This window comes from Mirounga angustirostris, unplaced genomic scaffold (assembly GCF_029215605.1).
Source record: "Mirounga angustirostris isolate CCGP_5_RB_7025 unplaced genomic scaffold, mMirAng1.0.hap1 SCAF_4, whole genome shotgun sequence".
NCBI classification, from domain to species: Eukaryota; Metazoa; Chordata; class Mammalia; order Carnivora; family Phocidae; genus Mirounga; species Mirounga angustirostris.
Genome location: NW_026991712.1, coordinates 104,205,221 through 104,428,509, shown reverse-complemented (window position 1 = coordinate 104,428,509; position 223,289 = coordinate 104,205,221). Strand labels below are relative to the sequence as shown.

At 34.5% G+C, this 223,289-nt stretch overlaps 1 protein-coding gene and 2 pseudogenes across 3 annotated transcripts; all 3 read right to left on the bottom strand.

The window, feature by feature from the left end:
- Window positions 1-12,144: 12,144 nt before the first annotated feature.
- Window positions 12,145-218,484, bottom strand: COL11A1 (collagen type XI alpha 1 chain). Of its 3 annotated transcripts, none has more exons than XM_064588737.1 (68): window positions 218,350-218,484; window positions 217,686-217,883; window positions 194,934-195,101; window positions 185,178-185,391; window positions 181,035-181,197; window positions 146,500-146,628; window positions 140,479-140,595; window positions 139,782-139,874; window positions 138,447-138,701; window positions 137,633-137,695; window positions 136,124-136,165; window positions 135,019-135,081; window positions 134,098-134,172; window positions 132,946-133,029; window positions 130,764-130,820; window positions 127,405-127,458; window positions 124,219-124,272; window positions 124,047-124,100; window positions 123,807-123,860; window positions 122,538-122,591; window positions 122,373-122,417; window positions 121,559-121,612; window positions 121,009-121,053; window positions 120,695-120,748; window positions 120,190-120,234; window positions 115,950-116,003; window positions 114,319-114,363; window positions 113,119-113,172; window positions 112,994-113,038; window positions 108,046-108,099; window positions 106,382-106,489; window positions 103,626-103,679; window positions 97,933-97,986; window positions 97,755-97,799; window positions 97,554-97,607; window positions 97,379-97,423; window positions 93,627-93,680; window positions 87,520-87,573; window positions 82,922-82,975; window positions 79,884-79,991; window positions 79,398-79,487; window positions 79,087-79,140; window positions 63,160-63,267; window positions 57,636-57,743; window positions 56,718-56,771; window positions 55,593-55,646; window positions 54,985-55,092; window positions 48,868-48,921; window positions 47,201-47,254; window positions 46,143-46,196; window positions 42,603-42,656; window positions 41,875-41,982; window positions 41,530-41,583; window positions 40,836-40,889; window positions 39,764-39,817; window positions 33,461-33,514; window positions 33,232-33,339; window positions 32,717-32,770; window positions 24,609-24,662; window positions 23,605-23,712; window positions 23,056-23,109; window positions 22,914-22,949; window positions 22,768-22,821; window positions 21,449-21,698; window positions 17,880-17,992; window positions 16,391-16,459; window positions 13,795-14,028; window positions 12,145-12,574 (listed from the first exon to the last, which is right to left on the bottom strand). In XM_064588737.1, exons 2-68 carry the CDS (start codon window positions 217,789-217,791, stop codon window positions 12,428-12,430), a joined length of 5,421 nt encoding a protein of 1,806 aa, XP_064444807.1. In that variant the 5' UTR covers window positions 217,792-217,883; window positions 218,350-218,484; the 3' UTR covers window positions 12,145-12,427. The 3 variants fall into 3 exon arrangements, with proteins under 3 accessions (XP_064444807.1, XP_064444806.1, XP_064444805.1); XM_064588736.1 differs by lacking the exon at window positions 218,350-218,484 and adding an exon at window positions 218,184-218,280; XM_064588735.1 differs by lacking the exon at window positions 218,350-218,484 and having other exon boundaries at window positions 217,686-218,177.
- On the bottom strand, window positions 15,070-15,221 carry LOC123860564 (U4 spliceosomal RNA; annotated as a pseudogene).
- LOC135363945 (superoxide dismutase [Mn], mitochondrial-like) lies at window positions 209,055-215,229 on the bottom strand (annotated as a pseudogene).
- Window positions 218,485-223,289: the final 4,805 nt, after the last annotated feature.

The window sequence follows — 223,289 nt, the reverse complement described above, 5'->3', positions numbered from 1 at the left end:
CTCTGGTCAATATTTCCTAATCTCCATCCTGTTTTGCCTCTTCTGGTTCAAATTATCGGTAGTAGGTTTAGGACTCAAATGTCTAGGAGGGCCAGCCCACACGAAGCGAATGAGATAGAAGCAAAACAATGTAGTATCCTAGCAAATCAGAGAATGTGTGCCCCCATAGAAAAGACACAGTTGATACTTAGGCGCATTTTGTCAGATCCTCTACATTTTCAAGAGCATACAGAAATTCCAGTTTCTAAAGGTTAGCAACAAATTTAAAAAAAATTAAAAAGGATGGGTGTGAGCCAGTGTTATTCAGGCCAAACAACAACACAGGTCTCAAGGCCAGATTTGGCTCTTTGGCCCCCAGTTGAGGACTTCTACCATGATCGCTTTAATGATTTCTCCCAGGGGTACTAGGAGTTAGTTAGTCTTCGAATTGTTCTCCTGGTGGCTCCTGTTAATATCCCTTAGCTACCTCTGGAGATCAGGCCAATTTAAGTCCTGCTTATGGTGGAATCCTGGCATAGGTCCTTTTTGAGCTCCGTCTGCCAAACAGCCGCCCCACCCCCCGTCCCCCCGGCTCAAAGAATCACTGCCCAGAGGACTGGGGGCAGTAGAGCAGGGCTCCTCCCAAGGACAGGACACGGGATAACTGCCCAGATCGCTCTGTCCTGGGGATGAGTCTGTCCTTATTGAATAGTTTATGATGCCGCAAGCTGGTACACAGCTCTGCAGTCTCCTCTGCGCAGTTGTCACGGAGCAGGCAGACATCAATACTATTGTTCTCTTAGGCACCAGGATTTTATTTTCCTCAATACTTTATGTACTTCATTGAACACTATTGAATCTTCTTCTGCCTGGGTTAGGCTCTGAGACGAAATCATCAGCAGGTGCTTTCAATCATTCTCTTGATGATTGCTTGTTCCTATTTTTGGTATCGTTTTATCTCTGAAGTACTGGGTTGGATTTTCAATTTGGGTGGTCAGACCCGTGTTTCTCCTCACTGCAGAAGTTCCAGCAAGTCTCTGAGGCTTGTCCTACTATTTTAGTCCGCGTTTCTAGTGGGTGGGTCCAGGCTGGGCAGCAGCCTGCGTGAGGTGCGGCCGTCTCTCAGAAAGTTGTAGAACCACACGGAAGAACTGGATGGTGTGGGAAAAGGAGAAAGAAACAGAAATCAGTTCAACCATACTCCAAAAGAAAAAGAATAATGCTCAGGTGTTTTGGTCTTCCACGGTTTTTCTTTTTTGCCCAGATTCATGATATAATTTCCTTTAGTTAACACACTTTCTGTCACTGTCATTGAGATGGGCAATTTCTATACATTCTTCGGGTCTCATTTACTCACAGATACTTTCCTGGGTTCCTAATCAGGGTTAGAACCCCTGCCACAGATGACCTCTCCTCCCTACATTTTGCCTATCACAAATTAATTACCCATTATTATTATTATCAATATTATCAATATTTAATTTTGATAATATATGGCATCCTTTAAGGTCTCAAAGGCAAGAGGTTATCTCAGTCTCATTTCGTGTATCCCCATGAGAAGAAAGAAGTAGTGTATGTCTCAGCCGAATCTATTCCACGTTCATATAACCTTATTCATATTCAATTTTTAATTTCATACAGCTTAAAAACATTCAGAGTCTGTTATTATTTTATAGTTGCACAGAGTAAAACAGCCCACTTTACTTTCCCAATGCATACTTGTTGGTCATCATTACTCTTTCCATGTATATGTGTTTCTTCTCATCTCTAAAATATAAGGTAGAGAATTTAGTTTAACAATCAAAAGTTTAATATTAGATGATGCACACTGAAAACAAAATCCCTTGTTTTGAGTATTGTGAATGTGTGATTCAGAAATGTTAAGGTCCTAGGAATTCAAAGTGTCTCTTGTCGAAGAACATAGAACTAATAGTTTATACTTATGAGCATTTCATCAGATTAATCAGACAGGCTATTTATTTAATAACTCATTTTAGTTTACTAAGCCTGTTTTAACAAAGTGCCACCAACCAAGTAGTATAAATAACAGAAGAGAAGTCCAAAATCCAGGTGGGGTGGTTCCTTCTGATAGCTATGAGGGAAGGATCTGTTCCAGGCCTCCCACCTTGGCTTGTAGATACAGGGCTGTCTTCTCCTCTGTGTCTCTTTCACATTGTCTTTCCTCTGTATTTGTCATCTCTGTGTCCAAGTTTCTCCTTTTTATAAGGGCAACGGTGATATTAGATTAAGGCCCACCCTAATAGCTTCATTTCACAACTTGATTACCTCTGTAAAGACCTTATCTCCGAATAGGATCACATTCTAACGAACTGGGAGTCAGGAGTCCAGGGTATGAATTTTTGGAGGACACGATTCAACCCATAACATACCTATTATATGATTAGAACTAATTTTTAGACTCTAAGGAATATGCATTTCATACTCCTGTGGGGCAGACCAAACCAACACTCATTAAGAAGAAGTGTAGGATCAAAGAACTATGTAACTGGGGCTAAAATTGTGTGGAAAGTATGTGTATGTTCTAGGAATTCAAAAATAAAAAATAAATAAAAATAGCAATGTGCACTGGAGTAATCAGGAAACATCTGAGACTCTGATAACAACAAACAGTAAAAACAAAAAGCTGGACTTGAATAAAATAGAATTTAGAGAAGTATAAGAGATGGAAAATAGCATATAAGGTAGGAGGAAGGGGTGAGAGCACAGAAGTATGAGTGATTAAAAGTGCAAGACATATTCATGTCACAGTGACTAGATGAGCTGGCGCAGATGGAGAAAGCATGTTGAAGAAAAATAGAAAAGAAGGTTAAGTTAGGTGGGAAATGAAGGTTAGGCTAAAAGGAAGCACGTAGTGTATTTGAAATCTTGGGAGCAGAGTTTACAATTGATCAGTTATGAAATAGGAAGTCACTGAAAGTTTTTGAGCAGTAGATTGACAGTGATTGTGGTAGAATGCAGAAATCTTCACAATCTTGTACTCCTTCCCACATTCATGAACTTTCTTATGTAATTGTGCAGGTCCTCCCATTAGGAGGTAAAGACTATTTTCTCTTTGCAATGAATATGCTGGTCTGTGATTTACTTTCACTAATGGAATGCGGCCCAACTGATACCGTAGAAGTTTTGACCCTGGTCTCAAATTAATGGTTGTGTTTTCTTTCTCTCTCTCTCTCTGTCTCTCTCTGTCCCTCTGTCTCTATCTCTCCCTTGTGATCACCTGTGAAGAAGCCTAGTAGAGTCTGCTAGAGGACAAGATATCATGTGAAGGAAGCCTACCACAGACAAGGTCATTTTTGATCACTAGCCCTCAGAAGACCATTTAGTTGCCTACAGACACATGCATGACCACAAGCAAACAAGATCAACCTAGCCAGATCTAGCAGGCCGGAAACTCCTCCCATCTAACCTATAGACTCATGAGCAATAATAAATACTTATTAAGTAGAGATGGGCAATTAGAATAAAGAGTAAAACTTAGGGAATGGATCTAAGAAGGAGCTCAGACTAGGATACTGGTAATAGTTGTGTAGGTAAGGGAGTCATGAAAAACATTTTGAGGAGAAAACTGGCCAGGTTTGTGAATAAAAAAAAACAATGAGAGGGAAGAATTAAGGAATTTTATTTGACTTTCTGCCGAATACTTAGATAAACTTTTGCCATTTCCTTTAAACATAGTTCTAAAGTGATTTTCTGTGGCTCAAATGAGAACTTTCCTTAAGCTATTTCTTTCAACAGTTTGTCAAGATAAACCTAGTCATTTTGGGGTTCTAAAAATGGTAAACTCTATCAAATATATGGCCACTGTTAAACATTTCACAAAAATAAAGTCTTTGGTGGGGATGATGGGTTTAAAATATAAACACCAAAGATATCCTGCTTCTTGAGAGAGAAGCTTGACTTTTTGTTATGGCAACAGCTAAGAGGTTGCATAAGAAACCTTAGGTCTTTCAGTTTGTAAGATTTCCACATGCTCCACTCCCAGAGCATGTACAAAGATAGAGCCAGATGAAACAGTTCTGCTGTCCAGCTGCCAAACTCATAGTGCTTCTTTATACCTGTCTTCTAATCTAATCTGCATCCTCATTTCAAAGGATGTGCCATCCTAGGAAGGAGGGATCTTTCAAGACAAGCATGGGAAGCACACCCCCATAGATAACAACAATGAAGACATGACTTATTCTTTGTTCTGACAAGAAGTGAAGATAAAATTTTGAATATTCGATAGCTTAATGGTCATGAATATATTTGTCGAGGACAGAAGAATGGCAATCTTGGGTTATTTAAAAACATCTCTCATCAGATGATTAGTTAATTTTATTTTACATAGGTCTATGTTAACGTGTATAATGTAAACTTTCCTTCACCAAATTTCCTTAGAAAATGTTAATTTGCTCATAAAGAACTCTTCTCAGACAAAGCATTCATTAAAAGAGAAGACATTAGGGGCGCCTGGGTGGTTCAGTCGGTTAACGTCTGCAAAAGCTCAGGTCATGATCCCAGGGTCCTGGGATGGAGCCCAGCCCTACGTTGGAACCCTGCTCAGTGGGGAGTTTGCTTCTCCCTCCCGTCCCTCTGTGCCTCCACCCTGCCTCCCCCCCCCACCGCTCATGCTCTCTCTCAAATAAATAAATACAAATCTTAAAAAAAATATATAAGAGAAAACATTACACTTAGGTAAAAATTAGTGAGTGAAGAAGAACAGATAAAGAAGAAATGATGTCTTCTTTGTTTCCCTTTGATTCTTCAGTTCCTGGGATTCTTTGAAGGTCTACATCTGTATATCAGCTTCACTTTTGTTTAACAGACGTGTTGCTTAATGGTGGCAACAACGTGGAGATATCAGGAAGCCTAGTGTTTCAGATGACGATGCATATGACAGATACAGATTTGCATCACTGTGAAGGATTCTTGCTGAGAAACCTTACATCCTTAGTAACAGATGCCAGGGTACATATTAACCTAGCACCGAGCCTGCCTCCACATGCTCTATTTGAATGAAGTCACTAGAATTAGCCTGAAGATCTTCTGTTTTTAATTTTGGTGTCTATGATTCATCTTTCCTTTTTGTTACAAATGAGAATTTCATGTGAAAATAACTAATTGCCATGCCTTTTGCTGATGACAGGACCAGGGTATCTGTGCAACTTGTTCCCAATATGTGATGGTTAAAAGAAAAAACACAGAAAGAGCAGAAGCTCCATTTACCTCCAATGTAGGAAAAACCATCTATCAAAGTTGATGCTTTCTAGGCTCTTCGATTTTTTTTTTTTTTAATTTAGAAATGGGGGCACCTGGGTGGCTCAGTCGATGAAGGGTCTGCCTTCAGCTCAGGTCCTGGGATCGAGGTCCAGGGTTCAGGGTCCTGGGATCAAGCCCCATATCGGGCTTCCTGCTCAGTGGGGAGTCTCCTTGTTCCTCTCCCTCTGATCCTCCCTCCTCTCATGCTCTCTCTCTCTTTCTCAAATAAATAAATAAAATCTTTAAAAAAAAAAAGTTCCATCTTAAAGGTCAGGCAACAGAGGACATATAGATATGATTTCTTCATTTGTCTATTTACATGTTTAAATATATATTGTGTGCCTACAATGCCATGATCTTTTTACAGCTAGATAATATTTTTCATATAAATTATATATAATTATTTCCATATATTTGCTTATTCTTTATGTCCCAATTTTTACTTATGAAAATTTCAACATCAGAAAACACAACTATATAATAAGTTTTAGCAGTTGATTTCTCTGTAAATGTATGTTTTCTGTGGTTGATAATGTACATGAACTTTTATTTATGTAGGAGACAGGTGCTTGCCCGTAGTGATGTAACCATGTATTGTTTAAGCAATAACAAGTTGTTTTCACATGTATTCTGCAATACTATATGAGATACGATAGGAGATAGAAAGCCAATTGATAGCTCTGTGCCAGATGTCATTTGTTTCCCTGGGACCCATTAGCTCTTCAGATTTTAGTAAATATAACTTTTCTCTGATTTTATGACTTATGTTCTTAAAGGCTAGGCAAGTATAGCTTATTTTAAGATGTATCCAGTAAATGGCTGTAGAATATTTTTAAATGATAAAATATAGTAATTTCTTCTTTCCGATTATTTTATACTGGTCCTTCCTTTTTAAGTCATGCAGGTGTTATTACTGTAATCCAAATCCTTATTATTGCTCACTTAAATTTCATCAACAGCCTTATGGCACTGGGTCCCTATCATCCGACCCAGCTTATAGATCCATCCAGCATAAGATGCCCACTAGGTAGTTCTGAGAAACTGCCAAAATAGTCATTCTCAAGATTACTTTCATTATGACTTTGCCTTACTCAACAACCAGCATTCCTTCTTTATTACCTACTGCATAATATCCGGACTCTTTTGTATGATTTTCAAGCCATTATAACCCAACCCAAAATATAGGACTTGACGTTACACCACACCATTGGGGCTGTATCAGACTTCTTGTTCTCTTTATGCTCCACACTCACATATGCTTCTGGAATTCTCTCCTGGGTTTCCTCCATAAAGTGGTCTTCCTTTTCTCCCTCAGACACACACATCCAGACTCTACAGACATTTTGTGGGCCTACCATCTTTCTCATGAAGCACACTTACAAACCAACATTTATTGTTCCTTCAAGTTCTCCAAACATCTCTTTATAGTCAGAACCTTGATAATAAACTGTTCTCTTAGATGTGATGGTTTTCTTTCTCTTATTAAACTATAAATAAGGATATAGTGCAGACACTTTATGACATTATTCTTTTGTAAAGTTGATATATATATATATCTTTGATAAAGACCTGTCTCCATCATGATGCTAAATTATATACTTGTTCATCGATTAATTGATAATTAAATGACTCAAGATTTCTGATATCAGTATTTCATGGTTCAAAACCACTTGACTCTATCTTTAGAAAATATCTACTTACAAATTCTACCCCTCTACCCCTACTTGGCTACCTCCCTCCTATCCTGTCATGTTCCCCCTTCCCTCTCCCACTCTATTCCTGGGTTGGGGGTTGAAGGGCCAAAGTGGGGGTGGTAGGGTCTGGAAGTTTGGGGAGGGGAGGCCCCTGCACAGAGAAAAAAAATCTGGTAAGATTTTCAACTCTTTCACCAAAAATCTAAAATAAAGTATTAACTTACCTAGTCATATCTATTTTCTACTTTTAGTTAAATAGTTAATACATTTAGGGTTTATTGTTGTTATCACTGGTTTTCTTTTTCCACTCTTATTTTTCTCAGTAGTGAGGTAAAAATCTATCAGCTATGTGGACATAACTAGGTAATAATTTATCTAGTATGCAAACTTTGTTTCTATATAGCTAATAAATTTTACTTACATAAAAATACAATTCAGGGTTTTTAAATTACATTTTACTTTATAGAATATTAGCTATGATTATTTTTACTCAGTAATTTCATTTTCCTGAAATAGATAAGATGCCAAAACTCGTGTCATTAAAGAATTGGTTACACAGACCTTTCCACCATGTTGGTCTGAGGGACCTGCAAATCCATCTCTTTCTTAGAGGACGTATTCGTTTCACTTAATTTAGTCTGGTCATCTCACATAGGGTGGGCACAGAAGTGTATGTTGCTTCAGGAGAAAGTGTCTTTTTGCCTTGGACCTACTCATTTCCCTCAGTGAGATGAAAAATAGCAGGCAGACATTTTATTTATACCTGAGACCCTAAGGTGATGGTGAATCAAGCTTGAAGACTCAGCTTACTTCGTGCCCTAGGTTGTCCCTAGAATAAGATCTGCTACTAGGACATACGGTTTGCTCTTCAAAATCTTTCCATTATGGAAAAAAAAGGCCTACTTCTTTATTTCTTCATAGACATATATAGGTAATTTAAAAATAGGAATGTATTCCTCAGTGTTTTTTGTGTAACTTCATATACATAGTATTTTAGGTAGAAATACCATCATTAGGTTATTATAAAATAAGTCTTAGTTGTTACATAAAACATTTCTGATGTTATTTCAATTTACTTTTTTTTAAAAGGTTTTATTTATTCATTTGAGAGAGAGAGCATGAGCAGGGTGGGAGAGGCAGAGGGAGAGGGAGAAGTGGACTCCCCACTCAGCTGGAAGCCCAACGCGGGGCTCCATCCCAGGACCCCGGGATCATGACCTGAGCCTAAGGCAGATGCTTCACCGACTGACCCACCCAGGTGCCCCTCAGTTTATATTTTTAGAAAGAAAGCATTAACAGTGGTTCTGTAACTCTTTTCTACCTCTGCTTTGATCCTGACCAATCTCCTTATAAATATTGACTATGGATTTACTAGCTAGAAGGTAAATGGGGATCCTGCAAGTGTTGCTATGTATTGATTCTGAGCATGGAATGCTTCTAGCAGGATACACTTCTGCAAGATTTTCAATTGTAAATAATCCTGTCATCTCTGGATCTCTGAGGGGCAGCTGCATGAAGAATTATTAGTTATATGACCATTTCATCCATAGAGGCCTAGCAATGGGTAAAATTTGAGAGACTCTAAAGCCTACTCAACTCATCCTTCAGGAGAGCAAAACACATGCTGGGAAAAGAGGATTTGAGAAGCTGTGTCTGATGGGTGTGCCGTTCCTGGGTATTTACATGGCTTATGCAGCTCCTCCTGTTTTGTATCGTTTCTGACCCATTTGTAAAGCTTGGATTTAATGGGATCCTATTTGCTACTTTGGACTTCTGTGATCATGCAATTTGTATAATGTTTTACATTTTTAAAATTAAATCTTTATAAGTAAATAGCACACGTGTTCTTAGCTATGATTTAGAAAGGAACTTACGCTAGGGTGATTATAGTAGTGGGAAATCCAGAGCAGTAGCAACTATTTATTTAGCTCTTGGTGTGTATCAGTGTGCTAAGCCCTTCATTAATTCACTTATGTCACAATTACTCAGCATAGAGGACTAAGCTTCAGGATCGTTGTCTTTCATGGACACCATCTAAGCCCTTGAGAGATCTGCTAGAAATACGTTCTCATAGTCATACAATTGGTAAAATTTGCCCAAGTAAGATCCTTTCACTATGATCTGTTAAAAATATTATCTTTCCACTCCAACTTCTCTTTGGCATTTTTTTCTCGTGTTGGATGGTGTGGAAAGAGGCAGCAAGGAGGAATTCCAATTAAGGACTCATTTATTCGGGATTTATAGGCTAGGTTTACATGGTGAGGTATAATTATATGGCTTACAGTTCATATTTATGTAAACTTATTGCCAGTAATCCTAGTGTAGGAATGGCTTTATGGAATAATCCTATCACCCACTGTGTTATAATATAAAAAGTAGGAAGACAAAGTTTGTATCATGGCATGCATCTGTCTTACGGTGCCCAGAGCCTGAAATCTACTGGTAGTGGAAAGAAAACAAGGTATAAAATGTACAGAAATCAGAAGCTAGCCTGTGAAAAATTCTCACAAATTTATAGTACATATATGAAATAAATGTATAGAGCTTTTCCTAAATTTAAAATAACCCAAAATTTTTAAAATACTTACCAATATCAAGAAGTGAAATTGAAAGAAACAGCTCTAAGCGATTATGTTTCTTGTCAACATAATGTTGATAAGAACATGTTAGAAAAACTTATTCTTTCTACTAGAAATTAAATTATAAAATTCTCATATGAAGAGGCACTCAGAGATTGAAGCCAAAAATAAACAAACACATAGAATAAAAGTATTACAGGGGCACCTGGGTGGCTCAGTCGTTAAGCATCTGCCTTCGGCTCAGGTCATGGTACCAGGGTCCTGGGATCGAGCCCCACATCGGGCTCCTTGCTCTGCAGAAAGCCTGCTTCTCCCTCTCCCACTCCCCCTGCTTGTATCTCCTCTCTCGCTGTGTCTCTCTCTGTCAAATACATAAATAAAATCTTTAAAAAAAAAAAAAAGAATAAAAGTATTACAAACGTACTTCAGAGAATTAATGAAAACATTGATTTTTTTTCCCGATTGTCTGATACTTTTGATATGGGTCCGTTTTTTATAATTAATAATTTGTTGTAAGACCTTCATTCATTTAAAATTATAAATTCTGTAATTTTTTTGTATTTGTAATTTTGTATTTTTTTTTTTTTTAAAGAGTAAAGCCAAATTTTGTGTGCATCAGGCCCAGGATCCACCCATGCCAGGATCTATCCAGGATCAACATTATTCTCCAGAGTTTATACATGCTTGGGCCAAGACTGGAATGTCATATAATATGCTTTTTCTTTTCCACTGAGCTTCTTTTTGTTCACATTAAATCAGGTATAAGGGAGAGAAAAAAATCCAAAGCAATAAAGAAGACCATATCCATATGTGCAAGGAATAAAAAAAGATAGGCAGTTCGGTTATTTATTTGTTAATTCTATTGAGTGCCAAATTTGAGACTGTTTTGTTTAAATGGGCAAATAATACAGCTTCCCCAGGGCAGGTCAATATGCAAAATATTCTCTTATTGCTATATATTCATTAAATTGGCTGACGTATGGAATTTCTCTTGATAAAAAATATTACTTTATGTATAATTTAGAGACTATGTAAAAGTTCTGGAAATATTTCTAGTGCTGAAATTGTGAACATATGTTTGAGACTTTGCAAAATGTTTAATTATGAAAAATATCTTTCTGAAATTTTAAGTATAGCCTACCTTAATTTTGTAAATAGAGTATTACCATGTGGTGTTTTTATTTTAGACATGTGGAGAATTTAAACAACTTATCTCTGAAGGAAAATATTCTTTTCCAAAAGTATAAACGATTCTAATCTGGATGGTCAAGAAACAGAATCAAAAGCCTTTTCTGCAATAGAGAGTAATTTGGAACCTATTTAAGAAAGAGAATGACCAATCCAGGTAGACAAGACTTGAGTTTATTTATACGATTCATATCGCCCTTCTTGAAAGGACATTTACAAACTTGATTTCAAAAATAAAAGAACTTCTGAATGACAAGTGTTCACGTTTTAATTCCAGTATTACAGGTATGCTCTTTTGTGATAAATTATCAGTTGAAAATGTTCCAGTGAAATCTGGTATCAATTAATTTAACACTTCATATAAGAAATAAAACATTTATTTTCAAGTCTTACATATATTACTTAAAATAGATACAAAGTTCAATTTGTAACTTTAAAATTTTACTGCTATAGCAAGCTACCTGGAAGAAAATACCTTAGTGGAAAAAAAAAAATGTTTTGATTGCTTTAATTAAGTATGACTTTTAAAACAAGCACTGTTAGTAACAATCCACCCATATGCTGTTTAAGAATTAGGCAAGTCAAATAATGTATGATATTATTTTGAAAGAAAAGAAATAGTATTTTTTGGGCAGGTGCAGGTAAAATAATATTTGAAGATTATTATAATAAGCAACTTGGAATCAAATTCAAGAAGTTGGTCGATTAAAAATTATAACATTGAACAAATTCATAAATAATTGCTTAGTTCCCATCTTTTAATATTAATCTGCATGACAGAAGCACACTGAAAACAATGAGATGAGATAAGGTAGTAAAAAAATTGTACATCTGATTGTTTGCTTGATGGAGACATCCGTTTGTTAAATAGATTCTCATACACATTTTCCTGTCCAAAAATATAAACTTGCTTATTTTCCATATACACAAGGATTCTGGGAAATCCTGGCCTCTGAAAAGAAAAAGGCTGAGGTATAGCATTGAATAAAGCATCAAAATGCATGATATTTTTGGCTGAAATTCAGCAAAGTTACTGTCAGTAGAGGAGAGTTGATCCAAGTGTGCTTCCGAGAGTCCTCTAGGTTTTTGCCCCTCTGAGAAATTTGTTGGCGACATCAAATAATTGAACTCTTCAACATCAATATATACAAAGGCATTTTATTATTAATCAAAGAGAGGGAATTAGAGTCATCAGAAATACTTTATTTTTTCATAATACATATATTTATTGCCATCATAGTTCTGCAATTCTCATAAAATTAGAGTCAGATGGAATTTAGAGACACGTGCAAGTTTTGGAAATGGACACATAGATAACAGTATAGAACTGTACATAAAATAATTACAATTTATTAAACACACTGTTTTAGCACATCCTTGATGGATGGGAATGAGCACCATATCTTTTATGAATATATATTGTTCTCTTCTTTTTTCTACAGCACCAAAGAAATCCAAATAGGAAAAGGAGAGATGAAAATTGGGAATCAAGAATAAGGCCTGTTTCCATCTCAGCCACACTATCTTGTATTTTTATGATTTTCGAAGCTTTTGTCATGTAAAGATTCTGCCCCTGCAAGGGCATCGGTATTTCTAATCAGTACATATATATGTAGCAAGTTGTTTTCTATATACCATCCTTATTCAAAAACTTGCATGTGGCATAAAATGGGTTGGTGGCACCAAGGTATTTTTTTCTGTTGATTTCATATGTTCTTTGTCCTAATCTTAGCCAAGGAAACAAACAGGACCAACTTCAAATCCAAACTTCTGATTCTGATCACCAAAGTCATTGATCATTACATCAACGATAGGTACTTGATCAATTTTCGGTGTATTGATTTCAATCACAGTTTTTTCATAGCCTTTTCTGGACTGTAAAATTGAACAGAAATACAAAGTTACACAATCATTTCATAGTTTTATATGTTATTTTTTTCTTAAGCCTCTGACTGGAGGTGAGGAGGTATGAAAGAAGAGAGTAAGAAACAAATTTGCCATTATCTACGTGCAATTAACTCTTGTTGTCATCACTGATGTCATACGTAGTTTTAAATTTTGAATGCTTAATATTTAGCTGTTATTACCCAACTATAATATTTGGATACATTGCACAGTTGAAGAGAATCTTATTGAATTGATAAATACAGTTTAATATGAAAACTGATGCTAAAATTGGGTCGGGCTCCTTCATAATAATATATTCTTACCATTGTAATCATACTATATAAATATTCAAGGTTTCTTAAGATACAGTATAGAAATTATAGTGCACAAGGTCAAAAGTCAAAGCATTTCTGCTGCTATATATTAATTTTGTGAATGATTATCAGTACATAACTATTGGGAAATCCAAACACTTGCTACTTTTAATATGTTTTATTTTCTCTTCTTTGATCTGTGGGTACCCTACTCACTTCTTGAAGGCATGGGCCTATTTCTTTGTAACTGTGAGTTCTTCAGTCATCAGCTACAACAATGACTTTTTTTAGTGTGCCCTCTGGATCATTTTCTTAAATAGAATTCCCATTTGTGTGAAAAGGATAGTTCCAGAGAATAGAAATAACAAAAAATGATAACTGCCTAAACTTGTATAATACAGAACCAACAGACAAGCTCCTTACAAACAAAACACAAGGGTAAGACTTCTCTATGGTATAAATGGTATAATGCTGATTCTTTTATCTGTCATTTTAGAATCATGGATGAAGGAGACAAATGAAATAAAGTTTCTGATTTATTTTTTTCATTTCAAGAATAACTAGCTACAATAGTATTCCAGTATCAGGAATAAGTCCATAGAAATAGCATGTGATCTAAGATTACCTTCTGTTACGGCTTTTAGAATATGTGTCTATATGTATGTTTCAGAGTGCGTGTGTGTGTGTGCATGTGTGTGTGCATGAGTGTGTGTGTGTGCCTGTGTGTGAATATCCATGGCTTCTAAGATACTGTATTTTAGTGCCAGTGTTAAGCATCAGATCTTAGTAACAGTTGCCATCCATTCCACGAGAGCAACCTGGCTTAGGGCCAGACTGAGGTGGTCACCCACTGCCTCTCACCCTGAGAAAGAAGGCAAAAGCCAGGATACTTACTGCGCAGCCATCATATAGTGCTTTGATGTAAGGGTTGTTGTCATAGGACATCTCCTCATCATTTGATCCCAGGAACCGAAGTGCCTTGTCGTAACTTCCCGCTGACACATCGTACCAGGCGGCTGACTGATGACAGGTGTAGGTGAAGTTTTGCCGGGCGGAGGCAGTCAGCAGTTTCAGGAATGTCATTTGCACCATATTAATGGAATTTCCTTCAACATCTAAATAGGAAAGCTGGGAATAAAAGAATAAAAAAGACACGTAAAGATTCTTTTACTCTTTCATGTTATAAAAGGATAAAAATCACTGTTGACAGTGAACTGTGATCCCAGAAGCACATGGATGAATCCACAGGCACATTTTCACTTAGGGAAAGAAAGTGGGCACGGAGGGTCAGAAGACCCAGAGACGGGATTTTATGAAATCGCTATTGTACGCCCACCCGAGTTACTGTAAGCACTACTTATCTTTGAAAAAAATCACTTTATTTCTATGCTTCATCGTCCTACCCATTAAAAATTTCCAAAAAAGTGCTTTTGTTTCCAAGAGATCTTTCATTTTATTTGTGTATCTTTTTAAATTAATGATTTAAATAAATTTAAATTATAGATTATGAAGTATCTTTCATTATGTTTCTGTATCTTTTTAAATAGTGAAACAGGGGCTCCTGGGTGGTTCAGTCGTTAAACATCTGCCTTTGGCTCAGGTGATGATCCCAGGATCCTGGGATCGAGCCCCACATAGGATTCCCTGCTAGGCAGGAAGCCTGCTTCTCCTTCTCCCACTCCCCCTGCTTGTATTCCCTCTCTATGTCAAATAAATAAATCAAATCTTTAAAAAAAAATAGTGAAGCAATGGGTACTGAGGAATCTTGGTGCAATGCAAAGGTTACCTAATTTAATTTTTTTCTTAGAGACAGTGCACGTGAGAGGGGGGAGGAGCAGAGGGGGAAGGGGAGGGGGGGAGAAATAATCTCCAGCAGACTCCCACCTCTGCTGAGCACAGAGCACAAGGTAGCTAGCTCTGGACCCTGAGATCTTGACCTGAGCTGAAAGGAAGAGTCCTCATTTAACCGACTGAGCCACCCAGGCACCCCTTAATGTTTTTTTTAAATCTCACCTACTTCTTTAAAAAATTTCATAGTATATCCACTTGGCCCAAAATTTTAAACATGTTCCTGCAGTTTTTATTTTGGGGCCATAGTTTTCTAAGGTGTTTGGTCTTCTATTTACTGCACAGACCTGCCTGTTTGTTCATTCTTAGATGATGTACTTACTCACCACTGTGTCACCAAACATAATGCCCCAGGTGAAACAAGTGAATATTTGTTGAGTCAGTAAATACTTATTTTGTGAAAAGTTTTCAATTAGCAATAATCGCGCCTTGGATAAACCTCATTGGCTATGATATTGCCAATGTGCAAAGCTAGTAAATACTTATTTTGTATTTAGAGCAGGAAGATAAATGAAAATTACTAAAACTCTTTATTAAATTCATAAATTGTTTTATTGGGTATAATTGTAATACTGGGGTCAGCTGAAACATATAAACCTAGATTTTTTTAAAAACGGAGTAGGAAATTTACCTAGACTATAGATTTACCTGATGTAGAGGCAGTTATCTATGACTTTCTTCCTTATTGTTGAATTTACTTAATCCTTACTGATTAATAGCTTAGATAGTGAGGAACCTTGTTTGGTTGAAGAAAAAAAGGCCACTTGGGAAATGCACACGAAGGAAAACAAACCAAAACAACAAAAAATAATACCACACACACCGTTCTGTGTATGCATTTTTAACTTCTACACTGGTAAGATGTCCCATGGATATCTAATGTAACTTGAAGACTGCACTGAAGAATTACGTGAACTGGAGAACTTCACTAAAATTGTTAATTAATTTGCGTAGGTTCCCATAGGATGATAACTATAAAACAGCTATCGTTGGAAAATAACAGCTTTTTAAAGAACATTAAAAATTGAATAATTACCTGGATAAGTGAGAAACTTTCATTTAAAATACATTCTTATTAATATTTTAAACACACATGTATTTTTAAACAGCTTTTATAATATAAATTTAGTTTTGGCACAAATCTTAAAATACCTACAACAAATTATTAATAGTGAACTGGTCATTGTAAGAAAATATCTAAGTGAACTTGTGCTCTAATCCAAATAAAAGGTCAGGTCAGTCAGTTCACTTTATATCTACATGTAGCAGTCAGAAAAAACATTTCACATTCCAAAAGTTTTTATTGAAATAGAGAACAAAAAATAATTTATGTATCCTCTATACCTGACATTTCTAACAATCTATTTTTATGATGTCTATCAGGTACTTAGTGGAATTCATACTTTATCTGATCACATTATTTTGGTAAGTTCAGCATATTTCCATGTATTTTGATACAAAACATTTAGACTTTTCTAAACTACCACAGTGGTCTAAGAGATATAGATGGAGCAAGCCAGAGAACAAATGGAATCCGGGATAGTATAATTTAGACTTTCACAGTCCGGGTCTAGAGATATATAATTTGAGCTTCATTTATGAAGTGTAAGACAAACCATTTCATGTTGAGGTAATAACATACCAGTTTTCCTCTCTTAAATTCACTAAACCAGCTTCCTGGTTTCTCCTTTGGCCATGATGATATTCTTACCTGTTGCAAAAGAACAGGAAAATTAGAAAGTAGGTAAAAGTTAGGAGCAGTATTGTTTACGTACATATCAGTAATTTTCAGTAAGACTAAGATGCCAAAGAAGTTTTAAAACAGTCTATCCTGAACTACAGAAAATGAGATAAAGAGAAGAATTTGAGAGAGATCCTGTGAATTCCCACTTAGTGAAGACTGAGTCATTTTCTTCCTGTTTTCTTTAATTACTCAAAAAGAAGGGCGGGTTGGGGAGAATAACCTGCCGATGGCATAATAAGAGCTATAGGGGACACTGGTGGGACTCTTAGGCAAAACCCCTTGCAAAAGAACCCCTCATAATACCAGTTGGAATCAGCCATCAAGGTAAGTACCATCAGTATTCTATAGTGAAGGGAAGCATCCTGAAAGCAGTCAGCCAGTAACTAAGGGTGCCATGCTATGGAAAAGTCATTGGCAGGAAGCAAGCCTAATCATCTTCTGGGAAGAATGTTTAGAATTTTTAATAGATCTGCATTTATCGTTTTGCTTTGTAAACATCAGCAAAATATAAGGGTATCTAAGGCTTCACTGTAGGGAATTTGAGTTATCAGTGTAAGGGGAGGCATTTTCCATGTGCCCTCATTTGTTTGGGGCTACAGGAATTTTATTATGCTTCACCACTGGCCACGTTTGATGGGAAACAGAAGTTGCTTTGTCTCCTGCCCCTACTGCCCACCCTTTTCTCACAAACTTAACTTCTCTGCTAAAGAGACTAGCCACACCTAAAGGACTTTAGCTGCCTTAAGGACTTTCTGTGCCTCTGTATGCCCACACCATTTACTAAGAAGGATGTGATTTATTAAAAGATTACAAAGGCAACATTTATCACCAGAAACTGGAGAATATAATTATGCTAGTGAGAAATCTTCCCCTGTATTAGTCATTTGTCTTTATAGCTTTAAAGATAGAACTCAAATATATTGATACTGCTGGGTGAAAATCAAGAAATGTTTTTGAAGAGACTAAACATTTAAAAAGCACGCAAAGGCAGACAATGCTCTTATTTTATGTAAAAGATTACAAATTGTGTATTTTGAACATATACAGCTGTGAGTTCTATCATGTGGTAATTGGAATGAAGAATACTATACATGCACTAAAATTTGAGAATCAGCTGTGCTGTGTCATGGAAAAGCCATAGAATTTTAGAGCACAAGCAGGTGCATAAAGAATACATCTGTGTAAAAGATAAAGGAGAGAAGTATTTGTTAACTCTGTGCATCACGTTGGTGTCTTATTCATGTTTATGCAAATGAAATGCTCTAATTACCCTGTAAGAAAAGCAGATAAATGAAAATATGACAGTATAATTTTCCTGTTTAGTTCAATATTGCAAAAACATGGCAAGAACTGTCAACAGTCACCACCAAAACAGATTGGTACTTACTCCCTCAGATTTTTTGTCTGGATAAATGCAAGTCTCACCACCAGATGTGAAATTACAGTAAACTTTGAAGGAATCTCCTGAGCATCCTTGGTTAGGATCAATCCAATATTCACCTAGAAGTAGGAAAAAATATGTCATATACAAATACATTTATATAAAAATGGATTGCATTAAATATCAAATTTTATTGGAAAGAGAAATAAAGAAAAATTAATACTGATGGATCTTTTCCTACAAGAATCACTTCTATGCTTTTGGTCATATTGGGGTTTGCGTTTGAATAGTTAAAGAGTGACCCTTTGTCTTGTCTGCATCAAAGCTTTGCCCATACATTCTGCCCAGAACACTCTGGTTCCTAGCATGTCTGTTACTTTTAGGTTTCAGCTTAAATGTCACCTCCTCAAATATTAACATTCAATTTATCCATTGTAATAAGTTGCATGTATATTGGAATCAGATAAACTTAACCCTAAATCTCATATGTATTATTTACTACTTAAATCGTCTGAGTATAATAATCACTATATTTTCCTTGGTTTATTCATCTGTAACAATGGAGGTGATAGTATCTACTTAGCCTCAGGGATCATACTTTTGCATTACTTTATAGCATCAACTTCTTGTAGTAAATGTACTCATATCTTAAAAAGAAGGTCTATTTTATATATTTAAATGTAGTTTGCTATTAATGTCATTATCTAAATGGTGCAGAACAAATTTTATCATGTGAATGACTGTGACCATTAATTTCATGCTAGATGAGTAACGATGGTAAGTAGTGGAAATAACAAAATTATTTTAAAATAATTGACAATATGGTTTTTGTTGCTAACAGCTATTGAGAGACAGCATTGATTTACATGTAATGATACTTTGCTTCCCTCCTACCATTTTCTATGCTGCCACTTCATTTTAAATATTAGTTTGAATTACGTGAATCTGATTTTTAAATTTTAACATTCTGAAATCTCTAACTGCTTAACTTAGTACTAGGACTCTTAAAAATCCAATACGAGGGGTGTCTGGGTGGCTCAGTCATTAAGCGTCTGCCCTGGGCTCAGGTCATGATCCCAGGGTCCTGGGATTGAGCACCGCATCGGGCTCCCTCTCAGTGGGAAGCCTGCTTCTCCACTCCCACTCCCCCTGCTTGTGTTCCCTCTCTCGCTGTCTCTCTCTCTCTGTCAAATAAATAAAATCTTAAAAAAAAAAAAATCCAATACCAAGGGCACCTGGGTGGCTCAGTCAGTTAAGTGTCTGCCTTCAGCTCAGGTCATGATCCCAGGGTCCTGGGGAGCCTGCTTCTCCCTCTCCCTCTGCCTGATGCTCTACCTACTTGTGATCTCTCTCTCTCTCTCTTAAAAATAAATAAATAAAATCTTAAAAAAAAATCCAATACCAATCTGCTTTATCTTTTACTACTACTGTATATAAACAGGGAAAGTACTCTAATAGTCAATTAGCTTCTACTATATGTCAGATCACTTGAAGTATTTATTTAACAAAAACATTTACATTTTTTCTGATTGCACCATTTATAGATTCACATCTGGAACCAACTGAAATCCTCAGAAAAAAAAAAATACATAAAATAAAGTTAAAAATCATCCAGGATTTTACCAACCAGGATAACCACTCTTAATGGTATATATTATGGTTTTTAGAAATTCTGTGGTATTTTTTATCTTGATTTATTCAGTTAATATTGTCATTAATTTTCTTCAAATAACATAATAATAACTTAATTACTAAGACACCTTTGTTCAATAAATTCAGTATACTATGGATACCATGTACAATTTATCTCTAATTTATTCATCTCCTATTTTTACTATCAGATCCCTAAATCAAGTCACCACAATTTTTTGCCTAGATTAATCCAACAGCTCCTTAACCAGCTTCCTTTGATTCTACTTTGCTTTCTTCCAAATCACTTAAGTCATTTTCCACTTTGCTCACTATCGTTCAGCCACAGAGACCTTTCGGTTCCTTGAAGACACCAAGATCTTGTCTTCTTCAAAGCTTTTAAGAGACCCATATCCTCTGCCCGGAATACCCTTTTGATTCTTTGCATGACTGGCTACCTCTTGAAAGGTTTCAGCTTAAATGTCACCTCCTTAAATATTAACGTCCTATTTATCCAAAATTGAATCATCTCTTACTTATATACTCATTTTTCCACAGTATCTGTCATAATATGTTATTATTAATACTTACGATTTTTCTGTCTCCATATTTTGAGAATAGTAGCTCAAGGGCACTATTCCTTTTGCGCATCTATGAATCTCTGTCTGAAGAACAGTGCCTGGCACTGCTAAATTAATTAATTAATATTTAATTGCAGTTAATTAACACATTGAAGAATTAATAATGCTAGTTATTATATGGAAACCATAGGGAACTGTAGCCCATGGTGAACTTTCCATTTCCAAAATATACAAAAATTTTCCTTGACTGCTCGGGTTCTAATTAATCATATGTTGTTTTATAACTCAGCACATGTTGTAATCCTTCACATTTGAATTTCAATAATGTATGATTATCTTAGCTAGACCAGAAGTCTGAATCATTCTTATAAATCACTGCATCACTACCGAACTAAACATATTTTTTTCAAATACACATATTATAAATTTGAAGACCTTGGATATCAGTCTGTATGGAACCCTTAATAGCTACCTGTGTTTTAGTTTTAACAGGCTATGCTTGATTTTAAGACGATTTTATGACATTCTTCCTTTATGGTGGTGGCTGTTTCTGAATCACATTGAACTTTTCTCTCTGTACTGAGTTATTTAGATCTCAGTTATAGCATTCTTATATAATTGACAGAGCAAAATAATATTGTCCCAATGGTAAAAAGAGTGACAAAATATTTCCACATCAAGTGGGAGATTTAAGATCACATAAAGATCTGCCCCTTGTTAGTTTAGTAATTATGTGAGTTTATTAACTAACTCAGGATACTTGAAACTGTTGCCTTCTCAGGATGGATATGTAAATGTTTATGTTAAATGGTAGATATATTAAATTATCCTGATTATCATTACAAATAAGTTGTTCAAGTTCTGATTATTTGTGGATCAATAACATAAAGTTTTGCCCCAAGATATCCGAATTCTTAAATATTCTGTTCACCAAATCATTGCTAAACTGATAGGTCAAATATGATTCAGTTGTGCTATTACTCATGTTAACTTTACTCATATCAATGTAAAATAAGTTAGGTTATGGGATATAAATAATTATATGCTAATGTGCACATGCGTGCACACACAAAACCCTTTCTATGATAGTACAGGGAAAATACATTTATGTTATCTATAATCATCCAAAAATGATCTTGTCATAATTTAATGAAACCTTATGTAACAGGCAAGGATTCTCTGAAGAGATCTTGAATTGCACAGTGTAAATGACCTTTTCTGTCTACAAGATTGGAATGAATAATTATTTGCTTTAGTTTTATTTAGGTTCTATATTAAACATTTAACTAGAATTAATGAGCTGACAATGCACCGTCATAACTGAGAGGTTCAGTACATTTGCTGTGTCATGTATTATTAACATACCATCTGGGAAGTCCGGATGGCTGAGTTGCAGGTCTTTGCAAGTTCGGGCTGGGTTAGTCTGAGTACCCATTGGAAATTTCATATGTTCGATGTCTTGTTTCAGGGAATTGAGGGAACCAAATATTTCCTCCATTCCATCCGAGTAATCAAGAATATTATCACCTGCATCTGCTTGCATGTTTTCAACATGTCTTCTTGTTTTTTTGGGTGACAAGATTGGTAAAGGCTGAATGACTTCACCAGGTGGACCCTGTGAAAGAGATAATGTGCATGTAATTGCTTCTGAAGCTAAAATATTCTGCATAATTATTACTGGTTATGTCGTTGTTATAAGAATTTACAGTTGGTTTAGCTTTCCAATGTTTTTCCTAGTTTTCTCTAACTGCTACTATATACACATATACATATATAAATATCGATGTGTAAACTCTAAGTTCTTTTAAAAAGAATCTAGTAGGGATACTGAGGTAGACAAATCGGATGATTTCTGGACCTTTTTCTACATAAGTAATGTAGCACAGATTTGTGTGGACATATGTGCATTACCTTCTTATTTATTAATTAGTCCTCATTTATGTGTCCTATCTCTGCAACTAGATTTTAGTCTCTGAAGATTAAAACACCATTTTAGGGTTCTTATGCTACTTAATGAGTAGCATACTCATTAGAAGACAGCCATCTAGGAGCCAAGGAGAGGGCCATGGAACAGACCTTCAGCTCCACAGTTCTCAGAAGGAACCGATGCTCCCCATAGTGTGATCTAGGACTTGTGGCCTCTAGAACTGTTAGATAATACATTTCTATTATTTAAGCCACCTTGTTTGTGGTGCCTGTTACGGCAGCCCTAGCAAAGCGGATCTAACACTTAGTAGTTATGTGAAGCCTGGAAAATGTCAGCATTAACAAATGTTACAAATCATTATTGCTTTTATGGTGATCATTATATATAGTAGGAAAACAAATGCCAAGTATCTAAACTTTCGTCTTTATTCCTAGTGTGGTCAGACATGTATGTATCTTTGTGGCATACAATCAACTGCTTTCATAAAAACGTGACATAAAAAAGTATATAATTTTCTTGAAAAACAAAAACAAGACTATCATAATACATAGTTAATGGATCCTTATATTCAATTAAAAGAAAAATCTTGGCATGGGGACCTGATTATGTAACTAATATAGTGCTATTTCCTAGAAAAATCAGCACTTTGACAGAATGTCTTTTTTTTTTTTTTCATCCTTCTTACAAATTCAGAGAAATCACTGGCAGTCTCAGGATGCTAAATGTCAGCATATCAGTCTTGTTATTCTGCACTTACCGGAGGCCCAGGAGGCCCTGGAAGACCACTGTCACCCTTCTGGCCGGCAGGTCCCTGTTTAAAAAAAAAGGAAAAAGATGAATGGGGAACAAGGCATTTGAGTGGACTTCCCTGAAAAATGAAAATCCAAAGGCAAAAGTACTTACAGCAGAGCCTTTGGTACCCTTTGGTCCTTGAGGGCCCTAGAAAAAAGGCAAAGGCAAAAGTGCAGATAAAAATCTGGAGAATTCATGACTCCTTGGTATATTTATAAGTTTATTTTATAAAATTCTTTTGTCTTGCACTTACTGGTAAGCCTGGAGGACCAGGTGGACCTATGGGACCAGCAGGACCTGGAATTCCCTACAGAGAGAATCATCCAAATTAGAGTTTTCCTCAGCTATTTTATGCCATGTTTTGCAGAACAAAACACACTGCAAACTTTTGATTATGCAAAATATATAAGAATAACCTAAAACTTTCCATTGTGAATCTAAGAAATAATTTTAGCAAGATAATCTGTATTTTTTTTCCCATTTGCTTTAATGTCTGTATCTTTATAGATATAAAGCAGCCTTCAGAATAATGATTTGTATGTTTTGGGGATTCGATAAATTTTTGTGTAATTAACTATTGAACTGTAATTTTTATGATTTCTAGTTTGTCATATTTTTAATTTATTACTTTAAGGTTAAGTAAATTTCTTTTTGAAAACATCATTGACTTAAAGAGATTAAAGATGGTCTAAATCACCTCCTTGGTCATGTTTGATGGAATGTGCTCAGGTGTGTATGTGGGGGTGTGTGTGTGTGTGTATGACTGGAAAGGAGTAGGAGAATAATTTATATCTTTACTCACTCCATCCCCCTTTGCTCCTGGAGATCCTTGAGTTCCAGGGAGTCCTCTGTCACCCTTTTCACCTTGTTCTCCTGGAGGACCAATCAGGCCGATTAAACCAGGATGTCCCTTTAGAAGGCAGAGAAAAGAAATTTAACAATATGTAAATTACAACCATCTATTAAATTATGGTCATAAAATAACTGCACACTAAATTTATGAAACATAAAAGTAAAAAAAATAGATAAAAACTTTAACCCTTTCTGAAGGATATGTAGTATTAAGAACCTGCCTTTCTCTTACCTAACAGGATCATTTACTGCTTACATTAAGTGAGACTTTTATTGGTAGGAAGGATTATTAGGGAACGAAATGTGTTCTAAAAATACCATCTTCGGTGTTTCATTTACTTAAAACGAATCCCCTCAACTAAGAGACCAATAATGGCCGTATGTAATATTGATGAAATAAACAACTGAAAAGTCATTATTTTAATAAGTATCATATTTTATATGAAATGATTTCTACTCTTCAGAAGTACTTTAGAGACATTTGGAGATTTAAAAATAATCCAAAAAACATTAACGGTATTCTAAAAAGGCTTATTTTCTTTAATTATTTGTTGCAACTCAGCATACATTCTGGAAGATCAAATTACTATTTCAAAGGTATTCTAGTTTAAATTTTTTATTTTCATGTTTAAAAACATAAAAATGGGCATTTTGTTATTCCATCTGTTTATTTTCTGAAGGGTTATTTTAGTATAACCATATGCTTTCTTCATATGGTTCCTACAAGGGGACATTGAAAAAATATAACACTGAATTCTGATATATTTTTCACTATGACTTTGTATATTTTCTCTTCTCTAAATTCATCTGGGAAGCAGAGGATTGACAGATTTTTCCTTGGTTAGAAGGACAGAGATATTCTTTGAAATTTCCTTTTGAGTGATTCAATCTGCAAAATTATTGTCTCTGCTATTAGAATGTCAAAATTGTAATAACATGTACTTTTATTCTTACCTTCTCGCCCTTGGAGCCAGGTTCACCTTTGAGGCCAGGTAAGCCAGGAGGTCCCTAAGTCATGAGAAATAATAAACATACATAGAGCAGGTATGAGTTAGAGAATCATACTACTACTATCCACAGGGCAAATTTGGTTTGGGTAATATGACAGAGTTTGAAAATAATTAATAATGATTAGTGCTTATTTTTCAGGATTCAAAATAATTTTGCTTGTTTAAAACTCCATGGCTTAATATTTAACTATATTTATAAAGCACAATATTGATAAATTTGACCACAGAAATAGGAAATTAGAAATATGGTCTTTAAACTGAAAAAGAAGGATACATTTTTAATACCCTAATTTTAGAAGAAGGGATTTCCAAATCATATATCAACTCAATCAGATATTTCGGTGCTAAGCTCAGATACATTACAATATTTCATGTAAAACTAAAAAAAAACCTCAATAAATTTTTGACAGTCAACTGACCTTTGATAACCACTTTTTCTAAGCAAACTCCCAAGACAGTATTTTTAACTGTAATTCCTGAAGAATCTTTTATCTAAATGATTTGTAAATTTAATAATAGAACAATTAGCTTTTTCATATAAACATCTCTATTTTACCAATTTAACCTTTTCTTATGGTCCAATGACAAGATATTTATCCATTTATGCTAAATTATATTTTTATGAAAATCGTGGCATGACTTCAATAACTAACTCTTAGTTCTGACCCCTACCTATGGAATCATTCATATTGATGACTTTGAAACAAACGTTTTTATAGAATAGTGTATTCCATAGTGAAGGCAATACAAAATATGACCTTTGTTCTGAAATTAATGACAAATGAAACTATGCAGGCAAGAACTTCTGTCAGAAGAAATGTAACCGACACTAAAAGAATGTAAGGATGTGATTGATGAAATCAGAGCCAATATAAGGCTACAAAATGTTGCTCACTACTACCTGAAATAGTAAGGCAGCCGGAAAAACAAAGCAAAAGATTTCTACAGTTTCTCTATGAGTTTGAGTTGTTTATATCGAATTGACTTTTAGAATTATAGCTTCAGTGACAATTTTTAACATGGCACTTAGAAAACAAATTGTATTAACTTTTACCAAACTATACCATGAGTGTTCACTATTGTATCTTCTTCAAGGCTACCACGAGCAATTTTTTTCCTCTCTACCCAGACACTTAGAATCCTCCATGTGAAAGAGCATGTTAAGTCCCAGTCCATCATTTCTGTGAATTTAAAGTATTAAGAGCCATGGATCTGATCCAAGGAGCATGATGTAATATAAAAAGTATGGGCTCAGAATAGGATAGACTTGGGATAGAAGCCAGCCTTTCTTATTAGCAATTTAAATTAGCTAACCAAAAAGAGCTTCAGTTTTCTCATCTATAAATTGAGGATTATAATTCCTGTCTTGTGAGATTGAGTAGATGAGCCTTTTGCACTCCTTAATTTCTCACATCTACACCTTAAACTGAATTCCTGATCATCAGGGGAAAGTAAGAATAGGGTTCGTACAATTAGTACTGTGTAACAATAGTATTTTGGGCTAATATTATATATACTTATATTTGTTTTAATTCATGAATGAATTTGAAGTTCTCTAAGTATATTGATATAAAAGTGGACAATTTCCCTACATCATTCTATTAACAATAGATACAAATTTTTTTCATATAAAATATGTGCAATTTTAAATGTGAATGTGCCTAATAATATTCTTTTTTTTAAAAAAGATTTTATTTATTTATTTGACAGAGAGTGAGAGAGAGAGAGAGAACACAAGTAGGGGGAGCAGCAGAAGGAGAGGGAGAATCAGGCTCCCCACTGAGCAAGGATCCTGGACGCTGGGCTCAATCCCAGGACCCTGGGATCATGACCTGAGCCAAAGGCAGGTGCTTAACCCACTGAACCATCTAGGCACCCCTAATAATATTCTTCTAATAAGGAGAAAATTATTAATTGTCAGACATAAATTTATATTAATTCAGTTTAGACTTTCTTTTGTATAAAAATAATCATGCCACTTTGTTAAATATCTGACAGACAAAACGTAGACAACAAAGAAACTACCAAAGTTACTTCCAAGTACCTTCTAAGGCTGGGTTTAAAAACCAGATTTTCATTTTGTTTACAAACACCCTATCATAGTGGATCTCAAAGTGTCATCCTCAGACCAGCAGCGACAGCATCATCTGTGAACTTTTTATTAGAAAAGCAAATTCTTAGGCCTCATTCAGACCAACTGAATCTGAAATTCTGGAGTTAAGAGACCAGGGATCTGTTTCATAGGTTTGATACTCAGTATGCTTTGAGAGACATGGCTCTGTGCCATTACGTCCCAAATCAGGTTAAATCAATATGTAAATCCGAACAGCATAAAGGATCTCATTTATGTTAAAATAAAAGCATTACCTATTTAGTTCTACTAGTTTAATAATTTTTAAATTAAGGTTATATATTTTACATCTACTCTTTTCTGATTTTATCAGAAATGCATGATGAATCATTAGGAAAATAATGTTGCCCAATAGCACATTTTATTATTTTTTTAAAGTAGTTTTTTTTTAAAGATTTTATTTATTTATTTGAAAGAGAGAGAATGAGAGAGAAAGCACATGAGAAGGGGGAGAGTCAGAGGGAGAAGCAGACTCCCTGCTGAGCAGGGAGCCCAATGTGGGACTCCATCCTGGGACTCCAGGATCATGACCTGAGCCAAAGGCAGTCGCTTAACCAACTGAGCCACCCAGGCCCCCCCAATAGCACATTTTAAAAAGAATAATATCAATGAGTAATGGAAACAAATAATTTATTGAGACCATGTCACCATCAGGATAAATGCCAAAGACTCTATATGTTAGAACAAGGTGGCATAAAAAAGTATGAAAAAAAATGGTTCTAATAAAAACGTAACTTCATGAAAGAACCATATGCTTGTACCCAAAGTAGAAACCTTTTAAGAATATTGGTTAAACCTGACATAAGTAAATTAAAAGTAAGTACATTCTCCAGACTGAAAATACAAAACTATGTACAGGCCAGATTTTTTTCTTTCTTAACTTTCCATTTTACATTCAAACTTTTTTAAGCATATGATATACTTTACAGCAATTTTGCTCTAAGTGGGAGAACTGATAGGGGCGCTGCTTGCCGGACATCAATATTCTAATCACTGCTTCATTCAGAGTCTCAAGTCTAACCACACATTAGTTGGGTGACCTTGGATCTATTACTTATTATCTCTGAGCTTCATTTATGAAGGTACTCTAATAGTAATAACTGTATCATAGCATTGTAATAATGAAAGAGAAACCAGACCTACAAAAGTACTGTATAAACAGTGAAGTATAGCATTTTTGAAAAGTTACAATCAGTTATCAATCAGTCTTCTCACTACATTCTTATAGTATAAGCTAAAATGGCAAAAAAGAAGGAAAAGGAAAAGGAGAAGAGGAGGAGGAAGAGAGGGAGGAGGAGGATGAAAGAGAAGAAATACTGGAATTCTGATTACTCAGGCTTAATGAGAAATATACTAGACATTGGGTTTATGCATTTTAAATCATTTCTATAAATGTACATAAAAGAGTTAGAGGAAACGAGGATTAATTCCTCTAAGCTAATAATTTCTTATGAACTTGAAAACATTATCTGAGGATGAATTTACCAAGTAAAATCAGTTTCTTACCATTTTCATCAGTTGGAAGTAGAAATTGGTAAAGTTAATGATGTTGATAGCAGTTATAAATAACCCTCTGAACTTGGAACATACCAAAAATATCAATTCTGCATATAAAAATGTTATTCCAAGTACATATTTTCTATTTCCTATTTAGGATATTGTAAATTGAAAAACCCTAGGGAAATACATAATTCATAAGTAATAAGTAGAAAGGAAAACAAGGATGATACATTCTTAAGTGTCCAGAATATACAATCAAACATTTTCCCCTGCAGTATTATGCTTTACAGAATATTTGCTTTGATATGCATCTCACAACTCTAGTGCACTGAAGTTTAAAGAAACTGTAGATTCTGCACTTCATTTAGAATGTAATATTGTGAAATAATGTTTAGTTTGGTGAAAAGCAAATGCTTTATTATTTAAACCTGGTGAATCTTTATGGAATGCTACACATCTCAACCCTGTCTACAGATAGTTCAAAGGTAGCATAAAAAAAATAAATAAATAAAACTGCAATTCAGTAAGCCATCCTACCATTTTATTCAGGCACTTATGGTTTGAAAAATAATGCTATCAGATATTTTATTTATCAGTATGCGAAAAGAAGGAATGTATAATTATATTATGGTAATTTTTCATCTCTTTTTCTTGTTGACTACTCAAAAATTTGATTCAACTTAAAAAAAACCCTTTTGTTATTCTTTATATAATCTCATCATTGTCCTTAGCTTTCTGTTAGCTCTCATATGTACTATTTAATCTATCCTCAGTTCCATATGGTGATTCTAAATATATATGTACATAAATTCATGTACATTTCATGCATTTATAGAAGTTTAATTTTTACCATGAAAAATGTCTAACGTTTAAAGTGAAAAATACTGTACCATATCTAAACTCTAGTAGAGCTGATTACAGAATGGGCAAGCACCAAACACATACCATTTTAAAAGTTCTAAAAGATCTGTTTCACTCTCACTCCAAAGAATTTCCATTCCAAAGGTTAATATAAAGTTGTATATAAAATACCTATAAAATACCTTTTAAGTAAAGAAAGTGTATAAGGAAGTATATAAATACTCTCTGATAAAACAAAAAGCCAGAGAAAAAGGAAAGGCATCCATACTGCTAAACACTCTGTTAGAGTGCAATTGTCTAATTAGGTTGCTGCCTATCTGGAATGATGAAAGCACTGTAAGTTGTACTTACTGAACAGCTAAGTTGTATTTAAAAGTTGGGAAAGGGGAATGTTTTCTGACTAGTGGACCCTAGAGCAAGAAGTTTCAGGCACCCTCTAGAAGGGGAAAAGGGACCCAATAGGTAGTTGCAGAAATATAGTGATAAACAGGCTTCTGAAACATGTGTAGACTTGAATGTGGATGTGAATATATTTATAATTATAACGAGGAAAAACACATTATGGAGAGAATATTCAGATGAATTTCACATGGATTGATTTCAGAGACAAATGAAAATTTGTATGAGTTTTGAAACCTCTTATTTTTACCTCCCACATTTTTAAGCCTCCCATACACATTTAAGCCTCTCTTTTCCTTCTTTAATAATCTTACCATACTTCTGATGAGGGAAAGGTCCCCAGAGGAAAGGGCATTTTAACAGTCCTACTCTGAATATATTTAGCATTCTCTGCTTGATTCTATTATAGTCCTTACCTACTTTATACTCTAACTGCTGTAAGTCAGCATAATTAGTTGGTCCTTTTCATTTGCTTTAAGAGTCAGTGTCTTTCAGGCGCCTGGGTGGCTCAGTTGGTTAGGCGACTGCCTTTGGCTCAGGTCATGATCCTGGAGTCCTGGGATTGAGTCCCACATCAGGACCCCTGCTCAGCGGGGAGTCTGCTTCTCCCTCTGACCCTTCCCCCTCTCATGCTCTCTCTCTCTCTATCTCATTCTCTCTCTCAAATAAATAAATAAAAAATCTTTAAAAAAAAAGAGTCAGTGTCTTTCAAACACGTTTATTGATGGTACATATGCATGAATGAGGTCAAATTTAGTTACTTTTTTTTTAAGTGAACTCTACCCTCAATGTGGGGCCCGAACTTAGGACCCCAAGATCAACAGTCGCGTGCTGTATGGACTGAGCCAGCCAGGAACCCCAAATTTAGTTACTTTTCACTAAGAATATGAAATTATTTTTCAAAACATCATTTCATTCAATTGATAATTCTTTATTTGGTGCTCCTAGTGCCAATTAATGGTCTAAGTGTTCTACATATAACTTATTTAATTAACATAAGAATCCCAGGGTAGAAGATATTAATATCCCCATTTAATTCATTTAAACTTCATAATATCCCATGAGATAGATGCTATTGATATTCTAATTTCACAGATCAGGAACCTAAAGCTTAGAAAAATAAATAAATAGCTTTCCTAAAGTCATCCAGCATGTAAGTGGTAGTGCTTGTTTTTGAAACTAGGGAGCTTGGCTTGAGAGTCAATAACCATGATCAAAAATTGCCTACTAAAATAAATTTTTCTTAGCTGAGTTGAAAAGCTCATTCAATTGCCATAAAAAGCATCTTGAAGATGGTTTCTCTGCCCCTCCCCACTTCATGAGAATTGACTAGCATTTTCATTAAAATTAGATAGTGTCGAATTAATTGATGCTATGAAAAAGCTACAATCTATTCACATTATAAGTTCTCTCTGATAAAACAAGTAGCCAGAGAAAGGCATGGCACCCACACTGTTAAATTCTGATGCTTTTCACTTCACTCTGCCCAAAAGGGTATGAGTTGTTCTCTCCCTTGCTCGATAAACTCACATTTACCTAAGAGTCAAAAATATAAACTTTTACAAGCTGGAGTCAGGTGGTATGTCTGATGGTTTTATTTTTAATATTATCTGAGGAAATCTCCAGCATGATGTTTTTTATTTCATCTGGAGAAAGGTCAGAATACTTACTGGGAAATCTGAAATAACAGGAAAAAAATCTCTGGCAAATTTTAAGGTGACATTAAGGCGAATTATTTTTTTTCCAGGCTCTGACTCTACAGTTAGGAGTTTACCATAGCTAAGGAGAATATCCCCTAAATAGTGGCGCAGACGTGGAGCCCACTCCGCTTCAGCCAGGTCCCTGTTCCCATGCTAATGGGGTCATGTGCAGATTTGACAATCTCCTGCTTGAGGCCACTCAAAATTTGATAACTTTTATCCTGATACTAAGATAAATGATCTTTAACTTTTCAGTGCAAGTTAAAAAAAAATAATCTCTGTAACATGGAATATTTGGTACATTTTGTGGCATTTTTACTGAAAGCGATGGTCAAAATTCCTCCACAATAATTAAGATTATGAATCCCAGTTTTGATGGCTTTGTGAGTATGTATCTCTGAGGTAACTAATATGTTCATGGTAAGAGGTATTTCTGTAAAATATAAAATGCTCTACAGAAGCATTTGACTATTTGAACCAACATGTGTTATACTTGCATAATGCTGTATGTATTATTAGCTATTTTGATTAATCCCTTTACATGCAACTACTTTTGGACAATGAATTTCAAATGCCTCTACCATAAAATAGAATCTGTCACCCAGAAAACAATGATTTTTTTTTATTAAAGGTTTTATTTATTTATTAGAGAGAGAGAGAGCACAAGTAGACAGAGTGGCAGGCAGAGGGAGAGGGAGAAGCAGGCTCCCCACTGAGCAGGGAGCCCGATGCGGGACTCAATCCCAGGACCTTGGGATCATGACCTGAGCTGAAGGCAGATGCTTACCGACTAAGCCACCAAGCGCCCCAGAAAATAATTATTTTAAAGGCAAGACTTGGATTCTCACTTCTGCCTAAATTCTGTAGCGAGGATAGCCTTGGGCACCCATAATAAACTCCCATCTATGAACAGTATGCTGGTCAGCTAAATGCTCTGTTGCGTATCTCAAGCATGTTTGCACATAGGGTTTATGATAGTAACCAAGCTCCAGTTATAATAATTATGCCTTTTGTCACTAATGGAGGTTAATGTTTTATCTTTCAGCCTGTATGACTCATGAATAGAACAATTTATTTGGTGAAGGAATCACTATATGTCTGTGCCAACGTCATTCTTTTAAATGAAGTGCCAGGAAACTAAGTGTAATTGCCTACATTTGGGGAAACTGTCCACATTTAGAAAAGAACTGGCTAGACCATTAGTGGCATTTTATTCAGAGTGGAAATATTTTTTTTTATCCAAAGGACATAAGAAAGGAAAGATCTGATCAAGTGGCATATTTTCCAAATAACCTATCAGTGAAGATTACTTTCCCCTTTTTAGGTCTAAGTAATACACTTCCTTGAATATTGTACAAAATATAAGCTTATTTACGATATAAAACATCAGAAATTCTAGCTTATAAACAATTGTATTTCTGGAATTCTCCCTTTCTAAGTAACAGGAAAGATCACACTCACCACAGGACCAGGAGGTCCATCTTGGCCTGCAGCTCCAGGGAGACCTTGTTCTCCCTACAGAAAATAAGCATAATTTTTTTTTTTATTAACAAAAGCATACGTATCTTTTTTTATTTCAATTTTGGAAATCCAAAAAGCAAGCAAGCAAACATCACCTATGAATCCAATCACATGGAGAACATCTACAAATGTTATAAGCAATTTTGAATCTTTTTACATGGGGTATGTCTCTATGGATGTATGTATAAAAACTGTACATATTTGAGTTCTTAGGGTTTAGTTTCTATTCTGCCTTTCTGTGTTGGAATTTCACCCTGAACTTATTAAAATAAATGACATATTTAAATATCTGAAGAGGATCTGGTTTTAATCACTACATAATATTTATGGAATTCCCATAAAACATCCACACGATACCTTATGAAATAATGCTGACATAAACATTTTCACTCAAAACGTTTTTGGGGGGGAAATAAACCATTTTCAAAATGGCATCTTTTAGCAGAGGTGCTCACCACCGGGCCAGGGATGCCCCGAAGACCCTCTGGACCAGGCTTTCCGGCAGGTCCCTGAGGACCAACTGGGCCAGTTTTTCCAGGAGGACCTTCGGCACCTGCTTCTCCCTGTTAGAAAATAAAATGTGTGAACATGTTAATAATGAAAAATGATATTTTTTATGTTATTAAGAGTACTGAGATAGATGTTCAATTTATGCACAAGCTATTCAAACATTGTATATTTTACCTTAGCACCTTTTTCACCTTGTCTTCCCTCTGAACCTGCAGCTCCGGGAGGACCCTATAAACAGAAAATGGGCATTTAAAATATATATATTGCATATAAAAGTAACGTAACTGAGGATTTATTCACAAATACTCCAGTTTAATCTGTAACAGGTTCTAATAAATTGTGGCTGTCTACAGCTATTTAGGGTTTAAAACACCATGAGAAAAATCAAAACCCTTTTAGATAAAAACTTGCAGTTAGAATATTTTTATTTTACATTTTTTAAATTTTATTATGTTATTAAAAATAAATGAAGCACAGACTGACAGATAATCACATCATATCAATGTAAGGAAATGGTAAAGATACATTTTTTAAGAAATGCTGATGACTTAGTCACCCTTAGCGTGTTGAATACTCAGGTATCTTTTATTATATTGTGTAATTCGGAACTAATTGTATGTATTACATTTCCCTTCCATCCTTAAATGGGTTTTAAGATTGGCTCCTTTCTCAATCTTAGAACATCCATACGTTATGCATTCTTTCACGATCATGTTCAAACTCGGGCAGCGCAACGTTTAAAATCTTGACTGTCAGCAGAAATTTTATTTTCATTTTCCGGAACTTTGCAATTCACATAAATAAGTGACATAAAAATAGTTATCACTTTTTAAAATCTAATATTAGAGCAAGAGCAGGAAAAAAAAATCTTCACACTCCATATGTCATCCAACAGCTTAAGAGAATATTCTGGTGTTTGCCTGACTTTTGCATAGCTGCATAGATTGCTATGGAGAGATGCTAATTATTAATCCATTTAAAGCTATTCGTAATACTGCTCCTCGACTATATACATATCTTTGTAAGATATCTGTCAACCCAATTCTCTTTAGTTCTTTTTTTATTAGCTTTGTGACTTTTAACAATTTATTAGTATTCCTGAACTTCAGTTCTTTTATCCATAAGGTATTACCAATAAAATCCTCTTGCATTTGTGGAACATAAGGAATAGCATGGAGGACATTAGGAGAAGGAAGGGAAAAATGAAGGGAGGGAAATCGGAGGGAGAGATGAACCATGAGAGACTATGGACTCTGAGAAACAGACAGGGTTTTAGAGGGGAGGGGGTGGGGGGATGGGTTAGCCTGGTGATGGGTATTAAAGAGGGCACGTACTGCATGGAGCACTGGGTGTTATGAAAACAATGGATCGTGGATCACCACTTCAAAAACTAATGATGTATTGTATGGTAACTAATATAACATAATAAAATTAAAAAAAAAATTCTCTTGCTATAGAATTGTTGTTAAATTTAAACGAGATAACACATGCAAACGTATTTTTCAAGCTTTCCAGTGTAGGGGTATCAAATGCAGATATGGAATCTGGTGCTTAAGAGCATAAAGCCTGGACTCAGGCTGCCTGGCTTCACATCCTGGCTCCGCCACTAATTAGCTTTGTGATCTTTAGAAAGTTATACACCACGTCAGAGCTTCAGTTTACTTCTCTGCAAAATGTGGAGGATAATAAGAGCTATTTCCCAGAGTCATCATAAGAACTCAATGAGTTGAGAAATGTTAAGTGGCGTATAACAGTGCCTGGGACATAAAAACACACTGAGCAAACATCGGCTATTGTTACTATCATTACTAAGATTATCAGATTTTTTTTTTTATACATTGAAGTATTTTACCTATATTTTTCACCGTGTTGGCAACCTAAGAGTCAGGTCAAACAAAACAGACTCTCAAAATACATTTGTAGACACCATGTCAACAAATTACTTTTTCCATACATGCTGTTTATAATACCTGAAAAATACAAATTCCATGTTTGAAACTACTTGTTTTAACTGGAAAATTTTGAGTTGGCTAAAAAATAAGATATACTATGATTCTGTAATATGTAATCAGATTTTGAAATCTGATAGTCATATTTTCTTCTTACATTTACATAGTAACCTGTGAAATATAAAACATGACATTTCTAAATCTTGTAACAAAATGATGAGAAAAGAATCATTTATAATACGAACACTAACATTCAAGGTATCAAAGAAATCATCAATTTTTCAAGATAAAGAGATGTCATAATTCCCATTATATCTAAATTTTGTTTCTATTAATTACATTAGATCCTCACTTATACCATTTCTTAGTACCTTTCAAATCAACAAAAACAGGGCACTTGGTTTGATAGCCCAATAAGAATACAATAAAAATGCTTTGGCCTCTAGAACTACCCCCAATATACATTTGCAATAATTTATTCTAAGACACATAAAATTTACAATTTTATTATAAAATATTTCATGTCCACTAATCAGCTGAATTTTTATTACTCCTTAACAAGCATTAATCTAATGTTGAAATTTTCTGCACAAGTTCAAACATAAGTACAGACAGTCTAAAAAAAAAACTCCATGATCTTTGAGAAATTACATTTCATTTTTCCCCAGACTCCCCTCTTTTCCATCTGTTTACTTCAATTTTTGCAATGAATTGTACTCAAATCAGCAACTGAAATTGAGGTTGGAGGTTGGGAAGAGTAGTGGATATGGTGTTAATTGGTGAAAATAAGGTTAGGCAGGAGGATGACTTTCTCTCTTTCAGATGCCATATTAATATGCTAATGGTGAGCACATGTTAGTCTTTTGTATGGTCTTTTAAATCCACGTTTGAAATGAGTATCCAGCACTTTATCAAACTCAGAGCATTCTGTGAACTCATTTATCTCAGAGAGAATCAATGAATGTAGCATCGGTCATTATTTTCTCAATATCATCACAGTAACGCCAAATATGATTAGACACATATTGTGCCTCAATCCAAAGGAAGAAATGTACAAATTCTGAAGCAGTCTCTTGAGGCAGCAGCATTATGTTAAGAATAATATATATTTTTTTAAGATTTTATTTATTTATTTGACAGAGAGAGACACAGCGAGAGAGGGAACACAAGCAGGAGGAGTGGGAGAGGGAGAAGCAGGTTTCCCGCCGAGCAGGGAGCCCGATGCGGGGCTCGATCCCAGGACCCTGGGATCATGACCTGAGCCGAAGGCAGACGCTTAACGACCGAGCCACCCAGGTGCCCCAAGAATAATATATTCTTAAAACTTAAGTGCTTCTTTTTAATTTCATGCTATTTAAAGAGGATTGCTGTATACAAGCATCAACTTCAAATAATTCCTAGTGTAAAAATGTTGTCATAAATTAAATTGGTGTGATGTTTAAAATATTAACATATGCAAACCTAAACAACCATAATGACTATGATTTTGGAAATAGAAATCATGAGATTCAGCTGAACTATGGGCTTTTCCTTATTTTATGAAGGTTTTTCCTTAAACTAGTGACATCAAGGTATGGAGTCTTCTCAAAGGATTCCATTTACACACATGAACATTATAGAATAGAAGATTTATAAATATCTGGCTTTTAAAAAAAGCAAGTCATCAGCCGTCTAAAAATGTAACAAAAATATTGCTTTTACTGCAAGGGAGAAAAGAAAATCTGAGTTTGGAGGCTAGAGAATTTAAACACAAGTAAACTACAACATAAACACAAAATTGTGATTCAAATAGAGTTTCTCCATCCCAAAAGAATTTCTTCCCTCTTTGATTGAATGCCTGATACCTGTCATGGTGGAAATCCATATTAAGTGGATTTTCTCTGTTCTTTTCCTCATTTTTCCCATTTTCATTTCTTTCTTTTTTTTTTTTTTTAAGATTTTATTTATTTATTTGTCAGAGAGAGAGAGAGTGAGCACTAGCAGGGGAAGTGACAGGCAGAGGGAGAAGCAGGCTCCCCGCTGAGCAAGGAGCCCATGCAGGACTCCGATGCAGGACTTGATCCCAGTTCACCGGGATCATGACCTGAGCTGAAGGCAGACACAACCTACTGAGCCACCCAAGCGTCCCTATTTCTCACATATGTATTTTTTTCCAGATGATACAGATTCTTTATAAAGAAAGACTGGGATGAAAACAGATAAACACACTTTTTCTAGGAGAATAGAAAAAAATTAATAATGTGTATGGACAAATTCTTGTCTTAGTCATTTATTTCTTATATATCTGCATAAACAGATGGTCAAGGACTTAATATAGCAAACTACTTGCTGTAATTTCATTAACTAATGCGTGTTCTGATTGGAAAATGACTCCTAAAACATGAGACAACAAAACAGGCCCCAGTTAATTTTCCACCAGTAGCCACTGTTACACAGATTTTTTTCACCATGAGAAATATGCTTCATATAAAATACATAGCTTAAGCCTCTCTCCACTATTCACATTTTACAACATTATTCTATAATTTATCTGTTCTTCCATTCATGTAAAAAATACTTAAATTGTCCTTATGTGCCAGAAATGTGCATGGAGAATACAAAAAACAAAAACAAAAACAAAACCCTGTGAAATCCTAAGGAGTTCATGAAGTTTAGTTATGAAGATAGACATCAAAATTAACAAAGACAGTACATTATAAAATATGCAGAGAAGAAGGAGGTGTATAAAATGGGCACAGTGTTGTAGTTTGACAGTAGGGAAGGCTTTCCTAAGAATCTAATCTCTGATCTGAATCTTAGTGTGGGTAAATATGGGTCGGATGTTTCCTTCTAACACTTTATCTTTTGACCATTCACATTTATGCATGAAAGCATAGGGATGGAAAGAATATATAATAAGAATATATGCACATATATAACATGCATATATAATAAAAATATATAAGCATTACATGGTGTGTATATATATATTTCTCTGTATTTCTACCAATTAATAATATCAATTATTTTAATTTTTTATTGTGAACTTCCCTCTGGCAATATGAGCTGGAGTCTTTAAAATTCCATTTAGCAGGTAAATTTTGTGCAGTTTATAATATTTAAATCATTTTAGTGACCTCTAAGAGTTTTTTTTCAATAAAAGAGCATGGAACTAGCTCTTGGTTTCAAATAGCTATAATGAGAACTTGAGATCAAAATTCCATGGTTTAGGGGCGCCTGGGTGGCTCAGTTGGTTGAGCGACTGCCTTCGGCTCAGGTCATGATCCTGGAGTCCCGGGATCGAGTCCCGCATCGGGCTCCCTGCTCGGCGGGGAGTCTGCTTCTCCCTCTGACCCTCCTCCCTCTCGTGCTCTCTGTCTCTCATTCTCTCTGTCTCAAATAAATAAATAAAATCTTTAAAAAAAAAATTCCATGGTTTATTGACACAAACTGTACAATCTTCTAGTGCTTAAGGAAATGTACATTTATTCTTTCGTATTACAAATACATGACAGAATGTACATGTACTACAAATGACAACTTAATTTTCCTACTTGTTCAATAACAGAATCTTGTTTCTCAGTATCACTGCCACTCGTAACATTCTGATCAATATTCTATTAGGAAGGTTTATTATCATTTACTCATCCATCTAGAAAGTTTTAATGACATTCAGACTGCAGGTAAAAATAGGCAATAGATCTCAAAATATCATGTTACACTTTGTAATTACTTTCTAAGAATAACAGCCCAATGGTTGTTTTGTAATACATTTTTTTTCTACCAAGACCATGCTTTGGGGCTACCAACAACAACAACAACAACAACAACAACAACAACAACAAAATAATAAGAATCTTATCTAGAATGTTGTAGATGAAGGGGGAAGGAGGAAGGCAAGAAAACACTTGGTCAGTGAAGAGAAAATCGCATTCAGAGAAGACGTTTAATATAAACTAAATTCATTTCTGGCAATGACAAATGTTTGTAAATATTGATTTGAATTTATATTGCTGAGGGACAAAATGAAAATCTGTTCATACAATATGCACATGAGGATGTGTAGTATGAAAATCCCCCTAAAACAAAGCTACCATTAGAAAACAACAGGATCCCAGGGGCTCTGTGCCTTTGGATTACTGAAAGGGGATGAACCTAAGAAATGTATTTTGTTTGCAGGGAGGTCAGAAAATAGACTAAAGGTGGTGCAGGGGAACAATGTACATTGATATAAGTGTTGCAAGAAGCAGGTCAACAAACATGGTTTTATTATGAAAATAGTACAATTGTAAGAAAAAGTTCAAGTAAATCTCCTACGATCTCCTGGAGCCAATATTTTGAACAAGATCTATTTATTTCTATTTTTCTGTCGAAGTGTATTCTATTTTAATAAGAATTTTGACAAATATACGAAATTACCCTGTTCTCCACGACTTACATATCTCAGCATCATTGTAATGTCCTGCCTACAGCTCAAGAATATTATGTGAGTTTATACACATAGTAGATAATGAGTGGATGTTTCAAATAAAGAATTTTAAGAACTTACTCTTTTTCCAGGAGGACCTGGTGGGCCAGCCTCACCAGATGGGCCAGGAGGACCCTATAAAATGTGAAAAATACCTTTTAAGCAATTGAGTATTGTTTTACAGCTCAGAGCGTTCTTGGACATCTGGACTGGAACCAAACTTCTTTCTTCATCTCCCCACATCTACCTTTCCTGGATAATCTCATCTCTGTTTCAGGTACCTAGACTCTCTCTCAATATCTATTATTAGAACTGGTAAGTTCAGATGGAAAACTTTTCCATAGATGGAAGAAAGTGAATCAAATTCCTCCTTCTTCAAACTGTTCTTTTAAAAAGTGCTAACTTACATCTGACAAGCAGCCAGTAGACATACTAATGAACAGAATCATATGATTAATAACTTTACTCACATCACATACATTTGTGGAACCATAAAACTGTTACCTCTAAATTTCTTCTTGTACAGAACTAGCATTTCCATGCCAAGGAGTACTCAGCACATTGGGATATGACCATGCGTCCTATCTACACAGAATAGCCTACAAATATCCAGTGGGGAATGGCTCTAGAGACAAAGTTATGTTAGGGGTGTGATTTGTCTTTGGCTCCTACTTAACTTAGTGCCTTCCTTTCCCTCTCCCTAAATAACCATAAGTGGCCAAAGCCCCTACTGAGTCATTCTCAAATTAAATAATAGTAATAGTCCAATACAATGCTGAATTCATTTAGATTAGTAACTGCAGTACAGTCATGCTAATGATAGGCTGATAACATGGCTGTCTTCATTTCAGCCTTATTTGTGTTTTTAAAATAACTTTATTCAGTACAGATAGATAGCTAGCTATATTTGACATAGTATGACAAAATCACAACTATGGTATTACTACATTTTTTTTTATTATGAAGGATACTTATAAATCACATCAAGTAAGAAACTCCATGTAAGTTTGACTTTGAACTGAAATTCAAATATAACTGATAATCCTTTCAGAAAAATGTGTACCCACATAGCTATGCTTTTGAAAGTCTGATTATTTCTTTAAAATGTCCTGAGACTATGTAAATATCTAATAAAAATAGTGTGCTTACTTACCTGTTGACCAGGATCTCCATCCTCACCCTTGTCACCACCAACACCATCTTGACCCTATGATGGGCAATAGAAAGTGATCTCAGATATTTCTCACTATGAGTTCACTTTTATTAAAACAAAAAGGTATGATATACTCTCTGAGTCCTTGAGATAAATCATACTAAATGGACAAATAAAAAGTATTACTAAAATCTTTCAGTTGTATTTTAAGGATTGTGGTATCTCTCACTCTTTCGATAAAGATTTGTGAAACTGTCACCACATTAAATTTAAAATACAGTATGCTGTTAATATAAGAAAAGAAAGAGGATGTAATTAGCATAGAACTGCAATGCACCTTGCACCATGAACAAATACGGCACACTGAGATAGGATTTACAACATAGGAGAGACTGAAATAAAAACAAAGATGCTGTAGCTTTGAAATAATAGTAATGCTGTTACTCAGTTTGTACAACCCAGCAAAGTCTGGAAAACTAACCCAAATGAAGAAAATAATCATACAACGTAGGTCTAACTGTCCTCAACTATATGGATTCTGTTGTTGTAGCTGTGATTGCGGCTTACATTTTCTTTTCCTTTCTATTTTGGGGGCATCCACTGAAGTCCTCAAGAATTTTCATTAATTATTAATAATAGAGACACTGGGAACCACCCCATCAAAATAATTCCTTTCTTTCCCCATGATACTTACTGCAGGGCCAGGTTCCCCAGGAGGACCAGGATCTCCAGGAAAACCAACAGGACCCTAGAATGATGTTTTTAAAAGAAAGAAGATAAATAAAAATATTTTCATAAAGTCATGATATTGTGATATTTAAGAGCTAAGTCATGGCAAAACCATATGAGAATATTTCCCTTCTGCTAGAAATTTTTTTAAAAAATGAAATTAATGGAGAGTGCTAATCGATATATGAAATGATGAAAAGTCAGCTTCACCAGCTATGGGCCTGAGTTTCATGATTTCTAACCCTTCTGTGAGAAGCTCCACCGTGGCTTTGACATAGATGCCACTTTAAAAGGGACCAAGCTCACTTACCGGGTTACCCTTCGGGCCATCATCACCTGGTGGTCCCTTAGCTCCAGGAGGTCCAGCAGCACCAGGCGGACCAGCTTCTCCTTTCTCTCCTCTTTCCCCTTTGGGGCCCTACAACCACATAAGAAAAAGAACGATTATCTTATAAGCTTTAAATCAGAATTTCTTAGCCTCAGCATATTGGATCAGACAACCCTCCCGGGGTCGGGGGAGCTGTCCTGTGCACTGCAAGATGTTTAACAGCACCCCTCGTCTCTACTAATTTGATCCCAGCGTGTGACATCAAGAGTGACTTTCCTCCAAGTGTGACGACCAAAAATGTCTCCAGACATTGCCAAATATGTCCTGGGGTGTCAAATTCTCTCCAGGTTTGAACCAATCTAAATTAGAATGAATACAATCCCAATACAATTCTTACATGTTTGTTTGACTTAGCACGGTTTGTTTCTTTTGTGAACAGTCCACGAAAAAATGTATAAACAGCTTAGAGTTTTAATGCTCTAACTTACGTCTAACAAATGTCATTTTTTTCAATTTCTATGTAAATCAAAATATGCAAAGGGTATACAAAATTATTAAACAAAAGGGTTCTGCATTTGTGATTATTTTTAATGTGAAAGGAAAAGTAAATAACTGAATTACAGCTAGGAGTTAAGTTACATGTTTAATATACTCTAAAAGGAATTCCCAAACTGTTAACACCCTACACCCAACAATAGACTAGTACTTACACCTGTGCCCGCTTCCCCAGGAGGCCCCGGGTTCCCTGCTTCTCCAGGTTCACCCTATGAAGAGGAAAGCAAATGAGCTTCAAAACACAGAAACGGCAAACAAACAAATAAACACAACAACAACAACAACACAGAAATGATATTTTTACATTTGTAAAACTGCCTTCAATGATGACCACAACATTTTAAACTAGAATTTAAATCATTATATTGTTTAAAAGGCAGTTAGAAGACTTTATTAAGAGGAAGGAACTTTTCTTATTACTGACCTCGGTAGTTTTATTTCTCAAGTAAGAAGGCAGAACAGGGTAGACTGAATGCTACAATTCTTATCAATTAGTTAATAGAGCATTAATCTCAAGTTACCACCAAACCACACAAAACAGACATCTGCATGTTTCCTAACAAGTTCTGTATTTGTTCTGTATCAGTATTCATATTACAATTTAGTTTATTGATTAAAGAACTTTCATTTTTACTAAAATATTAATTTACTTTATCTTTACAATAGCAACTAAGCAAATCATTTGGTAGTATTTGATAGTCCTATAAAATATATTTAGTAGAGCTCTAAGAACACAGAAAAATCCTGTATTATAAGATACATAAAGATACTTAGATACTAATTAAAATTGCTCCTTTTGAGGATATACATATTACAAATTCGTTAGCTTTTATGTTCTCCCTGTATAAATAGGGGTGGCTATTTTCTAGCTCAGTAGACAATAAATAAACTTCTTAGGCTATTAGATTTTTGTTATGAAAGTCTGTTACTAATGTTTCACAGTGAGAAAAGCATAGTATTTTATTCAAGTAATCATCCAAGTGAAATAATACAGTATATTTATGTGCCATGTTTCTACACAAAATCAGTGGAACTAGAAATTCTGAAGTGGAAATTGTTTTAAATGTTTTAAAAAATGGCAGGTCTGAATTCCCTTTAATTTTTAACTCTGCTATTTCCAATAATACTGGTATAAACCCATTGCTCATAAACTGGTTTGAAATGCCCTATATTAAATATAAACATAACTCCAGGGGATAGGCTATTCAGTGTACCGAATTTCTGATTCTTCGAGAATATGCACATATTTTAACTTCTTGAATTATCTGCATAATGATGGAAGATATCAAGTATTTTCTAGGAATTTATTAGTAGTCATATTGTGTGTAAATTATTTTCTCTTTCAAGATGAGTAGCAAATTCTACCTGTTATTTTAGATAAAACTTACAAATAAAATATTACACATATTATTTACAAAGCAACAAATCAGTCATGTATCTTGGGTTGATGAAACGATATATAAGTAATATTTTTATGGCCTATTATTCATATCTCTGAAATAAGACTAAAGCAGTTTGCCATTCAAATCAACTATAAAATGTCCAATTTAAATGCTTTATATTTTAAATATACACAGTACACTGCATGATCTCACTTATATGTGGAATTTAAAATAGCCAAACTCATACAAGCAGACAATAGAATGCTGGTCACCAGGGACTGGGGTGTGGGGGACATGGGGAAATGTTGGTCTTAGGTTACACAGTTTCAGATATACAAGATGAATAAGTTCTGAAGATCTAATATATAACAATGTGAATATAGTTAACAATACTGTATTCTCTTGAGACTCAAAGTTAGCCAGGTGTTACCAGGTAGCTTTTAAACAAATGGAAACAATATGAAAAAAGAGTTTTCCCAAACTCCAAACCTCTGGCATCCATGTTTATCTTCAAGAATAACACAAGATGAAACCATAGCAGTAACTGAAGTACTTAAACTTACTCTACTGTACCCTCAGGCTTTAAGAAACTGTAAGATAAGCTGAAAAGGCTTTTAAATTTAGAATTTATTTATTAGGAATTATTTCAGAATTTTCTAGGTGGAGAAAACTAAAACTAGAGACTAGTTCTCACAACTATCTAGTCAACATTACAGCCAGAGGGGATGATGCCAAGGAAAGAAAGAGGAAAGTTGTGTCTGTCTTCATGTGTCTCCTACAGTTTTGCCATCAGAGACCAGTTATCTCTGCTGCTATTCTTCCTATGACAACTGTGCTCAATGAAAAATATTCTTTAAATTCCATCCCAACTCACTTGCACGTTTTCAACACACAACGTTAAATTTAAAAATATAAACAAAGAGTCAGAAAAAAAAATTGACTTTTTATGCAGTAAGAATTAGATAATAATTTTAAAATGCTTCTAATTTAGTAGTGAAGAAACTATTTAAATGGTTGACCATATAGGATTAATTATAATCAAAATGGTAGAATGTGTTCAGCAGATATACACATCAAAATACTACATTCTAATCCTATCACATTTCTTTTTTCTGAGCATTAAATCTTCTACTTAAAATAAACTAAATGCAATATGTGACATGTCAAAAATCTTTGAGACCAAACAACAGAATCATTTTTACGATTAGGGCAAGTCTATACTTCTGATGTCATCTAATTAATAACTAGAAAACCTACATTTTTTCACTGTATAATATTTTATGGTATGAATTTTAATTTTCATCCCTCAAAACTGGCAAATAACTTATTTTTTTAAATAAAACAAATAACAATGTCAATTTTCTTAAAAATTCTATTAAGAAATGAGCATGGATGCATAAATAAGAATTCAGAGAATCAGTCTGACATTTTCATAAAAAGAAAGAGATGTTGTAAGTGTAATCATTTTCATGAGACAATGAAGCTACTCTGAGCCCAGATGTTATGGCACACGCCAAGTATTTTGAAAAGTGCCAAAGATGGGTCATATTATTAGTAATGAAAATGTAACTCCAAATATGACAAAATGAATGATTAATTCTTTTGTAATTGAAGGATTCCTTTTTCCTGTTTAAGTCAGTTACATCAACCAATCTCTTCTTTTTCAGGAATGAGTGTTATTAGAGATACTTAGTCTAGTCAGACATACATAAGGGTAGAGCCTGACTTAGTTTTGAATGACTATACTTTGATGAAATTATTGAAACTCTTTAAACTTCAGCTGTCTCAGCTTTAAAATGTGGATAATAATACTATCATCATTGTGTTGATTAAAGGAAATAACCTATGTCCACTACTCAGCACAATACCTGGCAATAAAAAAACATGATATCTCAATATCATATTACCACTAATTATTTAACTACTAGAGTAGATGGGCTGCAGTTCATATAACTATGTGTAAAATACTTAGAAAGACAGAACTATTAGAAGCACTTAAAATATCAGCCAATATCATCAAAGTCATCAATTCTTGTGTGTCAAAATGTGCATCACTACATTCCTCACCTTTTTTTAAAAAAAGATTTTATTTATTTATTTGAGAGAGAGAGAGAGATCGGGAAGAAGCCGTGGGGAAGAAGAGAGCGGGAGAGAAAGAGAGAGAGAAAGAGAGAGAGAAAGAGAAAGAGAGGCAGACTCCCTGGCTGAACAGGGAGCCCAGTGCAGAGCTTCATCCCAGAACCAGGAGATCAGGACCTGAGCCAAAGGCAGACGCTTAACCAACTGAGCCACCCAGGTGCCCCCATTCCTCACCTTTTCTCCAACACCACCAACTGAACCAATGGATCCTGGGGGTCCTTGTGGTCCCTGCAGTTTAGGAAAAGGAGTATATAGTTATCCTTATTCTTGCAATAAAAATAACAAATTCATAAATATATATCTAGTAATTCTCAAAGAAGGAGAAATATATGCAAGACTATTCCAAATCATTTGAAGGATGGGATAAAATGATGCCCTTTATAGAGTTGCCAAATTTACTGGTTGGCAATTAATTTAATTATATTAAATTGATTTTCAAATTCACCAGAATTTTGAAGATATGGCACAAAACTTTCCAACTCTAGTCATGCTGGTGGATACACGGAACATAATTTCCATTTCTTTGGCCATCGAATAGGCCAGAATAAGGGATAATTTTGTAGATTTTTGCAGTAGATCAAAGTATGACTCTGGTTAAGAATTATGTAATCCATGCAAAAAACAGTGTGTGAACCATTTTTTAGCCTTTATATTACTTAAGGGGAACTAAAACCCAAAACCTCTTTTAGTACATCTGCTCCTAGTCTATTTTACCCAGTTCTGGCCTGACCAAATTAAAAGCAGGCATAACAGAAGAGCAATTGAAAACAAGAATAAAAGAGTTTTTCATTGTGAAAAGGCGAAATCAGAAGAGAGATAACATCAAATTCTATACATTTGCTAATGGTAACAGATAAATATGGCATTACATTTCAAATCCTGTAATATTGGAACAGTGGGTCAATTTTAAGCATGGGGGAGACTGTATACAATTGTGAGGAAGCGTCTTACAAGTAAGAGGCGCACATATTATCATGCACATAATTCTCTAACATATATCAAATGTGAACTTTGAACTTCTTTTATATTTGTGGTGACTAGTTCCCCATAAAGCCTGTTTATTTTCCTGTAAAATGAAATTTAGTGAGTAGATTATTTGGGGGCTCTTGTCCACTTAAACATTTAACAATAGTGCAATTACCTCCATTGTATCTTTACATACCATCTGCCATTAAATAATACTGACACTAAAATAACTTCAAAATAACTAACACATATATCACAGTTCTTACATCAGCTCCATTGGGACCCTGTGGGCCTCTTGGGCCTGGAGGACCAGGTGGACCCTATAAGAGATGAATATTAAAGTTTATGAGGACCAAACACAACTGCATTTCTGATATTTTCATTTTGCAATCAAGAAAACTAAAAGAAGTTTCATGCTGCAAAATCATAACCAGTGAACCATAGCAGGATTATAAGTCATTCTTGATGGATACAACACCATGTTAGCAAATGATTCTCTACACAAAGTTATGGGGAAATTAGGACTGCAGGCAAACAATTTGATTAAAAATTAGAAAATTAGGCTATTACTACTATCTGGCACAATGAATTCATAATACAACAGAAATATATTATAGTAGAATATGCTAGAATGTTAGATTAAAAAAGGAACACAAAGTTGGAACAAGAATTTGTGCTTGAGTAGATTTAGAATTTATTAATCCTATAAAAGCATGTTTTATTTGTATATTCTTTTTGTGTGTGTGTCAGCTTTTATGTTCTACATGTTAGAACTGAAATAAGATTAACTATTTAGTTGTCTTTCTAAAACAAATGTTCCTTTCCCTCATTGTGCATTAAATTACCCCAGGGCACTTTTTGCAAAATACTGACGGCCAGACCCCTTACCTCAAGGTTGTGATTAAATTAGTCTGTAGTGAGTACCAGGGCGTTAGAATTATTTCTGAAGGTCACAGTTTATTCTAATGTCATTGCTCAAAATCTCCTTACTATTAGCTATTATTAATATGTCAGAGAGAAATGTATTAATGATTCCAGGAACCTTAGCAGTCCTACCTAGAAAGGAGCTCTCAGTTTACCTGATGCTGCTTAGAGTATTAGTCAGTTCTTTGAGTCAGCAATGTTTATTATGTTCCCTGTTTTTTAGTTTAATGTGATAAAAAGAATGATTTCTTATCTGAAGAAAATAAAATCTAAAATGCAAGTGTAAAAATATCAAAATATATATTCTGAAGGAAGTAAGAATTGGGGGCAATGTTTATTGAAAAGAAGGAATGATTAGGAAATATATTCATTATATTTCATTATAGATTTCAATTACCTTGGATAATTGTTTCCTTATCCAAGGTAATGCTCAATAAACAAATATATATATTTCAAAGTTCCAGTGAACTGTTAGATTTATACTTATAGCAGAAAGCCAGAATCAGTAAGTGCAAATTATTTTGTTATAACATTCTAATTTGGATGGAATTCCTTATTAAATTAAGAATTTGTTGCAAAGTACAATTAATATTTAATACTGTGTTAACATTTGCTAATTATCCAAATCATGGGTGACTATTACCTACTCTTTACCTGGTCCACTTCAAAGTCTGTAGCTAAAAACTAATAAATAACTGAAGTTTGGCAGTTTATATACATGTCAATAATACACACACTTAGAAATAAAAATATAGATAACAACATATCAACCAGTAATGCCATGTATACATAAAATATTACTTAAAAGTGAGAAAGAAAACAGAAAGAGAGATATTTGCTGAAAGTCTCCAATGGTCACAGGTACATGTTGGGTGGAGGAAGGGGGAGGCATCGATCTGAAAAATCATGGCCTTTAGGACTACTTTGTTCCTATTACTAAACCTGAAGAAAGATATCAATAATGTGAAAATTCACAATATCCATAATATCCTAAAAGATATAAACTTACCATGGGACCAACATCCCCATTTTCACCTTTTTCACCAGGTGGGCCCGGCAGACCCTAAGAAAATATAATAGGAAGACAGTAAAAGTCACTCATGTATTTAAAAAGAGACTTTAGGCCAATTTCTAGTATACAGCCAGAATTAGATATAAAACCAAATAAAAACAGAAAATTAAGATTCAGAAACTGTCATCTGTTAAAATGTTGACAATGCAAGTATTAACTACATATAATAAAATCTTATACCTATATTTACAAATAAAATTTATGTTTTTTATAATATTATACTGCTTGATTTTGTTACAAGCACTAAATACATAATTTAGTCTGGGAATTCATGGACACTTAATCATTTGTTCCATCTTTTATAAGTAGTATATATGACTGCCATTGCAAGGATTTTCTGAAAAATCTTGTCCCAAGTTATTTTAGAATACCCTATCCAAGTGAGGTTTTTATATTTATGTACCAATTTGACAAAACTCTTTTGAAAATAAATATTCCAGGGGCGCCTGGTGGTGCAATTGGTTGGGTGACTGACTCTTGATTTCCACTCAGGTCATGATCGCGGGGTCCTGGGATCCAGCCCCACGGGCTCCCTGCTTAGCCCAGGAGTCTGCTTCTCATTCTTCCTCTGCACCCCCCCCAGCTGCTCTTGCTCTCTTCCTCTCTCAAATAAATAAATCTTTTTAAAAAAAAAGAAAATAAATATTCCAGGGTTATTCCAATACATCTCCAGGGTTATAAATATCTACTTTGACTTGTAGTCCTAGAAATCTACAAGGTCATAAAACCTGGTGTATTGTACTTCCTTTTTTCTCTCAAATTCATTTCCTTTATATCCAGTTGTAGTGTCATTGCTTTAGGAAGGGCTCTGTGTTACAGAATAAACTCAGAGCAGGTTACACTCAAATTTCACCTATGTCTTTATGGGGAAATTATTTTACTTCCTGTTGGTCTTCTGAACTAGCTCTTCCATGCAAAATTGTTTATATTTCCTCTTTCATATCTCAACATAACTTTGCACATACTTGAATTGTATACCTAAAAACACAATGATGCCACTTATTTATGTACTTACAATCATAAGCTACTTTAGAGTAGGTGTCAATATTTTATCTCTAGCAGTTAGCAGAGGATCAGGCAAAAACTAGGATTTCAATAAAATGTTGAATTAGTGATGAATGAATGAATTCTAAGAAAATAAATCAACAGGAAAACTACATGCAATAAAGTGTTTATTTTAACAGGAGTGATGACAATTAAAATTCTCAATTATTCCAAAATTTTCATCATAGAAAACATAGCTAAATCAATTTGGTTACATAAGCTAAGGGAATATTATAGGATTATGAATATGATACTAATACTCTAAATATTAAGCATATATAAGTAATAAAATATATATAAGTAAATATGCATAGTATGAATTTATGTGTGAAATATGTGTTTAAAATAGGTATGATAATTATTGGACAGAAATAGTGAAAGTGGCAATAGTTTTTAATATGGTAAGATTATGAATTGTTTTAATTTTTAAGTGTTTTAGTATTATACCATTATTTATTTATACCTTATACACTCTACACATATTTTATTTTTATTTATTTTTTTTTTTTTTTAAGATTTTATTTATTTATTTGAGACAGAGAGAATGAGATACAGAGAGCATGAGAGGGAGGAGGGTCAGAGGGAGAAGCAGACTCCCTGCTGAGCAGGGAGCCCGATGCGGGACTCGATCCTGGGACTCCAGGATCATGACCTGAGCCGAAGGCAGTCACTTAACCAACTGAGCCACCCAGGCGCCCATAAAAAAAAAAAAAAAAAAAAAAAAAAAAAAAGGATTATTGAAAATTCACAATGTTTTCTAACATATCAAATTCTATGAGAAGTCTTGCAATACAGAAGTCCTTTTAAAATTTTGCTATCTTGTTCCCCAAGTAGATTGAACATGGGATCATTTGTTAATATCCTGTGGAATGAATGGCCTACAGATTTCTTTTAGGGTGGCAGATCAGTATATCGCACCCTTCTTTTGGAGAAGCTATTCCCCTCCCCCTACATTGGGATCAGCAATTTTTTTCTGCAATGGGTCAGATAATAAGTATTTATACTTTTTTTTTTAAAGATTTTATTTATTTATTTGAGAGAGAATGAGAGAGAGCACATGAGAGGGGGGAGGGTCAGAGGGAGAAGCAGACTCCCCGCCGAGCAGGGAGCCCGATGCAGGACTCGATCCCGGGACTCCAGGATCATGACCTGAGCCAAAGGCAGTTGCTTAACCGGCTGAGCCACCCAGGCGCCCCTCCCAAACTTTTTTTTATGCTTAAGTACTCCAGTGTGTATCTTTTTAAATTAAAAAAAAAATTTTTTTTTTTAAGAATTTATTTATATGAAAGAGAGAGAATGAGAGTGAGAGAGCACAAGAGGAGGGAGGGTCAGAGGGAGAAGCGGACTCCCTGCCGAGCAGGGAGCCCGATGCGGGATGTGGGACTCAACCCTGGGACTCCAGGATCATGACCTGAGCCGAAGGCAGTCGCTCAACCGACTGAGCCACCCAGGCGCCCTACACATATTTTATTTTTAATATTTGTACAATAGCATTTCAGATATAATCTATTTAAGAAATAAAAATACACAGCACAAAAGCTCTAAATCTGTGCTGGTACTTTAGTAAAATTACTGACTTGGCACTTCACTGCAGTGGCTGCAAATTATTTGACCATGACCCACAGCAATAAACACATTTCACTTATTACCCCCTAACTGTGCACATGCGAAATGGTTGAAAGATGAGTTTCAAAAAATAATACCTTTAATGCACAGATGATGATCTTTGATATTTATATTGTTTTACCTTATCCTGTTATATTTCATTTTTTTAAAACCCTGGTAATAACCCACTAAACTGTTTTTATGACCTACTAATTCCACATGACTCCCAGTTTGGGTACCCTCTCAGAGGTACTTTACTGAGTATATTTGTAAACTTTTTTTTTATGTGGCATATATTTATTTCTATGACAAAATCTTCATTACTGATTTATAATGGACAACATACACCAGGATTTCATTTTTTTCTCCTCAAATGTCACTAGGAGGTCTAGGAAAATAGTCAGTTGTAAATACTTCCCAGTTGGTTAATATAATCTGATAGTAGCTTCTAGAATCACTAGAGAAGTTCCTGGGAGGACACAGCCAGGCAGTAGTTTGGATTTTAGCCTGCCTAAAAACTAGCTGGGAGAGATTGCTAAAATTTCAGATTCCAAGATGCACAACCTCAGAACTTATAATTCATTTATAGAGCACACAAACTTAAATTCTTGAACAGGCAAGTAGATTTTAACATTTAATATTTCATTTTAAGTCCATTTTGTTAAGTATCATGTATTGCAACTTACACATAAGTTTAAGTTCTTATAAAGTTTGTAAGTTCTAAGTTCTTACAAGTTCTTTTTTTTGAAGATTTTATTTATTTATTTGACAGAGAGAGAGAGAGCACAAGCAGGGGGAGCGGCAGGCAGAGGGAGAGGGAGAAGCAGGCTCCCTGCCGAGCAGGGAGCCTGATGGGGGGCTCAATCCCAGGACCCTGAGATCATGACCTGAGCTGAAGGCAGATGCTTAACTGACTGAGCCAGCCAGGTGCCCCTTAAGTTCTTCTAAGTTCTTACAGTTTAAAGTTATTTATAAGTTCTTAAAGTTTATAAGTTCTCATAAACACTACATAAATTAATAATCACATTCCTTATTTTTTTGTCTACCTTTCCATCTCCTTTTAGCATAGAGTAAATCTGATTTGGAATCCCCAAATTGAATAGTATATAAATAGTAGAATTCATAGTTTTCTTTTATTTCTATAACAAAAACAGTTCTGCATTGCCAGCTTCTTTTTATGCATATGAGTATTCCTTTTTTTTTTTTTTAAGATTTTATTTATTTATTTGACAAAGAGAGAGAGAGAGAGAGAATGAACAAGCAGGGGGGAGCAGCAGAGGGAGAGGGAGAAGCAGGCTTGCTGCTTAGCAGGGAGCCCGATGTGAGACTCTATTCCAGGACCCTGGGATCATGACCTGAGCCGAAGGCAGATGCTTAACCGACTGAGCTACCCAGGTGCCCCCATATGAGTATTCCTGATATTAGCTCAATAGAGACCTCCCAATAGAAAAACATTGAAATCTTTCTTTCTTTCTGATGAAGTCTGGTTATAGTTTAAGCTGATTAAGACAGAATGTTCTTATCATGAAAATTAATAGAGACATAATGAGTCAAATTCTTTTGTTGCTGGAAACTAAATGTGCTAAATGGTATTACAGTGTTAATCAGTTTTCATATGCCCCAACTTTCTCCTAAGGAATAATTTATGCATGGAGATACTCTGTTTAAAGGTCTGTAAATTTAAAATCATTTGCCACTTAAGTAATAAAATAAAAAAAAATGAATTTAATCCAAGAACTATAGTTCTATATGTCTCCTTCAAATGCAGATAAATTATAAACACCAAATTGAAAAATCAAGTCACTTAACCAGAATATTAGATTATTATTATTTATGTATTATAATTGCCAGTATCTATTCTGCTATGAAGACTCTATTAAAGGAATCAGATGCAATTGTGAACACGTTAATTACATTAGCATCTTTTCAGATTCCTGATTTAAAGAGGTAGCTGTGGGAAAATATAATCAATTTTGTAGTGAACTAGTTTCTTGAGTCACCCTCATCAAAGAGCAGATTCCTTACATTGTAGAAATGAAAGTGATTTTTCATTTAATATTTTATAAATATAAGCTGCAAGGCATCTTCTTTAATCATGAGAACTAAACTCCTAAATTACAACCTTATAGAATCAGAGTAATCAGTGAAATGAGAAAGCAGAAAATGAATGGTAACATATCCACTGGCAATCTGATTTTGAATGCCTTGTTGTTGTTTTCAAATATGTGTGTTTCTCACACATGCTCATATTTTGTAATCATAATTGCTTATTTATTTTTGTCTAATAAATATAAAAGAGGTAAACACAAATATGAACATGAAGTTTTTGCACTTCCAAGTCTAAAAAGAATTATTTTGGCATTAAAATAAAAGTGGAAAATTACAATTATCACGTTCACTGGGGGACATCCATTGACTATTAGAACAATAGTAACTATGATAATATAATTAATTATGTTATTTATAATATAATCTGTATAAGTATGTATATAATAAGCTTTTAATATTAGAAACCAGTATTCTGTGACTTTACTTATGAAAATAAAGATAAAAAATTAAATTTATATAAATTCAACTTTTATTTACTTTTCTACAATTTCACAAATGGTTAAGGACAGTGAACTAGATGATTTAATTTAACCATTTCTAAAATTGCTAGTGTGGCATAGCTCATACCCATATGGTACCCAAATATCATTTAAAACAAAACTTTATAATCTTCCAGAGGATCACTAGGTAGGTATAGAATAAGCCTGTGCAAGAAGAAAGCCAGATGTTTCCAAAGTTTGGAGGAAGCAGTGAACATCACATGGAAGAGTGGAAAAACAACTAAGAATAGGAGATGTCTACTACGCACAGTGTTGCTTAAGAGTCCAGTTTTAAGACATATTTGAATGAAAATTTGAATGATTTGCAATTTCAAATTTCTTGTCTTGAATATGCTTCATAAAATGCAAATCATAATTTAAAATAAGTTATTTTAAATGATCGATTCATTGTTAATTGTTTATTTTACCTCTTATTGTTCAAAATTCGCTCTTGACAGTGTCTGTTGGTAGTGGTGATTGAAGTTTGCTCTTTCTCAAAATGCTTTTAATTGCTGCTAGCTATCTGAAGTACTCATTTTTTGCTATGAGACCTGCAAAAGCACCCTTCTAACCTTTCACTTTTAAAGATCAGCCTTAAAAAATGTTGTAGTTCATTTTTAAACAAAATGAGAATGAAGAAAGGAGGTATGATACCTAAGGTGGGGCTAACATTTAAGTAAAACGGTCATTATGGCTAAACATTGTATCCAAGTTCCTACATAGAACAAGGAAGGCTACTTGGTTTTACGTCCACCAGAAAAGCTGGTGTGAGAAGTAGGTGGACATGACTGAGTACATAATGCAGAGAGCATCTTACCTGAAGACCTATGGGACCAGGAGGTCCTGGGAAACCTCTGGCACCCTCATCACCTTTTTGTCCAAACATCCCCTGCTGACCTCTGGGACCTGGCTCACCATCACCTCCCTAGAGTAGAGCAATGAAAATGATCACAAACTGAAAACATCATGATTCTGATACAAGTCATCATAAAAATATAGCCATTTCTAATTTAATCAAAGCTGGTCTATTTACAAGTAACCAAGTAAAAAGATTAAATTTCCATTATCTTCTATAAAGACGCCATTGTTTGTGTGGTTTACATTCTTTGTTTCTGACGTATGGCTGATTTTGATTTTCTCATGTATACCAAGTGACGTAAAAGCTGTCTAACTAGGGGGAAATGATGTTCAGAATTTACTACAAATTAAGTACTTTCAACTGGTTATTATTTTTTTTTCAAACGAAGTCACAACATCTTTTGTTTATAAAGATCAGCTTGGTTATTATATTAGATAATTTAAACTTGATTCAATGTTAAACGCACAAACTCATCACCACACAAAATCAACTGGTTACGTGACAGTTCATAAATTTAATCAGGGAACTGTGAAGACATAAATTTGCTGAACAAGAAGAGTACTTACAGCAATGCCAGGGGCACCAACGGGACCTTGAAGACCTGGGGGACCAGGAGGACCCTGGGGTGAGATAAAAATCAGTAATTTTGAAACTGAAGACAGAAGAGCCTCAGCTATAATAGCACAGAACATTTGGTTCATCAAAATCCATTATGCATCTCTACATTTCTATAGAAAAGAAAAGAAGCCTTTTGCATTTAGTGCAGTGAACATGATTTGTTTTACTTCTTGAGACTCAGACTTGCGTATTTGCAATCAGCTTTAAATTGCTAGTTATTATTGAAAGCACTCTCATCTGTAATGTGGATATTTAAAAATGGATTTTTATACTAAGACATTGAAGTTTCATATTTGAAATTTTTCAAAATGCCAGATTTCTTTAATGAGATATGCATCATTCAGAGCACTTAAAAGATTTGTCTAAACACTACCTTTTAAATGAATATTGGGATTGGGGGATTCTATACAGACAGAATGTAGTGATATATGAAAATCTGCATTTCCTTCATATGAAAACACATGCAAATTTAGTTTATATATTAAGTATACCAGAACTCCTTCTTTTGAGCAATAGATCTCAATATGTTTATGAGTCTTACATGCATAAATATTTCTTCTTAACTGCCCTTTTTTTTTACATAAATAACTGATCAGTCACTATAAAAGATCCGAGCACTAAAGAAAAACAATCACTGTTCGTAATTACTGCCACCTGTTGGAAAGAGTACTTAAAGCAAAGATTCCGAAAGCACAGTTCATACAACTTCGGGGTACCTGAGACACTTTCAAGTTTCCACCAGGTCAAAATCCTTTTTTATAACCACACTAAGACATGATTTCTCTTTAAACCACAGGGATATATGAATTAATGATGAAAAAGAGATGGAGGGTAAACTTGCTGGTGACTTAGTCTCATTGCGAGGCTTTCAGGGTTGGAATTATTACATATCTTAATACATAACATCAGAAAGAGGCTTAATTTGAATTGACTGAATCTTACCTGAATAGTTGCCAAAGAGGTAATATAGTATGGATATTATAAGTAGCTGGTACTATGGAAAAATATCCACGGTTAATAGCAAAAAAAAAATTGAATGAATAATGTCCCTCAGTAAGAACTAGGAAACTCACATTTTCTCCTTTGTCACCCTTGCTGCCTTTCTGTCCCGGTTCACCAATTTCACCCTGTATTGGAAAGATTTAAGTTAAAGTTTATTTCTAATATGTCATGCCTACCATTGCAATTGTCATCACTATCATCCCATTATTAAATTTGACTTTAATGTAATTATGTGCTAGTGTTTAATGTCACTGTTTAAATTGTGAAATCATGGGTTTTCTCTGCTTCTCTCTTTCTAGTGTTGACAACCAAAAGTCAACCGAACTTTGAGGAATATTGCAACTGGATTTTTAATTCACAAAATCAATTTTGTCTAAAATATCATCACTATAAACTCTTAATGGAAGTACTTTGATTCATACAAGAATGTAATTACGCATTAATCAAAAATTACTTAATTTTTTTCCTCTGGTCTTCCAAATGCTAAAATGTTGCACATTATCAGATTACTGGTTCATAAATTGTGTTATAGCATTTCACAATAATATTAGAAGACACATTAAATTCATACACTTAACAACACAGCCCTGTATTCAGTACAGTATTAGCAAACAGGTATGTGACCCATTCTTAAGTCTTCCTTTGCAATATCCAAGGCACAAGTCATAAGTATATACAAATAACTAATTAAATAGTTTCACATTTATTTCAGAAGCTATATATTTAAATAAATAAGCAATTTTGGCATCTGCTATTTTCCCCCCTACCTTTGTTTTTGTGTTCTCTTTTTTTGTTTACATCCCACATACTATTTCGTGGATAGATAATATTACTCACACTAAACTGAAATCTTTGAGTGCATGAACCATGTATGAAACTTCGAAAAAGCCATCTTAAGATTTGTTACCTAATCTTCAGAAACATATCTAGGCTTCTTGAAAAAAATTAAATTTTCACAGGAGGTACTAACATGAGTAAAGAATACCAACCTTGTCCCCATCTTCTCCAGGGGAGCCCGCCGGCCCAGCAGGCCCTGGGAGACCCACAGGGCCTTGGACTCCATCTCTCCCAGCGGGCCCTTGGGGACCTTTTTCTCCCTGTATTGAAAAACCTGTAAGTTAACTGTTTATTACAATTTTTAAGTGCAACTTCAACAGTCAGCCTCTGGGTCCCATATTTGAGAGAGAAATTAATGTTACCAAGAAAAAAATATGTTCAAGAAGCAAATGATGACACAAAGATCCCTACATTCTTTCCTGACTAAGAATACCATCCTTGTTAATAATTTCTAAATCTCAGGCTATGGTCCACGAAAGTAATTAAGACTCAACTGAGAATTTTTCCTTCAAACACATATTTTCTAATCAAGTATTATATATTGATAAGTCAGATGTTTGATGTTGTGAGGTTACTGAAATAGCTGGGCCAAAAAAATCATAAAATGCATTTGCTCATATCCCCAACTTTATGCTTTATGCATCAGCTTTTTCTCTTTTTAACAAATGTGTCACGGATTTTCCTATATTTTTATATTTTAATGCATTGCTGCTTTTACTGATTCAAAATGACAAGGCTGTTAGTTTTCTTTATTTTTTGACAATGGCATTATTTTCCCGTTTTTAAATTTACTTCTGTTGTGTAATTAAAGAAAATAGTGCCTTGATAATGATGACATTATTTTCCATTAAGAGTTCTTACAGAGTGTAGAATAAATTATTTCCTAAAAGTCAAGATTTCCTCAGTTTTGCATAACGTATACATACCTGCTTGCTCTCAGTGACTCATTTCTCTTGTTATAGGGTTTGGGAATCCACAAGTCATTAGTTCCTGCCTTTGCGTTACCCTGCTCCCCAACCCCTTTCCCTTACCACTTCCTGTCCCTTCACAATGATTAAGTTTTATCTGTCTTACCTCCTGAATATAGTTACTTCACTTTATCTCCACCACTAACACCTTATCCCAAAATACCAGTAGCCTTCTTTTGAACGACTGAAATAACCTTTTTTCCTTTCTCACATCTATTCTTACCTGCAAACTATTCCCCATGCTGTAATCAGAGAGACAGTCAGATCATCTTATCAAAATTCTTCAAATTACTTGTTTACCATTCCTAAAAAAAAGACCACGCCGCTAGTCTGGACTACCGTTATCTGCCTCCTATTACTTGCCCAGCGGCATCTAGCCTCCCCTTGCACTTGCTCTCTGCATTCCAACCCCTCTAGACCTTTTTTCAGTTAAACCTGATTCCATGACCCTCTGGTTACTTGGCCTGAAGACGCCTAGGAGGACCCTTCACCTAGACAATTCCTCTTCATCTTTTACACTCCATCATCGGTGTCCTGTCCAAGGAAAAGACCTGATTCCAGCTCAGTTCCCTGTGCTACAAGCTGACATATACCAGTACATTCCTTTCATATCACTAACCAGGATTTGTAACTATACACGTACTTAGGGATTCTTTGCTTATTATCTAATTGTCCCATCAGATAATAAATCGTATGAGGGCAGAAACTATGTCTGTTTTTGTAATCCATTGCATCCCTTTGGCCTGTGGCCCAGAGTGGCCACTTAGGGAATATTTGTTGAATTATTAATGACAACAAAAATAGCAACATATCTATAAAACAAAGTTAACTTGTGAACTCTGATTTATTCATTTCCTAGATTCCATATGCTCTTGTCTTTCAAAACTAGCCCTAATTATCATTTAAGACATACCCTTGATGTCACCTTGGAGACTTTTTATTACCTTTAAATCAAATATTACAATATCTCACACCTATTTATGCTTGTAAGATGTGTTGTGTTATTCATAGTGAATTTCATCATTTTAAACACATCAGCTGATTCAGATATTTTTCCTTAAATTTAGATTTCCTTTAGAGCCTAAACTCCAAAAATCGATTGTTTTATACAAGAGTATCCATAAATAAGACAGATTAATTCTTATCTGCCTTCATTATAGTACACATGATCTCTAGCCAAGAACCACCTGCTATTTATTTCTTCTGATTCTGTTCTGCGTGGAGTCAGGAAAAATCTTCCAACTGCTCTACACCACACTAAATTTAGATTCTTCATTTACAACTCTGCAAGATGACAAACTCTTCCTCCATTATGTATGCATCTCTCGGCCTTCAATCTACAGGACTATCAGAAACATCATCCATCTTTCCTTAAGCGGTCTTTATTTCATCCCTTCTACCCTTTCACTAATGTTAATAGCTGAATCTCAGCTTAAAATTTTGATAGAAGCAGCTACTCATCGCCATGTCCTATGTTTGACTTGGCATGATCTTGTATTTAGCCTATACCCTCAACTTGTATTATAATTCACCAAATCCATCCCTCCTTATTCAAAAGCCAATTTATGCATCTATTTTCTGGTTAAAAATCCATCCTTTTTAATGACAACTCTGGTCCACACACAAGATGATGTTGATGATGGTTCAGTGAAGACTTATTATCACAATTCTACAAAGTAATTTAGGACTATAATTTCATCTAACCCTCACAAAATATCATGGATATCTTCTTTTTAGAGGCATTGGGGTGTTTAATAACTTAGCCAAAATCAGGAACTAAACAAATAATAGACCCGAATTCCCAGTCCAATTCTGATTGGCTGAAGCTGGCAGCTCTAGTTTACTCTGACACCCTTAACTTCTTTAATCTTCACTGATACTTTTCTCATATTGGTTAAGCAATAAATATATGTGTATCATCATAATAAGAGGAAGTGCATTCAATTCTGCTTGTACTTCTACCTACTGCCCCCGTATTTTTTAGCCACATGGCTTACTGGGGTTGCTCGACCTGTACCAATCCCATTCCTTTAATCACCAGCCTTCTTTTGAATCCCACTGTAATTACCCAGAGATCACAAATGCCCAACAGGCCAAGTCCCCATCTCTCTTTTTGCTTTTACACGGCTTTGAGTATTACTGATCTTTTACAATATTCAACAAGGAGACTCTTTACTCTCAGGCCTACATGATGGTGTGCCCTGGATATATTTTCTATCACTCATGGCTCTTTTTTTTTTTTTTTTAGAGTTTTTATTTAAATTCCAGTTGGTTAACATACAGTGTAATATTAGTTTCAGGTGTACAATATAGTGATTCAACACTTCCATACATCACCCAGTGCTCATCATGACAAGTGCCCTCCTTAATCCCCATCACCTATTTAACCCATCCGCCCCCCACCTCCCCTCTGGTGACCATCAGTTTGTTCTCTGTAGTTAAAAGTCTGTTTCTTGGTCATGGGCTCTTTTACTCTCTCTCTCTCTTACTTGAGTCTTTCAAAACTCCCACGATTATGATTCCCCCTAAAGGAGAGTCCAAACCTTTATTCTCCTCCCTCAATAGTGCATAACATGGGAATTCAATAATATGCCTCCTAACATGGCTCTTACTCTAAGTAGCTCTCAGATTTACAATCCTGACACTGATTAATTTGGGGATAGAGATTAGGCCACAGTTATTGCCTTAAGTAAGTCATGTGGATATTCCTGGCGCTTGTTTTCCATTTTCTTCCTTCCAAGGAGGTAGATTGGTGGTTAAGTTAGCCAAGAACTTGCCTTCGACAGATCCCCCCATCTTATCTTTTTTTTTTTTTTATGCAAGCCTTAGCCTACTAATAATTATATAACATTTTTATAACACAAGTTGCTCAGAGGAGTTAAGATCCCAAATTTATATTTGGATTTAGGAAGAAGTAAAAGACCGCACTTAACATATTAGCCAACATTTTCATCAGTTTTTGCTAAACCTCTGCATGGAGGTCTATGGGTACTTTCCCGTAACACTTGTATAACCATTTTACACTACTATCCCTAAATAGACACCTTCTTCAAAAATACTAACTAATACAGTGCACTGCACTGAGTTGTTCTCAATAACTATTTGTTGAACAAAAGGAAAATAGAATGAACATCTTGGAATTTTTGTTGGTGGTGGGAATAATTGAGAGAGGACAAAAGGGCAGAGCATCTTTTTCCCCTTCTTAGTCATTGTATCATCAATCACCAATGAAACCCAAGCCCAGATCTCAGCTTTTACAAGGAAGGCCTTCTGTTAATAATGTCTCCTCTATTTTACAAAACTAATCTCTTATTATTACTTTCAGAACTTTTCCATATTTTTATCTTTGCTTCAATATTTTCCTTTTTTTCTTCATAAAACCAAGGTATTTAACCACTTTAAAACCCAGCATTTTAACATATCATCTTCACAAAATCCTTGACTTCTCTTATTAGTGTATTTTCAATTTGCATAAGAAGAAATGTATATCTTTTTATTCTGTATGCATTCTTCACTGTGTTGTGCCAAGACATGGGTACCCTGGATTTTTGAGTGAACTTCTAGGATAAGGCCTAAGTCTGTCTTTTCTATCCCTTTCTCAAGCACAACATACTATAAAAGTTCGTAGGAAGTTACACAGTTTGTAAGGGGGGGGGCCAAGAATGATTTTTTCGTACTTGTTAACATCTCAGAAAACAATGTCTACATTTTCAACATATTTACTAAGTTGGAAATATGTTGCTTTAAAAATTTTCTCAGCAAATAAAAGTTCATTTTTGTCACCAAAAAATCTATCTACAGTTGGTATGACCCCATTCTAATATTTCTGAAAGGTAGTAAATCACAGAGAACAAGCATTTTAACTTGGAAACAATATCACAAACAGTAGTGAGAGAAAAATGCATGGACAATGAAAGCAACTTGCTAAAACTAAAGTCTTAGTAATAAATCAGTTAGTTTTAAACTAGGTTATATATATTAAGACTTAAATATATACAAAAGTACTGAACTCCTATTTTTATGTATTATGGTCAACCATTTTATCCACCTTTATTGAATGAGTTTGTGTTTTAATCTTGGAGAATGAGAATTTTTTAAGAAAATTAATATGATTAAATAAAAAGCAGAAACAGAAACCGAGAAGAAATCTTGACAAAGAAACATAAGCCTAATGAATAGAATATAGCCCACAATCATTTAAAAATAAAGTTATTAAATCCAATAAATATAAGATAAAATAATTGGTTAGATATTTCCAATCTCATTCACTTTAGATCAAAACTCAAATTACATGAGGTGGGCAGCCACTTTCTGTGGGTTTCACTTACAGACTTTGGAAATACTGGATATGAAGTTGTAATACAAGAGGAGTGAAAAGTGCACACTTTCCTAATATAAAGCAGCAAAGTATAGTTTTAATCAAAACTCCAATTTTATGTTTTAAAAGGAGGAAAATCAGAAGCCTTTTACATTAATAATATCCAACTCCCTCACAGGTCTTAGAGTTTCATAAAGTGTGGGAAAATGTCATCTCATTTAATTGAATTTGAAATTTTCTCTATTATAAATATAAAAAGAAGTGTGTTTCTATGCCAGGCACATATGCAGAGAGAAGGCAGTGGAGTACGAAGAACTAATATCCTTGAATAAAAAGTAATAACTTGTGCAGAGTGGCAGTATAATATATTTTCTCCTTGAAATTACTTACAGGAGCACCTTTCTCTCCAGCTGGACCAGGAGGACCCTGGGGGCCTGGACGCCCTGGCAAACCAATTGGGCCAGCTGTACCTGCTGATCCACGTTCTCCTGGTGAGCCCTAATACATGGGGAAAAAAGTGTTTTGTCATTAGCGATGGGAAAAAGTGATACTGGCTTAAGAATCACTTATTTCATAGTGGAATCTTACAGTATAGTAAATAATGTAAAAGTCACTTTCAGACAAACGGGAGATCTCAAATAGGAACGGTTGTATTCATTATTTGAATGATTAATTTCTAGACCCAATATTAAGCACAGATATTGAAGTTAGGAAAATACTGATAAGATGAAAAATTTTAATTTGTAGATTTTCAATATTTTACAGATACCATTCTTTATTAAGTTTTCACAACTGTTCATAATGCTTTATAAAACATGAATCCAATAAATAACTTATATGATTTTCTCTCTGTATTATTATGGATTGGTAGAAAAATTTTCTAGACTAGTATTTCTCAAAGAGATTTCTGGGCTTCACCTCAAACGTGCTGAATCACAATTTCCAAGTCCTAAAAATGAGTTCAGAAATCGTCGCTGCTTTAGACTACGAATATAATTTTTTTTTACAAAATAAAGTTTGATAATCATTATCCCAGAGTTTGGACTTTTTCCCAGAAAATAAGTCCTTAAATTTATCTTGGAGTCTGACAGGGATCATTGGGTTTTATTACAGACATTGGCAATATAATTCATATGATTAGATATGTCCAACTGAGTTTCAAAGAAGATGCCATATATTTTCAACTAATTTGCTATAAAAAATACCTAATATGTAATATTAAAAAAAATAACAGTGTGGATACTGCCTTCATATTAATTCCATCTATCAACAATTTGAGAAATCATTATTTAAAGAAAGAATAAAAGAAATGAAAACACATTTACTAAGTCACATAAAGCTCAAGTATAACCTATTTACTATTTCCAATTTTATTTAATAAAAAAATAACAAGAATCTTGTCTTTGAATTAGATTCCTAGATGGGTGGTTAAGTTACAATTTATCATTTTCTTTCATGATTGAACTAAATCTGAAATATTAGAAAATAGGATTATTAATAGTCCTCCTTAATAAGATATTTAGATAACATCTTCAAAACTCATAGAAGAAATGACATAAAAGCTGGAAAATACAATACCTTAACTCTTATTTTCTAAAAGTATACTTCCCAAAAAATTGGAAATCTTTTTGTTATTCAAATATGAATTAATGACTTTGCTCTAATTTATATTTTATGAGGTAGATAACCAATTACGTATAAACACAAGAACAGTGATAATAATGATAACAATTTGTATTGACATAGTGCTTGACAATATACAAATCCATTTTACATTCATTTTGTCATTTTATTACTACAAACATTCCATAGAGTTGATAGTGCAGTTGTAGCCCATCAGTTGCAAAGGTGAGAAACATGTAGCTCATAATCATGTAGCTAGTCAAAAGAGACTCTGATCTTGGGCTCCTCCAAGTGCTTTCTCTACAAAGCCACCCACTGTTTCTCTCAAATGGAGACATCAATGACTCCCAGGGGCTCTTTAATCAGAATATCTTTAAATTTAATTTTATTGAAATATTCATTGATTACAAAAGATTACAAAAATATTTACTACTCAATTCCCTGATATTATTTTTCTGGCTAAATTCACAAGGTACATAGAATAGTTGTTTATTTATCTAGGTATCTGAATGCTAACACAATTAAAATGAATTAAGAGAGTACAGATTCCAGACTACTGGTAATAATTTAAGAGCGACACTAGAAAAAGTGATTTTCTATTTCATTTTTAAAAATTTTTTATTGTTATGTTAATCACCATACACTACATCACCAGTTTTAGATGTAGTGCTCCATGATTCATTGTTTGTGTATAACACCCAGTGCTCCACGCAGAACGTGCCCTCTTTGTTTTGTTTTGCAACCACTGTTATACTTTTTAAAATCTTAGGATATCTTAAACTTAGGATATAGAATTTGGAGAAACTTTACTAAAAATATGGCTAAAGAAATCATGAAATTTAAACTTAATATAAACAGAAGTGGCATTTTTGCACTGTAATAAGTAGATACTTAAAAACAAACCTAGGAATTGTTCCTCATGTTGCATAATAATTAACCAAGAACTGTGTAAAAATTAAATTTTTACCAATTACATATTTCAAATACTAAAGAACAAAGGAAAATTGCAGTTAGTATTTTTTTAGATAATAAACATCTACTCTCTGTCAAAATGTTTTTTGAAACCTAATCAAATATTTTTATGGAAAAAAAGTCAACCACAAGTGGTGTAAGTGTTAACAAGGTAAAGACTTTGGATGAATGATTTCGGAAGACAGTGCAGAAGAGAAAACTACGAGTAGAGTCCTCTAAGTGTTTTTGCATTCAAGAGGTACTGCCCTAAAAGTGAAAGGAATGTAAAGATTTGTCTCTATTTATTAGAGAGAGGGAGGTCAGAAGGGAAGCCTGGAGGTTGAGGTTGAGGGCAAGGAGGAAGGGGGGAGAGAGAGGTAGGGAAAAGGAAGGAGGAGCAGAGAGACAGAAGGAGAGGAGGAGGAGAACAAGAGGAATAAGAACAAGGACCCTGAAATTGAGAGAAACGCAAATGTGTTTCCTGAATTACAAAGAGAGGAAGAAAAACTTCAAAAGAGAAAGCACTTTTGGACCCTGAAATTGAGAGAAATGCAAATGTGTTTCCTGAATTACAAAGAGAGGAAGAAAAACTTCAAAAAAGAAAGCACTTTTTTTTTGTAATAGAAAAATATCAACAGAAGACTGTATACAATGTGACATCCCTAAAGATAAATCTCTACTTATCTGAAAAACTGGTGCATACATGATTGCATTACATTTCTATTTTAACATTTTACTTGTGAAATCTCAGAAAAGGATTACTACCCATTAGTGTTATCAAATCTAAACTAAAGCATCCAATTTAAGTGCTGAGATATTTTATTTGTAATTGACTATACAAAAGAGATGCAATTTTGATTTGTCAGACCATGGAAATTTTTCTCTTTAATTCTGTGTTACATTTAAACCCCAACTGTTGGAAGACTACATGAGGAAGATGTCACATTAGACTGTGTTGAGGTCAACAGCTATGAGACTGGAATGATAAAAGGGGAGATTCACTAGGAAGCTGAAATGTATATTAAAAAAACTTATTATTTTCCCATTATCAAGCCTATTAAACAATTATTGTGCTAAATACTCTGCGCATGAAATATAATTTAATTCCAATACAGTTTGTCTATTTTTCAGATAAAGGCCATAAGGATTTGATGTGCCATGATTTATACAAAGATTTTTTTCTAAGTACTGAGTATTTCATAAATAAAAGGTGAGGGAAAAAAAGAACCCCTGATTGTTTGTACCACTATAATTCATACATATTGTGCTAAATTTTAATAAGTGGGAGAAACACAGCCATTTAAGACTACTTCTCCCAGAATGAGCTCATATTTGTTGAATACCCTCTAAAATAAGAAAACGTTCATTAAAAAAATAAATAAATAAAATAAAATAAGAAAACGTAAAAGAATTTATGGCAATAGTTATGTCCTTTGTCCAAAGAGTCATTCTCTGTTATTGATATCGTTCATTTAAACTTCGTTAAACAGTTCATTAGAATCTTTCCTTTTTGTCACTGTTTCTTACAAGTTTATTTTTAATTTTGAACAACAAAGAATTGTTTTCAGTTTTGAGAACTATTTAACACATGTGTGGGGCTTTTTCATTATGTTCCACCTGTAGTTTTAGAAGCTAACTCTTCTTTCTTTTTTTATTTGAAGCAAGATTCTTAAATTTTCTTTTTTTTAATTTTATTTATTATGTTATGTTAGTTGTCATACATTACATCATTAGTTTTTGATGTAGTGTTCCATGATTATTTGTTTGCATATAACACCCAGTGCTCCATTCAATACGTGCCCTCTTTACTACCCATCACCAGACTAACCCATCCCCCCACCCCCCTCCCCTCTAGAACCCTCAGTTTGTTTCTCAGAGGCCATAATCTCTCATGGTTCGTCTCCCCCTCCGATTTCCCATCCTTCATTTTTCCCTCCCTACTATCTTTTTTTTTTTTTTTTTAACATACAATGTACTATGTTTCAGAGGTCTGTGATTCATCAGTCTTATACAATTCACAGCGCTCACATACCCTCCCCAATGTCCATCACCTAGCCACCCCATCCCTCCCACCCCCCACCACTCCAGCAACCCTCAGTTTGTTTCCTGTAACTCTTCTTTCTTATGTACAGAACTCGAAACTGTTTGGGTTAATGCTTCTTTTTGAGAATATATTTATCCTTGATCTTCTCCCCACAATACTCATATATACAAACTTGGAATTTTTTTTTTTTTACTTTTTATTTTAGTATGTAATGTGCAAGTTATTTTCTCCTAATACAGCACATCTTTCATTGTTCCTCTAATACAATATACCTGCTGTTATCTCTCAGTGGTTGGTCAGTCTTATATTCTACCTTGGGAGGTCTTTGGTCTTTTCCTGTACTATTAAACTTCTAGCCATTCTTTAGGCCCAAGGTAACAACCATCTTTTCTAAAAGTTATATTATTCTAAGAATTTAAAGCATGAGACATCCTTCTAAATATTCCTTACACAACTTACCATAGTATGCTAGGTTTTCTACCACTATTTTCTGAAGAAATTAATGTAGCATTTGGCCTGAATTGTGTCCTGTAAATATCTCCATGATTTCTTCATTGATACTTCCAAAGCATAGAATATTTACTATATGCCTCAAATAATTATAAATAACATTAATAAATACAATAACATGATAATAGAATTAGAGATATGCACTGGTCTTTCTACAAAATGTCTGAACATGATAGATACGTTAAAAAATTTAGGATCTAGGGCACCTGGTTGGCTCAGTTGGTTAAGCGACTGCCTTCGGCTCAGGTCATGATCCTGGAGTCCCTGGATTGAGTTCCGCATCGGGCTTCCTGCTCCGCGGGGAGTCTGCTTCTCCCTCTGACCCTCCCCCCTCTCATGTGCTCTCTCTCATTCTCTCTCAAATAAATAAATAAAATCTTTAAAAAAAAAATTTAGGATCTAAATGTATTCATGTGTAGTCAATAGAAATTTCCCAAATTTGCAGGAGAAAGAGCATTATTTGAATATATTTCCCTAGAAAATGTGGTATAAAAATTAAGAGAAATATATATTTCCTTAGCTGGATACATTATGCCTGACAAGTTATATGAAAATAACTAATGGCCTTTGCTTAAGAAAAGAATGCTTATTAATTTTCTAGCAAAGTATGTTTAATATTTAAAATTAATCAAATAAAATGTTCATGTATATCAAGTAGAGAAAGAATGCTGATTTGAATCAATGACAATGTTTAAAGTTTGTAGATATTACATGCTATTTTTTATGGCAAAGCTTAACTATTTTAATTACTCCCTTGGAGCATTCATAAAATTAAATTTCAGATTGCCATCTTACTTGTGGAACGTCCATTAAAATTAACAATAAAAACATATTACTTTCCTGCAGTTAAAATATTGCTTATGATCTTGTCACAGCTCATTAACTTTAAAACAGTGGATGAAAACAATAAGAAGAGACATTTTGGATGTATATTTGTGCCTTAAAGTATAACTGTGATTTCTTTTCCATTAGTTATTTCAAACATTCTGTAAGTCTAGATTTTTAATAACAGCATGCTCTGCAATGATTTTGTTTTATACTTCTATAAATGAAAAGTGAAAATCTCTGATGATACATACCTATTAAGCAAATGATCTTACAAACATGCAAATCTTTTAAAAATATTCCCAAGCCAACTTTTAAAAGAATAAGCCTTATGAGTCCTTTAGTTACCAAATGAACCACTGGAGAAATCTCATTAAAAAAAATAAAAATTTAAACCCCGTATTAAAAAAAGAACCCATTTGCACATTCTACAAAAAATATAGTTAGAATCTACTTTCTTGTGACACTGACTGGGAATACAAAATATATTATGGTAGGTAGCAGCCCTTGAGAGTCTCATGGTGCACATGCACTTTTTTTTCCATAAAGGGTAGACATATATAGTGATAGAAAGTATTGCATAGCTCTATAACTGGCTATAGTAAAGAGCAGAGGGCTTTATGATGGTCAGATAAATAAACATTTACATTTAAAACAAATACATTTGCGGTTACACATAGATTAAATGGATAATGATCAGCTCCACAAAGGTAGGAGTTTTGCTTATTTTTTTCATTGACTTCCAGAACTTTGAGTAGTTACTCGAACATAGTAGACCCTAAGTAAATAAACGTGTCCGTAGTATGTGAGTATGTGTGATCTTTCCCTTTCCGGCACTGGAACCACTAACATTCCCATCTTGAGCAAACTGACTAACCACTCAAAGGCTCCCATTTCTCACCAATAAAATGGGGACAGAAATCGTCTGTCCCCAGGTTTTTGTGATGTTTAATGTGGTGATAGCTCTCAAGTTCTTTGAGCAATGTCTGTCTTAAAAGTATGAATGCAACAGATCTTAAGAGAACCGTACATGGACATCTACATATTTCAAAAATAGATATGCAATTTCAAATGAGTGTAGAAGTAAAATTTTATAGAAGAGAAAACTAAGATCCAGAAGTTAAAATGGTGTATCTAAGGTTATACTGTTAAAAGAAGGGTAGAGAGTTTTCCACAAAATGATATCTTCAATCCTAATTTAAACTGTTGGTATACTCATCTTTTACACCAATGACGAATATTTTACACATCAGAAGTGCCTAACTGGAAAGAACTCACAGAAAAAAGGCTAAAAACTATAGAAATACCATTTTCCCACCCCGTGATTTAAATAGCAATGGGGACATGGCAAGTTAAACATTTTCCAAAGGCACTCAGCAGGTTGTCTTTTTGTTTTTTTTTCTTTGCTGTGCAAAAGCAGAGACAATAGTACATGCTGACTTGAACGAATTACAATGACCATGATATCATAAAATATTGCTTTATTTGTTTATTCTGCTATTTTAATACTAAATATTAGCCACTACAGGTCACGTGTTTTCAACTGAAAGGTAGACACATAGCTGCTTTTCAAAGGGAGAAATTTGCATTTCTCTCTATAGTTAAGTAACTATATTAACTTTATGTTAACTTAATCCTCTTCTAGCCCCTTCCTCTAAACTTTACAGTGAAGATACAAGAGGGAATAGTATCAGTTTATGTTCTTGGAGCAAAGAGAACGGTGTGATTATTTCTTTAACCCTTCACACACAGGAGAGCACCCAGATGAGTATTTCCTATTATTTTCACTGGATGTTTCATATTCTGAGGAGCATTTGTAAAGTAAATGAAAGTGGTAAACAGAGAAATCATCTCATCAACATTCAGTTAAAAGCAGCCCACTAGAGAGTTTTATAGAAGAGAAAACTAAGATCCAGCTTATATGGTAGATCTGAAGTCATACTGTTAAAAGAAGGGTGGAGATTTTTTCCACCCTTTTTGTATTTAGAAGCATAAACACAAATTTTTACAAACAAGAGCTATTCAAGTAGGAGGAAAGAAAATCTGCCCTTTCTTTTAAAGACAACTTGACCTTCAGGACAAAACAAATCGAGGAAATTCACACTCCCCAGATTACATGTATTTTAGATCATACAAGCCAAAAAGTCAGGAAAATAACAAGCATTACCAGAATTTAAAGCATAAATACTGAATGATCAAGTCCAAAACCTGTAATATCTCAATCTTTGGTCATTGATCCCCACCATCTCTGTACTTTGCTCATTCCTGGTTGGATGTCATAATAGGTTACCTGGATTCCAACAGAGAAAATGTGCTCTATCTTAAAAAATATCGTATATGATGAATTAATCAGGAGGTTTAACCCTGCTTAGAATATATCTATTTCCTGGATCAAGGACTAGGTAAAAGCCAGTGAAAAGAAGGTTCTCTGGAATAGGGCATAAAAACAAAATTAGAAAAAAACAGGAATTATGATAGGAGAGACCTATAAACTCCTAAGAAAAAAATGACAAGAAAAAATAATAGCACATAAAGAGGAAAAAAGAGTCAGAATGATCAGGATATAGTCATGAAATAGAAGTCATAGGAAAGGCGTAAAGTATGTATGGCACAATTTTGAAATCTTGGACATTTACCTTTTAGAAGCTAGATGTCTGGCCCCCTCTCATACATTTTCTCCTTATCAACTCCTACCACTCTCAAGGGAAAAAATGTGGTTGTAAGAAAAGAGGTTGTAAGGAAAAGAAGGTGTCTTTCCTAAATGTACCATTCTATTTTAATCTCCTTATTTTTAGAGAAAGAACTATTGGCAAGAAGATGGTTCCATGCCAGAAAAAATATACAGAGAAGAGATTATTTAGGGAATGCATTTTCCTTGATTTTGTTTGGTGCAAACGTAGGTGGTAGGTACAATCTGAGAATTTGCTTGCATAATATGTATATATATAGTGTGTGTTTACGTAAATACAAAACGTTTACTCAAGTTTATGTTCAACATGTGAGAAAAATGCTTCACTGCCTCCCTTTCTTCTTTTCAGTCCTTTGTTGCTTTCTGCTTTGCGTGTGTGCATCGAGACATCCATTTAGTGAGTAAACCCCCTGAGATCAGAAAACATGCCTGTGCCTTGATTGGCATCTATTACCAGCTCTTGTGTACAACACCATGCATACAGTGAGCACTTGGTTTTTGCCAAACTTTAAAAGCCCAAAGACACAGCACCCTGTTGGGATCATTTTGTTTGCCTTCAGTGGGAGCACGAAAAACGGTTTCTTAATACACAATCACTTCAAGTAGCACAACCTTTAGAAAACTTGCTTTCATTGATAACACTGATTTTTATTTATAGCTATAATTAGAACATTAAAAAAATCATTGTTCCCATCTCGTCTTCTTTGTGCTGTAATTTAATATATAACGTATTATTTATTATGTTATTTTATCTATTTCATATCTGTCTTCTTCAGTATACCATAAGTTCTTTTTAGGAAATATCTGTTTAATGAATCTATTTAACTTGAGCTTAATAGACTGGTATATTCAGATATTTATTTAATTACAGTATTTCTGTAAGAAAAGATTTTAGCAGCTTACAGGGAAGACATAAAAATATAAGATAATATAAATAAAAAATAGACAAAAAAAGGATTAGACAAGAAAAATAGATAAGCAAGTAACTTTTTATTGGCAAAAGATAGAAGCAATAATATTAGTAATCTAAAAATGTATACAATAGATCAAGGTTTTTCCCAACTTCAGGCCATGATCTACTCATGGGTTGTGAAATCAATTTAATGGGTCCTGTCCAGAACTTTAAAAAATAATTATAATAAGATATAATAGATAATATTAAAGTATAGCACATCTATTTTTGATAGAATTGAATTCAGAAAGTTACAAAAACAGTCATAAAGCAAAACAGTTATTTTTTATTGGATCTCATTTTTAAATCCATGATTTTTGTAAGTCAAAGTCAAAAGAGAATTTGGTTTCACAATTCATAACAGTTAAAAGTAAAAAAAAAAAAAAAAAACCTAGCTAGCTGCTCAAGAAATTACAAAGATTTCTACAGCTATGATTAGTAAGAGATTTCTTCTAAGGATATTCATAGCAAGGGCTGAGCATCAAGCAATCTCCCATATCCTCAAATAGATCCTTTTTGGTTGGTATAACACCACATATCATAGTTCCTCCAAACATAAGCCAGTGACATCTCAGCTGGACCTAGCAGAGTTTCAGTAAGCCCACTTCTGTAGGATGTCATAGCAATGTGACAGAGCTAGCCCGAAGTACACATCTGACTAAATGGATTATGAATAAAGAGAATGGATGTCAAAAATATTTATAAATAAACAGATGGGCACAAGGATGGATGGATGACTATGAAATATTATATTTTGCTTTGTATGGATCAGAATATGTAAAAAATAGTGTATAAGGTACATAATTGTGACATGAACAAACTTTAAAAATCTCACTGTAAGCAAAAACTGTTAATTGATAAAAGCCCTACATAGGGCTTTTAGTTTTAGTTCATCAATATCCTGTGCAATGAGGGAATTTATTTCTCTAGTAATCCAGAAACACACAGCACACCTAGGCTCCTTGAAAATTGCATTCTAGGATTAAGCAGCTGAAGATTCAATAGTGTACTGAAAAACATCTATAGTCATTAAGGATTCAACCTGTACATCTGTTTAAGCAGTTTGAACTTTCATTCATTTAAATGAAGCTATGGTTATAAGAACCACATATAGGAATACTAAAGCCAGTTAGCCATGATATTAACTCCTATAACTCTCTTCCTTTTGAAAAAATATTGTTCACAGCACTAGAGAAGGATTAAGAGGACTTGGGAAAATGCAACTGAGAGAGAGGGGGGTAAAGAAGTAGAGAGATTGAGAGAGGGAGAGGTAGGGAGAGAGAGGGAGAGGAAGAACAATTAAGCAGATTTTGCAGAGTGAGAGGTATACATATTTGGAAATGAGTTTGTGTAATGTGTTATCATGACTTTTTGTCTCCAAGGACTATGAACTCGGGTCAGTTGTTTACTTTCTCTAAGCCCCAGATCCTTTGCCTTTAAAAATGGAACCTCACACCAGTCAGAATGGCTAAAATTAACAAGTCAGGAAATGACAGATGTTCACGGGGATGCAGAGAAAGGGTAACCCTCCTACACTGTTGGTGGGAATGCAAGCTGGTGCAGCCACTCTGGAAAACAGTATGGAGGTTCCTCAAAAAGTTGAAAATAGAGCTACCATATGATCCCCAAAGATACAAAAGTAGGGATCCAAAAGGGTATGTGCACCCCGATGTTTATAGCAGCAATGTCCACAATAGCCAAACTGTGGAAAGAGCCAAGATGTCCATCGACAGATGAATGGATAAAGAAGATGTGGTATATATATACAATGGAATATTATGCAGCCATCAAAAGGAGTGAGATCTTGCCATTTGCAACGACATGGATGGAACTGGAGGGTATTATGCTGAGCGAAATAAGTCAAACAGAGAAAGACATGTATCATATGACCTCACTGATAAGAGGAATTCTTAATCTCAGGAAACAAACTGAGGGTTGCTGGAGTGGGGGGTGGGGTGGGAGGGATGGGGTGACTGGGTGATAGACACTGGGGAGGGTATGTGCTCTGGTAAGCGCTGTGAATTGTGCAAGACTGTTGAATCTCGGATCTGTACCTCTGAAACAAATAATGCAATATATGTTAAGAAAAAAGAAAAAGAAGAAGATAGCAGGAGGGGAAGAATGAAGGGGGGAAATCAGAGGGGTAGACAAACCATGAGAGACGATGGACTCTGAAAAACAAACTGAGGGTTCTAAAGGGGAGGGGGATGGGAGGATGGGTTAGCCTGGTGATGGGTATTGAGGAGGGCACGTTCTGCATGGAGCACTGGGTGTTATGTACAGACAATGAATCATGGAACACTACATCTAAAACTAATGATGTAATGTATGGGGATTAACATAACAATAAAAAAATTTTAAAAAATTAAAAAAAAAGAAAAAAAATGGAATGATAATCTCTATTGGGTCAGGCAGCCAAGAATCAAATCAAATAAAGATTATAAAGTTCCTAGCATTAAGAGTTGAAAGAATAAACACTTCTAACATTACTTCATCTCCCTTTTCTATTTCCTTTACCTTTCACATTCTTTATTCACATTCTTTCTGCAGAGAATCCATCACTTACATATTTTTGCTTTAATATGAATAACCAAAACCTTCATCCCTCTCTGTTCTTAAGAATTTCAGTCCTGCACTTACCATGACTTGGTCAATATCTCAAAGGCAAAGTTAATATAGATGGATATAAACTCAGACCCATCTACTATAGAATCAAGAAGTTTTACAGGGTATTTTTGTATACCTTTATCCCTTATGACTTAGAATTTCATTGTCTCTCACCAAGTGACCAGATATATGCCTCTGATATTTTGACGTCACTCTTTGATCAACACGGCAAAATAGAGCTTATCTTTCTGGCCAAAGAAGTCACCACTCCTTGTGTTTACTATCAATTGCAAGGTAACACCATACAAAGTCTTGAAGCTCAAAAGATAAAAATTAACATGAACAAATTTTCTGAGTAAGTTATGGTTTACATCTAGAAAATCAACAGTTTTTCTTTTAATCTTTTCATTTGGAATAAAACTTTTTCCAATCAAATTTCACATGTACACAATTGCTTTAGATGGAGTAAACCAAGGTTTGTTTAAAACTTGTTACCAGGGGTGCCTGAGTGGCTCAGTCAGTTAAGCATCTGACTCTTGATTTTGGATCAGGTCATGATCTCAGGGTTGTGAGACAGAGCCCCGTGGGGGGCTCCACATTGGATGTGGAGCCTGCTTAAGATTCTTTCTCTCTCCCTTACCCTCTACCCCCCTAAAAAAAAAGATAAAAAACTTGATACAAAGTATAAGTCATCACCATATACCTCTTTACTATAATTTATAGCAATTAAAGCAATAGCACAAGAAACTAACACATATGAATGATGTCTTTGTTTCTTTTGCATCAGCTTTGAGGAGATTCAATTGGTTGATGCATACAGAATTGGATATGTGAATTTATTATAAGAAAGGGTGTTAGTTCAAAATAAATGAACTCACAAACCTCTGTGGAATTCAAAAGCCTCTGTGGAGCATTTCTATTAGCAAAGTAGGAAAGCCTTTTAAAATCTCTTGTGACTGCTGAGAGGTTTTGGGTTTCCATGTGAGAGTGTTTTGTCTTTGTTGTTGTTGATCCTGACCAGGTAAAATTGCTCCAGGCATGGAAGGCGTCACTAAACTGTCATTCTCACAAGGACACAAGCTTGAGGTCATCACTCAGCTTTCATCTTTCCTCACTGCCCACATCCAATCTTAGTAATAAATCCTCCTATCCTGCCTTCCTCGTGTTTGTTACATCTGCACTGTTCTTTGACTTCTTACTGGCCTTATCACTGGCTCACTCATATCATGACATTGATAACTGAGCTTTTATGCTCATCGAGTCTCTCCCATTTCTGTTATATATTACACACTAATAATGACATTTTCCCTAAAATTAATTTTTACTCCAGGGCGCCTGGGTGGCTGAGTTGGTTAAGCGACTGCCTTCGGCTCAGGTCATGATCCTGGAGTCCCGGGATCGAGTCCCACATCGGGCTCCCTGCTCGGCAGGGAGTCTGCTTCTCCTCTGCCCCTCCCCCCTCTCATGTGCTCTCTCTCATTCTCTCTCTCGCAAATAAATAAATAAAATCTTAAATATAAAATTAAATTAAATTAAATTAAATTAATTTTTACTCCAAAAGACTGTATTTCATTTTTTTTCTCCACTTGCTCCCAAAACTTCAAATCTTCAAATTACTTCAACTTACCATTTTAGAACTTCAATAATCATATACCATTCATATATCTGCTTTAGCTTTAAATTATGTAAATACATAGCAGAGTGCCTGGATCCTAGCGAGAATTTATCAAATTTTAGTCCTTTTCCCAATGTACTCCACTTTGGTAAAATCAGATATTCTCTAATACCTTATTTTTTTTCTTGCTCTTAAATCATCTTGAAATCTTCTGCCCTCTGTGAAGCCACCTCCTGCAAGGCTTTTTTTCCGCTTTCTCTTCTTTTCCTCCCGCCCTTGCAGAATTCATATTTATGGTTTGTATGCCATTAGGCATTTAATCATTGACTGTCTAATAGTGTTGCTTAGTGTTTGGTGCGTTTCTTTTTGAAATGGTTTATCTTAAAGTCACTTAAAGGGATATATTCCATGGAACTTAATTGTGTATGGGGAGGTAAATAGCAATTGCCAAATAAATCGTGTTGAAGCCAACTAAATAAATATTAGATTTTCATATCATACATAAAATGCAATTCTACATTTGGCCAGATAATGGTTGATTACCATTCTGTTAAAGTATACCTCCTGTATATACTATGCACCCTACAAATACACAGATATTAACCATTCCAAACACCTGGGATAGCATTATTTGATTGGGCCCTAAAGAATAACTTCAATGTAATCCTTATAGTCATGACTCAGGTTTCACAGATATAATAATTGGATCTTAAAATATATATACATATTCCTAAAATAAAATCACTTTAGATCCTGAAGATCCGATTAAATGAATTGCATTGTGCTGAATGATTTGAAGATTCTATGCTCAAATAAAAACTTCTGTTGTATTCAGCTGTTGTTTCTGCTAGTGCTACCAGCACTAACTTACGAGGATATTATTAAATGTTCTACATAATTTTATGCATATAGAAGGTCAAATATATTACGGAGATGCTTAGTTTTCCTTTTAAAAAATCTTTACCGTGTGTCCATACCTACCTTAATCATTGTAACATGACATTTATGTGATTTGCAGATTAAATATGTTAATCAATCTGCCAAAGGTTATAATGCCATGTTCTCAGTATTAGTTATGTTATATACACTTAACTCCAATATCAGGCTTTCTGATAATTCAAATAGGTAGATTTGGAAGGATTACTGTGTGTCAGCACTGCGCCTTGATGTACTAAAATAACACAAAAACTCACAGTCTACTGAGAGAGACAACCAATTATACTCCAATGTAATTTCTAAAATACAAACCATAACAAAGAGCACTAAAGGTGAAAAAATTTCACCAATAAATGAAATGGAGGCAAACTGTCCAGAGATGACTTTATAGAGATTTAACATTTCAGCCTCATCTTTTTGGGCGAGTAGAATTTTTGTCAAGTAGAGAAAGGGAAAATGAGGTTTCCTGGAAAAGGGGAAAAGTAAATCGTATTCTCTCTGCAAAGTATAGAAGATCGTGGCAGTTTGAGAAGCAAGAAGTTCAGTGCATGAAATTGGGTAGAACTAGAGGGAGTCAACATGGCAAATAAAACAGGCTATGGTGAATGGGACCAAGCTGTGAAGATGACTCATTGGTCATTATAAGGAGTGTGTTTCTGAAGGCAGCATGGGACCACGAGCTGCAGAAAAGTAGAGGGAGGGCATAGTTAAAGATGTACACCTGTAATTCTCAAACCAGTGGGCAAAACTGAAGAGGCTAAGTAAATGGAGTCAGGGACATGAGTTAAGACACTACTGAGCAAGGAGAGACAGGAGAGTCTGAACAAAGGTGAGAGCAGTGGTGATCAAGAAAGGGGGACAAATTAAAGAAACATTTTGGGGGGACTAATATGATGTCAACATTTTGTATAAGGAAGTTGAAAGAGGATTTAAAGCCACTTTCAGGTTTTCGGCTTGGTGAAATAAGATGGAGAATAAGATGAGGCCACTAAAGTTAGCAGTTTGGCTGTTATTGGTAACCTTTTGGAGTACAGGTGAGAACAAAGGTAAACTCGTGGGCACAAATGAAGGCTGTAGTCAACTGCTTTCAGAGGGATTGATCTATATCTCAAAAAAGGAAAAGGTAAAGTAAAAATCTGATATTTGCTCATTTGCCCATTATTTCATAAGGTTACATTAACTAAGTAAAGCAATCTGGATATAACACATACATGAATGCTTTTCCAGCTTAGGAGAGTTTTGTAAAAGCATTGACAAAATTCAAATCTCATCAAGTACTCACAATAAGACAAATTATGATTTATTTCCATGGGTATTTAAGAAGCAAGCTAGCTCCTTTTACCTCCTGACAGCAGCGGTGGAGTAAATATTTCCAGTCGTCTAAACTCCTCTGTTTCTGCACTCATTAGTGCATGCAATTAGTAGAAACCAGACATTGACTGATTTGATTGACGTGTGTTTATTTTCTCTCCTACACACCGTGGGATCACAGCATGAGAGTAATGAAAGAAGAGCTATAATTTGCAACCACGGGTAGCATGGCTATTTATTATAATCATACTTACAACTGGACCCGGTGGGCCCTGGGGACCTTCCCCTCCTTTCAGTCCAGGTGCACCCTGGAAAATGAGAATAAAAACAATGAAAATGAATCAATGTGACTTGAATATAAATAGGAGATGTATGATTGATAAAACGAAGAAGGTAAGAAGTGTTTTAGACACAAATATACATTTCTATATATATTATGATAATCAATGCTTATGCTTATGCATCTCCCCTTAATTACTTATGAGTCTCTATTTAGTTAACTCCTAAGAAAAATACTTCTGATAAGCAATCTCATTTACATGCTTTATCTATATGCTGATTATACCTGAGCTCCAGGAAGACCTCTTTCACCTGGGAAACCACGTAGTCCTGCTGGCCCGTCTTTCCCTGAGATACCTTGAGGACCTGGGTCACCCTAAAGAACATAATACACATCAATCATAGAGAGTAATTTCTACATGTTTCTATACGTAAAGCTGTTATTGTCTCTAACCTGTAAGTAAAACCTAAATGTCATTCAATAATGAGAATATTGTGTGGAATTCCATATACATTAAAATGAACTGACCACTACCTATATTTAAAAACTGTGTATAAATGGATGGCTTTATGGTCAATGGAGCTAACTGGTCTTAAGTTATCATTCAGTCACACCTTGAAGAACAATAAGCTGAATATTTTACCGGTGTATCTTTCTGATCCATTTAAATACTGTGCTAACATGTAGAGACTCTATGAACAAATGACGAGAAGCTACAGTGAAAAGTAAATGGATGCTTTCAGCCAAGAAGTTTCCTCAAGCGTGTCATACCTTTGCACCTTCTTTTCCTGCAGCACCGGGAAGACCTTGCTCACCAGGAGGTCCTGGAGGGCCAGGATGTCCTCGTTCACCTATGGGACCAGTCTCGCCAGTTGGTCCCTAAAATGGATCAGCAAAACCTCATTAGATTGCTCTTTTACTTTTGGTAAGGATAACATAAATCCCAAAGAAGTAGTACTCCCTTTCACAGAAGGTTATCATTCTCATTTATTTCCATGCTGTCCTACAAAACAGAAAAGCAGCATATCTGGAGGAGTCTGAAAAGAGTAAGTGTCATCCTTGGTTAAGACCTGACTTAGGTAAATTCAAAGAGCTATTTTCTTTGTTCAATGCCAGAAGTGCTTCAGAGTGAGGCCAAAGTATTGTTAAAAACTGCGGTTTTTAACTAGTTTCATCCCATTCCCTCTTTTTATATAAGATGTCAAATGCGGTTAGGAGTAAAAGAGGCATTGGTACCACATTGGTAGCTACTCAATGAATCACTGCTTGATAATAAGCCTCGGTCCCCTGGAACCCAAACAACCAAAGCAGATCTCCTTGGAATTTCCAAGACTGGAGACCTCTCTGTAGTTAGAACCTATATGCATTTGACAAAGTCTAGGGAATGTAGCAGGGAGATCCCGCAGGCCTGGAGTTTGGGCTGGCAGTTCCTCCCGGCCAAAGACTGTAACAAATAGCCCGCTGCCTTAAATTGCTACAAATGCCAAAGTGAAAAATGTTGGGTCATTTATGTGTCCCCTGAGTGGTGCTGTTCTGTGGTGCTCAAGTTTAATGAGCTTTCAAGTGTAAATAGAGAATGGTGGCCAGTTGCTCTCTATCTGCACTTAGAATAAAGCAAAATGAAGGATTTAAGTTAAAGACATATAAAGGGAAAGTTTCCAGATGCTAAAGTTGTTAAACAGTGGAATGTGTTGTTGAAGTTGCTTATGCATCATCATTCCATGTTATTTCTCTAAAAATGCAACAGATTCTTAGCCTCTGGTCTTGCATAAAGAACGTAGCTGCCTCATATTTCAGTGTAAATTCCTAGGTTTAAATTCTTTTAATTATATGTTGCTGAAAGTCCCCAATTAAGGTACAAACATTCCCCCAAAAAGGAATTTTTCTTGAATGTCTGATCACTGGAATTCCAGTAGTAAGCAAGGTAAAATTGATCTAATTTAATGGCTCTATCACCATTGAGACAAAAATGAGTGAGGATTCACATGACTACAAAAAAAAAAGGAGTGAATATCAAATATCACAATCAATATTGTCCCTATTAAATCTATTTTCCTATTAAACTTCTTTTGTCTGAACATGAAAATTAGGTTACTGAAATCAGGAATTGGATTTTCTCTCTTAAAAGAACCAATAAAGAAAACTAACTCAATGGAAATGCATCCTCAGTAAAACACCTGATACTTTAACAACAACAACAGCAAAGATCTCAGAAGCCAGATGTCTACATTAGGCAGAGAAGAATTTTCAAAAGGGGTAAAGTCCTCAAATATTCAGTTGAGTCCCTTGAATAACATTCTAGTTGGACTTTAATGCCATTTCTATTCATGGATATTGAATGTAATAGGAATCATTCTTTAAGTTATATTTTTTCACAGAAAATTGCCATGAAGTTGCTTGAGATGAAAAAAATAAGGGTAGCTAATTCTTGAGGGAGTATTTTTTTAATCAAAACAGGTAAGCCGTTAGGAATTTTTCAGCATGGAGGCACCTGGGTGGCTGAGTCGGTTAAGCAACCGACTCTAGATTTTGGCTCACGTCCTGATTTCGGGGTCATGAGATCTAGCCCCACATGGGGCTCCATGCTCAGCGCAGAGTCTGCTTGAGATTCTCTCTCTCCCTCTCCCTCTCCCTATGCCACTACCCTCACTCGCATGCACGTTCTCTCTCTAAATAAATACATAAAACCTTAAAAAAAAAGAGTTCTTCAGCACACACACACAAAAAATATGCCAAAAAAAAAAATCATGCATACTACATTTTTCTTTTATAAAAGAGTAAACAGTATTTCCCTTGGTTCAGGATTCATCTCTGGAATTAAATGATTAACCACTCCAAGAATTTATTTTTGCCTTTGTCACACATATTCCTCGAAAGAAGATGCAGCTTTTTGTTTCTCTGCTTATATGTGTGTTTAGATGTGCAGGTTTGTGTGTTTGTGTTTGTGGGTGTATGTGAGTTACAAAGTCTTAAGAACCAATTATAGTCTGAGAAAAAACTATTTAAAGCAATTAAATAATTAAAACACTTAATTCAACTGCTCCTGCTCTTTTGCTATGATTTGTTATTAGCAGGGGTAAAATTCCAGCTGAGTAAACTAAATTTGTTCTTTCCATTCAATGCCACTTTTCCAGAATAAATATTTTCTATTCTCACAAATTATTCTATAATTCAGTATACTGCATCCATTTTTGAGACTCTTTTCTGCCACCTATGTTGAAAAAGCTATCTGTCATTGTCATTATTTAGACATATTCAAAGGTTACAAACTAGTATTTTATCATTGATGGAAATCATTTTTATAAAGACAAAAATCTTAAGAAACATGCAATATACTATAAATATTACAATTTAAGGAAAAAAATCTGTGTTCAAAGCTTTATATTATATTTCTAACATATTATACATCTAAATCTAATTTATACTCAGAAATCTGAAGTTATTTTGTAATTTGAAATCCGAGGAAAAGATGATGGCCAACTTTTCTAATAAAGAATTTTGGTGGTTTTCGCAGATAGTACTGTGGTCAGTCTTTCACGTTAACTTCATTGTGAATTTTCTGACTTGATTTTCATTATTTGTTTTATTCTCATTTATTTATGCAGCCAACTGAAAAATCTCTTCAGCTAAGTAATAGTTTGCTGCAGTTTATTTGAGTTAGGCCAGTTGCATTTATTTAAATGTGATGTAAAATCTAAAATACATCACTTTGAATCATAATAAAATGGGCAGATTTTATACAGCATAGAAAAGATGAAAATATAAACAGGAAAATAAATTTATTAGAGAAATAAAGTAAAAGGACATACCTGTGGTCCAACGACACCCCCTGGCCCAGGGGGGCCAGTCTTGCCTTGAAATCCCTAAGGAAAGAAAGCATAATCTGTTAAAGCTATTCATGACAAAAGCATAAATTAAAATTTGGTAATATAACTCACATTAAAACAAAGTCACTTTTTGGCTAAAAATACTTATTTTTAAAATTTATTTTATTTTATTGTTTTTCTTTATTTATTTTGGGGGGTGAGCAGAGGAAGAGGGAGAGAGAGAGAGAAGCCCAAGCATGAGCTGAGCATGGAGCCAGACATAGGGCCCAATCTCACAACCCTGAGATCAGGACCTGAGCCAAAATCAAGTCAGATGCTTAACTGACTGAGCCACCCAGGCACCCCTAAAAATACTTATTTTAAAATGCTTAAATATGAGTTATTATATTCCAGTTTTCTTTAAAATTCTAAATTTACCATCCTCACTATTTCACATTATAGTCCAATGATTACTTTCAATAAACTTAAAAAAGGAAAGAAGATAATGGGAAGAAGATGGAGGGAAAACGTATTCTGAAACAATAATGAGAATTTTAACATAGCAATGTTTATGGATAAAATAAATGATGATTTAGACATTCTTGAAACAGTCCACTGGTTCTATATACAGAGATAAATCTATGGGCTGTGATATTAATGCATTTTCCTTTCCTGCATTCCAACATAAAACAAGAACAGAATCAAAACAAAATAAAAACAAAAATAAAACAGGATGTAGAGTACATTTATAAAAAGAACACTGGGCATGATTAGTAATCATTTCAGCATTTTATCAGTATTCTTTCTTAAAATCCCCGAAAATACAGTTACAAATGTACCTTGTAAATAATGCAGCCATTAAGATAAAATCTGGGAGATGTAAGCAGCAGGTAGTCACTAGACAAAGCTTTGAGCGTATATTTTGGTGTCTATATTTCTCTAGACTCGTGGGTTATTCATTCCATATGACTGTTTTATGATTGGCAAATTTCTTTCTTATGTAAGTTGACTTACATTTAACAGTTGGAGTAGTAGCTTCAAAATACGGGGAGAAAAACCTTCAGAACTGAATTAAAGCAAATAGCGTTTGCAAAAGTATTCACGGCAACATGAGACTGGAAATAATAAGATTGAAAAGCAAAGGGCAGACACTGTAGTCCTGTGTTTGTATTGCAACCTTCCAGATAACTGATGAAATTATTTATAATAACAAAATTTTATAAGTAGAAAAAAAGGAAAAGAACCTGTAATTATAATAACTTTAATTGACATTTCAAGGAAAGAAAACAGATTCTTTTTATTTTTTAATTTTTTTACATTTTTTTATTTTATTATGTTATGTTAATCGCCATACATTACATCCTTAGTCCCTGATGTAGTGTTCCATGATTCATTGCCTGCGCACAACACACAGTGCTCCATGCAGTACGTGCCCTCTTTAATACCCATCACCAGGCTAACCCATCCCCCCATCCTCCTCCCTTCTAGAACCCTCAGTTTGTTTCTCAGAGTCCATAGTCTCTCATGGTTCGTCTCCCCCTCCTATTCCCCCCCTTTATTGATTCCTTCTATTTTTTAAAATCCATTAATTCTTAAGATCAGCAGGGTTTGTCTTGAGATACCACTTTTAATAGCAAAACATTTATTTGCTGGGTGGCTCAGTCAGCTAAGCATCTGCCTTAGGCTTAGGTCATGATTTGGGGTCTTGGGATCGAGTCCCGCATTGGGCTCCCTGCTCGGGCAGAAGCCTGCTTCTCCCTCTCCCTCTACCTGACACTCCCCCTGCTTGTTCTCTCTTTGTGTCAAATAAATAAAATACATACATACATACATACATACATACATACATAAAATCTTTAAAAAAATCTTAAAAAAATACCAAAACAAATTAATACAAGGGAAATATATCATAGAATATGTTTTACATTCTAGCCATGCTGATTTTCTAACCTTTCTCTGCATAGCCATACTCCACATAGTTTCAAAGTCTATTCCCTCTGTCTGGATTACCCTTCTCCCAATTTCTGATCACTAAGTTTGACATGAAGATATAAATGCAATACTGAACTTGAAAAAAAAAATTAAAGTCTTACAAGGTTTTTTTTTTTTTCTCAGTTACTGTGAGAGCAAGAACAACACACAAGAAATGACTATAATAATAATTAATGAAAATCAACTGATTAAAAATCAATGCTTAATTAGGAAATTCTGTGAAAAATGTGGAAAGAGAAACCTTGGGTGCTATCACATTTGAGTAGGTGACTGATTTGGGAGGAGGTGGAGGACAGCCTGTTTTTATGTCTTCTCCTTTAATACATTCAGAGTATTTGCAAATACCCAATAAATGTGACACAAATAAACCATGTACAAGAAAATTTTATAGTTCACAATGGAGTGTGCTTGTTCAATATTGTCATATAATAAGACTATACTTGCCATTTAATTTTAGAATAACAAGTTAAATTATGTTTTTCAAAGTCCCTGAAAACGGAGATCACTTTGCTACGCTGGGTCTGCTCTAAGACCCAATAAAAATGTTAACTCCTACTTTGATAATCTGTTGGAGACTAAGTTAATTTTAGGATGACTGTAGGATTTGGCAGGTGTGTTCCCGAGACAAATTTGGGTTGTTTCAGTATAACAGAAATTATTTCGAATTATTGCCAGTGGCCTTAAAAAGCTTTGAATTGTAAAACATCAGAATGAAACTTCAATTCAAGGCTTTCTCACTGGGGACAAATCTCAAATACAACAAAAGAATTCCTCCGTGAAAATAAGGTGACACACATAGAGCAACATGGCTGCTCTAGATTCTGACTCTTTCTTGTACAAGGCAATCCTTTGAATCCCGGTCAGCACAGAACAAGGTGAGAAAAAAAGGTTCCTGACTCTGGGATGATTCACTCTTGCTCTTAAAAGTGGATTTGAAATCAGGAATACAGTTTTCCAGAAATAATTCTAGACTGTCTATGAGAAACTACTAGAGGAGAATATCCATCTTAGAATCACTTAGTTAATATGCTGTTTTAATATGCTTTGTTTAAATTGAAATGTTATATATAATAATATAGTTCCTCTGGTAGAAGTAGAAGGTCTTGATTAAATTGGAGACAAAAGGGATTTTACAGTGCCTATTCTCTAGGTATCCTTTTTCCAAAAGACAGTTTGAAAATATTCCAGAGTTACTCCCACAAAGCTACGCAATGACTTAGTTAAAAATGATTGACTGCAAGATTTGGAGAGTAGGTTTGCAAATCTGAGTATGGATTCTCTGTTAAAGAGCTTATTTTATGCTCCTCATGCAGATATAATTCCCGGGAGGAAACCCAAACAATTTTACTCTTTGGTCTCACTAAATCATATTTGATTCTGCTTTTGAAATCCAAGACTTTGAAGTTTACAATCTGACTAAAATGAAGAAGTTGTTACCCTAAGCATCGTTGCTTGGTGAGCAAAACAGGAATTGAGCTGCTGCTGATAGATTGTTTATCGTATACGCAAAAAAATCACCCTGTTTTCAGATTTGTTGCTGTGTGTGTGCACTACAGAGCAACTCCAAAGATGTCTTCATGCTGGCTGCATGCCCTAAAATGACTTTGAACCACACCGTCAAAGCTAGTCTGTGTTGTGATTTCCTTAAGAAATCTGGATAAAATTAATCAACGGTGAGATCCAAGAATTGAGTCCAAGGAAAGGTGCTAAGCTATGATAACTTCTGATTAGACTAACATCTCCCTGGAAAAGCCAGACACATGGTTTGGTAACAGTGGCAGAATAAGTAAATAAGCCCGCCGGGATTTTTAAACCATACTTCGGGTGCCAGTTTCCCCCTTGCCAAATCATTGTTATTCACATAAATTGTTCAATTTATTTAATGTTATAGTCCTCATAATTTTAAAATAAAATTCAGTTACATTTTTCATTTACATTTTCCTACTTGAGGCGAGAGGATGCATTTGACATTGTTTCAACCCAGTTATAGACTTATGGTTCCAACATCAGGAAATATTTCATCCCTTTGTTCTGGATAGGAGAATGTATTCAATGCATGGCTTAGTATAATGTGTTTCCTTTAGAGCGTGGACATGTGATAGGGTTGGAGGGAATATATCTTTAAACAAATACTTCTTGAAAAGGGTCAATGTTGACAACCTTGTAGAAGTGTCGAAAAGATAATGGGGTCTTCTCCATCATCCCTAAAGCGCCATTCTTGACAATAAGGATGGTCAAATCAAGTAACACCACATATCCTCAAGTATATTCATTTGTGGTGGGATACAAATTTGGGTCTATTTATGTAATTTATATATATATATATATTTTAATATATATGAGTATGGATTCTCCGTTAAAGAGTTTCTTTTATGCTCCTCATGCAGATGTAATTCCCGGAGGAAACCCAAACAATTTTACTCTTTGGTCTCACTAAATCATATTTGATATATATATCAAATACATATATTTTAATAAAAGTTCCAGTGAAATTAGTTTCTCCATTGTCTGTAACCGAATAAAGGAGCTATTAATAATAAAGTAACTTTCTGTGAAATGATGAGGTACTAGAGATGGAAAATTTCAATCAAAAGAGTGGGGTCACTTACAGTCTCTCCACGTTGTCCAGGGTGTCCTGGTAGGCCATCCTTCCCAGGTGGACCCTGAAATCACAAATTTTAAATACCACATGTCATAAATATTTCTTGAAATTTTTTATACTTTAAATATAATCTGTTGGACAATTTTCTCATAATATTTTCATTAGGTATCATATTTTGATGTCATGTTGATTTTATATACAGTAGTATGTGTATATATCTCTCTAGGATAATTCTATCTATAATTGTGACCAAGAGAAAATTCTATTACTCCATTATGAACATTTTACATCTAAATGATTTCATTAGCATCTATTTTTTAAAAACCTATTCATACAGATCTGTATTTTTAATTTTACAAGAAGGTTTAGTTCTTCGGTACTTGACAAATGAGTATTTTCCCCCCTTTTCGGTGTTCTGTTCCTAACTCAATTTCCTGTGCAGCAAGATTTGGATAGCAGAAAGATAGTGTCCTCTAGTGGTGGTCTGAGCTTCTAACGGATAAGAACTTATAAACAAGGGCACTTTGTCTCTCAATTGCTTCAAGTAAAGGAAACAAGGTAAGGCACTATGCTCAATTTTCAAAGTCATCAGGGCCAAATTTTCCCAGTCGGTTTTCTTAAATATCCTCTTGGACACATAATGTTTGTTAAGCACTGGACAGCAACTCTGCTATGTTATCACTTTCTCTAGAGGATGCTGTCTGTGTCATGACTGAAGAAATAAATGAAGCAATTAACCTAAGTACTTAAAGTAAACAACTCTGTGCAGTTCCTGTGTTTTAGATACTTAGTAGAAATGGATTGCTTCTTTAGTCTGCATTATGAATTATTCACCCTACTCAGAAACCATTAAGTATTAGGGTCAGATTTTAAAACAGGTTTAAATAGGTATAGGCCGAAATATTCTCACCCTCCAGATAAATGAAGAGAAATGATTATTTTAATAATATTTTTAATGATAACAGATATACCTCTCACACTATGTTAATCATTTAACTAAGTCTATTTATCTTAAAAATACATTATTTACAAAAATCTATTTTCAAATATCAATTATTTTTATACTGAGTTAGAAGAAAAGGCTTTGTTTCAAAAGATTATTTTCACTGACAGCTTTGTTCTTCTGGAGTAAGACTTTTTTTTTTTAATTTTTTTTTAAAGATTTTATTTATTTGACAGAGAGAGCACAAGCAGAAGGAGAGAGAGGGAGAAGCAGGCTCCCTGCTGAGCAAGGAGCCTGATGTGGGACTCGATCCCAGGACCCTGGGATCATGTGGAGTAAGACTTTTTTGACATTGGCTCCAACAGCTCAGGAGAAAGGCTTTCTGACAGTGTCCAGTCCCAGCTCTGCTCCCTGATCTCATCTCATCCCTGGCTGCCATGTGAATTAACCGCTCTAATTAATGATGGTTCTTATGACACTTCACAAGATTATTGCTTGCTCAGTGATTTGCTCATGGTTCCCAGGATCACCTCAGTGATTCTAGAGTCATCCCCGGAAAAGACCAAAACTGGAATGTTTTTAACCAAGGCCCCAAACATTTCTTCTTTCATAACCATCTATTACATATTTTTATGTATTAGGCATCAGGTGTACAGTAATATAAGAGTTAGCTCTGCCCTCAGTTTAAAGGTGAAGCACAGAAATAAGTAGTTAATTGATAGTAGATTCCATGTAAGTTCAGTAATTCAAAATAGTAAATAAAAACAAATTCTTTAGTTTGTTAGTATTTTGATACATATAGGAATAAATGTACTGTCAACTGGGGGCAGGAGTAGAAGTTTTAACTAAAAACACAGAGAGTGGCAGCTAAAGGATAGTAAATATGAGTTTTTTTTTTCCCCACCATACTAAAACGCCTCTCAAATGAAGTGTTTTGCCATCAGCATAAACCATTTGCATGTTTTCTAACAAATCTGTAAATATATATTTCAATATCTCATTATATTTGCTGATTTGAGAAGCATAGATTACACTTTGATTGCAAAATATAATAACCCTTTAAAATGGTGGTCCTAGATCAAAATGACATCACCTTGGTATGAATGCAACATGATTTTTAAAGACTTTCCTACATATTGTGAGGGAACAGTGTTAATAGACTACATAAAGAATTCATATCATCATCATTTTTCTTGATTTAAGTATATATTTCAAATATTAAGTGATTAATTCTAAATAATTATAATGGTCCCACCCTACCATCCAATAAGATAAAGCAGAATAATTACCAAATAATTTCACAGCATTAATTTTAAAATAATTGTATTGGTCAAAATAGACTGCCCCTTTGATGTTGTTGAAAGACAGTGGCAACAAATTTACTGAAATTAGAGTGTGCAAGGCGATCTGTGAAAAGACATTTACAAATAGACGTTAAGGAAATTTTTTCACTTCCCATTGGAACTGAATTTTTATTTTTCCTCTTCTATAAACAGAATGTATCTCATAAGACTTGAGTTACAAATCTTCATCACCTCAAGTTAAAATTCTTCTTACATGAGGTAACTATATCCTGACATTGGCAAGAGATTAACAGACTCTAAACATGAACATTCCAAGCACTCAATACATAATCCATTTGTGTATGTGTATCTGTGTGAATTTACATATAAACACACACACACAAACACACACATATACACATTTTCTGATTACAATGAAGATAAGCCAATTAATTTGTAGGAAAATGAGCTTGGCTCTATCCCTCCACCTGAATTTCTTCTTTCCATATGAAAGAGATGAAGGCATTTCCGTCCTAAATGTTATAAAACTGTATACCGGAGAAATAATAGGTACTTTTATTTCATGTTCTAATGTTTCACTTGTGACAGTAACAGAGTATAAAAATCATTTTGTTTAGCAGTGAAAGCAGTGTTCCTTAACAGTGTCATGTCTCTCCAACTAGACTGCATGCTTCTCAAGTGTAAGCATTTATTATACTTCTAATACTTCTTAGAGACAAAATGCATGCATGATTAATGGCTAAAAACTTGTTGAAAGATACATGGAGAATGGATTGAAAAAGTCTGAATAAAAATGGGTCAAATGGTTTTCTTTGACAATAAAATTACATTGCATGAAGGAAACAATTCTTAGCAATATGTACAATATGTACAAATATAGATGGTATGATAATGTGGAAGTTATACATATCACTGCTTTTTATGTTGCTAAACAATGATCTACGCACATGGCTTCAAAATACTTATGAAAAACGTCTTATGTATACAATCATTTTTGGAACTGTGTTTTCACTTCTCTACATGTGAAAACTTTGCAAGACAGATATTACATTTGGAAAGAAACTGAGATAGTGGGTAAACAACATTATATGCAGATAGTATCGATGCCATCCTATATTTCTCCCCCCTTTTTTTTATTCTTATGTTAATCCCCATATGCCATCCTATATTTAATACTAGTTTTTTGCATTAAGCTTTTTAAAATACTATAATACAGATAACAGTCCTTTTTTTCATATGTTTGCAGTAATAAAGCAAAACGGTTAGTGTTGAAATAATATTTTCAACACAGTGTCTAAAAATTGTCAAAAGAGATTGCTTCAACATTTAATACATACTGTCAGTATTTCATGATAAATAATTCATTTTTTAAAGATGTGAGCTAAAGTCACATTTGAAAGTTATCAGTGAAATTGAGAGTTATCCAATTCAATAACAATCGGATACACATATGCATTATAAATTATTTATAAATTATTTTCAACATGTTTAAAAGTATAACATAATCAGGGGCGCCTGGGTGGCTCAGTTGGTTGAGCGACTGCCTTCGGCTCAGGTCATGATCCTGGAGTCCCGGGATCGAGTCCCGCATCGGGCTCCCTGCTCGGCAGGGAGTCTGCTTCTCCCTCTGACCCTCCTCCCTCTCATGCTCTCTGTCTCTCATTCTCTCGGTCTCAAATAAATAAATAAAATCTTTAAAAAAAAATAAAAGTATAACATAATCAGATGCAACATTTATTTAAATTTTAACATCTTAGTGCAGAATTTTCTGATTTGTTTCTTTAAGCAAGATTGTTATTGAGCTGTATTTGGCTAACTATAATTATTTGAAAATAGAGAATTGGGATATACAATTTTTGAAATACTGGCGTATATAAAAAGTTCCATAAAACTGCCTCATACAAGGTGAATGTTGTGGTTTTGTCAAAAAGATTCAGTTCAAAAATCAGTTTAGAATATTCAGTTGAAAAATGTATATCAATGAGCCTCCAAATGTAAATATCCAGAATGTGAGTAAAACTACTAGTAATGATTTAGTTATCTGTATTATTACAGTGAAAAATCATTTGGTTCTCAAATTATTGACTGAAAATTTTAACTATACTTAGCTTCCTGCTGAGTAGATCATATTCAAACTATGTTGGTCTTATTTTCAGCCAAAACATTTTTCAGCTTTGTTACTTAAAGTCTGGCCCATGGAGCAGGAGCATGGCATCACCTGGACCCCTGTCAGTAATGTCAAGACTCAAGACTCAAGACTCACCCCAGACCTACTAAATCAAATCTACATTTTTAACAAGGTATCAACACAATTTGTATGCACATTAAAGTTTGCATAGCATTTTCTAGTGTAGACCAGAAGAATGGCTCACAAACTTTAGCATGCATCAGAACTATCTGGAAAATTCGCTAAACAGAGACTGGGCCCCTCTCTTGGAGCTCTGATTAGCTGAGTGAGGTGGCATGTCTAACAAATCCTCAGTGGTGCTACGATGCTCTGATCCGTGGACCACACTTTGAGAGCAACTTCCTTAGACACATGGGTGCTATGGCCTGAAACTTTGTGTTGAAATTCATGTTGAAATCCTAAATCATATGTTGACACCCTAACCCTCAGAGGCGATGTTATTAGCCACTTGGGCCTTTGGGAGGTGCTTAAGTCATGAAGGTGGAAGCTTCATGAATGAGATCAATGACATAAATGAGGCTCCATTGCTCTGACATTGGCAAGAGATTAACAGACTCTAAACATGAACATTCCAAGCACTCAATACATAATCCATTTGTGTATGTGTATCTGTGAATTTACACAAAGGGGTATGTGTGAATTTACATATAAACACACACACATACACATTTTCTGATTACAATGAAGATGAGCCAATTAATTTGTAGGAAAATGAGCTTGGCTCTATCCCTCCACCTGAATTTCTTCCCTAACCCCTTCTGCCACATGAGGATACATTAAGAAGTCTGTTACCTGAAAGGGGGCCCTCACCTGACCATGCTGGCTCCCTGATCTAGGACTTCCAGCATCCAGAGCTGTGAGAAATATATTTTTGTTGTTTATAAGCAATCTGGTCTCTGTGTGTGTTTTTTTGTTTGGTTGGTTTTGGGGGTTTTTTTTGTTTTCAGAGCCAGAATGGACTAAAACAGTGGGTAAGTTGATTCTAGTTCTCATTAATAAACTGAGTAGGTCGCTAAGAAAAGAAGTAGAAAACAACTGAGCACTGAGCATGTCCTATGTTCCCATGAATATTTAAGTATGAGAATAAAGGATTTCAATTAACTTTGTGAAGATAATTGAATACCTGAGCAAATTTTATAAAAGGGGTATAATTCAGGAAGGGTTAGCATTACATTGTTTAAAAGAATGCATTATAGAGACAAAAGTATTAAATACAAATAAACACATTATAATGAGATGTAAGTAATGTCAGAATGCTAGAAAATGTTTAGGAAGTGATGTTTTGAAGGACACATTGGGTGATGGAAGACTAAAGAGAAATACTAATAAAAAATATTTAAGAATCAGTAACAGTTAATTCCATCAATAATATTCATTGCAGAAGAGGAGTATTTGAGAGAATAACACCCATGCATGTTGTTTCCGTCTTTGATATACTTTGAAAAGATATTTACTAAGATATATTTGAATTACATCAGAAACACTCAATAAACTGAAACTGGATTAATTGAACAAATTGAAAAATGTACATTCTTTGACACTATGAATTGCAATTTTGTTTTTATTAGAATTTTCATCAATATTTGTATCTAAAAATTATTTAAAATATAAACTATGACTCTCAAAAGTTTGAAAACATTGTCCAATGGAGAAAGATAAAGAAAACCTATGGCACTTACAGGAGGGCCTTTCGGTCCAGGGAATCCAACTGGACCCTGAGGTCCTTGAGGGCCCTGAAAAGAAAAAGCAGTGGAAAAATTTGAGAATATGCCTTGAAAGATACATCTTTGTACTTTACTGTTTATTTTTACAGATGAACCAAAACACAGCATACAGCTTCTTCACCGTAATGACAGAACTGAGGCAATGCAACAGGATAATCTATGCTAATCTAAAAGCTAAATGCATGATTTTTCGCATTATTCAGTACTCAAAACCACACATCACAACAACGGTCTTAAATAAAGAACACTAAGTATTTAGAATTCATATTAAAAGTGAACAGAACATAGATGTATCAAGAAGTTCCACAGATGCTAGACTTTTAACATTAGTTGGAAACACCGCCCAAAAGAGAGTATTTCAATTCCATAGCCCTCTCCCTAAAAGTTATTTTTTAAAATTGACTCTATAAATGTTCTGGCTCCAGTCAAACAAAACTAAAAGAAAAAAACAAGTGGCTAATTCAGAAAGACCTTTAACTATATTTAAAATTTATTTTTGAAGATGTCAGTACCTCATTTTACTTACATATAAACTTCTTGGTAGACAAGATGAAAACACTTCATTGTATAATCATTCTCATTAACATTCAATCCAAATATACATTTATAATATTGTTCTTAACTTGATGCTTAATTAACTACATTATTCAACACTCATATTTACATATCTTTAAAATGCAGAAAGTAGACCTTACTATAGTGACAGCAAAATAATTGATAAAGATAATCCTTTATGTTCCCAGAACATAATTACATTTCTAAAAGTAATATATATAAAATGGAAGAAAATATAAATAAGATTTCTTAAGTAACTCAACTAGAATGAGATTTATTTATATTTAAATAAAAAATAAAGTTTACTAAAATTAGTCTTTAATAGAATTTATTCTTTTCAATTTATCAGGTTAGCCTTTCCAAGGGAAATGTCATTATCATTTTTAAGCCAACGCTAGTTCAGAAATCATCACAAATTATTGCTATTACCAACATCTCATCTTAAAATCAAAAAGAAACTTCAAAGTTAGATATGTCATTAAATAAGCAGATATCACAGTGCGATTACCCAAAACGCTGGGCAACTTTCAGGACTCACAAATTTTGGTACTCTTATTAAAGTATGAAACTCTCATTCTTCAGTATCCGTCATAATAACTTAAGAATATTATAAACAAAGTTTTATTTTAAATACAAAATTTTAAAAGCAATAGTTTTTAGGTTATGTAGCAAGCTCAATTTTTCTAATTTCTTAAAATGTCCTTTCTTTGCTTTCTATATTTTGGCTCCTTTTCAAATAAAATTTGATTTTGAATTTAAATTTCTTTAAAGAAAAAAATTTCAAACATCACTTCTCTAGAGAAAATAAAGAAAAAGTGGGTCTTTATAAAATTCCATAAAAAGTGTTTATATGTTCTGTCTGTATTAATCAAAATAGTTTCCAGGTGAAGTGGAAAATACATACTCAGTGTAAAGATAGTGTTGGAACCCAATCAGGGTTTGCCAGATAATACCTAGTGTCAGTGAAATTTGAATTTTAGATAAATAAGGAATAATTTTAATATGTCCTAAATATTGCAAGGGACATGCCTACACCACAAACTCTTGTTCATGTAAAAATTCTAATTTAGTTGAGTGTCTTAGTTCTTTTCTTTGTTTTTATTTTGTTTTGTTTTGCTTTTGCAAAATCTGGTGATCTTAGACCCAACTAAAAGCTATGAACTAAGTCTTTAATAACAGACATCCATGATCTGCAAACCGTGAGTATGAGGAATTATATTAAGTTGCAGAATATCCTACTGAGTATATACATATATACTCATTATATATACGTGTGTGTGTGTGTGTGTGTATATATATATATATATAAAATATCTTAAGGCATGTATATAATATGTACATATATTACTATGTATACTTATAAACAAATATATTGTTAAAGAAGTCATAGGCGAAAATAGGTATTTCCATTTCTAGCCCAATGGTACTACAAAACTCTCTCCCTAAACTTCCCAAGTCATATATTATGAAGAAAATATTTTGATGATATTATTTCTGTCATTCATCAACTATGCCTAAGACATAACTAAATAGTTTATGATAGGTAAGATCCTTTGCAGAAAATTAGAATATATGAAGGACTTAAAAGGTTTCATCAACTACACAGAACACAGGAAATATGTTCTGTATATTTAAAATGTATGAATGCTATTTGAAAATGGTTACCAGCATACTTTAATTTTTTTTTTAAGATTTTATTTATTTATTTGACAGAGAGACACAGCGAGAGAGGGAACACAAGCAGGGGGAGTGGGAGAGGGAGAAGCAGGCTTCCCGCCGAGCAGGGAGCCCGATGTGGGACTCGATCCCAGGACCCTGGGATCATGACCTGAGCCGAAGGCAGACGCTTAACGACTGAGCCATCCAGGCGCCCCTTATTTTTTTTTATAATAATCTTTACTTTGATCCTCGAAATATACTTTTCTTACCTCAAAGTATTTTTACAATTACAGGTAATCATGCTGTTGGGCCACTGTGTTATGTTCCAAAATTGTAAATACATGATATTTTGGAATGCATAAGCAAAATATGAGCACAAAATAATTTGTACTTTAAAGACAAAACTCCTGGTTTTGCTATAATTTGTGAAATGGTTCTACTCCATTTAATGGTTTAGCCATTTTAACTAAACTACATTTTCTTATTAAGATGACTTTGACCATAACATTTTTCAAATGTATATATTATTTATGAACTCAAAATGTACAGAATGGACTCAATTTGGGAATAGTTCGCCAACAGTGAGAAACATTTAGTAGATGTTTAATTCAATTAAATATGAACCAAAGCCTTGAAACAACCATAATTAAATGTTTATTCTTGTGTCTTATCTACTGACACTTCTGTCACAAATAGAAATGCCCCCCCCCAAAAATTACTTATTCTCAGTTTTCTTTGTATAAACATCACAAGGTGTTTCTGTTTTCTTTTTGTGGAACACCTATTATAAATTTCAAACAATAATATACAAAAAATATATTACTATGACTGCATAATCCTGAACGTTGCTATACAACATTAAGAAGTGAATCTAATTTCTTTAACAGTAATACAAAATTAATTCTTAAAATTCTTTCTAGAAGATAGCTTTCAAAAACTCTGGCTACAAAAATGCTGTATTTTGCCAGAAGAAAACAAATAAAGGGCATGCTTACTCATGTATATTTAGCTTTATTTTATATCAATTGAAAATCAATTTACTAAATAGTTTTTCTATTTACTGGACTAGATGTTTTATCTTGATTTGAATGTGAATCGATTGTGACTTAATGGCTACTGGGAGCTTGCATTTTATCAACATAATGCTGCTTCCAGCGCCATGGACAAAATGAATATCAATAGGGAAAGCAAGGGGAGTGAAGGAGAAGGCGCAGGTGTTATACAGATATTTTAAAAAAAAATTGTTTTGGCTTGAGTTTAAGAGTGACATCATAGGGCAATTATGCACAATATTACTCTCATTTCTATAACAAAATTAGTAGTACATAACTGATTCTGCTTTTCTTAAAAAAAAGTCAATGAAAAATATAGGAATTTTTAAACTCTGACTAGATTTTGCAAATCACTGCAGACACATGTACCTTTTCCCAGAAATATAAACACTTGCAAAATATTAATATTTATTTTATATTATGTTACTGTGTAATACTTACTCTTTCACCAGGAGGGCCTGGAGGGCCATCACCACCTGAAGTGCCCTAACAACAACAACGAAAGAAAGAAAGAAAAGAAAAAAAAAATCAGTTTTGATTCCTTCTCCTAGCTTTTGTCCTCTGGAAGAGGAACTGAGAGCAAACCCAAATGGAACGGAAGGAGTACTCATAATACCTTCGGGCCGGGTTTCCCAGTGGGGCCTCTCGCGCCTCTCGAACCTCGAGGACCCTGCACAGGAGAGCAAAGGATGAAAACTGATCCTGTGCCAAGCACATCCAAAAGCATAGGATCAGTTTTATTTCTGAAGACAATTATCTTGGAAAATTAAATCCAGACTAAAAAATGAGAATCATGATTTTAAATCGAGGCACCCACCGTTGGACCACGCTGACCCCGAGGGCCTGGTTTGCCAGCGACACCCTGCCAAAGACAGTTCAAATAGTTTCAGTATGCAGCAAATTACAGTCCACTGTGAGTGGAGTGCTGAGAGATAGGTACTCATGCGAGAACATTTATATTCCATAGTCCAGGGCAATACACTTATATATCATACCCGTGCACCTTTCTCTCCATTGGCGCCTGGAAACCCAGGAAATCCAGTGGAACCCTACAAAAATAAAAATAAGAAACAATGAGCGTGGTAACTAACATTTTTAGCCATAGGCTGTAAGTCTTTGGAATAAACAGTCTCACAAGCTGGTAATACTTAAATCAGAAATAGAATTTTAAGATACCATACAACCTCTATGCATCTATTTGAAAATGAACTTACAGGGACATCTGAAATCCTGGAAGCATTGAAAGCATGAATTGATAGAATAGATTTTAGTTTTTAACTTTAAAATAATTAAATATTATCATTTGTCACATTAGAAAATAGCAAAAGGACATTTTATATGCAATAATTTTGACTTACAACTCTACATTCATGAGCATGAATAATTAAATGTTAAAATAGGCATTTTATAAAACAGTTTTCCTGAATTAACATTATTACATTTGTATACTTACCACTTTTTAGTTTATTTTTATACCTTTAGAACTAAATAAAATCATAAAGACTAAAAATCTTCCTCCTTTCCTGTTTGATGTTTGAATGTGGTTAGATCTAGCTGAGAGTCTAAGTCAGAAAGTCCAGCATTAAAATCCTGTTTTTGAAATTCCAAAGACATAAACCCAAGACTTACATTTATCATACATTTACCTAAGTAAGTTGGGTACATTACTTATCCTCTTTGAGCATAGTCTTTTCTCCTACAAAATGAGGGCACTTACGCACATCTTATAGGCACTTTGAATTTGTGGGAGGTTAGGATAAAGGAAGGCAGGGTATAAAAATGATAATAATAGGGCGCCTGGGTGGCTCAGTCGGTTAAGCGACTGCCTTCGGCTCAGGTCATGATCCTGGAGTCCTGGGATCGAGTCCCGCATCCGGCTCCCTGCTCGGCGGGGAGTCTGCTTCTCCCTCTGGCCCTCCTCCCTCTCATGTGCTCTCTCTCTCATTCTCTCTCTCAAATAAATAAATAAAATCTTAAAAAAAAATGATAATAATAGATAACAATAAATACTGGTTATTTAGAGATGTAATAAGCACAGTGAAACATCATGTCATTTTATCCACAGTTACATCTTTTTTTTTTTTAAGATTTTATTTATTTATTTGAGAGAGAGAATGAGAGACAGAGAGCACGAGAGGGAGGAGGGTCAGAGGGAGAAGCAGGCTCCCCGCTGAGCAGGGAGCCCGATGCGGGACTCGATCCCAGGACTCCAGGATCATGACCTGAGCCGAAGGCAGTCGCTTAACCGACTGAGCCACCCAGGCGCCCCCAAACAGCTACATCTTACAAATGGAATATAATTCTCCCATTTCACCTTGTGCCTATGTCCAGATTTTCGTCTGCTCAGAGATTCCTTTGAACATGACTGTGATTGGTTTGCCTCATCATTGCATTATGAAATAGAACAGATTAAGGTTCAGATCCTTTCTCCTCAGCTTACTAACTATGAGACTCTGGAAAGTGTGGGAGGACTTCCAAATACTCACTTTTCTTATTCAGACCACTATATAAATTAAATGCAATAATGTGTAAAGTATCTAGCAAAGAGTAGTAGACACTCAGATTTTACAAACTTCCCCATATGTTAAGGGAGATATAACAAAGCCTTCTTTCACTTGAATACATTCCCTGCTTTTTTATCCATTCATTTGGATTGAATTACCCCTAAAATAATATTTCTCCAAATGATATGTGGCCCCCTCCACATTGAAATAATCCAGAGTGATTCCATATTTTTAGGATCTATCTCTCTGGCAGTAGGATCCAGGAATTTGCATTTTTAACAATTTCTCCAGGTGATATATACAACAGATACCAATTGTATTTCCTCCACAAATCCGGAAAATCATATGTGAAGCCTTATGGGAGCTGATGATCAAAATAATAACCGTAGTATACACTGGTAACCTTCTTCTTATGATTCATTTCCCAATATATTCTAATTCATGTCTATAGAGATTACTATGTGATTCACCTGAGGACAATTGTTAGGACATGTAATATTCACATAATGGGGAAATAATGTCTGCGAATTACATTTTTTAAAGGGATTTCAAAGCCATTGCTCTTTCTCTATGGACAATCAGTTAGATCTGGTAGAGCATTAGTATGTGACTACTCTAGGAATTTGACAAGCAAGTACAATCCAATATGGAAATAATCTAGTCTATCAGGTTTTATTTGAGAACAAATATTCATTTCTGTCTTGAGTAGAATAGATAACTAATCATATTTATAGAGACTCCATTCAAACAAATTGCTCTATGCATCAATTTAATTTTTAATAAACTTATTTTCTTACATAGTTTCTGCTCTAAGCAACTTATAAGAAAATAACAAAAATGCCCAATCCACCAACTAAACAGTTTATAATATATGGGCATACTCTTCCTCTTTTCTCATATAAGGGGTTACCACCAAAATATATAATTTCCATGAAAAGGCATTATAATGCTTTTAAATGGAAAGAACAAACAGCAAACAAAATGCCCCAAAGTCAAAGATTAATGGTGAAATTGACTCACCAATTGTGAAGGTTACAAAATTATTTGAATGCTGTTTTAAATACAAAGAATCCTACGTTAAAACAGATTTTACTTTTTGAAGTAGCTATCATTTTATAGTATTTACAGTGGTGCAACTTTCAAATACCCATTGTGATTTATATTGCTAGAAAGATATTAAATAAATTATATTGTTTAATTATAGTCCTTAAATTGCTTAAAAGAGATCAGCAGCCAAATTTCACTTTTAGTACAATATAGATTTAAATCTATTCAAAATTCATTAGCTTCCACATAGGGAAAAAATGTGAATCTATCTTTGATCTTTGATGAGCCCATTATTTTTTGTTTTAGAACCAAGAAACATAAATCATTTTTGATCATAAAAAAGTTGTTATGAAGAAAGATAATATAAAAAAATAAAAGCCAGAGTTTCAGACATTTTGGTTAAAGAGTAAAGAAAAATGTTTGATTCCTCTAGGAGGAAACATTTCTCTATAGTCATTCTGGTGCATTTTGTTAATAAAAATAACTCAAAGAATATTGAACAGAGTATTGTCTCAGGAAAAAAAAACAGAAGAAAATAAGAATGTCAAATAAAAGAATATTGTGTTCATTCAAGTAATAGGACGGTTTTCTGTTTTTAAATCAAAACACCACAACTGCAATTCAACTTTGTAATTAGATCAAGAACTCTTCAAGCAATCTAAGGATAGCTTAAGGTTGTGGGTTATGGGTTATGCAGTGAATGTCTTTTTTTACTCATAATTCTTTCGAAAATGCTTGACATTTGAAAGGAAGGTAGCTAGGAAACAGGGCAGTGTATTAGAGACAATATTTAAAAGGTAGAACTTACTAATCAGTGTTCTTTTTTTTTTTTTTTTTACTAATCAGTGTTCTAAATGTAGCTAGAAACCTTTAAATGATGCTCATGTTATTCTTTTTTTTTTACACCAACTGCTTTTTTTTTTTTTTTTTTTTTTTGATGTAGTGTTCCATCAGTCAACAAAACCAAAAGACAACCGACAGAATGGGAGAAGATATTTGCAAATGACATATCAGATAAAGGGCTAGTATCCAAAATCTATAAAGAACTTATGAAACTCAACACCCAAAGAACAAATGATCCAATCAAGAAATGGGCAGAAGACATGAACAGACATTTTTCCAAAGAAGACATCCAAATGGCCAACAGACACATGAAAAAGTGCTCAACATCGCTCAGCATCAGGGAAATCCAAATCAAAAGCTCATGTTATTCTTAAATCACAAATGAAATGAATCTCATTTTAGAAGGTCTCAAAGCATTATGTTTACCTCCTACTATACAAGGAAATGCGTACTTTCTAGAAACCCAATGAAAAGTTATAAAACAAAGCCACGTGGCAAGCCTAATATAGTGTCATCACATGACAATGAGCAAACACAAGTGTATGTAGTTCACATTTGTCAAGAGAAAGGACATTCTGGTTTCCCAATGATTATCTGTGAAACTTATTAATACATACATGTTTGGGGATTATTATATAACTAGGATCTATCCTCATGTACTATACCTGTCAAGCCTGAATGGGTCAGAGAGAGATAGATGAAAAAGAGATGATAGATAGATAGATAGATAGATAGATAGATAGATAGATAGTCTCATGGGTGTATACCCATCTTAATAGTAATAACAAAAATGTATATATTAATTTATTTAACCACTGTAATTAAGTAGTCAATGCATGAAGTACAGACTTAACAAAGTTTTATGTTTAGCTTGAGGAAAAGTAGTACACCAAAGTAAACATATTTTTAAAACCATCCATTTTAATGCTTAAAATATGTATATTTCAAAGAGTTAAAAGTAGCACTCGAGTTCTGTAGTGGATTGAATGGTGGCCTTAAATCAATATATCCAATATTCAAATCTCTGGAAAGTGAATGTTGCCTTATTTGGAAAAAGAGGTCTTCATAGGTGTAAATTAAGTGAAGGATCTCGAAATGAGATCATCCTGGATTATCCAGGTGGTCCCTAAGTGCAAAGACAAGTGTCTTTATAAGAGACAGAAGAGAAGGGCGCCTGGGTGGCTCAGTTTGTTAAGTGGCTACCTTCAGCTCAGGTCATGATCCCCGGGTCCTGTGATCCAGTCCCGCATCGGACTCCCTGCTCAGCAGAGAGCCTGCTTCTCCCTCTCCCTCTGCCTGCCTCTCTGCCTACTTGTGCTGTCTCTCTCTATCTCTGTCAAATAAATAAATAAAATCTTTTTTTTTTAAGATTTTATTTATTTATTTGAGAGAGAGAGAGAATGAGAGACAGAGAGCATGAGAGGGAGGAGGGTCAGAGGGAGAAGCAGACTCCCTGCCAAGCAGGGAGCCCGATGCGGGACTCAATCCCGGGACTCCAGGATCATGACCTGAGCCGAAGGCAGTCGCTTAACCAACTGAGCCACCCAGGCACCCAATAAATAAAATCTTAAAAAAAAAAGAGAGAGAGAGAGACAGAAGAGAAGACATAGAAAAAAAAAAAAAAAAGGCTATGTGAAGGCAGCAGAGATTGCAGTTATGCAGACACAAGCCAAGGACTGCCCTGGGCTACCAGAAGCTAGAAAAGGCAAGGATAGACTCCCCCCTAGAGCTTTTGGAGGGACTGGGGGCCCTGCTGACACCTTGATTTTAGGCTTCTGGTCTCAAGAACTGTAAAAGAGTAAATCCCCATTGTTTTAAGTCACCAAGTCTGTGGAGATTTGTTACAGTAGCCCTAGGAAACAAATACCATGGAAATGAGGGAAAATAAAGATGATGAAAGATGTATTGTAATTCTTTTTTTTTTTTTTTTTAAAGCAAGTGGCAATTCCAACCCTTAGGGTACTAGAAATGAAATCAAAAGCTATTCTCCATCACCTATCATCCCCATTATAACTTCTAGATGTACTAGTATGTCACCCTGGAATAGTCCTTATTCCAGTAACAAGGAAGTAGCTGACTATGCCTTCCTTTCATGACGCTGTCTGCTAAAATACTCCAATCCATAATCACCTAGGCTCTCTGAGCTCCCTGCACACCAGGCACCAACATACCCCATGTGTTTCCCCTGTGAAATTATATTTTAAGGATTTATCATCTCGATGTTACAAACTGAAAGGTAATTATCTGTGATTAATTTCTACAAAATCAAGAAAAAATCAACCTAACTGTTTTACCTTTGGACCTTGTCTTCCTGGATATCCTGGTAATCCTGGAACACCAAGTTTCCCCTAAAGTTAAAAAAAATAATAACAAATAAAAATTCTAAGTTGAATTAAGTATCAACGATGAGTTCAGTCATTTTTCTAAAAGTTAGAAATACATATCTGAACACTCAAAAGGAAGATTTGCAAGTTTTCACCATACTTTACTTACATTATATTTCCTCATTTGAATAGGGAAAATTGTTTTGGACATATTTCTAATTCTATAATTTTGCTAACTTACCTTTTAAGTGACAGTGCCTTCTTTGAGGACACAGAACCCTGAGCTAAAGAGAATTCTAGGACTCTTTCTGAACTCTTAAGCATGAACAAAGAAAATGCCTAAGCTTTTTAAAACTATTTAAAGTTAGTTGATGTAGTTAGAACTACATTTAGTTTTTATTGTCTCAACTAAAGTGAATCTTTTTGATAAAATTATTTCATTTCTCACAGTAAATATAAAGCAAGCAATCATGAATTATTTAACTATTTCTCACTGTAGTTCAAGTAACTATACAAGAAATTCTGACCTAATTTTTGAGCAACGTTTCTTCTTTTATTCAAACATCTGGATAAATCTGGGTTATCAGATATATCAAATGTTGCAAACTACAGCTAAATAGTGATGATTTTGTGGAGTGTTAATTCCTGTGGGTTAAGACTTAAATGCGCCACAATTTTCTTCTAGTGCAATGAGATTACCTTTCATTCTTAAAGTGCTAAAACAAATGGTAAATTACCTTTACCAAATTCCAAAGATGTGTAAGAAATACCAAGAAGGTTAAAACACTATACTAAGAAAGTTGCCCCTGGAACAAAGCATTAATTTAAAAATACAAGTAGAGAGAAAATTAAATTAAGTTGCATGAAGTGAATCAAATATGTTTGTGGAATTTTACTTTGACGTATTTTCCTTAAGATTTTACAAAAACACACTTCATATATAAAATATTATTTACAAAACTCTTAAACATTAGGAAGCACATGGTATCATTACTTTCCATGTACATTTAAACAAAATAAGAACAGAAACAAAAACAAATCCAAATTACTACATACAACGGTAAAAGTTGAGCAGTAACACTATAAACAATAAATATTTTACTAGATGAATGAAAGCAAGAAAACAGGAATATAGTTTATGACCTTGTTATTAGAGATTGAACTAGAGTTGATCAACGCTGCATAGGGAAGCAGCCTTCAGATGGAAAATATGCAAACAAGCCCTAAGAAGCGGCTTATAATGATGTCCCTTTGGATATATTAAGTTATCATATCTGTTTTATGCCACTGATTTCAAGGTTAATGAAATTCTCTAATTATGATCATAAAGTCTTTGCGTTCTATGTTAATTACTGTATTACCATTTAAACTCTTATTCACTTTAGAGTTATTTCAAAATAAATCCAGACAGAAAATTTGTTGGCATTTTCAATATGGGGATAGGGAACTTCGATAAAGGGAAAATAATAATGGAAAAAAAGGAAATATTAAAAATGAAGAACTGTGGGATAAAGTCCTGATACCTCTGAAGAGGTGGTGGGATCATTTATACAAATCAAGTGGAGCAAGGGTGAGAGGAAGGTCCAGAATAGTCTAAAACTATTGACAAGTGAGTACTTGAAGTGGAAGGCCTTGTAAACCCTTGTTTTCTCCCATTCTTTCCTTCTCCTGCCTAAACACAATGACATTATTCATCAGTTCATAATTGGCAGCTGGGAGGGTGAAACTGTAGAAGAACCACTAGTCAGGATTCCTAATGACATGGGGAAATTTTTTCTTACTTATCTAGTCACAGTGCCTGTATGATCCTCATACATTTTTCTTCTGAGACAGGATGGCAAGAAGGGAGGTTAAAATTTTATTAAGTAGCATGGAATTTCCATACTTTATAGAATAATGGCGTGCTCAATACGGAAAATTTGGAAAGTAGATATACATATTAAAAGGAAGGAAATCATCTGAATTATACCACCAAGAAATAATTATTATTTATATTATCCTTTAGTGTAATAGGATAACACCTGTCACAGACATTTCTTGTTCCTTTTTAATTTAACTTTGTAGCTACATTTATAAAGTGTTCATCACATCACTAAATACTCAATGAAGGCATAATTTCAATGTTGTGTAATATTACATGTAAATGTAGATGTAATGGTTGAAAATATTTTTTGACATATTGCATATAGCACAATGGCTCTGAAACCAATGAGTATTAGAATTACTTGGGATGTTTTAAAACATGGCGATGTTTGGGTTAACCCCAGACTAAAATTAAAATCTCTTGAAGTTGGGCTTGGACATTAGGATTTTTTTAAAAACACTTGCTCTGTGAAAATGCATGTTTATGTGGAAAAAAACAGGAAGTGTACATTTTGGCTCGAGGAGTAAAGATGATTCCACTTCTTCCAAAACAGTAAGTAGACCATCTTTCATTGATTCTTTGATCCTTTGTTACTCTCACTCAAATTTTCAACCTCTAATGTGCAAGAGCTTGAAGAGCTGCTGATTCTGCATAGCCAAGGAGAACAGAGGGGACGGGCAACAAGGGAGAGTGAAAAAGGATAAATGGAGCCATCTAACGGTTATACTCCTAACAGTATATGGATATGCTTGAAAAGTAATAGAATCCTCCAGATTTCTGACATGGATGACTAAAAATATTTTTAAATGACAATGAAACATCATCTGCAAGAGCACCTGGGAATTTAAAGTTGTTCACTGACCTTTTCTCCTGCTTGACCAGAAGGACCAGGGTCTCCAGTTGGACCTGCTCGACCTTTGGGTCCTTCAGGGCCATCTTCTCCTCTTGGACCCACTTGACCAACTTCTCCCTGAAATAGAGTAATAACATTCTTGTAATTTAAATATATTAGAGATTGAATAACAGAGAGTATAGTCTATCAAAAAGTCATATTCTTCAACTCCTCATTTGTTTACGCATGTTTTATTTAGGACAAAGAGGTTTGAAGATCTTTGATTTTATCAATCTTTCCATTAGTAAATAAACAACTGAATATAGTCTGACATTTGAAAACCTACAAAAGTCCGATGTTACCATGTTTCATGTTAAAGTAATTTTAATATATCTCTGTTGCTAAAGAAAAAAGTAAAAATCAAGGTTAGATTGTGGAGGGTGGCAGAATATTCAACCCCAAAATATGCCATGTGGGTGTGAAGATTATTTTGAGCTGAAGGCAAGTGAGAAGAAGCAGAAGCAAGAGAAGGTGCTAAAAGCAAGATACAGATTTGCAAAGGTGCCTTTCCTCCCCTTTCTACAAGAAAGGACAAAAGTTAATCACTGGAGACTGCTAGACTTGTTGGTCTGGAGCCAACAGCAGACACCAGAGGAGTCTATACAACGAACTTTATTAACTAGCTTTTATCTACCATTACTTTTCCATGTATCTGCCTTCCCACAATTTGCAGCCCTAGAAACTCAAAGTTCTTTTCCTTGTCATGTCTCTTTTTCCTTTGCTAAAATGCCATATGAACTCAAATTCTAACCACCCCTTTGAGTTAATTATCATGGAGCGTTCCCGTGTGTAAACATGAGGCACATGCTAGAAAACTTGTTTGTTTTTCTCTTGTTAATCTGTCTCTTGTCAATCTAATTTTACAGGGCCCCAGCCTAAGAACCTAGCAGGTTAGTAGGAAAAAGTAATTTTCTGACAATAGCAATTTTGGAAATCACTGTTTGGAACACAAGAAAAATGTCTTCATTTTAGACTTTGGTTTTCACCTTGAAATGTGTAAGTTACTGCCCCCATTCTGGAAACAGGCATTACGTATTTTTTAGGGAAACAAAAATATCCGGCAGTATGCTTCTTTGATATTAGGTATTATTGAGTTAGATATAAAATAAATCTTCCCAATAAAACACTTAGCTTAGCTTACTTTGGGTAACTCAGATTTTTGTTTGTTTTCTAGACACTCATTACCAGAAAAAAAGTATACCATCTTTACACTCAAAAATTCAAGATCACTAATAATGGAAGTTCAAGAAAGTTGCAAATATATGGTTTCCAAGCAACACAGCTCCCTACAAAATTTATAAGAAATCTATCAATCTACTTCTTTTAAGCAATTTGATCACCAATTTAGAAAATATCCATAAATGGTACTACTCAACTTTGTATACACACACACACATAGGCTATAAGACACATGGAAATTTAATATAAAATCTGAAAGACTATATTACGTCCACAAAAATGAGTATGTCTAATCTTCATATAAAAACCAAAGCAGCAAAATCTCAGACAGTATGAACATTTTTATTTATCCTGTATTTGCTATATTTAATTATAGAACTATACACACACATATGCACACATACACACACACACACATAAATGTATGTTCTGGTATGAATTTTCTTCTTACTTACTCTATCTCCTTTAAGACCCATGTCACCTTTGAATCCTGGAAAACCATCTTCACCCTGAAAAATAAAAGTAATGAAACAGGAGTTGAATGATTTGTTTAATGAATCTAAAATATGGCTATATAAAATACAAACACTGATAATTTAGGGAAAATTGTTTTGAGAAATGTGAATCATGTTGTGAAACTTCCTCCTCCCTATTCTAACCTTTGTCACCCATATCCTCTCATTTTCTGCTATTATTGCCTTTAAGTTGCTCTAGGAAATTTTTCTCAAATGTGTCCATTAAATTTTCTTTATCTTATGGGGGAAATAACCATTTTCTTTATAACAACATATATCCTATGCCATTTGAACAAAGAATAAGTATTTATATAATTTAAATAATTATCATTTTAACTTTGGAATACAAGAACTTTTGACTACCAAATAAAATGTCTTTACCCTTAATTTACTAATTCAAACCAAAGAATATTATATCATGCATTTTGTATCATGTGCTTTAGATAAGTGCCTTCTAGCTCAACTTGTGTTCTATATTACAATCTCTTTTCAGATAAAGAATAAGCAAACCACTATTATCCTTTACATGTACATAGAGAATGCTCATTATCACAACAGACCAGTAATACTGAAAATTGGGGCTTCTTTAATTAAAGAGAGCAGATATTTTGACTATGGAAATATTTCATACCATTCTTAGTGAAATCTAGACTTCTAAAACTAAGCTTCATGAACAAACTTACTGTCTTTTAATTCCAAGAAAATTATATAAAAAAATTAAATTTCTAAGGAATAACCATTCAATTTTTCAATAGCATTAACTGAGCATTACTCTGTTCAGAGTAACACGGAGCATTTCAAGATTTTTATTTTAACAATAAAACTGAAGGTAGAACATTTGCATTAATTTTGGTACAAATGGAGTAGGATGGGTGTTCAGAGAAGAAAGACTTGATGATGATGATGATGATGATGGTAGTGGTGGTGGTGGTGGTTCTGGTGTTGGTGGGAGTGAGGCAAGAAGTTAATTGAAGAAGGTTTGAGAGGGGAGTTAGTATCTTAATTAGGAGTTAGAGAATGGATGTGACTTGCAGAGTTTGAGGAAAGGACATGTCTGGTCGGGTATGTGAACAGAGCTAGTAAGATTGGCACATATACTTCCACATTCTGCTGCCAAATGATCTCTGTAAAAAACAAAATTGATGACACCAATTTTGACTTTAAAGCACCTCAATGGTTCTAAATTGCTAATAATGAATGTAAGCTGCCAATTCCCCTCCCCTTCTGACCATGATCTAGCCCTTGTTTGTTCACTTTGGCAGTCTTATCTTTGGTCTCACATCTCCCCTTAACCCCCACCCAACACCCTGAGATTGAGTACTAGAAAAACTGAATTACCTATATTTCCATTTGTAACTTTTTTTTTAGATTTTATTTATTTATTTGAGAGAGAGGGGCAGAGGGAGAAGCAGACTCCTCACTGAGCAGGAAGCCCCACGCGCGGCCCAATCCCAGGACCCTGAGATCATGATCTGAATTGAACGGAGACACTTAACTGACTGAGCCACCCAAGTGCCCCTCCATTTGCAATTCTTGCATTGGTTGCCATTGTCATACACACACCTGCAAATCCTTTATCTTCTCTTTCTACCTCTGTTTACCTCTACTCTTCTCTCAAGACTCAGTTCATAATTCTGCTATGAAATTTCTCATGACCTCAATCTCCACCCTACCCCCCACTCAAAATTAACCCCTCTTTCCTGTGTGCTCCCTCTAAACATTTATTATTGTAACAACATGCCATTCTGCATTTAGTAGAGCATAGATTTTTCTTTTACTAAATGGTAGAAATAAAAACTTATGCCTAATTAGCCTCTGCACCTCCAGAGCCTCATACATTTTTGATCCTTAATAACCATCCATGATATTTAATAAGCATTTACTAAATGGACTTTTACTAAGTGAACATGCCTCAGTGTGTGTTTAGCAAGGTATGTTAAGGTCCAGAAAATATCAGGTAATTATGAATATACGAGACCTAATCCTAGAAAAGTGATTCCATCTGGTATTTCGCCTAAACCAAAAATTCTAACAGGTCTAGAAGTTTCCTTTAAGACAAAAGCATGAGGTTTTCAACATTCTGGCTATAAATTGGGATGTTTGTGGATTCTCTCTGTACTGAATGCAACTGGGCAATAATAGAGGCTTAAAAGCTGAAAATGACCATTTAACTTCCTATTGACTATTGTCTTCATTACTTTCTCCCTAGAGAGAAGGGTAATTACACAGTTGCCAAATTTAGTTTAAAGAACACTGCTATGTAAGTCAAAAAATCAGTAACAGTTTTTAGGATTTTTCCAGGCAGAAATTTTTGTTTCAGGAGAGAACATATGGACTAGATGCTATTTCTGTCACACTTTTGTTTTCAATACATTCACAATTAGAAAATAGAGAAGCAAGTAAGAAATAAATTAGATGACTTAAATATTAGGTATATCCTTACAATAAGTGGCAATTTTTTTTAAAACAAGTGACACTATAAGTTACTAAGTCCTAAACTATTAGGTCCTAAAACTATTAGGTCTAAATTAATCTTCAGAAAAGAAGAAAGGAAACAGTTTTAGAAGATGCGTAAAAGAGGAATTCGTCTATGCCATTTGGTTCATTGGATTACGTTGCTTAAGGTCTAAGGAACACATCTGTCTGAACAATGGAGTATTTTAATCCTAGTTAGGGTACTAACTTTCTATTTCACCTTTAAGTTAACAATTAAAGTTGTTATGTGTAAAAAGAAAAAAGTTTCAACTTCCTTACCTCTTTTGAGATAGTCAATTATAATACATACTCAGAAAAACAAAATAAATAATAGATATTAAAATTCATAAAGAGTTAATGATTTTTCACCGAGTCTGAAAATAGGGACAACTCTTATCATTAGAAAAAAGTTTCCATTAACTTTTATATAAATTTTCTCTAAACCTAGATTAGATAAAATAACAGATATAAGTAAAATAAAGGATAAAATAAAAGGTATAGCTGAAAAAAACCTGAGTGATTTTTTAGAACAATGTCCTCATTTTACATATTTAAAATAAGTCTCAGAGAAATGAGACAGTCTGCCTCAGTTTACCAGTCTGGTTAGTATGAGAACTATAATGGAACTCAGAACTTTAACTCTCAGTTTAAAATTTAGTTCTTTTTCTCTACATCTACTTGTTGCTTCTAAGACCATACACCATTCAAAACAACCAATGATGTCAAATTGTTTTTCTACATATAAGCAGTACACATTTTTTCCCCTGGTTGTTTCTCTTCATATGTATCTTGTCATCTACAATTTTATTTACCTCTGTCATTTTGCCATTACCCCTTTTTCCAGCAAGTTCACAACTTTCCCATCCCAATTAAATACCTTTCCTTTAAACACTGTCTTTCCTAAAAATCTTTGGAAGACACTTATTCCAGAGCCAAATTTGAATTGATACTTAAATGTTTTAAAAAGAAAAATTCCAGGGGCGCCTGGGTGGCTCAGTCAGTTAAGTGTCTGCCTTCAGCTCAGGTCATGATCCCAGGGTCCTGGGATCGAGTCCTACATCGGGCTCCCTGCTCAGCGGGGAACCTGCTTCTACCTCTCCCTCTCCTCCCAACTCCTGCTCTCTCTCACTATCTCTGTCTCTTTCTCAAATAAATAAATGAAATCTTCCAAAAAAAAAAAAGAAAAATTCCAGAGATGATACATATATGTGTGCATACATGTATATATATATATACATTTTTTTGCACAGGCCATCTGCAAATAATTACAAGTTCACCCCTGTCTGATCAGTCATTGTGCTCAGCTACCAACTCAGGAAGACATTATATCCTGAAGTTCATCTGTGATAAGAATGAATTGGGATTCTCATTAAAGTAGCTGAGTTCATTTCAAATGACATTTTTCATACAATAGAACCGGATATAATTGCATAACTTGACAATGTGTCAATATGTTACTTTTTATTTTTTCAGAAAAATAAATTATAATGGGTAGACGTCCATCCCTTCTTGTTATCCACTCCTTATTGATATCAAATCCACATAAGGCGCTTTGTGTGTGCGTATGTGTGTGTGTGCGCACACTTTTATAACATTATGACTATGGGAATAAAGTTATCCTTAAAATCAAAATTTATATTCCATAATTTTTCAACAAAACTACAAACATTTTATTTTAAACCCTAATCTTTAAATGTAATATTGTAGTAAGCATTTATAATAATGACTGTGAGTAATGTCATTTTATTTTAACATAATCACTAAAGGATTTGGGGGATCTACACTGACATTAGGCATTTATGTAAAAAAAAAAAATCTCAATTTCAGTTTCTCTGTCCAAAGACAAACTACAAATGCTCTATAAAAAAAATCCCACATTCTTTCATCCACCTCTGCCTAGTTTTAATCTTTATTTCCTTCTCATTAATACTTTTGCTTTGCATACAGTATAATGTATAAAGACTTCCTCTTCCTCCAAATGATTTAGGGTACTTCTAAATTTTGCACTGCATTTCAGCTTAAGAACTTTGGGGATTTTAGTAAAGACAGAAAGGAATAAACATTCCTCTGTTATGCATACAGCTGGGAATTGTATAAACCCTGTAGCTAATTTATTCATAAGGCAACTCTATGATTTATAAAAGGTAAACACGTGTAAGAAAAAAAGGGATACAGGATTAATTCTGTTTATGACATATCTTTGCTTCTCTTCTATAATTTAGTCCTCATCCCAAGGTATAATCTTTCTTCAAAAAAATTTGCAGGATACAAAATACAAAATCAGGCTTGCATTGTCTGCTGTCAAGTAATTATTTAATATATATTGGGAAATGAAATATCTGTTGAATAAATTTAAATTTTTGGTCTAATAGATATATGGCAATTAAAATCACCTAAATAAATTATATTTTACCTTTTCACCTTTAGATCCCTTGAGACCTCTGACACCATCTGCTCCCTATGGAATAAATTAGAAGAATTAAATGATTATAATATTTTGCATTGAAATTAAATGAAGTGAAAAAGAATCACATTTACCTTTACTCCTCGGGGACCAGGGTAGCCAATAGGACCCTGTGGACCAGGTGGACCCTAAAAAAGACCCATTGCTATTTAAATATAGAATACATTGAATGTGCTACTCATTCCCACACTATTTTTTACCAAATAATCTACAAAAAGATGGCATTTTTCTACTATTGGTAGAGATTACTTAGGGAGTTTATCATTTGTTTCTAAAGTCAAATATGATGAACAAACCATGTGACTAGCCCTACCTACTCCAAATTTATTGTCATATATTTATGCAAAATAAGATAAACATATATAAAATGAAGTGAATAATTACATAATTAATAACTAATTTTCTAAACCTGAAAATATATAGTGTCTTCAATGTCTACAATAGACAAATATTTGTAATAGAAAACTGGTATAACTTTTGTAGAATTCACGTCATCAAGAAGATGACCAAAATTATATATTTTCCACAGCCGGTTTCATTTAATTAGTTTACCTAAAGGAAACAATTTTTAAAAATATATAATTTCTATAGTAATGCTGTCTTTTAATGCTATTTTAATGAGTCTAAAAGTAGCAACTCTAAACAAAATGATCCTACCCACTTCTCCTGTAATCCAAAATAGTATTAACAATAAATAAGCTCTTATTTTAATATTTTATTTTAATATTTTAATATTTTATTTAGATATTTTGATAATCATTGCTCTTACAATTAAATCTCCTCTTTTTTATAAATTACCAGAGAGTAATAAGTAAAGATAAAATTGGGGTGACATAAACAGTTTATTGATATTTAGTAATTCTTATCCAATTTCATTGTTATCATTTGTGGTAATTTATTCCACATATACTACATATGCAGAATCTGGATTTATCTCTGATCATGAGAATATTTATTTAAAAAATAAAGAATACAGTCTAGTTTATAAAATTACTAATACAAAATTAAAACTTATCTATCTAAGACACATCTGTTTATTACACCCTAAACAAAAATAACTAACAGGACATGATTTATATTTAATGACAGCAAAAGTCTTTAGAAAGTAAAGACATGTTTAAAGGTAGATACAAACTATTTTCTGGTACTTACTTTCCAGTATTCCTATCCCTAAGTGATCATAGAAGAATATATATCATAAAGATGACCAAAGTAAGGCATTTTCTCTTAGACATAAGGTGACAGGACATTTACATGGATACTTTGTAACATACCAGAGCACCTTTTTCTCCAGACTGGCCTTCTTTTCCAGGATGACCCTATATTTAGTAAAAACATAATACTGGTAAGATGTAATATTAATGGTAGCTTATAACACTACAAAATTGTTCCTTTTTTTCAAATCTATTGTTTCAAAAGATATTGAACGTTTTGCATCAGGGCATATGGCTTTAAATAACATTAGAAATTGCATTTGGAAGGAAACATAATAAGCTTATATTTTATGAATATAAGTTTCACCAACTGTATAATGTATCTGAGAGAGTTTGGGACAAGTACATAAAATAATACAGAACATCCATTAACAATTCAATGCCAGTATCAATTAGTTCTTACATAAAGATATTTATTTCAATGACTTCTATTTTGCATATTGATCAAATAATCAAACATGCATCTTCAAAAGGCAGCTAAGGCATATGAATGGGACATTTGAAAATATAGCAAGAACTTGAAATTGTTAAAAAAAAAAGAAAATATAGCAAGATCACAAATACTAATAGTTTTAATAATAAAATAATTGAGAGTCAGTAAACAAAAATGTGTAACTCCACCACAACTACACTGAGTAAAAATTTTGGATCCTAGCTCAAAAATATAAGTAGTTTGAGGAAAATAAAAGAAACACAAATAACAAATTTTTAAAAATAACAACTGCAGGGGCACCTGGGTGGCTCAGTCGGTTAAGTGTCTGCCTTTGGTTCAGGTCATGAACCATCCCCCATCAGGCTCCCTGCTCAGTGGGGAGCCTGCTTCTCCCTCTCCTCTCTGCTCATGCTTCTCTTCTCACTATCTCTGTCACAATCTCTGTCTTTCTCAAGTAAATAAATAAAATCTTTTTTAAAAAAATAACAACTACAGATATTAATTAATTACACATTTTTATAATTTTTTTTAAAGATTTTATTTATTTATTTGAGAGAGAGAAAATGAGAGAGAGAAAGCACATGAGGGGGGAGGGTCAGAGGGAGAAGCAGACTCCCTGCCGAGCAGGGAGCCCGATGTGGGACTCGATCCAGGGACTCCAGGATCATGACCTTAGCTGAAGGCAGTCGCTTAACCAACTGAGCCACCCAGGTGCCCCATTACACATTTTTATTATTATACATTGGGGTACAATAAACATTGCTATATTTCTAGAAAACGTAGAAATCTCTGAAGTTTGAGGAATATTCATGGAAGATGGTTGAGGAAATTTACAAATGGTGAGAAATTACTACTGGACCCTCAGGAAACATGTACTTTGAAAAATGAGAGAGAATGGGAAATTGCTTCCTATAAAAAAAAAAAAAAAGGCCACAGGAAAGGTTTAGCAATCAAGACATTTTGAGAATGCTGAGAGAAAAGCGAGTGGATCTGCTTGCCTGGAACTGATGGTTCATGAGGAAGTAGGAAGATCTTGAGATTCTGGCACCAGAGTACTAGAATGAGTTTATCCAAGGACCACTGCATGATCCTTAAAGATTTTGCAATATGGAAGTGTCATGATGAAATGGTATTTTTAGAAGGATCAATGTTTCATTACTGGTTTAATTTGTTTTCAGAAAATCACTTCTAAAATACATGGAAAATCTATTCTTGAAGGTCATATATAGAATTTTAATGACAAGTAACTATTACTTACAGGAGGCCCATCAGCACCAGGAAGTCCTGCAAGGCCTGGTTTTCCTTGTGGTCCCTAATCAAATAGAGAAAGAGAACATTTTATTTTAAAAAATGAGAATAATGAAAAGTCTGGCTTTTACATAGGAATATACTATTAATAAAATTCTTAACAAGTCTCTAGCTTTTACCTATAAGCAATAAACATTTAAATGACTTTTAAATATATGTAGAAAACATTATATTGAGATAAATGAAAACCAAATTTTACATATGTCAAAAACATGCTAGGTTTTGGCCTGCTTTGTAGTCCTAAATGTATCTTCTTTTAAATTAGCAAATTAGTTTTTGCCTACCACAATAAACTAGAGCTTAGCGAATAAAAAGAAAGACAATATAGGTCAGGAATATGTTGATTTATTTCCATCAAAGATATTAATAAGTGCTAATTCAAATAATTATATGGTAACATTGATGGAACATAACCAATTATTAAAATGTGTTAAGAAATATATTGTGACAGTGATTCATAGGACACAAAGAAAAACAAATTTTGATGTCAAAGGACATAACCTAATATGCAATTGTTAACACTAATAACTATTCTACTCATTACTCTAATTTCTTTTTAACCATGGATGATTTCAAATGTCTTTTAACATGCCATTACTGCAGTTGGAACATAGTAAGAATGGCCACCACAAGAAGTAAACTTTTCTTGATAGGAAAGTTGGCATTCTGCTGAGAATAATGAACTTATCAAGTCTCTGGAGCCCAAACAATTATTGCTTACTGGTCAAGTAATTAGGCAGAGTTTAGAAACAATTGAAAGGGAAAAGCTCCATAAGCAAGCCTAGATATTGGACACAATATCCATTTCCATTCTCAGAGAGTATTTAGGAAAAGTGTTATATTTATATAGACTGATAATCTAGAGTTTACAAGAAATGTAACTTAAATCACAACAGAACAACAAAAAAATTGAGGATAACCTTTAAATTGAACAATTTATACTTTATAACTGAGGTTAACTGCATCTCATTTAAAGGTTTTAAATGTTCCCATTTACCACTCTGCAAAGTCATTTTCAGTCAAGTAATCTAACATGTCATGACCATTGTAAAACACTGTATTTTTAATGATAGTATTTTGTTTGTCACATAAATTATCTTTTGCTTTCAAGACAATGGTCTCATTTCTTCAAAAAGAGATGTAAAGTACAAATGCAGAAATATTCCAGTAATTACTCTTACTAGCAGTTGTGATATTTTATGACGATGATCTATGGGCAATACTACATGGATTTTTTGTTGTTGCTATATTTAAGGGACTAGAAATATTAAAAATCTTGAGCTATAAAATGATTTTTTAAAAAATTAAGTTAACCATTCTGACTGGTGTGAGGTAATATCTCACTGTAGTTTTGATTTGTATTTCCCTAATGATGAGTGATGTTGAGCATTTTTTCATGTGTCATATTTTTTAGATTTTAATAAAATAATGAAAATTTATTGTGTTTCTATGCATTATGTTAAGCAATTTATAGATAGGTAGATGATGATGATAGATGATAGATAGATAGATGGATAGATAGATAAGATACACAGTCCTTTTTTTTTGATATAAAGTCCATTTTAAGTCTCAAACAATTCCATGAAGTATCCTTGTCTAAAGAGTTTGGGTAAATTAACCAATGTTAGTATGTGACAGAGTTGCAGTATAAGTGAACCCAGATCCATATTCATGTTCAAAGCCCTTGCCTTTGATATTTATTTTGTGTCTTATTATTTCATTCTTAACTCAGAAAGTTATATTATTTGTTTTCTCTAAAGCAATTAATATATGAGTGATGTAAATTATGACATCATAAATCAAATCACAGGAAACTTTCAAGATACTTAAGTTATCAAAATGTCAGGATAAAGAATATAGTTGTTTTATCTAATTTAGTTAATTAACAACATTTATAAAATATTTTATCACAAATATAATAAAAGTACAGGCTATAATAACTTAAGACAAAAATATAAAAGTTAGTGGGAATTTAAAATATATGACAATATTTATATTTTATTTGTTAGATTATACCATGATCCAGCTGAAAACACAATTCACCAAGTTTTGGGAAATAAGGTTCTTAAGCCAGAATGAACAGAATACAGTGTATCATAAAGAAAATAAAGTCATACAGATGCAAAATAAAAAATATATATCATAGATCCAGTATAAATAGAACATGCGTCTCTCATGTTCTTGAGTTCCTTTCTTCTTTTGATGAAGAGACTGTCTTTGAACCCACAAGCTGGATACATTCAGATTGGAAAAACAAGCTGCTTGGGCTGAAGACAGCTCTCTTCCTACTACAAGTACAATGAACCAGTTCCTATATTTTGCCTTTGGCTCGACAAACGGAATTCAGATATCCTAGTTTACCTTAAAAGCAAATTCCTCTTAAGAATCCAATTCATGGTAGAAAATTTAATAACTTATGCTCAAATACAATTTATTATGAATAAAGTATGTTCATGATGAGCTAATCTAAAGTATGGTAAAAGATGCCCAAGTTAAAATTTCTGGTCTAAAGTAAAGATTTGAAATCACTTTTGGTACATCTTTAATTCATAGGGCACTTTCCAATAGATCTCTGTACCATACAGAAAATATGCACAAAAAATACCTTAAAGATCACTTAAATTTGATGTTAACTCTCATAACATAATAATAAGATAAATAACTCAATTAGAATATTACCAAAGTATTTGAATAGATATTTTACCAAAGAAGATATAGAAATAGCCAATAAGCACATGAAAAGATGCTCTACATCACTAGTGATTAGGGGAATGCAAATTAATACCACAATGAGATACCATTTCACGCCAAGAAGAGTGACAATAATCAAGAAGGAAAGCAAACATTCATGAAGATCTGGAGAAACTAGAATCCTCATACATTGCTGATAGGAATGAAATAATGGTGCAACTACTTTGGAAAACAGTTTGGAAACTTCTTCCAATGTTAAGCATTAAATCTACCATATAACCCAGAAATTCCACTTCTGTGTGTCTACCCAAAAGAAATCAAAATAAGTTCCACACAAAGACCTATATGCAAATATTCATAGCAGCACTATTCATAAAAGCTCAAAAGAGTAAACAACTCATAAGTCCATCAGCTGCTAAATAAGTAAACAAAATGTGGTATATTCCATTAATGGAATGCATTTGACAATGAAAAGGAGCAAAAGATTGATGTATGCTGCAACATGAGTAAACCTCGAAAACTTTATGCCAAATGAAAGAAGCCAGACACAAAGGCCACATTTTATATTCATTTATATGATTAAGTTCATATTTTAAATTCATTCATGTGTTTCATTCATATTAAATGTCCAGAAAAGGCAAATCTACAGAGACAGAAAGCACAGCAGTGGTTGTCTAAGTTGGTGGGTGGAACAGAGAGTGCAAATTGACATAAGGTTTCTTTCTGGGGTGGCAAAAATATTCTAAAAAAATTTGATTGTGGCACAATTCAGTAAATTTACTAAAAATCATTGACCAGTACACTTAAAATGAGTGAAATTTTATGATGTGAAATTACACCCCAGTAAAGCTGCTTATTTTTAAAAAAATAATATGTTCACAGAAATCAATGATAATAAGGGGGAAAGGTATTAAAAGGAACCAGCTAACACTGAGCTGTAACCACAGGGGACAGGAACTATTAGTTAAGGAATCCAGCAGAAGAAATCAGGGAGAAAGACATCTCTTTAATTAAAGATTTATTTTTGTTTTGATCCAGACATTGAGTTATTATTAACAAGAACGTCCTTTGCCATTTATACATGAAAAATGGTGAGAATGATAACTTCACAATTTTCCCTTAATCAGATCTTGCTAGAAACCCTTTGTCATAGAGAAACCTAATGACATTTTTTTAAATAATGAGAAAGAAAAGGAGAACCAAAATGAAGAGAAAACACTCATTCATACCTGTGAATTTCTAAAATTAATATGGCTGAGAAGGTCACATTTGGAAGCTATCCATATGGAACTATGTGAATTTTATCATTTATAGTTCAGAGATGTATGAATGACTTCCCCCTCTCACACAGTACTCTCAAGGTTTTACTCCAGATTAATTCCTTATGTGCTGAGCCATCTTGACATCTTATCAAAAATAGAAGGCAGGCTTTGCTTCTGCCTAAGGTTGACAACCCAAAATTGGTGACTAGGCATTACCAAAACCACAGAGTAACTTACTTTTTCACCAGGAGGACCAATTGGACCTTGTGGACCAGGAAGACCCTATTTTAAAAGAATTTATTTCATATGTCAGGAACCACATCATAAGAATACATTTTTTTAAATAGAAAAATAACCTTCTGTTTCACATGAAATGAGTCATGAGAATCTATATACATTCCTCACACTTCCCAGAAAGTTTTGGAACACTGTGAGGCATTTTACACAGGCTACTCTTCTGGCAGAGGGACTGTAATACGATCCTAGTCAGAAACCTCCTGCAGGTGTGGCTATCCATGCTAGCATTCCATGAACACTGAATGATTCATTTTATTCTTGGAAAAAAGGGGCCTCTGCAAATTTGCTCAAATTTTTCAAAAAGAGAAAAAAGAATTATCTTCCTACTTTCACATTGCAAACATTTCTAGCCCTACACAGGGAAATGTTGAGGCTGTCCATGTTCTCATATAAAGATACCCTCTTACCTCATTATCTCAAAGGAACTGCAGTGGTTTGGACTTACCTGAGGTCCTGGATTCCCTTGCTGCCCTGGAGGTCCAGGCTCCCCTTGGGGACCCTGCCAGAGAAAAATAGAGAGTCTTTAATAGGGTTAGTTCACATGTTTTTTTTTTTTTTCTTCTCATTTGAAAAACAGTCCCCAAATCAATTTTCCCTATGGAGAATCTGGAAAATCTCATAAATATTAATGCTAGCAGAAGCTAATGGACTTAGCAAAATATTGTAAGAATTTTTTTTTTTTTTAGATTTAGCAACAGAAGCGGTTCGTTAGTACCTAGATTGCAGAAATGAGTTATTTTACAGATGGTTTCTACATACCATGTTTCCTTTTGGTCCTGGGGGGCCATCTACACCCGCAATACCCTTCAATAAAGAAAAAAAATATTTATATACATATTTACATATGTGCAAATATTTTGTGTAAGTAATTACATATATAATATATATATGGATATTTGTAAGTTTAAATGCTACAACAGAAAATTAAAAAAAAAATTAACCTAATAGCATGACACCCACTAGCCTGGGGTAACTAAAAATCATTTTAGGATTTAGAGATGAGGAAAAAGACAAGGTCTATACTCTCTTATCTATGTCCACACTGGAGACAACCTAGCAGCATTTTCCACTGTGTGTTGGAAATTTGACATGAAACAATAAAGTAGATAAACTAAAAAGAAGAGAAAAGAAAGAAAGAGGATGGGGGGGGAATAATCAGTTTAACTGATAGGCAGGATCATTAGGTCTTAGAATATAACAAAGCAGTAAATACCTAGCTGTCTACTGAAAGCTGTCATGGTCTTAAGCTTTAAAATATCTGACAACAAGCTTTCCCTAGAAAATTTGGAATATTTCCAGCAATACATACAGGCTGCCCAGTAGGTCCTGGAGTCCCCCTTGGTCCCAGCAGACCTCGTGGGCCCTAGAAGGAAAAAAAAAAAAAAAAAAAAAAAAAAAAGCACGTCCTCATTAGAAATGCCCTCAAAATATACTTCCTCCTCCAAAGAAATTTGAATGTAATGTTCCCAGTAAAAATATCTGTACATCTTCTATTAACACACTGCCTGTGGTGTTTAAAATACCATTTTTATGTAACACAAATATCTCATGTTTATACTGATCCAGAAGTCAGAATGGATAACAGGGAGTTTTAGCATATACACTCTGTATCTTTGGTTCTATAAATCTACATATGAGTCACTTGGGAAATTTTAAAAATAAGAAATAGCTTAATATTTTTTGTCACTTCTGTGTCACTTTCTGACTTGAATGGCAACCCTGAATCTTATTAAATCTTATTATTCATTCAGATAGATTATATGAATCAAAAAATCCTGATTTTCTTGTTTTATATTCCTTCTTGAGAGAATATTCATAAAGGGAAAGAAACAAACAGGTGTTTAAATAAACTATATATGCGGATAATAGAAATCATTTTCCTAAGAGATTTTTTTAAATTGTTATTCTTGAAACTTAATCAAGTTCTTCTCTTTTTATTCCCTTCTTCCATGTGCCCCACCTTCTTTAGAAAAATGAGTACAGTCATTACTGCCTCTCCTATTCCCTTGAGCCTGTCAACTCAAAGGCGCTATAATGTGACAAGCTAGGACTTTATATGTATAACACCAGTCACTGTTCTTCCAAGACAAAGTATTATTTAAAAAAGAAAAGAAGTTGCTTACAGCTTCACCTGGAAGACCCCTCGGTCCTATTTCTCCATCTTCTCCCTGTCATCGACAAAATGAATGGGAGGGTAACACAGTTAGAAAATACATCGATTCAACCTGACTTTTTTCTCTTATGTTTTAATTTCAGATATTTATTAAAAGAAATTAAGTTTAATATACCCTCATCCCATCTTCTCCAGGAGGACCAGGAAGACCTTGGGGACCCCGTTCACCCTATTAAATAAATATAAATATGATTAGAAAATGAAATAAAGCAAATGTTTACAAATCTATCCTACAGCTATCCTGCTGAATATACAGATAATTTGGCAGGGAAACGTATACTTTCTTTGTCCTCCTCAGAACGCTGCAGAGATAAATCATAATTTCATATTAACTGACTTTATATATTACTATGCTAGAAAAAAATGTTCCTTCAATTTTAAAAACAAAAAGGTTTGAAAAAAAACCTAAAATAACTTTCAGACAATTATTACAAACTAAATCATGTAGAAAATTATTTTGCTGAAGATTGTTTTAAACAGAGATACACTTTAGTGATTTTAATGTAACTTAAATTTTTTCTGCTTCTAAGATTCATAATAAATCAGCACAACTAGAGACAGCTAAAGAGATTTTGGATTTTTTAAAAAACAAAATTGTGTATTTCTCTTGACATGGGGTAGATATACACTAAATATCTTCCTAGACATCCACAGTGTTCTCTTTTCTGTTTTTCTTTTCTTTTAATATTCTCCAATTTACATAAAGTTTGTCTTATCTTCATGCCTAACTGCTGGAGAAGAAAAATGTGAAGGTCCAAAGCTTTTCTTTGTCTGAGAGACTGCCTCTTTGCTTAATTTCCCACTAAAAATATCCACCGAATTCTTGTTCAGCATGGTGGTTTGTTTAGCTTTTGCAAATTATAAGCTCTTGCACCGGACTGCAAGCTCATATTATCACAAGAACTAGCCTGTGATGTCTCTATCTATGGGCACCATCTAACTTAGAATAATAAAATACAGTGCCCAGTATATTGTTATATTAATGACAGACTGCCTAAAGTGGACTCTATCAAGTATATTTCCACAAACAAAATGTAAGAGGGAAATTAAGGTGATTATCAAAAAATTAGAGGCAAAATTAAATTTCCACACTTGTCTTTCTATGAATACAATATTTTCCACATACATAAAGATTCTGCCTGAATTTATATTTGCATGATTAATGTTTAAAAATAATTAAAGAACTTATATTGTTATTGCATGTATAATTCTATTTATCTTCCTTCAAGTATGCAGTAGATGTAATAATTTACTAAATTACTGGATGCACAAATATCAAAATTAATTTTCTTTTTTTGATTTCTTAAAGTCTACAGATTCTAAAAAAATGCATAATATTCTTGTATTATCCCTGTATGCAAAGTGACAGAATGGTATATCTTACCCTGTGACCTTTGTCACCTGGCAGACCCGGAAGTCCATCAAATCCCCGATCCCCCTGTAAAATCATCATCATGGTCATCATCGTCATCATCATCACCATCATTACATTCCCACCCTAATTCTATACTGTAATGTAAATGTGAAATATTCGTTCACGTCAAGAAACTCTATTTTAGAATATAAAATTTTCAGGGGTTAACTGACATACGAGATCTGAATATACAAAGTATGAGCTCCTGACCTTCGCCCCAGGTTCTCCTGGCATTCCTCGTCCTCCATCAGCACCTGGACGACCCTGAAAATGTCAACAACATGACTAGGCAAAAAGGATTCCTCGTGGCACAGAGTAAAAGGAAACAAAATAACTGACAATTTCAGATGCCCTCAAAATACACAATGAAAACCAGTCCTACCCTTTTTCCAGGTTTTCCCGTTGGACCAGGCGGACCTTGAACACCACGAGGGCCCTATATCAAAACATCACAATTTATTCATTTTATGGAATTCTCAATCAATAAACTGAATCACACTGGGAGAGACGGTTTTAGAAATTTATATCCTCTTAGCTTTACCTCAATCGTTTTAACATAAGAAAATTATTTCTCATGTAAAAGCTCAAATAAAGCAGAAGATAAGAGAATCAATTTTTCTAAAAGTCTTCTTGCAAAAAAAAGTCATATTATTTTATTATGTTTATAGAGACATCTGATTACAATTAAACAAAAGGAATACAAAATGATATTTTAACCTTTAAAAAAAAATCCTCGCTCACTTTATTCTCAAAATCTTAGGGTTTTACATTTCTCTTGACTGAAAACACTCTTAACCATCCATCTCATTCCTCTTTTCTTTCCAAACCCTTTTTCCTTAGCCTTTCTCTTTATTTTTTGGAGATCCTCTTCCACATATTCATTCTTTTATTCAACTTACCACCTGGAATATAATTGCCTTTTTTCATAGTTGAATCTCCCATTAAATTGTTAACTCCTGTGGTTTTAGACTAAGTTGGTCTTTTCTCCATTATACGCCTACAATTTAGCATAGTGCCTGGTACATGTTTCTTTCCATCATCTACAAAATGCTGGAGGATGATTTGGTGATCCCAAATGAAAATTATTGCCTGGCACCATGCCATGTCAGATTAAAGGTTAAAGAGCCTCAATATTTTTCATTCTTTAAGCAGTACAATATGTTATGTCAACAAACAATGTCTTAGGTGGGGCTTGATACATGTTTTTTAAAATAAAATTACACAGCTAATAATAGATCAAATGCTTATCAAATAGATAAACAAATAGGCCTTTATATTTAATTAACTATATCCTTTTTGAAGTTAAGCAGTGTGCATATAATGAGTGTGGTAGCAAATATAACACACATTTAAAATTGCAAATAATTTTTATCATCACTGTACAATGTTGATTATAGAAATATGAAATTAAAGTTGTCTAATAATTAGAATCTTAGTTTTTAATGAAAATGATACTTCTTCATCTGATATTGTATTTCTTTGGACTTGAGTCAAAGAAAACCACAAAACCCATGACAACTACTGCAAACAATGTTTTCAGAATCAACTATTTTGTAAAGGGTGAATTTGATGAAAAAAATATAAATTTTGCAAAAGTTTAAACTCCCTAGATTTTTCATATAATGACATTTCAATATTTTTATGCAGTTCTCAGTTAGGTTGCAATGCTTTCCATCCTTCCATGGTAATATTAACCAACCATGAAAAATAAGGCTGCCATATTCTGAATCACCCAATTATCTTTCTCAATTTTCTTTGATTTTTTTCTAATTCCAAAATAAACTATAGTGCATCCATACAAAAGAATACTACTCAGCAACAAAAAGGAATGAACTATTGATGCACACATCAGCTGTGATGAATCTCAAAGGCATTTTGGTGAATGGAAGAAACTAGTCTCAAAGGTTACATAATGCATGATTTCATTTGTACAGTATTCTTGAAAAGATAAAACTGTAGTAATAAAGAACAGATCAGTGATTGTCAGGTATTAGGGGTGGGGGGGGAGATGTGACTGTAAAATGTCGGCTCCAAGAAATTGCTTAGGGTTATAGAACCATTCTCTATCCTGATGATTATGGTGGTGATGACAAAGAATACACATCGGTGTTAAAATTCAATTTCACCTTGTAATATTTTAAAAATAAAACCAATTTTATTTTATTATTTTTTTAAAGATTATTTATTTTTATTTAGAGAGATGGGGGAGAGGCAGAGGGAGAGTGTGAGAGAGAATCTCAAGCAGACTCCCCGTTGAGCGTGGAGCCAGATGCGGGGTTGGATCTCAGGACCCTGAGATCATGACCTGAGGTGAAACCAAGAGTCAGCTGCTTAACTGACTGAGCTACCCAGGTGCCCCAGATAAAACCAATTTTATTTTTATTTTATTTTTTTTACTGACATATAATGTATTCTTTTTTCCAGGGATACAGGTCTGTGATTCATCAGTCTTACACAATTCACAGCACTCACCATAGCACATACCTTCCCCAATGTCTATCACCCAGCCACCCCATCCCTCCCACCCCCTCCACTCCAGCAACCCTCAGTTTGTTTCCTGAGATTAAGAGTCTCTTATGGAATAAAACCAATTTTAAAAGAAGAAAAAAAAAAAAAAATTAGTGAATGGTCATTGAGAGTTCCTCCAGCCCAATCTGAATTTCTATTTATTGAATAGATCACAAAGTATTTTCATTTAAAAATAAATGTATTTATAGGGAAGCTTGGGTGACTCAGTTGGTTAAACTTCAGACTCCTGATTTCAGCTCTGGTCATGATCTCAGGGTTCTGGGATAGAGGCCCATGTGGAGCTCTGTGCTCAGTGCAGAGTCTGCTTGGGATTCTCTCTTTCTCTCTCCTACTGCCCCTCTCCCCAATCGCACTCTTCCCTCTCTCTCTAAAATAAATAAATAAATAAATAAATAAATAAATAAATAAATAAATGTATTTTTTAAATGTCATGTTTTGTTTTTCTGTTTTCTAGAATAAGTAGACTTCATAATGTGCTTATACTGACTATTTTTACTTACTATCATTAAATGAAAAAGAATACTTTTAATTTGGTACCATGTAAACATAATCTAAGGTCTTTTTTAAAATTTCAGCTCAGATGTTCTCAATTCTCATAATTTCCTCAGTTCTACAAAAGGTTTGAAGTTAGCGTCTTTTAAGTTATGTTAAATATTATTTCTGAAAGTATATGCTAGATTTACTCTCCACAGAAAATATCATGGGTTTGAGGCAGGGCCACTAAAAAATACAATTATAGTAGTTCTGCTCTGCTCTGTACAATCTCAAGCTAATTTAATATTCTGAAGGCCTCTTAGTATCAAGCCTTTTCCATCCTAGCTTATTATCTTCTTTTAATATTGTTTAAATTAATCAAGTTATTGGCAGCCAACTGGCCACTAGGGATTTTTCAATTAAAGAAGGTGATATGAACTTAAAAGTAATATAAGTAATTTCTTTACTCATAAAACAGATGGCAGATACTTCAATTACCCTACAAGTTAAAATGAAGTCAAAAATAAAATAAAATAAATGAGATAGACTATTTTATTTTTTTTACCTGAGGACCTGGATCACCACTCTCACCTTTGGCGCCAGATGAACCAGGCCCCCCCTGTAGAGAAAAAGTAAGAATATAATCATTTAATTGAGTAGTAATTCCCTAACTACTTTTATCCTACCATTTTCACGTGAAATAGCCAAACACTATTCAAAACAGATTTCATCAAATTAGTATAATTTTATTAATTAATACAATAAAATTTTCAAGCCCTTTGAAATACATCTCTTCTCAGATTTATTGTATTCCAGTGTGTAAACTATATTTAAAAGTTTGTATTTTACACATAGCTACACAGAAGCCAATTTCATGAAACCACATTGAAATTTTCTTTAATGTGTGTACTTACGATGATATATAAGGCACTACTTATTATTATACTGTTTTGTAGTACTGGAGGAAAAACACGCTTTTACCGAATCAGGTATACACTGAACCCATTTATAGAGCAAGGACTTGGCAAAATGTTAATGTTTCTGCACTCAGAAATTTCTCAGACACTGAATTCTATAGCAATAAAACGTCAAGAACAGATGCTACAACTATCGTAATTGTCCTGAAATAATGTCAAAGTGGTTTGTTTATTTCCTACAAGAATAAGTCCTTATGACAAAAACCCCTTAAAAATGTTTACATAATTCAAAAAGTGCAATTAAAAACCTGGCACATTAACTGGAAAAAAATATAAAATCACTTCATAAAAGTGTGAGTTTTAAAAATAAATACTGGGCTGTTCATTCCCCTAAAAAGCTTCAGGACATTAAAACTGAACAAGGTGATGATAGTTACTTTATGCAGAAGAAGTATACCTTGGGTGTTTAAGAAATTTCTGATTTATTTAAATCGATATATATTCAAATAATGGTGCATTGAATCATACAAAAAGATCAAAATTGTGCTAAGTCTGGAAATGTAAGCTCTCTAGAGCCTCCTGGTGGCTCTAAAGGAAAATAACTATTAATCTGTCTCCTAAGAAATATGGAAAGTCAAGTAACACAAATATTCTAATCTTGAAAATTAAACAATAATAGACTTCATTCACGCTTCTAATTAAGAATTCTTGCAACTAAATTTTTTTCGAGAGAAAACCTCGGGTTCTATATTAAATCAGATTATTAATCACTGAATTGAACACATTTATAGGACAGTCAATTTGTTTTTAATTAATTTACTGCATTTACTGTATATGAGCACTACCTACTACTCAACAAATTATAATTACTCTGTCCAAACACTTACTCTAAAAATTATCATGCAATAACTGACAGTAACAGAATAGAAAAAATAACAATATTTCCTACGTTTCCTATATGTTTTATATTATAAGCCTCTATTTGTCTAGGAAAGCAATCAGAGAAAACAACTGAATAAAGAATTTTTCATTGGAAGAATGTTTATGTTTGTATCTTAATATATTGATGTAGACTTTGTTTCTTTTATATAAAATAGTTTTAGACTCTAGAATCAACAGATATTTGAAAGTCTATCATAATTTGAAGTTTTGGAGCAAAGGATAATAGAAGAGAAAATGGTGAAAAGAAACAATATGATGTTTGATATCTCAATACTTACTTTTAATATTTAAGGAAGGTAAAGCTTCCCATAACAAAGACTTAAGTAGTGAAATCAATTAATCTTGTATCCACCGTATGACATTGAGAACGTGTACGTGGTTGCCAATTTTTTCTCCTTGCCAACACGCTGTGAATGACTGACCCTCATTGATTGGTGAAAACAGGAACTGCTAATGGAACATGCTTTCATTGCTTCTGCTATTCACTGCCCTGACCCTCTACAGACCCACTAAGGCTTATGCTTGTCAGGATGATATGAAGGAAAATTCCTTTGGAAAATGTAGTTTTAGAGATCCTGGAGTGATATTTTTAAATTAAGTGACATATGGAGGTATTTCCCAAACATGCTTGACCATAAGATTCAGCCTGGTGCACTCATTAAAAATATAGCTTGCTACATCCAACCTTGAATCTTTATCATCAGAATCTCAAGTTCGGGGCCCCAGGAACTGTTATCTTTAATAAAATATACAGATCATTCTTCTGCCCCCAGATTTATAAAGCATTAGCATACTGCTGGTTTTCCTCAGTCATGTGAATTTGAATTATCACTAACAAATAATTAAATATTAACTGTTTCTTCCTTTGTTGAGTAACATAGACTCTTCCATGTTTCTTATTATTTTGTCAGAGTGTATGTTCTACATGAGCCCATATCATTGAGTGTATACCTGAGTGTATAACCTTCAAAATATATAACCTATACAAATTTTTAAGACTGAATTAAGAGAACCATAAATTTATGTAAACTACATAACAAATCTTTGAATAAAATACATGCAGAAACTATTTATCACCCTAATTAATAAGATCAGTAAAACTGATTAAATAATTAGAAGACTATTAACTTGATTCAAACTTGAATAAAATTGTTTTGCTGTGTCTACTAAGTAAATAAAATGTAAGATTTTAATGTTCACAGTAATAATATCTATAAACACCATTATTCCCATAAAACATATTGAAAGTATATAAAATCATATGAAAGAACAGGAAGAATGTCTTTTTTATAGAAAAACAAATACTTAAAATGGAAATTATTTATTCAATTAATTATAAAATCAATCAGAACCAAGGTTGGACTCCTACGGTTTTTTCTTTTTCTCTTAAGAAAAAATATGACTTGAGGAGAATCTTTGTGTTTTTTTTGTGAATTACTACACTGCTTAACATTTGGTAGAAGTTTCAAAATATTTGAGATATTTTTTTAAAAACCACTTGGAAAATATTAGCTTATTAGCAAGGTTGCATGGAAAAATAAAACACTGTCATTTTCCAAGAGTCTCCAAAAGACAAATTAATTTCTCTAATATCCGAAGCACTTTGTGGAATATTGAATGCAAACTGAGGTTTAAGCCAAGTATCCTGCTTGCTTCCCAGATTATGGAATAATTTAACTGGCCTTAAATATTTTTTCTTTCTTAATGAAAATTCAGTTTAACATAAAGTTAAGTCTCAATAATTTAATGTCAAATTGAATTTTAATAACTTGGAATATTATACAAATAAATTATATTTATAATTTGAAAAATTAATAGATCTGTGACTCGATTATATTTTTCGTTGTATTTATTTGATTTGAAAATTCTTCATTGAAACTTTTTTGGCCAAAACTTACTGAGGACTGAATTGAAATAGGCTTTTAAAATGGAAACCAAATCAAGTATAAGTAGGTATATATATCCTATTTTCATCAGCTAAATATATGAACAATGCTTGGCAAACTTGCACAAGGAACCACTAATATGTGGATTTAAACATACATTATCTTATTGAGTAACCTACCACAGGACCCGGTCTTCCAGTTAGACCCATTGGGCCAGGTGGACCTCTCAGAGCAATCTAGAAAATAAAGGAGATCAAACTCAGGGATGCTCTCCTGGACAAGCCTATTAAACCACAATATTCATTTGCACAAGCTACCTGTAAGTAACAGATGATCAACACAGGTATAATAGCTACATGCTAGAAAGAGTGCCTGATTACTGAAGAATTGCAAGTTTCTAGAATGACAAATGACCTAAATAAATATCAGATGTTCTTTAAACTGTTGTATCTTGTATACAATCTTGTACCATATACTATTATGATTTATCCAATGATAAAAATGAAAATGGATTTTAGTATAAGATATCTAATGTTTTATAATTTTTCTACTCTGACGCGTACTTCAGAATAACATACAGACTTCTCTTAAACATTCTGGCACAATTATCATTGAAAATCATTTTAGAGATAAACAATTTGAGGTGCTTTAAATAAAAAGTTTCTAGCAATATTTTAGGAAAAACTATGACACCTAAAGTCAGAAAGCAAGCAAAATTGATCAGAAAATATGCTAATACATTTCTTTTTAACAAATCTCAAATTTGACATTACAAGAAAAATACATTCTTTTTGTATAATCATAGGCATGATAGATTGATTACATGCACTATTGATACTGAATATTAGAAGTGTGAAATTAGCATACTTGAAAAGCTGGAACAAGTGGAATACAAAGGGTAAATATTTGATAGATGTTAAATTAGTATGGTGAGCTATTTTTGAATATTAGTGATTCCAAAAGATGAATATTTAGATTATCAAAATAGATACCAAAAAATAATACTGTAATAGAAACAATATGTAAAATCATATTAGAAAAGTGCATGAGATGAAAACAGGATCTCCAAAGTTCCACTACTGACTCACCATGAGATTTTTGACAATATACTTCTTAATCCTTGAGATTAAATATCCGAAAAATTGGAATTATAATGCTTGCTACCTATTTCCAAATAGGTTAAAAGGACTATAAAATGAGGAATTCAACGGCCTCATAAAACATTTAAGCTCAAATAATTATCTTAAATTTGTTGAAAGTAATATAATTTATAAGATAAATTGTAGGAATCATTAGCAAATTATTTTAAATATTTTTAGGTAAGTGTTATGCCAAGGTATAGTAAACAAATTTTTAAATTTTTCTGTTTTTATACATGACATAACCAAATAATGGCATCTTTTCAGATTGACAGACTTAATAAATATATAAATGAATGTAAGAGTAAATTATAATCATCACGTATGTTTTTTATACCCTCATAAATTTATAAGGATAAACTTATAAATGTTAAATTTTATATACTCATAAATTTACCCAAAGTTATCACAGAAATGATTTGTATCACTTAGAAGGTGAATCCATATCCATACCAAATGTAAGCCCTTTACTTTTTCCTTAAAAAAAAATCCTATACTATGAATAAAAGTATTATATGACTTTCAACTCTTTCCTAGTCCATTCTTTAGACTTTTTAATTGCAGTGAATTTAAAAAATAAATACAACTATAGGTCTTATAGAGATACTGGAAACCTTCAGCTGATGAAGGATTATAAACAATGGATTTTGTAAAAATGTTATAGATTATGATGATTAAAACTTAAATACATATTTGAACGTTTCTTTCTTATATGAGAATGCTTACAAAAACTTAATTTGCTGGATTATTTGGGATATCCTGAATAATTTATTAGATTAGGAGGACAAAAATTATTTCAAACCCTATTCTCTTACTTTTTCTAATCATCAACTTCTGTCTTAACAGACAGAAACTGTATGTGAGAAATAGAGAGTGCTAAGTATAAATCCATCAGTACTCTTTGAAAAAAAATTAGAAAATTTGTGTTATGGTTTGTGTGTTATTGCCAGAATTATAAATGGCAATACTGCAAAGGTCAGTCATTTAACTTTAATATTCAGTTAAAGAAAATATCCCTACTGAAAAAATAGATTATAACCTCAGCACTTTTTCTGTCTAAATTCAAGGCACTATCCAGAAGTATTTTGCTTATAATAGTAGCATCCTCCAGATGCAGACACACACACACACACGCGCGCATGCCCACACACACACACGTGCACACACGCACACAACCTGACTTCGAATCAGTTTATGGGAATATATGTTCATTCTTTCTTACCCGAGCCTGCTGAAGAATCGCCTGGGCCTGAGCTTCCTGAGCAGAGATGGTTGGTCCTTTGGAACCATCGCCACCATAACGAAACTAAGAAAAGAGAACATAAAGAAGCTCAAAATTAGCCTTTGTCAAATAGGTGCTTTAATTACTAATTAAAAACTATTTACTGAAAATGATGGGATTTTATAGAAGTACAAGGTGACTTATATGAATCAAGATACTTAGATTTTTTTTTTTAATTCTCCTGCACATAATGGATGTTCTCTGGACCATGTTTACCTTTTGTAGAAGAGAGTCTTCCAATTTTAAATTCCATAATCTCTGAAATATCTGGAATAAGTCATCATATATTTTTCACCTGTACAAATGCTACCTATTTCTATTTACACATTTGTAAAAATTCCAAATGTACTCAGTTCAGTGGTGGTTTTAGATCAATTGCTATTTTGTTGAGCAAAACTTTTGGAATCTGTATGAATACAGAGGAAATCATCCTTGAGATATATTCATTTTGTTTATGTTTTCTTAAGTAATTATAACAGGAAACTCACCCTCCCAGTATCTTTCCATAAAATTCTAAAATTCTAAAGATCCTTTTTAAATTTTAACTCAAAATGCAGCATGAGTCAATTTCTTACTCTACGTCATTATTACTTGAAATTTTATTACATTTAAACAAATTAATCAAAGTTTTATCCCAGAGAACAAGGGCAACTTTAAAAAAAAAGCATTCTTATGGTAAAACAATTTTTGAGCAATGAATAATGACAATATAGATATATCTTCTTTAAAAAGTATCAACTGTTATCTCTATGGTGATAAATAGCATATTAATATTATGTTAAGTAACACATGAAATGCATGTTAATCATATGACTCAAGATGAAGCACATGATTGGAAATATTAAGAACAACCTCTAAGCTTTGTTGTCAGAGTCAAATCAAATAATGAAATCTTAGTTCTAATGCAGAGATTTACCAAATTTTTGTTTTAATAAAATTTCCTGTCATTTCTAAAGGCTACTTGATTTCAAATATCTCTACCTCATACAATGGTTTTTAGTTAATTGCTCTGTAATACAGTTCAGCAATATTTTTCAACAATAAGATGATGAAATATTAAGTCATCTTTATAACAATTAAAAAAACCCATACCGGTAACATTAACATGGTACCAGGAGGACCAGGTAGACCATCAGCCCCTGGTAAGCCAGGACGTCCTGGGGGACCCTAGGAAAGTAAACCATCAAAATTAATAAATAAAGAGTCAAATTTATTAGAAATAGACTATGTTATTAGTCTATTATTAGTTACCTAAATATTAGAATAACATGTAATAACATTAGTCTACATTAACTAACTTGCATTTGTTCTCCCTTCCTTGGTTAATCTCCTTTTAGTAAGTACCTAGAAAGGAATTTTGTTTTTAAGTAGGCTCCATGCTCAGCATGGAGCCCAATGTGAGGCTTGAACTCATGACCCTGAGATCAAGACCTGAGCTGAGATCAAGAGTTGGAGGCTTAACCGACTGAGCCACCCAGGTGCCCTGAAAGGGTTGTTTTTCATTGCACTAGTTTTACAGGATTTTAATAAAGGATAAAGTTACTGGCTACTCAGGGATGGAGGAAAAACAGGGAAAGAGATTTTACAAGAAGAGTTTGGACTGACTTAACACAAATGGTCTATTTTACCATGTAATCTAGGACATGCTCTTCAAATTAGAATTCAAGCTTATTAACTCAGTCTATCAGAATCCAGCTAAATACTCATCAGAATCCATGGAAAACGTGTCTCAACTGAGACTAAAGAACTGAATCTAATGTAGCAGTCTCATCTCAACGCGGAAATTTGTTGAAAATAAAAGTTTTCTTATTAATTATAACATAGATAAGTGCACATTCTTCATCCTCACTTCTAAAATTATAGTTAGAGAAGTTAAACCAAAATGTTAGACATTGAGTTCACAGACTTCTCCCCCCTTCCAGTGAGAAGGATAACATGTTAAACTTGTAGAAAATATTATAATTATTTTAATCTATGTTATATTCTTTTGTTGTAAAGAATCAATTCACTTACCCTCTCTCCAGGGTCACCAGGGGGTCCAGTGGGGCCTTGTAGACCGGGGGGACCCATAAGACCCTACAGAGAAATAAACCATGATCTGAGTCAGATCTAATTATCATTCAGGCAAATTCATCCTACCAAAATCAAAGAAGAGCTCATTTTATATTTCATAAATATACACTTGTCTCCCAAACAATTGCCCTATTTATCTTCCTATGAAAGACAACATATAGGAACCACTCTGTAGCTAGCTCAGTGCTTCCTCTATGAAGCTGCTCTCAGGGTGGAGGCAGACATTCCAAAGAAAAGCAGGAAAGGAGAACACGCCAAAATAAAGTCCCTGAAGCAGAAGTTGGTTCCCAGTTCTTAATGAAGAAATGGTATACTCAGACAATTAGACCTCAAAAATGTGATAGCAAAATTGAAATGTAGAAATCATTTAGCTTGGAGGCATTTTTACATTTTCTTTTATGGATAAAAAGTATTTAAAGTTATCAACATAACATATTTATTTCAGATGACAAGAACTTAATTAATTCCACAAAAGACAGCGATTTCTTACAAAGTCTGATCAGTACAACTACCTGAGAATGAAGACACACCAAGCAACATCAGCCACGCTAGGAAGTCACAATGCAAACTGATAATCACTCCATTCAGAAGCACAGATAAGGCAGCTACTGTCTACTTAGAATTCTCAACTCCATTCATTGAGATATATCTATACTTCTTTAATAAAAACAAAGATGACTTTTTTTTCACTATCATAACTTTCAGATAGAAAGTTGAAAATGAGCTTAGAGGATGCAGAGGTATTTAAGGAAAAAAAAAGAAAAAGAAAGAAGAAAAAGAAAGAAAGAAAGAAAGAAAGGAAAAGAAACAAAAGAAAAGAGAGAAAAAATTAAACAAAATTTAATTCCACTGCTCAAAAGAATAACATTTGGAAAGCCAAATCAGACCGCAATTCAAGGCCTCCAGGCCCTCTGAAAAAAACTGTTTGCCTCTATCATTCAATACTCAAATTAGTGTAAAATATATAAATTCAATAATGTAATAGAAATTCTATATCTGATTATTTAAAAAAATCAAGACAAAAATAATCTTGACAGTTACATACTGCAGGTCCTGCTGGTCCTGGTGGTCCTTCAATAAGCATCCCCTATAATAAAAAGAAAAGACTGAGAATCACTACTAATGAAGTGTAACCCCTAACCTCTCCTCTAAGCAGTTCTAACAAAGCACCACATCATTGCATTTCAAAAAGTAAATTCTCTATTTCTACCATATAAAACCAATTACGAACAGTTTTGCATGGGGAAGGGAGAGAATTTAAAATGATAAGAAAACACAGTCCCTGTCCTCGGAGAACCTGTGAACTAATTAGAAAAGAAATAAATATTCAAAAAGTAATAGTAAAAGGAGAATACGCTACATGCTCCTGAGAAGGACAAAGCAAAGACAGTTACCAAGTTTTCCCTAGCACCTGGAATACTGCCTGGCACAAAGCCGGAATTTAATAAATATTTACTGCGTGAATGAAAGAATGGAAGTTAAGTGGCACCTAAGCACTTTAATTCAGGGAAAGGAGAAAAAAAGTCTAAGCAAAAGAACTGGGGATAAATATGAGATAAGCTCTTCAGAAGACAAGAGGATAGAGTACTGTTTCAGGATAAGAAACTCATTCCACAAAGTTTATGATTCTACTGCCAGAAATTGTTTTATCATTTAAAAAGTTGGTTGTAAATTTTCAAAATAAGGGCATATTCATTCTGCAAAAAAATATTTTAAAATTCTTTGGTGAGTATGTGGCACAATTTCTTAGATTTTGGAGTAATACAGTAGATAGCCAGCGATGTTCTTATAGACATATCTTTTTAACCTTTAACTCTCCCCCCACCCAGTTTTTCAGTGTTTATGTCCTTGCAACTTCTGAAATGATTTTCATGATCTTGAGGCAAACAGTTAAGCATATTACTTTTAGTTCTAATGCGACAGTTTTCCCAAGTTGGTGATTAAGGAGAACAATAGTAAAATTTCTTTCCAGTAAGAATTTGCTTTTTACTAATATCTTGAGTAGTAATAACATTAATACAAATTTTAAAAATCACTTTTGGAGTGAAGTCGACCATTTCTTCAATGGGAGAAAAAGAAGTGAATTTTAAAAGGAATATTTTCATATCATAATATGATATTATCTGGATATGAAACAAGAAAGTATCTAGGTCAAATAATATATTTCTAATAATGTCAAGTTAGAGAAATTAAAGGGAGTTAGAAAAGCTAAAATCTGGTTATGTCCCAACCACCAACATTTGAACCTCAGCAAGTTACTTAACCTCTCTAGGTCTCAGATTCCTTTGTTGTAAAACGAGAGAATTAGAGTAGACAAACTTCATCTACTTTCAAATTCCAAAATTCATGTCTCTATATTTTTTGGTTGCTTGAAATTTCACTTGCCAGAAATGGCCTCATTAACTCACTTATTTGTGGCACATTTTAGACATTTGGACATTAGAATTTTTAATGGCAATATGCAAACATATATGATAATGTAAGGTGATGATGGGTCATAATATAAATTAATTAATTGTACCAACCTTTACAATGTATTCACACCAATACTTACAGGTTCAACTACTGCTGGTTCTCCTTTCTGCCCCTTTTCTCCATATCCACCATGGCCATTTATCTGTTGAGTGAAAAATTCAAGCAGCCTGTCTTTAAGTAGATAAGGGCATTTAAGTATTTTTTTTAAGAAAATTTAATCATCCATGTGCATTTAAAAACAACCTACTAAAATGTGTTTTTTTAAATAGAAACTTATTGAATGTTTAGATACTGAAAATATAAAAAGGAAAGCATAATGAGCATTAATACAATTCTTGAATGAGATGAGACAATTGTTTCTTAAAGACATATTACAGAAAAATAAAGACATCTGTAGACTTCAATTATTATTCCAAGGCATTAAGCAAAAAGTGTCATCAAATTAAGTTTAACAAAATAAAGGTGGGGGATGAGGGGTGGGAGAAATAGGTGAAAGGGGTCAAAAGGTGAAAAAATAACAAATATGGTACCGTACTAAGCATCACCAGAACATTTCTTTTCTCAAAATTAAAAAAATAAAATAGCCTAGAAATCAGAAATAAGACTCACTACCCAGAATAATAACTATTTTAATCTTGTCAATGACAAGACAATTTGGATACAATTCTATTCAAGACTAGACTTTCAAATGAAGACTCCCGTACTGTAGGCAGAGCTACAACTGCTGAAGATTCCCATGAGGAAGAATCTATCAAGATGTCCTAGTAGTGATAAATTTTCACAGTTTACAGAAGGACACAACTTGTATTTTACACCTGAAAAGACATCAAGGTCAATGTGAAAATACTCCAAAAATAAGACGCACAATGACACAGAGCGTAATACTGACTTACGCTTGTTTCTGTGATATCTGTTTCTGCTGGCACACCTGGACCAAATTCTTCATTAGTGGGATTGGTTGGTTTATCTTCATATTCTTTATATTCATAAAAATCATATTCGCCTAAATCTCCATCTACCAGAAGGTCAGGGTCCCTGCCGTCTACTCCTTTGTTTTCATATAGTGTATCCTCGGAATTTTTCCTCTGGGAATCATAATCCTCTCCAGTTAGATATTCTTCAGTAAATACTTCTTCAAGTGGATTTGGCTATTAATTTAAGTTGCAAGGAGTTGAAGAACATGAAGTTTACTGTTAGTAAAGCAAGGTAAGCATTTGCAATTACAGTCTGATGGAATGTGACGGGGAGCAATTTAAACGCTACTCAAGCAAGCCTGAAGGCCGAGAAAGAGAGCCTTTCAGTATCATTGAAAGAAATATTTTTGTACATTGGTATATACAAGGAAATATTGCTTTCAAAGTACTTTTCCCAGTAAACTGCAAGTATTCACATGGATTCATCATGTGTATTTGCTTGTTCCATTGGAAAAATAAAAACTTGTTAGTCAACTTTATATTTATAGCATGAGACTTGGACAGTGAGGTTTATTTGCCTCACTGGGAAACATGTTATATAAATTTTCTTACAGCTAACTGACTCAGGTATTTGTCATACCCGGCATGATAAGTATTTCACAAAGTTATACTGAATTGTATACTCATTTTTTCATGATAAGAATGTATGCATAACATGAAATTCAGAAAGATTGTTTGATTTATACCTGTATGTGATTAAACATTTTCAGAGAAAAGAATGAAAAAGGGTAAGATATGTTAATTTAATCATAAATATCATACTCCTAACAAGTTTGAAAATGTAAATAGCTATTAAAATCCACTAAGATTACATTTTCTCAAGAAGCTTGCTGTCATGAAAATGCATGATTATTGGTCAGATGAAATAAATTCTAATTGTATCCTTTCATGATACAATTTACACTTTAGAGGAGGCTCCTCCTCACAGAAAAATCATGTTGCGAATACCTTTCATCACAACATGTTGAGAAGCTTGCTCAATCCCAGGAGCAATCAAGAAAATGATAGCAGTCAATTCAGGTCAATCAATTTGCGTTTGCATGAAGCAAAGGGTCATGCAAAACTTGAACTGATTGATTTTAAATGACCTGTTTCTAGTAACAGTGAACCAATGCTATTGTTCCTCTTACCTCAGTAAAGGGATAAAAAGATGGAACTTTCACAAGTTATAGGTTCTTCCACAGTGAGGTGTATTAAGAAATATTACACACTTAAAAAATTTGGACTGTGATTTAATAGTGTCAGTGAGCTTACCTCATTTGGTCCAGATACATGCCTAGGAGCTTCTGTCTGGTAACTTTCCTCTGTTCCATAGCTGTATTCTTGAAAATCATCAACGATATTTGCCTAGTGATGAAGTCAAAAGAAAAGCAATTATAGAACTGTAAGGTAATCCCAAATTTAGGGAAATCATGATTTAATTGGGTTATCGGATTAGCCAAATGAGCATTTATCTAGTTGGGTTAGAACAATGACTCATCATCAGAGATCTTCCAGCTTATCTAGGACAGATCTTGATTGCTTTTTCTTTGCTACCTTTACCCCTAGTTTGGCTTTTGCTGCTGCTTGGGAACTTTTCTTCTTCTTGGACGCAAATTTTTCAGATTTAGGGGGTGTAAACTTTTTGGACTTTTCCTTTGAGTTAGTGGCCACTGTCCTCGTCTTCTTTTTGAAATTGGATTTCTTTTTCTGTAAAACGTGGTGAAAGATGGAATGGGAAACATAAAAAAAGTGAAAAAGGAAATGAAGAGCATGGATGAAAGGAAGGACAAGCAAAGCAAAATGAGCATCACTCCTTCAGGACAGCTACTGTCAAATAAAAACCACAGTTATTGGTCATAGAAATCAGGTGAATGAAAGGCTTATGATGAGTTGAGGAACAGGGGACATAAGAAACCACGGAATGACAAACAGCAGAACACCATACACAAAGGTGCTACTTTGTTTTTACCTCAGTTTGTGCTATTGTCTCCTCAGTTACAGTGGGTGTTTCTGTTACAAATTCAGCCTCCTTATACTCTGCTTCCCCATACTCATAGTCATATTCCATTATATCCTCAGGTGCATACTACATCGCAAAGGAAAAAATATCAGGCGATTTTGTTAGTGCAGGTAATACTAACAACAAAGTGGTAATTGTCTTAACTTTTACTTACGGTAAAGGTTAAGAGGAAACGAAATGCTGTTACTTAAATGTTATTTTGTATTACAAGAAGTATTATACTGTCTTATACAGAGTATAATAACATAGGAGTGACAAAGCAAGTTTTCTAAGAGCAGAATCACGGTTAGGATTGTGAGGAAACTAAAAATTCTGAATATTAATTCAAACTTAATTAATATTCAAAACTTTTAGTTAATGACTTATTTCCAACACAGCAATTATGTACTTGGCCACAGTTGTTAACTATTCATGTTAATTTTTATTTGTAAAAATTGTTACACAAGAATTTGTTAAAAATTCTCTAAGAATTTTACTGTAATGTCAATGGGTACTTTTTTTTTCATTAAACTACATGCTTAAAATTTAAAATATGGACAGTAGTCTTTCCAAGTATGAAAGAATGTTTATGTTGTGAGACAGAAAGAGGAGAGGAGGAAAAGGAAATGCAAGGAACATAAGATGAGTCTAAACAGAACACTGGAACTAATGAAAAAATAAAATCTAAAATTTATTCAGAAATCTCTTTTGCTATAAACTTAAGATCAAAATGAGCACAGAACACTTGTGAAACAGTAAAAGATTCAAAATTAGATCTGTTTCTAGTTAATACATTATTTCTGCTTTTAAAGATACTGTTTTTTTCTCTATCAAAAAAAGCATAGCACTTAGACCTCATAAACTATTTAAACCGAACTCACATTGGAAAATAATGTTTTATACTAGATTCTTCTGTATTAAAATAACTTAGTTGGAAAGAGGTATGTTTCTTAATAGAAGGATGTACAAGACAATCATACATATTGAGTGATAAGGAAAATAATGTATTGATCTTCAAAGCCAACTATCTCAAAACTTTAATTTGTAAACAAGAATATAGTTATTGTAAAATATATATTAATCATTGGTTTAATCAAAATAAGTAAATTCACTAAGGTCATATACATATAAAATATTAAGCAGCAAACTCAACAAACTGAATCATATATATATATATATATATATGTATATATATATATGCTAAAGGCGATCTATTTAGAATTCTCTCAGTATTATATTTGGTAAAATTCCCATTATACCCCAACTGGACTTCTTGGCATTTCAAAATTGCCACAAAAGCCTTTTTGATCTGCCAGAAAAATAACTGTTGAGCATATGTCTTTTAGAAAATTGTGATCACTGTGCCTTCTAATGAGCTCTATTAACCACAGCAATGCAAATGAGTGCAAATTTCACAGACCTATAATGAGACATGTCCAAAACTGATCTCCTGGCAACATTATACATCTGGCCTTTGATGAAATACCCTCACTAGAGTGAACTTTCTAGGTGGTTCAGCTGAAGGTCATATTGAAATATAAACATAGTCATGTGTTTCATTTTCTTTATGATTGTCAAAACTCTTCTTTGATTAAATTAATTGAAATGGTTTCATAATTTTATCTGCTCAGTAAATAGTTTCATTTTCAATGAATATACATACAAAGTACTTCAACAAAGCTTTATTCTAATTTAATTTGTACAGAATTTGGTAAAATAGAAAAATGCATGCATAGAACACTGAACACTTGTTTCTTCGTGCCTCTGCAATCAAGATATAATGCCAACTACTTCTAGGAAAGTTAATATAAACATTATTAATAACATCATTAAATAAATAAAATGATTAAATATTGAATTAAGATACATATTAAAAGACATTAATGGAGATTGAATATTGTATAATGAAGAATTTTTCTGTGTTATGGTCAATCACGTTGGAATAAGAAATGTTAAATTTATATAGCTACTAGCTGCCAGCTTCAGGTAAAACATAAAAACGAAAAGATCTGACAGTCTATTTATGCTGTAGAGTTTTAAAATTAGGCAGACTTTTCAAAAGCAGGTGCATCTATAATGAGTTTTAAAAACATAAGACAACAAACAAAGACACAAAGGGCGGATTTTTCAAACACACAGTTTAATGCATCTTAAATGAAGCATGGTACTCGGAAATATATCAATATATACCAACTTCATGTCATTTTTTTTTCCTTGTAGGAGGAACCATCTAATCTCCATAAGTTTCTCCTCTTTTTAAATTCTTTCCAAATGAAGACCAACCAGACTAGTTGTGATTATAGAATACTGGAGGAAATAATATTCTTACCTCCTTAGACACGAAAGCACATCTTTTTCTTAGAGTCTTTCAGGAGTCAGTGAAGAATCACTGCCTCTGTCCTTACCTCTCTCTTTTTTAAAAGATTTATTTACTTGTTTTAGAGAGGGGGTAAGGGTGTAGAGAGAGGGAGAGATCTCAAGCAGACTCCCCACTGACCATGGAACCCGAGGTGGAGCTTGATCTCATGACCCTGAGATATGACCTGAGCCAAAACCATGAGTCAGACCCTCAACAACTGAGCTACCCAGGGCCCCCTGTTCTTATTTCTTTATCTAAACAACATCCCCTTGGTGGTGGTTTTGAGTCTACCTGGCACTAGTGTACATGAAGTTTTATAACCTATTTTTGGAGATGATCCTGTTTACTTACTATGGAATTTGGGGCTGCCTTGAAAACACAGAGAACTAGTTGTAATCAGTGAGATAAACATATGCAAAAAGACATGCGGTGATGGAATGATTTCAGTTTTAATATGTGAGTAACCTGGCATTAACTACAGTATGTGAGGAGAAAGGGACTTCTAGAAATGTCATAATCTGTTCTTATTTAATTTGTTAGAAAAATAGTGGCACCAGTAAATATCTGTGCATCTACGAGAACTAAAATATATGATAAATACTAAGTGCAAAAAAAGATTAAGGTAATACATTTAGGGAAGTCAGCTGGTTTTTAAATTTCTCTATAAAATACTATCTTGCCTTTGCTTCATTTTCCTTGTTCATTCTTTATAAAAAAGAATGGCAATTGCCTACCATGTATAAGATACTATAGTTTGCATAATACATTAAGAAATACATAATACATTAAGAATTACCATATATAGATTTCACATTTAATTTCTTATAAGAGATTAATTTAACTTGAGAAAATCCCCAAACATCATAATTTTAATATTAGTTACTCTTCTATATAAATGGTATTGTGTAGGTTTAAATGGAATTAAAGTTTGATGATATTACTACCATGTTTAAATCTATCTACATTATGCATTTCACTGTATGATGATGATGTGATACTGTGGCAAACACATGAAAATACTGAACCTTAAGAATGACTTAGAAGAGGGCGCCTGGGTGGCTCAGTTGGTTAAGCGACTGCCTTCGGCTCAGGTCATGATCCTGGAGTCCTGGGATCCAGTCCCGCATTGGGCTCCCTGCTCGGCAGGGAGTCTGCTTCTCCCTCTGACCCTCCCCCCTCTCATGAGCTCTCTCTCATTCTGTCTCAAATAAATAAATAAAATCTTTAAAAAAAAAAAAAAGAATGACTTAGAAGATGTTATTTAGAAGGTATGAGCTGGACAAAATTACAAGTTGTAAAAAGCACACTTGAGTTAACTGATAAAATAAATTAACATAGCTATTAATCCAAATTAGAATAACGAATATGCAATGTCACAAATTTATTAATGGAAAATAAGCACTATAAAGTTCAACATGTATGGTCAATGCTCTATACTGCACCTTATATTCTTTACTCACTGGCAAATAACATTGCTTCCTATGTTGTACAGGAAGAACATCTGTAGATCAATTATTAAAATGCATATTTGAAATATAATTACATATTAATGGCTATATGTCAAAACTAATATAAGGGCTGTTTACTAATTTGGTTAACCAGTTTATTTCATAAGTGTATAGAATGGTTATATGATTGAAGTATCAACATAATTTACAACTTGAAAAAAAATGTGAGTTGATTCTTCAAAAAAACTTTTCATTGTAATACATTCAATATAGAAACCAGTAAGAAATGCTGTATTTATTATAGCATCACCCAACTGGATTTCCATGCAGCTTTTATTATAACAATACATTTTTTGTCTCCTCAAACTGTCCTAGTAAAAACAAGTTTGACTTCTTAACAGAATGTTAAGTATACATTATCAACAACTAAAGTAGAAAAGGGCAAATTTACTTTTAAATTTTACTTTTTTTATCCAGATAAAAATCGATAAAAACTATTTTGCTTTAAAATAACTCAGTTTAACTGACATGATAGCATTAAAATAAAATAATAAAACACCTCAAGGTGATATATTAAGAAAGCATACCTTCATTCTTCCAAAAATCAGAGCCATATCTGTTGCTAAAAAGAACAAAACTTATCTTTCTTAAAATAAAAGCAAAATAAATCTCAGCAATCTCGAACATGTATAATATGTATAAATGTAAATTTTAATACCGAATCATCATATAATTTCTAAGGTATAAAAGCACTAAACCTGATGGTATTTTACCTATCCTCTTGGAATTCACACACAAAAAAACTGTTTAAATAAATCCTGAGGGAATAAAAAGAATGAGGCACTGGAAAACTGAAAAAAGCAAACACAACTACCCAAGCAATTTCATTTTCTCTCTCATATTTGCTTTTCTGTCAGCTTCTTAAGACTTTATCCTGTTTTAAAAAAAACATTAATATTAAGTCATGGAAAGGATCAGTTCAACAGAATTCACTATCATACTTTAAAAAGAAAAGTGATGTCAAAAAATATATCTCAAGCTTTTAGATGGTAAAATCCTAACTGAACTCACATGCAAAAACAACAAGAAGTTAAAATAAAAGATAAGATCCTAACCTCTTCTAAGTAGTCAAGCTCAAAATATGGCACCAAATAGTACATTTAGAAAGTAAGAAGAATGCTATTTGAGCTATTTTCCCAAACATAAAGGCAGCTTTGATGTTTTCAAACTTCCAACCCCCTCTTCTAAAATTTAACACTCTTTGAGAAAAAAGAATCTAAAATTGTTTTGCTGCCAACTAAAGGCCAAATCCCTTCCAGTCTGCTTGTTTTTAATTTCCAGAAGATCCACATTAAAGGATCTTACCAAAAAATCTGGATAAGTGTACACCGTATTGCATTTTTTGTTTTTTTGGGATATTCAATTCTGCCAAGATTGCTATGGCTATGCGAACTTATTTTTTGGTCTGAAAGAGAATAGGGTCAAATTTCATTATGGTAAATCTTCTTGCAAAAATGGCCTGGAAGAATGGTTTCACACCTGAATTTCAAATAAAGTGACATAATATGAATCAAAATACATGAATAGTTTTAGTTACTGCATTCAGATCATACTGCTTTCCATTTCATTACTCTTTATGTCAAATTTTGTGGAAGAAAAAGAAAATATATATATCAATGTAGCATAGCCCAATAAGAAACAGTAAAAAAAAAAAATTCTCTCTAAATACTCAACACAGCCTGAAACTTTAAAATAGCTCTAATGTCACTTTCTCATCTGCCTGAATTGCCAAAGGCAAGTACACCAGAGGATATATCACCCTAATCTTGAGGCTGTGTTAATTATTTAACTGCCAAGGGCAGAAATATAGCTTTTAGATATTTATGTGGCAGAAATATAGCTTTTAGATAATTATCTTTTTCTCACCTCCTCCAAAATGAAATATGCTCATATATACAGTATACAAGTGAGGTATCTCTATTTATAAGAAGTTTAAGTAACAGAGTACTTAAGAGAAAAAACACCCCAAATCATCTTTAAATCACTCTTCCTAGAAATGTTAAAACACTATTAAATACAAAGTATACTTTAATTAAAATTGAATAATAGAGATAAGCCTCAAAACTACAGGGGTAGGTCTGTACCACTGAAATGATAAAACAGTCCTAATTTTATGGTCCTCACCTCATCAATCTGCGGTTCCTGAGCCTGAGCGGCCTTGGGCACTGAAGAGTCACAGTCTGGGCTGTAATGCTCACAGTAGTCATATGCGGCTTTGGGGTCACCTATGATCAATAGTTGCTGGATGTCCCCCTGCCCAGAAATAAACACGGATGTAGTCAGCATATTCGGATACACATATATTCAGAGCAAGATTTACCCAAGACAATGTGTAGTTTATTTTTAAACACCTGAAGAAGAACTACCACTTACATTCAATGTTAAAAATAGTCTTATAGAACAAAACAAACAAGGAAAAGGAAAAGAGAGAGACAGAGAAACACAGAAACAGACTCTTAACTATAAAGAATAAACTGATGGTTACCAGAGGGGAGGTAGGTGGGGGAATGGTGAAATAGGTGATGGGGATAACAGGGTGATAGGTATTGAAGAGGGCATGTGCTGTGATGAGCACCGGGTGTTATACTTCACTAATGAATCATTGAACACTGCATCAAGGACTAATTATGTACTACAGTGGCTAGCAGAACATAATAAAAAAAAAGAAGAAAAAAGGGATTAAAGAGCGAACTTGTGATGAGCACAGAGTAATGTACAGAATTGTTGAAGCACTATATTGTACACTAATGTAATACTGTATGTCAACTATACTGGAAATAAATAAAAAAACTTAAATAAAAAATAGTCTTAAATGATTAAAAAAAACCTTACACCTGTTTTACAGATCAGCTGTAAATATTAAGCTATTATTCTATTATTCTGTGGTTCAGAGAATCTTTACTATATGCATCCATTTGTTAAAACTTGATTTTACTGCATTCACAACTTACACTGCATAAAATAAGACAAATAAAATACAAGTAATAAGCTGATAAAAAAGTAAATAAAATTTTAAAACTGTAGATATATAAAGATAGTAATATATTTTCAATATAAAGTAAAGAGTTCAATCAAACGGAATTATTATTGTTAGGCAAATTTATATGAGATTCTACTATTGTGTTCTGGTAAAGGAGTCAGTATCAAAAGGCATTCCTACTTACAAAGATGAGTAAGAAATGCAGAGACCAGAAAAATTCAAATTATGAATAAGAAATTTGGGATATTTTTATTAAGAAATAATGGAACATTGAAGCATACATTAAAACTCACTTATTTTGAATTCTGTATAATTTTAATTAAAAAACATTACAAATAATTAGTAATAGAGTTATCTAAAGAGTTTAATTTCAGGAGATTCTGAAACTGGTTCTGAAAACTTACAGGAAAATTGTAATATTCTGCTCCTGAAGCAATCTGAATATTTCCACAGGGTCTAATTCAACATGAAACTAGTTTCATATAAATCCATGAGTCATGGCCATATTAATTCAGAATTATACTCAGGCCCAGAAGAATTTTTGAGTTAATATCCATTTGACTTGATGATTCAAGTCCTTGTAAGTTTGAGCATATAAGTCTGATTCACAGAACTCCTGATTCCATTTTGAATAATTTCAAAGTTATTCCAGCTTTTCTGCATTTTGCTAACAGGAGTTATACAACCTATATAGCCTAATGAAAATATAGATATTAAATTTAAAAAGTCTCTCACAATGAATCTTAGGAGAGAATTCGTAGCACTTCTGTACAATAGTTGTTTAGTCATTTCATTCTATCATTCATTCAAACAGTGCTTTAACAAACCATAAGAGACTCTTAACTATAGAGAACAAACTGAGGGTCGCTGGAAGGAGGTGGGCGGGGGTGGTCTAAATGGGTGATGCGTATTAAGAAGGGCACTTGTGTCAAGCACTGGATGTTATATATAAGTGATGATCACTAAATTCTACTCCTGAAACCAATACTATGTTAACTAACTAGAATTTAAATAAAATTTGAAAATTTAAATAAAAATTTGAAAAAAAAAACTTTTTTTAAAAAAATTTTATTATGTTATGTTAGTCACCATACAATACATCATTGGTTTTTGATGTGGTGATCCACGATCCATTGTTTTCGTATAACACCCAGTGCTCCATGCAGTATGTGCCCTCCTTAATACCCATCACCAGGCTAACCAATCCCCCCCCCCTCCCCTCTAAAACCCTGTTTGCTTCTCAGAGTCCATAGTCTCTCATGGTTCATCTCTCCCTCCAATTCCCCTCATTTTTCCCTTCCTTCTCCTAATGTCTTCCATGCTATTCCTTATGTTCCACAAATAAGTGAAACCATATGATAATTGACTTTCTCTGCTTGACTTATTTCACTTAGCATAATCCCCTCCAGTCCCATCCATGTTGATGTAAAAGTTGGGTCTTCATCCTTTCGGATGGTTGAGTAATATTCCATTGTATATATGGACCACATCTTCTTTATCCATTCATCTGTTGAAGGGCATCTCGGTTCTTTCCACGGTTTGGCTATTGCAGACATTGCTGCCATGAACATTGGGGTGCATATGGCCCTTCTTTTCACTACATCTGTGTCTTTGGGGTAAATACCCAGTAGTACAATTGCTGGGCCATAGGGTAGCTCTGTTTTTAGTTTTTTGAGGCACCTCCCCACTGTTTTCCAAAGTGGCTGTGCCAACTTGCATTCCCACCAACAGTGTAAGAGGGTTCCCCTTTCTCCACAACCTCTCCAACATTTGTTGTTTCTTTCCCTGTCCATTTTGGCCATTCTAACTGGTGTAAGGTGGTATCTCAGTGTGGTTTTGATTTGGATTTCCCTGATGGCTAATGATGATGAACATTTTTTCATGTGTCTGTTAGCCATTTGTATATCTTCTTCAGAGAAGTGTCTTTTCATATCTTCTGTCCACTTTTTGACTTGATTATTTGTTTTTTGGGTGCTGAGTTTGAGAAGTCCTTTATAGATTTTGGATACCAGCCCTTTATCTGTAGTGTCATTTGCAAATATCTTCTCCCATTCTGTGGGTTGCCTCTTTGTTTTGTTGACTGTTTCCTTTGCTGTGCAGAAGCTTTTTATCTTGATGAAGTGCCAAAAGTTCATTTTTGCTTTTGTTTCACTAGCTTTTGGAGATGTATCTTGAAAGAAGTTGCTGTGGCCGATGTCAAAGAGGTTACTGCCTATGTTCTCCTCTAGGATTTTGATGGATTCCTGTCTCACATTGAGGTCTTTCATCCATTTTGAGTTTATCTTTGTGAATGGTATTAGAGAATGGTTGAGTTTCATTCTTCTGCATGTGGCTGTCCAATTTTCCCAGCACCATTTATTGAAGAGACTGTCTTTTTTCATTGCATGTTTTTTCCTGCTTTGTCAAAGATTATTTGACCATAGAGTTGGGGGTCCATATCTGGGCTCTCTATTCTGTTTCGTTGGTCTGTATGTCTGTTTTTGTGCCAGTACCATGCTGTCTTGGTGATCACGGCTTTGTAATATAGCTTGAAATCGGGCAACGTGATGCCCCCAGCTTTGTTTTTCTTTTTCAACATCTCCTTGGTGATTCGGGGTCTTTTCTGATTCCATACAAATTTTAGGATTGTTTGTTCCAGCACTTTGAAAAATGTCATTGGAATTTTGATCAGGATGGCATTGAAGGTATAGATTGCTCTGGGTAGCATAGACATTTTAACAACATTTATTCTTCCGATCCATGAGCATGGACTATTTTTCCATCTTTTTGTGTCTTCTTCAATTTCTTTCCTGAGTGTTCTGTAGTTCCTAGAGTATAGATACTTTACCTTTTTGGTTAGGTTTATTCCGAGGTATCTTATGGGTTTTGGTGCTATTGTAAATGGAATCGTTTCTTTAATTTCTCTTTCAACAGTTGCGTTGTTAGTGTATAAGAGAGCAACTGATTTCTGTGCATTGATTTTGTATCCTGCCACATTACTGAATTGCTGAATGAGTTCTAGTAATTTGGGGATGGAGCCTTTTGTGTTTTCCACATAAAGTATCATGTTGTCTGCGAAAAGAGAGAGTTTGACTTCTTCTTTGCCAATTTGAATACCTTTTATTTCTTTTTGTTGTCTGATTGCTGTTGCTAGGACTTCTAGTACTATGTTGAACAACAGTGGTGAGAATGAGCACCCTTGACGTGTTGCTGATCTTAGGGGAAAGGCTCTCAGCTTTTCCCCACTGAGGATGATATTCACTGTGGGTTTTTCATAGATGGATTTTATGAGCTTGAGGAATGCTCCCTCTATCCCTATACTCTGGAGAGTTTTAATCAGGAAAGGATGTTGTATTTTGTCAAATGCTTTTTCTGCATCAATTGAGAGGACCATATGGTTCTTCTTCCTCCTCTTATTAATGTGTTCTATCACATTGATTGATTTGCGAATGTTGAACCACCCTTGCATCCCGGGGATAAATCCCACTTGGTCGTGGTGGCTGATCCTTTTAATGTATTGTTGGATCCTATTAGCTAGGATTTTGTTGAGGATTTTGGAATCCATATTCATCAGGGATATTGGTCTGAAATTCTCCTTTTTTGATGGGGTCTTTGCCTGGTTTAGGGATTAAGGTAATGCTGGCCTCACAGGATGAGTTTGGAAGTTTTCCTTCTGTTTCTATTTTTTGAAACAGCTTCAGTAGAATAGGTATTATTTCTTCTTTGAATATTTGGTAGAATTCCCCAGGGAATTCATCAGGCCCTGGACTCTTCTTTTTTGGGAGGTTTTTGATCACTGCTTCAATCTCGTTACTGGTTATTGGCCTATTCAGGTTGTCAATTTCTTCCTGTTTCAGTCTTGGCAGCCTATAGGTTTCCAGGAAGGCCTCCATTTCATCCAGATTGCTCAGTTTATTGACATATAGTTGTTGATAATAATTTCTAATAATTGTTTCTATTTCCTTGGTGTTGGTCGTGATCTCTCCCCTTTCATTCATAATTTTATTAATTTGGGTCCTTTCTCTCTTCTTTTGGATAAATCTGGCCAGTGGTTTATCAATCTTATTAATTCTTTCAAAGAACCAACTTCTAGTTTCATTGATCTGATCTACTGTGTTTCTGGTTTCTAATTCATTGATTTCTGCTCTAATTTTAATTATTTCTCTTCTAATGTGTGGCTTAGGCGTCCTTTGTTGCTTTTTCTCTAGTTCTTTAAGGTGTAGAGTTAGTTGGTGAGTTCGGGATTTTTCTATTTTTTTGAGTGAGGCTTGAATGGTTATGTATTTCCCCCTTAGGACCACCTTTGCAGTATCCCATAGGTTTTGGACTGATGTGTTTTCGTTCTCATTGATTTCCATGAATTGTTTAAGTTCTTCTTTGATTTCTTGGTTGACCCAAACATTCTTGAGCAGAGTGGTCTTTAGCTTCCAAGTGTTTGAATTTCTGCCAAATTTTTTCTTGTGATTGAGTTCCAGTTTTAGAGCATTGTGGTCTGAGAATATGCAAGGAATAATCTCAATCTTTTGGTATCGGTTGAGACCTGATTTGTGACCCAGTATATGGTCTATTTTGGAGAAAGTTCCATGTGCGCTTGAGAAGAATGAGTATTCTGTTGTTTTAGGGTGGAATGTTCTGTAAATATCTATGTGGTCCATCTGGTCCAATGTATCATTCAAAGCTCTTGTTTCCTTGTTGATTTTCTGCTTAGATGATCTGTCCATTGCTGAGAGTGGAGTATTGAGGTCTCTTACAATTAACATATTGTTATCAATATGACTCTTTATTTTGGTTAACAGTTGGCTTATGTAGATGGCTGCTCCCATGTTGTGGACATAGATATTTACAATTGTTAGATATTCTTGTTGGATAGACCCTTTAAGAATGATATAGTGTCCTTCTGTGTCTCTTATTACAGACTTTAGTTTAAAATCTAATTTGTCTGATATAAGAATTGCTACCCCAGCTTTCTTTTGAGGTCTGCTGGCATGGAAGATGGATCTCCATCCCTTCACTTTCAGTCTGGATGTATCTTTAGGTTCCAAATGAGTCTCTTGTAGACAGCATATGGATGGGTCCTGTCTTTTTATCCAATCTGCAACCCTGTGCCGTTTCATGGGAGCATTTAGGACATTCACGTTGAGAGTGACTATTGAAAGATATGAATTAATTGTCATCAGGTTGCCTGTGAAGACGTTGTTTTTATAGATTGTCTGTAAATTTCTGTTGTATATCACTCTTGGGGTCTTTATCCTTTTATAGAACCCCCCTTAATATTTCTTGCAGGGCCGGCTTAGTGGTCACATATTCTTTCAACTTCTGCCGGTCGTGGAAGCTCTGCATCTCTCCATCCATTCTAAATGAAAGCCTAGCCGGATAAAGTATTCTTGGCTGCATGTTCTTCTCATTTAGTACTCTGAATATGTCTCGCCAGGCCTCTCTGGCTTGCCAGGTCTCTGTGGATAGGTCTGACGCTATTCTGATGTTCCTCCCTCTGTACGTAAGGAATCTCTTCCCCCTAACTGCCCTTAAGATGGTTTCCTTGGTTCTAAGATTTGCAAGTTTTACTATTACATGCTGGGGTGTTGGCCTGTTTTCCTTGATCTTAGGAGGGGTCCTCTCTGCCTCTAGGACTCGAATGTTTGTTTCATTCCCCAGATTAGGGAAGTTCTCAGCTATGATTTGCTCAAATACATCTTCTAGCCCTCTGTCTCTCTCCACTCCCTCTGGGATTCCAATGATTCTGACATTGGAACGCCTCATGGTGTCACTTATTTCTCTGATTCTATTTTCATGGATTCTGAGTTGTTTTTCCCTGGCCTCCTCTTTTCCCTTTTTATCTATTATACTGTCTTCCAGATCGCTTATTCTCTCTTCTGTCTCAGTTACCCTAGCTGTTAGATTATCTAGATTGGATTGGACCTCATTGATAGCATTTTTAAGTTCTGCCAGTTCACCTTTTATTTCTGCCCTTAGAGACTCTATGTTGCCATTAATTGATTTCTCCATTCTAGCCATTGTCTTCACAATTGCTAGCCTGAATTCCATCTCCGACATCTTGGTTATATCTGCATCCATTTGTAAATCTGCAGCATAAGTCACAATCTCTGAGTCTTTTCTGTTTTGGGGGCTCCTCCTCCTAGTCATTCTGTTGATGGGTGTTTGAGGGAATGTATAGAGTCCAAATTATTGACCAGAACCCCAGCAAGATGCACCTGTTTTCTTGGGACCTTAGGGTTGCTGGCCTTCTGTTTTCCCAGCCTGTCTTCTGGGGGAGGGGCCTGCCGCGCTGTTTCTCAGGCAACCCTGTTTGGGTGGAGTTGCCCTGCACCCCTGTGGCGGGGGATGGGCTCAGTGGGAATCAGTCTTTGGGGCTTTTGTTCTCTGGCGGCTTTCCGCGTCTCCTCCGTGAGTCAGAGCAGAAGAGACCATTTCCAACCCTCTGCCTCAGAGCAGAGAGACCGCAGTCTGTTCTTCAGTGCGCTCTCCAGGCCACACTGTCTCCGTTTCTGTCCGTGCTGCTATAAACTGCAGTGTCCTGGGTTGTGTGCCCCTCCGCAGCGCTCCCAGTCCTGCCTCCAGGTCGGGGCACGTCTCTGCCCTTTGTGCTTCTAAAACCACCAGCCGCTCCATTTGCAAGACTCCGCCACTTGGGGTTCTGTCCCGGGGACTGCAGTTCCTGTGCGCGCGACTCTACCGCTAGGGGTTTCCACCCCGGAGGTTGCAGTTCACCGGCGGTTCCCCGGTGCACCGGGTTTCCGTCTCGGAGGCTGCAGTTCCAAAAACACAACCTTTTAAAGTACATTTAGCATGTTAATATGGTCAGGTAACACCCAAATAAGAAAACATCTACTTTATTTCCCAGTAAAACACAAAAGAAAACAGAATCAGCAAATACCATCTGAAAACTATAATGTTTATAATACTCATACTATTATTGGTGTTTCAACCTCAAAATTATTTATTTCCACATCATAAGGCAATATAATCAATCAAATTAGATTGTTTCCGAGATTTTTTTCAAGATTCTTTTTTGTAAATAGATAGGAAAGTCTCTAATATTTCTTTTATGTCCACTGATTTTAAATATGCTCACAGTAAACTAATATAAGTTCTTAAAATTTATTGAAAGCATTTCTTAAGCATTAGCTGATCAATTTGGAACATTGAGTAGCCACAACTGAATTATATACAAATAATTATATAGTTAAATAAATGAATAATAATAAGTAACAAACAGAATTTTGAATACACAGTTTTTCATTCTGCTGTTAAAAAATAATAATAATGAGGCATCACTGAGTACATCTTGAGTGCTGGCATCACTGAGAGTTTCAGTTAGAAAACCTGACTCTTGAATTTTCTCCCATTTCTTGCCATTAACTATGTGGAATTGTGCAAGTCACCTCATTCATCATTTGTAAAATGAGTACATGTAGAGATCGTATCTAAGGTCCTCTCCAGAACTCCAGAATTCCATATTTAAGTATAAGAAATATAATGAACCAAGTGAAGCTGTTGCTGAAACAGAAAAAAAAAAGTTGCCTATCTTATAAGCTTACGGTATTTTTTAAATAGTATATTTTTGAGAAGAATTCTGGTTTTCTAAGTTCTTGCTTGACGTCATTAAATGGAATCCTGACAATCTTTCTACTATAAATTCTTATTTCAGGTGTTCAGTATTTAGCCATAAAATACACTACTGGAAAGAAACTGACAAATTCCGTTAAAAAGCTACAGTATAATTTTCCCCAGAAGGTGTTTTACAGTTTTATGTTAATCATAGGACATGTTGTGAGACAGTCTATAGATACACAAAAGCACCCTGACAGGTTGAATAAACTGTAAATATTATATTTCTAGTCATTATATTTACTATTTAGTATATTACTAAATATACTATTATATTTCTAGTCATAAAAATCTCCACAGCTGGAAAAGGGTGAAGTTACCATATAATATTGGCATCTGCAGCATACAAACCATGAAAAAGACATCGTCCTCCTCTAATGATCTACAAAGCCAAACTCAGAGTTGATGCAATTACCTTGCTATCTACAGCTGTGTCAACTAGGTCTCTACAATAGTATTTGCATATAGACAGGATGAGAGTAAGGTGAAAAGCAAAGCAAATGTAAAAAAACCAAATGGCACCCATCTCTAAAGTTGAGGTTCTTCTAAATGTCACATAGAGTGCAAAAAGATCCTGACAGTTAATAAGTAATAGCATATCTTCCTTTTACAACTAAAATATCATGCACAAATTCTAATAATTTTTGTTGGTTTGTTTTCTATTTTTGTTTGTGTTTGTGTGTGTGTGTCTATAAAGCCTTAGCTATTTCTAATTTTGGTGCAATGAATAAACTACATCGTGCTCTATGAAATATATAAGTTAATACACATTTAGCTTTTTTCCCATGTATAAGCAATCAGATTTATTTAAAAATGTGGTATAAGAGATTGGTCTAATGTTTTAAGGTCAAATGTCAATGTGTCAATGTTAAGTGTCTGAATTTTCAAATTCAACTCCTCATCCTATGTGAAGCCAACCAGTGTTTGGTTGAAGTCAGTTCCCAGGCTAAGTATCCACTGAATTGAACATCACAGCAGCTGATTCCTGAGAATACACAATGGAAAACCAGGTTCTGATCAGCTGTCATGTTCAATTCAATGTGACCTGTGAATGGATTATATGTTTAGAACAAAATAAAATCACAATAGCAAGGAAATTCAGCTATAACCAAAACAGCAAATGGAGAGGTTGGATCAATGTTCAACTATCACTGTTCAAATAAAGAGTTCATTTCTAAGCAGTTTATCTGTAAATAATCTCTCTTGAATGTCAATCTAGCAACTAGTATCTGTATAATACCATGAAGCTTTTATTTTTTTATTTTTTTATTTTTCTAAAGATTTATTTATTTGAGAGAGAGAGAGGGAGAGGGAGAAGCAGACTCCCTGCTGAGCAGGGAACCCGACAGGGGGCTCGACACCAGGACCCTGGGATCATGACCTTAGCTGAAGGCAGACACTTAACCAACTGAGCCACCCAGGTGCCCCACCATGAAGCTTTTAATTCCACTTGTAATCTTGGAAGACTCAAAATTTTAATATTAAAACGTGGATGTTGCTTGTATTCTAAGAGAATAATTTACTTTTGATAATATCAGGAAAAATAGACTTCAAGTATCTATTGATGATGTATCTCACTGAATTTCATAAATTTCTAAAATTAAAAATTTCATCTCCCCTAATACTAAAGTAAATCACACAGATGCAATTGTGTTATAAAATCAACTAAACTCCATATTTCCCATAGCACATTCTTGTCTCCATTAATTTGCAACAAGGAGATATTCCAATGGGAATGAATGTTTTTATGAAATGCTTCTTGGAAAAATCTTAATGATATGTTATGAGCAAATAGGAGTTAGCTTGATGATGAAGATGCAGAGAGAAATAGTACTAAATAGAAAAAGCATCTTAACTAAAGCTTTGGAGGTTTGAAACCGCATGACGAAGTCAGAGAAGTAACCATAGTACCCCATAGTTGGAAGGAAGGCCCTATGTGATGATAATGAGTAGTGAGGGTTGAGAGTGGAAAGAGGGAAAGGAGGAACAATTTAAGAAAAACTTTGCGTGAACTGAATTTTAGAAGTTATGGAGTGTCATTCAAGGATTTTGAACAATGGAACAAATTGATCGATGCTGTAGTTTAATGAAATCATTGACAACATAGGGGAGGATGATTTGGAAGCAGCCAGTTTGGAAGCATGGGAATCTGTTAGGAATCCATGTAGTTAAGTGCTGAGAAATTAAACTAAGTCGAAGCATGAATGGACAAAAGAGACATAGAGTTGACATATTAGGGAAAATTATCTGCAAGGTTCAGAGACCCAGTGCCGATAATGGGGTGGGTTGAGAATGGCAGGAAAGATGGAGAAAAGTGCATTAGAGGGGAATGAAAAGCAATTCTTTATAGTTTCTGGAGTGAGCAAGAGCCGGATGGCAAAATCATTTACTCAGTTAAGAAATTTAATAAAAGGAAATATTTGGGGATGAACCTCTTAAGTCTATAAAAAGGAATGATAATTAATGATTGTTTCCAGAATAAGTTCAGTTTTTCTTCTAAGAAAATTGCCTTCATTTACTTTTGAATTATGTCCCTCTACCTGCAGATTGTAAGGTTTATCACTGAAGCCAAACCGAGCTATAGGAATCAGTAAGAATCAGGGAAAATTTCCCTTTATCTGACAGTCCATACTTTTCTTTCTGTAGCAATTTATACCCATTTTCTCATTCCTAATCAAGGATGAAATGAACTTGCCCAGACTTAGTGTTTTGGGCTCAATTGTGTGTCCCCCAACCAAACCAGATTTATATAATATTTTTAAGTCTTAACCTCATAGTGTAAACTTATTTGGAGATAGAACCTATAAAGAGATAATGAAGGTAAAATGAAGTCATTATGGTGGGTCCCCATTCAATACAACTGGTTTCTTTATAAGGAGATTAGGACACAGACACAACCCAAAAAAAGACTGCATGAAGACACAAGGAGAAGAGAGTCACCTACAAGCTAAGGAGAGAGGCCTCAGAAGACTCAATCCTGCTGACATTTGGATCTCAGACTTTTAGCATCCAGAACTGCAAAAAAAAAATAAGGTTCTGTTGTTTCAGATAGTCTGTGATATTTTGCTATGGCAGCCCTAGAATACTAATACAAAATGAGTTAATACTGGTTTGCTTTTATGTATACCCTGTTAGTGTTGTCTTTATGACAGAATAAAGAACACTTTTTAAAAAGTAGTTCTGCTTATTTATAACTAGGGTAGTATCTGACTATGTCTAGGAACTGGTAATAAGTGGATGCTGTAGAAATATTGGCTGATTTAATGTGGTGAATAGCTAGAACTCAGGGTAATCCTAGATTATCAGACCTAACAGTATCACCATGTGTAAATATCCCTCAGTCCATTGGAGATAATATAAAGTGAGAATGATAAAAAAGTATAGTCCAAGTATAAAGAAATAATTCAAAGGGAGAAGTTTTTAAGTAAACTTATCAGAGGTTTAAAGAAAATTCATCAAATTAAATTATGCTAGAGTTCATACTGAGTTTAAGTATCCATTTATCGGACTACATCAAAAAGCATTTTAATTATTAAGTAAAAAAGTAAAAAAGTAATCTACAGATTTAATGCAATTCCTATCAAAATATCAATGGCATTATGGAACCACAAAAGACCCCAAATGGAACAGATCAATGGAACAGAATAGAGAGCCCTGAAATAAACCCATGCTTATACGGTTAATTAATCTATGACAGAGAAGGCAAGAATATACAATGGGGAAAAGACAGTCTCTTCAATAAATGCTGGGAAAACTTCACTGCTACATGCAGAAGAATGAAACTGGGCCACTTTCTTACTCTGTATATAAAAGTGAACCCAGAATGGATTAAAGACTTAAATGTAAGGCCTAAAACCACAAAACTAGAAGAAAAAATAGGCAGTAAACTCTCTGACACTGGTCTTAGCAATATTTTGGGGGGAATCTGTCTCCTCCGGCAAGGAGAACAAAAGGAAAAAAACAAATGGGACTACATCAAACTAAAAAGCTTTTGCACAGTGAAGGAAAACAACAAAACAAAAAACAAGTTACTGAATAGAAGCAAATATTTGCAAATGATGTATCTGATAGAGATTAACATCCAAAATATATAAAGAACTCATACAACTGAATATCAACAAATAAACAATCTGATTAAAAATGAGGAGAGGAATAGACATTTTTCCAAAGAAGCCACCCAGATGGTCAACAGATACATGAAAGATGTTCATCATCACTCATCACTAGGGAAATGCAAATCAAATCCATAGTGAGATGTTAGCTCATACCAGTCAGAATGGCTTTAAAAGTATCCAAAAACAAAACAAAACAAAAAACAAGAAATAACAAGTATTAGTGAAGGTATGGAGAAAAGAGAACCCTCATGCACTGTTGGTGGGAATGCAAATTGGTGTAACCACTAGGAAAAACACCAGGGAAGTTCCTTAAAAAATTAAAACTAGAACTATCATATGATCTTGCAATATCACTTGTTATTTATCCAAAGAAAATAAAAACACTAATATATACAAAGAAGATATGGTGTGTGTGTGTGCATGTGTGTGTGATGGAATATTACTCAGCCATAAAAAAGAATGAAATCTTGCCATTGGCAACAACATGGATAGACCTAGAGTATACTGGGCTAAGTGAAACAAATCAGGCAGAGAAACAAAAATACCTTATGATTTATTTGCATGTGGAATATAAAAAGCAAATCAAATGAACAAACACAACAAAACAGAAGCAGACTTACAGATACAGAGAACAAATTGATGTTTGCCTATGGGTGGAGGGAGAAAGGCAATTGACGAAATAGAAGGGGATTAAGAGGCACAATCTTCCACTTATAAAATAAATAGGCATGGGGGTGTAATGTACAGCATAAAGAATACAGTAAATAATATTGTAAAAACCTATGTATGGTGACAAACGGTAACTAGGCTTATTGTAGGAATGATTTCATAATGTATATAAATATCAAACACTGTTGCATACTGAAACTAATACAATATTATATGTCAATTATACCTCAATAAAAAAACAATTCCTTGTATCTCTAGCGCCACATTAATGAAATTATATTCGAGTTCAACTTCATGTCAACAATGGAAAAAAAGAACAGAAAATGTATTCTCAACAGAATTATGTATGTATATTTGTATTTACATCAAAATTATATATCTTTTGTAGTTTACGTTTGTGTTTCACAACTTAATTCCTCTCCCAAAATAAATTTATCTGATACTTTATACAAAGATCTATTTTCTTAAAAATATAATTGAAAATAATATTTAAAAATCTAAAAAGAGGATTTTAAAATAAAATGGAAATCATCTTGAGACTTATTTTTAAAAATAATTTAAGAAAAAATCATCTGTATAAAAAAAAACAGCAGCATCATTTAATATTTTTAACTTGTATTTTAACACAGACTTAAAAGACAAGTTCCTGTAACTAATGTCAGCATAAAGGTCAAATATGGCCTTTGCATGTAGGTATGATTTTCATTGCCTGTCTCACAAAGTTAACAGCAGAATTTGACGTTTACTTTATATCTCATAGCTTTTGACTTGGCAATAAATTTTGGACTTATTTTTAAAGTAATTATCACCTCTTGAATATGAAAAAAATGATAGACCATTTTCATCGTTCCATAAAGAGTTTAACAGTTGAACTGGCACATCCACTCCTCTAAGCAAATAAGTCTGATATTTGGAAATGATTTTTTTTTACATATCAATTTAGCATCTCCTTTTTTTATTGCCTATTTTTAAGGCTAGAGAAAATATCTCTCAGTGGATGAAGCAAAATCACTGGTTGTAGCCTCTCTACACATTCATTATTTTCGTTCTATATACAGTGGTACTGTCCAGAAATAAAAGAACTTTAAAAAATATTTCCTTATGTTTACTGTGTTCCACTCCTCTACCATGTAACAATGAATGATACATTTCCTTTAGTGCACTGAAGTTTTATGAAATCAAAACTGGCCATTTTATAAGATATATAAGCCTAAGAGGATTTTAAAATTATGCATATAAATACATAAAACAATTAACATACATTTTACTCTTTTTTAATTTTGGAAAAAAGAAAAGATTTTTTCCATGTCAGTGTGAAAACTTCTTAGCTCATGACAGAATATAGCCAATATGTACATATATTTATTGAACAGTGAAAAACAGGGGGCATGTGCACAAAGCTGAAAGACAGAATTCCCTATTGAAATGGGAGTATGTGGAAAGAACTATATTTTTCTTGAGTGCAAAAGCAAACCTGCTATGCAACATTCCTAATTTTAGGAGGTACTGTATACCTCATAATTTTAGGACAAGTTACATTTTTTTTTCCCCAAGACAAAATATTTTTCTCTTTTATATATTAGTATATGTGATAATTTTTGTTAATAGTCACAGATACATTATTAGCCAGATAATAATTGCTTTTCTCCTACAACTTTTCATTGTAACTGACACAGGAATTTAACAGCCAGATAACTTTGAGAATCTTTTTTCTTGGCTGTTTACCAATCATTCATCTATGCAGTCAGCAAATATTAAAGCAAAGTAATATGCTAGTTCTCTGGATAAAAGGAAGAGGAATAAAGAGGGAAAACAGACTCGGAGTCTATTCTCAGATAGCTTATAGTTTGGTAAAGAAGATTAATAATACACAAAACATCACATATAAGAAACATATTTCTTTAGTACCTACTATACTCCACTTACGAGGAAGAAAGAAATTGGGCAGCTAGGGGGTGGGGAGAGTGGGACAACTTCCATATGGGGAAATTAGAGGAATGATCCAGAAAGGCTTGGCATAAATGACACAATTAATGATAAAGTATCCAGTTTTTCTCTTAAATATAGAAGTGCTCGATATTCTCTGTTGGCCCCCCAAATCCTAATTACTTACACTTCTCTTTCCTACACTGTGCCCCCAAAATCTGACCCTTAGAGCCCACATTATCAGACTCTCTTGCAGGTTCCAATTCAGACAATGGGAAGTTACTACCAAGAGTTCGGAAGGTGGGAAGAGAAGGAGGTCAGGTCATTTTCCTCACACTTCCCAGGATTATCACAGCCGTCCGGCCCCCTTACCACTACTATGGCCCCAGCTTTCAGTGAACTCTGTACCACTGTTTCTGCCCTTGCCTAATTAGCCCTAGGGAAATAATGCTCATCACCAGGTTCCCCAGCCTTCTTGTTCACACCTCAGTAGAAATTGTTTTTTGCTGGAACACAGTGAGGACTCACAGGGAATGTGAGAAGTTAGAGAAGGACCATATACTTAAGGACCTTAAAACAGTAATTGGCATCTTCCCTTTTCGTATGTACTAAGTTTAAGGATTCAAACAATCAAGACAAAAGGTGCAGTTTATAGTCTAGGCTCCTCTACTTAATCAGCCAATCTATATTGTTCAATTAAAGCCATTGGATCATAAACTTCATAAGAGCAAGAACTCGTCTGTTTTATTCTCTAAGATTTTCATATTTCCTGGAATAAGCCTATATATCCTGGATACACAATAGTTTGTTCAATAAATGGATCTCTGGGATATTAATTTGTTCATCATTACAAGACTTGAGTTCAACACCTGTAAATTGAGAATACCATTATTTGTCCTGTATTTCCCAGAGATTCTTTAAAAAATAATATGTACTTAAACAGTTTTTAAAATGTAACATGTTCACAAATATAAGGTATAATTATTATAGTATTTGAAGGCAATTAAAGGAGAACACACCTTTGAATGGCAAACTTCTAGACAACGTGTCTATCGACACTATAAAATCTAAGAAATGTTGCTGAAGGATCCATTTGTAATTGTTTCAATAATAAATTCCAAAAAAAGTTGAGTTTCAGGACTCTTAAAGTCACTATTCTATAAGAAAAACCCATCAGGAAAAAAACATAATAGAAGAAAAAGAAAAATACATTTAGCTAAGCAGTGCCACTGTAAAAGCAATAGCTTAACAAAATTAAACAATGTTTTCATAAGATACACCCTGGACACTAAAACTTCTGTTCACATTTGATATTAGAGCTTTATTGTAAAGTATGAGCTGTCTTTGTAGAGGTTTTTGATTGTATATCCAGGAACAAAACTGACATTTAATCTTAAAAATAGCATAGAATTCTCAATAAGTAACTACCTTTATCAGAAGATTAATTGAAAAACTAAGCTTCTGGTCTACTCAGACTTCTGAATCTGCCAAAGCATTAACTCTCATCATAGTTTTTTTCAAACATGCCATACAGTTAATGATTCTTTCTCAACTATTTTGTGTGGAAAAGGAAAGCTGCCAAAATGCTTAGAATTTTAGTGTAATTGAAAAACGAATCAGAGATCGAATCTGAGCTATAATTCAAAGGAAAGAATGAGGGAAACCACATAATCATAGACAGAACTGCTACCTACATGAGACTTTACATTTCTCGGCGTCCCAAAATCGGCTTAAGAAATCAGTTTTTAAGAAAATGAATAGTGTTCTTATCTTATTCAAATGTAGTACTATTTGAATGTACTAGCTAATTACCTAGTAATATAGAAAATGCCTAAAATTGATTGAAGCACTAAAATAAAAAGTGCATATTTATCTTAAACTTTCTAACAAGGTTTCTTACTAAACGTTAACTACCAATGTAGCTCTATTCAACACAAAATAATGAATAAAAAAATAAAATGGTTAGAAAAAAATGTAACAGACCTTGCCTCCTGCTTCTTTGTTTGATATAGATGATCTATATTCCTTGAATTAATACATGCTAGAAAGTATATTTATTTCATTCATTAAAAAAAATATTAAGTTTCAGTATTACTCTAGACCCTGTGGATACAGCGCAGAGCCCCTGCCCTTTTGGAGCTTATGTTCCAGAGGAGAAGAGAAAATAAACAAAACATAGTACATCAGAAAGTGATTAAGTGCCATAAAGAGTATAAAGAAGGATCAGGGAGATGTGTCAGAAGATAGGATGCTATATTACAAAGTGTGATCATGAAAGGTTTCACTGATAAAGAGATATTGAGACAGAGACATGTGAGGAACTGAAGAAATAAAAGACGCAGATCTGCAGGGGACAGCCTTCCAGGTAGGAAGACTAATGCATGTCCAAGACCCAAGGCTGGAGCAGGCTTGATGTGTTAAAGAAAGGATGCCTTGATGACCAAAGAGAGCAAGGGGGAGAGGAACCATTGATGAGGTCAGAGAAAAAGAGCAGACGGTGGGGTTGGATCTCATACGAGCCTATAGAATACTGAAAGAACTTCAACTTGTACTATAAATGATATAAAAAGCCACCGGATGATTATAAACAAAAAGGTGACATTCCTCATTCACTCATCCATTATTTTAACCAGGTGCTATCTGACAGAAATAGGTTTGCTCTTCTGTGCTTATTTATTTTTTTTTAAGATTTTAAGATTTTATTTTATTTGTCAGAGAGAGCAGGGGGAGTGGCAGGCAAAGGGAGAATGCAGGCTCCCTGCTGAGCAAGGAGCCCAATGTGGGACTTGATCCCAGGGCCCTGGGCTGAAGGCAGACACTTAACTGACTGAGCCACCCAGGCGTCCCTGTGTTTAAGGTTTAAAGAACAGACTAACAGATGGGCAGGACAAAAGCAGGGAGATCAATTAAAAGGCTCTTGTAATTATCCAAGGAACAGGTAACACTAATATTTATAAGACTAGATAATACTTTGCTGACACTTACTGTATACTTGCCACTCTTCTAAGAACTAAGTCATATTGTAAACAGAAATGAACTAGGTTATGCCTTAAAAAGATCTCATTTCTAAAAAAACTTACTTAACATAATTTAATAGTCTATCACATTCTTATATTCCTTTGAGTGAATAATAATTTTACATTAACTGTGTGTTTACTCTAAAGCTCGAGAAATATAGAAATATGGTGAGATAAGATCATTTTGTCCATAGGATAACCCATAAATATGGCCATTTAGCCAATTGAAAGTTTTGTTTAAAGCACATAATTCATAAATCACAAAAAAAGAAAATTAAAGACTTTTAAACTTAGCTAAGATTCCAAACAGCTCATGTTACTATCTATGTAAAGCTTAAAGTATTAAGTTCCTCTCCCTCTTAACTCCACATAACCCATCAGTCCCCAAGTCCTATCAGTTCTACCGCACATTAACAACCTGAAGCAAGACCCTTCTTTCTGTTTCTTCTGTCACGGCCTTGTGTTTACCCTAATACCTTTCATTCGAACTAATGTCTCAACATACCAAGGTTTGGTTTTTTTCTCTCTACCACGTTCTGATTCTACACTGACTCCTTCACAGCTCGCTGCCACACACACACGAGTTTTTAAAAAACAAATCTGAATTCCTCCACTTAAAGAGATATCTCATGACCTATGGTTTAAAGTTCAACCCCTCAGCATGGTGTAAAAGGTTGCCCACAAACAGGCCCTAACACATTCAACCAGGTCATGTCCCAAATGCCCCCAAACCAAATCACATTTCTTAGATCTGCTGTGCTCATTCCAGACTTTCATCTTTTGCTCATGTGCCCTCATCTTTAAATATCTCTTTATTTTTCAACATTTTGAATACAGTTGTTATTCTCTCACTTGAACATTTCTATATGTTTATTATGGACTTAATCATGTCTTATTACAACTATTTATTTATGTCTCTATATCGATTATTTAGGCACAATGTTTGGCAAATAATGTTTATTCTGCTTCAACAGGGAATAGTCAACTACTTAACAAACACCTAACTTTCAAATGGCATTTGCTAGCCTACAGCTATCCTTGCCCCTTTTCCTCCCAGACACTTCAAGTCTTCACCGCCACCAGGGCCAGCACTCATTCATGTATTTACTAACCTTCAGTGGCTATAAACAGTGTCAAACTTTGTGCTTGGTCCTGCTGCAATATCTAAATTAATAGACTATAAATCCTGCTTTCAAGGAATTTATAGTCTAATGAGAAAGCTATACATTAATGGATAATTATAAGACAACATGATAACAGAGATATGGCAAGAACACAATTTAAAATGGCTTATTCTTTGTTAATAAAATGCAGCAGACTAATAATAAAACTTAAAAGGGAAAAATAATAAGGAAGACAAGTATCACCTTTCACCACGGTACAGAGATAACATTTTTAAGAGGGACAAAATAAAATGTGACATTGTATCGTGCACTGTTGGCAGTGGATAATCCAGTGATGCACTAATCAAGAAGTAAAAAACTGAACTAAAATGGCAATGTTCCTTTTAGAGGACAAGCTATATCCTGTATAACTGGTACTTCGGATTTCTATAGAGCTCTGAAATCTAAATCCACCTCGAATGAATGCTATATTTAGTTTCTTAAAAGTTTCAACTACAGATCCTGCAAAATATAAATTATACTAAACTATCAATAAGTCCCCAAATATAGCCTGTTATCTGCCTATCACACTACAATGGTGCAGATCACTGTTTGAATGGCAACAGTTTACCACGAGGCTGTTGTATAATAAAGTACAGTGATGTCTAGAGAAGACTGCCAAAACTTCCTGCAGCATCACTGAAGCTTGGTCATAAATAATGTGGCACATTTTTGTGTGTTGACCGTCACCACACTTGTCATACCAACTCAAAGTGCAGCAAGAAAGAATGTAATTACACATCAAACAGCCAAAAACAGATGTTCCTTTCAGACTTGGCTATGGATAACTCTCAAAAAAAAAGGATTAACCCAATGTTAGACTTTGATCTACCAGTATATGTGGTCAGTGTTAGACTTAAATATCTCCTAAAAGCAGAAAAATCAAAAGGTGAATATCTTATTTGTCATCACAGCTCTGTAAATAATAACACCAAGTCTAAATAAAATCTGACAACTTTTAAACTTGTACAAGTAACAAAAATTTGTTTTATAAAACTGCTAGTACAAGATACTGTCATTTAAATTCATTGGACTATTTCTTCACGAGAGCCATAAGATCCCTTTTTAGAAATTACTGCACATATATTTAGTTTTCTATATATTAGAGAAATTCAACATGTCCATGAATACAGTGCATTTTTAAAGCAGTGTTGTTGCTGAATCCTAATAGTATATGGGTGTTTAGTGTGTGCCTTGGGATTTTTTTGCTCTAGTTTGCATTGAATTTGTGTTTGTTACAATCAAGTTTTACTTGGACTGAGTTTGAATATCAACCCTATCAAATTTGTACCTCATGTTTGGTATCCACATTTGTTACTTCTCTTAAAATTGTACATAATTCCTGAAATTTAGAAAATAAATAATTTTGATGTCTTACTACATTGCACAATTAATTACAAAACAGATTCCAGACAATGCTCTCAACAATTAAAAGAAGAGCCACAGTTACATTCCCAAATATACATGTTAACTGAGGATTCACAGAACAAGAACAAAACTAAACCACCGTGGTACATTCAAAGCTTTGTTGTTTTTCTGTTTTGCTGACTCTGTGCTATTTTGACAGAGTAAGAAATATAATTCCATTCCAGGATGACATTTCATTTTTTCTTTCAGTGTTTGAAGTCTTCTTTAAAATAATACACTATAAGCTGAAGTTCTTTACGAAGCCAGATGTAGGGACGCCCGGGTGGCTCAGTCATTAAGCGTCTGCCTTTGCTCAGGTCATGATCCCAGGGTCCTGGGATTGAGCCCCGCATCGGGCTCCCTGCTCAGCAGAGAGCCTGCTTCTCCCTCTCCCTCTGCTGCTCCCCCTGCTTATGTTCTCTCTCTCTCTCTCTGATTAATAATAAAATATTTGAAAAAAAAAAAAAAACAACAAAGCCAGATGTAGCTGCTATGCTAGCTATGTATCTGCTGTTTTCACCTAATTTCAGAAATAATCAACAGAAGTTTATTTTTCACTCATAAAACACTAAGTATTACAAGACACAGATATAAATGTTTTATACATGTTAACTCACTTAATCCTCCAATGACTTTATGAAAGGAGTGCCCCAGGTATCCCATTTTACAGATGAGGAGAAAGACACAGAGAGGTTGGGTATGTTGTCCATGATGTCCAATGTGGTTAAGTTCCAAACCCAAAACTTAAACCAGGGCTATCTGGCTCCAGAGTCAGTACTGTTAAGTACAGTGAATGTGGTTAAGAAAGCAAAAACTTGGGGCATCTGGGTGGCTCGGGTCATGATCTCTGGGTCCTGGGATTGAGCCCCATGTTGGGTTCCCTGCTCAGCAAGGAATCTGCTTCTCCCTCTCCTTCTGCCCCTTACCCTGCTCATGCTCTGCAGCTCTCGCTCTCTCTCTCCCTCTCAAATAAATAAATAAAATCTTTAAAAAAGGCAAAAACTTCAACATCATCATCACCTTTTTCATTTAACTATTTCTGCTCTTTTTAGTTGCTGAATGATAACTTTGCCTTCATCTTTCATTCTCCAAATGAAACAATGGAAATGAGTTTATGATCTGGGTTCACTCACATCCATTTTTCTGTTCCTAAAGTTTGTATTGTATGAAAGATCTTCTAAATATATATAAAATAAGAATAAAATTTAAAGAAATAATTAGTGAATATAGCTTTCTGTTTAGAACCTAGATTGAAAGCAAATAGTGATAATTTTTAAATATAGTGATAGCTTGATTTTTTTCTTTCTGAATTAAAGAAGATCCATACAGAATTAGAGAAAAAGAAGTACACAACTCTAGCCCCCTTCCATGTGGCAAAAGGGAAATACACATCTACAGCCATAGATAGACATCCTGCTCCACCTAGTGGGGAAAAATAACTGAACAGCACTGGTAAACTTCACAATCCAGGAATACAGTTTCACTAAAAGACTAAGATCTAATCGTAGAACTATAGAATGCTTCCCCTCCCCTTGCACTTTACCAATATATTACTGAAGTCTTTACCAAATTTATTTTATCCAATACATAATGTCCATTTTTCAACAAAAGGTTAAAAGGCATACCAAAAGGCTAAAATCACAGTTTGAAGAGACAGAACAAACATCAGAACCACAATCAGATATGACAAGATTTTGGAATTGTCCAGCTAGCAATTTTTAAGAACTACTACTAATATTCTAAAGAAATTATGGAAAAAAACAGACAATATGCAAGAACAGATAGATAATGTAAGCTGAAAGATAGAATTTCTAAGTATGAATCAAAAAGAAATGCTAGAGATTGAAAATGAAGAATGTCTTCGATGGGCTTATTAGTAGAATGACTGCACATGTCTGAGGAAAGAATCTCTGAGCTTCAGGACATGACAATAGAAACTTCCAAAAATGAAAAACAAACAGAAAAGAAATTGGGGGAAAAAAAAGAACAAAATATCCAAGGATATTGATCTTGGGGTTGTGAGTTTAAACCCCATGTTGGGTGTAGAGATTACTAAAATAAATAATCAAATTTCTAAAAAATGTATATTGCCAACACCAGGGCAACAACTAAAATAAGTTCAAAAAGAAGTATAATTAATAGGCAAAGAGTGAAATGTAATTATATAAAATGCCCAATTTAAACAAAAAAAATGCAGAATTGTAAAAGACAAAAGATGAACAAAAAATAAGGTCAACAAACAGAAAACAGTGCCAAATATGGTGGTTATAAATTCAATTATATCTATAATCATTTTAAATATCAATGGTCCAAATATACCTATTAAAAGACAGATTGTCTGAGAGGATCAAAAAACAATGCCAACTATATGTTCTCTACCAGAAACCTACTTTGACTAAAAATACAAATATAGATTAAAAGTTAAGGGATGGAAAAAGATATACCATGGCCATGACTAGTCAAAAGAAAACAAGAATATGTCTATTAATTTCAGACAGAGTAGACTTCAGAGCAAGGAAAGTTATCAGAGGTAAAAAGATATATATATATATGAATAAAGGGATCAATTGTCAAGAAGAGATGATGGTCCTTAATGTGTATGTGCCTAATAACAGAACATCAAAATATGTGAGGCAAACCTGACACAATTGAAAGAAGAAATAGATGAATCCAATATTGTAGTTGGAAACTTTAACATCCTTTCACTAGAAATGGACAGATCCAGCTGCCGAATATTAAAAAAGATACAGTTGAACTGAATAGACTACCAATCAACTGGATATAGAGTTGACCCTTGAACAACATGGGAGTGAGGGTGGCTGACCTCCCACACAGTTGAAAATCCATGTATAATTTTGACTCCCTCAAAACATAGCTATTAATAGCTTACTGTGACCAGAAACCTTACTGATAACATAAAAAATTGATTAACACATATTTTGTATGCTGTATGTATTATATACTGTATTCTTAACAATAAAGTAAGCTAAAGAAAAAATGTTATTAAGAAAATCATAAAGAAGAGAAAATACATTTACAGTACTGTACTGTATATATTGAAAAAAGTCTGCATATAACTGGACCCATGCAGTTCAAACATGTGTTGTTCAAGGATAAACTGTAATTGACATTTATGCAGTACTTCATCTAAAAACAACAGGCTACACATTCTTCACAAGCTTACCCTGGAACATTCATCAAGATAGACCACATTCTGGGCCATAAAACATGAACAATTTTAAAACAATAGAATCATATAGTATCTGCTCTTAGAACACGGTGGAATTAAGCTAAGAATAACAGAAAGATATCTGGAAGGTTCCAAAATTCCTGAAGAATAAGCAACATAGTTCTAAACAACACATGAGTCAACACTGATATCTCAAAGGAAATGTAAAAGTATCTTTGAACTAAATGAAAATAAAAAGACAACTTATCAAAATGTGTGGGATGCAGCAAAAGCAGTTCTCAGAGAAATTCATAGCATTGAATACATATATTAGAATAGGAGAAAAATCTAAAATCAATCACCTAAGCTTCCACCTTAGGACACTAGAAAAAGAAGAGCAAGCTAAATCCAAAGTAAGCAGAAGAAAAGAAATAATAAAAATTAGAGCAGAGACCAGCAAAATGAAAAACAGCAGTGTGTGTGTGTGTTTGTGTGTATTTCAAGTAAAATCATTGCATCTCTAGGTAGGTTAAGAAAATAAGAGAGAAGATGCAACTACTAATATTATAAATGAAAGAGGGGACATCACTATGTATCCCATGGTATAAAAGGATAATACAGGAATACTATGAACAACTCTATGCTCACAAATGTGATGAACTAGAATGAATAAACCAATTTCTTGAAAGACACAATCTACAAAAACTCATACAACAAGAAATAGATCATTTGAATAGGCTTATATCTATTAAATAAATCAAATCAATAATTAATAGCCTTCCAAAACAGAAAGCACTGGACCCAGAATAGTTCACTGGTGAATTCTACAAAACATTTATGCAAGCAATTATACCAATCTTCTACATTGTCTTTCAGAAGACAGAAGCAAAGGGAATACTTCCTACCTCATTATATGAGGACACTATTTCCTAAACCAAAGCCAGACAGAGACTTTACAAGAAAACTACAGACCAATGTCTCTCATGAACATAGATGCAAAAATTCCCAGCAAAATATTAGCAAACTGACAATGTATAAAAAATGACAATATATAAAAAGATCTATACACCAAATGAAATTTATCCCTGGTATGTAAGGCTGGGTCAACATTTGAAAATCAATTAATGTAATCTATCACAACAATAGGCCGAAAAAGAAAAACCACATGATCATACAGATAGATGCAGAAAAAGCATTTTCCAAAATTGAATATCTATTTATGATAAAAAAAAAAAACCTCTCAGCAAACTGGAAATAGAGGGAAACTTACTTAATTTGATAAATTAAAAAATCTATGTAAAACCTAAAACTAACATCATACTTACTGGTGAGACTTGAAGCTTTCCCACTAAAATCAGGAACAAGGCAAGGATGTCCCCTCTCACCACTGCTTTTCAATATTGTACTGGAAGTCCTAGCTAATGCAATAAGACAAGAAAAGGAAATAAAAGATACAGATATGGAAGGAAGAAATAAAACTATCTTTGTTCATAGATGACATGATTGTCTATATAGAAAATACGAAAGAATAAACAAACAAACACCAAACAAAAACTCCTGGAACTAATCACTAATTAAAGCAAGGTTGCAGGATATAAGCTTTTTTATACAAAAGCCAGTTGCTTTCCTATATACAACCAATGAACAAGTGATTTTGAGATTAAAAACACAATATCATTTGCATTAAAACTTAAAAAATGAAATATGTTAAACCTAACAAAATATATATAATATCCATATGAGGAAAATGGCAAAACTTTGATGAAAGATATCAAAGAAAAACTAAGTGAGAGATATTCCATATTCATGGATAAGAAAATCAATATTGTCAAGATGTCAGTTTTCCCAACTTGATCTAGAGATTCAACATTCTCAGTCAAAATCCCAGGAAACTATTTTGTGTATATTGTAAAACTGATTCTAAAGTTTCTAACAAGAAGCAAAAGACCCAGCATAGCCAACTCAATATTGAATGAGTAGAACAAAGTTGGGTGGACTAACATTATTTCACTTCAAGATTTATTATAAAGTGACAGTAATCAAGACAGCATGGTATTGTTGGAAAAAACCAAATAGGTCAATGGAACAGAAACAGACCCACATAAGTATAGTGAACTGATCTCTGACAAAGAAGCAAGGCAGTACAATGGAGCAAAGTTAGACTATTCAACAAATGGTGTTGAAAAAACTGGACACCTCACATGTAAAAAAGTGAATCTAAACACAAACTCTTCACAAAAATTAACTCAAAACGGGTCACTGATCTAAATGTAAAATGCAAAACCTAAAACTCCTAGAAGATAACATACAAGAAAAACCTACACGACCTTGGGTATAGTGATGGCTTTTCAGATACGCCATCAAAAGCATAATTCATGAAAGAAATAATTGATAAGCTAGACTTCATTAAAATTAAAAACCTCACCTCTGTGAAAGACAGTATCAAGTGAATGAGAAGACAGGTCAGACTGACAGAAAGTATTTGCAAAAGACACATCTGATAAAGTACTGTTATCCAAAATATATAAAAAACTCTTAAAACTTACTAAGAAAATTAACAACCTGATTAAAAAATGGGACAGAAGACCTTAACTGAGAGCTTACCAAAGAAGACACACAGATGCAAAGTATATATGAGAAGATGTTCAACATGTAATCAGGGAAATGCAGACTAAAAAAAATGAGATGCTATTACATGCCTATTAGAATGGTCAATATCTAAAATGGCCAAAATGCCAAAAATGTTGAACAGGAAATTTCATTCACTGCTGGTGGGAATGCAAAATGGTTAGCTCTTTTGGAAGACAGTCTGGCAGTTTGTTACAAAACTAAACATATTTTTACCATATCAGCAATCACACATTTTGGTATTTACCCAAAGGAGTTGAAAACTATGTCCACACAAAACCTGCACACAGATGTTTATGGAAGGTTTATTCTTAATTACCAAAAACTTGAAAGCAACTTGAAAGATATCCTTCAGTAGATGAATGGATAAATAAACTGTGTTACATTCAGACAATGGAATATTATTGAGCACTAAAAAGAAATGAGCTATCAAGCCATGAAGGACATGGAAGAAACATAAATGCATATTACTAAGTGAAAGAAGTCAACCTGAAAAGACTACACCTGTATGATTCCAACCATATGACATTTTGGAAAAGACAAAACCATGGAAACACTAAAAAGATTAGTGGTTGCCAGGATTTAGAAGAGAGGTAAGGCTGAAGGCAGAGCAGAGAGGATTTTTAGGGCATGAAATTATTTCACAAGATACTACATTGGTGAATACATGTCATGATACATTAACCAAGATCCATAGAATGTACAACCCAAGACTGAACCCTAATGTAAACTACAGACTTTGGATGATAATGATATGTCAATATAAGTTCACCCATTGCAACAAATGTACAATAGTAGAAGAGGCTGTGTGTGTGTGTGTGTGTGTGCACGTGTACATGCACAGGGGTACATGGAAACTGTCTACTTTTCACTCAATTTTGCTCTGAACCTGTAACAGCTCTAAAAAAAAAGTGTATTAATGAATAATTTTAAAAAGACAATAAACAACTCAGATAACCCAAATGTTAAAACTCTTACAGATTTTAAAACATCTATTATAACTATAAAACACTTGATCTAACAATTTCATGACACACTTTCTTTTTAAGGGCATATGCTACATTCACCAAGATAGACTATACGCTGGGGCATAAAATAACTGTCAATAAATCTAAATGGAATGAGATCATATCAAGTTCATTTTCAGAGGAAAACAGACATCTACACTGAAAACTAGGAAACCTTGTGAGGGGAATTAAAGAAAAGCAAAATAAATGGAAAATTATACCATATTCAGGAAATGGAAAGCTCAATGTTTGTTAAAATATGGATTCTTTTCATTTTGATCTGGAGTTTAAATGAAATTCCAATTAAAACCAAATTCTATTTAAATGAAAACTCAATTTTATTTTAGAAATTGACAAGCTTATTCCAAAATTTATATAGAATGCCAATAACCTAAAGGAGCTAACACAGTGTTTACAAAGAATTAAAAGTAAGAGCAGTTACCCCACCAAATATCAAAACTTTCTGTTAAACTACAGTAATCAAGATAGTTTGGTATTAGTAAAAAGATAGACAAATCAATAGACTAGGGTAATAGTTCAGTAATAGATCTACTCATATGTACTCAAATGGTTTTTGACATAGAAACCACAGCAATCCAATGCATGAAAGTCTTCTTTATAAAGGATGAACTGGATATCCTTGTCTAAAAATAATCAACATTGACTTTTACCTCATACCATACACAAATATTAACTCAAAATGTGGCATAGCCTATGTGTAAAACCTAAAACTACAATGTATCTGATAACAGGAGAACATTTTTGTAATTTTGGTGTAGGTAAAAGTTTCTTAGAACACAAAAAGTGTAAAACATAACAACAAAATTGACAAACTATCAAAATGAAAAGCATTCACTCTTTAAAAGGCACTGTTAACGAAATAAAAAGTAAGCCATATGCTGGAAAATTATTGGCAAAACTCTATCAAAGTACAAAGGGTTTATAAAAAAAACTCTTAAAACTCCATATTCAAAACTTAGCAGCCAATTTTTTTTAAATCTGCAAAAGACACCTCACAGAAGAAGATGCAGAAATAGCCAATGAACACCTGAAAAAAAAAATTCTTGACATCATCAGTTTTGAGGGAAACGTAAACTAATACCGCAATGAAATACTACTACACAACCACTGAGAACGGCTAAAATTTAGAAGACTAACCATATCAAGAGTTGGCAAGGACACAGAGCAACTGAAACTTTCATTTACTGCTGGAGGGAGTGTAAAATGATTTAATGTCACTTTGGAGTACAGCTCAATAGTTTCTTTGATTTTTAAAGTTAAATATGTACTACTAAATAACCAAAGCATTCCATTGCTCAGTATTCAACTAAGACAAACAAAAGTAAATGCCCGCTCAAAATTTATACATGAATGCTCATAGCAGCTTTATATGCAGGAGCCAAAATCTGTAAATGATCCAAATGCCCACTAATAGGATGAATGGATGAACAAATTGTGGTTTATTCATACACTGGAATGCTGCTCAGCAATTTTTAAAAAAGCAAAATAATGATATATATGGGACACAGATAAGTCTCAAAAACATTATGCTGAGTCATAAAAGCTAAGCTAAAGACAGTATACTCAGTATCATTCTGTTTATTAAATTTAAAAAAATTAAATAAGCTATAGTGATTTAAAAAAAGTAAATTAGTGATTGCTTGGGAGAAGGAGACATGGATTTTAAAAATCCATGAGGAAACTTTTGGGTGTGATGGCCATGTTTATTTTCTTGATGATGATGGTGGTTTCAGAAGTGTAAACATATTCACAACTGATCAAATGATACACTTTTAATATTTTCAGTTTACTGTACTTCAATTATATCTCAATAAATAAAGTTTTAAAATCTCAAGTGTTATTAGCTAAATGCATCTAGACTGGGAAAAGTCTACCTCCATCCTGTTATGTGGTTCTATAGGAAAACCATGTCTACCAACATCATTTTTTAAAAAGCATATACCTTGGAAAATATACATAGTAAAAAGATACACAGGCATCAGAAAGTGGTAATCAAATTCTTACTGGAATATTTGAGATAGCTATTATTACCTTAAGGTAAGTTTTCTGGTCTTGTAAAACCACTGAAATTGTGTAGCTTTTATAAACTATTATTCATTGATTTCTCCCAAGAAAACTGAATGCCAAAATCATTCTGAGAAGTTTGAAAAAATGAAAAATTTCATCAACAATCTTTTCCACTTAAATTGTCATTATATTCTTCTCATTACTTCAAAAGAAAGAAATAATCTGCCCAAAGGTAGAAAATTGTTGGAAATATAAAAGACTTGTAATAACCTGCTTTGACCATCAAAAAAGAAAAAAAGATCAAAATAACAATGCTTTGAAAACTTGAGTTATAATGGCTACAACTTGATTTGCGTAAAGAAATTTCCCTGTTTAAAAGACTACAAAAGTAATTTTATTGATAATGAATACAGGCAGTGTAGTTATTTTTTTTTTAATTTAGCTTTTCCTCACATCTTTGAAGTGTATTGTAAAGCTAGAAAAAAAAAAAAAAAAAAAAACCCAAGGTTATGGATTAGTGTTGGTTAGATATTTTGTGCCTGCTTGAAAGTATTCATCTGCCCAGACCATGTCTCGCCTGATAGGTTCTGTACCCAGGTGCTACCTGTTTAGAGAGGGAAAATTTATCTAATCCCCACAAGATACCTTATAAACAAACACAAGCCCAGGAACCAAGTACTTCATTTACAAGATGAAAAGACCACATAAAACCTTTTACTGAGGGGCGCCTGGGTGGCTCAGTTGGTTAAGCGACTGCCTTCGGCTCAGGTCATGATCCTAGAGTCCCAGGATCGCGTCCCGCATCGGGCTCCCTGCTCGGCAGGGAGTCTGCTTCTCCCTCTGACCCTCCTCCCTCTCATGCTCTCTGTCTCTCATCTCTCTCTCTCAAATAAATAAAAATAAAATCTTTAAAAAAAAAAAAAAACAACCTTTTACTGATACATGGGTCACTGTTGCTCTCCCATATCAAAAATGTATAAGAATATTTGACATGTCATAGTTGTAAAATGATAAAAAAGAACATAAGTAATAAGAAGAAAACTACATGGTAATACATAATTAACACATAATATATAACCATATATACATATATAATACTAGTATTATAAGCACTTTACATACATAAGCTCATTTTTTTAATATATATACTTACTGGGGAGATTACATTACTCTTCCCATTTGAAGAATGAGAAATTAAAACTTACATAAAGTAAAAAATAAATAAATAATAAAACTTATATAAAGTAATTACATAGAGAAATGTATTTAAGCTATTCTGGGATTCAAAATCAGATTTTTCTGATTCTATAATCAATTTTTATATTCACTCCACTATGCTGAAATTATATAATCTGAATTATGATTCTATATACTCATTTTGGCATTTTCATATAAACTAATTTTTCATACTTAAAAAAATTTCAGTTTTGCTTTTATCTGTTTGATGTTGAATTCTTTAAAGTCTTCAGACTGTAATTCAAATATGGCCACGTTTAGTATTTTTTGCCATTAACAGCAGGCGATATAGGGTAATAAATGTAGGGTGATACAGAGATGATAGAGATGAAATTATATACTAAACAAATTTGCATCTAAATTGGAATGACACCAATTTCAAAGAAGTGATATTTTCCGTTTTCAAAATAATGAATCACTGATCTCTTTGTATCATCTTCACCATTACAACTGTTTATCAAACACTAAAACAATGCATATATGGTACCATTCCTATCTCTTATCATTTTTAGTTTAATTTCTACACATTCACTTGCAGAGATTCAAAAGTCTAGGTAGATACCATAATGGAAAACAAAATAAAAGAAAAATATTTGAGTAAATTTTTAGAGAAAGATATATTAACATCATATTCAGATAAGATGAACTAATTTCCCAAAAGGAGTCAGAAAGTTTTATTGTGATTTTAAAATCTGTGTTTGAATTATTTATTTTCTTCATATTCTTTTTTCAAGTGGGAAATACTAAATTGTTTTTGAAATTCATATACCCATACAATAATATAATTTAGGAAATAAGACTTGAGTTTTATGTATAATGACTATTTGGATAGAGTGATAAAGATAAACCTTATAGTGAAATGTCTGCATTTATTTACTTTTTCAAAACTAATTACACTTCATATTGAATAAATGTTCTTTTTAAAGCTCCATAAGGTTTCATGAAATTCCAAGATGCAAAGCAGCATAATAAACTTATTTTTGCTACTCACTGTCACACTCACTAAAGAATTCATTAATGAGTCTTCTAAAAATTATTTTTCTTAATAGTTTAGCAGTTTTTCCAAATAAACAGCTGGAGTTACTCCAGGATTTAGAATGTGGCTTATGGATTAGAAAATTAAGAATTAATCAAAGAATATATATATTAATTTTTTCTTCTAGTACATCTGTCCTTGGTAATTTACTAGAAGCCCTTTTGGCCAGAGGGGTTTTGGTTAGCAGTAGTGAAAAAATATGGAAATATTTTAGGGAAATCATTTTTATATATTCTAGGAGTTGATACTGTAATCAGCCTATGAAACACAGAGGCTATTATTACATATTTTAAAATATGTAACATCAGATTCAATTATTTACTTTGAAAAAAGAACATAGTGTGATAGTCTAAAACTATAATTCAAAAACTCTAAACTCTACCCCAGTGAGTGTGAGTATAATATATGGGAAAGAAAGTGGAGTACAGTCTGTGCATGGGGGATGGGGAGGAGGTGGCAAAGGAAGGCCTGTTTGAAAAAGAAATCTAATCAACATGTACATATAACAAATATCTTTCAGGGCAGTAAATTTTGAGAATATTAATAATTAATTTGTATTTTAATACATATTAATTAATTAATGTTAATTTTTTCCTCTTCTGTTTTTCCTTTTTTTTAAAGAATTATTTCATTTATTTATTTGAGAGAGAGAGTGTGTGTGAGCATGGGGGGAGGGGCAGGGGGCAGAGAGAAAATCTCAAGCAGACTCCACGCTGAGTGTGAAGCCATACTTGGGGCTCGATCCCACGACCTTGAGATCATGACCTGAGCCAATATCAGGAGTCAGTTGCTCAATCAACTGAGCCACCCAGGCGCCCCTTCCATATTTCCTCTTTATATAGTCTTATCATCATTTATGATGAACACAGTTTTTTTTTTAAAGATTTTATTTATTTATTTGAGAGAGAGAGAGAGAGCACAAGCAGGGGGAAGGGCAGAGGCAGAGGGAAAAGCAGGCTCCCCACTGAGCAGGGAGCCCGATGTGGGGCTCAATCCCAGGACCCCAGGATCATGACCTGAGCCAAAGGCAGACGCTTAACTGCCTGAGCCACCCAGGCATCCCTATGATGAACAAAGTTTAATTTCCATTGCTTAAGTTCCATAGCTCTGTAACTATGTATAGCAATAGAGTGAACTAATATATGAAATGAAACCATCCACTGATAGAGTTTATCTGTATTACTCATTTATGTTTCCAGAAAAAAAGGTTGTGTGTATTACAAAAATAAATTTAGTCTGTGAAACTGATATTCGTAGTTTAATTTTAAAATAGAACTTTGCTAGACTAGAAATTAAGTAAATTTGTTTATAATATTCATCTAATAAATAAATATTTATTGTCATTTGTGTGCAACCAACACATGATACTGGAAGATCTGAAAGTTTATTATTATATATTGCCTGAATGAGTTTATCATTTAGTTTAGTATGATACAATGTGTTAAAAACATTTTGTTTGGAGTCAAAGTTGAGACAAGTTGAGAAAAATCAGAAACAAACAGAATATTGGGGGGCCTGGGTGGCTCAGTTGGTTAAGCGACTGCCTTCGGCTCAGGTCATGATCCTGGAGTCCCAGGATCGAGTCCCGCATCGGGCTCCCTGCTCGGCGGGGAGTCTGCTTCTCCCTCTGGCCCTCCTCCCTCTCATGCTCTCTGTCTCTCATTCTCTCTCTCAAATAAATAAAAATAAAATCTTAAAAAAAAAAAGAAACAAACAGAATATCAATTAAATAATCTGAAAGTGTCACAAATGCTAATTATATTTAAAATTATGCCATAGGTTATGTATATAAGTACAGGAATGCAATATCCTCCTGCACCGAATGTACATTGTTCTTTCTATGAAAAATAGTCTGTGTGTATGCATATATATATGTGTGTATATTCACTAATCAACCAAATACAGAAAATCTTCCACGTAAACCTTGCCTATTAATCTGTAATATATTACAGAGCTTTACTTTATTATACTTTGAAAAATAAATTACTCAGAAATTGTATAAAACCAGATCAGAGTACTGAATAATGTCTCAGGAGGGCATCCCTTTATGAGATCAGGACTCAGGTCTGTTTGTTCTATTAATAATTGACTAAATGAAAATAAAAGGACAAACTACCAGACCCAATGGTTGAACGTTTAAAAGAATGTGATTATCATAATTGGTGAATTATAATTGGAAGGAAACTTTTTACTATGACCTTCACATTATTTAAAAAAGTGATTTTAAAGACATAAGTTCAGCTTTTGCAATATGATCTCTATTTTATACCTTGGAAACATTAACAAAGAACAGAGAAAGGCAGAATATCTGACTTGTACATTTCCCTAAATTAATCTCCCAGAGAAGGAAGTGAAGAAAATGTTCTTTTCCCCAAAGAAAATAATGCAAAGTACCAAGAGTAAAGCCATTTGCCCTTCCCAGGAGAATAGCATGCCTGTGTTCAAATCAACCAATCTCTGTAATGTTTCCCAGTCCTTACAGCCACCATTGTCTACTCATTCTCTTACTGAACAATAGAAAACATCACCGCTACACCCGCAGGGGAAGAAAGTAGGTCACCCTTTCGTTTTCAACATTGCTTTATAACATATATTGATTGTTACTGTTATTAACTGAGCTCATCTGATTTAACAACATTCAGCTTCAAATAAAATTTGATTTATTTTTACCTCAAAAACTTCTTCATCCAGAATCCTTGTTCCAAAAACCATGATTCCATTGGTGTCAACGATTGCTCTCTCACTTCTATCAAGTGGCTTTGTGGTTTTCTTCTTACAATCAACAATCATTGTCACAGTTTTCTTCTCCACACTGATTGCTACCCGATGCCACCTAAAAAAGCCAAGGAATTCTTTTGTAAGCTTCAAAGACATCGTTGCCACATCATTATTCATGTTAAAATACAATGTACTTTCAATTGTGAATGTGAGCTGAAATAGTACAAAATGTAGGCTCATTTTTTAATCAATCAGTTAACAGGTGACTACTTACTGTTTACCCAGAAGAGTGTTAGGTACTGAAAAGGACACAAACAGTATAAAATGCACACCAGGGGTGGCTGTCTATGCTGATAAGGAAGTGCCCATCCTTTGCTTCGCTTTGTGCAGTTGCAACAAAAGCTTAATCTCACCATGTCCTGATGAGCATATTTGATAAGATCAGGGGTGGGATATGGGGTAAGTAATAGTTCCTATGTACGTAAATGCTTTCTTCCAAATGGAATTCCACTTAATTTTTTCCTTTTTTCTCTAGAGATCCCCTGAGATGAACTGTAAAAGGGTATGTCTCCTAATTGAATGACTGCTCCATCTGGAACAACTGAACGTCCTAATTGTACAACACAATGTGCTTCTGTCTTTATTCACATTTATTTCAAGTGCTTTCGTTTTCTTTTTCCACTTTAATTTCAAGACAGTTATAGATCACTACTGTGGGCAGGATCCAAAACTGAGACACAATACCTTTCCTTCTTTCCAGGGTTGGCAGGAAGTTGGAACACTGAAAGAAAGCATAGTCAACGCATGTGTGGAGTGAGAGTCTCAATTCACGCTGAAGCTACTGTTCCAGCTAATTCAGGGCGGCGATGACAGGCTTAGGTGGTAGACACGACCAGCCCTTTGGAAACATATACACCCTAATCTTCCTATAAAATGGTGGGTTTTATTAACAATATCTGGTGCTGGGCGCCTGGGTGGCTCAGTTGGTTAAGCGACTGCCTTCGGCTCAGGTCATGGTCCCAGGGTCCTGGGATCGAGTCCCGCATCGGGCTCCCTGCTCTGCGGGAGGCCTGCTTCTCCCTCTCCTACTCCCCCTGCTTGTGTTTCCTCTCTCGCTGTCTCTCTCTGTGTCAAATAAATAAATAAAATCTTAAAAAAAAAAAAAAAAAACAATATCTGGTGCTAAACCACATAAACCACTGAGTGAGGCTCACTTGGATTCTGCAAGCCACTCTGGTTTATTTTTTATTTTTTTTTCCAAATGAAAAATGCTAGATTAATATTGCAGAAGTGTCTAGGACTAAATCCATAAAATAAAATACCCCCCAAATTGCAGGAGCCTTCCTAAATGTCCGTTCCATATGACTTGGCGTGGCTACTGATGAGGACCAAGTATATTTCCATATACACTTAATCTTTGGTCTTTCCATAGCACATTCAACTAGCATAGCGGTCTGCTTAGTTGGAATTGAGCAAAGATTTATTTTGGAGTCACTTAATACTGTGAGAGTAAAATTTACATGTATTTCTGCCAAGAAGCCTGTGTCTTAACTTAAACCATCTCCACGTTGTACATAGGTGCTTTTCATTAACAGAAAGTAAAAATGATTTCCATTGTTAAAAGCTGATTAGGGGCGCCTGGGTGGCTCAGATGGTTAGGCGTCTGCCTTCGGCTCAGGTCATGATCCCAGGGTCCTGGGATCGAGCCCCGCATCATCGGGCTCCCTGCTCAGCGGGAAGCCTGCCTCTCCCTCTCCCACTCCCCCTGCTAGTGTTCCCTCTCTCACTGTGTCTCTCTCTGTCAAATAAATAAATAAAATCTTAAAAAAAAAAAAAAGTGAAATTTTTGGGGCACCTGGGTGGCTCAGTCGTTAAGCGTCTGCCTTCGGCTCAGGTCATGATCCCAGGGTCCTGGGATCAAGCACTGCATTGGGCTCCCCGCTCTGCGGGAAGCCGCTTCTCCCTCTCCCTCTGCCTCTCTCCCTGCTCATGCTCTCTCTCTGTATCTCTGTGTCTCAAGTGAATAAATAAAATCTTTAAAAAAATAAAATAAATAAAAGCTGATTAGGACTCTAAACTTGATCTGATTGTTGATTAATTTCAGCTCTGATGATAATGATACGTCATAATCATGGTGTTATACATAATAGTCAAAATACCAAACCACCCTTTAGTTTTGGAGTCATTCTTAATTATTCTCTTTCTCATATGTTTTACATTCACATCATCAGAAAATCCTTATATTCAATGTATATACAGAATCCAGGGTCTCCCGACTTTATCCAATCTGCAAGCTCTTTCATCTAGACTCTTAACTGGTCTCCGCCTCCCCTCTCATGCAACTGGAGTGATCACTTTAAAATACAAGTCAGATCAAGTCTCTGCCTTGCTAAAAACCATCTAACAGTCCTAGTACAAGCTGAAGTCCTTACTCTGCCTCACAGGGGTGTGCCCTGGCCCTCTGACCTCTCGCCCCACTTTTTGCTTTCTTGTTCCCTGCACGAGAGCCACACTGCTGCCTCTTTACTGTTCTTTGTACATGTTCTTCACTCTGCCAGAAACATTCTTCCTCCATAGCCCCACATGGTCCACTCCTTCACTTCCAACAAGCCTTTGCTCAACGCAACCGTATCAGATGCTCTATCGAAAACAGTACACCCTTAAATTCCTTACCCTGATTTATTTTCATATCACCACTTTTCATATTAATCATTAAGGATAGTATGTAAATTGCTCATAAAAGCCTAGTTTTTCCTGCCACTGAGATGAAGTTTTCTCCATGGTCCTGACAAGGATACACTGAGTGTGGATTTTTTTTTTTTCCATCTGCACTGCTATTTCCTTCTTACACCTATAATTAAATGTCATATTTCAGATAAGGTTAGTTTTAGAAGTCTAGATGCAGCAATAGAATACCAAGTAAATTTTTTTGAAGACTTTATTTTTTTATTTGAGAAAGAGAGAGGTAGTGAGAGAGAGCACGAGGGAGTAGAGGGAGAAGCAGTTTCCCTCCGAGCAGGGTGCCTAATGTGGGGCTCGATCTCAGGACCCTGAGATCATGACCTGAGCTGAGGGCAGACGCTTAACCGACTGAACCACCCAGGCACCCAACCAAGTAAATTTAATAAACGCTTATTTATATTTAGCTGCTCCCTAAGTGAAAGGCAATATTCACAATGCAGAATTCAGAATTCAGCATGATTTTCAGAAGAGTATGATGGTTACTAGGGAGTCTAACTCTCTAAGTTCAAACCCTACCTCTGCCACTTTACAAATATATGACCTCAGGCAAGTTACTTAAACTTTCTGTACCTCAGTCCCCTTATCTGTAAAATGGGTTTATTAATATTATTTTCTTCAAAGAGTCGTGGAAAATTAAATGAGTCGACTATGTATAAAGTGCTTCCAACAGTATATAGCACGTATCGAGTATTATAAAAAGCTTCTTATGATTGTCAATATTAACATGCTTGATAATAGGTAAATCAAATTGGGTCATTCCTCTGCTCAAAAAGTCTACAGTGACCTCCCATTTCACTCCAGATAGAACCCAGAACCTTTATATCCATTTACAAAGTGTTATACCCTTTGGCCTCCCATGGCTTCTCCATCCTCATCATCCCACTCTGCTCCTGCCATGCTGGTAACCTTGACATTGCTTAGACCAAATCAGTCACACTTGGAATCAGACGCTGTGTATTTGCTTTCCCTCCTCCTGGAATAGTATACTTTTAGTTATCAGCAGGGCATGCACCCCAGATTCTTCACCAGTCACCTTCTTAGTGAGATTTTCCCTGATCTCACTCCTTAAAACTGCACCCTCCACCACCATTCCCTATCCTCTCCACTGTTCTATTTCTTTCTCTCACTTATCATCACCTGATATGCTCTTTATTCATATTTTTTTAATTGGACATCATTTGTCTACCCAGACTGCAAAAGAAACCATGTAAAATTAGATATGTTATGTTTTTTTCATTTCCGTGTCTCCAGTCTCTAGAAAAACTGCATCACACTTTATGAATATTTGTTGAATGATTAAATGAAATAATTGCTTTCTATATAGCTACAACATTGGATTATTATATTACTTACTTCCCATCAGCGATGTTAACAGTTCTGAAGAGGGGATAGTCTTCTGGGGCAGGTTTTCCAGTGTGGTCTTCAAAGAGGAAAACAGGTGATCTCCCAACCTCAACACCGATTTGCTGAATACCGTGCTCATTATATATAGATAAAAGAAAAGACTGAATTCCTTTTTTGGGTTTTATTGTAAATAATATTGAAAAATCTTCTGGAAAATTTTCTCCTGAGAAAAGAAAGCCAAAGGGTCAGAAATTCCAAATTCCCAAATTATTACTTTTTTTTTTTTTACCTTTCTAGGTAGCCTTAATAAGTCATGTAAATTCAAATGGTAATAACAATTCAGATTAAAAAAAAAATGGGAAGGAGATGATGATAAGCTTTCTCTGCAATAATTGTCCAAGCTATATTCAAACTATAAAGCCACTCATTTAAAGCACAATGATTATGTAAAATTGAATTAAAAGTTAGGAAACAAAATTGACCATGGTGCCAGTACAATATTAAATACACAGTAAGAACTTTTAAAATATGAAAGTACCACTTCTGGTGTAAGACTTGTATTTTCAACCTTGTCTGATCTGTGGCCATACACCCTCTTTTTAAAGAAGGCACTGTAAGGACACAATATATGAAGGAATTTTTTAAGTCGTCCTTTAAAAGCTAAAGAGTTTCTGGTCAGTTTTTCCTATCACACAAAATGCAGTTTCACTAATAGAAGGCTTATGTCATTATACATCACAACTATTAGATACTTGCTTAATTTGATTCTAAATTCAAGAGGACTATCTTTTTTTTTTTCTTTTTCTTCCCCTTCTTACCATCATACTCCAAATATCCAGCATGGGGCCAAATCTACGTAAGTGCTTAGTAAGTATTTATTAAATAAATATGTCAATTAAATGATTATCACAAATATATCTCAGATAATTAAGCAATGACTACTCGTATATTTTTATAAAAACACTGTGTATTAAATTTCACATTTTATTCTTCAAAAATACTTTTACATATATACCTTACTATCATGGAACATAAGTAAAGCAGGCATTATTGTTTGAAGAATGAGATTATTTCAGTTAAAAAGTTGTCCATATGCAAAACTGATGTATCTGTGTATGTGTAATCAATGATGTCTGAGCCAGGAGCTTCCACATTCAATCCATTCATTCTAAATTCTATTCTACATGGTAAAAATACTATGAATATGACCACCATGGTTTCAAATTCAAAAGAATATAGGAGACAAGCAATTCCACTTCTAAGAATTTACTGGAATAGGAACAATGCTTATGTGTAAAGATATGTTATGTCAATTCACCAGAACACCATTTATGATCCTAAGATATTAAAATGGCGTACAAGGGTTGGGACTGGCTAAATAAAATACAAAACACCTATATAGCGTAAGTAGTCACTTAAAGTGGTAGGAGACATTTTATGAAATTGAAATTATTTAAAATGTGGAAATTAAATAAGAGTATGTCATAGAGAAAGCAGTCAATTAATGTTAACCATTTAGTTCTATAATATCTATATCTGTATCTATATCTATATCTTTATCCATATCTACATATATCTAGGTAAATAGATATCTCCAAACTAAAAAGTGTTTACTTAAAATTCTTAATTTTAATTTTTAAAATAATCTACCAAACAACTTTGCTATATCACAATTAGGTCATAAAATCTTTGCTATCACAGGAAAAAATAATAAAAACATATATATATATATACAGTTTTGTTCCATTTAAGTGTCATAAAGACATCTAATTTTATATTTCTATAAATCAACAGAAGGAAAATAATCATATAAGTAAAATGGAAAGGTAATGAAACACATCAATTAATAAGGCAAGTTTTACCTGCTTGTACTATAAATAAAAATCTAGATAGGTAATTCAGCCTGCTATTAAAGAAGCTCAATAGAAAAGAAATTTTTCTTCAAATAAGTAGCTCAGAATGTTGAGAATCACAGGCATTCTTTCCCTAAATGCACCTCAATTACTCAAATATCTCTTACATTGAAAAAAACAAGATGCTAAAATATTATGAGTTAGGGGAAAACAGTATTTTTTTCATTTTTGCCAAAACATTATGAATTAATGTCTACATAGAGACATTTATGGAAAAAGGAATTTTAAGAAAGAATATATTCATATAAGACTAAATAGATCATAGCAAATTCTAACTAATCATTCAATTTGTACAGCACAGCTTTTGAAATTATCAGCTGCTAACCACACTAATGAGTAAAATCTTTCAATTATAGCAGTATTTCCCAATTTAAAATTAGGCAGTAAGATTTTAATTATTATCTTTAAGCTATGACTTTTAAAAAAGAAAATTTAGTTACCTAAAAAATCATGACTTGATGTCAAAATATTCACAGTCTAACCTAGGTACCCCACCTTAGTTTCTTCCCTATAAGACATTAAACAAAGTTGTCCATAACTGACTAAATGTCTCAGAGAGAATTCACTATGGTATTAGTTCACCAATAGAAATGCAACCATTACTATAAGAAATTGTATCTAAAATAACAATGATCAGTATTATACATGATAAAGTAAAATGTGAAAATTTTCAACTTAAATAATATGTTTTGAAATGTATAAATACAAACTAAAAATAAAGCATCCTCTGTTGAATTACGTTGTTAAAGAAAAAATGCTATTACTATTTTTGATATGCGTGTATGTATACATAAATAATGTACATGCAATTATCATAATTCACACTGAATATATTAAGTTCAATAGTGATTCTTAAAATGGCCTTTTAGTATCAATAGATATTGCATGCATGAATAAATTTTATATGAAAAAGGCACAAAACTTTATTATTTGATTTCAATTTTTTTTAGATTGTTGTCAATAGATTTCCATGTGGAATATGTCTCCCTTTAACTAAAATCCTTTTTTGATGTAGCCTGGTGATCAGCAGGATTTTGAAAATGAAGAGGGAAGGCCATTTTTGCAAAGTAGGAAAGCTCATTTTACTCTAAAAGAGGCAAGGACTGTCTCTCAGCTTCACATCATTCACTGGTTCTGTGATTATATTCAAATACTTCACATTTCTAAACCCTAATCCGTAACTTGGGCTTAAATATTCTTCTTTCCAGATGGACATGAAGACAAAGATCAATATACGCTTAAATTTCTTGGATAGTATCTCTCCCACAGCAGGTGTTCTAAAGAGGGCAGAAAGCATTTGCAAATTACAGCTTCCATTTAGGTCACATGTACAACATTTTCAGACAGTTAAATTAAAGGTCTCAGGTTAGGACTTTAGAGGACATATACCTTAATTAAACAGAATTTTAAGTGACTATCTGATAATCCTCCACCCCTACCCAGTGTTGAAGTTCCCACCACCACTGCTTACTTTTTTCATTAGAAAGTAAGTTGCTATTATGTTCCCATAATGGAAGAAAAATTATTCCAAGTAATTTTTCAAAGATCCTTTTTACTTATTTGATAAAGAATAATATTCACTCCAGATTTTTTAACTATGAAAATATCTTTGATCATTTTTATTTTATTTTATTTATTTTTTTGAAAAGTTATTTTATTCTTTTTTTTTATTCTTATGTTAATCCCCATACATTGCATCATTAGTTTTAGATGTAGTGTTCCATGATTCATTGTTTGTGCATAACACCCAGTGCTCCATGCAGAATGTGCCCTCCTCAATACCCATACCAGGCTAACCCATCCTCCCACCCCACTCCCCTCTAGAACCCTCAGTTTGTTTTTCAGAGTCCATCGTCTCTCATGGTTCATCTACACCTCTGATTTCCCCTGCTTCATTCTTCCCCTCCTGCTACCTTCTTCTTCTTCTTTTTTTTTTCTTAACATATATTGCATTATTTGTTTCAGAGGTACAGATCTGAGATTCAACAGTCTTGCACAATTCACAGAGCTTACCAGAGAACATACCCTCCCCAGTGTCTATCACTGAGCCACCCCATCCCTCCCACCGCACCCCCCTCTCCAGCAACCCTCAGTTTGTTTCCTGAGATTAAGAATTCCTCATATCAGTGAGGTCATATGATACATGTCTTTCTCTGTTTGACTTATTTCGCTCAGCATGACAACCTGCAGTTCCATCCACGTCGTTGCAAATGGCAAGATCTCATTCCTTTTGATGGCTGCATAATATTCCATTGTATATATATACCACTTCTTCTTTATCCATTCATCTGTCAATGGACATCTTGGCTCTTTCCACAGTTTGGCTATTGTGGACATTGCTGCTATAAACATCGGGGTGCACGTACCCCTTTGGAACCCTACCTTTGTATCTTTGGGGTAAATACCCAGTAGTGCAATTGCTGGATCATATGGTAGCTCTATTTTCAACTTTTTGAGGAACCTCCATACTGTTTTCCAGAGTGGCTGCACCAGCTTGCATTCCCACCAACAGTGTAGGAGGGTTCCCCTTTCTCCGCATCCCCGCCAACATCTGTTGTTTCCTGACATGTTAATTTTAGCCATTCTGGCTGGTGTGAGGTGGTATCTCATTGAGGTTTTGATTTGGATTTCCCTGATGCCGAGCGATATTGAGCACTTTTTCATGTGTCTGTTGGCCATTTGGATGTCTTCTTTGGAAAATGTCTGTTCATGTCTTCTGCCCATTTCTTGATTGGATTCTTTGTTCTTTGGGTGTTGAGTTTGATGAGTTCTTTATAGATTTTGGATACTAGCCCTTTATCTGATATGTCATTTGCAAATATCTTCTCCCATTCTGTCAGTTGTCTTTTGGTTTTGTTGACTGTTTCCTTTGCTTTGCAAAAGCTTTTTATCTTGATGAAGTCCCAATAGTTCATTCTTGCCCTTGCTTCCTTTGCCTTTGGCGATGTTTCTAGGAAGAAGTTGCTTTGGCTGAGGTCAAAGGGGTTGCTGCCTGTGTTCTCCTTTAGGATTTTGATGAACTCCTGTCTCACATTTAGGTCTTTCAACCATTTTGAGTCTCTTTTTGTGTGTGGTGTAAGGAAATGGTCCAGTTTCATTCTTCTGCATGTGGCTATCCAATTTTCCCAACACCATTTGTTGAAGAGACTGTCTTTTTTCCATTGGACATTCTTTCCTGCTTTGTCAAAGATGAGTTGACCATAGAGTTGAGGGTCCATTTCTGGGCTCTCTATTCTGTTCCATTGATCTATGTGTCTGTTTTTGTGCCAGTACCATACTGTCTTGATGATGACAGATTTGTAATAGAGCTGGAAGTCCAGAATTGTGATGCCGCCAGCTTTGCCCTTCCTTTTCAACATTCGCTGGCTATGCAGGGTCTTTTCTGGTTCCATATAAATTTTAGGATTATTTGTTCCATTTCTTTGAAAAAAGTGGATGGTATTTTGATGGGGATTGCATTGAATGTGTAGATTGCTCTAGGTAGCATTGACATCTTCACAATATTTGTTCTTCCAATCCATGAGCATGGAACGTTTTTCCATTTCTTTGTGTCTTCCTCAATTTCTTTCATGAGTATTTTATAGTTTTCTGAGTACAGATCCTTTGTCTCTTTGGTTAGATTTATTCTTAGGTATTTTATGGTTTTGGGTGCAATTGTAAATGGGATCGACTCCTTGATTTCTCTTTCTTCTGTCTTGTTGTTGTTGTATAGGAATGCCACTGACTTCTGTGCATTGATTTTATATCCTGCCACTTGACTGAATTCCTGTATGAGTTCTAGCAGTTTTGGGGTGGAGTCTTTGGGGTTTTCCACATAAAGTATCCTATCATCTGCAAAGAGTGAGAGTTTGACTTCTTCTTTGCCGATTTGGATGCCTTTTATTTCTTTTTATTGTCTGATTGCTGTGGCTAGGACTTCCAATACTATGTTGAATAACAGTGGTGATAGTGGACATCCCTGCCGTGTTCCTGACCTTAGGGGGAAAGCTCTCAGTTTTTCCCCATTGAGAATGATATTTGCTGTAGGTTTTTCATAGATGGCTTTTATGATATTGAGGTATGTACCCTCTATGCCTATACTCTGAAGAGTTTTGATCAAGAAAGGATGCTGTACTTTGTCAAATGCTTTTTCTGCATCTATTGAGAGGATCATATGATTCTTGTTCTTTCTTTTGTTAATGTATTGTATCACGTTGATTGATTTGCGGATGTTGAACCAACCTTGCAGCCCAGGGATAAATCCCACTTGGTTGTGGTGAATAATCCTTTTAATGTACTGTTGGATCCTATTGGCTAATATTTTGGTGAGAATTTTTGCATCCATGTTCATCAGGGATATTGGTCTGTAATTCTCCTTTTTGATGGGGTCTTTTCTGGTTTGAGGATCAAGGTAATGCTGGCCTCATAAAATGAGTTTGGAAGTTTTCCTTCCATTTCTATTTTTTGGAACAGTTTCAGAAGAATAGGTATTAATTCTTCTTGAAATGTTTGGTAGAATTCCCCTGGGAAGCCAGCTGGCCCTGGGCTTTTGTTTTTTGGGAGATTTTTGATGACTGCTTCAATTTCCTTAGTGGTTATAGGTCTGTTCAGGTTTTCTATTTCTTCCTGGTTCAGTTTTGGTCGTTGATACATCTCTAGGAATGCATCCATTTCTTCCAGGTTATCTAATTTGCTGGCATAGAGTTGCTCATAATATGTTCTTATAATTGTTTGTATTTCTTTGGTGTTGGTTGTGATCTCTCCTCTTTCATTCATGATTTTGTTGATTTGGGTCATTTCTCTTTTCTTTTTGATAAGTCTGGCCAGGGGTTTGTCAATCTTATTAATTCTTTCAAAGAACCAGCTCCTAGTTTCGTTGATCCGTTCTACTGTACTTTTAGTTTCTATTTCATTTATTTCTGCTCTGATCTTTATTATTTCTCTTCTCCTGCTGGGTTTAGGCTTTATTTGCTGTTCTTTCTCCAGCTCCTTTAGGTGTAGGGTTAGGTTGTGTACTTGAGACCTTTCTCGTTTCTTGAGAAAGGCTTGTATTGCTATATACTTTCCTCTTAGGACTGCCTTTGCTCCATCCCAAAGATTTTGAATAGTTGTGTTTTCATTTTCATTGGTTTCCATGTATTTTTTTAATTCTTCTTTAATTTCCTGGTTGACCCATTCATTCTTCAGTAGGATGTTCTTTAGCCTTCATGTATTTGAGTTCTTTCCAACTTTCCTCTTATGATTGAGTTCTAGTTTCAAAGCATTGTGGTCTGCAAATAGGTAGGGAATGATCCCAATCATTTGGTACCGGTTGAGACCTGATTTATGACCTAGGATGTGATCGATTCTGGAGAATGTTCCACGGGCACTAGAGAAGAATGTGTATTCCGTTGCTTTGGGTTGGAATGTTCTGAATATGTCTGTGAAGTCCATTCGGTCCAGTGTGTCATTTAAAGTCTTTATTTCCTTGTTGATCTTTTGCTTAGACGATCTGTCCATTTCAGTGAGGGGGGTGTTAAAGTCCCCCACTATTATTGTATTGTTGTCGATGTGTTTCTTTGCTTTTGTTATTAATTGCCTTATATAATTGGCTGCTCCCATGTTAGGGGCATAGATATTTACAATTGTTAGATCTTCTTGTTGGATAGACCCTTTAAGTAGGATATAATGTCCTTCCTCATCTCTTATTACAGTCTTTAGTTTAAAATCTAATTTGTCTGATATAAAGATTGCCACCCCAGCTTTCTTTTGGTGTCCATTAGCATGGTAAATGGTTTCCCACCCCCTCACTTTCAATCTGGGGGTGTCTTTGGTTCTAAATGAGTCTCTTGCAGATAGCATATCGATGGGTCTTGTTTTTTAATCCAGTCTGATAGCCTGTGTCTTTTGATTGGGGCATTTAGCCCATTTACATTCAGGGTAACTATTGAAAGATAGGAATTTAGTGCCATTGTATTGCCTGTAAGGTGACTGTTACCGTATATTGTCTGTTTTGATCATTTTTATTAACTGCCATTTTGCATTATTATTCCTACCCTGTAGGAAGATTAAGTTTAAATTCATTTGTATGTGTGTGTGTGTGGGGGGGGGAATAAGGTCCCTATTAGAGGTGTCTCCTCCTATCTGAAATACTCATTATTAGAATTATATGCCTAAGGCACAATGTTATGAGAAGGTGAAAAAGAAAAATTGATATAAGGGTATTTTGTTAACTCTCATGGAAGGAGATCCCAGAGGCATACATTGTATTCTCTTTCAATGAGTAACACAACAGAAGTGATTGAACTAATCAAACTAACTACCAATTTGGAAGGCAGATAAACTGACCCTGAGATGATGAACCAAAGTATAAAAAATTAAAAACTAACTTCTTGAGTATTTCTAGAGCTTTTCCATTAGTGTATTTTTCCCTGTTTTTTCTCTTGAAAATTCCCATCCCTTTCCTATTTCTACATTAGAGTGCAGATAAATAGAAAAGCAACATAATTTTTACATTTGCAACTTTTAAACTTGTTTTTTTAAAAAATATTTTATGGATTTAATAACTACTTTAACTTTTTATTTCCAAAGTCAGGAAAATTATGCATTGACGTTCTTTATATTTGCAGTTTGTTACTTTTGTCCATCACAAATTATGGCAAAACAAGAAAAATTTGGGAAAAATCAACAATTTAATCAAAATTAATGTGTTTTCAAAAATACTTTAAAAATGTCCATCCATGAAAAATACATTATCTTGTTCTGTAATTCTTTAGTCCCTTGATTTTTAATTTTTCTATTGTTAGGAAATAGTTTTATGTGAAAATAAGGAATTCAAATCCCTTCAGGTAGAGACAGTAGAGAGGATAATATGAAGAATGTAAATGATTAATTATTTCTAAGAGGATCCCAAAGCACCAACAAGAAACACCTGATAATATAGGGAATAATGACCTTGGCAACAGACAAGACCTGGATTAAATATTGGCCCCTTGTAATTTGGACAAATCCAAGAACTTCAGTGAAACTCTATTTCCTCTTCTGTTAAATAAGGATGAGGACATTCAATTTAGTATAGTTATAAGAAAAAAAAATAATTGACACATATCCAATAGCAGACTTGTAAGGAGTTGCTTGCCTTAACAACGTGATGCTCAGAAATTGTCATTTTTATCACTCAACTCCTTTTCCCTATTATCCTGATTTGCAGATAATTAGTGTTACTAGGTCAATCATGGAAAGAAAGAAAGAAAATATTCACCAAGTGTTTTTCAATATTCACCAAGTGTTTTTCAATTCACCAAGTGTTAACCTTTTCCGGGTGAAGATTAACAAAATCTCTAGTCCCATATCTCCTTATAACTGTGAGATGTAACTAACGTTTGCTATATTTGAGATAAAAACAGGATCCAAAAGTAACAGAATAATCTGTTTTATAAAATCTGCTGAAGAAGTACTTCTTTCAACAGAAACTTATATTAATTTTAAGAATGACACTCCTTAAGTATGTCTAAATCCACATGCCCATTCAATTCACATGGGTAGTCATTAAGGGTAAAGTTGCCATGTTCCCCCCAATAAACAAATTCTACATGATTATATGCAAAAATAAGCTAGTTAAAATATTGTCTTCAAGTTTTGTCATCTTGCAATAGAATAATAAATTACTAAATTTTCAAACGAGCATATCTTATGTGATTGTGCTAAATTAAAATTGGCAATCATTAAATCATTAGCTATTTTCATTAAGTCACCTTAGTGACTACAATGTATTCGGCATCCCATATGTGAAAGAATTATGTCTGCCCCAATAATTTTGCATTACACAGCATGATAAAAAGAAACAATAATAATTTGCAAAGTAGTAATAGTTGTAGTAATAAAGTGAACATACCTGAAAATAACTGTTTTGTTGGAGCACTGAGTTGTGCTTGCTTTGAAACTCTGTAAGCAGTATCCGAACCTTGTGAATCCTTTCTGTTTGTGCAAAAGCCTGTTGTTTTTGATATTCCCTCAGGAGAGTTGTGAAAATCTAGAGCTTTTAGTACATCAACTGGAGCAGCTGAAAATAAGTGAAAAGTAAAAAAAAAAAAAAAAATGAACAAATAATCTAATATAAAACTGAGTATTTTTAACAGATAAAATAGTTGTTGTTCTACTTCTCAAATCTGTCACACTTGCCACTTTCCCTAATATTTGGGTGGGAGATTGAGGAATGGGACAGCAGATAAATTATAAACTATAAAATTCTCAAATACAAAATATCTCAAATCAAGAATAAAATTATGGAGCAGCAAACAGAAGATATTCATGTGTGTGGGGTATATGTAGATTTAGAATCAAATATATTATATATACATATATATTATATATATGTAATGTAATACATATTACACACAATATATAATTGAATATATGTGAAATTACAACCTGTCTGATGCATCTCAATTACAAATTATAGTCTTTAATCATTCTAAGTAATTGCATTATTTGGAATTAAAGTGAAAGCCAGCATCTGGACATATTCCAGTAATTTCTAATAGAGTTATTATTCAACTATTCATAATCTTAAATAAAGATGATTTTGAAGGTTCAAATTCACAATGAATATTATACATAATTATTGTAAAATGTGCAATTAATAAGCCATATTGTATACACAAAGAGGTTAAAAGTTGTTAAAAAGAATAGGTAACAAAACATAACGCTCTTGTTTTGAGTGCTTTCCCATGTTAGCTATTTACAAATTATATATAAGCATATAGCACGTGTGAATAGTGTGTACTGTTTATGTATGTGTAGCTGTGCATGCATATATGTATCTATGTATAATTTGTTTATTTTTACCCTCTAAATTTGCCAGAGAATCTTCATGGACGTTGCTTCATGCTTCATGATTCAGATTGGAAGTCTCTGGGGACTTTGGATAAAAATGTAATCTTTGGAGAAAAGTGTAATAAAGTGTAATCCCTTTGGATAAACTTGATGTTTTAAACAGCTTCATTGGAATATAATTCACTTGCCATGTAATTCACCCATTTAAAGTGTATAATTCATTGATTTTGGTATATTATACTATTCACTTTCTTAATTGTGGTATAATACAAACAACAAAAAATTTCCCTTTTTAACCATTTTATGTACAATGTAGCAGCATAATTACATTCACAATGCTGTGCAACCATCACCACTCTCTATTTCTAAGACATTTTCATCACCCGAAACAGAAACTGTAACCATTGAGCGATAACTCCCTATTCACCACCTCTGCCCAGGCTCTGATAGCTAATAATATACTTTCTGTCTCATTTCTTGATTGGATCATTTGTTCTTTGGGTGTTGAGTTTAAGAAGTTCTTTATAGATTTTGGATACTAGCCCTTTATCTGATATGTCATTTGCAAATATGAACAGACATTTTTCCAAAGAAGACATCCAAATGGCCAACAGACACATGAAAAAATGCTCAACATCGCTCGGCATCAGGGAAATCCAAAGCAAAACCTCAATGAGATATCACCTCACACCAGCCAGAATGGCTAAAATTAACATGTCAGGAAATGACAGATGTTGGCGGGGATGCGGAGAAAGGGGAACCCTCCTACACTGTTGGTGGGAATGCAAGCTGGTGCAGCCACTCTGGAAAACAGTATGGAGGTTCCTCAAAAAGTTGAAAATAGAGCTACCATATGATCCAGCAATTGCACTACTGGGTATTTACCCCAAAGATACAAAGGTAGGGTTCCAAAGGGGTACGTGCACCCCGATGTTTATAGCAGCAATGTCCACAATAGCCAAACTGTGGAAAGAGCCAAGATGTCCATTGACAGATGAATGGATAAAGAAGAAGTGGTATATATATACAATGGAATATTATGCAGCCATCAAAAGGAATGAGATCTTGCCATTTGCAACGACGTGGATGGAACTGCAGGTTGTCATGCTGAGCGAAATAAGTCAAACAGAGAAAGACATGTATCATATGACCTCACTGATATGAGGAATTCTTAATCTCAGGAAACAAACTGAGGGTTGCTGGAGTGGGGGGTGGGGTAGGAGGGATGGGGTGGCTGGGTGATAGACATTGGGGAGGGTATGTGCTATGGTGAACGCTGTGAATTGTGCAAGACTGTTGAATCACAGATCTGTAACTCTGAAGCAAATAACACAATATATGTTAAAAAGAAGAAGAAGAAGAAGAAGAAGAAGATAGCAGGAAGGGAAGAATGAAGGGGGGATATTGGAGGGGGAGACGAACCATGAGAGACGATGGACTCTGAAAAACAAACTGAGGGTTCTAGAGGGGAGGGAGGTGGGAGGATGGGTTAGCCTGGTGATGGGTATTGAGGAGGGCACGTTCTGCATGGAGCACTGCGTGTTATACCCAAACAATGAATCATGGAATACTACATCAAAAAAAAAAAAATATGTACTTTCTGTCTCTATGAAGTTGACTATTCTAGAAATTTCATAGAAGTGGAATCATACACTATTCTTCAGAACACTGAATATAGAATTATCATATGACCAAGCAATTCCACTCTTAGATATATACCCAAAAGAACTGAAAGCTGGCACTTAAACAGATACCTGTGTGCCAATATTCACTGAAATGTTATTCACAATAGCCAAAAGGTGGAAACCACACAAATTTCTATCAATACATGAACAGATTAACAAAACGTGGTACATGCATACAATGGAATAGGATTCAGTCATAAACAGCAATGATGTTGTGATACATGCTACCACATGGATGAATCTTCAAAACATTACACTATATGAAATAAAGCAGACATAAAAGGGCAATGTTTTAGATTATCAAATTCCCTGATCCACAACTTAATATCTACTTAATTCACTAAGCAAGCCAAAATAGGAGTCATGTGGTGTAAGCACTGTTATAAAAACAGACTTTAGACTCCATATCACTCAATATACCTATATTCTATTGACTTTTTCTCCTTATTCAAAAATAAAAATATTCAGAGAAGGCCATGTGTTGGCCATTGTATTACTGAGCATGTCTGAGACATAAGTCCTTATTGCAAGTATTTAAGATTCCAGTTCAGAAAGAAAAGAGATCACTTCTGCCTGGAAGTGAACCAATATTATTGATTTGAAAAGCTCAGTTGTTAGTTAAAAAAACAGAATTGCCATCAAATTTCAAAATATGTTGGGTTTTGTAAATATACTGTTTCTGGGAGGACTTAATGAGAATGGAAAAGGGACTGATTTTAGAAGCAGAAAATACCATCACAATTTATTACATTCCATAGAGGATGCTATTCTTTGAAAATTGTAATTTCAACTAACATATTTTTACAATAACTATCAGTTAATCATAGAATGCATGAATGAATGAGTGAATGAGTGCTTGTGAGCAATGTATACCTGGTCATTTCCTTAGTTAATTAAGATTTAGGGGTATTGACTTCCATATGTACAAACATATGTGGATGAAGCTTTGAGTGTTTCCTTTTAGAATATAACAGGTGTACTTTCCTTTAACAATACTCTACCTATTTCATCAAGCCTCTGAATGAAAATCAACCTACTATCCAGTATAGTACACATGGTTTCCAAATTATTAAAAAAAAAAAAAAAAAACTTTTTCTTTATGGAAGTCAGATATTTCAAAGGGATCATTAACCCTATCAAATATGGTCCTCTCTAGGTCAGCCTTGGAATATTTAAAAGAATCACAGCATTCAAGAACCTTTTTGCAGAAGTCCTGCTCGTGATGGTCAGTTTTTTTAGGCCAATAGGAACACCTGCCGATTCTTAACTTTCTTCTTTTCTCTTATCATAAAGTACAACAAGAAAGTAATAACTATAATGGCTTCCATGTCTAGAAAGCCTAGTATGTGCCAGTTACTAGGCTAAGTTCTTGACAGGCTTTGCAGGGCATATGTTCTGATCCCCACTGTGCAGATGAAGGAATTGAGATCCAGAAAGCGAGCTAAGGACACTCCTAAGATCTGGACAAATAATCAAATCCAGGTTCTTTCCACTTCGCCACCTTCATCGCTATACCCCATAAAAGAAACTTAAAACATAAGTATAATATACTAAAATTATCTTGAGACAGTTAATTGATTCCTGATGTTTATATTTGTTTTAAATTAAACTCAATTTATGGGTTTCAGGGTATAAATGACTCTGAAAGAGACTGTTTCTACAAGTCACAGCATCTTATCTGCTTATTTTATCTTATCTTCTTGCTCTGAGCCCGTTAGCAAAAGGACATCAGGGTAAAGACTCAAGGACTGACCTGAACACAGCTATGAAGGCTGTTAATTCCATGAAGAAAAGGACACAGTCCCATGGTCATGGTCCCAACTGCTCATAGGTAAATAATACATGAAATAAACCACACGTCCCTTCTCTCCAGAATACCTTTTCACAGGATGACCTTTTCCAAGAGCACAGATTTTGTCACATTTGTTCCTTCCTACTTTGAAAGTAATGTGATAAAAACACATTCCCTCTACAGGATTCAAAATAAGGGCTCTATTTTTAAAGCCTCACAAAATTCTTTGTAGAGACACATTATATGAAATAATTCACTCTTCAAAAACCAATTTAAAAAGAAGGATACAGAGTAAAGATTTCAACTAGGTTTTTTCTTTTTCTAGAAAAGCATATCAAGTTATAAAAATGTAAAAATGTAAGGTTTTTTTCCTTCAAATAAACCAAATAATAAATTAAGACACTTTGAAATCTGCCTGTTATTTGACCTCATAATTGCAGCATTTAACAAATTCTCCTAATACGGATTCTATGATCTTATACATACACACATACATTATACACACACAGGGAAGTTATTCTTCATATTTTATTAACTGAATTGCAACTGCTTAAAGAGTAAAAGCAGCAATTTGTTGTAGCTTAACTTGATACATCTAAAAAGGTGAAATTTCCATATTCAAAGCAATTCTTAAATGTCCTTAATATTGGAATCATTTCTATGTTGCCAATAGCTGATGCCACAAACCATGATTAGAATTTCAGATGTATCCAATTAGCACGATATTTTGTTCAATAGTATTTTTCCTGCCTTTCACTACATACTCTTGTATTTTATTAAATGGGAGAATAAGATACCAGAGCCCAGTGCATTACTCCAATCGCCATTTAACTGGTTTCCATGTCTTTTCTCCTCAGTCTGCACACCACAACTTGAGCAAGCTTCCAAAACTCCAGGCTTTATGTCCCTTTGAAGCTTAAATGCCTCCAGTGAACCCACTAACTTCCAGAGGGTATGCACAGACCCCACACACGAAATCTTGCCTGAACACACACATTTGTCCTACTGGTATCACCCCATCTGCACCGCCACCATTTTCTTTTCATTGTCATTTCCCCTAACTCTATCTTCACTCAGTGCTCTAGTTATACTGAACTTAGACTGCCCAGAACCCCCTCCGCCCATCTTCTTTCTCTTGCCTCTGGGACTTTATAAATCCTATTTTCCCTATCTGAATCATTTAGCTTTTTCACCTGAGGAAAACAAAGGATATAAATGATGTATAATCTGCTCCGGAAAGCTATCTCCCAAAGCTGGGTTTGATATACTCACCTCTACTATAGAACTTTTCACGTTTGGTTTTAATTATTTACCTATACTTGATTTTTTCCCAAACTAGAAGAGAATGGGTATGCACACACCCACCTACACACACGAGCTATATAAAATACTGGCTGAATGTGAAACACGATAATGTGAAAATACTAGAAGCAACTTTCTCTTATCTTAAAACAAAAATTTCTGAGGGCGTACTATGTCTTTTCTATTATGTTCTGCTGCTCTCCTGGACACCCCGACTCATTCACTGATTAGTCTGTCCCAGGTCTTTAATCCTTTCCCTCTGTTGCTTTCAGTGTCCACATGGATTACTGATCTAAAGTCTCACAATGCTTTGATTGTTTCATCTCTAATTAATTCCTCCTTTAAATTTCTTCGCACACTCCCGTGACCAATAAGGAGTAAATGACACCAATACCTAGCGTAGAAGAGCTGGAATGATTCCGAATCCCATCCCTGGCACTTAGCATGTGTGTGATCTGGATTGCTTTGTGCCTCAGTTTCTACATCTGTAGGATGAAAATAATAAAAAATTTTTACCTAAAAGAGTTTTTGTGAGTTGGTATTTGGGGCCATGCCTTAGAACAGTGGCGGGAAAAAAACTATGCCTATGAGTTAAGCCCTTACTGACTATTTTCGTAATTTACATGGTGAAAAAATTAAAAACAGAACAATATTTTGTGACATGCAGAAGTTATATGAAATTTACATTTCAGCATCCACAAATAATATTTGTATTAGACTAGAGCCACACCCATTCATTTATCTATTGTCCATAGCTGCTTTCGCCCTACAACAGAGTTGTAACGCTGTGATAGAGATCGTATGGCTCACAAAGGCTGAAATATCTAACATGTGGTTTCTTTTAAGCTGAGTCCTGAAGGATGGGTAGGAGGTTATAAGCTATGAGGAGGGTGACAGGAATACCAGATAGGCAGCACAGACACAAGACAGTGCAGTGAACAAGGAAGTGAAAGTAATCATGATTGCCTGACAAGACATCAACACTGAATAAATTTAGATGTCCAAATTCTCCGTGGATGCATCACAGCTGCTGAGGACCTCTTGAGAAAAACCGGATCTCCACTATGGATATTCACAGCCACAGTCTCCAAGTGAAACATTTACACTAACTCCTACCTATTTACCCAACCCCAAATGTAATGCTCCAGCTGAAATAAACTTCTCTTAGTTTCTAAAATATACTGTGCTCCTTTGGTTGGGGATTTTTCAATCTTTTCTCAGTTGGCTAAGGATGGCTGACTGTTTTTCAATCCTGTCATTAGAATCTCCCGGAGAACTTTTACAGCATAAGAACGCCTGGGTCCTGTGTAAGAACTAATGACTAGAATGAAGGGGGGAGCGGGGAGGGCAGACATTCATGTTACAGAAGTTTCCTAGATGAATCTAATGGGTAGCCAGGATTAAAGCCAGGTGATCTGAGACCTAATCAACCTTTTGATCTCAATCTAACCATAACTTCCTTCAGGGAATCATTACTTATCTCTCTCAGGCTGAGTTCTGTGACCCACTCATATGATCCCAAGTACCCTATATTCCCCTTGGATAACTCCACACTCTATTTTGTTTGCTTGCTTAATTATCTCATTTTCACTCAGGCACAGTGTGTGTCTAAACTCCCTGTTACAGACTCATACTGCCTAATTTCCCTCCTTCTCTCTCTGCTAAGCTTGTAATTTATTGTTTGATGTCGGCCTCCCCTGATAGACTGTAAACCCTCTGACAGTAAACATCAGCACTATTGATGTTCACTGTAGTATTCATAAATAACATAGCAGCTGACACATAGTAAATAATCAGTAAAGATATGTTTAATGAATGAACAAATACATGAATCAATGAACCTCAGAGGCAGGGTATAGCTGCTCATTGATTCATATATTTGTTCATTCATTAAACATCTTTATTGATTATTTATTATGTGTCAGAGTTTCTTTCTCACCAGTCTGAGAAGGAAAACAAGTGTTAGAAATGGCCTTTATAAACAGCACCTAAAAGAGCTTCCCAAATCTGATTGTTTCCATTTGATGCAAGTGTGGCAAGAACTCAGTTCTTAAGTTCTAAAGTAGATGTTTTCTCATTTCTCAGGAGTCACTTATGTTCACCTTGTACCTCACATTACAGGCCACATATGAAACATAACATTATCGGGAGAAAGAAGTAAACTAAAACACAGGAAGAGTTATAAACCATCTCCTGGGGTACCTGGGTGGCTCAGTCGTTTAAGTGCCCAACTCTTGGTTTTGGCTCGGTTATGATCTTGGGGTGGTGAGATGGAGCCCCGCACCAGACCTCACACTCAGTGGGGAGTCTGCTTGTCCCTCTGTGCCTCCCTCCACTCGCACTCACTCTTTCTCTCTCTCAAATAAATAAATAAAATCTTTTAAAAAAATTCTCAGGGCTCCTGGGTGGCTCAGTTGGTTAAGTGTCTGCCTTCGGCTCAGGTCATGATCCCAGGGTCCTGGGATAGATCCCTGCATGGGGCTCCCTGCTCAGTTGGGGGGGGAGGGAAGCTGCTTCTCTCTCTCCCTCTGCAGTTCCCCCGATTGTACTCTTTCTCTCTCTCTGTGTCAAATAAATAAATAAAATCTTAAAAAAAAAAACTAAACTAATACCTTAGGGGTGCCTGGGTGGTTCAGTCGGTTAAACCTCCAACTCTTGATTTCGGCTCAGGTCATGGTCTCAGGGTTGTGGAATCAAGCCCAGCATACAAGACTTCTTGCTCAGCAGGGAGTCTGCTTAAGGTTCTTTCTCTCTGTCCCTGCCCCCCACTCATGTTCTCTCTCTCTGTCTCTCTCTAAAATAAATAAATAAAAATAAATCTTTAAAGGAACTAATATTTTAGTGTCTTTCCTCTGATACTGTTTCTTCATTTATTTCAAACACATATATGCTATACACCAACCTTGTATTGCAAACAAACATGAAGTATTAAAAAATAAAACATATTGACCCAATTCCTCCATATTTAAAAAAAAAAGTATGAAAGTTCATCTTTAAGTGACTATGTGACACAAATAATGTCAATAGAAATCACCTAAATTTCCTATGTCCCAACACAACTCTTTGTAGTTGAAACGATTAGACTTTTTGTCTGTATTCTGTAATCTAATCTTTGTACTCAAAGTATAAAATGGGAGAAGTGAACTGCTTGAATACTTTAATAAATTTTAAACTTATAAGATTATAGTTGTAGAATTTACACTAAATATTCCTGGGCATGGGAAGTGTTTAGAGTTCATTTTACCCCCAAGAGATTCTATAATAAACTTATATGTTTTGTCATTTTAAACCTATGTTTAGAGAGTATATTTCCCTTCAGGAAAAAAAATAAATACAACAAATATCCGTATCTCAAGGCTCAAGTTTTTGATGAGTATCTTGCAAAAACTGGATATTTGGTACTCAAACTAAGAATAGGATCAAATTGAGAATAACATGGACAAAGACATGTGTAAAAAAGTAGCCTGCCGTTTCAGGAATTTTATAGTTAATTTCATCAACACCAGGCACCTAACAAGCCTAATGATAATACCATTTCAGAAAACAGAAACCCAATGGACCAAATGTAAATGTACTTCCTTACAATCCCATGAAAACCAGCTTAAAAAAAGTCAGTTACACAGTGAAATTCAAGATTGGAAAGATTGGGGTAAAAAAAATACACAATGCAATATTCTGAAGTAGAAGTAATGGAAAAATTGTGGCTCCCACCACAATCCATTGTATCGACATCCCACTATTGACTGTTTATTCTAATTCTGACCTACCCAGTGGTTGAGAGAAATGTGTAAGCCCTGTGATCCTAGCTGAGATTTAGTATTGATTGGAAATAACAAATAAATTTGTTTTGAATATCAGCCTGTGTATACATTTCCTTAACAGTATTTAATCTGTTGTTGCGTTTATGTCTTTACCTGCAAATATCACCCATCTACTTTTTAAGTAACCACAAGTCCCACATTATCTCCCTGTTACACCAGCTAAACAAACTGCCATTACCATTTCTATACACCTATGTCTTAAAACAACTGAATCGATATGCAGGATGTTCATCAAATAAGTAAAATGCTTTTCTATGTGGAATTTAAGTGTCACTTTGACTATGTCTAAATATGTAAAATAAAATTTAAAACTATGGCAATTATGTGGATAAAAATGGCCTAGAAGCTGCCCAAATACTTTAAGGCAATATTTGTACTCCTTGTACTCCAAAAATATCCAATTCTACATTTGATAGAAAGCCTTAAAATAAAATCTACAACTTTAATTTAAATAAGTCATTACTTTTTATAAATGACAAATATTTGATTAGTACTAAAAAGAAAAATAAATCCGTAAACGAGGTTTGAAGAGGCATGGATTTTAGTATCAAATCAGAAAGACAGGAAAGGGCTCAATAAGAAAATAATGTTTGAGCAGTCTAGCAAGGCATAAGAGGATTCTCTATGCTGATATATTTTTTTTTTAAAGATTTATTTATCTATTTGAGAGAGAGAGAATGAGAGACAGAGAGCATGAGAGGTAGGAGGTCAGAGGGAGGAGCAGACTCCCTGCCGAGCAGGGAGCCCGATGCGGGACTCGATCCTGGGACTCCAGGATCATGACCTGAGCTGAAGGCAGTCGCTTAACCAACTGAGCCACCCAGGCGCCCTCTATGTTGATATTTTGATTGCATAGCATTCTAAGCAAAAGGAATAGCAAGTGCAAAGAACTTGAGATAGGAGTCGCCCCAAAGGGGAGGAGTTGAAGGAAATGCAAGGAGACATTTAGGTTGCCAGCAGAGGAAATAAAAAGGGTATAAGAGATGAGGTCAGAGAAGTAAGGGGGAGGCAGGTTGGAGGCAATTGTGTAGATCCTGTGGTATGTTCTATGAGGTTAGATTGTATTCCAAGTGAGATGGAAAACTACTGGAAGTTAAGGGAGAGGAGTAAGATGAACCAACTGGAAGTTAAGGGAGAGGAGTAACATGGACCAACGAATCTTCCAGGCCACTATGGCGCTGTGTTGAGAACAGACTATAGGGTCACTAGAGTGGAAGAGAGCACAGAAGAAGCAATTGCAATCCCCGAGGTGTAAAATTTTTCAATTTTGCAATCTTGGACTGAGAGATGAAGTACTGGGTCAGATTCTGGATATATTCTAAAAACATAAAAGACAGGGTTGCTGATGGGTTGGATATGGAGTATGAGAGAAAAGGAGTCAAAGCTGCTCCTAGTGTTTTAGTTTGAACATCATGACTGATTGTGTTTCCATCAACTGAGATGGAAAGATTGTGAGCAGAATAAGCTTCAGGTAGGGTTCTACAATTCAGTTTTGGGTATGCTAATTTTGAGACAATTTAATACATTCCACTGGAAATGGCTGACTAGGCAGTTGAATATATGAGTCTGGAATTCAGGGAAAAGATATGGGGTAGAAATAAAACTTTGGGAGTTGACAGCCTATTAACATTATTTAAAGATATAATTAGTTAATATACACTTATTTTAAAACTCTATTTGATATAACTTTCTGTGAAAGAAATCATTATGACTTAAAAAATGATTATAATAAATATTTATAATCAAATAATCAAATAATCAACATAGAGATCTTCATCCAATATATGAATCCTCAGAAACAGACAGACAAAACTACTTATAATTTATGTCCTAAAACATGCTACAAGTTGGGTAATAACAAGAACGATCACATTTAAGGTTTAAAATGTTAGGCTATATCTTTGTCTTATAACAGATTTTATAAATACGTGTATACATTTTGTTTAATGTACTCCCTTATAAAACAGGAAGATTATTCATTCATACAGTTTTCAATTCCATAAAGGACATAACCCTGTATCAAGTGTGACTTAAATGTACTAATTTATCTTGGAGACCTCCAGGTGACTTTACAGTGGGTTGGCTATTGCAGAAAAGCAGCATGGCCCCAGTTCCCTGATTATTTTTCAGAAGATCTAGTGGTTGCAACCAAGGGGAACCACCTAGTAGGGATAGGTATCAAAGTATATCCTGACTCTGCCAATTTAGCAGCCTCCCTGTATTCTTTAATTAGTCCCACGATTCTGTGCTATGCAGAAAAAATATACCCTTACAATCTTGTGTTATGTGGCCCTAGCCCATTCTCCTAACCCCAGCTCTCTCCTGATAACACACATACCCCATGAGAATAGACATTGGCATACTGTCTTTGTAGTCAGAACAACTAACACTGATGGCACATAGAAGAGAGTTATTTAATTTTCACGGTTATTGAACAACCTCAATCCTGAACTTTCTTGTATCATAAAAAGCTTCTATGAACTGAAAATTGAAAGCAGGAATCATATCACAACTCTGAGGATGGCAAAGGAAAGAACAAATGCCTGTTGAGAGTATGATATGTAAAAAGCTTGGCATTTCTGAAGTACAAGCAGCCAAAGCTATTAAAATGTTTATTATAAAGCTTAAATTATAGTTTCAATACAAGCATTTGACTTTCATGTTGAGAAAAGCAATACTTGTTGGCATTTAGTTTATTACATGCTATGGAGAAAAGGATTTTTAAAAAAGCATGAACTATAAGAAAACAAAAAATAAATAAATAAATAAGATAAATAAAAAAGCATGAACTCTATCATAATCAGTTGATCTATCCAAATCAGTTTTTGCAGAGTCACTGCTATTGGGTGGTTGGGTATTTATCAAATGATTTTCACACAGCAGAAAAATAATCTTTTACTTGACTTCCAGTGCCCTGTTATACAAGCTAGATACATTTCCATTTTTGTATTTATTTCCTGTTACAAAAGATTCATAAACCCTTGGATGTGCATCAAAATTATCTGTGAGGATTTATAAAACACCTATACTTGGATTCTATACAAACTCTACTCAATCAAAATCCACAGAGATGGGACTGGAAATGATTGTGATAGCAAGTCAAGGCTGATTGTCCCTGTCTTCTTGACTTTAGTATAATCCCTTGCTTATGAGGTCATTAATTCATATGATAAACATTTATTGGCCATCTATTCTGCTCCAGGTATAGTGCTACAAGACAGAATTTCTTACAAGATGAAAAGATGCATTCCTTGTTTTCATTTTAGCATCAAAAATATCCTGTGATAAGTATTCATGTTTGGAGTAAGTATAGTGTGCTTTAGAATGTTATGCAAGGACAACTACCTCAGTCTTTATGGTTGAGGAGAGGTATTCCTTTAGGAGATAATATCTAAATCCAAAAACGTACTGGTAAGCGGCTTGGAAGTGTTCAAGGTGGAGATCATAGCTTGCTTGGAGGCAAAACAGAGATTGACATTTTCAGGAAATCACAACAATATCAGCCAAAATCTGTTCAATACACTTCTGTAGACACTGGCAACAATTGATATATATAACCTTATATCATATCTCAGGTTGTTAGATTATTGAAGAGCAATTCATTAGAGCTTCAACCAACACTTTCACTTCATTCAGCAAAGATTTACCAAACACTAACTATGTGACAGGCTCTGTTCTATGTGCTTGGGACACACTAAAACAGATAAAGATACTTATCCTAATGATTTTAGTGTAACTAAAATATACAATGGCTAGGAATAGAATATAAAAAATACGTAACATTCTTCTAAAACAATTCTACAACTACTGTCTTTTATTAAGCACTGGAAACTTTATATACTCCTTGCTTAAAGATGGTACTTCGTCATATAATAATTATAATATATATGATATGCAAATTACTTTCCAGAATGAGTTTACTAAAATAATCATAAAGCAATAAATATAGATAGGTCACTCTTTCTAATAGTTATTAAGCAAAATCAGAAATCCATAACGGCATACAAAACAGATAAAAGTTTCAAAATGAATATATGACAGGAATTTTCCCAATTATTACTTTAACAGATTGATACCACTCTTGGCTTAAACTTTCTTGTTCACCAGCAGACAGTGAAATGATGATTTATGTTGCTGTCAAAACAAAAATACTGCTTCATATGGTGTTTTTCTCTACAAGATTACTATGTTAAAGCAAACTACAATTTTAGAGGTAATATAGGCAATTAGTAGCTTCAAATATTTAGAAGCATCTTTGAAGAGAATGTGCAAAAACTGTTCTCCAAACGAGGAAAGCTAGAGGGATATCCCAATTCATTCACTTACAGAGAAAAAGTAAAGAAAGAGGGAGGGATCTAATTACTGCTAATGACAAGACATGAACGAGTAGGTCATTTCACACCACTCCCAAGTTAACTAGATTTAACCTTGTTCCAGTCCACTGGGCAAGTTAAGAAGATAATTTATAATCTAAATAGTGACTGTATTATATAATGTGCATTCTGGCATCTTGGTAGACCCGAAGGGCAGAAATAAAATTAAATCATAGTCATTACCCCCCAGCAACTTTTACAGGAAGACTAACAGATAAATGAGTAATTTTTTAAATAATGATACAATTTTTTGCGAACTATGTATCTTTTAGTTACATTCTCCCAGTTGACTACATTCCAAACAGCTTTTAGATAATCAGATCTGACACTTTCATACTGAAGGTAATAAGCATACTACCATATATCAGTCTCCCAAAGTAGAATAAGACCTCTGGTTCCTTGCAATGGATCCTGATTAAAACAGGCAGCAATTTGTAAGTGTCCTTATTACTTAATGAAACCAAGCCAACCCCAATCTGAACCTTGAATGCTAACAGATACAGCTGTCAACTTCTCCTTAAATAAGTCAGAGGAAACAAAGTAACGTTTGCTGGCTTCTAGCAACAGCCTTTTTTTTTTTTTTAAAAGATTTTATTTATTTATTTGACAGAGAGAGACAGCAAGAGAGGGAACATAAGCAGGGGGAGTGAGAGAGGGAGGAGCAGGCTTCCCGCCGAGCAGGGAGCCCAATACGGGCTCGATCCCAGGACCCTGGGATCGTGACCTGAGCTGAAGGCAGACGCTTAACGACTGAGCCACCCAGACGCCCTAGCAACAGCCTTTAGTGTTCTCTCATCATTAGGGCTTATGTTTGCTCTTAAAATGGAAAGAGTGTTATGGCCTCCACCACTGAACCTTAATGAAGGCTGACTGAATTATAACATTGCCTTTTGCCAAGTCCTCTTTATATTTCTCCTTGGTGGCATTCAAGTTATTCACACAATTGACATGGTGCTTACTGTGGTGCAATTGCATGATTTGTCCATTAATGTTAGGTCCCAGGGCACTATAATCATAAGTCAGGGTGGCTGTGTGGAAACATTAGAACACACAATAAAGTAAGCATGGACAAACGATCAAAAAAGCACAGGCTCTGGAACAGACTCTCTATGTTCAAATCCTGGGTCTATCACACAGAAGCTGTGTGACCTTAGGCATGATAATTAACTTCTCTCTTTTTTAGTTCCTTCATGGGTAAAATGTATATTTTAATATTAGCTTACTTCCAGGGCAATTGTCAAAATGAAATGAGATTCTATGTGAAGAGTACTGGGTGCTGGGGCACCTGGGTGGCTCAGATGGTTAAGCGTCTGCCTTCGGCTCAGGTCATGATCCCAGGGTCCTGGGATCGAGTCCCGCATCGGGCTCTCTGCTCCTTGGGAGCCTGCTTCTCCCTCTGCCTCTCTCTCTCTCTGTCTCTCATGAATAAATAAATAAAAATCTTAAAAAAAAAAAAAAGAGTACTGGGTGCCTGGGTGGCTCAGTCAGTTAAGTGTCTGCCTTCGGCTCAGGTCATGATCCCAGGGTCCTGGGATCGAGTCCCGCATCGGGCTCCCTGCTCGGCGGGAAGCCTGCTTCTCCCTCTCCCTCTGCCACTCCCACTGCTAGTGCTCTTCTGCTCTCTCGTTCTGTCAAATAAATAAATAAAATCTTTAAAAAAAAGGGGGGTGGCTAACAACAGGACATGGCACATAATAATATGTGTGCATTTAGTGTTAGATCTTACTATTCTATCTGCCTGGAGATATGAAGCCTGATCTAAATCTTGAAGTAGGAGAAGACATTTGCTAGATGGATGAGGAGGGAACAAATATTCCAAAGAAAGAGAATAGTGTGTTCTAGGACAGGGGAGAATATGGGCAAGAGGTTTAACATGGCTGAAGTGCAAGGGGAATGGCCGGTCATGAGCCTGGACGTACAGAGGGGTCCCATCCTGAAGGCCACTCTACATCACGCTAAGCCATTTGCACAATACATTTATCCTCAAAACCAGTGAAGTATTTTGAAGACTCATCGGCATTCAAACAGAAGAGTGACAGCTGGTTGGTTGTGGTCCACTGCTGACTCTAACCTAAAGAGAGAAGTCAGGGAAAAGAGCAGTATCATATGCATGGTTCTTCTTTCTCGGCAGAGCTCTCCGATAGGAGCACAAAGTGCAAAAGTGCTTTAGAGTTTCTTATTAGCTTTGTCAGGAATTGCACCCGCTGCCCTTTCCGGCAGTCATCCTTTTGGGAAGTTGTTTGTGAAAAGCTGAACAGGGAAGGGAAGCCAAGCACCTCACACAGTGGAAGGTTCACGCCTGTCAGCCCGGATGCCAGGTTACCAGTCAGACGAGGAAGAAAGCTTCCACGGACACTATGCGCTCAAGTTCTATGAATAGGGACCTTCATTTGCCTGTACAGTACAAGGCCATTCAAGAGCAATTAAATTTGTTTAAAATAGGAAAGAAATGCTTTTTAAGGAAAAAAAAAAGGTTTGAAGGGATTGCAAAAGTTGATTGTGCTAAAGCACTCGGACACAGGTCTGTTTTAGTTCTCAATTGTCAAGCCGTATTTAAGCTGGTCTCTTACTCTGAAATATGATAACCTTTCTTTTCTCTGAGTTCTTTCTCCTAAATTAATAGCACTGTCTCTAATTCCATGCGCAGCAAGCAAAGAGTTTATTTTACCAGATAACAGTAGGTCTGGTGATCAGCCAATGTCTAAAGAACCACTAGCCAAGTCAGTAGTAGGCCAAAGACTGCAACCAATAAACACTACTCACTAAATCACTTTAAAATCAACTTTCATCTTCTCTAACAGCTAGTATTATTCAGGTTGAGTTTTGAGACAATGGCAAGTACGTAAAAAGGGGCCTATAAAAATAAAATTATATTAGGATTTTGCGAGAAAAAGAAATACATATAGTAGGCACATTATAATATGGGAGACAGTTTAAGATGAAAAAAAATTAAAACTTTATGTTCTGAAATAAATTGCAAGAGAAATTAGAAGAAAAAAGTCCAAATCTAAGAAAGTCATTAGAAAAGCTACACTGCAATCTGCATTTAAAGTTGTCTCTTCCGGGAGAGAATTTAGGGAACACTGCAACTTTTTATAGCATCAGTGTATACCTCTCTTTCCCCTTTGCTAAGGAACAAAACTTCGATGGTCAAAATCAAAGTTTGGTTTCCCCTCACCACTCCCAGCTCAGGTCACGTTTCCCCACTATCAAATGAGGGAAGTGGAGGAGTAAGAGCAGGAATGCAGATCCGCTCTCAGCCCCCACTCTGTAGTTGCCCTGAATCCCTAATGATTATGCCAACTGCCCTTAATTACTGTTCCAAAGGTAGGAGGAAAGAAAAGTGTGTTTAGGATACAATGGAATTCTGGATTTTGAATACCTGCGTATAATCATTAAAAACTATATAAAATGATGGGGATAGTTCAGTATTTATAAAACCCTATATTCATATAAATTGTTAGCGTTGATCATGAGTATAAATATTAGCTTCCACAGTATCTTCTTCTTTCCTAAAGATAGGAAAAGTCTTCATTAGGTGGAAATACTAGATCTACCACTGTTTTTGCCAGCACAACCAGTATCATGGTAATCTCTTAGGAGTGTCTACTTCCCTATAGATTAATGTCCGTTTATTCTGGAGGCAGAAGTTGTTTATGTAGTCTCAAATGCCTAAACAATCCGAAAGAAAAATTAATTAGAGGGAGCCTGGGTGGCACAGTTGGTTAGGCATCTGATTTCAGTTCAGGTCATGATCCCAGGGTCCTGGGATTGAGTCCCGCATCCGGCTCCTTGCTCAGCGGGGAGCCTGCTTCTCCCTCTACCCCTCTCCCTTGCTCGGGATCTCTCTGTCTCTCTCTCACTCTCTCTCTCTCAAATAAATAAAATCTAAAAAAAAAAAAGAAAAATTAATTAGAATTTACATTACTAAGTGTTCTCCTATGTTTTCCCAAAGTTTGCCACTTGTTTGGGAAAAGATTATCTATTAAACAAACAAGCCATATCAAGTAATAATCAATTCAATATCTGGTTTAGTACTAAAACTATACATATATAGAGTATATTTCATCCAATCAATCTAAAATCAACTCGGAAGGCATAGAAATTTGACATCATTAGTAATAAATACAAAGATATATTATTAAATGAATATATTATTTGAAGTAAATATGTAATTTATATGTTTATATTATATAAATATATAATTTCTTAGCTTCTTGAAAATTTGAAGTGTGCCTGGTCCTCCTCCATTAACAACTTTGGAGTGCATAAAAAACTACGTTCCTAATCCAGCAACAAACACACACAAAAAATATTTTACAAACTATTATGCTTTCTACTCTGATACCGATAATTCTATAGAATCATATAATTAGGTATATTAACAGTATAAATGATCAAAAATCACCTTTCTCCAAACTTAGGAAATTGAGGAATTTTTAAACGCATTCTATAACTCGGTTTCTTATCTGATTTTCTTTAAATCAATCATTTTCACTTAATCCATCTTCTCACTAAACTCCAACACGTAGAGTTAAGCAATATTTGGTCATTCCATAAAGTCTCAGACCTACTATTATTTACAGATATTTTTACCACTATTGCAGACCTTCACTATGCTTACCTAGAAAAACATTGAATATTGTAGAAATATTTTTATGTTTTTATGGGAAAAAGCATTCAGCTAATAACTTTTCTCTGCCTTGGTTTTCTCATTAGTGAAGTGAGAAGATAGTAAAGAGAAACCGTCTCTACAATAATTTCTATCTCTAACATTCTTTTTAAAAAATCTAATCTAAACACCTTTTCTTCCTTTGAAAAGTTCACCTTTTTATTACACACTCAACCAAGCTTGATTTGAGTCCATTCATTATCATTCACTATCAAATAGGCAATGCTTCAATAAATTAACCAGAGTAAGGAGAGTTTTTTCAGAAAAGAAGCAAATTTTAAAAAAGAAAGATGACTGTTTAGTTTGGGGTTTTGTTTTGTGTTTTGTTTTTTATTTTTTTTTTTATTTTTTGTCAGAAATCCTACCCAAGAATATGAAAAGAGATTCATGTTTGCCTGGCTATCTATGTTTTAGGGATAACTTAACTTGAATAATATGCTCTTTCTATGTTAGTCACAATGAGGCAAACACAGACCCTAAAATATTAATTAAATTATAAGCAATTATACTACCTAGGTATATACATTTCTCATTTGCAACTTCACAGTTTTGTTAAAAAATATGAGAATACCTCTTAGGGAGTAATTTTTACAGAGTCTCAGTTAAGTATTTATCATGAAGTAAATTGTTACTTTAAGATACTAATAAACTTAATTTCAAAACTAGTAGACAATTCTGTGAAAGTGTCTATATTTAATTGATTATATATGTGGCACCTAAGTCTGTATAAAACAAACAGGAAGATGCTTCTCATAAGATACCTGGCTTTCTTTATTGTTTTTCTATTAGACTGTGTCAATATTTATTTAAAAAACAAGAGGGAAGACAATATAAATTATCCTAGCAGGCACTGCATTTGTTATCAGAAGTGTATCTGACCTTTTAACTGATTCATGATTAAGTAGCCACAGGGACAAATTTGATCTCTTTGCAAAGCTGGATTAGCACATACTCTCTAAGCCAGCACCATTTCACCTGCTGATCCTGGGCACTCAAAACACTCCAGCAAGGCTCACTATCAATTGCTGACAAGCTTTGAAAGGCGCTCATAAAATTAATCAACTTTTTTCAAGACGCACTATTGGCTTAACCACCAAAGGTTGAATACCATTTTAACTAGTAAAAAATGATTCAGTTAGATACTATTTTTCTTAGTATTCAATTATAACTTAACATGTTTTTAAAGGTCTTAAAACCATCACTCTGAACACAGCATCGTCACTATAAATTCCAGGTAAATCTCAAGTTCTCTCTGTAATAAGCAATGGACTAATTGATAAAGAAATCCATAAGTTTCTGAGATAAAACATTTATGTTAACCACAGGGAAATATATGAAACATAAAATGAAGTTAACGCACATGAATATATTATAAAAATAGCACTCTTTTATACTAAATCATAATAAATACTAAAAATTTTTAATAGTTATGTTAAAGATGACCAAGTTATAGGGTTTGGATTTGCAAAGTAGAACAATATGATTCTGTGTGAGATTATAAATTTTCTTTTAATCCATTCACTCCAAGAACTATTCTTTGTAAGGTAGATGCTTTAGGATTCTAACTACACTTTCTTTAGAATCTAATTTATTATGAACCCAGAACTCTTTAAGGCTTTAGTGTCTTAAATCCAAGAAATACAAATTTTAGATGAAAATAGGCTGTTTTAAATTACCTTTCGATTCAGCAACCAAATAGCACCCTTGCATCTCACCAACATTAATAAATTACAGTACATAATACCTTTATTTAGAAACTGGAATGAAATCATATCCATTGTTGCTTCAATTGCAAATCTATTGGCTAGCATAAGAACTGAACACTGGGTTTATTTTTTCCTTGTGTGATGATTCAGGCCAGTGTTTCCTTTTTAAGCATTAGTATACTATTACTTCCTTTTTGAAGTTTATTAAGTGGCAAAAATGCCAACAAGAGTAGATTTGTAAATATTACTTAGTGGGAAGTAATAAGCACCTAGCAACTTGATGATGTGAATACAGAATCTGACAGTCTGAATATCCAAACACTCTTGTAACTTTTAAGACAGTTCGTCAGAAATGACAAACAAAAACAACATATGATCCTTAAACTTTGCTATTTCCCACATTATTTGGCCTTATAATAATAAGCAGGGTTCTTTTTCCACCATTTACTTGATGTGGTACTGGGATGTTTGTTTAAAAGTGTTTCAGATCCGCAGCTAGACTGAAAAGAGACAATTTATACAATACAGGTGTAGAAATTTGACCTTTCTGATATCCTTAGAGCTTTAAGGAAGGCCAAATGTGGAAAAGAAACATAAATATCTTCACTGAAATAATCCCTGAATGTCTACAATGGTGCCTCTTGAGTTTATATTTCATCCATCTTCATTGAAGGAAGTTTGGTTTCTATATTTTTAAATTAAGAGCTGGCATTGCAATACATTTGTCCATATGTGTGTGTAACAAGCTGAAAAAGAAATAGTAGATCTGTAGTTTTTTAATGGAGTGTCCTTTTCCAGCATCACTGTGGTTAGAAGGATTTTAATAGGCCCTAGGTTCTGAGGTAGATGCTTAAATTCCAAATAATAAATAAAACCAGCAGAGGGCAGAACTGCTGACAGAAATGACCAACCCAGCTGGTGACCAGGTACCAAAGGTAAAAAGCAAACTTTTGATGGATTCCACTTTCAAAGCCTCTACTATTTATCCTTGAAAATGTTGAAATGAATGAATCAAAATAATTAGCATAACTTGTATCCAAATTGAAGCAAAATTTAAATTTGAGGCTCTGACTCTATTTACCAGGAAAAGCCAAGAGGAAGAATAATCCAGCACTGCCTGCTACTCAGGAAGGTGAGCACCACTAAGCTTGGGGAAGGAATACAGACCTGGTTTCCCAGAGTTCGGCCTCCGGGAGCGCTAATTCCCATTAGGGAGAACTCAGATCTTGGCATCTACCACGGACAGACTCAGGTTTCTGCTAAAGCCTGCGCATTTGGGATTGACAACTTCTTTCTCCCTCAGCCAATCCTCGCCACCCTCCTTCCTACCCCCCACTTCTCTGTGCACTCGCGACAAAGCTCGTTTTTCTACTCGAAGCTGTTTGGGCTCCGTTAACTCCAAAGGCCTTTGCCCGCCAGCCGTGTCTACAGCACCTAACGGACCGCTCCAGCCAAATGCCTTTGCGGGAAAGGGCGGGGAAAGGGGAGGGAGGAGGCAGAGGGGAGGAGTGAAGTCGCTCTCCCTTCTTGGGTACTGACAGGGCTGCAGTCTTCTGAGCAGGTCTGGTCATTGAATATTTGGTGGTGCCACGTAGGAACTTTCCCTTACCTCTCCCCTCCCACCCCATCCCAGGCCCCCTCCTCTTCCCTCCCAATCCCTATTCGTCCTCCCCCACCCCATTTGCTTGGCAAGTTTCATCATTCTCCAAGAGAACTGCACGTCCAACCTGCAAGAAGAAGTGGGGGTTGGGGTTGGGGGTCATACTGGAGAGGAGTGGACTGAAATTCAGGGAGAGGTGTTCTCCCTATCTTCAACGCGTTCTTTATAAACTGCCAAATATTTTTTCCACTTAAAATCTCTTCAAAATGACACACACACACACACACACACACAGTGTTCTCAGTCTTCTATATTCATCACCTCTGCTTTCTCTTATATCCCGAAAAGTAAAAGAGCTGGTCTCTCACTTTGCTTCACACAAAGAACTTTATCAAGGTTCATTTTATACCCTTTCTCTATATTTTCTCCTCAGCTCACCCTTAAAAAGATATTCCCATTAGTTAGAATCTGAAGAAACCAGAAGATGTGTTCAAAGGGCAGTCTAGGGACTATTCCTCAAACAAAAGCTTTGTACAACTGCCCTTGTGTTCAAGGTAATATTTTTCCTCTTTTCAAAGACGCTGGAAAGTGGTGAAGGGCATTTCAGCAGGCTCTGTGCCTGACAGATCTTCTCTCCTGCTACCACTTCTCCCATTACTGTCCCGCCTACATCCATCTCTCTCTCCAGCCTTCACTTCAACCTGGTGGCAGCTACAATCTGGATTTTATTTAAGAGAATTGTTTTGGGGTTTTGGGGGGGTGGGGGGTAAGGCGGGGGAAGAAGGGTAAAGAGGGGGAGGGGCGCAAAATGACAAAGACCGACGGCACTCTCCCACCTCCCCAAAACCATTTTTTCTTACCTCCTCTGACCTCTCTAGCCTGGAAGAGGAAAGTCAATGCGAGGGTTGTTATGGTGAAATTCCAGAGCCACCGTTTCGTTTTCCACCTAGAGGACCACCGCTCCATCTCCGAGCCCCGCACTCAAGTGTGAACTCAACCCACGAAACTGCGATTGCAGACCAACTTCGTCCCTTCCAAGGTATCGTCGGGGGTGTTTGCTACACAGCCATTGAGGAGGGAGAGGGGGAAAAAGTCAAAGGGCTTTTTCTTTAAAATTTGATGGTTTGCTTCCTTCCTGTGTCTCGCCCCCTCCTCTCCCTCTCGGTTGGCCCCGCCGGCCAGGACCCTCCGATCCGTCCTCTGCGGGGCCCTGCCTTCAGACTGAAGGCAGATGAGGGGCTTCAACCGAAAATCTGAGAGGACTGCGTGCCCCTAAAGGCTTCATGCCGTCAGTGGGCCGGACGAGAGGCTCTGGGCAGCCCCCTCCTCCGCCCACTCCCCTCCAGCGCCCCCCTTACCCCGAGAGAAACTGACAAGCCGACTGAGGGTCAGACCCAATCACACGCCTCTCGGGCGGCCGCGAGCCCGCCCCTCTCTCCCTTTGCCCAAGAATCAGGACTCTGGGCTAGCCCAGCCCACCAACCACCCCCCATCTCCCCTCTGCTCTCCTCCCTCCTCTCCTACCCAAATCCGCGAGAAGAAATGGGAGGGAGTTACGCGGGACGCGTGCTTGGCTCCAGCACTTTGGGAATGAAAGGAATTGCAGGAGAGCCCCGGAGCCCACAGAGTTTTCAAGGAGCTTCTGTATTCAATAAAAACAGCTACTTGTCTACTTGCACCCGTCTGTTAGCCTCTCGTTCGTCGGCGGGGGAGGGGAGGAGCCCAGCGTCTGATTTGCCACACCGCTGGAGTTCTGGGCTGGCAGCCGTAACCTTATCCTTGTGCAAAAATCTGCTTCTTATAGCAGACGTGGAACCAGAGGACTCCTTGCTCTGCCTGCTCCGAAAAGTATTTTTATTTTATTTTATTTTTAATTTTTAAACTAAGAATTAGAAGAAAGGGATGAAGGTGAGATGGAGGGACCCAAGAGGTCAAAACCCCTGATCTTATAGTGAAGCTGTCCTTCGAGTTCTGAAACTGACAAGTTTCTCTCTTAAATGTTTAAATTCTGCACTACCTTCATTCAGAGGCTCGTCTCTTAAAAAGAGCTGAACTGTACTCATGAGGCAGGAGGAGAAAGAGATGTATGGGAGCTGACATTGAGGGGGTGAGTAATTTAATTTTCCAGCTGATTCTGACCTGATCTCGAATGAGGGGGCAAAGGGGGAGGAGAAAATACAAGGAAGGCAACTAGCAGAGATCTCCAAGCGTTTAGGCCCACAGGTCCTGTAAAGGGCCTCAGAGGAGCTGAAAACATGGTCACTCAAAAGAGAAAATAATAAGGGGCAGGTTTCTAAATTCCTTCTACTTACCCTTCCTCAAAGTAATCCACTTAAACCTGGAATAGAGATTCCCTGGTCATTTTTTCCAAGCTTAAATTACTCCCTCCTGTTGGCTCCTTTTTGCTCCTTAATATTTCCTGAGATCTCTTTCAAAAATTTTCTGGAACAGTGCCCAACAAGGTAGCCAGCATACATTAGGCACTTAGTAGAGATGGACTGAGTGAATGAATACATTTTCCTGTTGACAAAGACTGGACACTATGCCCAGGACCTATACTGAGTATTTAAGATGTTTCAATGCTTAAGGATTCTCAACTAAGTTTATGAGGCGCATATGTCCACTAATCTCTAGGAACCTAGTTTTCTGTTAGTAATCAAAATATACCTCATGGTCCATTAGATTAATCAGATAATCCATGTATGTGGTTTAGAAGTTGGAAGGAAGGTTTTCAGAGACAGGATGGAGGCCCAAGATGGAAGTGTTTAACAACATAGAAGATGCATATAAAATAAGGAAAGCAACTAATACTAAATCAAAAAAAATACCTGCAACATGACTGTCAGCCTCTGTGACAAAGAACCATTCCCACATCAAGAAGTTTACTTCTTCGATAATGGTTTAAAACAAACAAACAAATGAAAACCCCACTTTATGTTAGAAATGCTATTGGCAGAATATTTGGGATGCCTTATACTAGCTGCAGAGAAATATCACCAGCTAGCTTTTCAGAATCCAACTCAAGTTGTTCATGTAATTTCATAAAATGATTACATATTATATTGTGTTTAAATGTGGAAAGTACAATTACAAAGTAAGAACCTTTTGATGGAAACATGGGTCAATTTACCATCTTAATTATCCTTCATCTTCTCAAAATGAAAAATTCATGTGTATTTTCAGTTGCCAAATTTTCTGAAACACGATTTTTCTGTTCAATTCTTTGTATACTTCTGAACTTGTTTTACAGGACTTCCCCTTGATGTAAAATAGCAAAATAAATACAAAGTTCAGAAATATGTATTTGTGAGGCTGCCAGATTCCTGAATCAACTCAATAGCCAGAGATAGTTAACAGCGCTCGCAGCAACATGTAGGAATGATATTCCAAATTGTTTCTCAGTAGCTCTCCTGATTTACTGAGAATTCCATGGCCTGATACTGTTCTAGAAGGTGAGAAATAATGCAGTCAGTCTAAGCACGCCCTACCTTCTCGTCACATCTCAGGCCTTCTCACTGGGGTGAAAGGGTCCTTTTAGGCAAAGTGTCCTGGGTGAATAGGGTTATTACTACCTTATGCTTTCTGTACTCTGTGGTCTAAATTCCTCTGGCCACTGCCCAGCTAGGCATAATCTGGGTCTGAATTAATGCCTCTGGAAGGAAACATAGTAGATTCATAGTAAGGAGTAGGTAATTATGTCTAACTCCTGCAGTCTGTAGCCAGAGGCCAGACCTGGAGCCTCCCAGGAGCCAGCTCATGGATTTACAGGGGGGTGAATTCAGCAGAGGGAAGGGTAACACTAAACAACAAAGGGAACAGAGGGAAGCTGGAAGGCACACACCTCACCACCTTCAACTTCTCAAGGCATAACTTCCAGGGGTATCACTTCCTAGGTCATCTTTCAGCCAGTCCTTGCCGTTCATACATAGATTCAGAATCTAACAGGCAGTTTCCTTGACATAGGTCTCTAATTTGGAACACAATTAGCTGTATGACATTTCCTATCTTGTCACATTAAAAAACAACGTTTGGAGTTGTTTGCTCAACTTTGTAGAATTCGTTCTGTTTGTAAGCCTTTCAAAACCAAGATGGAAATGGTGTAGAGAAAAAAATTGGTCACTTCTTTTGTAGCAGTATTTTAGGTTGACTGTCCATATTGGCTTCTCAGAGAAACTAAGATAATAATTTGATAATTGAGTGGGAGGTCAGATTAGAGGAATTTAAATGTTCTAGACAGTCTTCAGAGTTCATGGAGCTTTAGTGAACATTATGAAAAGTTCATAGATCTCCCTTAATCTCTTCACGTATCTCTAGGAATCAGGGGATACAGATTGAGAACCCATGTTTTAAATATGGAGACCTCAATAACCAACCTGGGAATGAGGAAGCCTGGTCCAGAGCTGGATGCCCAGAATACAAATAGTAATAACGTACTGGAAATAGACAGAACTCTACATAATAAGACCTAAATCACTACAGCTAGAACTAGGGGAAAGAAGATTAAGAAGATTAAGTAGCAAGATTTTAGAAAAGATGCGTCATCTTTTAAATCATTCTTCTTTTCTCATATTGATGTTTTGTCCTTCCTATTTTTGTTACATATAACATAGATATTGATATATATAATATGTATAGTGTATATAAAGTATACACATATATACCTACTATATGTATATACATTTTTTCCAAACATTTTACTATAACTAAAACCATTGCACCAAATTTGACTTATTGAATGAGAAATTATTATGGGGGTGGGAAACTCTCACACACATCAGAAATACTTAAAACTTTTAAAAGAAAATTGCTGTTGAATATAATCCCTCTCTTACTGTGCCTAATGGTTTGTCTTTCTTGCCCTTTTCTGAACTTAGGTCAATTATTTTAAGAAAGAAATGACTAAGCAGTTTGACATTTATTTTACAGTTTTTCTAATACATGAGAGGCTAAAAATTAGGCTCTGTTTAAAAATGGTGTTAGTCCCTTTTACCTCACAGATGGGCCATTGTACTGTAAAAAGTGGGGGCGGGGAGAGGACAGAAAAGTTTATTTCCATAGTCCATCCTAGCTCACAAGTACCCCATAGTGACGACTGGGTATTTTTTGGCACCTTTCCTGTGAAACAACTTACAGAACTTCAGAGAAATCCAAATTTAGCCCAATTTCCATGATAAAACAGACTCTTTGGATGAAAAGTTTGGTCTGTTAGAGTGTTGAAGGAGCCAACTCAGAAATGACTGACCCATCCTGTTTAAAATAACCTAAAGAAAACAAAATATAAGTGAACCCACAACAAGCAAGGAATATGGCCTTGTACATGCATGTACACCTCTCTTAAAATATACTTGAGTTAGCTATATTTGTTATCCTAGTTCTTTTTCATAATTGTCCGAAGTAGAAAAGAGGAACGAGAACAAAATGATTCAGGGTGAAAACTTGGATATGTTTTGGACCTTTGTCAAGATTTTTTTACTCTCTGTATCTTTTTTTCTTCTTAATTGAATAGATTTGGCTTTTACTAAGCTCCTGTGTGTCAGCAAAAATATAGCACAACTTTTTACAGAGTGGTACCGGACAGCATCAACATCTCTATCAGTAGAAGTAGAAGATGGGATTTTAAATATTTAAATGAACCACGTGTCATGGCCAAAAGAAGTACCACACCAATGATATATCCCAATGATGTTTCACTGTATACGGTGCCCCATCTATCATTGGAGTTGTAGTCATCTTGATTCACACTGGCTGTTCCTAATAAAATAAGGTTGCTGAAGGTAAGGATTTCAGCTTCTTTAAAGAGATTATTTCCTCTTAAGAATTTACTCATACAAATAGTTTGTTTTTTTTTTTTTTTGGACACTTAGCATTTCATAATATAAATAATAAAAGGAGCCAAGATGACCACATCTATCATTGCACCTTCTCAAATAAGTAGACTCCTTTTTTTTTCCACCTCTCCCCTGCCTTCACAGAGTGATCCACCCCACTGGCATTTGTCAGTATTTTTGACTTAAAAAGATTATTATTTCCAGGCAGCCATATGTAATCTGTTTTGTCCCTCCACCATTTGTACCAATTCATTTCATTCTGGAACCAAATGCATGTGCTTTGGAAACTGAAGACTCAGAAAAAACAGATTTCTGAATTATATGCAATATTGCTGTTATTTTTATATGACAGTCTTATACATTCTTTTGATGCAATAACAAAGGCCAAATACAAGATTTAAGGCTAGTGAATATGGTTAAATATCGAAATAGATCTGATTTTTAAAACATCTGTGATGAGTAACTCCAAACTTAACTTGTTTTGCAGATTCTCAGTATTTAATACCCTCCCAATATTATATTTTCTGCCAATGCTGGTATGGTCAAATTATTGCACATTCAAATGCTGGACAAACAATAGATCCTATTTCGAAAGTTTTCACAATGTAATCTGTTAAGACTGGAAAATCACATATG

Bases quoted from the DNA above. Each gene is read 5' to 3' on its own strand.
- COL11A1 (XM_064588737.1), bottom strand. From the start codon at position 217,791: ATGGAGCGGTGGTCCTCTAGGTGGAAAACGAAACGGTGGCTCTGGAAT. The intron at 127,459-130,763 runs GTAGGTTACTCA...TTTTCTCTACAG, and splicing joins CTGGAAGACCGGGTCCTGTG to GGGGGGCCTGGTTCATCTGG. The intron at 55,093-55,592 runs GTAAGTACTCTT...GCTCTACTCTAG, and splicing joins TTGGTGCCCCTGGCATTGCT to GGAGGTGATGGTGAGCCAGG.